Source organism: Macaca mulatta, chromosome 1 (assembly GCF_049350105.2).
Source record: "Macaca mulatta isolate MMU2019108-1 chromosome 1, T2T-MMU8v2.0, whole genome shotgun sequence".
Lineage (NCBI taxonomy): Eukaryota > Metazoa > Chordata > Mammalia > Primates > Cercopithecidae > Macaca > Macaca mulatta.
In genome coordinates this window covers 125731002-126019359 of record NC_133406.1, presented here as the reverse complement: position 1 = coordinate 126019359, position 288358 = coordinate 125731002, and the positions used below count along the sequence as shown (strand labels likewise).

At 40.4% G+C, this 288358-nt stretch overlaps 1 protein-coding gene and 1 pseudogene across 4 annotated transcripts; one reads left to right on the top strand and one right to left on the bottom strand.

Moving 5' to 3' along the window:
• Window positions 1-151298: 151298 nt before the first annotated feature.
• Window positions 151299-273283, bottom strand: TRIM33 (tripartite motif containing 33). Of its 4 annotated transcripts, XM_001099267.5 has the most exons (21): window positions 272609-273283; window positions 220756-220874; window positions 219896-220040; window positions 219596-219728; window positions 192358-192474; window positions 189504-189618; window positions 186606-186752; window positions 186034-186151; window positions 184305-184579; window positions 183447-183611; window positions 180340-180540; window positions 178965-179036; window positions 168673-168805; window positions 167160-167223; window positions 165412-165571; window positions 163871-164220; window positions 161221-161344; window positions 159813-159887; window positions 157887-158039; window positions 156392-156442; window positions 151299-156312 (listed from the first exon to the last, which is right to left on the bottom strand). In XM_001099267.5, exons 1-21 carry the CDS (start codon window positions 273132-273134, stop codon window positions 156100-156102), a joined length of 3456 nt encoding a protein of 1151 aa, XP_001099267.4. In that variant the 5' UTR covers window positions 273135-273283; the 3' UTR covers window positions 151299-156099. The 4 variants fall into 4 exon arrangements, with proteins under 4 accessions (XP_001099267.4, XP_015004240.2, XP_015004248.2 ...); XM_015148754.3 differs by lacking the exon at window positions 156392-156442; XM_015148762.3 differs by lacking the exon at window positions 178965-179036.
• LOC107000359 (eukaryotic translation initiation factor 2 subunit 2 pseudogene) lies at window positions 228750-229883 on the top strand (annotated as a pseudogene).
• Window positions 273284-288358: the final 15075 nt, after the last annotated feature.

Below are 288358 nucleotides of genomic sequence, written 5' to 3'. Positions count from 1 at the left end.
AAGAAATAGTCCATCTTTCTTCTGGGCAGGATGTTGATGAGTCTGGATGTGAGACCTGAAACCACTGCAGTGATCCAGCCTGAGGAGAAAACCAATTTAGAGAGGGGCAGAGCAGAGAGAATCACAGAGGACAGGAGCTGGCACCCTGCACTGGCAGCCTCCCCCTCCTTTGGGATTTCTTTTTTTTTTTTTTTTTTTTTTAGAGACAGGGTCTTGCTGTGTTGCCCAGGCTGAAGTGCAATGGCTCGATCTCAGCTCACTGCAACTTCCGCCTCCCAGGTTGAAGCAATTCTCCTGCCTCAGCCTCCAGAGTAGCTGGGATTACAGGCACAAGCCACCACGCCCAGCTAATTTTTGTCTTTTTAGTAGAGACGGGGTTTCACCTTGTTGGCCAGGCTGGTCTCGAACTCTTGATCTCAGGTGATCCACCTGCCCCGGCCTCCCAAAGTGCTGGGATTACAGGCATGAGCCACTATGCCTGGCCAGAATTTCTTATTACATGAGATGATAAATACTCTTTATGCCATTTGAGGGTAGGTTTTCTTCTGCTTGCAGTCAAGAACATCATAATATCTATTTTTAATTATCCAGGCCAATAATAATGGGAAAGTTATAATTCTAGACAGAGGAACCCATCAAAGACACATGATCCATGCAAGTAGTGACAGATGTTTCAGCATGATTAATGCATGAAGTTCAGGATGTCACGTGGCTAGAGATGGAACCAGAGGTGCAGGCAGAGGCCAGGTCTCAGAGAGATTTGTATACTTTGTGGGGAACCTGGCCTTGGGAATATTTGGGATCCATTGATGAGAGGATTAAGTTGCCCTGAATAAAAAGTCAGCAACCCATAGGATTGCTGAGCAGGAAATAACTAGGATAGTGTAACTGAGGCTCTGCAGAGCATAGAGATTCAGGAAAAGGGCTTTGGTGAGAGACCAAGGTTTAACCCACAGTTCTACCACTGATGAGCCGTGTGCCTCGAGTACACTTCCCTCAATTTTATGGAAGACAAGTCCTGTTCTTCAGGGTGGTTGTAGAGCCTGTGAGCGCTGCCTCTGATGGCCTGCACCCTCTGATTGTTCTGTAAACACTCACTGACACTGCAAGGTGCCAGACGCTGTGCTGGGGCTGGGTGCAATGTCATAAAGGGCCATTTCTGCCATCAAGGCGGGCAAGGCCTCCAGGAAGGACAACTCACGAGAAGGTAAACGTCAACGTGATGTGCAAAGCGCTAGGTAGAGATAGACCCAGGTTGTCAAGAGAGGTTTTTTCCCCTAAAATGTAAAGAACAAAAAGTCCAATGATGGCAAAGGTTCAGTAAGTTGCTGACTCAGTTGGCAAGGGGAGCCATTCCCTCTCTGCCTGTTCCCACAACTCACTGAACACCAATTCTTTCTTTAGCTTGAGACTTCCTCAGCTCTTCCGTGGGACCAGCTGTGGGAAGCCAGCACCCTCCTCCCACCCCATTCCACTGTTTCCTGCAAGGTCCCTGTATTGACCCACCCATTAGGGTCACTTCTGAGGGACACTTTTCCAGCCTGCCACTGGGGAAGGCCTGGCATCTTTCCCAGGTCCTATGGCCTCCTGTCCTCTGTAGCCCTGAACACAAATTTCAGGCTAGCTTTCCTATAGAGCAATCTCACACCCTGCTAAGAGGTTCTCCAAGCCCATGCCTAACCAACCTGCATCTGAAACACAGCCATTCTTGGATGGAAACAAGGCCAAGATTAATTCTTCTGCTCAGGACCAAAGCATAACCTCTGGAAAGGATTCTAGAGGCTTCTTGGAATCATCATTATCTCAGCACTCTGCAGTTCCATGGCACCATATATCAGTCTACAAATCTGCCACACCAGCAGTCGTTGAAATTGGCTCATGATTCTGATACTTCTGCATCAAAGCTGCCACAAGATTCAGTGGCCCTCTTCAGGAGTCCCAACAGTCCGCTTCCCCAGCATTCAAAGCCATTCCTCACCCTCACCTTGGAAAGCACAGCAGGGTGACATTAAGCACTGAACCAACTTAAAAATTTTTTATTTTAGTATAGCATGCATACAGAAAAAATGCATGCATCATAATGGCATAGCTCAACAAATTATCACAATATGAATACCCACTGCCCAATGTAAGGAACAGAACTTTGCCAGCTGTGTAGGAGCCCTCCTCGTGCCTTTTCCTATTGTCAACCACACTCTGCCCATCAAAGCCAACTTCTAACATCATAGAAGTGTTTGAACCAGATAAGCACTAAAGGTTTTAAGCAGGGAGGAAATATCATCATATTTGTCCTTTGGAAAACACTTCCTGTCTAGGAAGAGAACAAGAGGCTGGGAGGCGAACTGGGAGTCTGTTGCAAAGACTGTGATTGCTGGGACCAGAAAAGAGGCAGTGAAAGCGGAAGAAAGGAAGGAGGGAGGGGAGGGGAGAGGAGGGGAAAAGAGGGGAGGGGAGGGGAAGAGAGGGGAGGGGAGGGGAGGAACAGGATGGGAGCAGGGGGTCATAAGGTCAACTTTCTGCCAACTTGCCCACTCTCTTAGTGGTGCTTTACTGTGGTCTGCAGATTAATTAAATGACCTTAAAAGCCTCCTACCCCCAAGCCTGAAAGTCTTTTATTCAAACCAGTCATCTGGAAAGCAAGCCTCCCACTGGTGCTTAATTCACTCAAGGAAAGATTAGAAGAACCTGGTTACCAAGCTTTGAAAAGTTGCTCATAAAATTCAGCAGGAGCCTGCAATCCTCAGAGACTTCTATTTTTACCAAAAACACACACAGAGAAGTGGAGAATTTTCAAATGAATTAGACATGAGATTGATCTTTTTATACAAAAGGAGGGTGAAAAGGAACAGTGATGCTGTTTGAACTCCCTGACACCCCACACACACACACACACCGCCCTGCATTTCCCTAAGCTGCCTTGACTTGATGGTGTTGGTGAGACCTGAGGTCTGCCCTGACCCAGGCACAGACCATGGTTGGAGCCAGGGTTTTCTCAAGACCTTGAACACAGTACACAATCCCCCAGACAGGGCCTGCTTCCACTCTAAGAGGAGATGGCCCGAAGTGGCTCCCCAGCCCCACCTGAATAAGAACAACATAGACTGGGAATGACTGTTGGTGTTGAGGAGGCTTAAAACAGGACATGCTTTGGGGGAGTTGGGGGGAATCTATCTTGGGCACTCGGCTGGTGAGGCAAAGCTCTGCAGTCAGCAATTATTTTCAACCCATCTTGTCCTGTAAGCATCAAGCTGTGGTCTTCCTCAACAGTAATTTGTCAGCTAGCTAACACCCTTATCTTTAGCTGTGGTCATTCAAGAACTCCTTTTTAAATTTAATTTTTATTTATTTATTTATTTTAAGAGACAGGGCCTTGCTGTGTCACCCAGGCTGGAGTGCAGTGGTGCAATCACGGCTCATTGAATCCTCGAACTCCTGGGCTCAAGTGATCCTCCTGCCTCAGCCTTCCAAGTAGCTGGGACTACAGGTGTGTACCACCACACCTGGCTAATTAAGGACTCCTGATTTCCTTCTGAGCTTTGCGTCAATTAGATCTGCGATTGTTACCCGTTGCTCTGTGGATCCCCAGGGGTTCCATATAGGTGTCTCAAGAGCCACTGAGGAGCCAGCACTCTGAGCCCCTACACACTTCAACGACAGACGCTCCACTTCTAAACTGGCCTTGAGACAACACAGCAATCCTGTCATAAAGCTTTGTCAGGTAGGCTTATCCCTATCTTCTTGGCTATCACAAAGTAATTAAAATACTAATTTGTGTACGGTTGCCCTGTAGGAGAATATAAACCTGAAAAACGATTTGTTCTTCAAAGGACTGGACAGGGATAACAAATTCAAATCTTAATGAGGCCATACAGGTAAGTCAGAGAGCAAACTGGGCTGCTCCAAGATGATAGCATGTGCTAGGGTCTTTGACAAAACAGAGTGTGCATCCTCACCTGCAGCCAATTGCCACCATGTGAAAATGCAGGCTCAAGGATGCCAGACCTTCCAATGCTTCCAGAGAAGACAGATGTCACATTTGTCTGTGAATATCCGGACTTCTAAGTCTCCGCAATTAATTCAAATTTTTAGAAAACAAAAACTCGTGCACAGTATGTGAACCATGGACTTCTAGTTTAGGTCCACTGGGTGAATAAGCCAGGATGCTAGGGAAGAGAAGGGTTTTAAAGGCTTAGGACTTCAGTGTTGAAAAGGGGAAGGCCTGATCTAGGGAGGCTGCAGACATAGAAACTAGGAAGAGAGGAGGAGTTGCAGGTTTCAGAGTGATGAAGACCTGAACCAACACAAGGGCAGCACCCATGGAGGTGGCATCTAGGAACAAGGGTCTGTGCAGACAGGGCACCAAGCATCAGAGCCTGGGGGATCTGGGGAAGGCCCCACAGCTGAGCGTGGCACTGGGGTGGTGGAGCTGCCAGCAGAGCTGCCTGCCCTTGAACGGACCAGAAGGGCCTGGGCAAAGAGCAGAGTCCACACCAACCACCATCAGGGACCAAGGCCCTCACCTGTTTCCTATGCCAAGCTTGCCTGATCCAAGCGAGGAGGAGAGAATCCCAGAAAACTAAGCACAGTTGATTTCCTCAAGCCACAATCAGTTTTGTTTAGAAAACAATGAAATGTGTCATTTCTTTCAACCTAAACGCCCTAGAACAGTGGTTCTTAAAGTTTAAGTTATGGATCTACAAGGGTCCTCAGGGCCCTTTCAGGAGGCCCTAGAGGTCAAAACTAATTTCATAATAATACCAAGATGTTGTTTACCCTTCTCACTGTGTTGCCATTTGCACAGATGTGGAAAGCAGGGGTGAGGGAAACTGAGGTCTCCCACCACGACTCAGGCGCCACCCTGCATTCACCATCACTGTGTCCACCTCATATAATAAAACAGTGGCCAGTTTCACTTGAGAATGTTCTTGATGAAGCAGCAAGAATTATTGATGTTATTAATCGTGACCCTGGAGTCCACATAATTCTCTGTGACAACTGGAAAGTGAGCATGAGGCAGTTCTGCTGCATGCCCAGCTATGGTGGTTGTCTTGTGTCTTGAAGAAAAGCTCTGTGGGAAGGGTTTGAGCTGTGAGCTGAAGAAGCCCGTTTGTTTTGTTTTGTTTTGTTTTGTTTTTTAAATAGAATACTGTTTTTACTTAAAGGCATCACTGATAGACAAAATGTGGTTACTCAGACTTACGTATTTGGCAGAATTTTTCTTTGAAATGAACAAAGCGAGCCTGTCATGTCAAAGAAATCAACCGACAGTATTTGTTGCCAATGATAGAATTTGAGCTTTCAAGCAAAAATTAACAATTTTTTTTTTTTTGGAAAACTTTGTATCCACTACTGTAAGTTTGACAGTTTCCCAGTACTTAAAGACTTTTCTGATGAGATTGGTGGTGAAATTAATGAATAGAATTTATGTTGTATACAGAAAAACATCAATATTTGGATGACCTATAGAACTCATTCAAGCAATATTTCCCAGATGACTAATGAATCATGTTACAAAATAATGCATGGATAAAAGACATTGCAAACATGTAAGATAGGCTAATGAATTTTAATATACTAGAGAATGAAAAGTTCATTGATGTGATTTTAGATTTTACGTTGCAACTGATCTTAGAGTAACTACTTCTTGTGGGGTAGGTATGATAACAAAGAACATTCATACTTATCCGAGAAGGCTGTTAAAATACTTTCTCTTCTCCTACTGTACATGTATGGAGGCTAGATTTTCTTCATGTACTTCAACCGAAACAACATATCCTAACAGATTGAATGTTATAAGCCAGACATTAAAGAGAGTTGTAAAAATGTAAAACAGTACCTACCACTCTTTTCACTTGATATTTTAACTTTGGAAAATATAGTTATTTTTAAATAAAAATACATATTTATATGACTACCTAATGGGCTTATTTTTTCTTACAATGAATTGCTAAATACATATTTTTAAATCCTCAATTTCATTTTGAATACAGTAAATAACTGTGATATACATAAATAGCTTGGGGTACTCAATAATTTTTTAGAGTGTAAAAAAGACTTTGATACAGAACAAGTCATTCCTGTTGTACTCGGCTTCTCTGGAGAGCCCAGAAAGATCAAAGCCTCATAACAGGAAGAGTGAAGTGGGGGCTGAGTAGAGGTTATGATTTGCAAATAAAATTCACTTTCATGTAGATGATAGCATTTTATTCTCAACCCTTCTCTAAGGGGCCAGCAGAATCTTTCACAGATAAGGAACTGAGACTCAAGAAGTAAAATACCTGGTGCCAGAGCCAGCTCCCAGGTAGGCCAGGCAGGATTTATACCCAGGTCCTCTGACTTCAGACCCAAAGCCCTTTCTGCTCACATGCACATTATCTCTGCACCTGAAATGGGCCTTGGCCCCTAACTTTTCCTTTCTCATCTTTCTTTCAGTTTGGTCTCATGGGCAGTGTGAGGCTATCTTAAAAGAGGAACTAAAATTCTTTTCCTACTTCAAAAATTCTGCAATTGACCATAGCAGCTTTACTCACAGCCACAGCCCTGTATGTCATGTGGCCCATCTGTTCCCTGCCTGTGACTGAGGAACCAGAGTGGTCACTTGACTTAGAGGCAGGGTCATCCATAGAATGCTCTGGGCCAGTCAGCTTCTCTCTTCCAGGATTTTAAGTTGAGAGACACAGAGGGTGTTGTCAATTTGATGGAGAATCTTGGAACTGAAAACTCAGGCTGACGCAGGGGCTGAAGTGGCTATTTGGGGAGCATTTGAAAGACGATTAATCAGAGGAAACTGGGGGTGGGTGGAGAGAAAGAGAGAGAGAGAGCAAGCAAAAATAAGTCACTGTTGGGGGACAGAGAAAGGGTCTAGGTCCCTGACTTAGCAGTCCCCAGTTGTAATGGCTGCAAGACCCAACTATACCTCTTTTTCTCCAAAAGCCCTGAGATGGCCGTGATGTGTCCACAGTTATCCCTCCCAGCCCACTGGCTTTCTAGTAGTGCCCCTCAACTCCCTGCAACACTCAAGGCCTTGGGATCTCTCTAAGGCTCATGGGTCCACTGGTGCTCGTGGCAATGCTGGAGGACCATCTGTATGCGCTCTGGTTTGTAGCTGCATCAGTGACTACAGCAGCAAAAGGGAGCCACACAAAGGTCATTCTATTGACACATAGTTCATTTGCTTTGGGGCCTTTTAGAACCAGAACCTACCTGGTTTGGGAGGCCGAGGAGTGTTTTCTCCACATTTGAATACAAGCTTTTTTCTCCCCTTTCCCTTGGAAACCATATTTTTTCCTTCATTCAAGTAAGAAGCACTGTACTCAAATACGCTCTCAATTTTATGAAAATTACTTTAGATGGGATTTAGGATCAGATGGATGGATTTCATTTCAGAGGACTTATTGGTTGAAAAGACCTTATCCCTGGCTCTGAACATAAATCTGTTTCCTATATTTATCCAAGGCTTTAAAAGCCACCCTCGTGAGGTACCAAAAGCTAAGGAACTCTGACTTTGGAAACGTGTTGGGCAGAAAGTCTAACATCATGGAATGACAGAAAGATAAGGCAGTGTGTCCTGTGTCCTCTTACCAAGTGCCAAGTGTGCCCTGTTAAAGTCCAGACTGGCTCAAGTTGCTTTAATTGTCACCTTTCTCCCCCGACTTCCAGCCTACAAACTGCTCTGGCAAATCTCCGCTGGAACAGCACCCCTATAAACACACACACGCGCGTGCGCGCACACACACACACTTACCAGCACTGTGGCTCTTGCCCTCTTCTTTCTAAGCATTACAGTAATAATGACATGAAGTGTTTGCCTGAGCTGAGTTACAACAGAGTGACTATGGCTTGGCAAAGCTTCAGTAAAAAGGGCACTGCCATACCCAGTTGGCAGGAGTGCAAATTGATACAAACTTTCTGCAGGGCATTGGCAATATGTATCAAGAGCTTTAAATGGGCTTATACATTTGACACAGTGATTTATTTCTTTTAAGGAAATTTATCCAAAGGTAAATAGTAATGTTCCTTAAAGCAGGTTTGTATTAGCAAAAAATCAGAAGCAACCCAAAAAATGTCTAACAGCAAGGAACTAATTAAAGAAAGTGTCATATAATCTGATATGTGTGGTCATTAACATCTTATCACCAAAGACTACCTAAGAACATGGAAAATCGCTTATGATTTTCGCTTATAAATTGAAAATCGCTTATAAATATGAAAATCACTTATAAATTTGTAAAGTGAAAATTTAGTGTATAAAAATCAATTTATAAATTATCCGGCTGGGTGCAGTGGTTCATGTCTGTAATAGGAACGCTTTTACACTGTTGGTGGGAGTGTCCTTGGATGAGAAATCTCTCATTTGAGTGACTTAAGGAAATGTCTCTTACTCTTCCAGGGCAGGTCCTTCAAAGTTGCCGCTAAGTTCAGTTGGAGCCAGAGAGGTGGCCAGACGGTGTGATTACAGCATTCCCCCCATAAAATATCCTGGGTCCCGTGGCCTCTCACTTTGGGAACATAAAACAAGGTCACGTTTATGTTGATGTCCCAATTCCAATGACCCTGAGCAAGCCCTCCCCTTGCCCAACCAGAACTGAGCCCCTCAAGGGGCCCCTAGTAAATTCTGGGAACTGCCCCAGGAAAGCTTCACAATGGGCACAGGCCAGGCTTCCAGCAGCACCAACCACAAGGGGCTGCCCTGAGTTGCCTCTTCCTCTGGCTTCCACTCACCCATTAAGCAGCTTGAAAAAGCCGTCAAAGGCCATCTATCCTGAGTTCTGTACAGAGGGCAGAGAATGGCCTTTCCCTACTCCCAGGTCGCACTTTGTCACCTGGGTCCTAAAGCATCCCAGCTTGTGCCCAGAATCTCACCAAGTATGCCATGAAAATAATTCCATCCAATTCAGATCCTTATCCCGGTAAAGATGAAGCCCAGGCCAAGGAGAGACAGTGGAGAAGAGATCCATGAAGCCCCTTCTTTCTTCCTCTCTCAATTACAAAGTATAAGTGTCGTGCATATAAATAGAGACAGAGGAAGGGGACAAGAACTCTTGCAATAACTGGGTTGCAGTTCAGCCAAAATTGCCCCTGAGGCACATAAATGAAAAACAGTCCGGTTAGATAAACCAAAGACGTCTGCCTTCTCCCTGTGGCTCTAAATCAATGACAGGTATATACCAAGAAGAGCACAGAGTCAGCAAAGCTGCAATCTGAATGGCGGGGAGGGGAGAGTGGAGAGGACGAAGCCACAAAGCTTTCTTCTTTATAAGAAAGTATTTATTTATAACATAAACATTTTGCCTCTCCTGGAGAGCTTCACCTGTTGCTTCTTTTCTTTCCTTTTACCTGCTTGAAAGCACAGTTCATTGATTCAGGCGGGTCAGCCCACTTTCAACAGACTCAACGGACCCTAAGGAAGTCATTAACTCCTGCTTTGAGACCCTCAGGGCAACTGGGCATAACAGAATCTCTCTGAGACTCCTGCAGCCCTTAGGAAGAGTCTATTCTAGGTATCCGGTTCACATTTTCTCTCAAACTAGTACTAAGTTGAAAAAATAGCATCAGTAGAGTCTGCCATTACCTGGAGTCAGGGCTTGGCTGTCAATTCAACACAACTACATCTCATCAGATGAAAAGTTAATTTCAATAATAGGATATCTGGGAAGGCTTCAGAAGATAATTTTCCCATCCTTGGATAATCTGGTACTGCTGACTGTTCTGGGGCGTAACGTGCCAGCCGGTGCCTTCACCAAACACAGAGCGCTAGCACCCTGCCCTGGCACCCCAGCCCCAGCCCCTTTCCAACCGAGCTGCCACACACGACTTGGGGAGCCATCTCTGGCTGCCATTCAGGGGAAGACAGATGGCTGAGAAATGATTTTCTGGAGTTTCCTGACCAGATTTCTCTCCTATGTATCATGAAGCAAACCATGGCTTTAAGATTTATCCCTGGAGCAGTAGGCAGCCACCGCCTGTGAGTCGAGTCCTGCTTGGTTGGGAATTTATTTCTAAACGCTGCGGGATTTGGGTCAGGGCTTGCATTTTAAGCAGCCCATTTTCACTTTCTGGGACATAGATAAGAAGGGATGACAAGCTCAGATTTTCACAGGTGGTATTGTTGCCATAAAAAGGGGTCCCAATCCAGACCCCAAGAGAGGGTTCTTGGATCTTGTGCAGGAAAGAACTCAGGCCGAGTCACAGGGCTTGTGAGCACAGTGAAATAAGCAAGACTGTTGGAAACTACTCCATTATGGAGTAGAGAGTCCTTGGAAAGCAGGAGGAGGAACTTGTGTCCTTCCTTTGTTAGTGTCGATACTTTTAAGAAACTATAAGGAGCTAGAATTAAGCTTGAAATGTGCAGACGTACGCATCAAAGGTAGGGGCTATTGGTGCTATCAATGACCACTCATCTTTCAACCTAAGCCTGCTCATTAACATTATCTTTAAGTCAAGTGGGGTGCACTCAAAACCCTGGATCTGGAAAACAGAGCATCTGGATGCTCTGTGGGCTTGGTGAAAGATGTTCTGTATGGCCACAAATATTCTGCACTTATAAGTGGTGGCCAGCTTAGAATGTGGCTATTTTCAAACCATAAGTATTAACCCTATAGGTGCTGTGTGAGTGCTTCGTTACTCACTTTAAGATGGAATCACTCTGGTCATGTTTTATTAAACCAAAGGCCTGGTAAGCAGGGGCTCCTCTAACACTATTAAATCAAAGAAAGAGGCAGACAAGAACAGTGAGATCAGGCAAGAGTCTGAAAATAGCACTGGGTGTGGGACAAAGCTGCCCATTGCACCACAGGGAGCTGAAGAGAAGGGCCCTGCCATTGACTGCCAGCTGGCTGTAGGCCAGGCACCCTCGTAGTCATTTTACGTATGGTAGCTCACTTATTCTTTGAATCTCTGACCTTAGCCATTTTGCTGATAAAGAAATTTTGTCTCTTTCCTAACTAGGTGCTCTCCCTAGTGTTTACCTCTACTCATGTGGCTTCAGTGACCCTGCGTGTGTCAGCGACTCACAATCAAACACTGTCATCCTTCTGAGCCCCCAACACATTTGCACAATTGCCCACAGAACCTCTTCAGCCTCAAGCTCAGCACTAACACCCCATCTTCCCCACCCCTGTGACAGTCCTGGGTCCTTCTTTCTTCACCTACCATATCCCACGGTCACCACATTCAGTCATTTCCCTGTGAAATGGCACTTGGCTCCATCCACAGCTCACCTCCTCCCCGCCACTGCACTGGCTCAGACCACCTCACCGCCACAACTGCTTCCTCCCATCCGCTCTGGATTGCAGCTGGAATTCTCAGCCACCTGATCCTGTTGCTATCTGGCTCAAAACTTTACAGCTCCCCGAGTTGTCCCGGATCTGTCATGGATGTCCCCTCATGATCTAGCTCTGCTCCCTCGTGAATGAGTCACCCTGTCACTTCGGTCCTGGAGCGTGTGATCCATGCACTTAACAACTTTAAGCCCAGAGTGTGCTTTTTATTACTTTATCCAAATCTTTGATGGCTGTTCCCTCTGTGTGGAATCCTCTTACTCACAAATGTTGGTCCTCCCTTCACCCCAAGGGTTGATCCAACCCTCACCGTGTTTGGCTGACTCCTGCTGACTCTGATTTCAGCGGAGATGCCTCTTTCTTATGTGTCCCTCATCATTCTACCCTTTTCACAGCATCACATTGTCCCCCACCGGACTGCAAACTACCTAAGGACACAAACAACATCTTTTTCAAATTTTTATTTATTTTTATTTTTTTGAGACGGAGTCTTGCTCTGCCATTAGGCTGCAGTGCAGTGGTGCAATCTCTACTCACTGCAACCTCGGCCTCCCGGGTTGAAGCAATTCTCCTGCCTCAGTCTCCCGAGTAGCTGGGACTACAGGCGCTCACCACCACGACCAGTTAATTTATGTATTTTTAGTAGGGACAGGGTTTCACCATGTTGGTCAGGATGGCCTCGATCTCTTGACCTCGTGATCCGCCCACCTCGGCCTCCCAAAGTGCTGGGATTACAAGCCTGAGCCACCGTGCCTGGCTAGAAACAGCATGTTGCTTACCATTGAGTCCTTAGTGCCAAGCACAAGATCTGGCACACAGCAGGTGCTCAAAACATTTTTGTTGAGTGAGTGAATGAGTGAACAAATGAACTAGCAACTTGCCCCAAGTTGCTCAGCTTGTTATGGAGCTGCGATTGAAACCCAGTCCTGTTAGTCTCAAAGCCTGTGGCCTTTCCTTTGCACTCTGATGACACAGTATCATCATGTGGCTTATTTAAAGTAAGGCTGGATGACCTCTGGAACTAATACAATATCTTGGGAATAACTGCAGTGAACTCTTGAGGGTGTTTTGAATCTGACATTTTGAAACCAACTTTGAGTATCATCCCTCCACTTACTATTCTGGTCTAGAAGACAAACCTTTTCCTGCTCTTTTATCTGGAGATTTCCTTAGGTCTTCAAGTTACCTCTTACTTTCCCCTATTGTGCAGTTTGTTTCCTGGTACAGTCCTGGTAATATGCCCTGAAGAGCCTGAAAGAGACTGAACCATTACTGTACTTTCTCATTAAAGGAAATTACTTGTATTTCTGCTCTAAAGTTGCGCCAACTCGTTGTTCATGCAATGTGACCAACTGTATGACAAAATTCAATCAGCCTAGAAAATTTCCACAGGAGCCAAAGAAGAGCCTCCCACTCAGCAGCAATCACTGTAAACACAAATCACAATGTTTGCACTTACATGAGCCATGGATGGATTACATTATCTACCTCTGCTTTATTTAGATGATGAACGACATGCAGCTGGGGAATACAGAGACACAGAAAAAGCCCTGAAAACCCTCAGAAGTGGGATGGATTAGTCTTTGCCTGAAGAATCACTGACTCCAATGAAGCAGGGAATGAACACAATGCACCAGAGCTACCTAGGGGGCCCTGGGCACCTCCGCGAGGCCTTCTCCTGGCCTAGCACCTTGGAGTGGGATCACATGAGATTCCAAGAGATTCTCACCATGGTACCCTCAAAGGGAGCCTCTCATTTGTCTTCTGAATGCTCAGCTGTTCAAAAATATATATATTAAAAATGCCCGCTTTGGATCTGATTCAAAATAATCTAGCCAGATGGGAGAGTTGTAGATGAAACAGATTGGCCATAAGTTGATCATTATTGAATCTGAGTGATGGCTGCATGTGGGGAGCCACTGTTATATTCTCTGTTTTTTTGTATAGTTTTGAAATTTTCCATAAATAAAAGTTTTTAAATGTTGCATATAAGTATAATCTGGTATAATTTTTCTGGGGAATAATTTAATATTATATATTCAAAAGACTTTAAAATGTGCAAATCCTGTGACTCAGAACTTCTACTTCCAGGAATTTACTCTTAGGAAATAATCATGAATATGTGAAAAGATTTATCTACAGGGATGTTAATGGCATTCTTATTTATAATAGGGGAAAAAAAGAAAAGTGTTCAATAATGAGGACTGGTCAAATAAATGATGGCACCTATTATGATAGACCATTATGGAGCCATTAAAATAATCTTGGGTCTGGTGATGAAGAAGAGGAACATCATTTCACACACTATTGATGGAAATAAATTGAATAACTGCTTCACAAAGTGAGTTGGTATTATTGATCCTTGTTTGAAATGTTTACTTTGGCCCAGCAATTACATTATTAAGAATTTTTCCCATTGACAGGCAAAAATGTATATACTGGGATAACCGCAGCATTCTTTATAGTAGGAAAAAATGAAAACAATATAAATGTTCAACAAATAAAGATAAGTTGAATAAATTATGGTTAACCATACAATGGAATACTTGAAGGCATTGTTTGTATGTCATAATAATTATGCCTAACATTCTTGAAAGCTTTCTATGGTCTAGGCATTGTTCTAAGTATTTTATATATGTTAATTTATTTAATATACTGGTATAAAAATGTATCAGTTAGCCATTACTGTGTAACACACTACTCTAAAAATCAGTGGCTTACAGAATAAACATTTTTAATTGCTTGATTGACCTTCCTCCTGACTCCGGAAGCAGCTGTGGGTTGGGTAGGCAGCTCAGCTGATCTTGGGTAGGTTTTCTTACATGTTTGGTGGTCATCTGGGGTAGGCTAGTTTAGAATGTTTTTGGCTGTGACAATTGACTTCCATATAGACTTTCATATCCTAACAAACTAGCCTAGGCTTATTCACTTGGCAGTGGTAGAATTCCAAAAGAGAGTAGAAGCATGCAAAACTTCTTGATGCTTATAGTCCAAACTAGCACACCATCACTCCTGCTGCATTCTGTTGGCCAAAGCAAACCCAGATTCAAGGGATAGTGGAATATTCTCCCTCTCTTGTTGAAAAGAACTTTAAAGTGATGTTTCAAGGAGTATGAAAACAGGGAAGGGGATATAAAAAAAATTTTGTAATGAATCTTCTACATATCTAAAACAAACAACAGTGAGTTTTGTATGCTCCTTTTTGTCCAGTAAAAAGATAAAACACCAGACACATCAACACATACAGATACATACACATATGCACAAACACACACACCACATACATGCACATAACTGGAAGATTTTTGTCAGGTACACAAAATTACCATTCACTAAATTTACCCTGGTGAAATTCTACTTCTTGAATAGAACTGGGTTATTGGGTCAGATAAAGACTTTCTTTTTGATGAACACTCTTTTATACCGTTTGAATTGTTTTGCCATATGAATAAACTAAACTTACAATTTTAAAAAACAGATATCAAAATTAAAAGATCTCAAATAAGGAAATCAAAATGCATAGAACTGAATGAAAGTGAAATACAGCATATCAAAATTTGTGGGATGCAGCTAAAGCATGGCTGAGAGGAAAATTCATAGCACTAAAATGCTTCCATTAGAAAAGAGAAAAGATCACAAATCAAAATTCAAAGAAAAAGTGTAGCAAAATCATGTTATGTAACAACATTTAAGACATGAAAATGTGCACAAAATGTTGTTAATGGAAACATGCAGGTTATAAGCAATATAAATGATGACATATAAATTTAAATATAAAAAAGGCTTAGACGCTGCATACCAAAATATTGACATTGGGTCATGAGGTGGTTTTGAATTTTCTTCTTTGTGATTGTCTATATTTTCTACGTTTTCCTACAATTTACATTTATATTTTTTGGCCAGAATATAGAAATGAAGATCCCATAAAAACAAGGAGCTAAGGTCCAAGGATCTCAAGAACAGCCTCAGTCCTCACATTCTTGGCTTTCTTTCCATTGGCTTCCGAAAACCTAGGCAGAGATTATAATTTCTCCCATAGTTTGACTGGCCATGGGAAATTTGTGTCCAAGTTCAGGCCCAACTTTTAGTCTTCCTCTCCTTCCCTCCTCACAACAGTGATATGAGAATGAAATAATTGGCTCCACTTAACAGATGAGGAAACAGAGCCCCAGACCAGGGCTGAATTCAGTCCACAATTCTCATTCACTCTATGTCACTGCTCCCTCCCTTCAGTGAAGCTGGAGGCAGGACTTAGACCTAACTGCCCTGACTTTCACTCCCTTTTGGAGTTTGGACATCCATTGGAAACTGCCACATTCTGAGGATATAGCATTGAAAAAAACCAACATAGTCCTTGCTCCACGGAGCTACATTTTAGCAAGACAGACAGATATGAAGCAATATAAAGATTAAATTATTCATTAAAATTGTGTTGAGTGCTTCAACGGAAAAATACAGGCTCCAAGAGAGCATATGACAGTGAGACCTGGCTTGACCTCAGTCAAGGCAGACTTCTCTGGGGCATTGGTGTTTATGCTGAAATCAGATGATTATCACCACTTGTGCTGGATCCAGAAAATCCTGCATCCTGGGCAATTTCAAATGAACACACCTTCAGATATCACAGTGTAGTTGAGGAAGAAGCACCAGTCTATGATCAGGAGACCCTGTTTTGGTCTCAGCTTTACTATTCATTAGTTCTGTGATCTTGGATAAGGTATTTGCATCTCTTAGCCCTTGTTTTCTCATCAGTAAAAATGAAGAACTTAGATTAGCCAGTGGTTTGGTACTATTTTTAAAGCACATAACCTAAAACTCATTAAAGCTGAGCTGTTATAAAACCTTGTGTGTTTGCTCTTCTCCCCCACCTTTCTTCTTGATGACTGTGGCAGTCTCTAATTCCCCTCAAGAAACTTCCATGACTTACAAACTAGAGTTTGAAAAATTCTGACCTAGGTGATTTCTGAGACCCCTTCCAGATGTGAAGTTGTGTGATACCAACTTGGAGTATAGGGACCTCATACACATTTTCCACCATACATGGATGTCAGGGCAATAGGGTTAAAAGATGATAATACCATTGAGTCAGACATTCAACATCCACTTCAACCTGCTTCTAAACAGCCTTCCTGAACTAAAGAGGCTGAAAATCTAAAAATTACATTTCCAGATTCTTTGCAGCTAGTGTTCCATATGTAACACAGGTCCACCACACAGACACCAACACGAGGCTTGAAACGCAAAGGTGAGCAATGTTGTCAGTGTTCATGTGCAGGGAGGTTGGATCTTTCAGCAAGTGCAGTAGCAGAAGCATTTGACTTTTCTGGAGCAGTGGGGATGATGGTTCTGTTCCTAGCATCATCAGAGCTGGATGGCCAGTCATGGCACCACTGGGCTTCCCCTAGACCATTCTGGAATTTTGCTTGGGCTTTTCCCCTGGATGCATAAATCCTGAATAGGTAGCATCCAAGTATGACTAGAGACTCTTTTGGAAACTCTAAACTAAATGATATTCTGTAACAAATCCTTTTCTGTTTAGACTAGTGAGGGTGGATTTTGTTACCTGAATGCAGTGGTCAAGAAACACCAGAGCAGACTCTTAGATGGCCCTTATCAGCATGCCTGCCCCTTGTCCTTCTTGCCTGATTCTCTACCTCCTGCCTCTGTATGTTCCTCCAATCTTTCTAAACTGGACTCAGCAGTTTCTATGCACCTGCCACCTAGTTACACTTTCACAGGCACAGACTATAGCCTCAGATAGTCCTGAGTTTGAATCGCAACCACCACTTAGGACAATACGAACTGAGGCAGATTCCTCATTCTTCCTGTCCCATCATTTACAAAATGGGGCTACCAACCACAGAAGGTTGTGATAATCAGATGAAATAGTGCAAGAGAAACTCACAGCAAAGCACTGGCACATAGGAAAGGCTCTTGGTTGCTGTTGCTGATGTTCTTATTACCTTTGGCTTTGGTGATGAGCACCCCTCCCATGACTCACTGGTTCCATTATGGTCTGTGGCATCTGCCTATAATTCTACACACGACACAGACAGAAATAAGAGCTCTCCTGGCTCCAGAGTCCAACCTGAAAGACAGGTCTCACCTCTGCACAAGTCAAGATTATCGGCTGTAAGCATGAGACTAATCTGTAATCGTCAGTAGAAAAGGGCATTCATTGGAAAGATAAAAGCAACTTTCAGAATCCATTGGTATTGGGAGAACCAGACACAGAAAATGACAAGAGTTTACGCATGTCCAGATAGCCAAGGCAGCCATCCTTTAGCAGTCTCTCTCCGCTGCTCCTGAAGTGAACTCTAATTGCCTCTTTATCTTGGTGCACCCCCTCCCCCCGGATTCAAAGGCCCAGGCAGGGGCATCTGACTGGCCCAGTGCAGGTCATGTGCCTGTACCCTGCAGCCAGGCTGTGGGAAGAAAGACCACCTGACCCTTGGGTTTCTAGAGGAGAAAATGAGACATTGTCTCCCACCAGGATGATACATACTGAGAAACTCCCAAAACCAGAGAAAGGAATTGGATGTTGGAGAGTATATTAGTCAGGGTTCTCCAGAGAAACAGAACCAGTGGGATGCACCTGTACATACTATACAGAAAGATGTGGATTATAAAAAATTGGCTCACATGGTTATGGAGGCTAGCAACTCCTAAGATCTGTAGGGTGAGTCAGCAAACTAGAGACCCAGGAAAACTGATGGTTGTTCCAGTCTAAAGACAAGAGGCTCAAGACCCAGGAAGAGACAGTGCTTCCGTTTTAGCCCAAAGACAGAGGAAAACCAATGTCTCCATTCAAAGGCAGTCAGGAAGAACTATTCTCTCTTATTTTTTTGGGAAGAGGGTCAGCCTTTTTGTTCTTCTATTCGGGCCTTCAACTGATTGGATGAGGCCCACCCACATTAGGGAGGGCAAACTGCTTTATTTAACTCCCCATTTAAATGTTAATTTCATCCAAAAGCAATTTCATAGAAATACCCAGAAGCATCTTTGACCAAATGTCTAGGCACGCTGTGGCCCAATCAAGTTGACATATAAAATTAATCATACCAGTGATCCCCAATGTCTTTCAGGATTCTTCAAGAGGACTGGAGTTTCTACCTTCTGCCGCTGTATGCTCCTTCAATCTTTCCAAACTGGACTCAGCAGTTTCTATGCACCTGCCACCTAGTTACACTTTTGCAGGCACAGACTATAGACTCAGATAGTCCTGAGTTTGAACTGCAGCCATCACTTAGGACAATACAAACTGAGGCAGATTCCTTAATCTTTCTTTTCCATCCTTTACAAAATGGGGTTACCAACTGCAGAAGACTGTGAGCTGGAAGCTGCTTGCAGGGATGGGGCTTGTTGTATGGGGTACTGTCTCCTAGGCAACACAGAAGCCACCTTGATGTCTACAGTAGCCCTCAGGCTGAGGTCATGGGAGAATTCATTGTTCTGCATAGTAGACCTCAGACTGCCAAAGTTTGAGAATCTCGGCTTATGAGAGAAATATACACATTCTTTTCCACAGCAAACTCCTCAGGCCAGCTTCCCCTCACTGGTACCATATGTTAGGATTAGACACATTTTCTGTCCTTATGAGTCTCCCATCCTGGTCAGGATTTGCAATGGCCCTATTTATCATGGAGTACCTGTCCCAGACCATTTATGTTACTCACACCCATTTGTCCCTATTAGGATACATTTCTGCTTGGGAGTCCTGTCATTAGAGGACTGGTCTCTTCATACGGCACACTGAGTCTCGTCATTCTCTAGACAGCTGGTGTTGATATCACCTGAAAACACTGACGTGTTAATGTATTTCCTCCTTCTCACCATAAACTCTAAACCAGTGCACCAAAGAGGCCTTGAAAGTGATGAGGTTTTCCATCTCAACAGGCTTTTCAAGATGGATCAGTCTCATTTTTGAGCAGTTTTCAGAACATACCATCTGAGCCTCCTCAAATTAACCGAATACTGAAAACAATGCATTTTCTTTCATGATGTTCTCATGTATACCTCCTCGTTTTCAGTTAACAAAAGGAAAAAAATGAAAACTTCTACAGGGAAATTTGCCAAATGATGCAAAACATATTCAATCGTATAGTCAAATTAAGTAGAAAATCTGATCCCCTAACAGGGACCTTAACAGCCAGTTTCATGGATTAAACTGTCCTTTGCAAAATAAATTTTTCCCCTAGAGAATGAATGAACTCAGTTGGGTGGGAGGTTTCTAAGGCTCTGCTTGATGTGTTAAGAAAAGTCATTTTTGCTGCATATATACTACGTTAATTCTCTGAAGTGAAACTTACAATATTTGAAATTTTAAGCTACAAACCATGACCTCTTTTTTACATACCGTGGCAGAACTACTTTTGAAGTGCCCCATGTTTTTTTAAACAGAGATTTTGAGTAACATTTCAAAGAGCCAGTCCTGATTTAGTAAGCGGATTACCTAAATTTGGCGTGTATTCAAACTCTTTCTATCATTGAAGCTCAACTTTTCTGGACTCTGGCCATATCTCTCTTTTCCATTATGATGTCGCTTGCTGGCAGATGTCCCCTTCACACCCTGCACACAAGGAGATGGCTAAGAGTAAATGGTGATGAAATAATCTTTTCTCAGAACCCCACCCTCCAAATCCCAGGGGCTCCCTGCGCCTAGTTTGCACCCTTCTCCATATGACCCACACTACATTCTGCCTGTCTCCCACACTACATTGCCCCCTGCATTCCGGACGATTATTATCATCCTGGTGGAAGCAATCTAATCACCTGGCAGGTACCAATGTCTACATTGAAACTCTGTACCCTGGCCACACTTCTGGGTTCACAGTCACCACACTGAGGTGGGAGGAGGTTTCCATCCCTAAACCAGTGACACGAATCCTTTTTTTCTTTTTTTAATTAAACCCCTTCCTAGGAGATTTCACACTTTAATTTTCTTCCAACTCTTTAGTATTTTTAATCTCTTACACGATTTATACTTCCAAAGTAATGACGTTGAAAATACAGATAATCAGCATCACCATGTAATGAGCCTCTTTTATATACCTTGACACAATGTTAAGCACTTTACGTGGATTTTTCTCAATTGAGCCAAACAATGACCTGCTACACTTTTGTTTGCCATGATTGTGGCTAGGAACAGGTGCTTTAGAATCTGCCTGGGTTCCAGTTCCAGCCCTGAGATCTTTAGACAGGTTTCAAAGTCCCTCTAAGCTTTTCTTTCTTCAACTGTACATGGGGATAATAAGAGCCTCTGCCTTGAAATGCTATTATCAAGATTATATGAAAAGGTGCATGTGACGCATCTAGCAGAGTGACCAGCACATAGTAGGTGCTCAATAAGTGGTAGCTTACTCTGAGTGTCCCCACCTGGGTGACCTGCAGGGTTCCCAGGCTCAGCAGTTTCCTGGTCGGGGACTGCTACAGCCTCACCCACACCCCCTCCAACCCCTGTCTCCAACCCTTCTCCAATTCCCTGGATTGAGCTGTGACACACTTTGAGTCTCCCCCGTCCCACTTTCAGGTGAATTTCCTTCCGACTATGTAGATAGAAAAGCAGCCTTTGACCCTCCACTCGGCTTTATTCTCAATCTGCTGGCTGACAGAGCCCCTCCCAAGGGTCCTGACAAGACCGAAGAATAGGACCCTCTTCTTCTGTAGTCTGAAATTACCCAAAGTCCTATGAAACCTTTCCAAATGAAGGTACTTGATTTCATTTGATACCTTCTTTGTTCTTAAGAGAATAGAATTATTTATTTCCATTCTCAGTTTAAAAAGAGCCCACGCCTCCTGCTGCAGGGCCCTGTTGCCAACCTGGAAGCTTCCAGGGTCATGGTCTATTTTAGTACCAGGCTGCCTAGAGACAGAAACTAGCATGCGTCACTCATAGGTATACTATGCATTTTCAAATGTCTGTGGGGTATTGTGAGGAATACAATGCAGGATACTTAAGACGCATGTGAGGGTGTTCAACATTTGACATTAAAAAGGGCATCTTCTTACTTTCGAAAGCTGGAAACTCCTCACGTCATGGAAAGAACACTAGAAGGAAGTCAAGTACGTTGCCTGGGAATGTGATCCTGCACAAATCACATCCTCTCCCTGGACCTCAGTGCCCTCATCTGTAAAGAATGGCAGTTGGAAGAGCTGACCTCTAAACCCCAGCACTAAAATTTTATGAGTTTAAAATCACTCTCTCCTAGCTACGTGATGATGAATATGTATAATGGCTGACATTTTTAAAGGAAGGAAACTACATAACAGGCTCTATAGCCACATTAAAAAAAATGGCAGACTAGTACCTGTTGGATTTTTTCTGTCAAATGTTAGTTTTTGTTACTTGTACCACTTTCCCACCCTCGTCACCAGCTGTCATGAGAGTCCCCTCCTTTGTCTGCAGCATCTTATAAATGTCTTTCAAGATTTATTAATGTTGGTGTTTTCTCAGCGACTATAAGGTGACCATTATTGCCTCTCTCCATTGTTTATCCATTTCACTTGCTTGGTGTTATTTTTATTTTTCATGCCCTCCAAGACCTCTCCTTGAACAGATTGCTTTCTATTACCATAGTCTTAATACTCTGTTCTAAGCCAAATTGTCCTCTGTCGCCCCTTTGCCATAGTAAATTCATCTGTGGGAAATGTAATTGCCAACACTCCAACTGTTGTTTAAATATTTGCCCCTTTCACACGACAACTTCCTCCAGAAGAATGAAATCCTCATAGTCAAGTCATGCGTTTATGTGCTCACCATCGGTGGTGCCTTTTTGCTCTGCCCCCAGCCCGAGTTTTCCGGGCCTTTCCATCTCTTTTCTATCTCCACTCTCCTGCCCTCACCCACTCTACCTACCTCTACCTCTGCACCCACCAATCAGAGTGCCTTTTCATGTCTGGAACCAATCAGAAAGCCTCTTCTTCCAAACATGTATTAAGCATCTGTGAATGGGCAAAGCCTCTCTGACAAAAGAAAGCACAGAAGCTTTGAGGTGTCCACTCAGGAAAGACAATCTGTAGGATGGGAGAACTGCGTACTGTAAGTCTTACCTTTCCTTTGGTGACGGCATACAAGGAAGTCTTACCCCCTCCAAAGTGATGAGCACTAGACACCCTTTTCTGTTTGGGAAAGACTTCTTGCTGCCATCACCAGGAGGGACATGGCTACTTCTTTAATACTCCGACTCAATCATGGACCCAAACTGTTTCTGTTGGATTATTTTAGAACAGCTAAGGCAGGGTGGGGTTTTTCCATTAGACTATGTTAAATATTAAAAGACAATAAAAAGGCAATGAACAAAGAAAACACCAGAAACTTTTTTCAAATCGAGAATACAAAGTGCAGCATGCTTATCCTATTATTGCTGTTTCAGTGCCTGGCCCTTCCCTATGCTCTCTGAAATGGTTACTCACTCACCCCTAGAGAAGTCCAACTCTGAATGTCCCTCGCATGAATGTCTTGCCTCCCGGCTTCCAGCCTGTCTCTCTTCCTCTCGACAAGCAGCCATAAGAAGCTGGCAGTCTTAACCACACAACCATCACTAATTCAGCAAACATTTCCGACCCCTGCCTTTCTGTGTTCAGCACAGAAGTGCAAAGTACAGTGTGAAACTTCCACCCCCAACACTCCAGGTTTGTTTTCTCTAATGGAGGAGGCAGACAATAAACTACAATTCCACTACAGGATTGTAAGTGTTATTATGGGGACATGCAGAGAAAAGTGCTCTCTAAATCAAACTGAGAGTTCAAGGAAGAATTTCTAGAGTCTGTCATGCTTGAGATGAGATGTGAAAGATGAGTATGATTAGTGAGATTTTAAAAAGAGAGAAAGGAAGAGGAAGGTCATTGAAGGCAGCAGGGACTGCATATGCAAAAGCCGTGTGTTTATGTGCTCACCAAGTTACACCAAGGCATTGTCATTGGGGAACCTCAGTTGGCATTGACATTGGTCATTGGGGAACCTCAGTTGGCTCTGTTTAGTTTGAGCAAAGGGTGTGAGGAAGAATCGGATGAGAAGAGGCCAAGAAGGGGTCAGAGGGCTGCGTCAGGAGAGGATTTGTGTACCAGGTGAAGACTAGAAACTTTATCCTGACAGGTCTGCCGAGCCATTGAGGAATTTTAAGCAGAGGATTGACATGACCAGGTTTGTGATTCTGAAACTGTAGCAGGAATGTTTAAAAAAAGAAAAAAGAAGTGGGGAGAAAAGGACAGGAGTCAGTGTGAAACCTGTTCCATAATCCCTGTAAGAAATGATGAGAGGTTAACCCCAGGTAGATTCTATAGAATTTCATGAGTAGTTAGATACGAAAATGGAAGAGAGAAAGAAAAAGTGAGAAAGCCCAGAACATCTCCTAACTTTGTGGTTAAAACAATTAGCTAAATAGCAACAGCTGACTGTATTGAGTACTTGTTATATACCACGTTAAATGCTTTGCATGCTTTCATGCTTTCATTCAGCCATTTCTTTGAGAGACTACTATGTGCCAGGCACAATTACAGGTACTGGGGATACAACAGTAGAGAGAAAAAGAAAAAAAAAGTAAAAACCCTTGCCTATATAGAGTATGCAGGAAAACGATAAGTAATGAGGAAGAAACATAAGGCAAAAAAGGCAATAGGAACACTAGGAGTGGAAACAGTTTAAACTATAAAGTGTGTGCCCAGGGAAGGCCTTACTGAGAAAGTGGCAGAGAAGTAAGGTATGTGGCTCTTTTGGGGGACAGGCATTCTGAGCAGAGGCCCTGTGGTGAAGCAAACCCCTGGAATAGCCAGTGTGGCTGGGTGGAGAAATGAGGGAGAAAAGTAGAAAGAGATGAGGTCAGAGGTATGGGGAGGAGCATGGGAGGACAGGTCACCCAGGGTCCTGCAAGCCATCATAAAGACTCCAGCTTTTATTCGAAGGGAAACTGGAAGCCATTGCAAGGTTTTGAGCAAAGTAGTAAGGTGATCTGACTTGCATTTTAACAGAATCACTCTGGCTACTCTGTTGGACATAGACTGAAAAGGGGACAACTCAGAGGCCATTCCAACAACACAGGTGACAGACAATGGAGACTGGGATGATGGCAGTGGTGACTGCAAGAAATGCTAAGTTCTGGATATATTGTGAAGGTACAGCAAGATGGGATAAAGTTTTAAATGTGGATGTGAGAGGAGGAGAAGACATCAAGAATGTCAGTCATGGAGTTGCCTTTGATTGAGATAGGGAAGACTATAAGAGAAGCAAGAATGAAAAGGGCTCATTTTTGACATGTCAGTTTTGAGATGCCTATTAGGTATTGAGTGGAGATTTAAGGAAAGAAATTGAATATACAAGTCTGAAGTTCAAAAGAGAGGTCTAAGCTGAAGCTATAAATTTTCATCTTCAACACAGAGATGGCACTTAAAACCACGTGATTGGATAAGACATCACTGGATGTCTCATCTACATCAGTGATTGGAATGGGAAAGGAACAGAGTCTATGATGAAGGTACATCCTAATGGACATCAGCAGTCCCCTGCAAGTCACTCCATTCAGAAGAGATTATGATGGGTCTTGAAGACAGGTGAGACTAACTTCCTCAGACAGAAGAGGTAGGTCTGCTTTTATTGACAAAGAAGGCTTGGCAGAATTTGGAAACTGAGGTCCTCTGTTTCATCAGAAACTGCCCATATGTCCCCATCCCAATTTTCAGGATCCCTCTTTGTCCCAATCAATGCTCTGACTTTCACATAAGACCCTTCAAGGTTGTGAATTTTTTAATAACACTTTTTAAAGACACAAGTTATACACTGTACAATTCATCTATTCAAAATGTACAATTTAATGAGTTTTTTTCATACATTCACAGGTGTAAATTCTTTTTGCCCTGTAATTCAGCAATCTTCAAAATTAGACCATGGGTTTGGATTTTGGGATCTTAGCCCTGCACCTGCAGATGATAAGGGTTTCTTTCAGGGAAGTTAGAGAAGCTTTCCAGCTCATCACATGGACCTTGATCTGGGACTATTGAGCACTGAGTTCATTATTTTCTTTACCCAAGCTGTCCAGTATACTTGGAAGCAACCAAGTTCTTCAACATTTTTATTTGCTCTAAAATCTTATATGGCAGCAGCCATTTGGTGCTCAATGCCTTCCTTTGAGCTTGATTGCAATGGCTATAGGTAGTCATTTAAATAAAGATTTGTCATTATATGCTATGGGTTGCCAGTGTCCAGTTTATCATCAGTATTGGGGTCTTTTATGCCTTTAAATCTGGTCATATCAGTGAACCAATTCCAGATTCCCATTATGAGATTTTCTTCTGGGGTGCACCCAAGATGGCCAAATAGGAACAGCTCCAGCCTCCAGCTCCCAGCATGAGCGACACAGAAGACAGGTGATTTCTGCATTTTTAACTGAGGTACCAGGTTCATCTCACTGGGATATGTCAGACAGTTGGCTCTGGTCCGTGGGTGCAGCCCAACCAGCAAGAGCTGAAGCAGGGCGAGGCATTGCCTCACCTGGGAATCCCAAGGGGGAAGGGAATTCCTTTTCCTAGTCAAAGGAAATTGAGACACACAACACCTGGAAAATCGGGTAACTCCCACCCTAATACTGCACTTTACCAAGGGTCTTAGCAAACGGCACACCAGGAAATTATATCCCACACCTGGCCCAGAGGGTCCCACGCCCCTGGAGCCTCCCTCATTGCTAGCACAGCAGTCTGAGATCTAACTGCAAGGTGGCAGCGAGGCTGGGGGAGGGGCATCCGCCATTGCTGAGGCTTAAGTAGGTAAACAAAGCCTCCGGGAAGCTCGAATTGGGTGGAGCCCACCACAGCTCAAAGAGGCTGGCCTGTCTCTGTAGACTCCTCCTCTGGGGACAGGGCATAGCTAAACAAAAAGCAGCAGAAACCTCAGCAGAGGTAAATGACCCTGTCTGACAGCTTTGAAAAGAGCAGTGGATCTCCCAGCATGGAGGTTGAGATCTGAGAACAGACAGATTTCCTGCTCAAGTGGGTGCCTGACCCCTGAGTAGCCTAACTGGGAGACATCCCCCACTAGGTGCAGACTGACACCTCACACCTCATACGGCAGAGTACACCCCTGAGACGAAGCTTCCAGAGCAAGAATCAGACAGCAACACTTGCTGTTCAGCAATATTCTATCTTCTGCAGCCTCCGCTGCTGATACCCAGGCAAAAAGGGTCTGGAATGGGCCTCAAGCAAACTCCAACAGACCTACAGCCGAGGGTTCTGACTGTTAGAAGGAAAACTAACAAACAGAAAGGGCACCCACACCAAAACCCCATCAGTACATCACCATCATCAAAGACCAAAGGCAGATAAAACCACAAAGATGGGGAAAAAGCAGTGCAGAAAAGCTGGAAATTCAAAAAATCAGAGCACATCTTCCCCTCCAAAGGAACGCAGCTCATCACCAGCAATGGAACAAAGCTGGATGGAGAATGACTGACGAGTTGAGAGAAGAAGGCTTCAGTCGATCAAACTTCTCAGAGCTAAAAGAGGAACTACGTAACCAGTGCAAAGAAACTAAAAACCTTGAAAAAAGAATGGATGAATGGATAACTAGAATAATCAATGTAGAGAAGACCGTAAAAGAGCTGATAGAGATGAAAACCATAACACAAGAACTACGTGACAAAGGCACAAGCTTCAGTAACCGACTAGATCGACTTGAAGAAAGAGTATCAGCAATTGAAGATCAAATGAATGAAATGAAGTGAGAAGAGAAGTATAGAGAAAAAAGAGTAAAAAGAAATGAACAAAGCCTCCAAGAAATATGGGATTATGTGAAAAGACCAAATCTACGTCTGATTGGTGTGCCTGAAAGTGACGGGGAAAATGGAACCAAGTTGGAAAACACTCTGCAGGATATCATCCAGGAGAACTTCCCCAACCTAGTAAGGCAGGTCAACATTCAAATTCAGGAAATACAGAGAATGCCACAAAGATAATCCTCGAGATGAGCAACTCCAAGGCACATAATTGTCAGATTCACCAAAGTTGAAATGAAGGAAAAACTGTTGAGGGCAGCCAGAGAGAAAGGTCGGGTTACCCACAAAGGGAAGCCCATCAGACTAACAGCAGATCTGTTGGCAGAAACTCTCCAAGCCAGAAGAGAGTGGGGGCCAATATTCAACATTCTTAAAGAAAAGAATTTTCAACCCAGAATTTCATATCCAGCCAAACTAAGTTTCATCAGTGAAGGAGAAATAAAATCCTTTACAGACAAGCAAATGCTTAGAGATTTTGTCACCACCAGGCCTGCCCTACAAGAGATCCTGAAGGAAGCACTAAACATGGAAAGGAACAACCGGTACCAGCCATTGCAAAAACATGTCAAAATGTAAAGTCCATTGATGCTAGGAAGAAACTGCATTAACTAGCAAGCAAAATAACCAACTAATATCACAATGACAGGATCAAGTTCACACATAACAATATTAACCTTAAATGTAAATGGACTAAATGGTCCAATTAAAAGACACAGACTGGCAAATTGGATAAAGAGTCAAGACCCATCAGTTTGCTGTATTCAGGAGACCCATCTCATATGCAGAGACACACATAGGCTCAAAATAAAGGAATGGAGGAAGATCTACCAAGCAAATGGAAAACAAAAAAAAGCAGGAGTTGCAATCCTAGTCTCTGATAAAACAGACTTTAAACCATCAAAGATCAAAAGAGACAAAGAAGGCCATTACATAATGGTAAAGGGATCAATTCATCAGGAAGAGCTAACTATCCTAAACATATATGCACCCAATACAGGAGCACCCAGATTCATAAAGCAAGTCCTTAGAGACTTACAAAGAGGCTTAGACTCCCACACAATAATAATGGGAGACTTTGACACCCCACTGTCAACATTAGATGGATCAACGAGACAGAAAGTTAACAAGGATATCCAGGAATTTTATTATTATTATTATTATTATACTTTAAGTTCTAGGATACATGTGCATAAGGTGCAGGTTTGTTACATATGTATACTTGTGCCATGTTGGTGTGCTGCACCCATCAACTCGTCCTTTACCTCAGGTATGACTCCCAATGCAATCCCTCCCCGCTCCTCCCTCCCCATAATAGGCCCCAGTGTGTGATGTTCCCCTTCCCGAGTCCAAGTGATCTCATTGTTCAGTTCCTACCTATGAGTGAGAACATGCGGTGTTTCATTTTCTGTTCTTGAGATAGTTTGCTGAGAATGATGGTTTCCAGCTGCATCCATGTCCCTACAAAGGACACCAACTCATCGTTTTTTATGGCTGCATAGTATTCCATGGTGTATATGTGCCACATTTTCTTAATCCAGTCTGTCACTGATGGACATTTGGGTTGATTCCAAGTCTTTGCTATTGTGAATAGTGCCACAATGAACATACGTGTGCATGTGTCTTTATAGCAGCATGGATATCCAGGAATTGAACTCAACTCTGCACCAAGTGGACCTAATAGACATCTACAGAACTCTCCACCCCAAATCAACAGAATATACATTCTTCTCAGCACCACATCGCACTTATTCCAAAATTGACCACATAGTTGGAAGTAAAGCACTCCTCAGCAAATGTAAAAGAACAGAAATTATAACAAACTGTCTCTCAGACCACAGTGCAATCAAACTAGAACTCAGGACTAAGAAACTCAAGCAAAACTGCTCAACTACATGGAAACTGAACAACCTGCTCCTGAATGACTACTGGGTACATAACGAAATGAAGGGAGAAATAAAGATGTTCTTTGAAACCAATGAGAACAAAGATACAACATACCAGAATCTCTGGGACACATTTAAAGCAGTGTGTAGAGGGAAATTTATAGCACTAAATGCCCACAAGAGAAAGCAGGAAAGATCTAAAATTGACACCCTAACATCACAATTAAAAGAACTAGAGAAGCAAGAGCAAACACATTCAAAAGCTAGCAGAAGGCAAGAAATAATTAAGATCAGAGCAGAACTGAAGGAGATAGAGACTGAAAAAACCCTCCAAAAAATCAATGAATCCAGAAGCTGGTTTTTTGAAAAGATCAACAAAATTGATAGACCACTAGCAAGTCTAATAAAGAAGAAAAGAGAGAAGAATCAAATAGATGCAATAAAAAAATTATAAAGGGGATATCACCACTGACCCCACAGAAATACTAACTACCATCAGAGAATACTATAAATACCTCTATGCAAATAAACTAGAAAACCTAGAAGAAATGGATAATTTCCTGGACACTTACACTCTTCCAAGACTAAACAAGGAAGAAGTTGAAACCCTGAATAGACCAATAGCAGGCTCTGAAATTGGGGCAATAATTCATAGCTTACCAACCAAAAAAAGTCCAGGACCAGACGGATTCACAGCTGAATTCTACCAGTGGTACCAGGAGGAGTTGGTACCATTCTTTCTGAAACTATTCCAGTCAATAGAAAAAGAGAGAATCCTCCCTAACTTATTTTACAAGGCCAACATCATCCTGTTACCAAAGCCTGACAGAGATACAACAAAAAAAGATAATTTTAGACCAGTATCCCTGATGAACATCGATGCAAAAATCCTCAATAAAATACTGGCAAACCAAATCCAGCAGCACATCGAAAAGCTTATCCACCATGATCAAGTGGGCTTCATCCCTGGGATGCAAGGCTGGTTCAACATACACAAATCAATAAATGTAATCCAGCATAGAAACAGAACCAAAGACAAAAACCACATGATTATCTCAATAGATGCAGAAAAGGCCTTTGACAAAATTCAACAGCCCTTCATGCTAAAATCTCTTAATAAATTCTGTATTGATGGAACGTATCTCAAAATAATAAGAGCTATTTATGACAAACCCACAGCCAATATCATACTGAATGGGCAAAAACTGGAAGCATTCCCTTTGAAAACTGGCATAAGACAGGGATGCCCTCTCTCACCACTCCTATTCAACATAGTGTTGGAAGTTCTGGCTAGGGCAATCAGGCAAGAGAAAGAAATCAAGGGTATTCAGTTAGGAAAAGAAGAAGTCAAATTGTCCCTGTTTGCAGATGACATGATTGTATATTTAGAAAACCCCATCATCTCAGCCCAAAATCTCCTTAAGCTGATAAGCAACTTCAGCAAAGTCTCAGGATACAAAATCAATGTGCAAAAATCACAATCATTCTTATACACCAGTAACAGACAAACAGAGAGCCAAATCATGAATGAACTCCCATTCACAATAGCTTCAAGGAGAATAAAATACCTAGGAATCCAACTTACAAGGGATGTAAAGGACCTCTTCAAGGACAACTACAAACCACTGCTCAGTGAAATAAAAGAGGACACAAACAAATGGAAGAACATACAATGCTCATGGATAGGAAGCATCAATATTGTGCAAATAGTCATACTGCCCAAGGTAATTTATAGATTCAATGCCATCCCCATTAAGCTACCAATGACTTTCTTCACAGAATTGGAAAACACTGCTTTGATGTTCATATGGAACCAAAAAAGACCCCGCATTGCCAAGACAATCCTAAGCCAAAAGAACAAAGCTAGAGGCATCACGCTACCTGACATCAAGCTATACTACAAGGCTACAGTAACCAAAACAGCCTGGTACTGGTGCCAAAACAGAGATATAGACCAATGGAACAGAACAGAGCCCTCAGAAATAATACCACACATCTACAGCCATCTGATCTTTGACAAACCTGACAAAAACAAGAAATGGGGAAAGGATTCCCTATTTAATAAATGGTGCTGGGAAAATTGGCTAGCCATAAGTAGAAAGCTGAAACTGGATCCTTTCCTTACTCCTTATACAAAAATTAATTCAAGATGGATTAGAGACTTAAATGTTAGACCTAAAACCATAAAAATCCTAGAAGAAAACCTAGGTAATATCATTCAGGACATAAGCATGGGCAAGCACTTCATGCCTAAAACATCAAAAGCAACAGCAAGAAAAGCCAAAATTGACAAAAGGGATCTAATTAAACTAAAGAGCTTCTGTACAGCAAAAGAAACTACCACCAGAGTGAACAGGCAACCTACAGAATGGGAGAAAATTTTTGCAATCTACTCATCTGACAAAGGGCTAATATCCAGAACCTACAAAGAATTCAATCAAATTGACAAGAAAAAAACAAACAACCCCATCAAAAAGTGGGCAAAGGATATGAACAGACACTTCTCAAAAGAAGACATTCATACAGCCAACAGACACATGAAAAAATGGTCATCATCACTCACCATCAGAGAAATGCAAATGAAAACCACAATGAGATACCGTCTCACACCAGTTAGAATGGCAATCATTAAAAAAATCAGGAAACAGCAGGTGCTGGAGAGGATGTGGAGAAATAGGAACACTTTTACACTGTTGGTGGGACTGTAAACTAGTTCAACCATTGTGGAAAACAGTGTGGCAATTCAAGGATCTAGAACTAGAATTACCATTTGACCCAGCCATCCCATTACTGGGGATATACCCAAAGGATTATAAGTCATGCTGCTATAAAGACACATGCACACGTATGTTCATTGTGGCACTATTCACAATAGCAAAGACTTGGAATCAACCCAAATGTCCATCAGTGACAGACTGGATTAAGAAAATGTGGCACATATACACCATGGAATACTACGCAGCCATAAAGAAGGATGAGTTCATGTCCTTTGTAGGGACATGAATGCAGCTGGAAACCATCATTCTCAGCAAACTATCGCAAGAACAGAAAACCAAATACTGCATGTTCTCATTCATAGGTGGGAATTGAACATTGAGATCACCTGAACACAGGAAGGCAAACATCACACACCGGGTCCTATTGTGGGGAGGCGGGGGAGGGATAGCATTAGGAGATATATCTAATGTAAAAGACGAGTTAATGGGTGCAGCACACCAACATGGCACATGTATACATATGTAACAAACCTGCATGTTGTGCACATGTACCCTAGAACTTAAAGTATAATTTTAAAAAAAATGTTCTATTCCCCTAGAACCACATTTGATACCAATAATTGTATCAGTAAGTCTTTAGTTAGGGAAGCAGAATTGCTATGGTTGTTATGGCATAAGGGATTTATTATAGTAATAAAACCTCACAATTGTGGAAAGAGCTAGAGATGGAAAGGTATAGAAGTGGGGTTGGATGATCAGGAAGGGAGTCAGTCAATCTAAGCCAGACATGTCCAACTGAAGGGGGGACTCATGGATAGGTCTATGGGAAACTTTAGCCTTGGTATAGCTAAAGCTTCTGTGGGCCCACATTCAAGTGTCTGGTGGTAGGCCTGGGCCACTCTTGGCAGTAGGGTTAGCAGTTGAGGAGAAGAACTGGACTTGAGAAGAGGAGAGCAAGGATATGCTAGGAACTGCTTGGCACCTGTGTGCCTACCTGACCAACTACATCTGACTGTGTTGACCTCCAGAGTAATGGCTACTGCTTTATTTCTAACTTCCAAATACCACACAAGTTCCTCTTTTGACCAACTCTAGCCTGGAATCATACAGAAAAGAGGACTCTGATAAACTCAGTTCCCAGATTAATTAAATGACACAGTAAAAACCACCTCAGCATCCAAAGACTGACCTGGGGCATCCCAACTTTCAGAGTTCAGAAAGAAGAGAAGGAAAAAGGAAAATGACTGGAAAAAGGGGCTGCCAGAAAAATCAAAGGAAAAGCTAGGAGAGTTTGTTGTCTAGCACCCAGGTGAAGAAAAGCATCTCAAACAAGTGAGAACAATTTAAAATCTAAAATGCTGTTGATGGGTTAAAAACAATGACTGAGAAGCAATCACTGAATATTCCAACATAACAGTCTCTGATGGCCTTCAAGAGAATGGTTTTAGTGGAATGAGAGAGCAAACTTTATTGGAATGGGATTTTTCAAGAGAAAATGGGAGTGCACTGAAGACAGCACATTTAACCAAGGAGTTTTACTAAAAAAGGAAGGCAAGAAAGAAGCTAGTGACTAGAGGGGAAAATGGGATTAAGTGAGTTTTGAGAATAAAGGAAGAAGGGAGCATGGGGAAAGGAATGATCCAGTAGAAGGAAAATCTGATTGTCCTGGAGGAATGCTGAAGCAATACGCTTGAGGGGACAGGAGCAGGGTGGGGTGAACTCTAGTGTATAAATGTAGGCTGCATTTATCCATTTTCATGCTAGTGATACTTACCCAAGACTGGGTAATTTATAAAGAAAAAGAGGTTTAATGGACTCACAGTTCCACGTGGCTGGGGAGGCCTCACAATCATGGCAGAAGGTGAAAGGCACGTCTTACATGGCAGCAGGCAAGACAGAATGAGAACCAAGCAAAAGGGCTTTCCTCTTATAAAACCATCAGATCTTGTAAGACTTATTCACCACCATGAAAACAAAATGAGGGAAACTGTCCCCATGATTCAATTATCTCTCACCAGGTCCCTCACACACCACATGGGAATTATGGGAGCTACAATTCAAGATGAGATTTGGGTGGGGACAGAGCCAAACCACATCACAAGCAACAGACTTAACTGAGAGCATGGGGAGGTCATCCATTCACTATATCTGGAGGGAAGAAAGAAAAAATGTGCAGAGACAGGACGATTGCTTTTCTAGTGAGATTGGAAGCAAGGTCATGAACTGAAAGCAAGGATAGAGTTGGAATCGTTAGAAGTTTGAGGAAAGAAAAGAGAGTTTGAAACAGCTATGGAAGATTGTATTTTTCAAAGATACTCAAAACATTATAGATCCCATTCCACATGCTCTTCTTACAACGTGATGTTGAGATCTCTCCATCAAGAAGTGAGTGTCTGTGTTCCCACCTACTTGAAACTGGGAGGTGCTTTGTAACTGTTTCAAACAATAGAATGCAGCAGAAATGACACCACATGACTTCCAAGGCTAGCTCATAAAAGGCAATATAGCTTCTACGTGGACTTTCTCTCTCTCTCTCAGAACATGTGTCTTTGGAACCCTGAGTCACCATGCGAGAAGTCTGGCCACCCTGAAGCAGCCATGTTGGAGAGACTACACGGAAAGACCACATCTTAGAGACCACAGGTAGAAACATATGAGGAGCCCCAGATGTTGCTGCATCTGGCTTTTTCAGTCTTCCAGCCCAAGTACTCAACATGAGAATGAGTGACTGTCAGATAATTCCAGTTCCCAGCCTTCAAGCCACCTAGTTGGTGCTCAATGAAACAGAGACAAGCTATTCCCACGGAGCTGTGCCAAATTTACAGATGCATGAGAAAAATAAAAGTTGTTGTTTCAAGCCACTAAGTTTGGATATAAACTTGTTATACACCAATATAATTGGATCAATAGTTATCTAGGAAGTTATCTAGGATGCCATCAATTAAGCATCCCTTGGTTTTGATTAACTCACCCAGGGAGTATGGTTTGGATCAGAGTGGTCTGGGGGAACATTTGCAAAATGTGTGTGGTAACCACTTTTCTGTTCTGGGGCCTATCATAATTGGGGTATAGGGGGCTACAGGAAGGAGGAGGTACTCTTCAGTGTTTATATTTTAAAACGGTTCCACAGGGAATATACAGAGAATAATTGACAAAAATAAGAAGCACGAGGGTTAAGGACCAAGTTCCATGGAAACTGGCATTTAAGTATGAAGTGAGCAGAAGGAGTGTTCTTGAAGAGTGCTTCTCAAATTTTTTTAAAAACACCTGCATTGAGGTACAATTTATATAATATAAAATTCACTCATTATAACTATATAATTCAATGATGCTTAGTAAATTTATAGAACTCTGCAATCATCACCAAAATTCAGTTTGAAAACATTTCCATCACCTCAAAATGTTTCCTCCTTGCAGTTAATCCCTGTTCCCACCCCAAGCCCTAGGCAACCACTAATCTACTTTCTGTCTCTATAAATTTGCCTTTTCTGGACATTTCACATAATGAAATTATGCAAAGTGTATTCTTTTGCATCTGGCTGCATTACATTTTCAAGTGTCATCCACGTTGTAGTGTGGATTTGTAGCTTTTCTTAAATTGCTGAATAGTTTTCCATTATGTGGATAAATCACATTTTATCTGTTCACCAGCTGATAAACAACTGAATTGTTTCAACTTTTTGGCTATTGTGAATAATCCTGCTATAAACAATTACGTACATTTCTTTGTGTGGATATACATTTTTGTCTCTCTTGGATAGAATCCCAGGAGGGCAATTTCTGGATTATCTTGTAAGTTTAACTTTTCAAGAAACTGACCGTGTCCTTTGCAGGGACATGGATGGAGCTGGAGGCCATTATCCTCAGCAAACTAACACAGGAACAGAAAACCAAATATCATGTGTTATCACTTATAATTGGGAGCTGAATGATGCGAACACATGGACAAATGTGAAGGAACAACACATGGGGCCTGTCGGAGGGTGGGAGTGGAGGAGGGAGAACATCAGGAATATCTAATGGATGCTGGGCTTAATACCTGGGTGACAGGATGATCTGTGCAGCAAACCACCATGGCACACACTTACCTATGTGACAAACCTACACATCCTGCACATGTACTCTTGAACTTAAAATAAAAGTAGGACATTTTTCAAAAAGAAACAATTATTTTTCGGTTTGCCCTCATTCTTCTTCCTGCACCGTGGGAGAAACTTGGATGACACAGCCACCTGTGGGCAGGGGAAGAGGAGAGGGTGGAAACACACATGCATTAATAGGTGGTGTCTTGTCACGAAAATTATTGCTCTTGTTTTCTAGATTAAGAAATTGAGGCCTGGAGTGGGTAACCTGCCCATGGTTATGCAGCCAGTTTGAGGAAAATCATCACCAAATACCACCTTGAACTTCTAGAGCACTATCTGGAATGTGTGGTGCTGACACCGTATAATTTACTGTTTCATTTTAGTCTTCCCTGTGTGGTTTTGTTCTCTGGCTGTTTGGTGTTCAATTGGAGTAGATTTCCTTAGCCTTGGGTTCCTAGTATAATTATTCTACCATTGTCTCCTTTAATTACGTGGTTGTTGTCCTTCAACTCTTATTTTCATGTATCTGTATGTTTATTCTGAGCTTCCTCCGATTCAATCCTTTTTTGGAAGAAAATGAAGCATAAAAGTATAAGTAAATAAAATAGCAGTTTCATGTGTATTGCTATTACATTCCCAAATGAACTGGGGACACCTTGAAGCCAGGATTTGTGTCTTAGAATTCACTTGCTCACAGCCCCCCAACACCTAGAGCGGTACCTGGAAGTGTTTCACAAACCCTTGTTTCAAAATTCACCAAATTGAGTGAGGAGGGTGGGAGCTACCATTGTTGACCACTTACTTCCTGTCTGCTACTCTGCAAACAATATTTCAGGTCATCCACACAATGAGGTGTTAGTATTCCCGCTTGTATAGGGTGACCCATACATCCCTCTTTGTTGGGGACCATCCCAGTTTTAACACTAGGAGTCCTGTGTCCCAGAAAAACCATAGACGGTTGATCACCCTACACTTTAGGGATGAGGCCACTGAATCTCAAAGAGATGAATTACCTTCTCCAACTTGTCTTACAGCTCCAAATCCAAGCCTGCCTGGAGTGTGGAACTAGATTATTAATAGGACAGATTGGAGTATAGGAGAAAAAGAAAGTGGGGTTGTCCAGGGAACCCTGGTCAAAGGCTCCGGTATGCCCCAGCAAGTGTCCCCTGAGCACTGTTGCAGTGCCACGAGGAGTAGCTTAAAGTCCTAGAGAAGAGACTGGGGTGGTTTAAAGAACTGTGAGTGGCAGGGCTTGGAGTTGGTATTAAGATTAACCGTAGGGGTGTAGTACAGAAGGGAAGGCAGCAGGCTCAGCAGGGTTCTTCTCACCCAAACTGGCTACCTTGGACCCTCTGTTGCAGCCCCTGACGGTCTGTATGCCTGCCGCTTGTATCACAGACTTGAGTCAAGCTGACTGCATCAGCTGACACTATATGTTCCACCAACAGAGTAACGAATGAATAATTTGGACCGATCATTATTCCCTACTTACTACTCACATGCCAAATATTTACGGAAACTAATACAGCGTTAAGTTTACAGCTGATAATACGGAAACCATTAGCTCCCCCTAGTCATCCCTCTTCCCTCTGGCGGAGAATCGCTCAACCTTGAAGGACACCAGCTGAAGACTTTAAGCTGTGTGATAAAGTTCACATTTCTTTTTTGTGACAAAGACATTTAGAGGCTCTCTAGCAATCTTTCTTGTGTTCTACATTTTTGCCTATTTAGTTTCTCTGCCTGTGAATCTACCTCTCCCCAAGTCACAAAAAATGAGGCCCTGTGTTACTGAAGATCCAAGACATGCAAATTCCACATCTGTCCCCAGCCCAGCTTCTGATACTTCCCAGACAATGGAATAATCCAGTCACTTGCTTTTCTTAGGCTCAGGGGCCACCAAAGGCTGCATGTGTTGGCTCCTATAATCCAGCTGAACCCATTATGGTCACCAAGCCCCTCTGTGCCCTGCACTGAGCCCAGAGCTGGATATACAGGCTGAACGGCATGGTCCCTGTCTTCAAACTGCTCACAGGATACTAAGGTACTGACAGTCTTAAGGCATTTATGAGGGAAAAAAATAGGTCATTATGGTTTATGTTGCTGGTGTGATTAAAAAGCAGTTACGTCCTTCAAAAGGCCCAGAATGATAATAAAATGGAGCGACACAAGGACATGTGAACCAGCTATCAATTCAAAACAATATTTTCAGAACAACAGAATAAGAGGGAAAACACATTTATTGTGGCCTTGTGTGGATAACACCCATAACTTCAGCTTCCCACTCTTGTTTGGAATTTTGCATTTTTCAAGATTTGTTTATTTTTGATCATTGTATCCAAACACAACAAATTTTAAATTATATGTCTTATACACTCTAGGGGTTATTAGCTAGACAATTCTGTGATTTTCCTTCTCAAGCTATGTCTGTTACTGATCCTTAGAGCTTCTTTGACAGATCTTCGTAAATCAGATTTATATATAGTCATATAATTCAGGCTACATTTATGTTCTTATTATCAGTGAAATTAATATCAAGTGAAAGCTTTCCATTTTTAAAGAACTGGACTCAAGGAAAAATGAACTTCCAACCCAAATTGCTTTGATTTGCAACTCTTTCAGCAATCAGAACTCTAAAAGTCAATTTGTGGGTCTGGATTTGAGAGTCTGCTATTTTTAATTAAGTATATAAATCCCCCTACCTCATTTTCCATTACAGCTATGTGTGGGGCCAACCTTGCTCTGCTGAAGTGCAGAATACATCATGTGTTTCACTAGCAGTAAATCCATCCCTGGAGACTTATCGATGGCCATGATCTGTCAAAGGTGGTCAGAAGATCAATGTTTCAAATACCCTCTAATGTGGATAAAAGAAACTTAGCTAATAATTTTTCCACATTAGGTTAGATTTACTTTAGGAAGCTTGGTATTAGAAAGGGCTCTCAAAAAGATTTCAAAAAATTTTAAATTCCCCCAAGAGAGAAAAAATATATTCAAGAAAAGACACTAAGAGTGGCACAGAAGATGAAAAGAGGTAGTGTAACATTAGTCCTTACCAATAACCCAGCTCTGAGCTCCACCTGCTGCTCCAAACCTATGTCTTTGTTTTACTTCATTAAGGCCAGAAACTGACTTCTTAAAATTTGACTTTTTGAGGACAATGTTGCCAAGAACTTATGGGTCACCAGGACACCAGGATCACCTAGAACTTCAACAAAATAAGCCACTGACCTGCTCCAGGGATTTCTGCAAAGCCACCTGGCTGTGCAACTGGACTAACAGCAGACTGATGGACAATGCACAGAAGAGATGAGCTTCCCTCTGAGAAAATGGATGGGTTCAGTGCTCAAAGAAAAGAAAAAAAAAATGGACCCTAAGAACTTCAAGCTATTAAGTTGACTTCTCCCTAGTGCCACAATCTGCTCTAGGGACATGGCAGAAGAAATTGTTTTGTTTTGTTTTGTTTTGTTTTGTTGAAACAGGGTCTCTGTCCCCCAGGATGGAGTGCAGTGGCAAGGTCTCAGCCCACTGCAACCTTTGCCTACCGAGTTCAAGCAATTCTCCTGCCTCAGACTCCCAAGTAGCTGGGACTACAGGTGCATGCCACCAGGCCTGGCTAATTTTTGTAGTTTTTGGTAGAGATGGGGTTCATCATGTTGGCCAGGCTGGTCTCAAACTCCTGACCTCAAGTGATCCGCTCACCTTGGCCTCCCAAAGTGCTGGGATTACAGGTGTGAGCCACTGCACGCAGCCAGAAGAAGTTTTTATACCAAAGAGAATAACCTTTTTTGCTAAATAATTTTTTAGAATTTCCCCACTAATTAGGCTCATGACCAGCAAAGTCAGCCACTTTGCTTATTTGACTCAATAATTTTGTCTTCATAGTTTTCCATGTTAGCCCAGGCTGTAGCTGTTCTGAAATTATCTTTGCATCCTGTGGGAAAGGTTCCAATAGTTAACAAAACGCTTCTGCAAATAATGTCATTTATTCACTCAAAAATTATTGTGCACCTCCTGGGGCCTGGGTACTGTGGTGGGCACTGGGGAAAGGCCCATTTCATCCTGAGATCTTTACATCAGTCTGTAGATAGGAGCTTGAAAAGCTAGCAATGTATTTATTTCCAGGTGTTCCCACATCTGGGGGTATGCTGGCAGAATCTCAGCCAAAATGGAAGGCTCAGGTCAGATGGCACTTAATTGAGTCAAAAGCTGTGCTTGGTCCAGTGAACAGCTGGGGCCTGCCTGATGGGAATTCTGCCTGTGCCAGGGCCTGCTCAGCTCAGAGGGCGCTGGACCAGAAAGTACTGAAAAGAGCCCACAGGTCCTTACTACGGCCTTGCAAGCCTGGAAGGGCTAAGGGTTAAATCTGAAGGAAATGGTACTGTCAAACTGTACTATTGCTCCAGTTTCTGGCCCAGCATATAAGGAGCTTAGAAGTCACTACTACACCCCAGCAACAAGTAAAATGCTGAACAAACTGAAACATCAGCAACGCTTCTTGGATCCATAAGAGAAGTGAAGTCACCGGGCAAACCACTGCCCCTAAAATTAGAGAGACTGGCAGATACAAAGAATCACAACATACCAGAATAGAAACTCAGAAGCACAAACCTCTGCAGGAACCAACGCTGGGCAGCGAAAGCAGAACTGTAATTGACAAACTGCAGGAAGTTCAGTGTGGAAAAGTCTGAGAGTTATAAACTCCAGGGGGACCTAGGCATGGGGAGGGGCCCTAGGCATTTGTGAGTTTGACCCCCAGGAGCTCTGCCAGATCCACACAGTACCTATCGGAGAAAAATGCACTTGTGTTTCTGACACAGGGAGGAGAAATGGAACCCACTGGGAACACTCCAGAGCATTCTGCTCTTCTTAACGAGGTTTGCCCTCGGGAGAAACTAGTTAGCCAGAGCCTAACCCGTTGAGGGTTTCATCAAAGGCTAGCTAACCTGGGGGAAGGGAAATAATTCCAGCCCACTTCAATCTTCCTGTCACACTGAAGGAGGGTGTGGGGACCAAGAAGCACAGGGGCAGTTCACACAGTCAAGGCACAAGCTCACTAGAAGACTGAGACCTACTCAGAGTGCTAGAGAATGCTTCTCCTCTCCCCAGCACCTTGCCACCACAGTACTAAAGGTCTGTTTACAGTAGGACACTTTACCCAGCATATCATGTCCAGCTATCAGGAAAAAGTTACAAGGCAAAACAACACAACGTGGAAAGACAGAGCAAACCTCAGAACCAGAACCAGATACGGCAGGGAGGTTGGAATTAGCAGATAAGAAATTTAATACAACCGTAAGTAAGATGCTAAGGGAGCTAATGGATAAAGTAGACAGCATGTGGGAACAGATGGGCAATGAAAGCAGAGAGATGGAAATGCTGAGAAAGAACCAAAAAGAAATGCCAGAGATGACAAACAAAACACTGTAACAGACGTGAAGGACGTCCTTGATGGGCTTATTAGCAGACTGGACAAGGCTGAGGAAAGAATCTCTGAGCTTGAGGATATCTCAATAGAAACCTCCAAAACTGAAATGCAAAAAGAACAAATACTGACAAAAACCAGAACAGGATATCCAAGAACTATGGACAAATACAAAAGGTATAAATATACATAATGGAAATACACATAATGGGAAAGAAAGAGAGAAAGGGACAGACAAGACATTATTATTTAAAAAAATAAAGGCTGAGAATTTTCCCCCAAATTAATGTCAGATACCAAACCACAGATCCAGGAAGCTCAAAGAACATCAAGCAGGATACATGCCAAAAAAAAAAAAAAAAAAGCCAAAAAACCCCCACAACTTCTAGGTCTATTATTTTTACACTACAGAAAATCAAACATAAAGAAAAACTCCTGAAAGAAACCAGAGAAAAACCCACCTTCCTTACAGAGAAGCAAGGATAAGGATTGCATGTAACTTCTCAGAAGCCATGCAAGCAACAGGAGAGGAGTGAAATATTTAAAGTGTTGAGAGAAAAACACCCACCAACCTAGAATTCTGTACTCTGTGAAATTATCCTTCAAAAGTGAAGGAGAAATAAAGGCTTTCTCAGACAAACAAAAATTGAGGGAATTTGTTGCCAGTAGATTTGCCTTGCAATAAATGTTGAAAGAAGTTCCTTGGAGAGAAAGAAAATAATGTAAGTCAGAAACTTGGATCTACATAAAGAAAGAAAGAGCACTGAAGAAGGAATGAATGAAGGTAAAATGAAAACTTTTATTTTTATTCTTTTTTTTTTTTTTTTGCAGTGGCACAATCTCAGCTCACTGCAGCCTCCACCTTCAGGGCTCAGGTGGTCCTCCCACCTCAGCTTCCTGAGTAGCTGGGACTAAAGGCACACACCACCACACCAGGCTAATTTTTGTACTTTTTGTAAAGATAGCATTTTGCCATGTTGCCCATGCTGGTCTTGAACTCATGGGCTCAAGCAGTCCACCTGCCTCGGCTTTCCAAAGCACTGGGATTACAGGTGTGAGCCACTGTAACCTATTTCTCTTATTCTTAATTGACCTAACACATAACAGTTTGTTCAAAATATTAATAGCAACAATGTATTTGATTATGCATGCTCATGCATATACGCTTCTGTATGCTTGTATGATGAAATGAAATGAATGACAACAATGATTCAAGGGACTGGGGGAAGGAGTTGGAGTTATTTTGTTATCTAGGCTACAAACCTGCACAGCATGTGACTGTACTGAATACTATAGGCAATTGTAACATGGTGATAAGTTTTTTGTATCTAAACACATCTAAACAAAGCAAAGGTACAGTAAAACTGCAGTATTATAATCTTATGAGACCACTGTCATAGATGCAGTCTGTCATTGACCAAAACATCATTATGTGGCACATGACTGCATACTAATACACTAAGAAAGAAGATACAATCATATAAGAAGCTCAGTTAAAACCCCAAAAGGCAGAAAAAGAGTGGACAACAAAAAGAGGAACAAAGAACAAGAGCAACACAAAGAAAACAGGAACAAATATCTTAGATATTAATACAACTATATCAATCATCATGTTAAACATCAATGGTCTAAATACACCAATTAAAAGACAGAGATAATCGGAATGGATCAAAAAACCCCATCCAATTATATTTTTTTACAAGAAACCCACTTTAAATATAAGGACAATTATAGATTAAAAGTAAATGAATGGAGAATCCATCCTATATCATGATAACATAAATCAAAAGAAATCAGGAGTAACTATATTAAGTTCAGTTATAGCAGACTTCAAAGCAAGAAAAGTTAACGATAAAGAAGGGCATTATATAATGATAAAGAGGAAAATCTAGAAGATATACAAGTGTTAATGTGTATGTGCCTAACAACAGTATCAAACTACATGAGGCAAAAACTGACAGAATTGCAAGGAGAAATGGATGAATCTAATATTGTAATTGTAGATTTCAACACCCCTCTATCAGAAATGAACATAACTAGCAGGCAGAAAATCAATAAAGACATTGTTGAATTCAACAATACCATCACCTGTAATCCCAGCACTTTGGGAGGCTAAGGCAAGAGGATCGCTTGAGCCCAGGAGTTCAAGGCTGCAGTGAGCTATGATCACAACACTGCACTCCAGCCTGGGTGACAGAGTGAGACTCTCTCTCTAGAAACAACAACAACAACAACAATAACAAAAATACTGGATATAATGACCATCAACTGGATATAATGACCATCTACAGACTACTCAGATGACTACATCCAACAACAGCAGAATATACATTCTTCTCAAACTCACATGGAACATTCACCATGACAGATCACAATCTGGGTCATAAAACACAACTTAACAAAAGTAAAAGAATAGAAATCATGCAATGCCTGCTCTCAGATCACAGTGGAATTAAGTTAGAAATCAATCACTGAAAGATCTCTGAAAAATCCCCAAATATATGGAGATTAAGCAGCACACTTTTTGAAAGTTTTGATAAATAACCTTTACTTCATTTAAATGTCTTCATTTAGTAGTCAAATCCCAGAAGAAAATGCTATTTTTAGGAGAATGTGTAACTGAAAAACCTCACATTTCCATTTAAGTTTAGCCAGTTATTCTTGACAAAAGATAAGCAAACTAATGCATGATAAAGCCCCCATTAAGTATCTCATACTTAAAAAAAGATCCCAAATCATAGTTAGTAGCTTTACTGCAGCTTTCATCCAAAATGTGTTTTATATCATCTGTGACCCAGGAAATCCCTGATATCTTCCTGTCAGGGTAAAGAAATGAAAAACAATAGGACAGTGATTATACTTATAAGTATTAGTCTGTTTAGAGCCCTAGATATTCCATATGCAGACCACTATGCTCACGTTTGTTTTAATAAGACTTTGCTCCAGAGCCTCACATTTTTATAGAGGTTACAGTTTTTCAGCACCAGACCAGGTAAAGACATGGCAACCCCATGATCCATAAAATCAAAGGGATGATGACTCAAGGTGACCATCAAGGTGCTGATGATTCAACAAGAAGATGACCACTTCTTGTTGACACTGAGATGACTGAGCTGTTTTACAACAAATCTATCTATACAGAGGCAACTTGGAAATGTTGGCCGCCTTCACAGCCTCAAAGCACTCTGCCAAGTACACCTCAGCACTGCTGTACTCTTGTCCCACAGTCAGGTAGGGCATGCTCGGCCAGTAGTGTTTCTCCACATGGTCCACAGCTGCTGGTGCTTCCCTGATCCACTGCCTACCAGAAATATGATTGCAGCAGAGGAGGGCAGTGAAGGACATGGTGCCTGAATCCACAGGAAGAGTCCCTAAACAACACAGTTCTAAATAACACATGCGTCAAGGAAGAAATCTCAAGAGAAATTTTAAAATATTTTTAGCTAAGTTAAGATGAAAACACATCTTATCAAAATTTGTGAGATGCAGTGAAAGTAGTGCTTAGAGGAAAATTTATAGCATCAAATGCATGCATTAGAAAAGAAGAAAGATCTAAAATAGATCATCTAAGCTTCCACCTTAGGAAACCAGAAAAAGAGGAGCAAATTAAATTCAAAGTAAACAGAAGGAAAGAAATATATAGGAGAGCAGAAATCAGTGAAATAGAAAATCAGTAGAGAAAGTTAATGAAATCAAAAGCTTGTTCTTTGAAAAGATCAAGATCAATAAAATCAATAAGTCTCTGGCCAGACTAAGAAAAAAAAGAGAGAGGACACATACCAGAAATGAAAGAGGGCACATCACTACAGATCCTATGGCCATTAAAAGGATAATAAAGGAATACTATGAACAACTCTGTGCCCATAAATTTGATAACCTAGATGAAATAGATGAATTCCTTGAAAGACACAATCTGCCAAAATTCATACAAGGAAAAACAGACAGTCTGAATAGGCCTGTATCCAGTAAAGAAATTGAGTCAATAATTAATAGACTTCCAAAACAGAAAGCATCCAGTGCAGATGGGTTTACTGGTGAATTCTACCAGATATTTTAAAGGGGAAATGATACCAATTCTTCACAATCTCTTTTAGAAGATAGAAGCAGAGGGAATACTTCCTAACTCAATCTATGAGGCCAGCATCACCCTAACACCAAAACTAGATAAAGACACTGTAAAACCAGAAAACTACATATCGATATCTCTCATGAACATAAATGCAAAAATCTTCAACAAAATATCAGCAAATCAATCCCAGCAATGTATAAAAATAATTATACACCACAACCAAGTGGGATTTATCCCAGGTATACAGGCTGGTTCAACATTCAAAAATCAATTAGTGTAATCCATCATATCAACAGGTTAAAGAAGAAAAATTACATGATCTTATCAGTAGATGTAAAAAAAGCATTTGACAAAATCCAACACCAATTCATGATAAAACCTCTCAACAAACTAAGAATAAAGGTGAATTGCCTCAACTTGATTAAAAAAAAATACCTAAAAAAGCCCTATAGCTAACATTATACTTAATAGTGACAACCAGAAGCTTTCCAAATAAGATAAAGAACAAGTCAAGGATGTTTCCTTTCACTACTCATTTTCAACATTGTATTTGAAGTCCTAGCTAGTGCAAGCACTTGATTCAAGGTGACCATCAAGGTGTTGATGATCACCTACATGATTCAAAAACAGGCCAAAGCCAGGTGCAGCAGCTCACACCTGTAATCCCAGCACTTTGGGAAGCCAAGGTGGGAGGATCACTGAAAGCCAGAAGTGTGAGGCCACCCTGGGCAACATAGCAAGACCCTGTTTCTACAAATACATAAATAAATAAATAAATTAGCCAGGCATGGTGGCACTCACTTATAATCCCAGCTACTTGGGAGACTGAGGAGAGGATCACTTGAGCCCTGGAGATTGAGGCTTCAAGGCTTCAGTGAGCTACGATGGTACCACTGCATTCCCTCTTGGGTGATAGAGCAAGAACCTGCCTCTACCAAAAAAAAGAAAAAAGTGGGTCACAGACCTTAACACCTGCCTCACCAAAGAACACAGACAGATAGCAAATAAGCATATAAGACAATACTCCCCATTATATGTTATTGGGAAAATGTAAATTAAAATAATGGGATACCACTACATACCTATTACAACGGTCAAAATCCAGAGCACTGACAACACTGAGTGCTGGTGAGGATGCGGAGCAACAGGACCTCTCATTCATTGCTGCTGGGAATGCAAAACAGTACAGCCACTTTAGAAGACAGTTTCTTACTAAACTAAACATCATCTTCCCATACAATCCAGCAATCATGCTTCTTGGTATTTCCTTGAAGGAGTTCAAAACTTATGTCCACACAAAATCCTGCACACGGATGTATATAGCAGCTTTATTTGCAGTTGTCAAAAGCTGTCCTTTAGTAGGTGAGTGGATAAATAGACTGTGGTACATCCAGAAAATGAAATATTATTCAATGCTAAAAAGAAATGAGCTATCAAGCCATGAAAAGACATGGGTAAATTTAAATGTATGTTACTAAGTGAAAGAAGTCAATCTGAAAAGACTACACATACTGTACAATTCCAACTAGATGACAGTCTGGAAAAGGCAAAACTATGAAAATGATAAAAAAAAAAAAAAAGTCAGTAGTTTCTAGGGGTTACGGGGAGGGAGGGATGAATAGGTGGAGCACAGATAATTTTTAGGGCTGCGAAACTATTCTGTATGATATTATAATGGTGGATACATGTCATTATGCATTTGTCCAAACCCGTAGAATGTACACCACCAAGAGTGAACCCTAATGTAAACTATGAACACTAGGTGATAATGATATGACAGTGTACTCTGCTGTGCTCTGTCCAGGGTGTACTGTGGTGGGGGATGTTGATAATGGGGAGGCTGTGCATATTTCGGGGAAGAAGGTATGGGATGTCTCTGCGCCTTCCTCTCAGTTTTGCTGTGAACCTAAAACTACTCTTTAAAAAGCTAGTCTTAAAATTAAAAAACAGGCCAGGTGCAGTGGTTCACGCCTATAATCCCAGCATTTTGGGAGGCCAAGGTGGGTGTTTTAGTCTGTTCTCACGCTGCTGATAAAGACATACCCGAGAATGGGTAATTTATACAGAAAAAGAGGTTTAATGGACTCACAGATACACGTGGCTGGGGAGGCCTCACAATCATGGCGGAAGGCAAAAGGCACATCTTACATGGCAGCAGTCAAGAGAAAATGAGAGCCAAGCAAAAGGGGAAACCCCTTATAAAACCATCAGATCTTGTGAGACTTATTCACTACCATAAGAACAATATGGGGGAAACTGCCCCCACGATTCAATTATCTCCCACAACACGTGGGGATTATGGAAGCTACAATTCAAGATGAGATTTGGGTGGGGACACAGCCAAACCATATCTCAGGGGTTGCAAGAATAGCTTGAGCCTAGGAGTTTGAGACCAGCCTGGGCAACATGGCAAAACCCCATCTCTACAAAAAATCAGCCAGGTGTGGTGGCATGCACCTGTAGTCCCAGCTACTCTGGAGGCTGAAGTGGGAGGATCACCTAAGCCTGGGGAGGTGAAGGCTGCAGTGAGCTGTGATCCCACCACTGCACTCCAGCCTTGATGACACAGCAAGACACCGTGTCAAAAAACAAAGTGTGCTGAGGTCAAACACACACAAAAAACTGCCTTGCCTCTGCCAGAAAGACATCAACTATAACAATAATCTGATGAAAATGACGACAGTAACAAGTAATAAACAGGTAAATAAGGGCAGCTACAGAGAGCAGAGTGCAAGGTAGAAGTGCTTGGGCCCTAATTTAGGCAGATCTGCCTCCACTGCTGACACTGTGACCTCAGGCAAGTTCCTTAACCTCTCTCAGCTGCACAGTCCTTGTCTGCATAGGGTAATAGTGAGGATAACAGGACCCCTCTTGCAAGTTTGTTTTGAGAGTTAGGAATAATATATGTAACGTGCAGGACACAATCCCTGACAAATATTAGGTATTCAATCAAGATCACTCTAAAGCCAAAGTCTTATTCTGAACTACTTCATACTTTAAGAGTTATCTACATTTGGATAGCAAATATTTTGTTGTTGTTGTTGTTGTTGTTGTTTTTAAAGGCAGATGAAAGAGCTGACTGCTAGCCAGGACGATGAGAGAGTTCAAAACCGGATACTGCTGGGAGGGTTGACAGTCCCTTGGAACTAAGGCCTTGGGACTCAAATGAGTGCTGGAGCTCCCCCTGGAGGCAGAGTTGGGTGTGTGTTAGTAGGATGTGGGGGCAGCGTAAATGAGCCACACAGAGCCAGCTGAAAACCCAGCATGCTTCTCTATTTGGTTTGTGTTTTTCTATTTAAAAAAATTTGTATTACTTGTTCAGCCAGATTTGCACAACATTTGCTAAAATTACTATATTTACTATACTTATATCACTATATTTGATTAAATGGCACGATTTAGAACAAGTTTTTTTAAAGGCCAATTTTATGAGCTAAATAGCTAGCTTTCTCATTAACCTTGGGTATTAATCAGTGCCTTTTTTTTTTTTGGCTTATCAGAACCCAGTTTTTCATCTCTCAAAACCACTTGCATTATTTCTATGTCACAAGTATGGGGAACAAGCATTTATTGAACACTAACTCTGTACAAAAATATACTAAAAGCTCAGGAGAACACCAAGAATGTGGATGGATTCCTGCCCTCTAAGACCTTTTAATGTAGTTGTGAAGACAAAATATACACATATGAAATGGTGAAGTCATGAGCAAGAAAATGATGACACGTGAGCTTGTCCATGCTAGGGCCCATATTCCACACAACTCTCCACCCCATTCCCAATACCTAGCACAGTTTAAGGCACAGCATAGGGACTTAACAGGCATTTAGTGAATTAAACTAAATAGCATGATGATAACAGAGAACAGGGAAAAAATACTGAATGACTATAAGAGAAAACCACCCTTTTCTGCCTCATTTTTCTCCTTAACATTTGCAAGCTTCTAACACACTGTTATTTATTTCATCGTTTGTCTCCCCTCTTTAAATGTGAGTGTTCTGAGGCAGAGAGTTTGCCTGTTTTATTCACTGCGTATCCACAGAACATCGGTTTGTTTCTGGAACATCATGGTTACCTAATATGTGTGTGTGTGTATATATATATATATATATATATAGAGAGAGAGAGAGAGAGAGAGAGAGAGAGAGAGAGAGAGAGCGAGCAAATGAGTGAATGAATAAATGTTTCAGGCCGGGCGCGGTGGCTCAAGCCTGTAATCCCAGCACTTTGGGAGGCCGAGACGGGTGGATCACGAGGTCAGGAGATCGAGACCATCCTGGCTAACATGGTGAAACCCCGTCTCTACTAAAAAATACAAAAAAACTAGCCGGGCGAGGTGGCGGGCGTCTGTAGTCCCAGCTACTCGGGAGGCTGAGGCAGGAGAATGGCGTGAACCCGGGAGGCGGAGCTTGAGGTGAGCTGAGATCTCGCCACTGCACTCCAGCCTGGGTGACAGAGCAAGACTCCGTCTCAAAAAAAAAATAAATAAATTAATTAATTAATTAAATGTTTCAGCCATAACTTATTAAGTATTTATACATAAGTGATATTGAGATTCCTGGAATCTTGTGGAATTTCAGCATCAGCATTAACCACAGGATGAAATACCAAAAATGTACCAGGGTGTTTGTTACAGCTTTGTTTATAATCATGACAAATTGGAGACAATTTAAAAGAAAGGAATGGCTATATTTAATATTACACCTCTATAATGGAATCTCTGTAATGGAATGGTACATCTCTATAATGGAATATCATAATTCCATTAAATATAGCAACATCAATCTATATTCTTTAGGAAAGGTTGATTTTTGTTTTCAGAACAATTGTGGGGGGCTAGAGGTATATGAACAGAAAAAAGTCTGGAGGGATTTACACAGAATGTCTTCACCAGGTGGCAGAATTAAGAGTGGAATTTTCATTTCCTTCTTTAAGCCTTTTCATATTGTCTGATTTTTAAAAATAAGAATGATATGCATGTATTATTTTAAAATCAGAAGAAAATAAAGGTATTTTTATTTTTGAAAAGACGTTGTCTGGGGCTTCTGTCTTGCAACCATGCTGGGGGTGTGGAATGACCTCTGGGTTCCAAAGTGGTCCTGTGCTCATCACCTTCCCACACCTGCTGCCCTGCGCCCTTCCCAGGGGCTCCTCTGTGACATAAATTTTAGTTGACCATAACTGATCCAGCTAGTTTTGGATTATCAGTTTCAGATGGTGGTCAAATTTAATAGCTAGTGGTTATTTCCATCTTTCTTCTTGATGAAGACTGCCCTGGATTGCCAACTGAACTTTCATCAGTGATAGCCTGAGAACCATTGTCTAAAGTCCTGACAGCAATGTTCTGTGACCCTATATTCCACCCCTAAGGGATCAAATAGACAGGGCCATCACTGTGTTGATAAGAGGAGAGTTAGAGAGAAGCTTTGGCAGGGATGAGTATGTCTTGAACGTCACAGTTATTAGGGGTTGGAGGGAAACAAACCATATTCCCCTTACCGGGGACTGTGCTGGTAACATCAAGTGTCTTGCAGGCTTGTGGTAAAAGTTCCAAACAACTCCTTCATGCTGGTTCTGGTTTAATTACCAACATTTGGAACTAGAGGTGAAACTAGGTATTCTCCTTTAGAGGTATAGTGTTTGCTGGTCCAGAGATCTGAGATGGTGCAGCCAGTGGGAAGGAGGAATAGCATGGACTTTTGCAGTCAAGTTATTGACTTTGAAAAAGGTCTTAAATTCTCTGAACTTAGTTCTTTCATCCACAAAATTATGTTATTAATATATACGTTACATCATTTTAAAGAATACAGGAGATTATGTAAGATTATAAAATCCTATCCAGTGCATGGTACACAGTAGGGGTTAAACAAATGTTAATTCTTCTATCAATGTCTATTACGGCTATTAAGAAAAGGGGAGAGGGGACAAGATATTGAGATCCCACTAAGTGCCAGTCACTCTCCTGAATCCTATGCTTACATCATGTTCTCACAACTCAGTATTACTGTGTAAATACCCACTGCACAGATGAGGCCCACAACAGCTAAGTGACTTGCCCAAGATCATGGCAACATGTGACAGAGCTGGTATTTGAGTCCAAATCTGTCTGCTCCCAAATCCCATTACTGCAAACTATATTTAAGTTGTTCTACGTAGAATAAATTGTATGAGGTCCTGTTATTTTCTGGAGGGAGAAGTGTCAACCCTCTAAGTAGGTGTGGTCAAAGTCCAATTTTACATTAGCCATGAAGTTCTCTCCAATTATTCAGCTGGGGACTGAATATAAGTAAATAATGCTTGATAATAACAGTAGCTCACATTTTTTGACGACTTACTATGTGTCAGGCCAAGTGCATTAGCCTATAGGATTCTCATTTCATTTTCAAGAAGTCCAAGAAGTGGGAGTTATTATTATCCTCATTTTACAAATGAGAAAACGGACATACACTGAAGCTAAGTAACGTGTCCCAACAGCAGAGCCCGGTTTGAGCGACTCGCCGCTGAACTACCCGCCACCCCTGGAAAGAAGCACCTTGAGGCAAGGAGCTGGCAGCCCGCCATGCAGTTCTCCCTCTGAATTCCTCTAGGAACTAAGCAGCACCTGTTCACAAGGTGCCCGTTCTCAGAGATCTGTTCTCAGTTCTCACCTTCTGAGATCCGGAGGTGGTGGTGAAAGCTCCTAACCTGTGAGGAAGAGGCTCATCCCTAGGCTTGGCCTTACAAGGACAGCAAAGGGCCGGGTCAGTGGGAGCCTCTGAACTTGGGGTCAAGGCAAGCAGCAGGCTCAGAGGTCAAGGAAGGGAGTCCAGCAGGGGAGGCTGCAGGAAAAAGAATTTGATGGAGGCAAGATTTATTCACATGCTCTAAAGGAACATTTCTTAAACTTTCTGTGACCAGGACTCACGGAGCAACACTGTCACATGTGGAGTAGCCATGCAAATTTTCTTCCACCGAAAGAAAAATCATTGTCAGATTAAGAAAAGACAGAAACAAAAAGAATACATATGGGTGACAGGAAAGTTTATAAGTTAAATTTCACAACATGAAGAAAAGATTTTATAAAACTACATTTCAGTATTTTCCATTATTGTACAGTATAAAATGGTTATTTGTTATAAAATACGATTTATTTTTGCAAAGGCTCACGGCACGCAGGACGGGTTTTCAGGGAACATCAGCGTTCTGATAGTGTTTAAAACATGCAGCTTGTAAGTGAATAAGCGACAAGCCCTTGATCTTAGGTCTATACAGACCAGCCACCTGGTTCTGATGCAGGACAGGCAAGCCCCAAAACTGGGGCTTAGCCCAAGGTTTTTGGCTTCACACAGGAAAGAATTCAAAGGTGAGCTGGTGGTGTTAAACAGCAGTCTTTATTGAAGCAGCAGTGCACAGCAGCAGCAGCGAGGCCGGGCTACCCCACTGGCAGTGTGTCCAGAGTAGCAGCTCAGAGGCAGTTCTGCTGCCATATTCATACCCACTTTCAATTCTATGCAAAGTAAGAGGCAGCTTATGCAGAAATTTCTAGGATGAGGGTAGTAGTCTCTGTGGAGTTGTCACCATAGAGAGGGGTGATAACTTTCAGGTGTTGCCATGGCAATGGTAAACTGACATGGCACACTGGTTTGCATGTCTTAGGGAGAAGTGCTTCCACGCCGGACCTGTTTTAGGTAGTCCTCAATTTGGTCCTGTATCTGAGTCCCATATCCAGAATCTAGTCCCACCTCCTACCTCAGCTCTGCCCAAATGACAGTGAATATTATCGTAAAGGTCCGAGACTTGTTAAAGCAGGGCTAGGTCCCTAAAAAGGAGGCCTTCAATTTTTTTAAATTCACATAACCCTAGCAGTAAAAATGTTGAAGATACACTCCAATATAGTGTATTTACTTATCTATGAATTATATTGATGCATTTCTATTATTAGCTAATATCTCAAGGCTTAATATACACTTAGGATGAGGTTTATCACAAATGCCAGTGGAGGTGAAGGCACTGTCCCCTTGATAATTTCTAAACTTGTTTTTGTCAACGTCTTGTCTGATCTGATGAGATTGTTATGGTTTCTAACCTCATGATATATCTGACAATGAGCTTCTTTTGCATTAGGGACAGTGCCATTTTCTTGTTGTTTATTTGCATTTGCATTGTAGGTGTTACCGCCACACTCCTTTCTTTGTAGAGCTCTTCCCAAGTCACTCAGTTGTGTGAGGATTCGTTTAGTTAAGACTAAATAATACAATTTCCCTATCCTCTCAAGTGGCACGAAGAAGCTACGATACTCTGAAAGCCAATGAGAGACTCATCAAACTGTGTGTGACACTCGGGGTTCCTCAGGATACCCCTTGAGGTCTGTATGTGACATGGGAGCAACAGACAGACCAAGCAAGCATGCATGCGCCAACCTGTATATTAAATTTAAGTGAAGCTTAATTCCTTTTTCATTTTTAGATAAAACATTAGTAGCAGACATCCCAATATTTGCTTCCCGTTTCCCCAGCGTATCATTCTGCATTCCCTGGGCTGCCCACTCCCTACTTTGAGATATTAGAGGCAGTATCTTTATAAGACTCTTAAGGTCTATGTGTGCGGGTAGATTTATGGGGTTTTGATCCCCCTGAAAAGACACGTCAAATCTTGCATGATGGCAACAAAGCCTTTTTTGGAGAGACTGTCAAAGGGAAAGGAGTAATACACAAGATTTTCCATCACTCCTCCCTTGAACCAGCCCCAGGACAGACTCTAAACTAACCTGATTTCTGGTCACTGTAAATAAAAATACTGTCTGTAGACTGACTTCTCCGGAAAAGTCCATTCATCAGGCAAAGGAGGAAATTAACAAAGAGCCTTACATGATTGAGGAGGAAGAAAGTAGGATTTTTTTTTTTTTTTTTTTTCCAAGACAGGATCTTGCAGTCACCCAGGCTGGAGTGCAGTACAGTGGCATGATCACAGCTCACTGCAGCCTCGAATTCCTGGACTCAAGTGATCCTCCTGCCTCAGCCTCCTCAGTAGCTAGAACTACAAGCGTGCACCACCAAGCCTGGCTATTTTTTTCCTCTTTCAATAGACAGGATCTCACCATGTTGTCTAGGCTGGTCTCAAACTCATGGGACTAAGCATTCCTCCCACCTTGGACTTTCAAAGGTCTGGGATTACAATCATAAGCCAGCTTGTCTGACCCAGAAAGTAAGTTTAAAAAACAAACAAACAAACAAACAAAAAAAAGCTGTCAGTTCATTTTTCCTGTGGATCTTGTGATGCAGCTGTACCTCTTCCCGCTCCACCACCCTCCATAACACATACCATTTTGGGCTGATGGGGCTGCAATAGTTGATTTTTTGTGTGTTTTTCTCCTTCATTAAATTGTAGGTTCCTTGAAGCAAGACCAATACAGTTTTGCAGCATCAATACATAGCATAGTGCCTGACAAATAGTATGTATTCAATAAATGTTATTGGATGAATACTCTCTTGGGGATAACAATAATAACCTGTTGTGGGACCTTGTGATCATGTAAGTTAATACTTAATAAACTCCCCTTTATATATATATATAGATATAATATATTATTATATAATAGGGTATATTTATAACATATATGTACCCTGTTAGTTCTGTCCCTCTAGGGAACCCTGACTAATACAGTCCTGTGGGGCCTGTAGGCTCCCTGTGTATTTGGCTTGGAGTCTGAGTGGGACTGGAAGCCAGTGGAAATAGGGGAGTGGTGTGAACTCACTTATGTTCCCACAGGGATCATGCCGGACTCCGTGGGGAAGGGAGGATGCTTGGACACAGGGAGGCCAGGCCAGGGGCTTCCATAGTAACCCAGGTGAGAGATGATGGGGGTGGACCATGTGGTTATAGTGGAGGTGGCGAGACGCAGCCAGATTCTGGATATGTTTTTAAGGTAGAAAACGCAGGATTTGTTGACTGATTAAATGTGGGGATGAGAAGAAGAAGCACCCCAAAACGGAGGCCTCACTTGAGGCCTTTAGCCTCTTGCAGAGTTCTGAAATATCTGTTCCTCTCTGCATTTGCCCTAAACCAAAGCCGATTTTCTAAATTTAGCCTTTCCTTTGTAACCATTGCTCAAAGCATGCATTTCTTGAAAAGTAAATGTATTTGAAATTTCCAAATAGTTTAGCAGTACATAAAATATATGATCTGTGCTGGTTCTCTGCCATGAATATCAATCTCTGAAACTCCTTGTTTCCCACAGAAATTCTACCAACAAAATTAGAATTGCAATTGTATTCCTCCTCGGTTGTCTGATTAAGGTTTCATTTAAGCCTTGGGCTTATTTTTGAAAGCCCTATAAACATTTTACACACCTACTCATATATTACCAAAGCCATTCTGAATGCAGCCTACAGTAAAATTAATTACTGTGTCATGAGTCTGTCACATTTCAAGATAAATCATAAATATTTACTTAGACCTGATTCAATATCACTTGGAAATGAACCAATATTGGCAACAAATTTCTTGGTATTACAGTACATTCTTTAGTTGGAAATTCCCATGTAAATATATCCATAAAGTTTTTAGAAGGCCATTTTGTACATGCAGAGAAGATAATAAATCAACATTCATAACATTTCAAAAATCCATAGGCCCATAAAATCCACATGCTTTTTCAGCTCCTCCGGGGTCTGTACCATGAGGCTGGTGGCAGCATAAACAGAAGCCAAGCCTGGGAGTGAAAGAAACACTAAGCGGGCCGGGCGCGGTGGCTCAAGCCTGTAATCCCAGCACTTTGGGAGGCCGAGACGGGTGGATCACGAGGTCAGGAGATCGAGACTATCCTGGCTAACATGGTGAAACCCCGTCTCTACTAAAAATACAAAAAACTAGCCGGGCGTGGTGGCGGGCGCCTGTAGTCTCAGCTACTTGGGAGGCTGAGGCGGGAGAATGGCGTGAACCTGGGAGGCGGAGCTTGCAGTGAGCCGAGATCACGCCACTGCACTCCAGCCTGGGAGACACAGCGAGACTCTGTCTCAAAAAAAAAAAAAGAAACACTAAGCGGCTGGGACACTGATGAGACAGAGCTGCCATGACGGCAGGAAATGAAGTCTTTGCAGGTGAAGGCAGCATGGGCCAGACCGACTTGAGCTGGGAAAGCCAGAATTTTAGTGCAATCTGTACCCTGAAATCAAAGCCAAAACTCACCCATGTGGTGGACCAAGAGACAAGCAATGTGGTATCATGAAAGCACACTGGATGATGTGGGTTCAAATCCCAGCTCTGCCACTTGGACACTGTGTGACCTTTGGCAAGGGAAATTGCTCTGTGCCTCAGTTTCCTCATCTGTTAAAAAGTATCTACTTCATGGGGGGGTTGTGGTGAGAATATAATGTGAAGGGCTTTAAAAAGGGCCTAACACACAGTGGGTATTCAATGTGCATACACACACACATAAACATTTATGTATATAGATGTATACATAAATATGGTATCTATACTATGTATACATAACCCATATATATATTAGTGAATATAGGGACCCGCATGTACATAGTATGGTGCGTATAACTAATTTAAGTCAAAAGAACTGACTTTCAGTCCCCAACTCTGTCACTGATTATCTTGCCTGTCTCCCTCAGTTTCCTGGGGATGTTAATGGCAATCTTGCCTGGAGCCTGTGAGGATTAAATAAGATAATGTGAAAGAGTTCTGCAAAGTATTAAAATGTCTAGATGAGTGTGGCCTATTATTGTGAGGATGCTTTCTATCCTACTATTGTTTTCTAATTTTTCATCTCTCCATCCTGGTGGGTCTGATTCTTTCCTGGTGGTTTGGATTACATAGACCTGGGCCCTTGACCGGCCAACCGGTCAGCAAAGCTGCTTGCCTTGGGCCAGCCAGTGCCCCTCCTGGCTCCTCACGTCTTTGCTCAGAGCTGCCTCTTCAGGACTGTCTTGCAAGGAAGCGCATGGGCCTTGATGGAGCTGGAGCTGCACTGTGTAGGTTGAACCTGCTGACACTGACAATTTGGGTCTTTGTGCTTGGATGACTAAAGTAATAGCTAAAAGAGGAGATGAAGAAGCTGCTGGGCCGGGTGAGCTGAAGAGGTTACATGTAGGGGAGGCAGCTCAGGGGAGCCGAGTATCTTTCCCGTGCCTCACTTTCTGGTTTCACTGTCTTTAGCAGTAGGAGGATTCTGTGCCATTTCCATCCCTCCAAGGACAGGAAGACAGTGTTGTTAAATTAAAAGGAAAAAGACTTTAACGTTGATGCATGCCTGAAATCTACATCAATAGAGAGCTGCAGAACCCTAGCAAATCTTTTCCATCTACTTCCTGAGTTGAAGGAAGAGTGTTTAAGTCTTTTTTGTGTATGGGGGGGTAGGGGCTGGCTTCTTTTTTCATACTTCTAGCAGCTTCATAGATGTATAATTTACATATCATACAATTCCCCAGTATAAACGCACATTCTGATGACTTTTAGTTAATCTATACAATAGTGCAGCCATCACCACAATCCAGTTTAGAAGAGTTACATTACTCCAGACAGATAATGCTGTGCCCATGTTAATTTCCACTTCCCCTCTAGCCCCAGGCAAACACCCATCTGCCTTCCATCTCCATAGACTTGTGTTTTCCATAAATTTCATATAAATGGAGTCATACATCATGTAGTCTTTTATATCTGGCTCCTTTCACGCCATATGATATTTTTGCATATACCAGTGTCAGTTCCTTTTCATTGCTACATCGTAGTCCATTATTATGGAATTTTATTTGGAATTTATCTATGTCTTTTGATTATTATTTGAAGACATTCTTTGCTAATCCTTACCAGCAGTATTCTTTTTGTCATAAGAACCGGGAAACACATTCTGCAGGGTCCCTGTGAGAACACAGCCTGTGTTTAATGCAAATGTTAAACTAGGAAAATCATTCACTTTCCCATACTTGATGCCTTGAAATAAAGGAATTTTCCAACTGGAGTAGGTACATAGGGCTGATGACCTCCATTGGGTTAGAACCTGCACAGGATGTTTGCAGGGTACAGTGTAACCCTGATGACGACAGGAGGGACCAGGACAAGGAAAACCAGATGACGTGGGCCCTTCACATCACTCCAGCAGCCAGGAGCAAGCCACATCCCAAAGGAGCAGCAGGATCCAAGGGGAGAGCCAAGAGTGTGGACCCCAGTTTCGCATCCTTCCCCGCAGAAGTGCACTCCCAAGGCAGAGACTAGCTCTATCTTGTCATTCTACTTTGTTGTTAACTCACACTTGAGCCCCTTCTCCTGGCAGGGGGGCTTAGGGGAAGGGGTATTGCCAAGGAAAGCCTTGAGTTGTCTCTAGAGGCTCTAATGTGAAGCCAAAAGGTAACTCACTACAAACTCATCACTAGGATGTCCTTTTACCATCCCTGGTAAAAGGATACATAGGCTCTACTAATAGAAGACTCTTCACTCAGTCAGTCAATAAATATGCGTGGGCTGTTCCCATGTATGTGTCAGACACCCTGCTGGGCACTGGAGTAGAGGGGAGACAGAGTTGCTGGCATTGATGAGCTCCCTGTCCAACCACAGAGGGCAACTATTAAACAAGTGAATGCAATTCTTAGAAAAGGTAACCCCAGAGTCCTATCAAAAGCACCCTGAGAACATGAAGATGAGGACTAGAAGAGTTACAGAAGAATTGGCATTTTACCTGAGCCTTAAAAGTGAAAAGTGTTTCAGATGACAAGCAAGAAAGGAGAGAGCAGTGTTTACACAGGCATTTCAAGATGATTTTACATTATCAGAGATAAATCTGTACTTAGCCAAGCCAAAAACCGAATTTCCCCTGCAACCAAACCAATGTGGTGGTTATGAACCCACCAAGAAGCCCTAGGAGGCTGACTGCTGGCTCTTCATAGTGTACCGGCCACGTTAACTACTTAACCATATGTTTACTAAGTGAAGCCAACTGGCAACAGAATAATGGGGAAAGGGATTTACTTTACAGCCGGCTTGGCCAAATGACTCCTATCCCACTGAGGATGCTTACCTGGTGCATAATGCCTGACTTCTTGAAGCTCTCCAGGGAGACAGCCATAAAGAGCATTGCTAAAAGGTTAGTTCGTACAGCATACCTCATGTGTACTGTGAACCAAAGCAGCAGTGGCTAGCCTGGAATACAATGGCTCAAGTTCCACAATCAGGAGGCTTTTTCCCCATCAGTCTCTTCTAAGCCCAGGAGTTAAGAGTGACTGCTCTGGGGAGCTTCTGGCTAAACACGGAGACTAGAACACATGCTTTTATCTGTTTCCTACCGAAAGTCCACTAAGATGACAGTATAGTATTTAAAAAACAAACAGACTACCAAGGCAAGAGACCAGGGAGGAAATTCAGCAGATAATAAATGTCTATAAAAATTTGGAAGCTGAGAAGCAGATGAGCAGATATAATTTGGAACAAAGCCAGCAAGACGAGGAGGAAGTCAAGATGAAGCGAGCCTCTCTATACTTCAGATCTCTAGAAAGATTCAGGAATTGAAGGCACGATGTGCGTCAAATATGGAAGTACATATTGGGGCTGGAAAAAAGATAGGTGATCAAGAGACGGAAAGAAGTAATGATACCCACTTATCCCTCCTCTTTCCCTCCTCTTGCCTTGCCCAGGCTCTTTTTACCCACTCGGTCTTTTTTTTTTTTTTTTGGTCTGGCTCCTTTTTTTTCATACTTAGCAGGACCAGGGATTTACTCTGTGGAGAAGTGAACCAGTCAGGCTCCTTGGGGAACATGGGGAGACTGGGTCCAACTGAGGATGGCTATTAGCCTCCCTACCAAAAACGGGGATTATGTGAATACTTAGAACCCCAGCCCCGCCTGCGCCGCCCCCCACCCCCCGCCACGCTTTGCCCCAGAATATCAAAAGCCAACCTTATGTTCCTGAAAGATTCTTCACTAGGGAAACTGGCCAGCTCAAGAGAAATGTCTAAGGTTGCTGCTTTGGGAGATCTTTAACAAAACAGTCTGGTTCCCATCTGATCACCACTGTTTACTGTCACCAGACAATAAGCCCCTAATATGCACACAGAGCTTTGCATCAGCATTTTAGTGCCTTACAACATTGATAATGCCTTCATGTCTTAAAACGGACAATCAAAGATTAGCAGATGTTTGGAGAGTACCTAGAATGTGAAAGAGATCAAAACAGACCAATAGATAAAAGAAGCTTAGAGGAAGAAGAGACAGCAATGAAAACAAGAAAACATTTAGAAATCTGTAAATGTTATCCTTAGAATAGGGTTAGATAATTGCATCCTAGAATTTGAGAATAAGAGACTCTAAAAAATAAACATTCAGAAAATAATGAAGAGTTCTCAGAAGTTAAAAATAAAATAGAAAAAATTTAAACTCAATAGGAAGTTTGGAAGATAAAATTGAGGAAATTTCCTAGAAAGTTGAATAAAAAATAAGTAGAAAAAGGAAAGATAACACAACTAGAGAATCCAATAAAGAGAATCCAATATTGAGGAAATTTCCTAGAAAGCTGAATAAAAAATAAGTAGGAAAAGGAAAGATAAGGCAACTAGAGAATCCAATAAAGAGAATCGGCATTTAATAATAGACATTCCAGAAAGAGAAAGAAAAGAAAAGAGAGAAGAAATTACTGAAGAAACAATACAAGAAAAATTTTACAAAACAGAAAGATAAGGGCTTCTGAAAAGTGTCGAATGAATGAAGAAAGAAAAACCCACACCAAGGCTCATAATCATAAAATTTCAGTACACTAAGGATAAAGAAAAGGTCTTAAAAGTTTCCAGAGGGGAAATTTAAAAAGATCAAATACAAACTTCTGAAGCTGATCAGGAATCAGAATGGCAACAATCATCTCAACAACAACAGTGAAATCCAGAAAATAATAGAACAAAGCCCTCAAAATTCTGGAAGAAAATCATTTTCAATAAAGAATTCTATGCCTATTCAAGCTATCGATGAAGTGTGAGGTAGAAGAAAGACATTTTCAGATATGCGAGGCCTCAAAAATTCACTTGCAGGCAGTCTTTCTCAGGAAGCTACTAGAAAATGTGCACTCATCAAAATAAAATTTTTTTTAAAAAAGAAGAAATCAAGAAAGAAGAAAACATGGGATCCAGGTAGCCAGGGACAAACACACAGAAAGGAGGCAACTGAATTCCCAGGGCATGGCCATGGGGATGTGGGGACTGCAGCTTTGCAGGCCTAGGGAAAGGCCTATCCAGATCAGCAATACACAGGGCTCAGCGGGAAGGAAGGAGAAAGAAAAGAAAAGGCAGAAGAAATAGACAGAATACTCAAGACAGGTCAGCGTATTGAGAGATTTTTCAGTGCTGTTGGAGTTTGGGGATTAATCAGTAATCGCCACTAAGCAGTAAACTAAGCAAACAAAGCATGGGATGATTTTTAATTCCCAAAAGGAACAAAAATATGAATGAGAAAGGAAACATAAGTGAAGTACACTATGTGGTTCAGCAGTCATAATAATGTGAACTCTGAAATTGGTTTAAAGGGTGATTTAACAATGTTGAGAGGATGGTGCAGAGACAGGACTTACGGCGAGGTGTGTGAGAAAGCTAAATCTGCAAGTGTCATCATAAAAAGTTAATAGTTAACACTTAAAGCAGAAAAAAAAGAAAGAACAATAAAAGCACATTTTTTTAAAAATGTGGAAGTAAGGACTAGATTAAACACTTAATAGAATTGAAAGTGGATGTGATGGATAGTTTTATGCAGCAACTTGGCCAGGCCATGGTGCCCAGATATCTGGTCAAATATTATTCTGGATGTGTTTGTGAGGGTGTTTTTAAAATGAGATTAACATTTAAATTGGTGAACTTTGAGTAAGGCAGATTGCCTTCCATAATGTGGGTGGGTCTCATCCAATCTCTTGAAAGCCTCAGAGAACAAAGACTGACTTCCCCTAAGCAAGAAGGAATTCTGCCAACAGGCAGCCTCTGGTTTTGAGTTGCAACACTGGCTCTTTCCTGGGTCTCCAGCCTGCCCACCTACCATACAGACTGTGGACTTGCCAACCTCCATAATCGCATTAGCCAATTCCTTAAAATAGATACTTCTCTCTCCCTTGCCTTCTGTGTACACACACACACACTGTCTTGGTTCTGTTTCTCTAGAGAACCCAGACTAATACAGTGGAGATCAGCCTGGCGGGGAATGGGGCTAAGGCACCAGGCAGAAGATTTCAGGGTTTTGTTATGAACCTGGTTATAGTTTTCAATCTTCTAGACTATGTGTATTTGTTACCTTGCAGGAAAAAGATTGAATTTAAAAGACAACTAAAAAGAAAAAGATGATATGCTTTATAATCAAGTGACCTTGGTTTAAATTCCATCTCTGCCTTTACTGGCTGTGACTCTTACATGTCTCTGAGCGTCAGTCTCCCCATGTGTCAGATGGGTCCTGGTGGGTCAGCAGGAGAGCTGAATAAACTGATGAATGTAGAATAAGGCTGGTGCAGAGTAGGTGCTGAATAAAGGGTAGGTGTTTTCACGAGAAGATGCCTTTGCTTTCATCAACTTTCCCTGGCAGGGGCTCAGTGTTACTTTGATTTCGTCAGGATTATTGTTCCAATAAAATACACTGGCAGAAAAACTCATTCTCCTGGAAAGGAGTATGTGCCCTTTTAATATTTTATCCCTGATGTACTTTATATGACAAATACACTTCAGCGTCGTAATTAAAACTCCTTCCAGTGAAGCCGCCTTAGTCCACCAAGGGAGGTCAATTCCACCTCGCCCTTCTGCATTGATCTGCTGTGCGGGCCGCTTGCGCCAGGCTGCTGCCTCAGGCTCAGTGATTTCCTGCCCATCACTTGCTGTGCACAAATGAAATCATTTCAAATGACCTAATGTGCACTTATGCCACTTACAAAACTGAATGAAGAGGCAAAGAAGCAGCAGCATGAGAGGTCCTGAGAGAACTGGTGCTCTTCGTAGCTGCATTTCTTGGGTGACTGAGTCGAAGAAAATATGGGGTTAGAAGGGCAATTACAACTAAGGAATGGTGTCGTGCTGCTGTCAGGAAAACCTGTCTGCATTCCCTGGAGATGATGCTTGGCTTGCTTGTGAAGTTATCGAATTCTACCTTAACAGTTGTCTTAATCTGGGGCATGTGCTTCAGAAAGGTCTGCAAACTCTCTGAAATTGATGTGAGTGTGTGCAGTTATCTGGGAAGCAGTCTGTGTCTTCATTAGATTTTCAGAAGAGCCTCTACCCTTTAAAATACGGAAAGGGCTGGCAGCTTCTCCTCTGGGTTATCCTAAGTATATAAGTATCTGGAGCTGAGATGTCAGTGCTTGGAATGGCCATGAGTCCTGGTCAATCCAATCTCCTAGAAGCCCGCGGCAGAAGGTGTCACCCAGTTTCCTTTTGGTTTCCCTGGACTCCAACCACTCCATACTCTGTAGTCTGGCTGTTCAGAACCATTGCATTATATTTGTAATTTCCCTACTGCAATACATATCCTCCGGCCTTTAAGCATTGGTATATCCTGTTTCCACTGTCTGGTGTTTCCTCTCATCCATTGTGGACTTGAGAAAAAATCTATTTACCCTTCAATACTCAGTCCAAGCTTCTCCTGTGTTGTGAACCCTCCTTGACCTTCCCTCCAACCTCCATCTCCACCAATAATCCCTGGCTGTTTTAACTCTGTCCTTCCTTCTTTTCAGCTCCCAGGGCACCACGGCACATATCCTTTCATTAAAGCATAGAGCATATTGGTTGTTTTCTCTTCTGTCCTTTTCATTAAAATGAGAACTCTGTAAGGGGAGATCTTTTTGTCTTTTTCATCTCTGAAAACAGTGAGAAATCCTATGTCTCTCTCACTAGCTATTCAGAACTACTTATGATTCGCTGGATGCAACAAGCTCTCCATGCCTCCTTGCCCCTTTCTGTGCTGTTGCCCTGAGCTGAACGCTATACCTGGTACATAGAATGTGCTCAATTAAAGTGTCGGGAATGTTGGTTGTTAAAAGGATGGCTTGTTTCCTGAACTGTACAAAACCCTCCTAATCTCATTTCCTTGTCGTCCTCCTCAAAAGTGTTCTGAATGAGACATGACATTTCAAAAGACAGTACATTAATTCCTGAAGTACTCTCTGTTGTTCATGATGGGAGACAGGAGGAGGTAGAAGGATTATAGAGACAAACCCCTCCGGCCCTCTTGCAGCAGCAGAGAAAGCAAGAATGAAAACAGGAGAATTAGCCTCTCGGGGAAATGTCCTCTAAAAGAAACAGCAAAGCAAATCAGACCAGATAGATTCCTGGATGTTTTGTTTTTTCCTGATGCAATTGGACAAAACAGCAGGTTTCCATCCTTGCTGTACTCACTGCACTGGGTCTTTATTTATTGCTGGCTTCCTGGGCATGTTTCTCTCTCCTCAAAAAAAGAGATTTGCTGGAGGCTGGCCCCTTTCCCATTAAGGTCACCAGAGAGCAGCTGAACGCTGGGAAATAGTAACTTCAGCAAAATGTCAGGGAAGATTTAGTGAAAATGAACTCCACATCGTGCCCCTCGATAAGGAGCAGAGCTGGCCAAGACCACACACGTGGTGTCGGGTGCTGGATCGCAAAGGCAAGGGCAGGCTGCACCAGTCCTGGAAGACTAAGTCCTCTGGTTAAGAAATAGGCTCCTGGGAGCTCCACCAAGTGAGAGAGGCCTGCGGCAGTGAGAGTCCATCTTGTGACCATCCCTATAACCAGCTCCCCAGTAACAGCAGGAGCCCCAGCCATTCTGTTTGCACCCCAGAAATTACCCACAAAACCCAACTGTGATTTATTCAGTGATGGAATAGGAGCAGCAGCAATTTGCAACATGGAGCCTAATCTGAAATAGACTCTGCTCTGCATAAGCAATTCCTCTGAAATATACTTTCCCTCTGTCTGGAAAGCCAGACCTTCCACCTCAGAACCTTCCATTTTCAAAGGGAGTTTTAAATCCTTATGCCAGGAATATCCACGTGTCACAGAGGTTTTAGGCCACAGATAGACTAGACCACCCCTCTGGACAGGGCATGCCTAAGGGAGACATCCAGAACAGGAATTTAAAGGACCAGGAGAAATCTAAGTCTCTGCTAATGTGCCCAGAAATCAAGCTGGTAACCGAATTTTTCCTCCACGTATATGGCTCCACATGATACATCCAAATGCATAGATTCATATTAGATAAATCCAAGCCAATTCCCTCCTTCATATTTTGGAAGAAGTGGTGACATACAACTCACTGTCTCTCGGCCAGCCTATCACACAGCTCCCTGAGTGTTTCCCCAGCAGCAAGTAATTGACCAGGCAATTGATGCCTCTTCTTCCTGTGGGACTGAATGAGACTAGATGTGTGAGCTGGAGCAAGTCCCTCTCCGGACCTCATTTTCTTCCTCCACACAGTGAGTGGCACTTGTGGTTCCCAAAGGCACTTTCAACCCACTGACATTGTGAGTGTTGCTTGTCTGACTAGGAGAAAAGTTAGGTTTCCAACAACTTTCTTCCTTCTAGATTTTAATAAAATAAAGACTTTATTCGTTTTATTAAAATGATACAAATAAATTCATATAAAATAGAAGAGTACACAAAGCAAGTTTTTTTAAAAAAAAATCTTAAATACCATTATCTAGAAGTAACCATACTTAATATTAGTTGAACATCATTCTAGATGTCTACTTATGCATATATTCAGATGCAAAGGTGGATAGATGGATAGAACTAATTTTTTAATAATTGGATAATACTCTATATGTTACTTTTGGCAAATATGTCAAATTTAATATTATTTTGAGCTCAATATGAAAAATAAATTGAAGTAAAACTGAAAATATTCTATCACAAGAAAGAGGTAGTGACAGATGTAGTGGCAAAATTTGTTCACAAATTCATTACCACTCCTTCAACTGAGGGGTGGGCTCTATGTCTCCAGACCCTTGAATCTGGGCTGTGCCTGTCACTGCTTTACCCAGTAGAATATAGTAGAAGTGACATGGTTTCAATTCTGCACCTAGGCTTCAAGAGAACTTGCAGTTTTCACTTCCTTCCTTCCTCATGAAACCCAGCCACCATGCTGCAAGGAAGCCTGATATGGTTTGGATGTTTGTCCTCTTCAAATCTCATGTTGAAATGTAATCCCCAGGGTTGGAGGTGGGACCAGGTGGGAGGTGTTTGGGTTGTGGAGGCAGATCCCTCATAAATGGGTTGGTGCCGTCCTTGAGGTCCTTGAGGTCCTTGAGATGGTGAGTGAGTTCTCACGAGCTCTGGTTGTTTTAAAGTATGTTGCACCTCCCCCGTCTCTTGCTCTCACCCTCGCCATGTGAGACACATGCTCCCCTTTGCCTTCTGCCATGACTGTAAGCTTCCTGAGGCCCTCACCAGAAGCAGATGCTGTCACCGCACTTCTTGTACTTCCTGCAGAACCATGAGCCAATGAAGCCTCTTTTCTTTATAAATTACCCAGCCTCAGGTATTTCTTTATAGCAGTGCAAAAAAAAAAACCAAAAAAACAAAAAACAAAAAACAAAAAACCTAACACAGAGCAGCTACACAGAAATGCCAACAATGGGAGAGAATTGAGGCCCCTGGTCAACAGTCACAACTGAATTCCCAAACAACAGCCGTCATCAACTTTGCCAGCCATGTGAGTAAGCCATCTTGGGAGTGACCCCTCTGGCCCCAGTTGAACTACTCTAGTTGACACCAGGTATATTAGAGACAAACTGTCCTTACCCCGAGATCTGCTCAAATTGCCAAATTGTGATCAAATACGTGATTATCATTATTTTAAGCCACCGTTAGGATGCTTTGTTGCACAACAATAGATCATTTAAACAAAATCTCTGTACAATTAAGAAAAAAGATGAAAAATTTAAAAGGTGAAATTTCTCAATTACAGATTTCACTCCTCAAAAGTCTCGACTGACCCTAGCTGGGGAAAAAAAGAAAAAAGAAAAAAGCACACTTTTATTTTTCCTGTTATTGCTTTTCCTGTATACTGTTACATTGAAAAGTTTACATGTTTTGTAATCTTTATGTTATGTTCTGAAACAAAATCCCAGGGTTATTTAGTCTTCATTTCATATTTAAACGGTAAAATATTTACCAGGAGATCTTTCACCACATCTTCTTAATTTCTAATTTCTATTATTTGGCTTCAACACTTGGTTAATGGCTTTTAACCTCAGATATTCTCCCAGCCAAAAAGAGTTTGTGAGTGCTATTTTTCCCACATTCACTGATGTTTAAGAATATCTATCTGTTACCTTTTCCCTTGGTTATTAACTTGGGTGAGTGTTTTGGTTTTTTGTTTGTTTGTTTGTTTGTTTTTAAAGACACGGTTTCGCTCTGTTGCCCAGGCTGGAAAGCAGTGACATGAACACAACTCACCACAGACTCAACCTCCTGGGCTCAAGCGATTCTCCCACCTCCACCTCCCACGTAGCTGGGACCACAGATGCACACCACTGCACTTGGCTAATGTTGTTTAATTTCCCACCATGTTGTCCAGGTTGACTATAATATTCTTGAGTCACAATTTTCTTCTGTATTTGTTGCTTCTTTGTCATTAGTATTCTTATGTTGTTTAAAGAAATATGAGGCCAGCCTGATTTTCTTTCTCTTGAATTGATTTGCGTTTCCTACCTGGTTGCCTGACATTTGTTTGTTTTCGTTTATCTTTTGAATTCAACAATGCAGTCAGGATAGATCTAAGGTAAATGTTATATTTACATTACCTTCCCTGAAACATAGTAGTCTTTTCAGCTTTATTTATTCCTTTTATTTCAGAGTTTTCCTTCAATTCCAATTCCAATATGATTTCGTTCCATTTCTTGGGTTTTCTACTTTAGAGACGCAAATTTACGCGTTTATTGGTTCACTTTATTCTCCAAATCAAATATTGTTTCTCTAATTTTTGATCTCCTTGTCTTTTTTTTTTTTCATTTACTGTTATCTCAAGTCTTCCCTTTCTGTCAAGTGAGAAAATTACTTCCTTTTCACTCTCTCTCAGTTCTGTTTAAATAAAGGAGAAGGTCTCAATTTGGTGCTAGAATATCTTCAACATCTTTCCAAACTTACCTAATTCTCCTTTTTAATAGAGAGTAGACCTTAAGGTTTAGTGCCTTTCACAGGCAATAATGTATAGCTAAAATTTAATAGCATTAATTTATTTTCTCTAGAATGAAGGGGAGAAAAAATAATTTATTTTTATATTTATTTTTATTCATTTTTGACAAGTTATATTGGCTTTCCATGAACTGCTGATATAAAGTTTCCTTTTGAAATAAATTTCTTAGACTAAAAAAGTAAACTGATTTAAAGAAAATGTTACATATATCATAGAACAAGTAATATTTAAATATGTCAAAAATTAAGTTTGTGATCCATGAATCCATGGCCTTTAGGAAAAACTGTTCTTTATTTTGTTAAAGCTTCTGGACTCAGGCCTTCTTTTTGGAGATTTTATTAAAAATCTCTACCACACCCTCAGTCCACCCAGCTGGTGGATCTTATCACTGGTTGGGGGAATCCTAGAGCCTATACTTCCATGTCAACCCCAAATTACTCACTTCCCCACTTCACTCTCCTATCTTCCCAAACATCTCTTTCCACCCCCTGCCAAGTGAGAAGACAAGAGGAGAAGGAGGTAAGGGTGTCTGAGTGGTCACCCTGTTATTAATAGTTCACACATCAGGGAGAGGAACTTGGCCTCAGTTTCCCAGTGTCTCTTCTGTCTGGCTTCCTGATCCCCCGGGCACCTTGTCTTATTTATTTTATCTTTTGCCCTCAGTAATGTTAAGTTCCTGTTCCTTGCTGGGGAGAACTAGCTGTCTGTGGTTATGATTGTCCCGACTTCTCTCTCCATTTTTCTTTCAGGCTGGAAAGATCACATGGCTAAACTTGGCAGTCTCTCTGTCTCCGCTGAGTTCTGCTCTTCACTACCTAAGTCGACTTTTGTCCAGAGGGAATTGTCTAATGAGAAAACTGAGTCAAAAGCACGTGAAAGATATCTAAAGCCTTTGATTTGGGGCCATTCCAAGGCAGGAGTGACTGATCCTGCTGCAGGTAGTCAGCTTCATTGAATTCCTATGATTTTATGTTGCCAAGGCATCCATTTTGAATGTAAGTTGGACTTTCTCACACCAGAAACAGAGCTTAGTTATCCTTGACAGTTTCCAGTTCTCCACCTATTCCCAGTTCCTCAATGTAGCTGACGATTTATCTGCTTTATACAACCGTCTCCTGGTGACCAACCCCTTTTGGCACAGTTAGATGCAACCTGCTTGATGCACCCCACTGACTCCCACACCCCACAAGGATTGCACAGATGTGCCACAGTGGCCACTCTCAGTCACAGCATGGTGCAGGGAACTTGTGCCTGCTTGCTCTAAACCCATCAATTAGAACTTCTCATGGGAAACCTGCTTGGGTAGTGCTGCAGACTCCAATAAAATCTTTGGCCTTTGGGTCCTCTGTGTCCTTTCTCTTACTTCCTGCCCACTGGTTGAGTGTGTGTGTCCTGGTCAGCTCCCTTCCTGTTGGCCCTGGGAAGGGTGCTCCCCTCTTCTCTCTGGGACCTGTAAGTAATAAACTGCTTGTAATATTTCACGTGTTTTGTTGTGTCACCTCTTCTGTTTCTCACCAGACTGACACACCTGAACCTAATTTCTTTCTTGGTCAGGGCTTGCCTAGAGAGTGGCTATCTTGGTAAGAGCCAAGTAGACACAAGTCAGACAAGAACCACAAAGGTATCTGCCAGTATAGACAAGTTTCCTGTGAGGGGGACACCTGGTCAAAAATTGGACCATGCACCAGGATAAAGGAGTGTCCTGTGAAAGGTCAGTTGTAAGCATCCATGACCAAGTCCTCTGGAGCCCTATCAGGACAGGGGTAGAGTTTATAGGAAATCTCCTGAGGCAGAACCTCAAGACCAAATAACAACAACAACAAAAAAGTCAGCTCTTTGATTGTGTTTAAGTTCTCTAAGACAAACACACACATATTCTTACACATATACACACATTCACACAAATGTACACACACATATAAGCTCTCACACACATACACACAAATATACACATACACATTCACACTCACTTTCACATGTGTGCAGACACACACACGCATATCTACACATATTCTTCCAGACATACACACATTTGCACATGTACACATATATTCACATACATACCAGAGGCACATACTTGTACATTGTGGAGATAAAAATGACTCCATCTTGGATGCCAATCCGCCATGTTAACTTCTGATTACCCCGGTCCCATGGATGCCTCCTGATTCCTGCTTTATTTACTGTCCCTAGTGTAAGAACATGTCAATCTTGGTGTTATTACACAAATCATAGGCTATGACGCATGGGGCTTTCTTGCCTGTTCTGGAGGGTTGCCTTTGATTGTCTTGCTGGAGCAGCGACACCTTTCCCTGTGGTACATAAGTCTTGGGTCTGGGGAATAACAGTGCAGAGACCTACCTGTCTTATTGCTGCCCAGGACCACACTTCCATCCTATTCTGACAAACTGGATTTGTCTGCCTTGTTCTTTGGTTTCTCGTGTTTGGGGGTTGTTTTTCATATAAGCCTTTTCACGTAACATACATACATGCACCTACACACATGCATACCCTCACTAACTCATACACACTTTCCTGTTAAACTCTTCTCTTTATTAAAAGAAAAAAATTATTCCGATTCGTTGGCATCAAGAAATGTATCCAAGGTTGGGCGTGGTGGCTCACACCTGTAATCCCAGCACTTTGGGAGGCCAAGGCCAGCAAATCACTTGAGGTCAGGAGTTCAAGACAAGCCTGGCCAACATGGTGAAACTCTGTCTCTACTTTAAAATACAAAAATTAGCCTGGTATGGTGGTGGGTGCCTGTAATCTCAGATACTCAGGAGGCTGAGGCAGGAAAATGGCTTGAACCTGGGAGGCAGAGGTTGCAGTGAGCCAAGATCATGCCACTGCACTCCAGCCTGGGGGACAGAGTGAGACTCTGTCTCAAAAAAAAAAGAAAAGAAAAAAGAAAGAAGAAGAAAGGAGGAAGAAAGAAAGAAAGAAAGAAAGAGAGAGAGAGAGAGAGAGAGAGAGAGAGAAAGAGAGAGAGAAAGAAAGAAAGAAAGAAAGAAAGAAAGAAAGAAAGAAAGAAAGAAAGAAAAAAGAAAGAAAGAAAAGAAAGAAGGGAGGGAGGGGGGGAGGGAGGGAGGGAAGGAAAGAAGGAAGGAAGGAAGGAAGGAAGGAAGGAAGGAAGGAAGGAAGGAAGGAAGGAAGGAAGGAAGGAAGAAAGTGTATGTCCAGAGCCATAGAAATACTCTGCAATGTCATCTTATTTGTTGTAACAGTGGCCTGCAAAGTAGCCAGTCAAATTTAAATGCAGGGATAGCCAACTCCAGAGGTCAAAAGAAACCAGTCTGGGTGAGCAGATGAGAGTAACTGATTGCTTTCATCATTTCTTACCAAAATAACTAAAACTACAGTCTACTGAAAATATTTGAATAAGTACAAAGCCAAATCCCAAACTTTTTATTTCAGCTTTGCAAGTCTCAGAAATTATTTTTTTCTCAGCTAGTGGAAGCTGAGTTCACTAAAAATGCTTGCTAACCTAATTAGGTGACTGAGCTAAGTACACATTCTAAGTTGGAAGACTGTGAGTAAGCACACAGGTGGGGGTAGGTGGCTTAGTTTCCCTGAGATCTGCTGCGGTGGAGATTTATTTTAGAAAGCTGCATCTTTAATTAAGTAGGAATAGCATATGATTTATTACATGTGCATAACATGTTGTAACCAAGTATCGCCATGTTCAAAGAGCCCTAAAGTTCTGTGAACTAAATGAGCAACGAGTCCGTGTCACTTGGCAGACACAATATGTGTCCCCTTCTTACTCCATGTATTAGTCCGTTTTCATGCTGCTGATAAAGATATACCTGAGACAGGGTCATTTATAAAGAAAAAGAGATTTAATGGACTCACAGTTCCATGTGGCTGGGGAGGCCTCATAATCATGGCAGAAGGCAAAAGGCACGTCTTACATGGCAGGAGGCAAGAGAGAATGAAAGCCTGTGCAGGGACACTCCCCTTAATAAAAACATTAGATCTCATGGGACTTACTTCACAAGAACAGCAAGGGAAAGACCTACCCCCATGATTCAATTACCTCCCACCGCATCCCTTACACAACACATGGGAATTGTGGGAACTACAATTCAAGATGAGATTTGGGTGGGGACACAGCCAAACCATATCACTCCATAATGTCTTCCACTTCATTTAGTTGCTTTTTAGAGTGATGCCTGTGCAGTGTGACCACATGCTCTTGGAATTTCAGGAGGGATGCTGCTTAAGCTAGTAGATATGTAGCAATCCTGGCTGAGCCCAATCAGGTTGCTATTACAGACTTGTGGGTTGATGGCCCTGTGGGTGTCTTTTACAGAAGCTGATATGCATGGTCAGGGGGTTCCTGGGGGCCAGAGGTACTAATAGAGCAGAGAAAAGAAAGGTAAGGGGCAGTTTCTGTCCCTGCCACAATCGCCTCTCCTTGGCTGACTCTGCCCTCTGTTCAGGCTAATTGATTACATTTGACCTCTTATGGATAGGGGGTTGGGAGGAAAGCCAAAGGAGCAGCTTTCATGAAAGTTCGAGGGAGATTCTGGGCACCACTGTGACTGAGGCAAGCAAGCAAAACCAAGTTGGAAGAGAGAGGTCATTGCTCTTATTTTGGTGCCACAACATAGCAGCAGGGTCCGACAGGGTCTGAAAAACCACAAAGAGCAGCTGTAGTATGACTGGCATGATTTTCCTGGAACAGTGACACAGGACCTTGTCTCATGAGGGTCACCAGCAGCGGCAGCAGAGGTTAGTGGCCTCCCTCAAGGGCTTGTGTGCCATGAGTTTCCACAAGAATATCAAGCAAAAGAACTTGAGGAGGCTCGTTCCTGAGTACCTAGGAGTCCCTGGAGACTCACAGAAATACTGCAGGGAGACCTTGAATGGCTGGTGGTTGAAATCCTACATTCTCCATGAGAGGGTTCAATGTCAGTGTCAATGGTATCTCTTTTGTTCCATCAGACTAGTGAAATGGAGACATTCAGATACACACACTCCATAATCAGTAAGTAAATTATCACTATGCTCACACACACACACAACAACAACAACAACAACAAAAACACCTCTATGCTGAGATAGGCTCTCTGGCTCCTGGGAAGACTATGTGTCCTTTGGATTACATGCCCCAGCCTCCCTTGCAGCCAGGTGTGCCTGTGTGAGCGAACACTGGCAAATAGAATGTAAAAGCAGAAAGAATATATGCCTCTTTCAAGGCAGGTTCATAATAATCTCCCACTTGTTACCACCTATCCCTGTTTTCGTCCCTCAGCTGAACAGAGAGGACTCCAAGGAACTTAAGGAGGTCAGAGCCAAAAGACTCTGGAAATAGTCTAGCATCTGAATTTTCTATTATAATTATTATTACTAAACCCTTGGGCTCAAGCTATCCTCCCAATTCTGCCGCCCTTAGTGCTGGGATTACAGGCATGAGCCACCACACCTGGCCTGGCACCTGAATTTTCTACATGGAAAATGACCAGACCAAAAATATCCACACTGGTTTAATGAAAACAAAAAATTTCACTGAGATTCTGGAATTGTTTATTATAAAAGTTAGTGATGCTAACCTTCCCTATTATACCAGAAAAGCATTGTTATCCCCAAACTACAAATATGTAAATTAAAGCTTACAGGGGTTCAGTCAGTGATTCTTAACCAGGATAAATTTTACTCCCCAGGGGACATTTGGCAATGTTTGGAGACATTTTTGGTTTTCACAACCAGAGGGGAAGGGTTGCTGCTGGCATCTGGTATGTAGAGGCCAGAAATGCTGCTAAATCCTCCAGTGTACAGGACCAGACCCTAAAACATTAACATTACTGAAGTTGAGTAACGCAGTGCGGTTGAGGGTTAAGAGACTTGTCTAAAACCACTGAACTAGAACTGGTAAGTGGCTCATAACCTTAGTCCTTTCTTTGTATCAGGTTCTCTTTATCTGGAAACTTGTGAGTAAGCTGCCATGTGACAGTGCCCATACCCCCATGTCACTTCTGGTGGGAGAAGTCCCCTTTTGGGGCCAAAAGAATCAAGCTGAGAAATAATAAATGCACATATGTACAAATTGTAATAAGCTTCAGAGACGAATGACTGATATGGTTAGGCTTTGTGCCCCCACCCAAATCTCATCTTCAGTTGTAATCCCCATAATTCCCACAATTCCCACATGTCAAAGGAGAGACCAAATGGAGGTAATTGGATCTCAGGGTGGTTTCCCCAATGCTGTTCTTGTGATCATGAGTGAGTTCTCACAAGATCTAATGGTTTTATAAGCGTCTGACATTTTCCCTACTTACACTTCTCTCTCCTGACGCCGTGTAAAGAAGGTGCCTTGCTTCCCCTCCACCTTCCACCATGATTGTAAGTTTCCTGAGGCCTCCCCAGCCATGTGGAACTGTGAGTCATTTAAACCTCTTTTCTTTATAAATTACCCAGTCTTGTGCTAGTTCTTTGTAGCAATATGAAAAACGACACTGATTTTTCCTACCTATTTGACAGAGACAAGAGTATTGTTTGAAAATCAGTAAACATATTTGCAGTCCCAACAAGACGTCAAGCCTTAGAAACCTCACTTAGGGAGAAGGCATTTTCATCTCACTGAAGATGAAAGGCCCTTGTAGCCTTTTACAAGAGCAAAACAAAAAGCTAGCTTCTGCTTCCAAAAGTAATATATTTGTTATTTTTAAGACATTAATAAAAAATAGAAAATAGGCTGGACGCAGTGGCTTACGCTGTAGTCTCAGCACTTTGGGAGGCGAGACAGGTGGATCACTTGAGGTCAGGAGTTCAAGACCAGCCTAGCCAACAAGGTGAAACCCTGTCTCTACTAAAAATACAAATATTAGCTGGGCATGGTGGCATGCGACTGTAGTCCCAGCTACTCAGGAGGCTGAGGCACAAGAATCACTTGAGCCCGGGAGGTGGAGGTTGCAGTGAGCCGAGATCACACCATTATACTCCAGCCTGGGTGACAGAACAAGACTTAGTGTTAAAAAAAAAAAAAAAGAAAATAAAGTGTTGTCTATATTCCATCTTCCTGAGAAAGTCATGATAAGTAATTTTGTTTATATTCTTCCACATTTTTTTCTATGCATATGCTAACATTTCTATTTCTAATCAACATATATTCACACAAATATGTGTGTATATATATTAGAGACTGCTAGAGTAAAATTTGCATTCTCTTCTTCCTGAGAACACATGTCGAATATATTTCCCAGGCTGCCTTGCAGTTTAGTTGTGGTAATGTGACTAAGTATAGCCCATGGAGCATGAGTAGAAGTAATATACATTTCTTCTAGACCTGGCTATGAAAACGTCCTATACATGCTGCTCTAAGCTCTTTTCTCTTTCTAGCTCATCGAGATGAAGACGGCCACATGTCGAAGATAACAGAGCTTCCTTCAGCTTGAGCTCTGCAGGATCGCTTGGAAGAAAGTAGCCCCAAGAACCTGTTTACCGGCTCTAGATTGTTATATGAACAGCAAGTGTACTTCTACTGTGTACATTTGTGTACAAGCTAGCAGTATTGCTCTGCAACTTGTTTCTTTCACTTAAAAATATATCTGGAACAGGCTGGATGTGGTGGCTCATACCTGTAATCCCAGCACTTTGGGAGGCTGAGGCAGGCGGATCATGAGGTCAGGAGTTCGAGACCAGCCTGACCAACATGGTGAAACCCCATCTCTACTAAAAATACAAAAATTAGCCTGGTGTGGTGATGTGCACCTGTAATCCCAGCTACTTAGGAGGCTGAGGCAGGAGAATTGCTTGAACCCAGGAGGCAGAGGTTGCAATGAGCCGAGATTATGCCATTGCACTCCAGCCTGGGCAACAAAGCAAGACTCTGTCTTGAAAAAAAAAATACATATATATATATATGGAACGTTTTTCTGTGTCAGTAGCTGTCCTGTATTTCTCATAAGATATACTTTTCCCCAACAATTTAACTTTTCAGAAATTAGGAGACATATTTGAGAAGTATGGTTGCCAAAAAGTTTCCATTAAATGATTGAGGTATCTCAGAATCAAGAAAATACCACATGTATTATTTTTTAGGGCCTTAAAAAATAATATGAATTTGTTGTTGCTGTTAAAAATAAAAACAGTACCACCAGATTTTAAAAGAAAGGGAAAGCTCTGCAGTATGGCATAAATGTTCAGACAGAATAGCAGTTTGCTTGAAATACAAGCTGAAATAATTTTGCTAATAAAGGAGCAGAATACTCACAATTCAAAGTGCTGAAGCTAAAGAAGTCTCTGAGATCCTCAAACTAAGTAGCATTGGTAAATAAGGAAAGCATTGGTACGGACACAGGCCAATTGCATCCAGGTTTAATCTTGTAAACTATTCAGAATATATTCAACAATTATAATAAATATGCAAAAATATTATTATATCAAGAGTACTATCAAAACAAAATTAACTTGAAAAATATCAGAAAGCTGTCCTAAGAAGCAGCTAAGTGGCCAGGCATGAGACGGAGATGAGAAATCAACCAACTGGGTGCACCATCTCCAAAAAGATTGAGAATGCCTATTTTTAACACCATATTTTATTCATGTTTAAGAAGAGCTATCATATTCTTACTTTTCTATCTGCTGTCAAACTTTCCACGTTCAATACACTTTTTAAAATTATGAGCACGTTTAGTATCACATGAGAAGTGGAATGTTGGACCTAGATTGGTGAGTTAGAAATGACTTCTCTCTCTCCTTGAAGGTTTTAGAAATATTATGCATTTAAGAAAAGCTTTTTTTTTTTTTTTTTTTTTTTTGCAGAAAGAGCTCCATAAAACATTAAACATGAAAAAATAGGCAAGATGTGCTGAGGGAAAACTTGACATCTTAAAATTAATTTTCCTTATAAAATGCATTTACTGTTTTCTCTCTAAAGCAATGAGGAGTTTTGTGGCCACTGTACAACTCTGTTTTGCCTCTTTTGATGGTTTCTGAGGTCCCTGGACTCCCTAAATTATTCTCTCTGAAATATGTTCTCTTTGGCAGAGTGGAATTTTTTTCTCACGGAAAGAGTGGTGGTTTAAAAATACCTTTTTTGGGCACAGAATAAAATATTCATCAAACCCTGCCTCCTGATTTCCCAACATCTATTTATGAAAACCTGCCATTAAACATCTTATGGTGACCAAAAAAAGTTCCCAGGTGACAGCAAAAATAACTGATTTATATTACGATTTTATATTCCAGTCCAGCCTTTAGACATTCCACAAATCTTTATGTTTGTATAGAAAATGATCTCTGGAGTTTTCTTCCTTCTCAACTACTATTTATGCCATAAGCACACAATATTCAAGAACTGATGAGTCTTGGACTAGAATTCACTGCAGAGAGTAGTTTAGGATATAGCTTGCAAGATTTCATAGAGTAAATCCCAGAAGCTCTCCACCCAATGTCATTCCTGACAAATGAAGAAAATATAGGTTCTTTGGAAGAAAAAGATGTGATTTGTAAAGCTAGCTGAGCCAACATCTTCAAAGTAAGAGAGACAGCCAGCGACTCACTATTCATAGGCATATTTTATACCCTCGAATCGTGTGGTTTCTTTGCTGGTGAGTAATGAAAGCCATTTGGTTTTTCTGTCCAAGTAATAACAAGTCTTGTTCAAGGAAACTAGTTTTATTTAAAGCTTTGAGATTGTTTTTCTTGTTTTCTTGGCTTAAAAAAGTCAGCATTGAAAGACTCTTACTTCTTTCTTTACTATAAAAAGGAGAAAACTGCTTATTCTTTCTGAGTCCTCTGTGGAATTCGTAGTCACGTAGGAAGAAATTTGCATCCCTACACCAACGTCTAGCTTGTTTTTAATTTTTTTTTATTTAGCAGACATTTATATATAGTCTGCACCAAGCACTTTACACTTATGAACTCCATTAATCTTTAGAATACTCAGATAATATTGTCTTGATAATTTCTTCTTTTCCCCAGAATTCAAGGTAGCAGTGATTTTTTGCTGCAGATAGGGCTGCAATTCATTTTAAGCCTTTTTCTCTTTTAGAATCATCCCAAGAAGATAGAAATGAAGAAAGGTAGAGTAACCCTCTAAAATATGATTTGGGGATCAATGTCAGTAGAGAAATAACAGACCAAAGCATCCAAAAAAGGAAATATTTAACTTTGATAGAGCTTATAGTTTGAGAAATGTATATAAAAACAGACTAACTCCCAACCATATAAGCTAAACAGCTGGTATTTATTTTATCAAAACTTCAGAAACTTTTGTCACAAATATACCATGAAAGGCAATACTACAGATTATATACTAAAGTTAATAGAGTGGTATTTTCACAATGCTCATTAAAGCATTTAGAGAAAATATCACCATGTTATACAATACTGCCCTATGTGATAGAAGACCAAGATCTTAATTTGGTCTTTCAGTGCTTATATATGTCTTTTTAATACATATCTAAAAACATGTCTTTTAAATACATATGTGTCTTTTAAATACATTTTTTTTTTTTTTTTTTTTTTGAGACAGAGTCTCGCTCTGTCACCCAGGCTGGAGTGCAGTGGCCGGATCTCAGCTCACTACAAGCTCCGCCTCCCGGGTTCACGCCATTCTCCTGCCTCAGCCTCCCAAATAGCTGGGACTACAGGCGCCCGCCACCTCGCCCGGCTAGTTTTTTGTATTTTTAGTAGAGACGGGGTTTCACTGTGTTAGCCAGGCTGGTCTCGATCTCCTGACCTCGTGATCCGCCCGTCTCGGCCTCCCAAAGTGCTGGGATTACAGGTTTGAGCCACCGCGCCCAGCCTTAAATACATATTTTTAAGATGTATCATTTAAATACAGAAATGGAGATAATAACACTTCCCTTAATGAAAACTGGGGGCTGGGCAGAAGAATCCCTGAAGTCTCTGCAGTATGATCTAACATCTTGTCACTCATCTCATGCATCAGTGTAACCTCATCTACCACAGCATTCCCCAAAGTGTGATTCACGGAATGCTAGATTTACATGAAAATAAAGCATTCCAAGATACACATGTTTCAGAAATGCTTCATATTATGTGGTCCTCTTGGAGATGCACAATGCAGTTAGGCTCTGAGAAGCCCTGCAATAAATGACCTTGCATGATTTATTTAACCTAGCCTTAGTGTTCCAAGAAGGTGACTGGACCGCTGGTTTATCTAATGAACTCTGGACAATCAGATTTAAGATACGAGGACAAGACATTGCAGAGAATAAAGTTAGAACCTGCATTTAGGAGCAGGTGGGGATGGTTTCTGTAGTGAAGTTGTTCTAGTTTGATTCTTAGGTGCAGAGATCGGGTTTCTCATCCTTCTCAGTTCATGACCCATTTTCACAATGGTCAAAGCAAGGCTCCTCTCTGCTATTTTTTAAAATTCAGCCCTGTTTTAAATGTACCTAAATTTGTTTTAATCAGATATGGTAAGACATACAGACACAGAAATAACCATTATAAGGAGGGAGGTCTTACTCTCACAAATCCAGGACCACATTGGGAGGCACAGGGCTAGTGGGGAGGCAGAGTGGAGGGTGGAATGCGGGCGAAAGGCTTTATTGAGATTCTTGCAGGAAGAGAAGGCAAGACAAGGTAAGTGGGCTTAAAATTGGCCAGTTTGAGTAATTTCAGTTGACTCTGGGGCTTAGAGGCTATAGATGGCCCTGGGGTGATTAGGGCAGGTGGATAGTGGCCCAAGGAGTACGTTCCCTGTGAGCGCCCAAGAAAGGAGGTAGTTTGGACTATGGGCTTCAAATTACTTGTCTTAAATATGAAAGGTGTACTCTCTGGAAAGTTTTTTGCTATGTCTGGGAGTTAGCCAGCCCTGGGAGAGGCAATCTCTCTGGGGTCAGCAAGGCCTCAGATGTCAAAATCTACAAGAATCAAAAGATATGCTTAATGCAATCCCTAATTTCCACTTTCATGCTCCTCCCCACAATACAAACCCATTCTAAACTATTTGAGAGATATATATGTGTGTGTGTGTGTGTATATATATATATATATATATATATATGTCTCCTTGAAAATGTAAATGCATATCCTTGGAAATATAAACATCTTTGCAAAATATGAAGTGAGTTTTATGAATACATGCAATTTTAATTTGCATAAGTAGCATTATGCTATGTATCTCATTCTATTTCTTACTTTTTTCATTCAACACTTTTGAAGATACAGCCACATTGCAGTATAACTATCTAGTTTTGTCATGTAGCATCTAGCTGCGGTATAATTTTTTTAGGCTGTATTTGGTTTATCCATCCCTTAGTAGAAGACTCTTGGTTGCTTCCAACTCCTTACCAGGAACAATGTTTTAATGTTCTCTTACATGAGAACTTCTCTGGATTGTAACTACTGTGTCAAAGAGCAGATGCACACTTAATACACACACATATTGCAACTTTGCTCTCCAGAATGGCCAAACCAATTTATACCCAAGCCAGTCATACCTAAGGGTCCTCATTTCCCCTTGTGCCCTGACATGGCTGATCTCATGTTATCATGAGATTCTAGCTTTAAAACGTTGTACCTGACATAGGCAGCACAAGATCGGCCACCCTGCATTTGGTTCCCCTCTTAGATTATCTCAAGTTGCCCTCCGTGCCACGAGACTGAATTGTGAAAGCACCAAACTTAACTTCATGTGGCTTCACCACAGGCTCAAAAGGCTCAATGTGATCTCAAGTTGGGTCTGCTTTCTTGATGACATAAACTCCAACTATGGCTTGGGATTTCAGAGAACAAAACCATGGTTTCACCCTTAGAAGCATGATAGAGTTTATTATGGAAGGAACCAAGAGGAATGGGGAATCATATTGTAAAGATAATAAAGCATCTTCGTGGGTTACGTTAAAAAAAATTAGTGAAATTATTATAAACCCTCCAAATAGAAAGGTAATTTAAGGCCTGTGCATGGAATAGTCTGACTTTAGGAATCATATTCACTCAGGAAATCAAGAAAAAACTGGAGTAGTTTGAAAACTATGACTCATTCTTGCACTTAGGACGTGAGCAGTTGAAGAATATAAAGAAAAGTCAAAATCAATTAATCTGTAGAAGGAGACAGATTTCCTTCAAAGGAAAATTGAGGTCTCAGATGACAAGATGGGCTGATTTAGAAAGACGATGATGGAACGCAGGGGATGTTTTGCATGTTACTATACCACAAAGAATGAATTGGGCCCAGTGAAATACAACAGAAAAAGCAAGATTGGAGAGAGATGGCTGGAAAGACTTCCCAGAAATTGCTGCAATCCAGGAAATGCTTGAGAAGTCCCTTCTTAACCCTGCAGATAAAAGGTCTGTACTAAAGACAGTTGGGGGAACCACCCTTGCAGACTGGAACCACTGGACCAAGGAGCCAGACAAATCTGGATCGATATAAGAGTGGAAGACTATGAATTCATGTAAAGCAGTGAGTTTCAGGATGATGCAGTCATTATGGGGTGAGATGAGATAGGGCTCATGTCCTGAGAGAGTGCATTTATCAATTTATGGAATTGCTATTTATGGGACTCTATGGGAAGATGCTGCAAAGATGAGACCAACAACAAGAGCACGACAGAGGTCAATAATAGATTGAGACCAGCCCTACATTGGATGCTGGTCTGATGGGAGACATCTTCTAGTTGGGATGATCTGACACAGGAAACTGGGGATGGTGATGATTGGTGTACAATGGGTGCTTTGGGCACACTCAGACCTCGTTAATTTTCTCTAAGAGACAAAATCAGGAGGAATAAGTACTTTTAAATGTCTGTGGCAGAAATCAAAGAAAAAGTGAAAAAGAGGAAAACATTTAACTGCAGCTGTAAGTGTAAGCCCTACATGGTTAGAGAAGGAAATAGATGCTCAGGATACAGGTTAAACTGTTAGAAACTCACTGAGCCTTCCTGAGAGGAGTAGGTGAAGAGAAAAGCGAATGAGACACCAACAGCAGATCGCACCTCTATTTAAAAATGTGGAACAGAAAGAAATGCTATAACACACAAACTCTGGGGAAAGATGGAGCTAAGATGAGGCACTTCCGTGGCCAAGGCAGCCGAGGCCCTGTGTGGCCCAGAGCACAGAGATGTCCAGGTGTGGACTCACTGGGCCAGACTTACACGGTCACGGGCCCTCAGTGGGCCCTGGGACACTGCCTTGAGAAAATCAACCATAGCTTCAGTTGATTAATCGGCTAAAGGCTGAAACAAATGTGTATATGAAGAGAAAATCTTCCCTAGCAATGTGCCTTGGCACTCAAATGTTTACCAACTCCAACACCCATGAGAGGGCCCAAGAGCGCCCAAGAGCACCCCTCAACACCCACAGCCTCATCGTCATGGTGCCCAGCAGGACACAGCCCACCAAGCCCCAACCCTGTCTGCTTCAGCCACCACACAAGGCCCAAATCCCAGGTCACCCTAAGCACCCAGCTCTCATCCCCACGTGGTGCATGAAACACTCTTTCATTCCCTTCCCTCACTCCCCATCTCAGTCTCCCTTCAGCAAACAATCCTAGCTCCTTACTCTCTTCCCTGAACAGCCCCTCACCTTCCCACTGTGGTGGGTACCTGGCTTTCCCTTGACCAGGCCTCCCCAACCGTCTTCCCACTGGGCATAGGGGAGGGACAGGAGTCCTCCTCATTCCTTGCCAAAATTTCCAGATCATTGTTCCCCAACCCCTCCCTAAAACTCCCAGTTCCTGTGACTCTCCTGCAGGATAAACCATCCGGTGACTCCTCCCCCTCGACCTCCCTGTGGCTCTGTTCTTTGAAGAGCTCATCACTGGGCTCCTTGTCTTTCTCTCCACCCACTTCTCCCATCATTATTCTTAGCGATTCCCTTCTAAACCCCAGCCTCTCAGCTCCTTGGCCTCCTCTCCTGCACTGACTGTCTCCTCTGCAAACTTCAGTCACCCGTGCCCATGGCTGAAGTTCTTGTCACCGATGATTGCACCCCTCCATGCTCATGATTGCAAGCATTCTCATCCCTTGCCTTAGGATTTTCCATGAACATAAACATGTCATCTGTGAATAAAAATAACTTATTTCTTCCTTTCCAATCTATATGCCTCCTAGTTATTTTTCTTTCTTTATTGCCCTGATTTGGAACTCCAGTACAATGTTGAAGACTTAATGCTGAACAGTACGCTTTATGCTTCCTGTGTTCCCAGATCATCCACTCTAATAACGCAAGCAGAGGGAGAGAGCGAGAGAAGGCGGATGACCATTTTCAGGAATGAAAGAGGTGACATCACTATAGATCGAAAAGGTCTTAAAAGATAATAAGAAAATATTATGAATAATTTTTGCCAATAAATTTGATTACTTAGATAAAATGGAAAAAATTCTTGAGAGATACAAATTATCAAAATGGCACAAGGAAAAATAGAAAATGTGAAAATATCTATATCAACTAAAAAATGTAATTCATAATTTAAAATCTTCCTGCAATGAAGGTCCAGAGGGTGAATTATTTCAAATATTCGAGGAAGAAATAATGCCTCTACACATAAGAAAGGGGATAGAAACAGTTCTTACTTTTTGAAGCCAATATTACCTTGATATATCAGAAACAGAAAAGAGAATAAATAAAACTATACTCCAATATCCATCATGAACATAAAGGTAAAAATTCTTAATAAAATCCAATCTAATCTAACAGTAAAAAAGGGTAATACACCATGACCAAATGGAGCTTATCCCAGGAATCCAAAATTGGTTTAACATTCAAAAATCAAATTATGTAATTTACCATGTTGACAGAGTTAGAGAAAACTCATATGATCATCTTAATAGATGCAGAAAAAGCATTTGGCAAAATTCAATACCCACACATAATTTTTTTAAAAAATTCTCAGCAAACTAATAAGAGAAGAAAATTTCTACCTGATAAAGGACACCTATGAAAAACTTACGCTAACATCATACTCAGTAGCGAAAGACTAAATGCTTTCTGAAATACCCGAAATAAGACAAAGAAGTCCACTCTTGTCCAACATTGTACTGGAATTCCAAATCAGGGCAATAAAGAAAGAAAAATAATTAACAGGCCTATAGATTGGAAAAAAGGAAATAAATTATTTTTATTCACAGATGACATGTTCATGTACATGGAAAATCCTAAGAAATCTACAAAAAAAAGTTTCCCAGAGCTAATAAGTGAGTTTAGCAATTTCCCAGCATATGTGATAAATATTCAAATATTAACTGTACAGTATTCCTATAAATAGTAATGAACAACTAGAAATCTGAATTTTAAATTTACCGTTTGCAATATCATCAAAAGTATAAAATACTAAGAGATAAATTTCACAAAATATGTGTAAGACCTGTATACTGAAAACTACAAAACACAACTGGGAGAAATTTTAAAAGATCTAAATAAATGGAGAGAAATACCATGTCCATGGATGAGAAGACTCAATATTAAGATGTCACATCTCCCCAAATTGAGCTATAGATTCAATGCAATCAGAATTTTTTTGTTTCTGTTTTTTGTTTTTTGAGACAGAATCTTGCTCTGTTGCCCAGGCTGGAGTGCAGTGGCGCAATCTCAGCTCACTGCAACCTCTGCCTCCTGGGTTCTCGGCCATTCTCCTGCCTCAGCCTCCCAAGTAGCTAGGACTATAGGCGCTCGCCTCTACACCCGGCTAATTTTTTGTATTCTTTAGTAGAGACGGGGTTTCACTGTGTTAGCCAGGATGGTCTCGATCTCCTGCCCTCATAATCCACCCGCCTCGTCCTCCTAAAGTGCTGGGATTACAGGCATGAGCCACTGCGCCTGGCCGCAATTGGAATTTTTTTAAAGGAGGAGTTTTTGATAAAATAAGGACAAGTTGATTCTAAAATTTATATGGAAATGCAAAGACCTGTAATAGCCAAAGAAATTTTGAAAAAAAGGAACAAAGTTGGAGGACATGCACTATCTGATTTCAAGACTCACAGTAATCAAGACAATGTGCTATTGGCACAGGATAGAATGATAGAACATGATAGAATCTAGAAATAGAATTTCAACCAAGTTAGTAAGGTCATTTAATGGGGAAAGGAAAGTGTTTCCAACAAGAGGTGCTAGAACTAATGGATATCCATATGAGCTTTATATAATCTTGTGCTCTCAGCACTTAGAGCAGAACAAGGCACGGTGCAGGCTGCTTGTTGAATAAATGAATAAAAGAACAAATAGCTATATAAAGACTAGTTTAGGCTGTGTCTGTGCAACGCAGCCTTCTCTCCAGGCAGAGGGGCAATGGGCTCCCAGTACCATGCAGTGCAGGAAAGTCATGAGATATATACTACTTAACTAACACACAGAAGAGTACACTGGTGAGTGGTATTTCTTTATACCCCTGGCAGCAGAGAGGGCCCCTCTACATTTAAAGCTACTTCTACCTTAGGGGCATTTCCATAGGGCCTAGGAACAGAGGATCACTGGGAGCACCAGTGGTGATATGAGCTACAGAAAAAATATTCACTTGCTGCAAATTCCTCCAAGAACTTCAAAATATACCCACTTTTCTCTTGGCCCACAATTATACAGGTACCCCCAAATTCCTTGGGGCCTAAATTAGGTGATCTCTCTACCTCACACAGTTGTGTGAACTTGAACATTTAAAGTGACTTACTCTAAGGCAGGGGTCCCCAACCCTCGATCCACGGACCAGTACCCAGTATCAGTCCATGGCCTGTTAGGAACTGGGCTGCACAGCAGGAGGTGAGCTGTGGGCAAGCAAGCGAAGCTTCATCTGTATTTACAGCTGCTCCCCATCACTCACATTACTGCCTGAACTCTGCATCCTGTCACATCAGTGGTGGCATTAGATTCTCATAGGAGCATGAACAGTATTGTAACTACACATGCCTGGGATCTAAGTTGCATGCTCCTTATGAGAATCTAATGCCTGATGATCTGTCACTGTCACCCCCAGATGGGATTGTCTAGTTGCAGGAAAACAAGTTCAGAGCTCCCACTTATTCTATATTATTGTGAGTTTTTAAATTATTTCATTATGTATTATACTGTAATAATAATAGAAATAAAGTTCACAATAAATCTAATGCACTTGAACCATCCCAAAAGTATCCCCCCTACCCCGGTCCATGGAGAAACTGTCTTCCAAGAAACCAGTCCCTGGTGCCAAAAAGGTTAGGGACCGCTGCTCTAAGGTACTACGACTCTGACTCCCAAAGTCACACTCAATGTCATTTGAAAAATTCCTGCAAAAGTTGTTAACCAATGTGGAAATGAGAGGAGAAATGGTCATTTCAGCTGAACAGAACAGGAGTTGGAGATACTCTAATCATCCCAGATAATTTCTATTGTATATTTATAAATTTATCTTTTCTATAATTAGATTTGCTCAGTAATAACAATGAAGTCCCCTAGTTCTTTAATTAGTTAGTACTTTTAACCCCCATGGATATTAAGATATCAAAAAGCTGAATTTGAAATGCAGATTTGAACTATAATGTATTCATCCCAGCATGCTGTGCAATTTTGCATTTATGTCTTTTGTTGTGTGGATGATGTTGTGTGGGTAACAATGAAGATGAAATCTTAGTGCCAACTACCTTGTGTATATAAAAATCTTTCCCTCTCTCTCTTTTAAATTAATCATGGAAGCGCTAAAGCCAACTTTTTCTGCATTTCTCAAAAGAGACTGATGATCCTCAACACAGGCACACAGAAGATACAAACACACACATAAATACATCCACATTTAGAGACAATTTGTAAAAACCAATTGAGGGTCATTTTTTTTTCTTTGGCAAAATGAATGCTTTCTGGAGAATTCCTTAAAATAAACATTAAAAATTGCACTGATTTTGTATTAAAGTAACAAAAGTTCAATTTATATGTAATGTCTTAAGGATACATCAACATGTAAAGACAGATATGCTAGTAAAGATTTGACAATTACTCCTATATATGGCATCACAATTTTTGCCACAACAACAGTATAATTTCCAGGAAGAGTCCGTTCAGAGGGCCACCTGAGCCCCAGTCTCCTTTCCAATTCTGCAATGAGCCCATACGTTTGCTGATTACCCCGCAGGTCTTGGATCCAATTTAACATTTGGTTGGTGGCAGTTGTAGAGGAAAACGTGGCACAGCAGATTGGAAATTTGCAAACCTCCTGGAAAAGCTATTTGCTAAGCTTGTGTCAAATATGCCTGAGTAGGCTGTGGCAGCTGCAAAATCTAGGCGCCCGGGGTGCAGATGGTGTTCCTGTCACGTGGCCAAGGATTGGCTGGATCCTTCACATCACAGAGCCCCTCAGCCAGCGGGGCTGGGTCCTTCCTGTAGGGCACCTGCATCCCACTCCATCCACTGCCACTGCCACTGCCACTGCCACCCAAGGCTGTGCTGTTGACACAGGCATGGTGAAAGAGAAGGGTACAGAAGGTCAGGTTTCTTGTGCCCCTGCATTTACTGCAACAAGCTATGACATGGGCTTGGAAGGAGCATGCTTTCCCAGCAGCACCTAGAATACTTAGAAAACTCTTAGTTACTACCCAAAATAGACACTTCCCTCCAGCAGTGCAAATCCTTCCCCATCCCACTCAAAAGGTATCAACTGTCTCATCTGGCACCTCTGACTCCTGCCAATCTGGATTTTCTGCCTTCCTAATTCTGCACAGAACTTCAGCTTCTAGCAAGCCTTTCTGGCTTCTTCACACAGCTCATAACATTCTTCTACATTGTGGCTTGTCAGTACTCACAGGCTCTTTGATTTATTCAATCAGCCATTGATTCACATATTCATTCCATAAATATTTACTGAGCATCTACTATATGCCAGGTGCTGGGGAGGCAATTGTGAGAAAGCCCTACAACGGTAAATAAGACAAACAAGGTCCTGCATGTAAAACTTTCCATCTAATCAGGAAGATCAGCAAACAGGCACATAAGGGGAAAGATAAAGAAATGAAGATGTTACAGGGGCGCACAGTAAGATTCTTTAGCAGACTTGCAAGTCACAGAGGCTTCATGGAAGAGCTAATGTCTAAACTGAAGCTAAAAGATGAGTGGGCCTTAGGCAGGTCCAGAGTAGCATGGTGAGGGTGGGTTTGAGAGGGCAGTGACCCTCAGGGAGACCAGGGGCTCCAGAGACCATATCCTAGCAAACTAGAACAAGTGCCAGAGAGGAAGTGGGGTTCTACTCGTGTGTGTTTCTTTTCATATTGTTTTGTGTGTGCTTTTGAATTTATGTCTGCATTCTATCTCATATATTGTTTTATCCTCCCTGTAAGAGCCCATTCTTAACACAGAGCTTAGTAAGCACAGGTGATGCTACATAACATGTTGGTGAATCGATTATAGCTATTTGCTAATTTGTTGAGGCAGAACAATCTTTCTATAGCTTGCCATGTGCTGTCAGTCAGGCTGCCTGGCAGCAAAGGACTCAGCCTGGGCCCCTGGTTACAGAAGGGACTGCCTTGTGCTTAGAGAATGATGTCCAAATGATGGCCACTTCCTTTATTCTGGAATAACTCCGTCTTGAATAAAAGATATTCCCATCTCCCCTGACTTTTTGGGAAGTAACAATAATTCACACTCCAGTGCAATAGAGAAGAAATGGAAAGGAGTTGATTGGCGGGCATTTAATAATTCACTAATGGACATTTCTCAGATGTTAGCTTTCTGGGTCTCTGGGCAGGATTCAACACTGAAACCACTCCTTCCTCCTCAAAGCACCCTTCCCTCTTGGCTTCTGAAATACAACACCCTTCTGCACCTCCTCTTGCTGCTCCTTCTCAGTCGTCTTTAAAGGTTCATCTTCTTCCACCCAGCCTTCAAATGACAGCAGGTCTCAAGGCTCATTCACAGATCACCTTATTGTCTCACTCAATGTTTTCTTCCTTGGAACTTTCTTAAACCCCGTTTTCCCAGTGATCAGCTCATGGGTGATTACTATCAAATGTGTAGCTTCAGCTGAAGAAGGCTCAGGCAGTTGTCATGTTTTGGCTGCTTAGCATCCAAACCTCTTTCCTATTCACGGAGAATTCCTCTTCTTGCAAGTCTTCATAGGGAGCAGAGCTTCACTGCACAATAGGAGCTGGAGGTGTTGTATAATAACAGCTTCCCCAGCATACAGCACAGCTAGGACATAAGCAAGAAACCCAGGCGCAACCAATCAAAGGTTCATTTAGAGACTCAGTCTAAATCTGTCCAGGTGACAAAGTGAGGATGACAGCTGGAACAACAGCCTCCACAGACCAGCTCTGGGGTGTCTGTGATGTAAGATGCCACATCCTGTGTTCAACAGCAGCTGCAGAGGAAATAGCAGTATCTTCCTGTCACCTGACTGCTCCAAGGTGGGATATTGGCCCAGGTTCTGGACATATAGCTTCCTTTTGATTCTTCCTGCCCACTTCACAAGCGTGGCTCTTTAGGCCTCCTGGTGATTCCGTGGGCTACCCAATATCTGTTCAGCAAATCTCTGTTCTGCTTAAATAAGCCAACATCAGTATCCATTCTGGTGATGGTGGCCCAACTCAGAGAAAAGTTCCCAGCTGGCTCTGTTCTGTTCCATCTTCACACCCAGTTACCCTCCATCAGCTGTTTTCAAGATGTAGTCCTGTCTTCGTCCATTTTTTACTGCTATAACAGAGTACCACAGACTGGGTATAAAGAAAACGAAAAAATCTCTGGGTATAAAGAGATTTTTTTATACAGAAGAGAGATTTCCTTGACTCAAGGTTCTGGAGGCTGGCAAGTCCAAGATCAAGGGGCCACATCTGGTGAGGACCTTCATGCTTCATCACAACATGGCAGAAGGCATCCCATGATGAGAAAAGGCAAGGGAGGACAAAAGTGCATGACACACTCTGTGAGAGAGAGAGAAATAGGAGCAGAGCTCATCCTTTTATTAGGGGCCCACTCCTGCAATAACTAACCCGCTCCCACGGTAATGGCATTAATTTACGCGTGAGGGCAGAGCCCTCATGACCCAATTACCTCTTAAAGTCCCCACCTTCTAATATTATTACTTTTGCAATTAAATTTCTACACGAGTTCTGCGAGGAACATTTAAATAGCAGGTCCCCAGGCACCTGGGGGTTGCTGAGGCACTTTCAGGAGGTCTGCAAAGTCAAAATGATTTTCATTAAATTCATAAAATCACTAAGACATTATTTGTCTTTTTCACAGTGTTGACATTTCCAGCAAGGATACAAACAGTAGTGTGAGGCTGTGGCATGGAGCTGTAACCATAGCATCGTGTTCTTCACCATCGTGCCCTTGCAGAAAAATAAAATAAAATAAAATAAAATTTAAAAAGCCAGTTTTGTTTAGGAATATCCTTTTTGAAAAAGTAAGGAATATTAATTTTATTAAATCTTCACTCTTAAATACACAAAATGTGAATGCTGCTGCCTCACATTCTGCCCAAGGCCCCCACCATCTGTTCACAGAGCTTACGAGTCCCCATTACTGTGGGCCGTGGGTAGTGCCCTGGCTCAGTGAGGGCCCACACCATAGACAGTTCTGTGTTTTCACTCCCTGGTCCTTGCAAGCCAAGACAAGAGCCTTTTCCCTCTTACAAAGACCCTAAGTCCTTCCACTCCTTCCTCCCCTAACCAAGTTGCCCTTCACCTTTTGCTCACCCTTCCTAACACTGGTCCTAACTAGTTCTTGAGAGCAGAGAACCTCACTCTGCAGGCATTCAACAGACATCTTTATCTGACCTTAAGCTTTGCTGTATCTTTTTTTATTATTGTTTCTATTTGGGGTGGCCTGGAGGAAGAGAAACCACTACATGGGACCCAAAAGTAGAAGGGTAGGAAAATGCACAGAAAGCAGATTAATATTTCAAATAACACTTAGCTGCACTTGCAATTCAGAACCCTGACTGTTCGGATGGTCTGTGGACGCTCCTCTCAGCCTCTGGCCCACACCCAGCCTACCCTGGATCCACCTCCTTCTACCTGGAACATTCCCCTCACTTGATGCTTAGCTAGCTACCTCCTGCTTTTAACTCAAATCCCACTGAACTTAAAAACCACTTTCTCAAAGAGGTTTTCTTCCATGTTTCAATCTAAATTAAGTCATCTCCTCCGCTACAATAACCTGTCCTTTCCCTTCATAGATAGCATTCATCATAATTTTAATTTTATATTTATCTGTGTGTGTTTGTTTATTATTTCTCTCTCTCAGTAGATCATGGCCACCAGGAGGGCAGGACCATGTCTGCTCTGCTCAGCACTATATACCCATCAAGGAAGTGCTCAATATTAATTTATTTTAAAAATCAAGGAGAATAGGGCTATAACTAGTAGTCTTTTTAGACCTTTCGTTTTTCTAATGTATGCATTTACAGCCACAAATTTCCCTCTAAGCCCTGCTTTAGCTGCATTCTATAAATGTTGACAGGTTGATAAATTGTACTTGCATTATCATTTCAGTTTAAATACTTTCTAACTTCACTCTTGATTTCTTTAGTGACACATAGATTATTTAGAAGTATATGGTTTAATTTCAATATTTTTAGTTCCTAAATTTTATATTATTGTTGATTTCTAATATAACTACATGGTTATCGGAGAACCTACTCTATATAATTTCAATTATTTGACATGTATTGAGACTTGTTTTATGTTTTATGGCGCAGTATAGGGGCTGTATTGGTGAACACAGCATACACACCTGAAAAGAATATAGATTCTGCATTTGTAAGATGTAATGTTCTATATCATTTAGGTCAAGGTGATTGATGGTGTTGTTCAGATCGTTTACAACTTTATTGCTTTTCTGTCTAATTGTTCTATCAATTGCTGAGAGAGGGGATTATACTTCACGTATTTTGAAGTTCTGTTATTAAGCACATACACATTTACATTTGCTGTGTCTTCCTGGTGAACCGATCTGATCATTATGAAATGTCTCTTTTTTATCTCCGGTAATATCTTTTGTCTTAAAGTCTGTTTTGTCTGTATGTTCCTTTTCTCTTAAGCTGATGTAAAATAGCACCATTTAAATTCCCACTTTTCTACATTCTCCCTCAATTTTTATCTCTATCTTGTTCTCTAATAGCAGTGTGGAGCTGAAACAAATTAGAAAAGTGATATTAACCAAAAAGATTATTTTCTCTAATGCTGAAAGGAGAGGTATAACCAAGAGGCTGGTCCAGCTCCCATTTTCATCTCTGATGCAGCCATCACTCACCAAAGAGATAAGCTGCACAGCCTCCCTGTTCCCCAGGCTTTCCTCTGAAAGTTTTTCCCCTGAAAAGCAACTCTACCAATTTCTAACATTTTTATGTGTTTGACTTTATTAAACTTGGGGTTTTCAATAATGCATGAAAAGGAAATCATTTCATGGCTAATAAAGCAGTTGGAAGACAAACTTTTTGACTAGAGCATCTAACTGCAAACACAATCGATGCAACTTTAACAAGCATTTCAGTCTACTACAGATTCAGGGGAGACTTTCATAGCACTCTGAGGAAACCAGGTGCAAGGTTAACTGTGATTTTTCTTCTGTTTGAACTTTTCAGAACATCTATTCCTGTTACAGAAAAGAGCTGGCAATATCGATTTTTAGACGATAACACAGAAGACCCACAGAAGTTCCTCTAAACATTCTAGTTAATGAAGACTTGGGGGTTTTATTTTTTTCACTAAATTGCTATAGTTCGATTGCTGGAGGAACCTATTGCTAGTCTTAGATTATTTTCAGTCTTCTTGAAACTCACCAATGTCAATACTGTATGCCTAATGTCATTAAAAATAAATCCAAACCAGTTTCCATATGGCATGGGCCTTAAATATCATATCTTATTATCATAGGTACCTTCATGAATGTTTATGACAGGCAGCTACCTAGATGATGGGATTTGAGAGGGCCACAAAAGCCCTAACACCGTAGCAAACTGTCCCTCATCAGTTACTCTTTTGAGTGAGACATTTTCTTCAGAAGGCTCCTGTTAGGGCTCACCTGCCACCTCTGCACAAGGAACATTAAAATGTACTAACATGTCGAATGTTTATCTGATCCATTAGTGGTTCACCCTGCATGGGTCCCCATCACACTGTAAAGAATTTTTGCCTGTAAACTCCCCTCTGTTTAGTTCTTTGCTCTTCTCTCTAGGTAGCTCTGTGGTTTCCATTCTCATCACAAAACAGAAAATGTGAAAATGCCAAATATACATCTCCAGCCCTGGCCTCTTTTTCCAAATAATGCATTCCCATCTCTGGCTTCCAGATGGTCATTCTCACTAGGCTACCATTAGCTGAAACCTAACTGCAATGGCTAATTTTGTGTCAACTTGACTGAGCTAAAAGATGCCCAGATATCTGGTGAAACATTATATCTGGATGTGTTTCTAGGGGTGTTTCTAGAGAATATTTGCATTTGAATTGTCAAGACTGAGTAAAGAAGGTGGCCCTCACCAACGTGGGTGGACATCACCCAATCCGTGGAAGGCCTTAATAGTACAAAAACAGGAAGGAAGGGTAAATCCTCTCTCTCTCTCTCTCTCTTTAGTTAGGACATCCATCTCCTTCTACTGCCAGACATCAGAACTCCTGGTTCTCAGGCCTTCAGATTTGGGGATTTACACTAGTGGTCCCCCTGGGTTCTCAGGTCTTCAGCCTTGGATGAATTATACCACCAGCTTTCCTGGTTCTGCAGCTTGCAGATTACATATCTTGGGACCTCTTGGCTGCTGTAATCACACAAGCCATAATAAATCTCCTATCTATCTATCTATCTATCTATCTATCTATCTATCTATCCATCCATCCATCCATTCATGCACCTATCCCATTGGTTCTGTTTCTTTAGATAACTCTGATGAACACACTAACTTTCCAAAACAAAATTCATTATCACTTCCACACTAATAAGCCCTAATTTATGCAGTGAATTATCATTTTTTTCAGTCAAAATAGGACTCCCCTCCTCTTCTCTCATTGAGGAATTCACAAAGCTCCATTTCTTCCTTTCCAGGTCTAGTATCCCCCAACAATAAGAAAGCAGAAGTTCTGAAGGACAAGCGGTGAGTGGACAAGAAGTCAGTAAGTGTGAGAAATGCCAGACATCATATCAGGCATGAAGACCCAAAAGGCTTATGGCCTTAGAGAATGACCAGTAAATCCTCAAATATATCTGGCGTACCACTGTGGGGCCCAGCAACTGTGTTACAGAGAAAGCATCCTGAAGGAAGTGATGCTTCCATTAAGGCCTGAAGGCAGGATAGGAATTAGCCTGCTAAATGGAGGCATAAAGGTACCTTAGGCAAAGGAACAGCGTGAGCAAAGGCATGAAGGCAAAATCATGATGGCAGCAGAGTTCTGAATCTTTTTGTTTTAGACAGAGTCTCTCTCTGCCACCATGCTGGAGTGCAGTGGTGCAATCTTGGCTCACTGCAACCTCCACCTCCCAGGTTCAAAACATTTTCCTGCCTCAGCCTCCCGAGTAGCTGGGACTACAGGCACGGGCCACCACGCCCAGCTAATTTTGGAATTTTTAGTAAAGACGGGGTTTCACCACGTTGGCCAGAATGTTCTCGATCTCTTGACCTCATGATCCACCCACCTCAGCCTCCCAAAGCGCTGGGATTACAGGCGTGAGCTACCTTGCCTGGCCATTTCTGAACCTTAAAGATCAATTTGCAGAGTGGACAATGTGGGGATGTGGAGGTGGTAGGAATTGAGACTGATGAAGCAGCCAGTGGTCAAATTATGAAAGACCTATGGATACACCCTTGCAATTTTTCTTATAAAAACCAAAGTTGTAAGCAATAAGATTACAAATTCATATTGGCATTTTGGATAGATACCTCTGGAAGCAGTGTGAAGCAGTGAGAGGGGAACAAGACTGGAGGCAGGGAAACCATGTGTGATAGATCGAATTATCAGTCCTAATTCTTCACTTCACTATAGTAACATTACACATCCACACCTCTTCCATGGCCTCATGGTGCCATTCATTTCCCACATGTTGACTTTGGACTCAATTTAGCCAGTAGGATATTAGCAGGCATAGCACAGGTAGAGATTTGAAATGTGCCTGCATGTTTGAGCTAATGCACTTGTGCTCCTGCCTTCCACCATGAGAAGAACATGTCGCTGCCTGCCTCTGGTGTCAATAATTCCAGAAGGATGACAGACAAATGGGGCAAACTTAAACCCAACATGCAGTTGGGACTTGAGGCAAGTCCAGCCAAGCCCAATCCAAGGTCATCGAACCACAGCCAACTTGTAGGCACTCAGATGAGGAAGAAATGTTTGTCATTGTAAATCCCTGGGTTTGGGGGTGGTTTGTTTCAAGAATTATTGTTAAAATAACTAATTTACATACCGGTTAAGAAGGTATTGAAAGAGAAACAAAAAGAAAAAAGAAAAAAAATGAATAAGAGGGTGATAAGGACTTAAAATAGGGTAATGGCAATAAAGATAAGAAAGAAGTAAATTGATGAAATGCCTAAGAGGTAGACTCTAAAAGACATGGTAAGCCAGGCACGGGGCTCATGCCTGTAATCCCAGCACTTTGGGAGGCCAAGGAGGGCAGATCATAAGGTCAGGAGTTCGAGACCAGCCTGGCCAGTATGGTGAAACCCTGTCTCCACTAAAAATACAAAAATTAGCCAGGCATGGTGGCACATACCTGCCATCCAGCTTCTTGGGAGGCTGAAGCAGGAGAATTGCTTGAACCTGGGAGGCAGAGGTTGCAGTGAGCCGAGATCACGCCACTGCATTCCAGTCTGGGTGACTGAGCGAGACTCTGTCTTGGGAAAAATAAATAAATAAATAATAAAAGACAGGGTAACTGATTGGATATGGAAAGCAAGTCAAGGAAGCCTCATGGGATCATAGCTGAGACAACTGAATGGATGGAGAGAAATGTCACCCACTGAGTTGAGGGATGTAAGAGGGATGAAGAAGAAGCATATTTGGTTAGAAGATGATAACTCTAGTTTTGATATGGGGAACTTGAGCAACCTGTTGGGTATCCAAGTGGAGATGACTAGAAGTCTATTAGAAAAGAGGGAGAGGGATGTAACAAACTTGCTTTGGTTTGGTTTCTGCTCTTCATCTTTTGAACCTGCTTTGTATGTCAGAGACTCTCTCATTGTATGAATTTGGTGGGAGACCACCCCCTCTAATTCTCCAAAAGTCCAAAAGGCCAGATACTTACTCTCCATGACACCTGAGGTCATGAGCCACATGACCCAAGTACTGCCAATCAGCTAATTCAGCTCAATGCTTTGTTTCATTAGTGAAACAAAAAACAGGGGATAGTTGAAATTTCATTCAAATGACTCCAGTGACAACATCCAGCGTCCTGTGTTGGTCCCAGCAGGGGTATCTGCATCCTGTGGGAGTGACCATAGTATACCCCACCCCATCCTACCCTGGCTGGCTCCTGCTCAATTTCTAAACCTGGTTCTCCAGCCCCAATGCAGGCTCCGTGAGCTATCCAATATCTTCCCTCAATCAATTCCTTTTCAGATTAAGTCGTCCAAACTGATGTTTGCACTGAAGAACCCCAACTAGTAAAGAAATTTGCAACAGGACAGAGCTGCAAGGAAATGGAGAGTTTGCTTGCAGATTGGTTATAAGTCTAGTCAGAATACTAAAATCCAGTTAATATTCAGGGAATCTGGCAGTCTGTGGCTCACAGTGGTAAATTGCTCAAATTAAATGCTCATTTATAGTCACCTGGAATGAAGAATTCATTAAGGCAAAACTTTGAAGACCATATTGCTACTTGCATAGAATGAAATGAAGAGCTTGAGTCATACAGACTGTTGTAAACGTAGCTTTCCCCAAGAGAACAGGAGAGTTAAGGAGAAGAAAAAGAGGAAGAAGAAGAAGAAAAAGAGGAGGAGGAGGAGGAGGAAGAAGAAGAAGAAGAAGAAGAAGAAGAAGAAGAAGAAGAAGAAGAAGAAGAAGAAGAAGAACAACAACAACAACAACAACAACAACAAGACGACAACGAAGACGACAAGCTTACATCTCTAAATGTCCCACGCAAAGACTTTCCAGTAATGTGCTGAAATGATATCTTATTTACAGTCTTTTAACGCTAACATAGCTGAAAGCCAAGCACAGAAGTGCATTGCCAAATTTCAACATCTGCTGAGTTGACATACTGAAGCAGCTCCATTGTCTGGGGTATATACCCCGAGGTTAGTCATCTCGCGCCAGGAAAATTTAGGACAGGGACACACACAAGGAGTTTAGGAGCAGAGGTTAAGAGAAGGGAAGGTAAGGGAAGGGAAGGGGAGGGGAGGGGAGGGGAGGGGAGGGGAGGGGAGAAGGGGGAGGGGAGGAGGGGGAGGGGAGGGGAGGGGAGGCAGCTCTCTATCTAGAGAGGAGTCTCCCAGCAGAAAACGACTGGCTGATGGAGGATGAACTGGGTTTTATAGTCCAGCCTGAGGAGCTGGCGTCTGATTTACGTAGGGCTCACAGATTGGTTGGATCGGGATGACGTTTACACAGTCCCGGGGAAGGCTGGCCACCCTGCCCTAATCTTATTATGTCAATAAACTCTCCTGCTGACCGGTGCCATCTTGTCTGCTTTTTACTGTACACGTGGCTGATAAAGAGAAGGGAATACGGGGCCACCATTTTGAACATGATTGGCACAACTACCGGCATCTATCAGCTCGATTTTACAGGCTGCTCTTTGTTAGAAGGGACAATGATTTGGGGCTGCTTTTCATTAAAAGGAAAATCTTACGGAGGACTTCCCTACCCTCACTATCTGCCTAAGTAATTTCTTAACTCCAATATCAAAACTCCCTAGGTATGTTATATAAAGGATAGGGCATTGTTCAGAAAAGACTGTGGCCCCTAGATGGCGCACGATGGCTGACGCCTATAATCCTACACTTTGGGAAGTCAAGGCAGGAGGATCACTTGAGTTCAGGAGTTTAAGACTAGCCTGCACAATATACTGAGACCTCGTCTCCACAAAAAAAATTAACTGAGCATGGTGGTCCACACCTGTAGACTCAGCTATTCAGAAAGCTGAAGTGGGAGGACCACTTAGTCTGGGAGGTGGAGGCTGCAGTGAGCCAAGATTGCACCACTGCACTTCATCCTGGACCACAGAGAAAACCCTGCCCCCACCCCACAAAAAAAAGACAGCGACCTCCAAAATTGTAATAAGGACATTTGGGAAGATCTGGGAGACTCACAGAACACCAAACATGGAACCCTCTGGGTCTCTCTTGCCAGCTGAAAGGCGTGTCCCTCCCTTGTCTGAGGAGGTTGCTCCTGCGCGGTTTGAAGATGCTCTAGCTCTGTGCACAGACTTCCTCACAGAAAGAAGCCAGCTCTGCTCATGCCCCTTTCCTCCACGCCATCGCTCATTGCTCATAAGTCTATAAATAGAGTCAGACTCTCCCATGACCTGGAAGCAGGAAGTGGAGCTTTTGATTACTTAAAAAGTTAAATCCCCATCAAAAGACTTTCAGATAAGCAGATTCTAAGGTGGAGATTAGCAAGCAAGACCTTTATCAGGAAGTGAGCTTGAGACCACGCCAGTGGAGCAGAAGGGACAGAAGCAGCCTTGGGCAAGGGAGCAGTTGTGCTGTGTGCACAACTGGCGCTGCTCCGGAGCTAGATGGTCATTTAGAGCTCTTCTGAGTTGGAACCAAGGAGCCAGGCTTTGTTAACCCAACTTTGACCAGTCATTGGATGTGGCTGCTTCACGATGGGGACATGACCTTGGGCTAGGGACATTTCTTCACTGAAGGCATCCCCAGAGTGAGCTGCTGGCTGAGGGCCCACTCCCAGCAGCTGCGAGAGTAAGTCCTTCATTTCTGAGAGGGGATACAGTGGTGTACCACAGGGTCCAACACTGTGCATTATTTTAAATCAGCCTGAAATTAATCAGGAGTATGCTCACCAGAAATCAGGAGACAGTGTGCTATCTCCAGCCATTGCAAGTGGCCCTAATTGCTGTATTAGTTGTTTTGAAATGTGGATTCAACAGTGGCTCATGTGAAATGAAATTCCATGAAACAATGGAAGAAATAGTCCAAAAATTTTGGGATATAGAAGTGCTGGAGAGGATTTATCACGTGTCTCCTGCCCATTCGTCTGCTAATTCTGTCTCAAGAGGGCCCAGAAGAGGGCCCAGATTGGTGAGGGAGCACCTCCATCTCTGAGAAGCAGTCTTGTGACTGATCTCCATAAACTAAAGATGCAACTGTAAGCAGTTAAAATGGGATCCCTGATTTTAATGGAAAAGGAAAGATACCAGAATAGCAGAAGCTGACTTCAGGCACTTACCTACAAAAGACCAGATAATCATGGTAGTTATAATAGACAAGAGGGCTGGAATGGTAACAAAAATGATCCAACCTGACTTGGTGGGAGCTAATTGATGAAGTCTCAGGTAGAAATCGAAGTTCTCCATCAATATCCACTCTCTTGTTCTCTCTAACCCAGCCTCCTTTCAGCTGATATGGTTCTAGAACTAGCTCTGGTCAATGAGATGAAAGAAGAAAGGTGGGCTATCTTCATCCATTGTGCTGCTATAACAAAATACCTGAGACTGGGTAACTTGTGAAGAACAGGAATTTATTTATCACAGTTCTGGAAGCTGGGAAGTTCAAGATCAAGGAGCCAGCAGGTTTGCTGTTGGTGAGGGCTGCTCTCTGCTTCCAAGATGGTGCCTTTTGCAGCATCCTCCAGAGGAGACAAATGCTATGTCCTCACATGACAGAAGGGCAAAAAAGGGCCAGACTCTCTGTGAAGGCTCTTTTATAAAGGCTTTATTCCTATTCACAAGGGAGAAGCCCTCATGATCTAAGCACCTCCCAAAAGGCCCTACCTTTTAATACCACCACTATGAGGATTAAGTTTCAATATGTAAATGTTGGAGGGGACACCATCACTCAGACCATAGCATGGGTCATCTCCAGGACATGCCCTTAAAGGGGGTGGGGAGGATACCATCTTCACTCACTCCCTTCCTGCATCCTACTGTGTGGAAGGAACACGGGGGAAAGTTGTCTTTGGTTGGAGGGACACCTGAGGGATGGTAGAGTAAAAAGATAGAGTCTGGGTTCCTGGACAATTTTGGAATGCAGAGCTGCCATACCAGCCTTAGACTGTCTACCTTCAGACCATTACATGAAAGCTGGGTCTCTTCTATGTAAGTCATTGTTGTTTGAGGTCTTTGTTACACCCAGCAAAATCTAAGTTACCTAGAAGTTGGTAGCTAAAAGTGTAGCACTGAGTTAGCAGGTGGCAGGAAAGAATCATTGTGGGCTAGGAAACGGTGATGCTGGTTGGTTTCCCACGGCAAAACATTTGGTCACAGTGTCACCTATTGGGAGGTATGAAACAAGCTTGCGGTTGTGCAGGAAATGATTAAGACAAAAATAAGAACATTGGTATATTTTGGGCGCTCTTTGCTCCCTCTAGAATAACCCAATGAGCTGAATGCGGTGGTGTGTGCCTATAATCCCAGCTACTTGGGAGGCTGAGGCAGGAGGATTGCTTGAGCTCAGGAGTTCAAGACCAGCCTGGGAACAGAGTGAGACCCCATTTCAATAAATGATGATAATAATTGTCATCATTGTTCTTTAATAACCCCAGGGAGAGAAGATGTTGGGGAGAGCAGCCAGTCTGCAAGGGTGGGTGGAAGGGGGAACAACTCGGCTGAGACTTTCCCTTCTCTGCCTGCAACCCACAATCTAAGTTGCCTAAGAGTCAAAGATGGGGCTTTGTGGATCAAAAAAGCTAAGCCAACTGCTTCTAGTCACTACACTAAGCATTTGTAAGTTAAGAGTCACCCTTGTAGCAGGAAATAAGTCTGTGGCTGTGGTGCTAAACCTTTCTCAACCTTTCCCAGTAGCCAAGAACGGATCAAGGGTGTTGACTTCCTTCCAAGCCTGTTGTTTCAGCTGGCCTCGAGGTAACCACCGTTAAATTGGGAGTGGGGTGAGGAAGGAGTTGAGCACAAAGGTTAGTGAGCAAATGGCCAGAGCCTTCAGGCTTAAAAATCTATGTTTAGACAAGACGGTTCGCTGTTGTTACTTGCACTTTGAACCAACCAGAAGTTAAAAAAAAAAAAAAAAACTTTTTAATAAACAGATGGCCAGAGATACACAGCCTGGCCTGAAAAGTCTTGTGACTGGTCAACCTTCAAGTCTGGGCCATCCAACCTTTTTACTTAAAAGGGGGCTGGGACGGCGCTGATGGTAGGGCCAGCCGGTAAGTGTCTTGGGCTTTGTGGGTCCCATGCCTCTGAACCCACTTCCTGTGTTTGCAGAACCTGTCATTGTGTGAATCGTGGTGAGAAGAAGGCCCCTTCCTCCACCAAGACGAATACTTCCTTCCCCTCCCCCTGGCAGCCACAGCATGTACAGGGGACCTACATGTGGCCCAGCTCTTGGGCAAGTGACACCAAGAAGCAGGGAAGTTATAATTCCCTCAGGCACCTCAGTCGTGTGGCCTGTGCCCAGCGCCAGTGGTGCAGCAGCAGTGTCTGTGCCCTCAGAGGGTACAGCAGGTCTCAGTCAGGTTGCCCTGTGGTGTGACCCTGGAGGGGGTCCTGGCCATGGTTCCCCCACACTCCTGCCCAATTTCTAAGCCTAATCTCTTCAGCTTTCTTGTCCACTCATGAGAAGCCTAGTATCTTTCCAATAAATTCTGTTTCCTGCTTAAGTTAATCAGTCTTCTGTCATTCTTCTTGCTGTTTTTTGAAGCCAAGAAGCGTAACTGTTACAGTTACGGGTAACTATTTTGTGGCCACCAGCACAAACCTATAAGATGCTAAACCTATAAGATGGTTTGAAATGGCTCTCAATGAGAGAGACAGAAATAAGCTGGAGGTGGAATCTCTGTGAACAGAAACATTTAAGGGAGGGAGAGAAAGTGATCTATAAAAGGGGAGTGATAGAGAATGGAACAAGTACGAAGTGAAGAGATACGTACAGAGACAGAGCTCCAAGTTAAGTATTTGGAGCTGGAATTGTTCTATGTGTAAATAAGATACAAAGTGGTTGGTGACATTCACAGATGCCACCAAGGGCTATAAGCCAGTAAAGGGTCATTGACATGAACATGGAAGTTACTTTTTTCAGAGTGAACTCCTTTAATCCAATTTAAGTAATTTATTAATTTGCTTGAGACAAGAGTCTCGCTCTGTTGCCCAGCTGGAGTGCAGTGGTGCGAACTCGGCTCACTGCAATCTCCACCTCCCAGGCTCAAGAGATTCTCCTGCCTGAGCCTCCTGAGTAGCTGGGATTACAGATACATGCCACCGCGCCCAGCTAATTTTTGTATTTTTCATAGAGACGGGTTTCTGCCATGTTGCCCAGGCTAGTCTCAAACTCCTGACCTCAAGTGATTCCCCCACCTCGGCCTCCCAAAGTACTGAGATTATAGGCATGAGCCACCACTCCTGAGCCTATTTATTTGGTTTTTTCTTTTAGAGACAGGGTCTCACTCTTCACTCAGGCTGGTGTGCAGTGGCACAATCATGGCTCACTGCAGCCTCCAACTACTGGGCTCAAGGGATCCTCCAACCTCAGCTCCCAAAGTGCTGGGATTACAGGCATAAGCCACTGTACCTGGCCCAATTTAATTTCTTTATTTTTTAAAAAGAATTTATTTTTATTTTTTAAAATTTTATTTTTTATTTTATTTATTTATTTATTTATTTTGAGACAAAGTCTTACTCTGTCACCCAGGCTGGAGCGCAATGGCACGATCTCGGCTCACTGCAACCTCCGCCTCCTGGATTCAAGCAATTCTCCTGCCTCAGCCTCCCCAGTAGCTGGGATTACAGGCGTGTGCTACCACGTCCGGCTAATTACTGTATTTTTAGTAGGGACAGAGTTTCACCATGTTGGCCAGGCAGGTCTCAAACTCCTGACCTCAAGTGATCTGCCTGCCTCGGCCTCCCAAAGTGCTGGGATTACAGGCATGAGCCACCACACCTGGCCCAGTTTAATTTCTTATTCCATTTTCCATGCAGTTAAACAATTTCCAATTGTCTCCATTTTTTCATTTTTACAGTATTGAAATTATTCTCATTGGCAATAATTTTTTTCATTTAAATTCTAAGATGCTTCATCAGCAGCTTTCAGCCCATGGATTCTACCGGTGACAGCATCTGCAATTGGGAATTTTCATAACCATTTTTTCTCCAATCAAATGTTGTAAATTTGGTCAAGTAGATTTATTCTGTTTTTACTCAGCGACAAATTTTATCCAGTGTAGTTTCCACCACTGACAGTTTCATTTAGTGATATTTAGAATTGAATATACCCTGAGAACTTGCATCTATTTGTATTTATTCCTTGGTTAACCCATGAGAAAACTGTGAATGGTTTTATGATATAGAGAGAGACAGACGGGGGAGACATGGGCAAGGAGAGGAAGGGAGGAAAGGAGAAGGGAGGGGAAGTCCAGAGGTAGGGAGGGGAAGGCACCCTCTGTCCTGTCTTTAATCAGCAAGTATTTAACCACCAGCACTAGGGGTCTTTGCTTGGGCACTCAGCAGAGTTGCATCTCTGGGCTCCCATGAGGCTGAAAGGGAAGAGAATCTTGTTCAGGCAGGCAGTTGTGAGCCAAGCCCGCCTGTCCCCTGGGCCAGAGCCTGCAGTTGCTGATGGGACCCGCCAGAGCTCTCTGGTCTCTGACCCAGCACCCAGCAATGTCCCACAACTGGCGGCCCCATTAGTCTGGGCCTCCAAGCAAGCACAGCACAGAGCAGAGTGATGCACATGGAATGTTTATGGAAAATAAACCACGGCCGGTTTAACATGAGCCACTGGAATATGGGGGCTATTTATTATGGCAGCATAACCTACCTATTTCAATGGACATCGAGAGCTGTGTGGCTTTGCACACTCTTTCACCTCTCTGATTACCAGTTTTCTCATGTAGAAAATAGAGAAAACAGTACTTCACTTGCTTGTTGTGAGAATTTATTAAATTTAGGCTGGGCATGGTGGCTCACAACTGTAATCCCAGCACTTTGGGAGGCCAAGGTGGGTGGATCATTTGAGGTCAGGAGTTCGAGACCAGACCGGGCAATATGGCGAACCCCTATCTCTACAAAAAATACAAAAAAAAAAAAAAATTAAAAAACTAGCCAGGCATGGTGGCACGTGCTTGTAATCCCAGTTACTCAGGAGGCTGAGGCAAGAGAATCGCTTGAACCCGGGAGGTGGAGGCTGCAGTGAGCCGAGATCGCACCACTGCACTCTAGCCTGGGCAACAGAGTGAGACTCCGACTCAAAAAAAAAAAAACAAAAAAGAGAGAGAATTTATGGAATTTAAAGTGCCCAGTGTCTAGTAGACCGTAAATAAGAGCTTTTAAAATTAATAGTACAGCTTAATATGAATTTTAATCCGGTTTAATTCAGAAATCAGCTGTCCCGTTTTCTTTAATGTCTTAGGATTCCGCCCACTCTAAGGCAGGGAGGCACACGTGTATGCCCCTCACCTCCAGGGTGTTTAAAGACCCAGTCCTCCCCTGCCTGGAGTAATGGGGAACCCATTTTTGGATGCCATAGTTTGGGCTCGGGTTTTCTGGGCCATCAAGACCTATTATGAAAGCAGTAGGAGACCAGCGTTCTTGGTGGGAGGTTCTGGGGAAAGGACAGGGAGAGGGAATGGAGACATGTTGAGCTACTGGATGAGGCCTGTACAGGATGAGCCTGGGCCTCGGAGCAAGCACAACACAAAGCAGAGTGATGGACTGAGACGCTTGTGGGGAGTAAACCGGGGCTGGCCCACTGTGAGTCTGACCCCTGGAAAATTGCCTGCGAAGGGCACCGCATTGCCAGAAGAGCCAAGCGAGCAGATCAAGGGAAAGGCCTCTGCCAGAAGCCTTCCCCCGAGAGACCGCTTTTCCTCCCACCGCAGGGTCGGCCTGCATGAAAGGCCTGCGCTCCGCTGGCTCCAGCGCCTCCGAAGTCACCTGCCTTGCAGGAGGGGCGCTCACCCAGACCCTCCCTGGGGTCCCCTCCTCCCCTCCATCCCCCTTCCCTCCTGGCCGAGAGCCCCTGGGAGTGACGGCGGGAAGGGGGAAAAGCTCTGGGAAGGGAGGGCCGGGCCAGCCCAGGGGAACACAGGGCCGTCTTCACCCCCCACGCCCGCCCTTCCTTCTCCACCTCCTTCTTCCAGATTCGTCTCCAGGCACTGACAGAATAGACCGAAAGAGGGACGGGTTTGACTTGTTTAGCAAATGCTTTTGATACCCCTGAAAGAAAGAGAAACGTGTGCCTTGGCAATAAGGGATTATTGCACGTTTTAACTTAGCAGGACTGAACCAGGCAGAAAGAAACCTGATCACCGGTCTCCAAAATTGGCCGAAACCTCTGGCGGCCGCGTCACTTGGCTCCACCAGTCTGTGCCTCCTGCAGCGCCTCTAGCGGCCTCGCAGCCGTCGCGCCTCAGCGGCGCCGCGGCGTCCAGCTCGGCAGTGTCCATCAGAGGGCGCCAGCGCTCCTCAGAAGAGGGATGGTGACGCTAGCCCTCGCGAGTGCAGCCCGGAATTGCAAGGAGGCTGCGGAAGGCTGTGCCAGCAACGTGCACGACAGCACCTTGCTTCTAGAGCATGGGTTTACCTGAACATGCAGCTCAGGGACTGTTTTCAGACTGAAACCATCGCACATTCCCTGTGGCAGGCAGCCCCTCTCCGAGGATAGCAATCATGATGATAGTCATGGTCATGATTTGTCATGGCTCCTTGCCCTGAGGGTCTTCTGCCTGAGGACCGTCCTGTCGTGGCTGCTCAGGACAGGTGATTACCTTTTGAGGGCCTGAGCTAGTACTCTCCCTCAGGTATTTGCAAAACTTTAATTGCCAATGTCTTGTAATTGTCTAGCTTTTGAAGATTCTCAGAACCATCTCATTCAGATCTCACAGAAATTGAGCTCTCCAACCCCAATCCCCCAGCTTTTTGCCTCCCCAAATTTGCCGTGTGTGTGTGTGTGTGTGTGTGTGTGTGTGTGTGTGTGTCAAAGAGAGAGAGAGCACACACTTCCCAAGTTCTTTGCTTACTGGCTCTCTGAAACCTCACAGGCCAATATTCACACTTCCTTTCTTTGACACTTTCCTTACTAAACTGTACCAGCCACACAACATGTACACGTGGATGGGCATGGACAGCACCAGATCCCTTCCCCACAGCACTGGGGTCCCAGCAGGTGTAGGAGACTTGATGGCAAGCACTTCAGACCAGCGTCTGGAGATGTATGTTCTGGGCCTGGGCCTGCCACCACCTATGAAACCCTGGGCAAGGCACTAGCCCTGGGTGCCTCCCCTGAGGAGGCGACTGACCACATCTCTGAGGTTTCGTGCAGCTCTGATGCTTCTAGACTGTGACTGTACAGAAAGCAGAAGGGCCACTGCCAAGAAGAAGGCACCATGTGCTGTTTTGGGTGTGAGCGTTGCCATGGACGGGCAACCCTGGACACTGAGCTTCCACCCAAACCAGCTCTGAGTTCATCCCACTCTTCTCCCCATCATGGCCTGCAGACCTCATCTCAGGAGCTGCATTCTCCAAGCCCAAAACTGAGAGGTGTGGTCTGATGATTTCTTAAGGGAATGTCATCTTTGAATGACCCACCTTAGGAACCCCAAAGCAGCATCTGCAGGCAGCCCCTCAGCCTCAGGCCTTGAATACATTCCTGAGGCTGCCCTGCTCTGCCAGTTCTATTAATATTACATTCGCCTCCTCTCTCTGCAGGGCCTTATACCGTGGGGGAGCCCCCGGCTCCCTTTGTTTGACTTCTCCCCCATATGCCACACCTGAGGACTTGGAAATATAATAAATGAATCCATTGTAATTATCAGATTAATTACAAAATGGCGTTTTTACTAAAGAAATGGAGAAGACCCTATGGAATTTCTGGGACGCTCTACCTAATAATAGACTCTCCACTGAAGGAAAGAGTACATATTTCAAGATCCAATATTATTTGCATTTTACTGGTACATGTGGATGTGGTTCAAATATTTTAGTCAGTTGGCTTTCAAATTTGCTCAAATTTTTTTCTGACAACTATAACCACTCCAATGTGTTGAATTCACATGGCATCTTTCATCCACCATCTCAAATGTTTTCACTCTCAGCTTCCTGAGTGCTCTTTGTCAAAATTGCTTTCGTTCTCTTTTTCCTTCAGGGACGGTTCCCCTATGGCTACACCTGAGACGTGTCTCTCCTGAAAACTCAAGATGAAGGTGCACTTGAAGGAGGAGGCTCAGAGCCTGAAGGGCTGGGGACTAGGCAGAGGCAGACACGCGGCAACGTGGGAGGATGGGTTGGGCAGACACGAGGCCAGTTGGCCAGTCTTCAACAGGCTTCCAGGCTCCTGAGGGAGAAGTTCGGGTGCCCTCAGGCCATGCCTGACTGCCCTGAGTGGGAGGCCCATCTTGTGGGCTGGGCACCGAGTGTCCCCACCAGACTGAACCAAGACAGGCTGAGCACAGGAATCCTGGCCAAACAGGAATCTGCGTGGCCACCATTCCACAGGTGCTGCCAACTGTAGGAACACTGCCTGCTCTCTGCCCCTGGGCCCAACCATTCTGAGGCTGCCCGGTCTTGACTTGCAACAACCTAAGATTTTTGGTGGCACAAGAGAGGTGATAGGTTTCAGTTAAGCCGCTTGGGACGCAAGGAGCATAGAGAGTTACAGACTAACCCAGGACCATAGTGTTCCAAGCCCTGGAGCTGGGACAGGAGGAGTGGCTCTTGGGACCAGCCAAGCACTCCACCGTGCTCAGGGGCCGGCCTTAGCCCGGAATGTCTTCTCCGTTCCTCAAACTCAGACTCGCTGCTGCTTCTTTTACTCTCCCTTGTTTACCTTTTCTCTGTCCCACAACTTCTGCCTCCAGATAGTTTCTATCTCCTTGTAACTTCAGCCTGCCAAGACCCTCACTCAACTTCTTGGTCTTGCCCCACAGTGGGATCCTTCAGCCGCAGTCCCCATGCTGCGTGATTTTCTTCATATTCACAAATTCCAATGCGCATCTTAGACCAAACAGCCTCAGGCCCCCAGGCACAAATGTGGGGTGACCTGACAAAGCCAGGTTTATTTACTTGTTGCAGTGAAAGAGCCACACACCAGAGGAACCATGAGGCATCTCACCAAATGTAGGAGATTGATTACTATACAATGTTGGGGAAGGTGGTGTTTAGGTGACGTTGAAATGATCAGTGTCTTGCTAGATTCACAGCAAGGCAAAGCTGAATGTGAAGGGGCAATGTCAGGTCTGGAATGCAAAGTGAATCCAAGGACCTCTGACCTTGGAATCTAAAGTTAGGATATACGTAAAATGTTGTGTCCGGAAACCCCTTACCTGAGGCTCTGCACACGGACTGTAAATTCAGGCTACTGCCCTGGCTCAATGACTGAGATCCTCCAAGCAACAGAGAGGTGTTTTATTCTTACTGATGTCATTTCAAACAGTGAAATTTCTGATAGTCTATATTTTAGAGAACACAGTTTCTCAGTGAGTGAGAAAACAGTAGTCACTCAAAGAAGGGAGTTATGACATTTTACAGCTGCACTGTGTCCTTGGGGAAAATAATGTTTTCTGTGAACTTTGCAGCTCACTTTATCCATGTCATTATTCCAGCACGATAGTCGGCCAGCAGATTCTTTCTTATGTTCAAAAAGAGCATCTGTTCGGCCCAGCCCAGCTTTGCAGGCTGCTTCCCAGCTCAGGCACAGGGTGTCCTTGGGTTCTGCTTTCCCCCAGCCAAAGTCTCATCAGTGACACTAGGAAGAAGGCTCTCCTTCAGGCCACTCTCCTGCAGGGGCTGTGGACATCACTCGTGTCCTGCCCAGTGAATTCCACATGAAAATGGGAGCTCCAGCTCCAGAGCTGGGGAAAGTCCCTCATTCAGTCTACTTGGTCAGGGCGGAAGCATCCTGCAATCCCCACCCGCCACTCCTTGCTCCACTTTGCCTTTCCACGTGGAAGCCCGTGTCCTCGGGCACAGGATAAACTGCTTAAACAAGAAAGAAGTTTCTCTCCAGGTGACAGTCCAGAGATAGACAAATGGTCCAGGGCTGGTGTGTGGCTCTGCCATCCTCAGGCATGGCTTCCATTTTGCAGCTGCAAATGGCTAGAACAGTCCTTGCCAATGCCCAGCCAACAGGCTGGGAAAGACGCAGGGGAACACACACTCAGTCCTTTTAAGTGCAAGAATATAACATCCTGGGAACTAAGGTGTGTGATTTCAGCTCATTTCTCATTCACAGGACTTGCTCTCAGGTAAGGGAGGCTGGGAAAGAGACTTGACTTGGTGGCTGTGTGCAGGAGCTGTCAACCCTCTCCTAGCCCACCACTTAGAGACAGTGCCCTTCTTGTTGGCTAGCCTCTTCCATCCACAGGCAAATGTTTCCTTTCCTCTTATGTCCTGTCCTAGTCTCTAAAAGAACCAGAGATGTTAACACCTGAGACTCTGCTGCATGCAGACCAATGGGGACAGGGCTGCAGATCCTGGGCAGGGATCTCCGTGCTGATGGTGAGGAGAGATTGGCAGTGGACCTTGCTCCCCCAGAGTCCTCCCTGCAGCTCCCTTCACTGCCCAGCCCCTGCCTTGCTCCAAAGAACTTTGGTAGGTAGAGGAGGCACTGCTCCAGGGCCCCAGGAGCACGGGAGTATCCTGAGGCCAGTCGGTGCCTCCAAGGCTCTTCCCAGCCTCCTCCAAACAGCATGTTCTCTTCTCCCTTCCTTGGGGCTAAAAGGGATCAGGGCAGGTGAGAGTGGAGGGCACTCAGGTTGTGCTGCCCTTTGTGCTCAGCACCCTCCATCCACTGCCACCCAACCTATGACACTCTCTTGGCTTGTTGACTGGCCAAGGCTGGGGACGCAGTTTTCTTACATGTCCACAGCAAAGCAGTAGAAGACAGGTCAGCACTGCAAGCTTGAGCCCACGTGTCCCGGCATCTCTGGGATCCCAGGCGTCCACCCACCCCACACCTCTGCCACTGGCTCCTGGGCCCCGGCAAGTGCCACATTCTTGATGTGGTGGATGCTATCCCAACTCATGTCAGTCCAGGCCCAGAGGCAATGGGAACTGATGGACAAGGTGCATCACCGCCTCTCCATCTACACAATTATTGTAGACATCCTACCTGAAAGTTCTGTAGTTGCCATGGAGGAATGCCCCAGAGGAATGAAATCGTACCAAGGTCGTAGCGACTTCATGCACCAAACGGCAGGGAGGCATAGCGGTTAAGTGAATAGACTTGAAGTCAGGTTAACTGCATTTAAATCTGAGGTCTACCACTTCCCAGCAACTGAAACCTTGAGGAAATTACTTAACTCCTCTAAACCTCAATTTTTTCATTTCTAAAATGAGGCTAATAATGGTAGCACACTTCGTAATCATCAGGGAAGACTAAAACAATTGTTGCACTGAAAATGCTTAAAACAGGGCCTAGCACAAAATGAGCATTTCATAAATGTTGGCTGTTGATACTTTTCTAGAGGTCTTTGGATTCAGTGAATCAAAATGACACTACATGACCTTGTGGCAAGACACTAATGATGGTCTCCCACATATCAAGTCACAGAAGTGGGGGACATAGTTTTAGGGCATTGGGAAAGCTGGTGTTGCCCACGGGGAACTGTCTGATGTGGAAAAGGGTTTCCCTGGGAGTGTGAAGTCAGAAAAATTGGTCGAAATCAGACTGCTTGCTGTTAACATGTTGAAGGCAGGCAAGCCGCAGAGACAAGGCCTCTGGGGCCTCCTGATCACCACTGTGTAAAACCCAGGCTATTCTCCAGCACCCCTAGGACAATCCCACCCCACAAGCAACAAGGATGGTTGTGTGAACCCTGCTGTTGTAAACCTGGGGCTGGGAAAAGTGAAACCAATTTGTTGGATAAAGATGTGAGGACATTTAAGCCCTTGCCATGCATGAAGTTAGGAAAATTGCAATCATTTCTGCTTACAGCAATGCCTTAAAAGTTATCCTATGTCAGCAGCTGTGACTGGGAAGAGCCCTGTGCTGGGAGTGCAAACGAGACCATGAACTTCTCGAGGTAGGTGTGGATCCAATCGACTGCCTGGCACGCAGATGATGCTCAGTAAATGTTGGCTGGATGCAGTCAGGAAACCTGTGTTCCAGTCCCTGCTCTGTAGGGAGCCAGCAGTGTCACCCCGGTCAATATGATTCTCCTCCAGGGTTGCTATTTCCCCATCTGCCTCTGGACTTGATATCTGAGATTCCATTGAGCAATAAGATTCTGTCCATTCCCAGCCTGGGAGCTTGCTGCCTACCTAAGGCGACCTGTCTTGCTGTAAGACCCTCAGGCCTTGCCCTCCTCGACCTCAGCAAGGAGACTGCCTGCCTGAGTTGGAGGTGGCATGTGTGGTGGAAAGGCAAGGCTCCGTGTTTCTTTCCTTTTGACTGCTCGACAGTGGAGCCTCAGACCCCTTGTAGGAGGAATGAGTCGGTGTGGGAAGGGTAAGTAATTGAGCCGAAACCGGCAGGAGGAGGAGAATAGGTGCAAAGGAAGTCAGGGCAACCAGTTCCCTGGGGAGAGGCTGAGAGGCAGCAAGGTAGAGGCTGAGCCAGAGATGATGAGAGAGGGCCCAGCAGCAGCAGCGAACAGCAGTGTGGCTGGGGAAGAGCAGATGGGGCTGGCAGATGGGAGCTGACAGGCTGCACAGGTTGGCAGGCAGCTCAGCATTTCTCAAGAGGCAGCTCTGCTGAGCAGCCAAGGGAAGAGAGGGAAGGCTGGGCTATCAAACCCCTTCTTCTTCCCAATCATGTCTTTCTCTAGGAGACCTACAGGAGAGGATTGGGCCTAAGAAGTCAGGGTTGCCTCCCACAATTAATGATAACATTTCAATTTGAAATCAATAACGTAATGGAATGTATTTCTTTTCATCGGAATTGGGAAGCATTCATTAAATACCTACTCCGTGGCAGGTCCTCAGTAGGATGCTAGGTGAGAAGGACCTCTCCGCCCTGCAGGGGAAGCTCAGTTGGGGAACAGAGCAGGCAAGACCTCAGGCTCCAGGCAGACAGTACCACAGTATGGGTGGGCAGTGGGACTGCTGTAGGGGAGGAGGGAGGGCCACTGGAACTGGGAGGGGACATAAGACAGGAAGGCTTGGCAAAGGCAGCAGCATGCAAATTGAACTCTCCGTTTTCACATGGAGGAGGTAAGGCCTTCTGACTGTGTGAGTCAGTTTGCAGCAAAGTGCAAAAGCCAGCCTGAAATATAAAGAAATATTAAGGCATACATGGCCATCCTTGGTTTCCCTTTAGTCTGGTTTGCTTAAGGGAAGCTTTCGTTATCTAAAACAGAATGTGGTGGGGAGGGGGAAGTAAGAAGCAGATCCTACCATCGTGCTCTGGATTCCATCTCCCACACATCTCCTTGCTGATCCCACCCTGGGACACTTACTCAGTTGGTTATCCCAGCTCTCTTCAGTCTCGAACTTCTCCTCTGTTGGTCCCTCATACCGTCTTTGAACTTGATCCACTACCTCATTAATAAACAAACTATCCCCTTTCATACCTCCCTCTTCTCTCTTCTCATTGTAGCTAAGTATCTTTAAAACGTGGTCTATATTGTCTTAGAGTTAGTTCTGCTGCTGCCTTAGTCTTGCTGAAGAATGGAAACAGAAGATGGAGATTCTGAATGGCCAGAAAGAAGGGCCTGGCCACAGACAGCTTTGCCTTCTCTGCACCGACCAGGTAGGGATCACAGGCCTCAGTAGTGCCAATCCCTTCCAGGTTTTATGCCAGAAAAATTCCAAGCCAAGCCCCTCAAAGGATCACAAACTGCATCGTTGGCAATGGCTTGTTTAATTGAACTTGAGAACTGTTCTTGACCCCAAAACCTGGTATTGTCACTAAAGGTTTTACCCAATCACCTGGGGATGCTGTCTTTCACCTCTCAGATTTGGAAAAGGATGAAGAGGAGGTACCACTCTATACTTCAGTGGAACAGAGACATTCAATATCCAAGCAACACTAGGCATCCTCCCACTACCCACACTTCAGGATAGGGACTGGCTACTATTGCTGTCTCAAACACAGGAAAGCATCTGTCACAGACTGAGCATTTTCCCTCCTCGCCACCTATGAGATATCGCATGTCTCTGAAATCACTCAGGTTGCCCCAAGCTCAGTCTCCCTTTATAATTCCAGGAAAAGCAGTGATAGCAGTTTGCTTATCACAGTTATAAATTCTCCTGCCAGGTACTACAATTCAGCATTGATGAATCCACAAAAAGTATGGTTTAAGACTTTCATTAAATCCTCCTAATGTGGGCCGGTTGAAAAAGAGTTTAGTAGACAGCTGAAGAGACTAGAGATAGCTAGAGTGATAGAGTCCTGATGCCCAGGAGAATGGAAGCTGCCAAGATGTGGTGGCTTACATATGTAGTCCCAGCACTTTGGGAGGTCAAGGTGGGTAAACACTTAAGCCCAGGAGTTTGAGACTAGCCTGGGCAACATAGTGGCACCTCATCTCTCCAAAATCTAAAAAATTACCCAGGAGTGGTGATGTATGCTTCTGGTCCCAGCTACTAGGGAGGCTGAGGTGGGAGGATGCCTTGAGTCCATGAGGTTGAGGCTACAGTGAGCCATGTTCATGCCACTGCACTCCAGCCTGGGCAACAGAGTGAGACCTTGTCTCAATATAAAAAATAAAAATAAATGCAGGTAGCAGTTTGTTGGTGAATTGAAAAGGAATCAGCCTTTCAGTCATGAAGGGTAGCCTCTGACCTCCACTATGTACATCCCCACCAAAATTGGTTAGGTATCCTGGAGGACTGAGACTCAGCAGTTAGCTGACCTCTTACACAAATTTGCATCCTAATCGTTATGCGCTGACTGAAACATCTGGTCTGTTTTGATTTGAGAGAAAGGAAATGTGGCAAAAAGGTTATGCATATGGAAGTGGAGAAATGGGAACAGAATGTGATGAGGCACTAAAGGATGAGGTCTGATGAATGGATAGATTGTTTGTGAAAAGTCCATGAGTCTATGGAACCAGCAAAGAATGAAAGGTTTAAGACACTTCATGAGTTGGGTTTTCTTGCTTGGAAAAGGGGGAATAGAAAATGATTTGGTAAGTACTCCCTCTTTTACTTCCTTTGGAAGGGATTGGGCAAAGTAGGTATTACTTACCTCTCATATAAGTAGAATTAGTTTTTTTGGTTTTTGGTTTGTTTGTTTGTTTTTGAGACAGTATCACTCTGTCACCCAGGCGGGAGTCTGTCACCCAGGCAGGAGGGCAATGGCGCGATCTGGGCTCACTGCAACCTCTGCCTCCCAGGTTCCAGTGATTCTCCTGTCTCAGCCTCCTGAGTAGCTAGGATGATAGGTGCCTACCACCACGCCTCACTAATTTTTGTATTTTTAGTAGAGACGGGGTTTCATCATGTTGGCCAGGCTAGTCTCAAACCCCTGACCTCAGGTGATCTGCCCGCCTCGGCCTCCCAAAGTGCTGGGATTACAGGTGTGAGCCACTGTGTCAGGCCTAGAATTAGTATAAAAAGCCATTTATCCATGGAGTTTTCTTTAATGAAAGGTTAACTATAGATGCAATTTCTCATAAGTTATAAAAATTTGCATCAGTTTTAATTTTTCTAGAAATTTGTTGATTTTCGTCTAAATTCTCCAATTTACTGGCATAAAGTTGTCTATAAAATCTTGCTTTAGGCCAGGTGCAGTGGCTCACGCCTGTAATCCCAGCACTTAGGAGGCTGAGGCTGGTGGATCACTTGAGGCCAGGAGTTTGAGACCAGCCTGGCCAACATGGTAAAACCCTGTTTCTACTAAAAATACAAATATTAGCTGGGCGTGGTGGCACACGCCTGTAGTCCCAGCTATTTGGGAGGCTGAGGCAGAAGAATCACTTGAACCCGGGAGGCAGAGGTTGCAGTGAGCCTAGATCGTACCACTGCACTCCAGCCTGGGTGACAGAGTGAGACCCTGTCTCAACAAATTAAAAAAAAAAAAAAAAATCAGTTTAGGCTGGGCATGTGGCTGACACCTGCAATCCCAGCACTTTGGGAGACTGAAGCGGGCAGATCACCTGGGTCAGGAGTTCGAGACTACCGTGGCCAACATGGCAAAACCCCATCTCTACCAAAAAATATAAAAATTAGCTGGATATGGTGGTATGTGCCTGTAATCTCAGCTACTGGGGAGGCTGAGGTTTGAGGGTCACTTGAACCTGGGAGGCGGAGGTTGCAATGAGCTGAGATCATGCCACTGCACTCCAGTCTGGGTGACAGAGTGAGACTCTGTCTCAAAATAGAAATAAAAATAAAAATTCATTTTAAACTTTTAACTGTAAAATAAAGTGCAGATACAGAAAAATCATACAAATGTAGTTTTGTGAATTTTGATTAGGTTGACACCCACGTAACTACTAATTTGACCAAGAAATAAAACTCTTCTGGCCACCCCAGAAGTCCCACCTTCTGCCATGTTCCTAACACAGTCCACTCCCTTCCTCCAAAAGTAACCACCATTGTGACTTAATCGCTTCTTGATGTTTCTTTAAGATTGTATAACCTGAATGCATTCTAAAACAGTATTTTTTTTTAAGGCGTGTCTTTTTTTTTTTTTTTTTTTTTTGAGACAGAGTCTCCCTCTGTCATCCAGGCTGGAGTGCAGTGGTGTGATCTCGGCTCACTGCAACCACTGTCTCCCAGGTTCAAGCAATTCTCCTGCCTCAGCCTCCCAATTAGCTGGGAGTACAGGCACACACCACCAGGACTGGTTAATTTTTGTATTTTTAGTAGAGACAGGGGTCTCACCATGTTGGCCAGGCTGGTCTCGAACTCCTGACTTCAAGTGATCCGCCCACTTCGGCCTCCCAAAGTGCTGGGATTACAGGCGTGAGCCACCGTGCCTGCCCTAATGGTATGTCTTTTAAGCCTCTTTCAATGCACAGTTTTCCCTCCTCCATCACTTTCATTGCCTTGCAGTTTTTCTGCTGATTATGAAGAATACAGGGCATTTTACCTGTAGAGTTTCACACAACCTGAATTCTGAAATTTGTTGACTGCATAATTATGGTGCATTTCAATATGTTTCTCTGTGTTGTGTAATTTCTACAGATTGGTAGTGGGATGTAAAGGCTTTAGATTCAAAGTAATACTTTGCCAAGACTATAGATAGGTTGGGTTGCATTCTTTAATCAGGAAGTGACTTCTGAACAGCCAGCAAAATTTGGAAGTGGATGAGTTAGTTGAAAGTGCAACCAATCACCCTCTGCCACTTTTGGGGTGTCACTGGGGTCCTGCCCTACTTGGCTAATAGTGCCACCATCTGACATTTTATGCATTTGTATTTGTTTGTATTTGTGGACCACAGGGGTTTGCTTAGATTGGACTCACTGGCCCATGGAACCATTTGGAACTGGGGAGAAGGATTCAGGACCTCACCCAGCCCTCTTCCCTGGGGACTCATTTGGAAGCACACTGTTTGCATATATGAATGCATGACTTTGTGTATGGGCCCTGATTCCTTTGCTATGGAAGATAAGCAAGAATGGTGGGGGTACTCCTTGCACTGTGTAATGGCTGGAAGGCTCTGGAATTTCCTTTCATTCATGTTCTTTTTTTCTTCCCCTCCTTTCTTCCTCACACCCTGCTTATAAGACCTGGCTTCTACACAAAAGCTGACCAGGCTGTCTCTTCTTCTGTTTTCTCTTCTGCCTGCTTTATATGGGTACGTAAGTATGTGTTTATAGGTACATATATATATATTGTTACGTGTTGTGGCCACAAGGTACCAAATTGGCTTAAAGGAATACTCATAAATTAATAAGCCCAAATGCTTTCCAAGTTCATGTGACTTAAGTGAAACTTTAATAAATAAGATGGCTCTAAAATTAGCAGTAAAATAATATTAGAAATGCCTTTAGAATTGTCAATATATATTTTTGTTTGGATTTACTGATCAAGAGGTTTCACATTTATCTCTGCCAGATATTACTAGGTGTCAACGTTTGACATAAAAACTATAAAACTATAAACCCAGGCCAGACCAGAATGATTTTGTTTGTGTAATTTTTTTATAAACAAGACATTTAATATTGTTTAAAGAAAACAACTAAATCTTCTGAGTTATTGACAAAATGCCCATATGTTTAACTTTAAGTTTCTTATTTGGATAAACACCTGATGTTCACAAAGCTTTAAAAATGCTTAGCAGGGAAATAACTTTAAATAATGACCACCTTTGTATGATATCTCAGTTTTCGTAAATAATCTAAATAAACAGTGAAAAATGGAAAGAATGGGTACATATAAACGAGATAAATGCTTGTAAGTAAGCTTTTTTTATAAAATTTTAAATCTTAAAATCATTTTGGATGCTTATGGGATGTCTGGGTCATTTGCAATTTTTAAAAAAGGGTTATGGCCGGGCACAGTGGCTATGCCTGTAATCTCAGCACTTTGAGAGGTCAAGGCAGGTGGATTGCTTGAGCTCAGGAGTTTGAGACCAGCCTGGAAAACATGGTGAAACCCTGCCTCTATATTATATTGTATTATATTATATTATATATTTTATATCAAAATTATAGTATCAAAATATACTATATTTTTATATTTTATATCATAAATGTAAAAATTAGCCAGGCACCCAGGAGGCTGAGGTGGGAGGATTGCTGGAGCCCAGGAAGTCAAGGCTGCCTTGAGCCGTGATCATGCCAATGCACTCCAGCCGGGGTGACAGAGTGAGACACAGTCTCAAAAAAAAATCAATTAATTTAAAAAGCATTATTAGATGGAAAATATGTTCCAAAAGATTGTGGAATGGTTCTCATCTATAAAATGCTAACATCTGATAGGCAGTTGAAAATTTCTTACTTCCTAAGTTCGTATAAACTATGCCAAAGAAGATGTGTTCTTATTGAGAAACAGAATAGTTTTGTCTAATTCAAAGGTTATCTGAAAGTTAATTCAAATTATGGACTTGAAAAGGTTATTGCATCCATGTAACTTTCTGTATTGTTTTTAAAGTCCTTGTGATGTTAAATTTACAGGGCTTTGACTCTTCGGTCTAAAAAGGGCACATGATAATGTCATGTCTAGACTTAATTCTCTTGAATACTTAAAATCTTTTGCAAGCTCAAAAATAACTGCTCTAGACTCATTCTGGGAAAAGCAATAGCAGTCACTGTGTGCTATAGTTCAGCAGCTAAGGTTTTGCACTTTCACACTGGTGGCCTAGGTTTAGTTCCTGGCCTTGGGAATAAGCCCTTTCTGTGTTGACAGTTGTGGGACTTTTGCCATTTGTTGATTCTTTCCCCCTTTATGAACAGCTTCTGATTTTCTGTCTTGAATGGCTTACATACCAGATCTTTCGCCAAAAATAAGAGTTGCTGAGAGTTAACCTTGTAACATGTACTTGAGATTACTGGAGAAAGTTTTACATGCAAGATGTATAAGGAAAGTAGAATGTGCTTTTGGCAAAAGGCTATAAGAAAGCATGAAAATACGGTTTTTATTGTAGAAATGTAATTTTTTCTAGTTCAGAGGTTTTAAAGGATTGTCCTAACCTAAAAGGGTAACAGGACAAAACTAAAGGTTTAAACAAGTTGTGAAAGATTTGTGAAAGATTGATCTTATAAAGAAAATTCTGTGGGTATGAGCAAGTTGGCTAAGATTTGAAGGCGATTACTTAGTTTTTCCGTAATTTAAACATAAAAGCACACTGATGTAGAGCCAGAACCTAGGTCCATGTGTTTAAATAATAATGTGTGTTTGAGAATTGGCCTATTATTTAACAGAAAATTGAAAAGGATTATAGAAGGTTATGAAAAATCTTACCTTATGGTCAAACTAATTAAGATTAAATAGATTTATTTATAAGGTTTTATTAAGAATTGGGTTTAACACTAACAGGATTCTAATGCAAAGGTGAAATTTGGCTTTATCTCTCTCTCTCTGAGACAGGGTCTCACTAGCCCAGGCTGGAGTGTAGGCTGGTGTGATCTCAGCTCACTGCAACCTCCACCTCCTGGGTGCAAGCGGTTCTTATGCCTCAGTCACCCAAGTAGTTGAGATTACAGGCATGCACCATCACACCTGGCCAATTTTTGTGTTTTTAGTAAAGATGGGTGTCAAAGGAAAATAAACCTTGGGGCTCCAAATCACTAAGCTAAAGGGAAAAGTCAAGCTGGGAACTGCTTAGGGCAAACCTGCCTCCCATTTTATTTAGTATTCAAAGTCATCCCTCTGCTCATCGAGATAAATGCATATCTGATTGCCTCCTTTGGAAAGGCTAATCAGAAACTCAAAATAATGCAACCATTTGTCTCTTACCTACCTGTGACCTGGAAGCCTCCTCCCTGCTTGAGTTGTCCCATCTTTCTGGATGGAACCAATGTACATCTTGCATATATTGATTGATGTCTCATATCTCCCTAAAATGTATAAAACCAAGTTGTGCCCCGACCACCTTGGGCAAATGTAGTCAGGGCCTCCTGAGGCTGTCGTGAGTGCATGTCCTCAACCTTGGCAAAATAAACTTTCTAAATTAACTGAGACCTGTCTCAGATATTCGCTGTTCAGATTTTGGCAACCATAAAGGGATTCTAAGTGGAGGTGCCCCTGACCTTTGACAAGTCTCCTATCAGTATTTGGTAGCAGCTTGAGCTATCTTTTTCTTTGTTTTTTGATTTTGAGACAGAGTCTCGCCCCATCACCCAAGCTGGAGTGCAATGGCGCAATCCCAGCTCACTGCAACCTTTGCCTCTCAGGTTCAAACAATTCTCCTGCCTCAGCCTGCCAAGTAGGTGGAATTACAAGTGCCTGCTACCACACCCAGATAATTTTTGTATTTTAAGTAGATACGGGGTTTCACCATGTTGGCCAGGCTGGTCTCGAACTCCTGACCTCGTGATCTGCCTGCCTCAGCCTCCCAAAGTGCTGGGATTACAGGCATAAGCCACTGCACCCAGCCAGCTTGAGTGATCTTTATGGACAAACCAATAGGACAGTTTGCTGAGGCCCAGAAGCATCCCCTCCAGAGAATCCCTGATGTCCCCAAATCTAAACTTTATTTTGCTGTACAATTCCTTTTTTTTTTTTTTTTTTTTTTTTTGGTGGGGGGAGTTTAACTTGATTCCAACGAAAGGAAGGCAAGTTTTTCCTGTGTCCATGACAATGGAAGGCAGGTAACTCCTTTCTGGAGTTTGAACTCACTTCCAACAGGGAAGACTAATTTAAGTTTTTTTCCTGCTTCTCAGAAACTCAAAAGAATGCCTCTTTGGAGGCAGTCTCCAGCCTGAGACCCATCTCTAGGTAAGTAACTGAATTGGGTTTGTCTTGGCTAAAGTTAAGATTAACAAGCAGCTGGTCTTAATTTCTCGTTACCATTAGAGCACTCAGTGATCATATAAGTTGTACTATCATGGGCCAGGCATGGTGGCTCACGACTGTAATCCCAGCACTTTGGGATGCTGAGGCAGGTGGATCACAAGTCAGGAGTTCAGTACCAGCCTGGCCGGCATGGTGAAACCCTGTCTCTGCTAAAAATACAAAAATTAACTGGGTGTGTTGGCAGGTGCCTGTAATCCCAGTGACTCAGGAGGCTGAGGCAGGAAAACTGTTTGAACCTGGGAGGTGGAGGTTGCAGTGAGCCAAGATGGCGCCATTGCACTCCAGCCTGGGCAACAGGGTGAGACACCATCTCAAAAAATATAAAAATTTTAAAAAAACAATAATAAATTGTGCCATCGTTTGCTTTGCTTAACTGTTGTTGTTGTTGTTTGCTTGTTTGTTTCTGTTTTTGTTGTTGTTTCCGTCTTTTTCCCATTGGGTTTGATCAACTCTATTTGACTTGATCAAATCCAAAGGAAAGTTCCAAATTACAGGGAACAAGGCCCCTGAAATGACTAAATTCCCCCGCTCCTGCACTCCCCCTGCCACACACAAAGAGGTAGTGTGGTGGGGAAGAAAAACAGCCAGCAAAAGGAAAAAAATAAAGATTTTTGCTTTTGACTACTTAAGGGGCTTTATTTACATAACGAGGCCACGTTTTTGTTAGCCAGACTGAACTGAAAGAGCAATGACTGTTGCACCATGCTGAAGTTCCATAGCTAAGGGCTCTACCTTATTTTTTCCTACCATGACAGCCTGGGTTTGGATCCTAAATGAAGCCCTTTCTAGTTTGATACTTGGTATATCATAAATATTAATAGTGTAGCAGGACAAGCCACAGAAAAAAACCCTCAGACACCAAGTTGAGGAAGGAAAGGGTTTTATTTGGCCGGGAATGTTGGCAGACTTATGTCTCAAAAAACTGAGCTCCTTGAGTGAGCAATTCCTGTCCTTTTTAAGGGCTTACAACTCTAAGGGGGTCTGTGTGAGAGGGTTGTAATCGATTGAGCAAGCAGGGAGTACATGACTGGGGGCTGCATGCACCGGTAATCAGAATGCAACAGAACAGGAAAGGGATTTTCACGATGCTTTTCCATACAATGTCTGTAATCTATAGATAACACAAGCAGTTAAGTCAGGGGCTGCTTTTAACCACCAGGCCCAGGGCACAGCGTCAGGCTGTCTGCCTGTGGATTTCATTTCTGCCTTTTAGTTTTTACTTCTTTTTTCTTTAAAGGCAGAAATTTGGGCATAAGACAATATGAGGGGTGGTGTCCTTCCTTATTCCCCCCTTTGAGAACTTCACTCATTAGTGGGAGTTCTCACTTTCATCCTCACTACCCATGTTTTCTTGCAAGACAGATCAATAGTGATTCATATAGTATACTTGTGCTCACGCATTTTGGTTAACTAAGGTAGTGATGAAGCTTTTTATCATTTGAAGGAGTACAGGTAGCAAACAAGGGAGTAGTAAGCAGGTTCCTATTACTATTATAATTCCTACTATAAGAATTTTAAAACTTCCTAGTGCTGGGAACCATTTTCCAAACATGGCCCCAGGATCAAATCCATGTCACATTTGCACAGGCACATGTGCCAGTTTTGTCATATCTCTATGTCTTCAACTACTTGCCTTTGATCATCTGTGTGTAGACAGCAATTAGTAAGGTTAAATTTCCCACAAACCCCTCTTTCAGCTGCTAACAAGTTGTCTAGGGCTAATCTATTCTGCTAAATGGCATTTCTTATCAAGGTTTCTTACCAGGCTAAAACAGTCAAAGCTCTGCCAGTTTCATTAGTGATTATTTCTAAGACAGCTTGTAACTGTATAATCCAGTTGAGCATGTAGATGGGGGTTTAGTATCCTTACAAGCCATCTTGTGCCCATGTGGCAGATCCATAGTACTGTATGATTCTTTCAAGGGGCCACTTGTCATTTTTCCAATCGCCTACGGCTATGCTCCTCTTTTTGTGGGAAGCACAGACAGGGAAGCCTAGGAGCTCACCTGTTTTTATGAGCAGTAGGAAAAAGGATGGCTTAATGGTGCTAACGACATAACCACCTGCCCATTGGTCAGGTAGCTTGGTGTGGGCTCTATGCCTGCATATCCAGTATAGTCCAGCTGGAGCTGTCCAGTCTCTGGATGAGCCCAAACAGTTTGCAACTTAGGAAACTTACTAAATGGATTCTTCTTAGTACAGTTTAGACCCCACCAGGTGATTGTTCTTAATCTTACTTCAAAAACTGTGACCATAGGGGGCTCAGATGGGTTACAACACACATCAGCCTGGTCACTTTCTGGGCTACATACCTTGTACTGGGTGACATTATACAAACAAGTCCCTTTTAGAGTTCCAGCACATTTATAACTATAGAACAAAAAGACACTTTTAACTTTTTGCCCTATCTCAGTGAGCTGATGTATACTCTGGGAACAGTCCCCAGTTTGAGGAAGGTCAGTTGAAGTCCTTACTGTGCAAATCCAAAATTTAAGGAAAATAAGTCCCACAGTGAGTTTCCTCATACTTCGGCTGTGTGTGGACCAGTCAGCTTCCAGGTCTGACTGAAGCAGGACTTGTCGTCTTCTTCAGAGTCACTTTGCAAGAATTGTCTGGGCTTGGTCTTGCCTCCCAGGTCTCAGGTGCTGCGGGTTTCACATGACTGTGGTGGATCCAGGCTGGGATTCCTTCTACTTTCATGGCTGTGGGAGTGGTCAAGATGACAGTCTGGGGTCCTTTCCATCATAGTTGCAAGGGGGCTACATTCCAATCCTTGATCCATACCCGATCACCTTTGCTGTCTTCTGTACCAAGTCAGCCACAAATGCCAACCCGTTGTCCAAGCCGATTTGTAAGGGCAGTCCAAACCTAGGGATGAGATCTCCACACTTGGGCATCTTGGTGAAGTCTACCTGGGAGTCTTCAAAGGGGGCTGCTCCATAAGCCTATATGCCGGGCAGCACTTGCCTAGCATTGTGCTGCTGGCAGGTGACACACTGCTGCACCACTGTTTTGGCAAGGGCTGACAGATGTGAGATGTAGAAGTACCAGCCTAACAACTTTTTAAGAGACTCTTGGCCAAGTGGGTGGTCCCATGCACAGCCAGTACGACTGAGGCTCCTAGCAGTTGTGGCATGGCTATTCTTCCATTGATAACCAGATCCATGCTTTTTCTATCACCTGTCCTCCTGCTGATGAAATGCCAGGGCAAAACAGATAGCCAATTGGACTAAAGCACAAGTGCCACTCCAGTTATTCGGCAGAGTGTCCAGTAAAGGTCCATCACAATACCACCACACATCTGCTTGGGGATGAACAACGGCTGACTTATTGGTAAGCTCTCGAAAGTTCTTAAGCTCACTGCATCCCTTCAAGTCTCCAAGGAATGCTGAGTTTCCTCCCTGTTGTGAGAGACATGAAATGAACTTAGTGTTGGGAGACGGAAGCTGGATGGCCCTCAGGGGCTGATCCGCAGGGTGCTGAACTTCAGGATATAGCAGAGAGAGAGTTTGGCATGACTTATTACTCCAGGCTATAGAATCCTGGAAAAGAGCTACCATGCAGCCCACGCTTGGTCGACTGGAGGACCACCTTAGTGGAAAGCAGACAATTTGGGCCTCTGGCCTGCCATATGCACAAGCATAACAATCACTTTTGTTTAACGTGTGGACAGAATATTTGATCCATTCCAATAAGGCATTTGTATCTTGGTATCCTGTCTTAATTGCCAGTTTGTTTTAAGTCTTTAACGTCTATAATCCTCTAGTAAAACGAATGTATGGTTTTAGGAAATTACAAAAACTGGTTGGGGCAGCCCATCCTTGCTCTTTAGTGGTCCACAGAATGTTGGACCAACCATGGCATAAAAGCTCTACATCGTGGGGCAAGACTCCTGGTTGACACCGGGGTCTTTATCAAAATCTCCCCAGATTAAATGGTCCCAATTTACTAATGCCCAGTCTGAGTAGACTCAGGAGAGACAGAGGTACTTTTCTGAAGCAGAGAGCTGTCTTTGACTTGGCAAGACCCCACAGGGTATAACAAGGCAAGCATTAAATGCAATAGTTTGAGATGAAATTCACTTGGTTATGTTAATAACTAGATGTTCAGCAATAGAGCGAGGAAAGAAGAAAGAGTAATAGAATAGATGAAAGAGTTAAATTTTTCTTAGCTTTAGTTTGGTTGGGTTTTCTCCTGTGACTATGGCCCACGACTCTGGAGGGGGTGGCACTTCCTTGACCAGGGTATGATGAGTCCATCCCTTTTTCACTGTACAAACAGCAGTCTCAGTGGTTAGCAGCACAAGGTAGGGTCCTTCCCAGGCTGGCTCGAGTTTTTCTTCTTTCACCCTTTGATGATAACATAATCTTCAGGCTGGTGCTGTTTTACTGGAAATTCTAGGGGTGGTACATGTGCTAAAAGACTTTTAGTTGTGAGGGAAAGGAAAGTGGAAGATAAACCAAGTATATAATTTCTAAGAAATTGACCTTTTGTTTTAAACGTGGGGACATCGGCAGCAGACTTTATAGTTCTTGGTGCCTTCTTACTGAGAAATTTCCTTTAGCACCTATTTTTACTAGTTTTTAGACCAAAGAAAGCCAAACAACATTTTATATTTGACAATGCTTTCTATATGATTTTCATACCAGGTAAGCTAAATTTCACCTTTATATTAGTGTGTTATTAATGTTAAACTTAGTTTTAATAAAACTTTGTAGACATATTTATTCAATTTTTAATGTCTGACCATAAGGTAAGATTTTTATAGACTCTTTTTAGCCTTTTATAATTTTTGTTAAAGAGCAGGTTAGTGCTTTAAGAAAAACCTGTTGTGTATTTATTTTAATGTCCAGTTCACAGAAAAACTGGATGATGCCCCTTTAACTCTAGCCAATATGTTTACACACAGAATTTCCTTTACAATTAACATTTTAAAACTTCCTTAAACCTTCAAAGCAAAAATTTTTTTAACTTTTTAATGTAGGTAAATATCCACATTTTTATGCCTCCTTATAATCCTTTTACTAAAAGTATATTTTACTTTTCTTATACACTTTGCACATAAACTTTTTCTTCAGTAGTTTTACATTTAGGAGGCCTAATTACTTTTCAATTATACAACATTTCTTGCATAAATTCCTTTTTTATAACACACTTTTTTTTTCTTCTTTCACAACTTTCACAGACAATTCTTCAACATATCTCAACTTTCTGACTTATTGCAAACATCCCTTTCTTTAAACAATCAGTTAATTTATTTTACGACAAGAGTTTACTATATAACATTTTTTCACGTAAATTCTCCCCCGCCTTTCTCTCTCTCTCTCTCTCTCTTTTTTTAAACTTAGGATAATTCTGAACTGGTGAGGTGTGCTCACAGTGAGGTTTCCTTTAAAAGTTATTTTTCTACTTTTTTCTGTTAGCAAAACCATTGCCACTACAGGTTGAATGTATTTGGGCCATCTGTGGGTTACTGGGTTAAGGAATTTTGATAGGAAGGCTACGGGTTGTCAGTGGTTTCAGTCCTTCCAGGCTACGCCCTTGTTTATACTGACAACAAAGTAGTATTGGAGTGTTATATGGTCATGGAGAACACCTTTAATTATCAATTATAGGTTCTAAATTTACCTTGGCTTTTAAAGGAATAGGATACACTGCTTTTTTCTTAACTACTTGTGTGTGTGTGTGTCTCTCTCTCTCTTTCTTTCTCTCTTTGACTTTCTGTCTCTGTCTCTTCCTTTCTCTCTCTGCCTCTCTCTTTCTCTCTTTGACTCCCTCTTTGTCCCTCTGTCTCTCCTCTCTCTCTCTTCCTTTTCTCTTTGCCTCTTTTCCTCTCTCTTTCCTCTCTCTCTCTCTTTTAGCTCTCTCTCTCTTTCCCCTCTCTCTCTTTCTCTCCTCTCTCTCTCTCTCTCTCTTCTCTCTGCTGGTCTTTCCTTGCCTCTGCCAGCCGCTTATGCAGCTGTTCTCCTCTCTCCTTCCTCTTCCTCTAGGGGAGGGACCGGCGGGAGTGGAGCTACTCTTTCTTCCTTGGCTGTCTGTCCCTTTGCCACTAGTACTACTGCTGCCTGTCCTCTTAACCACTGTAGGGGGTCTAAAACCAGCTGCAACCAAGTATCTATATATGGAAACTGATCTGGGTGTCCTGATTTACCAGTTACTTTGTGCCATACCTTTGAAACTAGGGACCTGTCTAGGCTTCCTTGTGATGGCCATCCCACCTCTAATGCTGGCCAATCTATCTCACACAAAGCCTTAAGCTTTCCAGGTGTGATAGCAATTCCATAGTCCCCATTGAATCCTTTCTTGAAATTCTTTAACATCATTCCTAATGGGGTAGGCTTACTTTGTGTTTTACTCATTTTCCTCTCTGAAGACAGAACAACACTCTTATCACAAAGAGGGAAGGGAAAAGGGGGCAAAAAGTCACTCACTCCACTCACTCACCAAGCAATTCACACTAAAACCAAAGCATGGATAAGGAGTTACTCATTCATCAAGCAATTTGAGCCAAGTCAGAACCGAAATCAAAGCCAAAACAGTTCAAAACCAAAAGTCAATACCGAAATCTAAACCAAAACAGTACAAATCTAGTCAAAATCAAAACCAAAACCAAGTTGCTGATAAAGGCCTGCTGTGGGTGATCAGGCCACGCTTCCACTCAGATGGAGTGGGCAAGTTCCAAGACCGGTCTTACCGTGTTCCAGATGTCCGGACTCCAAGCGCCGATTCCTTCTCGGTGTTCAGCCACTGCGTGGATCCTCCACGGGGCCCTACCGTGCACTGCTCTGGTGAGGTGTTCCACCAGGACAATTGCCTACCCGGGAGCGCTCTCAGGATTCATGTTGCTAAAGCTGTCTGGAGTCCCCCACAGGGATGCTCCACAGGGCAGGCCTAAGCCGCCTAAGGGGCTGCCTCGACCATCCACTAATCACCTCGCTTCCTGGTCGGGGCACCAAGAAATGTAGCAGGACGAGCCACAGACAAAACCCTCCAGACACCGAGTTGAGGAAGGAAAGGGCTTTATTTGGCCGGAAGCATCGGCAGACTTACATCTCAAAAAACTGAGCTCCTCGAGTGAGCAATTCCTGTCCCTTTTAAGGGCTTACAACTCTAAGGGGGTCCATGTGAAAGGGTCGTGTTCGATTGAGCAAGCAGGGAGTACATGACTGGGGGCTGCATGCACCTGTAATCAGAACAGAACAGGACAGGGATTTTCACGATGCTTTTTCATACAATGTCTGGAATCTATAGATAACACAAGCAGCTAAGTCAGGGGTTGATTTTTAGCTACCAGGCCCAGGGCGCAGCTCTGCGGATTTCATTTCTGCCTTTTAGCTTTTACTTGTTTTTTCTTTGGAGGCAGAAATTGGGCATAAGACAATATGAGGGGTGGTCTCCTCCCTTAATAGCAGCAATTTGTCCTAGTTGAAATATGGTAATGAGATTTAAAAAGGTTCTTTTAAAGGAGTTCATGGTAAAAAGTCAGCTTAATTAAAAGCTAACATCCAAGATGTTTGTGTATATGTGTGCATGTGTGTGTGTTTGTATTTAAAAGGTCCTCATGTTTTTGTTTTTGTTTTTTTCTCCTACGACTTTGTCTTTTTTCCTCTTTGAACAAAAGTTTTTCTTAGTTGGCTGAATTCTGTTTTCTTCATTTGTTTCTGCTGTCTCTCCTTTCTCTTGTACCCTCTGGTGCATGAGGGACCTAAAATAGTTTATGATAGCCTGAGGTTCCTTAAAGAAAATGGAGAAGTCACCAAACTCCCTTTGAGGGAGAAACATATTTTTCCTTTTTCCTTATGGAACCCCAAGAGTGTAAACAGACAAGTTTGTCTCAGCCCTTAAACTGCTTGCTTTTGTATTGTGTCACCTGATTTATTGACTAAAATAGTTATTGCAACAGAGACTACTCTTGGACTTTTAAGGAAGAGCGTAGTTTAGACACTTAGAAATGTCTATGTTTAAAAAAACTTTTTAAGTGCGCTGTAAAAACATCACATGGTCTAGCCTCATAATAATTCTCCCTTTTTGGAGACCAAGAATTCAGTGTGTACTCTGCCTAGAGCTCAGAGATCCAGTTAAAAGATAGGTAGTCCCTATCTAAATAAAATTGTGCTTCTCGTACAATCTTATGATAGATTTCAATAATTTTATGTTTGATTTGGCATCCATCTTTAATCTCCCTCTAGCACCACCAGACTTTATCTCTCTGTAACTTGAGATGTAAATTTTGCTATCTGATTTTTCATCTAAGAGTTGTTTCCTTCAATACGCAGATTTACAGCTATTTAGCTGACAACTGCCAGGGTAATGAAACAGGTTATCAAGAGTTTACAAGTCTAAGATAGGGAAAAAAATGGCGATCTTAGGAATCTTTAAGATGTACTTCCATCAGTATGCCTAATACAGTTTTGTCTTTATGTATTGTGTACACAACGTTTTGCTTCCAAAAATATAGAAAAGAGGTCTAATTAATTGGCTTAAAGAAAAATAAAAGCACTAAAATCAAATACTTTTTCAGAAAAAAGGAAAGACTAGTCAATTGCTCTTTCAAGTTTATGTAACTTAAGAAAATCTTTAATAAATAAGTTAGCTTTAAAATTATTGGTAAAGTAATATTAGAAATGTCATAAGAATTGCCAGCAAACATTTTTGTTTGCATTTATTGATCAAGCAATATCATACTTCTCCCTGGCAAATACAATAAGGTGTCAAAATTTAGCACAGGGGTTATAAAACTACAAATCCAGCCCAAAACAAAATGATCTTTTCTTGTGTAATTTTTTTTTTTTTTTTTTTGAGACAGTTTAACTCTTGTTGCCCAGGCTGGAGTGCAATGGCACGATCTTGGCTCTCAGCAACCTCCACCTCCCAGGTTCAAGTGATTCTCCTGCCTCAGCCTCCCGAGTAGCTGGGATTACAGGCATGTGCCACCATGCATGGCTCATTTTGTATTTTTAGTAGAGACAGGGTTTCTCCATGTTGGTCAGGCTGGTCTCAAATTCCCGACCTCAGGTGATCCGTCAACCTCAGCCTCCCAAAGTTCTGAGATTACAGGCATGAGCCACTGTGCTTGGCTGCTTGTGTAATTTTCAATAAATAAGACATTGATATTAGTTTAATGAAAACAGCTACATCTTGAATTATTTAGTAAAATTACCATAACTTCTAATCTTGTGGTTTTAGGCAATGCAGTCCACAGGCAGTAAGGTGGTTCGTTTGGGAAAGAACTTTTATCATCTTTGTTTCAAAGCTTAACTATAAACTATGTTTCTCCCAAAGTGAATTCGACTTATGCCCAGGAATGAACAAGGACAGCTTAGAGGTTAGAAACAAGATGGACTCAGGTCATGTCTTTTTCACTATCTCAGTTATAATTTTGCAATGGCAAGTTTCATAAGTTTAAATGATGACAATCACAGTTTTCATAAATAATCTAAACAATTAAAATAAAATAATTAGGTAAACGTAATGGGATAAATACTTGTAGACAAACTTCTCATAATTTAGAATCTAAAGGCATATTAAATTAAATAATAGATATTTCAGTAAAAATATATATTGTAGGAAAACCTCATCCTTTCTTTAAAAAAAATGAGTGTCCTTTTGGTTGGGCACAGTGGCTCACGCCTGTAATCCCAGCAGTTTGGGAGACCGAGGCAGGTGGATCAGGAGGTCAGGAGATCGAGACCAGCCTGGCCAACATAGTGAAACCCCCTCTCTACTAAAAATACAAAAATTAGCCAGGTGTGGTGGCATGTGCCTATAGTCCCACCTACTCGAGAGGCTGAGGCAGGAGAACCGATTGAACCTGGGAGGCGGAGGTTGCAGTGAGCAGAGACCACGTCATTGCACTCCAGCCAGGGTGACAGACTGAGACTCCATCTCAAAAAAAAAAAAAAAAAGTGTCCTTTTTAAAAAGGTGAACAATTCATGTCTAATTCAAAGCTTATTTAAAGGTTATGTATAACACAAGGTAAAGGGAACAAGGAAATAAAAGAGACGTAAAGAAAGTTATAGAAAGAGGTAGTTTTTGGTAAGAAAGCTTAAAGAGAAATCATTTTATATGATAAATAATCTTGTATGGTAAATTCAGTCCTAGAATAAAATGACCGTTTAAGAAAGAGGGATGTTCAGAACAAACCAGAAAGCCCAAGCATGTTATGGATGGTCTGTGTAAGTCACAATAAGAGGATTTATTTAAAACAACAACAACAACAACAAAAACTTACATGATCAAGTTGTCTGTAATTAAAGGGAAATTACAATGGTCTTTCTAGAGATTGGGTTTTAAAAATCACTTATACACTAAAGAGTTGATTACAACAATAAAATTTTCTTAAGAGATTGATTTACTCATAAATTATAAGTGATTTTAATTTTTTTAAACTCAAAGTTCAACTTTTATTGCATCTCACCATTTTTGGTTTTCTCTCCCCTTCTAAAAGGCATGAAATAGAAATGCTCTTCTTCAACTCATTTTCAGCTCATATAAATTTTTTTCCCCTCTAGTTATATTTGTTGTGGCCTGATACTAACAATGTTTTCTTAAAGGTCTAAAGGAAAGGTTTTCTTCCAACAGAATATTCTGCACACTGCAGAAGGTCTTTTCTTTTGCTTTTTGGTAACTGGCCTAAAAGATTTTACGTTTTATCAAATTTTTTCTATGCCACTATTATTAAGTTTTGGTTTGCTTAGAAAAAAAACTGTGATAAACATTTTTAAAATTAAGGTTATTGCATCTGTGTATCTTTCTTTATGTACTTTTAAAGTCGTTGTGACATTCAATTACAGGGCTTTGACTCCTGGGTCTAAAAAGGACACCAAGTCCTGCTAAATTTAAAACCCTGACAGTAATTAAAGCCTTATCTTCAGGCCTGGTAGAAGATGTCAATCAAAATAAAAGGATTCCTGAGACATAGGGCCAGAAAGTAAAGCTATTCAACTCCTCAGACCCACAGGCTGTTGCAGAAGAGGTGAGTGTGTGAGATTGTGAGGGCCAATTTGAGAGATAAAATAAGTTCAGTTTTTCTATAAATTAATGATTAATGTCAAAGGCACACTGATGCAAGACACTGATGCAAGCATATAGGCCCCTGTGTCAGATTGACAAAGTTTTCTTGAAGCATTAACCAACTCCTTAATAAATGTTATAAAGCTTATAAAAGGCTTATGGAAGTTGTATCTTATGGTCAATATTAAAATTTTATACGTTGTTTATAAAATTTTGGAAAGCAAATTTAATTGGCTTCATTCTGTTTTTATTAGGGCTTATTGTTTGGAAAATTAAGTCTCCTTTCTCAAAGAATTAAGGTTTTTGTCTTTTGTTGAAATCCTTGAGTTATCACTTTGATTAAATGAATGACTTATTTTACAATGATCTGTGATTCTATTTTGTGATATCAAGTGTTTTAAACCTTTGATATTTGACAAACTTTCCAAAATCAAATTATAAATTGTGTTTTTCTGATCTAATTAATCCTTTAAGATATTAGATTTCCTAAAGCCCAAAAATGATATATTTGGCTTATTTGGTATAAAAATTATACGGAAAGCATTGTCAAATATGAAATGTTATTTGGTTTTCTTTTGGCTGTATTTGTATAAATATGTTATTGGTATATGTTCTAAAATTGTGGGGAAACTCCTATAATTCTGATATGACTTAGTGTACATTATCATAATAATTATAATTGTTATGTTAAATTATTGTGTGCCACAGGGGCAACAAATTTCCTTGTCAATTGTGTCTTTGACTATGGTTGCCCTAAAACTTTTTGTCATCCACAAACAATTATTATCTTGTTTAGGTCCTCTTTAGAAGGTGGTTTGATGATCAGCTATAAAACTCAAACAGGTGCTCTTGAATGCAGGTTTCTGATAACTTTGAAGATTGTGACATCAGAATAGAAAAAAAACTTTCAGGACTCATGGAGAGCTGAAATGTTCATGAATATCAAGCAGAATAGGAATTAACTGCATGGACTGAAGTAAAAGAAGACTGAAGTAATCTTTTTGACTTTTTTGCCTAAAATGTTGCTGATCCTTTTGTTTTTCAGTCAAGGAAACTTTTCTTTTGAGCTATTGACAGCTTTTTTTTTTTTTTTTTTTTTGACACAGTTTTGCTCCTTTTGCCCAGGCTGCAGTGCAATGACACAATCTTGGCTCACCACAACCTCTGCCTCCCTAGTTCAAGCAATTCTTCTGCCTCAGTCTCCCAAGTAGCTGGGATTATGGCATGTGCCACCACACCTGGCTAACTTTGTATGTTTAGTAGAGATAGGGTTTCTCCATGTTAGTTAGGCTGGTCTCAAACTCCTAACCTCAGGCGATCCACATGCCTCATCCTCCCAGAGTGCTGGGATTACAGGTGTGAACCACCACGCCTAGCCTATTGACAGCTTTTAACAATTAAATATATTTCTATGAAAAAAATTTGGAGCATATTTCTCTCTACCAGATTTCTCCAGAATTTGGAAAGTATTTCTGAGCATTCTTAACTTATGGCAATATTGTTATTTGCATAAGTGCAGTAAGAATCTGTTTTCATTTGTAAATGAAATAGGACACAATTGGGGAAACTGGTGATTTTACCAAGGCTTTGACTGGAATGGTGTGCATTCCTGTAAGGAATCAAACTTGACTTATAGAGCCAATAAAAGTGCCTTGGGAAAACTGGCCTCATACTTTGTCTACACAGTCCCTGTAGAGGGTTCCTGACCTGTGGTAAGTAAGGAATGTCACTTTCTGACAGCCCAGGAGCCCCAGTTTATCTCAGGACCTCAAAAGGGGAAAAATTCACCCAACTCATAGGTATTTGATGATACAAATCCATGGCTGGGCTTGGTTTTAAAAAGTCTTATCTGAGATTCCTTCTATGCAACAAAGTTCCATCAAAGCCAATTTTAAAAGCCTATGTAAAAAATAATTATTCTTAGACAGGTGTGGTGGCTTACACCTGTAATCTCAGGACTTTGGGAGGCCGAGGTGGGCAGAATCACGAGATTAGGAGTTCGAGACCAGCCTGGCCAACATAGTGAAACCCCATCTCTAATAAAAATATTTTTAAAATTTGCCAGGCATAGTGGCACACACCTGTAGTCCCAGCTAATTGGGAGGCTGAGGCAGGAGAATTGCTTGAACCCAGGAGGTGGAGGTTGCAGTGAACTGAGACCATGCCATTGCACTCCAGGCTGGGTGACAGAGCGAGATTCCATCTCAAAAAAAAAAAAAAAAAATTCTTGCTGCATCTCTTTTTTTTGAGACAGAGTCTCATTCTGCCACCCAGGCTGGAGTGCAGTGGTGCTGTCTCAGCTCACTGCAACCTCTGCCTGTCAAGCAATTCAGGTTCAAGCAATTCTCCCACCTAACCCTCCCGAGTAGCTGGGACTATAGGCATGTGCCACCACGCCCAGCTAATTTTTTGTATTTTTAGTAGAGACAGGGTTTCACCATATTAGCCAGGCTGGTCTCAATCTCCTGACCTTGTGATCTGCCCGCCTCGGCCTCCCAAAGTGCTGGGATTACAGGCATGAGCCACTGCACCTGGCCTTTCTTGCTGCATTTTATACAAATAATCTGGCCAAGTATAATAAAGCAAATTGGTCCTACCATGATTTCTCTTTAGTAAAACTGGGAAACTAGAGAGAGAAAAATTATGTTTCAAAAACTATAGTACACCTGTTGTTAGATTCTAGTTTTGCCTAATGTTTTTCATTTTTTATTATTTTCTACAGTATGGTCTGAATTCTAATTTTTCCTGGCTACAAGTCTCGAAAACAATGTTTTCAATTTTTTTCTCCTTCCTTTTCCTTCACCCTCCATTTTTCCTAATTTTAAATCTCTGAAAACTAAGCTATGTTTTCTTAAATCCCTGCGAACTGAATCTAGACAACTTAAACTTCAGTAGAAAATAACAGCAACTTATTTGCACATGTAAGCCACTTTCATAACTGCCTACTAATGTATGGACTTCAGAGTAATGTGGCCTATATTATTTTCCAGGATTGTTCTTTTGTTTGTTGTTGTTTTTCTCCCTTCCTCCCCTTATTTTCTCTTCATACGACATGAGACTTAACCTGCTAAAAATGAGCTTTCCTAATAACTCTAAGAATAAACCATCCTAGCTATGAGAGATCAGAAAAAACCTGAGACCAGAGGCTCATTTTCTTATAAAATGCTTTCTCCAAAAGATTTTTTAAAAGGGGGGAAATGTGAAAGGAAAATAAATTTTAGGGCCCCCAAATCACTAAGCTAAAGGGAAAAGTCAAGCTGGGAACTGCTTAGGGCAAACCTGCCTCCCATTTGGTTTCCTATTCAAAGTCATCCCTCTGCTCATTGAGATAAAGGCATATCTGATTGTCTCCTTTGGAAAGGCTAATCAGAAACTCAAAATAATGCAACCATTTGTCTCTCACCTACCTGTGACCTGGAAGCCTCCTCCCTGCTTGAATTGTCCCACATTTCTGGATGGAACCAATGTACATCTTACATATACTGATTGATGTCTCATGTATTCCTAAAATGTTCCCTAACCAACCTGTTCCCTGACCACCTTGGGCACATGTCATCAGGACCCTCAGGCTGTGTCATGGGTGTACATCCCCAACCTTGGCAAAATAAACTTTCTAAATTAACTGAGACCTGTCTCAGGTATTTGGAGTTCACACGAGGTTTTGCCATATTGGCCAGGCTGGTCTCGAACTCCTGGCCTCAAGTGATCTGCCCTCCTCCATTACCCAAAGTGCTGGGATTACAGGTGTGAGCCACTGCACCCGGCCAGCTTTCTCTTTTGAACCGAATTTTCATGTAACATTAAAGGATAACAAAAGATTTTTGTTTGCCTTTTGAACAAGTGACAGAAGAAAAAAAGGGAAGAGAATAGAGACAGATTTAGTTGGCCTCATGCTGTCTTTATTGGGTTTTTTTTTTGGAAAGCTGCGTCTACCCTCTATCAATGAGCAAAGATTTTTCCCTTTTCCTTAGAAAGACCTGGAATTCCATTTTGTAATATCAAGTGTTTAAACATTTAATATTTGACAAACTTTCCAAAGTTAATTTCTAAATTAAGCCTTTTTTTGCTCTGGTTATTCCTTTTAAATATTCAGTACCCTAAAGTCCAAAAGAGACATATTTGATTTGGCTATTAAAATCATACAGAAAGCACTGTGAAATATGAAATGGTGTTTAACCTTCTTTAGATTATATTTATATAAATGTGTTATCAGTATGTGTTCCAAACTTGCATGAGATTCTTATGATTCTGATATATCTTAATATGTTGTCAGTAGTGATTATTATGTAAAATTGTTGTATGCCATAAAAGTAACCAAAATTTCTAGTCAATTATGTCTTTAACCATGGCTGTTCTAAGACTTTCACCATCCACAATGGTGGTTTTACTTTGATCCTTTCATAGGGCAGTTTATAATCAGCTATTGAACTCTGAGGAGTACTCTTAAATATAGGTTTCTGATAACTTTAGAGACTGTCCCATTGGACTGAATAGAGAGAAAAGCTTCCAGGACTCTCACGGAAAACTGATATATTCATGAGCATTGCTGATTCCATATTGAACAGCACAGGAGTTAATTGCATGCACTGAAATAACAAAAGATTGAAGTAATCTTCTATCACTTTTTGTTTAAAACATTTGATTACTCTTTTTATTTTGTTTTTCAGAGTTGAGAAAACCCTTCTTTCAAGTTATTTGCAGCTTTTAACAGTTGGATAAAGTAAATTCTTGTGAGCAGAAATTGGAGTGTATTTCTTTCTCTCTACCTGATTTCCCCAGAATTTGAAAATTATTTGTAAGTATACTTAATTTATGGGAGTACACTTATTTGCATAAGTTCAATAAGAATCTGTTTTCTTTTGTGACAGGGCACCATTGGAAAAACTGGTTATTTTACCAAGCCTCTGACTGGAATGGCATACTTTCAGATAGAAACAGACTAAGGAATCAAAGTTGACTTATACAGCCAATAAAAAGCCCCTTGGGAAAACTGGCTTCACACCTTGTCTACACAGTCTCTGTGCAGGGTTTCCTGATCTGTGGTAAGTAACAAATGTCATTTTTCTGATAGGCCCAGGGGCTCAAAGTTATTTTGGCACCTCAAGAGGGTAGGAATTCACTCAAATTCATATAAGTATTTCCGGGCACAGATAAATCTGTGGCTGGGCTTTAGGCTTAAAAAAAATCTAACCTAAAATTCCTTATGGATCAAAGTTCAGCAAAGTAAATTTTAAAAACAGCCTATATGGCAAATAATTGTTCTTGCTGCATTTTATGCAAATACTCAGACCAAGTATAACAAGACAAAAACTTAATTCTGCAAATAAATTTGTCCTACTACAACTTATCTTTAGTAAACATGGACACTGGAGAAAAATTGTGTCAGAAAAAGATCATAGTACCCCTCCTGTTAGATTCCAGCCTTGTCCATTGTTTCTGAGTTTTTATTATATTTTTGAAATTTGGATTAAATCCTGAATTCTTTCCAGGCTACAAGTCCCAAGTTAATGCTTTCAATTTTTCCTTCCATTTTTCTAATATGGTCTCAATGAAATTACTACTACATTATTCATTATTCCTTGTAGTACAGGTAAGAAAAACATTTCAGACTGTCACTGAATCCTCTGTAACTTAAAGACGCTTTGAGTCTAACATCTGGATAGACTGTTCCAAATGTTAAGATGTATTTCTCTTCTGTTTCCATAGAAATGCCTCTTATTAAAAATCTGTTTGCCTTCATTACATGCAGAAGCCTAGCCCATCTACAATGCCACCTCCTGGAGGAGGTGCAGGTATTTGCCTAAACTGGTCCATTCTCAAGAACTAGACAGGGCTTATGACTACCTTCATGGGTATTCATACTTTCTGTAGCCTGCTAAATATATATTTAGCTAACCTGTCATCACATCCGGTTACAATTGGCAGTGGGGATCCTGCATGATAATTAAGACCAATTGCTATGTATACATCCCAGATAATTTGGGAAATGTCTCAGATAGCCCTAAGAGATATGCACCAACAAATCGAAGCTATGTCTGACCCCACATTGTCCCTAGACCAGTGGTTACTATCCAAATCTGGGACAGGACCATCCTGGTGGCAAAAGCTGCTTGTAACACTGGCCTTAATTAATTGCAGGGATAGGCATATCCCTCTGTTGTAGTGTTTACTGCTGTTGCACCCTCTGTGTGGGAATGCAAGACATGCTTTCCCAGGGACTCTGGAGACCTTGCACCATATTGCTCCAACAAACATCTGTAAGTCTGAGTACTCATGAATATTTCCAACTCCAAGTAGACCTCTTCCATTCTGATTCCCAATGACTATGACCCATTTTAGCAGGAAGTAGCCAGAATGAATATGGTGTCCAAATCCCATAAAAATGGAATTGAACTTGGCAATGGAGATTTGTAACTGAGTAGTCCCATTTTTCTAAGATATAGTTTAATTCTTTTTTTATCTGTTCTTATCTTTTCTTATCCTTTTTTAATCTGATTCTCCACTTCCTACTTAGCCCTTTAGAAATGCAAATATAGAGCTGGGCACAGTGGCTCACAGCTGTAATCACAACATTTTGGGAGGTCAAGGCAGGAGGAACAACTTTTTATTTTTTATAGGGAAAGGGTCTCATTATGTTGCCCAGGATGGTCTCCTGGGCAACATAATGAGACCCTTTCCCTCAAAAAAATATTAAAAAATTAGCAACACAAGGTTGTACAAGCCTGTGGTCCCATCTACTCAAGAGGCTGAGGTGGGAGTATTGCTTGAGTCTGGGAAGTCAAGGCTGCAGTGAGCTGTGATCACACCACCATGCTCCAGAATTGGTGATAGAGAGATCCTGTGTCAAAAAAAAAAAAAAAGGCTTGGCATAATGGCTCACACCTATAATCCCAGCACTTTGGGAGGCCAAGGCAGATGGTTCACCTGAGGTCAGGAGTTTGAGACCAGCCTGGTCAATGTAGTAAAACCCCATCTTTACTAAAAATATAAACATTAAAATTAGCCAGGCTTGGTGGTGGGCGCCTGTAATCCCAGCTACTTGGGAGGCTGAGGCAGGAGAATCACTTGAACCTGGGTGACAGAGGTTGCAGTGAGCTGAGATCATGCCATTGCACTCCAGCCTGGGCGACAAGAGAGAAACTCCATCTCCAAAAAAATAAAAATATAAAAAGAAATACAAATATAGCCTTTTACCTTTTACCTCCCCATTCACCAGATACTCTACATGGCAAGTTCAACATGTGCTCCAAGACAGAACTCTCAAGAGTTAACAGTCAATTTACAAACCAAAGCATGCCCTCTGTGGAACTCCCACTCACCAGGAGGTTATCTCGAGAGATAACAGTCAAAAGCATACACCCACTACTCTCTCACTACCTAGTTACAACTTATCTCTGCCCACAGATGTCAACTCAACTGCTCAGAAGATAAGACACCAAGCTAGCTAACAGACACCCACCTTGCTCACTTCCTCCTCTGCCTTCTACAAGTGTTTGCTTTCTGCTCCAAAAGTAAAGCTAGCTTTGGAATAAATCACTTTCATTATACTAGACCTTACTCTTGTTAATTGAACTTTGTGCAGCTAGCAACTGACCTGTGTTTCAGTTCCAAGACCATATTATAACCTAAGAATTGGTAATAGCTTGCTTGTAGTTTCTAGCCCTCTGTAATGGACCAAATTAGGGGGATAAAATAAATATATTAAAATCAACTTTATTGAGATATAATTCATAAAAAGTAAAATGTATCCATTTAAAGTGGACAGTTAGGCTGGGTGAGGTAATCCTAGCACTTTGGGAGGCCGAGGTGGGAGGATTGTTTGAGCTCAGGAGTTTAAGACTAGCCTGGACAACAGAGGAAGACCTCATTTCTACAAAAAAAAAAAAAATTTAACTTAGCCAGGTGTGGTGGTGCATGCCTGTAGTTCCAACTACAGCAGTTTAGGGCTGCAGTGAGCCATGTTCACAGCACTGCACTCCAGCTGAGGTGACAGTGCGGGACCCTACAAACTGACTTCTACAAAGTCAGTTGGGATTTGGATAGGGATTACACTGAATCTGTATATCAGTTTTGAGTATTGATCCATGAACACAAGATATTTTTCCAAATATTTAGATTTTCTTAACTTTTTTCAGTAATGCTCTATAGTGTTCAGAGTATAAATTCTACACCTGTTTCGTTAAACTATTTCTATCCTAATCTTTTTGATGCTATTGTAAATGAAATTATTTTCCTAATTCCATTTTCAATTGGTTTATTGCAAGTTTATTGCAGTTATTCAAGTGTGTAGAAATACAATTGATTTTTGTATATTGATCTTGTATCCTGCAATCTCAAACTCATTTATTAGTTCTAACAGTTTTTAGTGGATTCTTTGGGATTTTCTAGATATAAGACCATGTTTGCAAAAACATAGTTGACATCTTCCTTTCTTCTTTTTTTGAGACAGAGTCTCGCTCTGTTACCCAAGCTGGAGTGCAGTGGTGCAATCTTGGCTCACTGCAACCTCCGCCTCCCAGGTTCAAGCGATTCTCATGCCTCAGCCACTCAGCAGCTGGGATTACGGGAATGTGCCACCACAATTGGCTTTTTGTATTTTTAGTAAAGATGGGGTCTCACCATGTTGCCCAGGCTGGTCTTGAGAACTCTTGTCCTCAAGTGATCCATCTGCCTCGACCTCTCAAAGTGCTGGGATTATAGGCATGAGGCACAAGGGCGTCCAGCCTGTTTTATCTTCTTTACTTGTTTCAAGTCAATTCAGATTGTCTATTTCCTCAAGTCACTTTTAGTAGTTTATGTGTTTCTAAGAATTTATACATGTCATCTAGGTTATCTAATACAGTGTCATAAAATTGTTCATTTTATTCTAATACTTTCATTTCTGTAATGTCTTATTCATTTCTGATTATAGTAATTTGAGTCTTCTTTTCCTTGGTCAGGCTAGCTAAACATTTGTCACATTTGTTGATCTTTTCAACGAACTAGCTTTGGTTTTCTTGGTTTTCTCTATTCTCTATTTCATTAACTTCAACTCTGATTTATATTTCCTTCCTTCTGCTTGCTTTAGGTTTAATTTGCTCTTCTTTTTCCATTATCTTCAGATGGAATGTTAAGTTACTTTAACTCTTTCCTAACATAGGTATTTACAGCTATAAATTTCTCCGTAAGCTGGGCTTTAGCTGACGATCTGTCACGTTGTGTCTTCATTTTCATTCATCTCAAAGTATTTTCTGATTTTCCTTCATTTCTTCTCTGACCCATTACTTACTTAGGAGTGTTTTGTTTAACAATTCCACATATTTCCAAGCCCAAACTTCTTCCTGCTATTGATTTCTCATTTCATTCCATTGTGCTGGAGAACATACTTCGTATTATTTCTATCTTTTTAAACTTATTAGGGTTTCACAGACTAACATATAAACCTATCCTAGAGAATGTTCCATTAGCACTTGAAAAGAATGTATATCCTGTTTGTTGAGAGTATTCTACAGATGTCTGTTAGGTAGTTGGTTTATTGTGTGGTTCAAGTCTTCTATTTCCTTACTGATCTTCTGTCTGGTTGTTCTATCCATTATTGAAAGTGGAGTACTGAAGTCTCCAACCATTGTTGTTGAAGTGTCAATTTCTCTCTTTGTTTCTGTCAGTGTTTGTGTCACGTATTTTGGTGCACCATTATTAGGTGCATATGTTTATAATTATTATTTTTCTCTGAGGGATTAACCTTATCATAAAATGTCCCTTCACATAATTTTTTGTTCTAAAGTCCATTTTCTCTTAAAGTATAGCCACTCTAATTTTCTACAGGTGCTATTTGCATATTTTATTCTATCCTTTTACTTTCATCAATCTGTTTCTATTTTGAATCTAAACTGTGTCTCCTGTACATAGTATACAGTTGGATCAGGTTTTCAACATCACTAATGATCACGGAAATGCAAATCAAAACCACAATGCGATACCACCTTACTCCTGCAAGAATGGCTATAATCAAAAAATCAAAAAATAATAGATGTTGGCATGGATGCAGTGAAAAGGGAATATTTCTACACTGCTGGTGGGAATGTAAACTAATACAACCATTATGGAAAACAGTGTGGAGATTCCTTAAAGAACTAAAAGTAGAACTACCATTTGATCCAGCAATCCCACTACTGGGTATCTACCCAGAGGAAAAGAAGTCATTATATGTAAAGATAGTTGCAAATGCATGTTTATAGCAGCACAATCCTCAACAGCAAAAATACAGAACCAGCCCAAGTGCCCATCAATCAAGTGGATAAAGAAATTGTGATATATACATATATATATGCATATATATAATGGAATACTACTCAGCCATAAAAAGGTATGAATTAATGGCATTTGCAGCAACCTGAATGAAACTGGAGACTATTATTCTAAGTGAAATTCAGAAATGGAAAACCAAACATCGTATATTCTCACTTATAAGTGAGAGCTAAGCTATGAGGATGCAAAGGCATAAGAATGATACAATGAACTTTCGGAACTTGGGGGAAAGGGTGGGAGGGCAGTGAGGGATAAAAGACTACAAATTGGGTTCAGTGTATACTGCTTGGTGATGGGTGCACCAAAATCTCACAAATCACCACTAAAGGACTTACTCATGTAACCAAATACCACCTGTTCCCTGATAACCTATGGAAATAAAAAATTAAAAACAAAAAGGTTTTCAGAAAATTCAGTCTCTGTCTTTTGATTGGATTGTTTAACCTATTCATATTTAACATTACTGATTTGTTGGGTTTATGTCCTTTTTTCTTTTCCATGTCTTACCATCTTACCAAGTGTTTTTTGTGTGACTATTTTCTAATGTAGTATTTTCATTTCTTTTTTTTTTTTTTTTTGAGACAGAGTCTCACTCTGCCACCCAGGCTGGAGTGCAATGGCGCGATCTTGGCTGACTATAACCTCTGCCCTCGGGTTCAAGTGATTCTTCTGCCTCAGCCTCCCGAGTAGCTGGGACTACAGGCATGCGCCATCATGCCTGGCTAATTTTTGTAATTTTAGTAGAGACAGCGTGTCACCATATTGGCCAGGCTGGTCTCCAACTCCTGACCTAGTGATCCGCCCACCTTGGCCTCCCAAAGTGCGGGGATTACAGACATAAGCCACCCCAACTGGTCGTATTTTCATTTCTTTAATAGTTTCTCATTAAAAGAGAAACTTTGTTGATTTTTTTTTTTTTTTTTTTTTTTTTTTTGAGAGAAGGTCTTACTCTCTTGCCCAGGCTAGAGTGCAGTGGCATAATTATAGCTCACTGTAACCTCTAACTCATGGGCTCAGGTGATCCTCCTGCCTCAGCCTCTTGAGTAGCTGGGACTGCAGGCACTCACCACCACATTTGGATAATTTTTAAACTTTTGTAGAGACAAGTTCTCACTATGTTGCCCAGGCTGGTTGTGAACTCCTGGCCTCAAGTGATCCTCTCATCTCAGCCTCCCAAAGTGCTGATGTTACAGGCCTATAATCTAAACCACTGCACAGTCCTGAATTTTTAAGTCAATCTAGGCTTTACCATATGCATCTTATCAGAACTAGGCTAATTACATGCAAACATTGCTCTTATATATCTCTATTTTCATTTTCTCCCTTTTGTGATATTGTTATACGTATTAATATTACAAATTCAACAACCCACTGTTATAATTATTACTTTACCAACTGCAGTTTCCCTAGTCCTGTACACCTTTGCTCCTTCCTGCCCATTTCTTTGTACCATTATCAGAAAATTTCATACACATTACATTTATAGGGCCAATATTATATATAATGTTTACATAATTTGTTTCTTCTTAAAATCAAGAGGAGATATTCATTTGTACTGTCCTATATAATTACACAATTACCTTTACTGGTATGTATTCAAATTACTATCTGAGTCACTTGCTTTCAACCTGGAATCCTCTTTTAGTATTTCTTGAAAGGCAAGTCTTCCAGCAACAAATTCTCTCATTTTTTATCTGAGAAAGTCTGTGTTTCACCTTCATTTTTGAAAGTAGCTTTGCTGGATATATAATTATTGGTTGACTTTTTTCTTCTTTTGAGCATTTTGAAAGTGATCTGCTACTTTCTGTCTTCGTTGTTTCTCCTAAAATGGTCAGCTGTTGATCATATTCCCTTGAGAGTAGCAAGTTGCTTTTCTCTTGCTACTTTCAAGCTTTTCTCCTTTTAGCTTTTTTGTTTTTACTAGGACATGTCTGTTTTTGAAACTCTTTGTGTTTATGCTACTTGGAATTCACATAGGTTCCTGAATATGTAAGTTATCGTTTTACAAAAAATTTGGGAAAAATTTTGGCTGTTTTTTCTTTGAATGCATTTTCAGCTCCCTTCTCTCTTCTCTTCTACTGAAACTCCTATTATGTGTATGTTGGTGTCCTTAAAGGTCACACATATTTCTCTGAGGCCATGTTCACTTTTAAAAAATTCTTTTTCCTCTAATCTCTATCAATCTTTCTTCAAGTTCATTTACTATTTCTTCTGCCAATTCTACTACTGAGGCTCTGTAATGAACCTTTTATTGCAGTTACTGTTCAACTCCAGAATTTCTATTTAGTTCAGTATCTCTTTGATATTTGATATAACATTGTCATCGCATCTTCCTTTACTTCTCCAATTATTGTTTCCTTTAATTCTGGGAATGTTTTTAATGGCAACCTTCAGGTTTTTTTCTCATAACTTGACATCTTGTCACTTTTTTTTTTTTTTTTTTTGAGAGTCTCGCTCTATTGCCCAGGTTGGAGTGTAGTTGTGTGATCTTGGCTCATTGCAACCTCTGCCTCGTGGATTCAAGTGATTCTCTGCCTCAGCCTCCCAAGTAGCTGGGACTACAGGTATGCACTACCACGCCCAGCTAATTTTTGTATTTTCAGTAGAGATGGGGTTTCCCCATGTTGGCCAGGCTGGTCTCGAACTCCTATCCTCAAGGGATCCACCCGCCTTGGCCTCCCGAAGTGCTGGGATTACAGGCATGAGCCACCACACCCGGCCTCAAAGTTTTGTGTTGCTTGCTTTATTTCTAGTGTTTGAATTGTACTTTTCTGTCTTTGCATGCTTTTGTATTTGTTACAGACTGGATATTTTAAATAATATGTTGTAGCAACTCTGGATACCGGTCATTCCCTTCTCATATCCCTGGGGTTTGTCACTGCTTAGTGACTGGCTTATTTTAGTGTAGTCCCTGCCATCCACCAGTATTAAGCCTCTGTTGTTGCTCCCCAGATTGTCATGACTGGGTATACCCAGTCTCCTTGGGATGACAGTGTTTTTTTCTAGGCCCAGCTTACTCTTTTCATGATCATGTCTAGCTGTTGATCTCCAATAATTGCCAGCTCTACTGTTTTCAACAATGTTCTGAGTCATGAATTGCTCTACAAGCTAATTCTATCATATTGTGACTCCTTTGAAGAAAAGGTTTCCAAGGTCTGTTTCACATTTGTTCTAATCCCAGGAGAGCTCCTGTGAACTGTCTTATTCCCGGGTTCTCCTGCAAACTAGCTGGTCTACAGTTTATACGGATGTTGAATCTCTTCAGTTGCTTTTTACCACAACCTCCAGTGGTATGCGCTGAGATTTCAAATTATCTGTGCTATGTTACAAATGAAGTCCCTTTGTTTTGGAAGAGATTAGGGGTTATTTCATCTGGTTCATTTCCCAGGCAAAATCTCTAAACCAGGGCATTGGAACTGTAACAATGGCAAGCTTCTGTGTGACATACCACCACCTCTATCTCCATCCTAGAAACTGAGTGCTTAGTGGAGGGGGTGGGGCAACAGCCTGAGGCCTTCTCAGCTTAACCCTTTTGGCACAGAACTATCACCTCATGAGCCAGGACAAAGATCATCTGTGTCCCAGTATTCTAAACGTGCCACACCCAACGTAAAGCCTCCGGTGGCAAAGTGGGAGCTGAGTGGAAGATGTGAACCCATACTGCTCAACTGCACTCCCCTGGGTTTTAACTTCAGCAAAAGCAGCTGGAGGCAGACCAAGAATTGTTGATATCCTGCTTTTCCCAAGAAGAAGGTTCTCCAACAGGGAGGTGAGGAAAAGGAAGCCCTGTGTTCTTGGCTGCAGCAGTCTGGAATCTCCACATTAATAAGCATAGAGGAGGAAACAAGGAAGCAATCTAGGTTTAAATATCACAAACTCCCATTTCCTACAGAATTTTCACATTTCCTTGAATAGCTGTTTTTCTCATCTGCTGTTTGCTCACAGGATCATTTACGAAGGCTTTACATATATAGATGTTACATGGTTATTTATTTTACATATATTTTGTTTCACATAAACTGGTGAAAATAATTATCACCAGTTTCCCTGAGGAGGGGGTAAGCACAGCTCTTCACACTATCACGCCAGTCACTCAGTTTTCTCTCTTTTTTTTTGACATAGAGTCTGGCTCTGTCACCCAGGCTGGAGTGCAGTGGCACGATCTCAGCTCACTGCAACCTCTGCCCCCCGAGTTCAAGCAATTCTCCTGCCTCAACCTCCCGGGTAGCTGGGACTACAGGCACCACCACCACACCCAGTTAATTTTTGTATTTTAAGTAGACACGGGGATTCACCATGTTGACCAGGCTGATCTTGAACTCCTGACTGAAGTGATCCACCCGCCTCAGCCTCCTAAAGTGCTGGGATTACAGGCATAAGCCATCATGCCCGCCCAGTTTTCTTTTCAACTCATAAAAATCAGTATCATCATTATTTTTACATTTTTGTTTTTTAGAGATGGGATCTCACTATGTTGCCCGGACTGGTCTTGAACTTCTGGCCTCAAGCGATCCTCCCACCTTGACACTACCAAAGTGATGGGATTACAGGCATGAGATGCCACAGCCAGCCTCATTATTACTTAATTTACACTCAGTTACCATATATATATATATACATACACATAATTTTTTTTTTTTTTTTTTTTGAAACGGAGTTTTGCTCTTGTTGCCTAGGCTCTGGAGTGCAGTGGCGCAATCTCGGCTCACTGCAACTTCTGCCTCCTGGGTTCAAACGATTCTCCTGCTTTAGCCTCCCAAGTAGCCAGGATTACAAGCAAGCACCACTACACCTGGCTAATTTTTGTGCTTTTAGCAGAGATGAGGGTTTGCCCTCTTGGCCAGGCTGGTCTCGAACTCCTGACCTCAGTTGATCCACCTGCCTCGGCCTCCCAAAGTGCTGGGATTACAGGTGTGAACCACTGTGCCTGGCCTCATTTACCACTTTCTTTGTTCACCATCTCTTATGTCTTACGTTTTCTTTCTGATCTTATTCTGATTCCTGAAACAAACTTTCCCAAGTTCACTTAATGAGGACATGTTGGTAGTAAGCTCTTTTTATCCAAAACGTCACTGGCCCATTTTCCTGAGTTTTGTTTGGTACAGAATTCTAGATTGACACCTCTCAGCACATAAAATATACCACTCTCATCTGTTTTTCATTGTTATCAAGCAGCTGTCACACTAACTGCTGTTACTTTGTAGATAATGCTTTCTTTCTCTTGCTCTTTTAGAGACTATTTTTAGTGGTTTATCAAGAGTTTCACTCTGGTTTCCCACATTGTCTATGATCTACAAATTAGCTCAATGGGTCTAGAGATTGAGATTATTTCCTTGATTCCTCAAATGCAAAGATGACTTTAATCAAATTGGAAAATTTCTCAGCTAAAATATCCTCAAATATCATCCCAAACTATTCTATCATCTCTTTCTGGTAGTCTATTAGATGTTCATTGACCTTTCAAAATGTCCCTGGTGTTGAGTTTTCATACATTCTACATAATTTCTTAATCTTGGTCTTCTGGTTCATTTTATGTTTTGCTTTTCATGTCTAGATGTTTCACTGTTCCCAATCTTATTTTTCTTGTCATATGCTCTTGCTTATCCTCCACCCCCATCATTTTTTGTCTTGTTCCTTCTCAATTTTTGGATATTCTTTCATTCCTTACACATACTGTATTCCAATAAATCTAAGCCATCAAGTACTGAAAAACACATCATTTTGTGCCAATTTAATGCTGTACTGTCATCCGAATTTTAGAGATGTTAAAAAATTTTTTGTGTGTCTTCGAATACTCTAATCCAGTAATTCCAAAATCTGCAGTCTTTGTAGGTCAGATTCTGTTATTTCTCTTTATTCACAATGACTTTTTAAGGCTTTGTGAATCTGAGTATGAATCCAAAATTATTAGAACACTACCTATTGAAGTTATTTGAGATTGTTTAAAATGCTGCAAGAGTGTACCAACATTTGTTTTTGTTGAGTGCCCAGAATAACTTCAAACCTGACCAATTTAACTTCTTAGCTTTTTTTTTTTCTTTTTTGAGACAGGGTCTTGCTGTTGCCCATTGCTCACTGCAGCATTGACTTGCCAGGCTCAAGCAATCCTCCCACCTCAGCATCCCAAGTAGCTGGGGCTACAGGTGTGCACCTAGTATTTTTGTTAAAAATGGCATGCCTGGCTTAATTAAAAAATTTTTTTTGTACAGACATGGTCTCACTATGTTGCCCAGGCTCGTACCCAACTCCTAGGCTCAAGTACCTCTCGTGTTGGCCTCCTAAAGTTCTTAGCTTAATTTTTCTAACCACATGAGTAGTATGAGTTTTGTCATACTAAACTGATTTGTCAGCTTGTGGATACAAATTATCAGGCGAATTCTTTCTTCTCTCAATCCAGTTTTCTTACTTTCCACTCTGAGGTAGCATATTCTAGTGCATTCTTTCACTGAGTGTATCATCTTTTGAGGTTCCAGTTTTGGAAGTGTCTCACTCTGAGTTCATATTAATGCTGGCCACTAGGCTTTGTTTCTCTTCTAGAGCTTAGCCCATTCCAAAGTCATCAAGAACAAAAAGACTGGGATAACTGTCAGGGAAAATGTCCCCTTTAATATTGTTATTTCTCTGGATTCATGCCTTTTTGTTCAATTCCACACTAAGCCTTTTATTTTTAAATTTCTCAAGTATACCAAGATGTTGAAATAACAGCAAAATACAGTTATCTACCTTACACAATTCACTAGCTGTTATTCTGCTGCATTTGCACTATCTCACATATGCTTTATACACCCACAAAAGTTTTACCTACTGGAAAACAGCAAAAAGAATGACACTTCATCTCTCATTATTCCAGCATGCATCTCTGAAGAAAATGGACATTCTTCTATTCAGGCGCAAAACCACTGTCACACCTAAGAAAACTATTCCATATAAGAATTCATAAACAAATTTTCTGAGATGTTCCTAAAATATGTTTAATGGCTGGGTTTAATTGAAAATGAAAAGTTCATGTAGTACATTTCATTATACTGTATTTCACTGCATACTGATTATACTGCATTATTTTAGATAGAACAGCCTCCCGACTTGTTTTGTACTTTTTTTTTAAAGAATCCAAACCAGCGGTTTTGTAAATGTCCTACATTCCGATTTTGTTTAATTATTCCATGTGATTAGATTCAGGTCAAATGTTCTTGGCAAAAATGCTACACAGGTAGTGAAGTGGGGCTTTAGAATATCTTCCTTGTTAGCTCTACGATAAGTTTAAAGATTTTCATTTTTTAAAGAAACCTCATCCAGCATTTCAGGTATTTTGTACCATCAGGAGGGTTCTTCAGGGCATGCAGTTTGTCATACTGTCAGAAACCCATGCCCCTATGTAGCTTTGCCTTTCCAGATCACTGGTAACATGTTCACAAATGAAAGACTGCTGATACATTTACCACCAGCTGAGGTAAGGTAACAAGAAAAGGGGATGCTTGAGACGAAATCTTCCATAAGATGTTCTATCATACTAATTCATGTTTACATTTATTGTTCCCTAAAAGTTCGGAGCCTAATATGGGTGGTTGTTGAGTTTTGCAGTCCAATCAATTAATATAGGATTACATTAATACTTAAGGGCTGAGGATAGACTTGAAAGACTTGAGTTCCAGTATGAAAGCCTTTTCTTATAAAGTCAGTAAAAAGGTAGAAATTACATTTTGAACCTATCCTTTCATGGCAACAGAAGATATGAAAAAAGAAACAATACCTGTGAGAACTTGTATGTCAACCTTGTGCTATAAATGATCTCAATTCATCTCCATATTAATTTCATGAGCTGGATATGACTATCCTCATTTCACAAATAAGCCAAAGTAAAACTCAGAGAAGTCATATTGGTAACACAAGGGTTCAACCCCAAATCTGGACAATGGCAGAACTTATATTTTTTCCACTATATAAAATGCATCTAGAAGGGTAACAATTATGAATTTCCATTCTGTTTTACTTGGTTATTCAAGGCCTTAAACTCTGTATAATCTTTTAAAAAACCATTTCTTGAAAAAATAGTCTATACTCATTCCATGTCTCATTCACCTAACCCACTGTACACTTGTTGCTGCTCAAACTGGAACAGCTTTTATCAAGGTCATCTATAACTTCTATATTGCAAAATTCAATGGCCACTTTATGTTTACTTCAACACTTGACATCAGCAACAACCCCACACCCCATCTTGAAACCTCTTTCTCATCTTCTATTATCACTCTCCTGGCTTTCCTCCTACCTATATGACTAATCCATAGGAATCCTTTGTGTTTTGTTTTCCTAGTTCTTAAATATTGTTTCCTCTGCTGTTGTAACTATCCTGCTCTTCCCATTCTATAAATTTCCTAGACAATATCATATTCTTATACTGTAAGTGTACAATAGTAGCTAAACTTAGATGTTTATAAATGGCCACCATGCGCTAGACATATTCAGTGATGAACAAAAACAATTATGATACCTAACTGATGGATCTCATAGGCTGTATCTCTAGCCCAAGGGTCTCTCACAAGCACCAGAACCACAGAGACCCGCACCTTAATTTTCCATTAGTACCTCACACTCAATACATCCCAAACTGAACTCACTCCCCTGGTTCACTCATAACCTATTCCCTTCTCCTCCTCTTCCCAATTTTAATAGGTGCTAGCAACTCCATGGCTTCAATTACTGGTCCATTTTACTAAGTCTCTCAAGTTTGACTGCTATTCTCCCATTCTACTGCCAGATAGCTAATTTAGGGCTCACCTGGATTACTTAGAGCACACAATTGGGTCTCTACCTCTAATATTCTGCGGAACGCATTCTTCACTGCTACAATGATCTTTCAAAAAGGCAAATTTGATTATTTCAACACTCCAGTCCCCACTTTGCTTAAAATTCTTCAAGGACTCCTTGTTGGCCTCAGCATAATTCCCAAACCCTTTAATATAACTTACAAGACTCTCTGCTCGAAGAGGGCTCTGCTCAATTCTTGAGTTTAGTTTTTACCACTCCAACTTACACTGTTTCAGATTAACTTTAAGTTAATTAACTTTTCAGTTCCTGGTATACATACATGTTCTCTCTCACTCAGTCTTCTACATAATGTATTCTCTTTTCACTCTCTCTTAAGATTTGTCCACTGTCCTTTTATGAGTGAAAGAAATTGCTTTCCTGGCAACAAAGTTTGGGTTAGATCCTTTCCTATGCATTAGAATTATATTGTTAATCCCTATCATAACATTGATTACTCTAACATAGAGTCTAAAGTCTGTGAAGGCAATGACTGTATCTTGTTCACTACTGTATTTTGGTGCCTGGCACACAGTGTAAATTTTTTAAATGATTTAAAATTATGATTAAGTTTCAACTCACAGAAGAAAAAAAAAGAAATTCATTTGAAAACTTTTTCAATTTTCTAATTTAATAGAAATAACCAAAACAATGTGGCTTTCAAACAAGGGTTTAAAACTAATCTAATACAACTTCTACAACACATTCCAGAGCATTATAACAAGAATTATTTACAGGCAGCTAATGTATTAAATAACCATGAAAAGAAAAAACTTGCTTTTATTACACACCAGCAAAAATACAGGAACAAAACAATTAGAAACTGCAACCTTGTTTTAAAAAATTAAATATGATTATTTAGAGAATACAATACCACAGAAACAGCACTTTTTAAGAATCATATTGAAGGGCAGTTAACTATGTGCAAAAATAATAGTAGTAGTAGTAGTAATAATAATGAGGGGAGGAGACCAATTTAAATACTGGAAGCAAGGAACTAGTAAGGCTGTGAATTTAACCCTTTCGTGTGTAGGTATGTTTACATAAAAAATTAACAGGCTTTCAAATTGCACAAATCTTTTTTATAGGCTTATGTATATGTTTCACTGTGTTTTAAAACGTAGTAGATGCCTACATTTTTCAGAACCAGGAGCAGAACATGCATTCCATCCTTAAGATTGAAATTTAGGCCACACTTGAAAGGGAATATTGCAGTGGCACTTACAAAATCATTTTGGTGCCTTCCCACACATATAAATTTGGTTAATTTAAAAGAAGAGCATTTTCAATTTTAAAGATCACTTTCTAGAAAAGGGCTAAACTTAACTTTGTACATTTTGTAGTTTGATATGACAAATATAGCCAAATTAACTTATTTTTGAAGATAGTTTTGTTTCTCCGATACAATAAAAAATATATAAACGACCACATAGGCAAACACAAGGAACTAAGATGAAAGAAATGCTATACATGCATTTTGACCAAGTAAAAGAAACCATTATATTCAAGAGTACGTGTTGAATCTGAAATGTCTATGTAAACTGTGGCATATAAATTTTTTCCTTAAAAAAGTACCTTCAATTTTTTTACTCAAACACTTACTTTTAAAAAAATATGCAACTTTCCCCAATTTTTAAAATAAAATGCCACAATATATTGTCATTACTTCCAGCATACATTTAAATTTCTTAATTTTTAAAAGATAGACTGGGTGATATGCATACAAACTTTCCTATAAAATCACCATCCAGGAGAGGATTCTGACATGCTATTAGGCAACAGACTTAAAGCAGTGTTATTGCTTTATTAAGGAGGAGATAAACTGTGAGAAAAAAAAATTAAATATCCAGGTCTGGTACATGATCAAACTGTATTACACCTTGAAAATCTTGAATCACCTTCAGCAGATCATTAACATAGATGGTACAGAAATTAAGAATTCACGGTATGAATTAAGAATCTGTTTTAACTAATGGAGTTGGGTGCGTGGATTTTTTATAAAACTACTCACTGATCCGATGCTGAGTATGCAGATGAGCAGTGCTTTAACAAGAAATGAGATTTTTGTATTTCACATGTTGTACATGAATGGGGGTGGGTGTGGGATGTAAAAGCCAAGGGAGAGGGGGCCACAGCATCTACTCCCATTTTGGATAGTAAGAGACCATTTAATAACATATGGTAGGCCACAATCCAAGGGCATAGTTGGAAGACCTGAATCTATTAGCTTATTAACACTAATCACTAATAATTACATGGCAGGATACCTGCTGAGGTAATTGATAAATCTACAATTTGCACACTTATAAACCTTTTACTTCTACTTAAAAGCATTATTTCTTTCAATTAACTAAAAATTCCAAAACTTATCACAAAAAATGAGACAACTGACTTAGCATTACCTAAAATTCCCTTATGTTAAGATACAGAAGTCAGAAAGTACCAACTTGTTGATCCAAAAATAATAATTTCAATAGTGGATCCAATGCCTTATCATTTCTCTGTAGTAATGGTTTGATGTTTCCATATAGAGCATGACCTGCAATCTAACCATACTTTAGAACTTACAAAGCAATTCCTTCACTCAAGTGAATCGGCTGAGCCAAGTGCTGAAAACACAAATTTAGGTCAGCAGAAAAGACCGTGCAACACTTTGTTCTTCGTTTTCTGATGGGAGAAGTAAACTGAAGTACAGCAAAAACTGTAAAAGCTTTTAAGAAAACATTATTATGTGGACTTTTCTCCAAATCTTCTAAAATACTTCCATTTAAACAACAAATACAAATGTGACAGTATAAAAACAAACTGCCTTCAGGGACTGACAGATATTCAATTTTGTCTTTTTAAAACATAAATTAATAGGAAAACATATATCTAAATATCAATTTAAGTTTTTATACTTTTTAACCATAGGTATAAATGAGCTGAAAAAATCAGCTTAGAGACACAACGATCAGTGTGCAAGAAAAAAGCTTTAATAAAAAATCTAAAGTGAATACCTTAATGGTGGCATGTTGATAGCTATTAATAGTAATTCCTCAGCAGTATAAATTATCTTAACAGAAATGGAGACTATTAAATGTTGACAAAAAAGTGGCTTTTAAACTGATTTAACCAATCTTAAACCAAAAAAAACTAAAAACTCTAACATGTAATTTTAAGGGAACACAGTTATTTTTTAAGGCCCCAAACACTGAAAAATATTTACTTAAAATGTGTTTCTCCCCTCAGTTAGCAGAATCTATTTATGACTCATTATCTACAATTTTTTAAAAGGATCCATTTGAAGAGCAATACAAAATATTAAAACTCAAAGGCCTGACAGAAGGAAGTTATACTGCTGCTATTCCTCACTTTCCAAAAATGTGCCCTTAGATATATGTCTACTTATAAACTGAAATCATGGATGTTGTGAAAAAAGAGGGAAACAGGCATAGGCATAAATATTTTTAAATAATTTTCTCCCTCTTATAAAAAAACTTTTCCTAGGAATTTAAAATTTGAGTAAAATGTTTAAACAGTTTGGTATATTTTCAAAGGCTTATTTTTAAAAAATTGAAAGTGAAGAGGAAGCCAGGAATAAAGTAAATCAATAGCAATAATAAAATCAATACTCTTTAAATACACAACCAGGAAGCCTAAATCATATTCCTATTTACCCCCACCCCTTGTTAAGAAAAGAAAAACAACCCAAAGGAATTTGTATAATAATTTCTTTAGAGCACTTTATTTGATTCAATATGCACTAAAAAATATTGACCTCTTAGACAATTATGTGAAATAATTTTGAGTAGTCTACTCTCTGAACTGCTTAAACTGAATTTTTAAAAAGGCAAATAAATGATTTGCCACAAAACTGCTGATTTCTGAAAAATATCTAATGGCAAATTCTTCTATTTTGGTCTCTGTATATTCTAATGTGTCCATACAAAAGTAGGACTAAAATCTTTAATCAAACAAAAGAGAAGCCTGTAACACTGTAGAACACACATTTTGAATCTGAGCATCACAAAATGAAGAAAAGAAAAATGAACCAGAGCCAAGTTGATTTATCTGCCTCGGGTGCTGTAATTGGGGTGGTAAAGGTGGGTTTACTCCAGTAACCATTCAAGTGGGGATTGGCTCATTTTCAGGATTTACTTACAGGTCTCTTCTAAGTCCTTTAAGCCCCCAGTCCATGCAAATGTCCCACTTGGTGGACAGATGAGTAATCTAACCCCACCGGGTTTATTTCAATATTTCGATATCTCAATAATAAGCTGCTTCTGAAGATTTTTTGAGAAGTCTGTTCTCTATTAAAATAAGATAGAACCTCAAAATATGAATGTGAACATTAGAAATAGACAGAATATATTACAAATCCATTCTTGATAGGAACATTAGTAAGAATACACATTAGCTTAAAAAACAGGCTCAGCAAATGTTGCTGATCTGCCAAAAGTTTTAGTTCACTATTTACAAATAAGACAAAGTGAAATACAGAAAATTTTACACATTTGGTAGTTGACAGATACTGTTTGCCAATAGTGGTCTATCAGAAAACTGACATGAAGGAAGACTGGAAAAGAGCCAGTTGTCACCTTCTCAATCAAATTTAAATGTACAGAAAACTAGATTAATTTTGAAACAAACATTCTGCCTTTCATGGGAATAACTGTATGATCACATGATTTGATTGGGAAGTACAATTGTAAGTGTTTTCTGGAAATGACTACTATAACTCTAAATAATCCACTAATGAAAAGTTACCATTTTTATTTCAGTAGACCATTGAAGTTGATTAAATGATAACTAGTGGTCGTGTTTCCTAAACCCTAAGTATGAGTAGAAAATAAAACCACTGCTGAGTTCTTTATATCAATTTAAAAACTAAGACCCAACAGCATAAAAATGAGAAAAAATATAATGGCATGATTCAATGCAAATCTGCACTGACATTAAAGTAGAATCTGAGCTACTTGGGTTTTCAACTAGAAAACAACCTGATATGTATGTGTGTGAAGAGAGAGGGTTAAAAGTTGTTTTAATAACTGTGCGACCTAGTCCAAAAAGAAAATTTATCAAGTGACACGAGCCTCAAGTATTTACTCGTACACCAAGTATCCTGCACCAATCAATAGCACACAATCATCAACATTTGCCATTTCTAACAGAGAATCACCCTCATTAGAACAGAAATCCTCACATCATTTCACTTTTGCTTTTTGCTTTTAAAGTTGCAAACAGAGTTCTCTCCCCCTTTCTTGACAAGAATGTGTTTCTGTCCATTATTTCAATCTAATACTGTGTAAAAGCTATCAGCTTCTTCAAGGAGGTGCCCACTGTAGGCAGGATATTCCAGCAACACTTAAAAGTTTTCTGGGTTGTTTTTTTGTTTGTTTGTTTTTTAACAATTGATTCAAATCCATGTCATTTTACTTTATATGTACTGGTCTCTCATCTGACTTTAGGCGTTTTCTGCGGGGCTGTATAAAGTCTTCATCAGAGTCCTCAGTTACCTCACCATCATCCTCTTCCTGCTCAAACTCTGGCAAAGGTGCGAAGGTCCTGTCTGAGTAGATCTCTGTGAGTTTATCTTCAAAGTACAATGCAACTGCTTTCCCTGCCTGAGCTACTTCTGAATCAGCCTGCAAGCAAAAGATAGGAATATTCACCTATTGGTAATGCATATTCCTTCACCAAGTTTGCATGGTCTGAAAAGCTTACCTTCAAATTAATCTCTTGTGTGTCTGCATAAACTTGAACAACTTTCATCATCTAAAAAGGATACCAGAGTCAAAAAAAAAAAAGGGAAATTATAATCCTTTCTAAAGTTATGAGACTGTATAGGATTGGCGACGAAAAGTCAGCCATACTAGGGAGAACAAATTGCTATAACCAGATAAAGTGCTTTTCTAAAATTCTACAGAACATGGAACCATTTTCTTTACAAAGCCCTGTTACTAAAGCTACTGTGAAACCTCAGTAATTGTCTTATTTTGAATTATCAAGGTCAATCTGAATAGGAATTGGTCTGAACACATCAATCTATTCAAGAGAAAAATATTTGTGAAGCAAATTATATAAGAAACCTTGCTTTTAAAAACTGACACACTTTCAATAAACCACTTAATAAAAATTATATCTGTATAGCAATATGTTAATCATAAACTATTTAACTATTACTGAGGCAGGTAACATGGGTCTTATCAACTATAGTTCATGAAAGCATATCTATTTGAAAATAATTTAACTACACTGAAAAATAAGACAAAATTTGGGACTAGTTTCTAAATTTAACTTCAAATTAATGAGATTTTACTAATATACTCTGTGCCATACTGCTATAAAGGTGACTTAGAATTTTCACCTTATGAGGATTTTGTTTTGTTTTCAATTTTAAAATGCCATCTGGATGCTTCCAGAGGTAGTTACGGGAATACGTTACAGGATTCAATGTGATTTATTTTAGTAATAATCATATGGCACCCAAATTACATCAGCAATAAAAAGACTTTAGTATTAATCTTTTAAAAGATTTTGTGGATTCTCATTAAATTCCACTTTCTTCTCATGAAAATCTTCCATAATAATAACAGAATTGATTTTATCCTTAAGATAATAAAAACAATTTTCCTGAAACAGGTATATATCACATTTCTTCTCAAGGTATGGCTAATTCAACCTTACCCTCAAAAAAAACCAAACCAAACCAAAACAAAAAAAACTCCAAAAACCAAAAAACATAACCAAAATTAATGAAAGTCACACTGCTGAAATAAGAAAACTCAGTATCATATACTCTGGGCCACTATTCAAGATAGGTCACCAGAGATTAGTTTAAGGTTCTACATTTATGTTGTCAATAATAAAATGCAAGGACAAGGGTACAGATACTTTCCTAATTGTACCCAAAATGTAAGCTGTTTATAATCATATCCCACGAAACATACTTAACTACGGACAGTACTTTCCATACTTATGCCAATCCTCAACTCATTTAGAAAAAGTAATATTCTTAATGTATTATATTTAAGTATATACTCCAAATTATACACAATAAATTTTCTTCACTGGAGCTGTTAATACAATCAGATGTTTAGCAGGACTACAGCAGAAAAAACAATTTTAATAAAACTAAAGTCTTTCAGCAGAAAAAATAAAACAAGGAAACAAACAAAAACTAACAAATCAAGACTCTATAGGTTGGAAGTTAACATACTTCATTAAACCTTTCACAGTTCTTGAAGATCAAACGGACATCAGCCACAAAGTCATCTGGGATTTGGTAGTGTTGGGAATGTTTTTTCTGAAGCTTCTTTTTCACGGTGGATAAATCCATTGGTTTCTTTATAATTTTATAGTAGTTTGGTATCTAAAATAAGCAAATAATGGCAAATAAGAATTCTCCAAAAATGCCAAACTGTTTAATTTGAAAATGCATAGCATATTAATTTTAGGGGAAAAAAAGTTATTATAGAGCCAGCTGCTTGCAAATTTTGATACAGACATATGTACTTTACATCTTCATGAAAACCAAATCTTACGCAGAATATGTGCCAATCTTCATGGTTAGTCCAAGCCCCCAAAGTCCTACTTTTAATAGTAAGATTTGGAAAGAAAGCAATTAGCAAGGGTAACCAACCAGTAGCCTTGAGGCAACATTTGACTTATCAGAATTTTATGACTCCTCAAGAGTTTTTCTTTTTTTTTTTAAAAAGAAAATTTATAAAATATATTAATGTTACAATTAGAATATGATGTCTTTTGGAAGACATCACAGATAATATCATTTACATCACGAAATCTTGACTTAGTAACAGAGGAAGCAAGACTGTTAGCACGTAAGAAAAATTTACTAACTTTATTAATCATTTAGTGTTCATGCTAGGGAATTCTGGCCCCAACCCTGGCTAAAAATTTCTACCCTTGGGATAAAAGTAAAGTTAGAGAAGCTATTTTATTGATTGATTAATTGATTTCTGAGATGGCGTCTTGCTCTGTCGCCCAGGCTGGAGTGCGGTGGCGCCATGCTGGCTCACTGCAACCTCCAATCCCCTAGGTTCGGGCAATTATCCTGCCTCAGCCTCCCTAGCAGTTGGGATTACAGGCGTGCGCTACCACACCCGCCTAATGTTTGTATTTTTAGTAGAGAGGGGGTTTCACCATGTTGGCCAGGCTGGTCTTGAACTCCTGACCTCAAGTGATCTGCCGGCCAGGCCTCCCAAAATGATGGGATTACAGGCATGAGCCACCATGCCTGGCCAAGAAGCTATTTTAATGGCCCATAAAAAGAAAACATTTGAAAGTCATTTTCTACTTTAAAATCCCTGCACTTGAAGATGAGACAATTTTCCAGAAACAGATGATTACTGCTTGTACAAAACATCTTCCGTCTACGCCTTTTGTGATTTAAAATTCATTTCTCAGGCTACTCAGTAAACAAGTCAACTACCATTTAATACTCTCTAACAGGCCTGGTATGTAATAATGTACTATTCAACAACTGATGGCTAGTAATAAAATGTGTGTAGAATATTCTTATCCCACTTATTAGGCACCAAACACCTCTAATCTTCCATTTATTGTAGCATTTTAGAGCCTTTATCCCTTACAAAAGTCAATGACTATAGACTATGCTAAACACTTTACATAGGTTATCTTATATAACCCTCAGAACAACCCAATGAGGTAAGAAATGGTGTCAGAAAACTTGAGTCTTAGAGAGGTTGAGGAGCTTATTCCAGAAAGCTGAGGTGTAATACAAGCTTAGTGTAAGGCCAGAGCCTATATACTTTTTTCTTTTTTTTTTTTTGAGACAGTCTCCCTCTGTCACCCAGGCTGGAGTGCAGTGGTGTGATCTGACTCACTGCAAGCTCCGCCTCCGGGGTTCACGCCATTCTCCTGCCTCAGTCTTCGAAGCAGCTGGGACTACAGGCGCCCGCCACCGTGCCCGGCTAATTTTTTTGTATTTTTAGTAGAGACGGGGTTTCACCGTGGTCTCGATTTCATGACCTCGTGATCCACCCGCCTCAGCCTCCCAAAGTGCTGGGATTACAGGCGTGAGCCACCGCGCCCAACCGCCAGAGCCCATACCCTTAAGTATTATGAGACTTCCCCCACTGAGCTACTAAGGTAGGCAACTCACCGAAGCAGGAACAGGCTCCTGGAATTCAATACTTAATTCATGGCAATAGAGGTAAAGCAGAAGACGTTCACATTTCTGGCCCAAACAAGGAAAGGAAAGCACATGAAACATTTTTCTCCTAATAAAACATTCTCGAGAATGAGAACTATATCACAACAAAGTCTGATTACAACAAACTGAACACAAGCCCCCTGTTTATTAGATACTCAAGTAAATATGAACACCCAAAGAAAACTCCTGTGCTTCTCATTTTGTTTTCAGACTATCTTTGGTTCTACTTTAAATAAGAATGGAAGATAACTAAGGTAATTTATGGAAGGGAGTCACAAAAGCAACATCTAACACTTTGTGCAAAAATTTATAAATTACTTGGTAATAAATAAGTAAATAAATCATCACTGTTGCTCCTCATGGTAATTCCTTAGACAGGCAAGATAAATGTTGAAAGTTATTATCCCCTTTCTTCAAATGACTCCAGTCAGGTTCAAAATAAAAATGGCCTTCTCAATCTAACTCCAGAAACGTGTTTTTACCCAATCATGAGTAAACTGAGATGCATTTTACATTCACAGTCTTCTATTTATCTAAACTTCTTTTAATACAAGTCATACAAGTTTGTATACCCTAAACACGTATCTTGTCTTCACAGATAGTGGATGAGGGTTTTTGCAACTATATACACCAGAGTAGAGCCAAACTTAACTCTAATGACCGCATGACAATGCAAAAGATTCTGTCTTTGGAAATCAGACTACAGGCCAGATTGGTAAAATTCTGAGTAAAGTAAGGAAAGAGTTTCCATTTTTAATATGATGAGAAGCTATCAGAGAATTTTAAGCAAGGAAATGATAGACTTGTTTACTTTTTAAAAGAACGCTGTTTAATACAGAAAACAGACTATAAAGATCAAGAGCAGAAGCGAGGAGAGCAGTTAAGAGATAATTACAATAGTCCAGATGAGAAATTACGATGTCTGTCTAGAATGGTAATGGTGGGAAAAGGTGAGAAAATGGTATTATAGTTGTTATTATTTCATTTCTAATAGGTTTCTAACCTGAGCAACAGAAATGAATGGTGGTATCATTCAATTAAGGGGAATACTGGGGGAGGAATACACTTTTTTATGTTGTTATTTGCTTGGTTTTGTGTTTGGAAGGAGAGGATTAGAAATTAAGATTTTAGTTGGGACATCTTAAGTTTGAGGAATCCGGATAGAAGGGTCTGTAGTTCAGGGTTAGAGAAAAAAAGACTTCAGAGATCATCAATATACCATCAGATGACAGGATTAAAAATTAAATGTTACCAGGTTTTGTGTATGCTACACAGGAAAAAAAAAAAAAAAAAAAGATGTATATATAGGCAGACCACTACTGAATCCCAGTGATAAACCAACTTATTTGACACTTACCCTTTGGTCCACGGGGCTTAACCCCTGTGCAGTTTTCCCCTTCTTACTATGTTGCAAATTATCACAATCGTATTCAACTTCTGGCTTTCCAATATCTCTACAAAATGTGCATATCCAGTCCCCACTAGACAGGGAAATAGGTAATTAGTCCACGTAATTATAAAAAAAGCCTGCTCTAGAGAAGCTACTTCCCTAGACAGGGCCCTGGTTTATTTTCTTAATAATTTTTTGGAAAAAGGGAGGTTTTATAGTTGTGAAATCTCATCAGGTGAAGTCATGTGATTAAAAACTCCTCTAAACTTTCCTAGTCACGCATCAATTGATTACTTTCTGGAATGCATTATAAAAATGGCATCTCTGCATTAAAAGGGGGTCTCTAAGTAGTGATGAGCAGTACTTGCAGCATAAGGCCTAAGACCAACTCTCCCAGGTCCCAGTATCACCATTATGTAGACTCAGTATTTATGAATAAGAAGAGCACGGGTTACAGAGTTTCTCAGGTATCTTGTACCGTTTTGGCATGTATTAAAATGCCAAAAGTAAATCAGTTGTTTTTTCATGGTCAAAACCTAGAACACACACACACATACCTACAGGCACAAGCACATGTATATATACCTTCTTTTTTTTCAGAGACAGAATCTCCCCCTCGCCCAGGCTGGAGTGCAGTGGCACAATCTTGGTTCACTGCAACCTCTGCCTCTCGGGTTAAAGCGATTCTTGTACCTCAGCCTCCCTAGTAGCTGGGATTACAGGCATGCGCCATCATGACCGACTAATTTTTGTATTTTTTTTTTTTGAGACACAGTTTCACTCTGTCCTCCAGGCTGGAGTACAGTGGCATGATCCTGGCTCACTCCAACCTCTGCCTCCCGGGTTCAAGCGATTTTCATGACTCAGCCTCCTGAGTAGCTGGGATTACAGATGCCTGCCAACATGCCCAGCTAATTTTTATGTTATTAGTAGAGATGGGGTTTCACTATGTTGACCAGGCAACTCCTGACCTCAGGTGATCTGCCTACCTCGGCCTCCCAAAGTGCTGAGATTACAGGCACCCGCCACCATGCCTGGCCAATTTTTGTATTTTTAGTAGAGATGGGGTTTCACTATGGTGGCCAGGATGGTCTCAAACTCCTGGCCTCAAGTGATTGACCTGCCTTGGCCTCCCAAAGTGCTGGGATTACAGGCATGAGCCACTATGCCTGGCCACCTCCTATATTTTAACCCTACCAAGTATATACTTTGTTTTTATCAGGATTTCTTATCAAACTATGACTTCTAAAATGATTTATATTCACTCCCTCTCTCTATATAAATAGATATATGGTGATATATAGAGAGGTATATACATAGATACTAAATCTAGGGATATGTACTAACCAATCTGTTTGTTTTTCTTTTTCAGAGACAGAGTCTTGTTCTGTCACCAAGGCTAGAGTGCAGTGGTGCAATCTCGGCTCACGGCAACATCTGCTTCCCAGGTTCAAGCAATCCTCCTGGCTCAGCCCTCCAAGTAACTGGGACTACAAGGTGTGCGCCACCATGCCTGGCTAAGTTTTTTATTTTTTGTATTTTTAGCAGAGATGGGGTTTTACCATGTTGGCCAGGCTGTTCTCAAACTCCTGACCTCAAGTGCTCCGCCTGCCTCAGCCTCACAAAGTGCGGGATTACAGGTGTGAGCTACCACGCCTGGCTAATTTGCGCCAACATTTTACAATCCTTTCAAAGTTATTTGCCATTGAAAGAAAGTATTCAGTGGCAAAATTCTGACATTCCAGTAAATATTACTACCCAAAGAAAACTCTTAATTTCAAGATCAAAGTGCCAATGCTTTTCTTTTCTAAATAAGAGTAAAGAAAAAGAAGGCCCTTATTACATCTCTAGCAAATAACTGTATCTCCAAAGACTTAGGTAAGAAATTACAATTCTTCAGAAAAATATTCTGGCACTGTTTAAATATCTACTAGTTTTCTAATCCAAAAGGCTGACTCTTTCAAACGGGGTACTATTATTCAATTAAAGTTACTGCTTCTCGGGAATTTGAGAAGATATATCTTTTTTTTTTTTTTTAATTTATAACAAGAAAAAAGCTGGGTTTACTCCAAGAATACTGATTTACTTCCACTAAAAAGAAACTAGGGGACAAGAGAGAAAGGAGAAGATTGAAAAAAACAAGTATGACTCTACTATTTTATGGTCTCTGAAATCAGAGATGAAAGATTGCATGAACATAAAGTATTAAATGGAAGGGAAGAACTACAGCTCTTCTAAACCAAAACCTACCACTTGTAGATGCAAAAACTGATCCCTGATAATTAGTGAATTGCCCAAGCTTACTACAGAATTATAACCAGACTACAAGCTTTGTAACCTTAGCCCCCTCTTAATTTAGAATTTTATCTATTTTCCTTATACTGAATATAAACTAAAGGCCAGGAGATGAAATCTACTCTTTAACATTAATGTACCACTTAGATCTTAGATAGTTTATTGTTAGTTTCTCTGGAAGCTAACACCGAAAGAATAACAGGCTCCCTGTTTTACAGAAATACTACGCACTGGTTAGAAGGCCATCTGCCCTGAACAATCTTCTGTTATTTATTTTTAGCTTATGAAAATAAACACCAAAAATCAATTATTTCACTGGTACCTTGGAAAGCTAAGTAGTGTTGGAACATGACAAGTTAGATGAAAGACCTTTGGACATTTTTCGCAGCACAAGAGATCTCCTCCATTTTGGCAGACAGCACACCAGTCTTCATTTGGGTCATCATCTTTATTGTTGCCATCTCCTCCAATCCTTGCCGACCTGTGCATGAGGCTTCGAATTGGGGACTTTCCATTAACAAGGCTGCTGAGCCCTGACTGTTTGCAGCTTTCATTCATATCTGCAGGTTCAGTTTTCACATGGTTTTCCAGGCTTGCCAATGCATCCAACTCACTTTCTAGATGCAGGTTGGTTGAGAGAGGTGGTGTCAAGCTACTCTCAGGACTGCTCAACTAAAACAAAACGATCATAAATTCTTGAAGAATCATTTAATCTTTATTGTATGCAGTATGTGCATTTAAAAGTTATGTGAATATGCATATAGATATACTGACATAACTTAAATTTATTTTATAAATCACAATAGTGCCATAAAGAAATGACAATAATCCCAAAATTATTCAGGCACACTAACATATATGATTTTAAGGGGTCTGTCCCTCTAATAATGTCTCACTCAGATAATAAGTAAATTAATTAAACTGTTAAGCTACTGACTGGGAAGTCAGCATAGGGTTATACTTTTCCTTGAGAGAGTTAATTATGGCACACTCCTTTTCACACCTAGAATCTTTTGCATAGCATTTTAGAAGCATTCTATAATATTCTTCTGCTCACCTATCATTCCACTATATTGTAGGAAGGTTGCAACAACTTAAAGAAATCGTTCACCACCCTTGGCACCCATTTTTTTTATGGGGGTACTTTCTAAACCAAGTTCTGGATGAAGAGGTAACAGTACTCCAAACCCGAGGCTGAATCTCTTGCTCTCTGAATCTATATATACTGTGTTAAATATACTAATACCTTGAGATGAATTCCTATGTGCCAACCATATAAAAAAGGAAAAAGAAGCCCGGTCAGAAAGAGAAAACAAAAATCAAAATATTTAAACCAAGAGGGGCTTAGCCTTCCTTCATTCTATATTAGAAATTATATAAAATGTTCCACTCAAGGAACTCCAGAATGATTAGTAATACATAAGCCAAAAGACAATCTTCCTATCACAAAATTCTGATCAATAAATTTCTTTTGTGTCAGCAATCTTAATGCTGCGCTCACAGGTCCAGGAGAATGCCAAAGATCTTTTGTGGCATGAGATTCAACGTGACTACTGAAATAACAATTTCAGGACAAGATACAATCTGATTTAGCATCATGGCAAGAATACTGACTAAATACAAATTCAAAGATAATTTCAAATGAGTACTTAGTACAATTATTAAGTTTTTTCTGGTAATTACAGCTGACTCTCAGACAAAAAAGTTGAGTTAGAAAAAGATGTATCTGGCTTGTGCCAGGCATGAAATTTCAAAAATAAATAAATGTTCCTAGAACCACTACTTAGTCTTAATATACTCAGAGCTGAAAGAATCAATGAAGTGATGTCCTTAAGTCCCTGTCAGACCCCAGTGGGAGCTTACCATGCAAGCACTCCTCCTGCCATCCTCTGTTTTTTCTTGTTTTACACCTCCTGAAAAGCTACATATTTCATCTTCAGTCCCAGGTTCTTGCTTGACCTTCACCTGATCAGATTTGAAACTAAGACTTGTCTTCTCAGCAGTTCTTCCTGATGAGCCACAGCTAATAAGAAACAACAAATAAAGATCAGATACGTTTGACATATGGTATAAATAAAAACAATTATATGAAAAGTAATGTTTACTAAAGTGAAGACAACAGACAACTTTGTAGACGATAAGGATACCTCATAATGTGGTTAAGGGGAATGTGGTATAAAGCCTAGCTTCAAACTCTTTAAAATTATGCAGCAACTTTCAGAAGACCCTGAAAACACATTTTATGGTTTGAAGCACTTCTATCTTCACACATACATACATACATACATACACACACACACACACTCCTATTTCTTAGCTCTGTCCACTGAAAAGGCCTAAGAAACAATGAGCAATTCAGTAGCAATGAGTGCTATTAGCACTAGAATATTATCCTCAAACACTATTTTCCTGCTTTTCTGCTAACATTACCAGAACTTCCTGGGAAAGTAGCTGATTCCAGGTCTGAAGCAAGAAATGTACAAAATGAACCTGAAACACTGTTTCACAGGAAACACTGAAGTTTAAAAAAGACTGCTGTGATTATAGCAAAAGCACTAAGAAGCAAGCCTGAGAAAGCTCTGAAGGCCAAAGATGGAATAATGTTAAGTGTTCAATACATATATACATACATACATACATACGTAGATACATAACATATATAATGGATTAAAATATATAAAGTATGTTTAAATATCTCAGTCCATGAAGGTAATAACAATAAAACTGTCACTGTTGGAGGGTGTTAGAAATCAATTCGTTACCACAAAAGCAGGCAAATAGAATTTATCCTATCTTTCCTATAACCCAATAGTTGATGACGAAAGTTTCTCTTTACAGAAATATTCTAAATAATGATACAATAATTAAAATATCATATTTCAACCAGCAGAAAAATAATAGAGCTAAACAATGATTATTAACGGTTGCTATCACAAAAACCCCAACCAGGCATAATTCGCCCCTGCTGGAAGTACACACTACCACTACACTACCAAGTCTTCTTGCCCTCCCTTCCCCCAAAGCAAACCTAAATCTGATCAACCCTCTTGACCTAAATACCAACATAGACAAAAAAACAGCAGGCAGTGTGTACTTAAATGACAAGATGGAGAAATTGGGAAAACATTATAGGAGAAACTACATTTTTACAACAAATAAATTGATAGTGACATAAACAAACTGATGGAAATGTATAGAGCTTATTTGCATCTGACTCAAAGAAATCATCTGGTTCTTTTTAAAAGGCATTTGTTGCAAAAATTGGGAACACTAAACATTAATGGATCTCTACTGATATTAAAGAATGAGTTGTTAAATTTTTTTAGGTGTGATAATGGTTCTGTGGTTATAAATTTTTAAAGTTATTTTCATTAAGTGATATATACTGAAACAGTCACAAGTGAAATGACTGAGATTTGTTTCAAAATAATTCAGACCAGAAAGGAATTGGTAGAAGAATAGAAGAAGCAAGATTGGACATTATTTGATCACTGTTAAAGCTGGGTGTTAAGTATACAGGGGTTCATTGTAATATTCTACTTTTATTATATATATTTGCTGTTTTTCTTAACAAAAAGGAAAAAAATAATTATTAATGACATAACACTCACCTGCCTCGACTGCCAGTACTAGAAGTACTTGGGGGTCTCACAGGTGTGTGAGAATTGGATAAACCTAAAAAGTAGTAAGTCAAAATGAGTATCAATGCATATAAGAATATTTGGAATTCTACCTACTGGTCACAGAACTCAAGATTATTATAACCCAGCTAAAAAATTCTTGGAAATCAGATCTAGTCACAAAGTCGGGAATACATGTGTAACCATTAGCAGACATCAACCAGTTTCTCTCAGCTGTGTCCAGACATCACCTCAGAATCCTCCTCAGGGCACCACTATCCAGTCAGTAAAACAGACCAAGAAAACATTATCTGCCATCCCTCAACAAGTTATTTGATAAAATATTCTACTTAGGTTCCCATTAATTATTTTCAGAAGTCCTAAAATAATTCTTATTAAACCTTAAAAATTATGTGATTTAAAAAATGTTAATTTTGCATCTCATGGAAAATCCATATTCACAAGTGAACTGTTCTTCCTCTAGAAAGAAGTAGGTGGTCCGTTTCAGTAAGAAAGAAATAACATTTAATTTACATCAGAAAAATACATTCAATAACACTTCTAGAATGTTAACCTGTTTGGAGTTGCTTCAATCACGTATTCAAGAGTCCCAACTGAATCATTGAGTAATGGGGTTAATAAAACCACTGGGATTTTGGAAGAGAGCTATATATCATGGCTATTTTAATAGTTCTCAGCAAATTTTTTATTTTAAAATTACAGTTTGAAAATTAACCTGCCCTTCTTCAGCTCTTACTTTTTAAATAATTTTTCAATGTTTCATTATTTTACAAAGTGTTTTAAAGTTGACTTGGAACTAAAGAACTCTTCAACTGACCCTCTGTATTGTAAAATATAAGATTAAACCTATAAAAGACTGAATATACTAAGGGCTGAGTAATCTGGAGTTCCAAACAGTGTCGACTACAGATATATATTAATATGATTTCAGTTAGCGAAAAGAGTACCAATAGTATTTGAACAAAAATAATTACAAAGAACAATCAAGAAAAAAATATCTGTTATTGTGTCAACTTGGCTAGGATATGACACCCAGCAGTATGGCCAAACATCAGTATAGATGGTACTGTGAAGGTATTTTTTTTTTAGATGGGATTAATTAACATTTAAATAAGTGGACTTTGAGAAAAGTAGATTATTTTCCATAATGCAAGTGGGTCTCATAAAATCAGGTAAAGCCCTTTTAAGAGAGAAGAGAAGATGGAGCCCTGTTCTCTCCCCTACCTCCTCATGCCCCAAAGAAGATATTTTGTCTCAATACTGTAACAATACTCTTACCTGGGTCTCCAGCCTGCCTGACCTGCCCTGCCAACACCCACAATCACATGAGCCAATTCCTCAAAATAAATCTCTCTCAATCTCCCTTTCTCTCTTCAAGTAGACCTCCTACTTACTCTGTTTTTCTGGAGAATTCTGACTAAGATAGTGAGACTGTTTTTTTTTAGGTGTTAAAAAAGTAAGGTAATATCCCTGTTTGCTTTACCTGATGATCCCGGAGAAAGGGCAGAGGGTCCTGGGGAGGGATTCATGGTGCTTGTAGGCTGTGGGGGTAGGTGACTGCCTGAGATGTATCTACTTAGTAGATTATCTAAACTACTTGAGCCAGCATCTTCCAACTGAAGAGAAAGAAGATAAAGACAAATTTGCTTTGATTAAAGCAGAGAAGTTATTAATTTTATGTCACTGCTTATACTCAGTATACTAATAAACTAACAGATTATCCAATATCAAGTTGAGCCTTATTATTGCTTCCTTAGGGTCCCCTGAGGGCCCACACAGTATAAAGTTTATGTGGATAAAACTGTATTATTCAACAAACAACTACGTGCTCAGAGCAAAACAAATCCTGTATGTTCTATTATGAAAATAGCTGACATGCTCTGACACTTCTGCCATTTCTCAAAATTGCCGCAGGACCTATTTATCAGTATTCTTGTCCCCAGTATCCCTCCATTTCAATGTCCATAATAATTCACTTAAACAGAAATGTAATTATGTTAGTACCCAGCTCTAAAGCTCTAGAAAATTCTTATAGCCCACAGAAAGCCCTTAGCTTGACACATAAGGCCCCTTACTACATAAAAAAGGGCACAGTCAACAGTACATATGAGCCCTTTCCTTACTTAGAGGCAGTAGGATAAAGCCAGAAGACCCGTAACTATGATTCTGGGCTGGTTCTCAACCTGAACGTCAGTTTCCTGTCTTTAAAACATGCCACCTATATTGCAGAACTCTGATTAAATGAGAAAATGTGTAAGAAAGAGTAAAAAAAATTATTCAAGTATGGATATTACCTTAAATCTTACACTATTTCATAAAAGAAATGGTCATATTGTTCTTTTACTTATTTTTGAGACAGGGTCTGTCTGGCTCTGCTGTCCAGGCTGAAGAGCAGTGGTGTCATCTCGACTCACTGCAACCTCCACCTACCAGGCTCAAGCCATGCCCTCAATTTCAGCCTCCTGAATAGCTAGCACTACAGGCATGTGCCACCATGCCTGGCTAATTTTTGTGGTTTTTTTTTGTAGAGATGGGATTTTGTTACATTGCCCAGGTTGGTCTTCAACTCCTGAGCTCAAGCAATCTGCACACCTTAGCCTCCCAAAGTACTGGAATTACAAACAAAACAAAACCCATGCCAGAGACATGAAGGGCTGAAGGTGAGAGTAGGCAGTAGGTTAGATGGAGGGATAATCAAAGGACAATAGCAGTTGCGTTACCCTGTGGTCATAGCTGTTGGCCAAGGATGCACTTGTAAAGCTGTAACTACAGGTGAATCCCTAGCTGCAACTCAAGTCAACTGGAAGATTTGTTATGAGGGGGGAGTACCTAATATGGGCCAGAGATGAAAATGGGGCTGCATGCCACCTAAAAACAAAGAAGGGGGAAGATGATTCAAAACAGACACGAAAATACCAAGTTACCTATTTCCACTCCTTTTTATACTCCTCACCTGCAATTTATATTTCTTGCTAGAAAGATAACTTTAAGGGTAGAGGATGGACAGGTCAGGAAGAGGCAAACAGGAAGTACATTAAAGGGCATCCCTGATGTCATTATAACCTCCAACAGGTAGCTGCTAACTGAAACATTCACCTGTGGGTTTCACTAGACATGGATAGTCACCATAAATAAAAACTGAAACATTCACCTGTGGGTTTCACTAGACATGGATAGTCACCATCAATAAAGTTAAAAGTCTAATGGAAAGACATTAATTCATTTATTCATTAAAGCAATGTTTTTTGAGCATCCCTGAATAAGTACATGGAAATATAAGTATTATATAATTTTCATGACTTAAAAGTAAAAACACAGTCCAATAGGAAAATGAGCAAAGACATTTCACAAAAGACAATTTACAGAAGAAATAATCAATGAACATAAGAAAACCAATTTCACCAAAGAAATGAAAATAAAATTAACAATAATGTCATTTTAATCCATCACTGGAAAAGATGGAAGAATGATTTGGGAAGACAGTGTAAACATGGGCATTTTCAACTATATAAGCTGGCACAATATTTTTTGTAGAGCAATTTGTTAATATCTATGTGAAATTTAAATGTGTAATTACTTTTGGCCCAGTAACTACACTTCTACCAACTTAGCTTACAGAAATATGTGTTTAAAACTATACACTCATTGTGCCTCAATGCAGCTTTTTACAAATGACATTAAGGTATAAATAACATACAATAAACTAAACATATTCAAAGTGTAGGATCTGATGTGAAAATTTAATGTATTTTCACATAGTATACAACTGGGAAACCAAAATCAAGAATAGTGAACAGATCTTATCTATTACCCCCAAGATTCCTCATGCCCCATGGTACTCAATCTCTCTCTCAAACAACCTGTCCTCAACCAACCACTCATTTACTTTCTTTGGCTTTAGTTTTTTTTTCTAGAGTTTTATATAATTTGAATTATATACTGTATGCTTTTTTCATCTATTTTTTTCACTCAGTATAAATGAGATTTATCCTTGCTGTTGGATCAAGGTCATTCCTTTTCACTGTTGGCTAATATTCTATTACATGAACACATAATTTGTTTATCCATTTATCTGCAGGTGGACATTTGGGTTGTTTCCAGTTTTTGTCTTATTAAAATTAAGCTGCTATAAACATGTGAGTACGAATCTCTGTAGAGCTATATTTCCTGTTTTCTTTTGGCAAATAAAAGCAGAAGGGCTGAATCATTATGACAGATACATGTTTAACTTTTAAAGAAATTGAACCTTTTTCAAAGTGATTGTACCATTTTACATTCCCAACAGTGTTTGAAGGTTCTAGTTCCTCCACATTCTCACCAATACTTGCTATGGTTAATGTTAAGTCTATTTAATTTTAGCCATCCTAATAAGCGTGTCATGGTACATCTCACCGTGATTTTAACTTGCATTTTCCTAATGACTAATGACGTTAATATCTTTTCACAAATGCAGCTTTGTTTTTAATAGTAACATATGAGAGATAAACCAAAAGTTCACCAAGAGAGGGCTAAACAAACATCCAATGAAATGGAATACTATATGGATTAAAACACAAGAAAGCTCTAAGGACTGACATGAAACAGTCCAAAAGCAGCTAGGCACGGTGGCTCACACCTGTAATCCCAGCACTTTAGGAGGCCGAGGTGAGCAGATCACCTGAGGTTGGGAGTTTGAGACCAGCCTGACCAACATGAAGAAACCCCGTCTCTACTAAAAATACAAAATTAGCCGTGCGTGGTGGTGCGCACTTGTAATCCCAGCTACTCAGGAGGCTGAGGTAGGAGAATCATTTGAACCTAGCAGGCAAGAGGTTGAGGTGAGCCGAGATTGTGCCACTGCACATCAGCCTGGGCAACAAGAGTGAAACTCCATCTCAAAAAAAAAACAAAGAAGAAAAGAAAAAGTCCAAAAGCAAAAATGTAAAAACAAATGTAAAACTTGCAACACAGTATTTATAGCACTAGGTGTTTACATGTGGTATAATCTCATTTTCTGTTACTTAAAAAAAATTACACGATGGGTCTGTTGGCTCATATCTGTAATCACAACACTTTGGGATGCCAAGGTAAGAGGATCACTTGAGACTAGGAGCTCAAAACCAGCCCGGTCAACTATTAGTAGCAAGACCCCATCTCTACAAAAGAAAACTTTAAAAATTAGCCAGGCATGGTAGTGTGTGCCCGTAGTCCCAGTTACTGGGGAGACTGAGACAGAAGGATCCCTTGAGCACCACTGCACTCCAGCCTCAGCAAAAGAGTGAGACCCTGTCTCAAAACAAAACAAAATAAACCAAAATATATTAAAACACACACACACACGTTTTAAAATTCATGTTTGTATATTCCTAGGGAAAAATCTGAAAGGATGTACACCAATTGGTTATAGTGCTGGGATTTAGTCAGGTGAAAGAACGGGATAGACAGCTATTTTTATTTTTTTCCTTTTTCTTTTTTAAAAGCTACAGTGGTTTTACATGGCTCATGAAGGCCTTTAAAAAGTAGGCAAATCTGATAGGTCATGTACACTACTCCTACCCCACCAAAACCCTTCAAAAATGGTTTCTCATTGAGTTTAGGATAAAATCCAAAATCTTCTATGCAGTTTAACAAAGGCCCTACCTGATCTAGTTTCCATTTTCCTCTATAGAACTAGGCCCTTCTCTCTTTCCTGTTCTTCACTGGACTTTTTTCTGTTCTTCAAAAGTGCCCAGTTCCTTTAGACTTTGTGGGACTTGAAATTCTGCTCTTTTTCCTAATAAAATTTACTGCTGACATCTCCCTACTAACTCTTACCCAGCTTCCAGGTTTCAAAGAGGCTTTAACAACCCTCTAGGTTTTATTGGGTTCGCCTGGTATATACTCACCTTAGGTTGATGCCTTATAATTTCCCCTTTGAGTAATGCTATACAATTTATTATAGGTAGGGTTTTTAAAAATCTATAAATGTCTGCATTCTCCTGGCCTGTAAACTCTATGACAGCAGGTCTCTCTCATCCCCACTGTTCCTCAAGACAAGTACAAAGTACTCAACACACTTGTATGAATGGTTATAATTTTCCTATTAAGCATAATATGAAAGCATAATAGGGGTCCTTCCTCCCAAAGGTTACTTTTTAATAATGAGGGTTGGTGAAAAAGAAAAGAAAGAGAAAAATAATCGTAACAACTAACATTTATTGAATACTTACATGTCAGGCACCAAACTTAATCTGACCAACATATCCATGAGGTAGATTCTATTTTTTTTTTTTTTTTTTGAGACAGGGTCTCACTTTGTTGCCCAGGCTGGAGGGCAGTGGCACGATCACAACTCACTGCAACCTTGAACCCCTGGACTAAAGGGATCCTCCTGTCTCAGCTTCCCAAGCAGCTAGGACTACAGGTCCATGCCGAGATGCCCCGCTCATTTTTAATTTTTTTTGTAGAAACTGGGTCTTCTATGTTGCCCAGGCTAGTCTCGAACTCCTGGCCTCAAGTGCTCTTCCTGTCTTGGCCTCCTCAAAGTGCTGGGACTACAGTCAGAGCCACTGCACCCAGATTTAAGACAGCTTAAAATAAAACAGTGACAAAGTCAGCATAAAAAAGAAAAATCACAAAATCTGACCTCAGACTTGAAATTATCATCTACAGTATACCTAACTGCTTTGAATCTCACACTCCTTTCATGCCCTTTGTTGCTTCAGCATACATAATTCTTATCTGGAATATCTGCCTTCTAACTAACCTTGACTAGCTAACACTTGCCTACTTATCTTTCAAGTCCAAATTTAAGATGATCTCATATAAAGTCGATTCTGACTTCCACAGGCAGAGGTAGAATCTTCTGCCTCTACTCTTTCACTGTCATCTATACACATCCATTTGTACCAATAAGCTCACTGTTTTGACCCTGTTTAGAAAACTGTCACCCGGTCAGGTGCAGTGGCTCAGGCCTGTAATCCCAGCACTTTGGGAGGCCAAGGTGGGCGGGTCACCTGTGGTCAGGAGTTCGAGACCAGCCTGAAAAACACGGTGAAACCCTTTCTCTACTAAAAATCCAAAAAACTAGCCGGGCGGGGTGGTGCACACCCGTAGTCCCAGCTACTCGGAAGGCTGAGGCAGAAGAATTGCTTGAGCCCAGGAGGTGGAGGTTGCAATGAGCCAAGACTGCGCTACTGCACTCCAGCCTGAGCAACAGAGAAAGACTCCAACCAAAAAAAAAAGAACAACAATAAAAAAGAACAAAAGAAAACTACCTCCCTATTATACAAGAAACTCCTTGAGGTCAAGGGCCATTTCCATTTGATCCTTATCTAATCAGTACCTAGGGTCTAATACATGGTAAGTTCTCAGATATTTGTTAAAGAAAATATACAAGTACATTAATAGTGACCCATGTTTCCAGAAATGCTCTAGTGTTATGCTGTATTGAAGACTTGGCCTTGAACCTAATAAAAGGATTCCATATTTAGCTGCTATTCTACTGATCATCAGGAAAATACTACGTTTTACCAACTAACAGAAAGGTTCTAAACCTGATTAATGAAATACACGTACTGTACCATAAGTGAAACACTAAAAATACTACAAAACATTCCCTGTTTTCCATTTACTATCTCCTATTACCTTCTTGCATAAACAATGTAAAGCTAAAATTCTTCATTTTAATATATTTCTTCTAGTTACCTAACTATATCACCATTAATACATCTGACTTAGTATATATCAATAGCTATACAAATAATTCCTCATCTATTCTATTTTGTATAACAACTCACTTCTATCTTATTACTCCCAGTTGTGCCTTTTCACTCCCTCAAACCATTGCATATACCATTTCCCAAGTCTAAAACAACATCTCTATCTTGACCAACAAACCATATCTCATATCTACACACTAAAGTGCAATTCAGTCCTTGAGGAAGTTTTTCTTATCAGGCAAAAAAAATTGAGACTTCACCTCTACATTTGAATCTTAAACTTAGCTATCTTGGCTATTTCAGCAGCTTAAACTAATGCTAATGCTAGGTTTTCTCCATGTGAATTCTTAATCTAGCCAAATTAAGTAGAAGAAGAGTTAAAAATAATCCATAAATGGGCTTAAATATGCTTCCTGTAAAACCTGCAGAACAGTTACACAATTAAACCTCTTTTCTTTATAACCAGCAATGCAACAACAGCTTAGTACACTACGTTCATACTTGTATGAACCTGTACATGAAAGCTCACAGCAGCATTACTCCTGACAGCCAGAGAAGAAAAGCAAATGTTCACTGATGATGAACAAATGATATATGTATACAATGAAATATTATTCAGCCATAAAAAAAAATGAAATCCTAATACATGCTAAAATATGGACAGACCTGGAAAACATCATGCTAAGTAAAAGAAGCCAGACATCAAAGGCCAAATATAATTCCATTCATACTGTGCAACGTCCATAAAGACAAAGTAGATTAGTGGTTTCCAGGGGCTAGAAGAGAAGGATATGAGTGACTGCTAATGAGTACCATTTCTTTTGAGGTGATGAAAACATTCTTGAATTAGTGGTAATGGTCGTACAATCTTGTGAATGTACTAAAAACCACTGAACTGTACATTTTTAGAGTGGATCTCATGGTATATGAATTATATTTTTAAAAAAAAGATGATACTTGCCTCTCCCTTTGTAAGGTTCTTAAGAACTAGAACCAAGTCTTGTTTATCTTCTTATCCTCAATGCTTGAGAACTTTAGCATAAGGTAAGTGCTTAGTAAAAACTGAATGACATTGTTAAACTGTGCATACCTCTGGCTGCCCAAAGCTCTCAATACCATGTCTTTCCAGGCCTACAATCCCAAACTACCTCCCTGGTATTGTTACAGGTAGTGTAGAGAAAGAACTGGACTTATAATTAGTAGTCTGGACTTAAAACTCCAACTTTTCTTATTATTTATTTTCTTGAGATAGAGGTTCACTCTTGTTACCCAGGTTGGAGTGCAATGGCATGATCTCAGCTCACTGCAACCTCCATCTCCCAGGTTCAAGCAACTCTCCTGCCTCAGCCTCCCGAACAGCTGGGATTACAGGCATGCACCACCACGTGTGGCTAATTTTGTATCTTTAGTAGAGACGGGGTTTCTCCATGTTGGTCAGGCTGGTCTCGAACTCCTGACCTCAGGTGATCTGCCAGCCTCAGCCTCCCAAAGTGCTGGGATTACAGGCATGCACCACCACGTGTGGCTAATTTTGTATCTTTAGTAGAGACGGGGTTTCTCCATGTTGGTCAGGCTGGTCTCGAACTCCTGACCTCAGGTGATCTGCCAGCCTCAGCCTCCCAAAGCGCTGGGATTACAGGTGTGAGAGCCCCTGCACCCAGCCTAAAATTCCAACTTTTCTATCTATCATGTGACTCTAGGAAAGTCACTAATGAAACTGCCTGCATTAATTTCACATGGCTATAGAGATACTACCTGAGACTGGGTAATTTATAAACAAAAGAGGTTTAATTGACTCACAGTTTTGCATGGCTGGGGAGGCCCCAGGAAACCTACAATCATGGCAGAAGGCAAAGGGGAAGCAGGCACCTTCACAAGGCGGTAGGAGAGAGAGTCAGTGCAGAGGAAACTGCCACTTTAAAAACCATCAGATCTTGTAAGAACAGCATGAGGGAAACCACCCCTATGATCCAATTACTTCCTAACAGGTCCTTCCCTCGACAAGTGGGGATTACAATTCGAGGTGAGATTTGGGTGAGGACAGAGCCAAACTGTATTACTGCCTTTGCAAAAATTCTATCAGTGAAAGAGTCAGGGAGGATCTAATCTAGTCAACCTCCCTCTTCTTTGCCTTTAGCCTTCATGCCGACATTAATTATTCCTGGTCTTGAGACAAGCTGACTTTGGGAGACATTTAGTTTATAGTTCACATAACAGCCCTTCCCCAAAACTCAACTGCCTTTGTAAAGTTAAAAAGAGACCACCAGGCTAGCAGGAGGAAAGGAGCCTGAATTCTGCTAAGGTGTCGACATAAAGGACTGCCAGCCATTACTCTGGAGGTCATAAGATAGATAACTTCCTTAATTACTCCTGCAGATAACATCACTATTGCTGAACCTAAGACTGGCCTTTTTAGATACTTTTTGAGGTTTCTTGCATATCTGACACAGACAATGGTTCCACCTGGACCCAACAAGCCCTCCTGTGGCCCCACCCAGAAGCGATTCAGCAAGGGGGATTTTCCCACACCCCATGACTGCATCACCCAACCAATCAGCAGCAAGCACCCATTGCCTTACTGCCCCTACCCCTTCCACCAAACTACCTTTGAAAAACCCCTAAACTGCCAGACACAGTGGCTCACGCCTGTAATCCCAATACCTTGGGAGGCCGAGGCGGGTGGATCACTTGAGGTCAGGAGTTCAAGACCAGCCTGGTCAACATGATGAAACTCTGTCTCTACTAAAATACAAAAATTAGCCGGGCCTGGTGGCGTGTGCTTTCAGCTACTCAGGAGGCTGAGGCAGGAGAATAGCTTGAGCCTCAGAGGTGGAGGTTGCAGTGAGTCAAGATTGCACCACTGCACTCCAGCCTGGGCAACAGAGCTAGATCCCATCTCAAAAAAAAAAGAAAAGAAAAGAAAGAAAAGAAAAGAAAAGAAAAAAGAAAAGAAAAGAAAAGAAAAGACCCCTAAACTACAAGCCTTCAAAGAGTGATTTGAGTAATAACTCCTTCTCTTGTGTGGCATGGGTGGCCTCATGTCAATTAAATTCTTTTTTTACTGCAATGCCATGGTCTCTGTGAATTGATTTTGTTTGTGTGGTGGACAGAATTAACCCATCACGCGGTTATATGAACCTCTCTTACTCTTATCCATAAAACAGGGATACTACATATCAGGTGATTTTAAGCATTAAACTTATATATTGCCTGTGAAAGCTCTTCGCAAACTATAAGCTGTTATCTTAGAAATGTTACTTTTTAATTTGTATTTAAAAAGTTTCCATTCTGTATGGTCCAGTCCTCTCATCACCAATAAAACTACCAATCCCTCAGCCAAAAAAGACTTCTCCTAATATTAGGGAAGCAATCAGATTGAGAGAATTCACAATATGTTAGTGATTTCTGAAAAATTTTGTTAATAGTGCATTGTATTCAAAATTTTCGCTAAATGAGTAAATTATAGCTCTTACAGGAGCAGGGGGATGGGTAATTACGTGAGATGATGGATATGTTAATTTGTTTCACCATAGTAACCAGTTTACTATGTATATGTTTAACATCATGTTGTTACCTTAAATATACACACTTACTTTAAATAAAATTTTTTAAAAAATGTTTGAAGCTCTAGAAATATCTTTTAAAACTCTTATATAAGCCCATTAAAACTCACTAAAACAAAACACTAAACTGTAGCCACAGAAAGAATCAAGGGTGCTACTGTCACAACAGTTTCATTGCTCCTTGTTCCTATGGTGATCCCGGACTCCAAGATATGAAAGTAACTCATACATTGCATAAAATAAAATTCAGTATAATGCTGGCAGATTATATTTACATTTTAAAAGAAAATGCTTTTAACTGAAACAAATTGGTGAAATTTCAGAAGGATCCAAAGCATACTTTTCTTCAGTTGAAAGGGGCAAAAGCCCTCACTCAAAGGTCCTTCACATTCCATCTATTCCTCTCTTCCATCATTTCCCCCTCTCGGTATAAGCCTCAAAGTGTCTACTATCTTGGCCTTCCAACCCCATCCTTTTCTCAGCCCAACTGACTACCCCTTTTGGATTTAACAGAACAACAACAAAGATCTAACCACATTTTGGTCCTGGGTCTTCTCTCTGGCTCCAAACTCACACCAGGAGTGCATCATCTGAACAACGTTTGCCTGTGGCAGGTGTAGAAAGGGAGTAACTAGCCTTTTAGCAAAGGTGATATTAATCCACCATTATTGTACTTCCGTTTAGACAGTCCCATAATTTGCTATTCATACGACATTCAATTCCCCAGAACTCTAAAATATTGAGGAATGCTAGTTTTAGCTAAATAACTTTTCAAGACTCAAATATTTATACTTAACTCTTTTTTGTTTAACTGGCAAATAACAATGTGTCTACTTATGGTGTACAATGTAATGTTCTGATCTATGTTATAGAAAGATTGAATCAAGCTAATGAACATATCTAACCCACTAACCCATCATTTTTTTGTGGTGAGAACATTAAAAATCCATTTTTAGAATTTTTAAATATATAATACACTATCAATAAACTGTGGTCACCATGCAATGCAAGAGATCACTGAAATTTATATCCAAAAGAACCGAAATTGTTATATCAGAGAAATTATCTGCACTCCCATGCTCACTTCAGCATTATTCACAATAGCCAAGATATGTAAGCAATCTAAGTGTCCATCAACGGATGAATGGATTTTTTAAAATATGGTATACATGGCTGGGTGCAGTGGCTCACGCCTGTAATTCCAGCACTCTGGGAGGCTGAGGTGGGCGAATCATGAGGTCAGGAGATCGAGACCATCCTAGCTAACATGGTGAAACCCATCTCTACTAAAAATACAAAAAATTAGCCAGGCGTGGTGGTGGGTGCCTGTAGTCCCAGCCGCTCTGGAGGCTGAGGCAGGAGAATGGCGTGAACCTGGGAGGCGGAGCTTGCAGTGAGCCGAGATGGCGCCACTGCACTCCAGCCTGGGCGACACAGCAAGACTCCATCTCAAAATAAATAAATAAATAAATAAATAAAAGTGGTATACATATACAATGGAATATACTATACAGCCTCTAAAAAGAAGGAAATTCTGTCATCTTGCAACAACATGAAAGGAACCATTCATTATACATACATTATGCTATGTATAATAAGCCAGGCACCGAAAGACAAATACTAATCTCACATGTGAAATCTAAAAATGTCCATCTCATAGAAACAGAGAATAGAAAGGTGGTTAACTGGAGGCTAGGGGAGAGGGTGGGCGCGGAACGGGGAAAGCGAGGATGTTGACAAAAGTTTCACTTAGACTGGATGAGACTTTTAGTGATCTAGACTTTACTCTTTAGAAATTTCAAGGAAATGTTGATCTTGAATTAAAAAAAAAAACAACTCTGAAATAAATACTGTAACTCTGTAATTAACATTAAGTTTAATGAAGCCTCATTCAACTTAAATACAAACCTGTATGGGTGGAATATCTGGCAGCGATGGAAGGTTCTCTGGATTGGTAACTGAGGGGATTAGCTCTATTGCTGTAACAGATGGGCTGGTGGGACCTCGGTTTGCATTTGCCATAGTTGCTGTAGTAGGGCTCGTTGGGTTGATTGTGGTGTTGTGTACCGATACTACAGGAAAGGGTCCAGCATGCCCTGGGTTTGAGTGCTAATAAGAAAGAAGACATTATCATTACTTGATCTGCCAGAATCGCTGAATATAAACTATACCTTTATAATTTTTAGTTTAGGAAGGAAACAAGAAACAAAGAAGTGGGCCCTTTCAAACTTATTCAGGAGAAGAACAGTTCAAACTTAGCCTTTTCATTTTTCCATTCATTTTTGTGTAGTATCTAGGCAAAGGCAGACTTGCCAATAATTTCCCAACACGTCAGCCTGGTGATATGCTCTTATTTCATAACAAGGAAGTATGTAATAGAGGATCTGTAAGCCTCCAAATTTTCAAACACCAGGGTAAGAGAACTACCTTTCGGTCATCATTCCTCTTCAACCCTTAGTCATTTTCTAATAAAAACAATTACATAATGCAGCTTGATGCGGTAGAAAGAACAATGAATTTACAGAAAGGAAAAATGGCATCAAGTCCTGACTCTAATACTGTGTGACCTTAGACAAATCACATAATCTCAGTCATTTAGAAATGTGGATAACAATATCTCACTTGTTTCATCGTGAGGGTTGTTATGAGCATCATTTAAGACAACATAGAAGAACATCTTAAGAAAACTAATTATACACATATAAATAAATCATTTGAAATATTTAAAAACTAAAAATGCTTAATAACATCCAGTGATTTCTGTAGAGGTATACCCAAAGTCTAAGAAAAATGTTCTGAGATGATTCATTGTCTGATTGTTTAGCTTCTGTGCTCTGACAAGGTGTACTTGGACCCTAGAAATACTTGAAGGCTTTCCATGAACTAAGGGGTATATGATTATGTGAAAAGTCTGAAGGAAATAAATGTTCAGATCCTCAACCTTTTGTATGTGCTCTTTAAAAAGAAAAAAAAAATCTGATATGCCTGAGAATGTGCCATGCTCTGCTGGATCTCCTTTTCCACCACTTTTGCAACTGCCCTTCCCCCACCCTTGACAGAAGAACACCACACCTTTGACCATTCCTAAATCTATTTCTAGGTACACTGCACCAAGAAGGGAAAAAAAAAAACCCTGTAGAAATAATCAAAGGTACAATTGGAAATAATAATGTTGGGTGTCTGACTCCAAAACCTGGGTAACAAACCTTCAAATGGGTTTGAATATTTGATGATTAACAAAAAGGAAGTTGTCACTGACAAAAAGTTTTTAAATAGTTTTGATAGATCATTTTCTCAGCTTATAATCTAGAAAAAATTCAAAGAATTGAGGGATATTACCATAATAAAATTATTTTAATTCCCAAATACATAATTTTGTAAACAAGTTTCCTAAGCATTACATAAAAACAAATCCCAAAAAACTAGCAATAAAAACCTGTGTTGAATTCTGACTTATTTTAAAAACAAGTAACAGCATACAAACATACATAACCAAAAGCAGGAGGCAAAAAGTCTCCAACTAGCTCAAAGAAATGTATATCCAAAAGAGTTTTGTATCTTCTAATATTCTTAAACCATGTAAATACACCCATTTTGTTTCCACAATTGTGGAGGTATAATATAATGATAATTCGGTCCACAGAAAAAGTTTTAAAGCTTAATAATAACCCTATTGTCACTGGAAATTTAACAATTTATTACAATAAACATTTTTTCCTGCAGACAATTACAATAGGCTAATCTATATCTATCAAACAAAACTATATTACAGTAAGATCAAAACTCTGTTGAAGAAGTAGAAGTGAAATTCAAGTCCAAGGAGAGCTTGCTAGGGTATTTAGAATTCCGGTGGATTCATTTAAAATAATGTAAAAGTTTTTCAACTTTATAGCATCAATTTTTATAACATGCTATAAAGTATAGCTTTTGAAACTATTTAAACTTAAACCTATAATGGAAATTTTAAATGAAAGCCTTCAAATGTGAGCGAGTATATATATTTTTTCCTTTTTTTTTTTTTTTAAAAAACTAGAAACGGGGTCTTGCTGTGTTGCCCAGGCTGGTCATGAACTCCTGGGCTCAAGCAATCCTCCTGCCTCGGCCTCCCAAAATGCTGGGACTACAGGTGTGAGCCACCAGTCCCAACCAAGAAGCGTGTTATTTTAAGGAGCTCTTTCTCGACATACATGGACCAAAAAGTTGAAGGACCACTGTTCTAGGACAGTGTTTCTCCAACTTTACTATGCAGACTGACCTGAGAGACTTAGTACAAACTTAAATATTACTGAGTACTCCCCACCTAGAAATTCTGATTCAGTGGTTATGGCTAGGAATCTATTCTGACAAGGTCGCCCACCCCACCCAAGCTGACTGGTGATTCTGATGGTCTTTAAAACATGTTTTGAGAAACATCATTCTAAGAGTTAAAAAATAAACTCTATTGTAACTAGAAATCCTATGAAAAAGTGGCCTCACTTTATACTCATATCTCCCATATAAACATAACTAGGCAAAGATTATGAAACATGTATCTAAATACACTTATTAAAACGTATCTACATCCTAAAAGGAACAATATTTGAGTACAGAAAAGGTTAAAAAAAAATACAGTTAGCTCTATTACTCTCAAAGCCCTTTTTATATATTAGGATCAAAAAGTCACATTAAAAGAGCAGAGCAGCATTAAGGTTCTTGCTATTTTATCACTGCTTTTTGGGATTGTGGGTAAAATCACCAGCTCATTAGATTTGTTTTTCACTTCTGTAAATTGAATGGGTTAACTATATCAGGGTTTCTTAACCCATAGTATATGATGCACTTAAGGCAATTTTTAAAAGCTCTTAAAATTAAATACAAAATCTCATGTGTATGTTTATTTTTCTGGGACAAGAGGATATACAGCATTAATCAAATTCTCAAACATATCAATGACCTGCTCCCAAAAAGTGATTAAGAAAATGGTGTCTTTTAATTTTAAAATTGTAGGATTCTTACAAATGTAACTCTAGGCATACTTGTCTTTGGAGGTGTGGCTGCATCATGGAATACTGAGGGCTGCTGTGCCTGGGTATCCCTGGTATTCTGGCAGCATTCTGAGCGAGTCTCATCTGATGGGCTTGAAAAGCTCCACAGTTCATGTTGCCTCTTTGCATTGTTTGCACACTGATCAATCGAGGAGGCTACAAAAAGTAGAAATTGCAATTTATGTAATAATTTTAAAATAAATTTATATTTTAATTATAAAATGTAATCATAAAAATAATTGAGTCAAGATAAAAGGGTATAAAGTAAAAAGTATAAATAATTCTTATCGCTAGCCCCAATCCCCAGAGGACTGGTAATGACTAGTTTGTGTATCACTCCCTAATTTCCCTTTTCTCTCTCTCTCTTTTCCGTCCCCTCTCTTTCTCTCTGAATGTGTGTTTAAAGCGTATCAACATTAACTTAACCCATTCTGGATTAATAGTTTTGATTGGGATGGCAGTGGAGACAGCAAAAGACACATACGGATAGGAATGATTTGAACAAATGCCTAAGGAACATATCAGATCCCAGGCAGAAACAATCTGGTCCTTTGGTCCACACAATTACACGTGGAAAACAAAAAAGATTTGATGTGAAAGGATGAGAACTTACATCCTTCCACAGTATTAGTGAATTAATTCTGTTTCCCAAGAAAATTTATTTACTGCCTTTCTTCATACCTCCCTTATATCACCATCATAACCACAGCAAATATTTAAACTCTGACTTTTGAGCTCTGCTCAAAGTCCTGCTAGTAACTCTGAAATGTGTAACTTTCTTACATAGGAAAAAGTGTCGTGTTGAGGACTTCATAATTTCTATCAATAATGTAGTAACACCATACTTACCTGTTGTTGTAACATCTGAGGGGCTGCTTGTCTAGGATGCTGTTGTGTTGTTGTTGTTGTAGTTGGTACAGGTGCTGGTGGTTGCTGCATCCTCATCTGTTGCAACTGCTGATGTTTCTGTGCATACACTTGTTGTTGCATGTGCTGAAGTCGAAGCTGTGCTAAGTTAATCTGTCCAGGGGTTTTACTAATGTGGTTTGTCCCTGGAGGAACTTGCCCAACTACAACATTAGGAGTATAACCAGGAGTTGGTTTACTCTCTATTACTAGATTACCTGAAAAATTTAAAAAATGAGAATTTGCATATAATCAACTAAATCATCTACTTTGTTGAGTAATCACCATGTTTTCCTCTTTCCTCTGACAACTACCAGCACCTCAAAGCTCCAACGGTACAGCAGGGAATGGAGTCAGTTTAAAGATGATGATGATGATGATCAGAAACTTAATACATTCCAAAGCTGAATAAATGACTTTTGGTTATTCAGAAAAATATATTCTCTGCCTTTATTCTTTTTTACACAGACGTACAGAAAACTAAGAGACTAAAAGAGATATCTATTAGAAGAGGCCTATCGAATCAATCTAAATCAATTCTCCCATGACAAGACTTACTCAAGAATACTCGAGATTGCTAATACTGATTCCATCTGCCTTTGAATTGCCAAAATATGCAAGGCAGAGCATTACAATGCCACAAAAGCATCTTCTGAGGAAATACTGAATGCTTTAAACAACTTATATCCTTAGAAGTGATGGTTTTCCTTGCTTTTTACGGAGCCATAGATTTCCAGGGACAGAAGCCAAATTTTAGGAAGATGTGATTTAAGGTGCAGGTTGACAGGCTTTCCCTGTAATGGGCCACAGAGTAAATATTTTATGCTTGGCAGGCGACATAAGATCTGTCTCACAGTCCTTGGTTTTTGTTTTTACAACCAGTTGAAAACATAAAAACCATTCTTAGCTACCATGTCACACAGAAACAGCTGGCTGATGCCAGAACTAAGGCTATAGCTAAATTTGAATATAATTTTTTTCTTGTATGCAAAGATTACTTTTTTTTTTTTTAAATAACAGAAGGGCAATCAGCCTCTGCTTTTACAATTCCCACTGTTTAAGACTTAACTGTTCTGAAAGTGAGTTTACTCAATCTGTAGATAGCTCTCTAATTGCTAAGAAGTTTGTATGCATGTGTTTTAATTGAGCTCTCTGTAACTTTCATCTATGGTCTTTAGGTCCATACTATGCTGTAAACAAAAGCAAAATCCATTTCTCTTCCATGTGAAAAGAGCTACTCTTATCTTTCAAACATTCCTCAGGACCTAACTACTGGACACATTAGCATCCTAAAAGTCTGCTGCTAATGCACAATTTGGCTTAATTAAACAACTAAACACCTATGAAATTATTCCAGACAATGAATCATTTGCTAAGATTTCTATACGAAACAGTCAATATAAATTTAAAAGATAGCGGGTCGGGGGTCTAGAAACAGTACACATTAAAAAAATATATACAGAGTAGACTCTCAACTTTCTTAAGACGTAATGACTGGCATACAAAACCACAGCTAAAGTGAGTTTCCAATGAATAACAACATATTTTTACATAAAATGTAAAACGTAAATAGTTTTATATTTTAAAGTTAAAAATTTTATCTAAATTTGCTTTATTTTCTCCTCCTAATTCAGTGTTCCAAGTTATATTCACAAAACTCATTATTTCTCACCTAAATTGACTACATTCTTTGCCCAGAAGGTGGGATCACAATGGAAACGTATTGCTCCGTTAGCAGCAGGGACAGGATCACACCGTGCTTTCAAAATATGACGCAACTGGAAAGTAATCTTAAAGGGAAAAAAAATCCACATTAGTCTCAAAATTAAGTATCAACTGGGAAAACATAAGATAGAGATATTAAGACAAAAAAGCACATATATTTCCACAGTGTCAGCCTCAGATTATGCAGCATCAACATTTAAATTAGCAATCAAATCAAATGTACATGCTTGAATTTCTGCCATTTTGGGTAATAAATTGCATTAAGATACTAGGCATCTTCAAAAGAGTACATACAATATAATTCCACTTACATGAATTTCTAAAAAATAATAGAAATTAGATTAGTGGCTGCCTGGGGGAATGAGGAAACTTTGGGGGGTGAAGGAAGTTTTCTGTATCTTGATGTGGTAGCGGTTACATTTGCCAAAATTAAAATGTATACTTTAAACAGGTGCAGTTCACTGAATATATATCTTAATAAAGTCCATTAAAGAAAAATAAAAACAGTATGTGTCTCACCAGTCGCTTGCTGTACAGTAGTGCTGTGCTGCTGCCACTTGCAATTGCCCAATTTGTGAAGTTCATAACATGCTTCACCTGCCGGGAAAGGCCTGTGATGTCATTCTGCTGCTGTAGTAACTTCATCTGTCTTTCCTTTGTAACATTCTGAAACAGAACAAGAACTTCGCTGAAGAATTCCATATGAAAAAAAATCAACCCCACATTTCTAATGCAAATGGGCACAATACCTATACTTCCTTTAAAAATGGGCTAAGTGAATAACCTCCATGATTATTTAGCAAGCCTATCATCAATCAGTGGAAAAGCCACTAACAAAATGGGACTAAAACTTAGTGCTCTAAGCAAAAAAGGATATTCCACATATAGAAATTAATATTAGTTAATGTCTCTTTTCTATCAACATTTGTCTGTTAAAAATAGTGTCATCCTATTAGGTTAATCTAATATATGGTATTTATAGCATAAGGAGCTAACTTTAGAAATAAATTTAAAGGCTAAAAAAAATTTTGTGTCACCAGTGCCACCTCCTGGTATGGCATGAGAATGAAGTTAAAATCTCTTAAATATACAAGACAAAATGAAAAAGGTAACTTCCAGAGTTCCAACAGTAGAATTAGGGAAACTTTTCATATGACAGAAGTTCATAGAGAACAAAGAAGTGAGGACCGACCAAACTGCAAAAACCAATTTCAGAGAAACACTGCAAAGGAAAAATAAACTGCTTTATGGGAACTAAAATCACCCCAGGAGGGATGGGTAATGTCCAACATACTTTTGACATTCAGCGTGCTAAACAACTCATCTACTACTTTTTTAAGAACTTTCTCCCAAAAAATGTCTCAAGTTGGTTTTCTGGACAATATTTTTCCTAAGGAAAGAAGTTGTTCATTTTATAATGTAAATCAATGGATAAAAGTGTTCAACTGACAGAAGTTTGGTTTACTACATTCCTTTTATAAAGCTTAGGAAAACGTTTCTTCTACAAAGTTTAAGAACGTATTACACTAGAAAACATTTATTTTAAATTACCACCATGTTAGTGGTATATTTATCATTAGGTATTTGTATACACTTTAGCCTTAAGAGGCTCTTTTTTTTTTTTAAAACAGGGTCTCACTCTGTCCCTCAGGCTGGAGCGCAGTGGTGCAATCTTGGTTCACTGCAAACTCCGCTTCCCAGGCTCAAGGGATCTTAAGAGGCATCTTTTAATTCAGAAACTCTTGAAATGGTTTTACAAATACTATTTTAGATGTACAGTTCAAATGTATTTACAGTAAGTTTAAGTGTATCAAAAATAGTTACTAAGTGCTCTCTATTCACATGGGTCCTTTTGGGGGAAAAAAACCGACTAGGGTTAAATGCAACAGACTGGTGTACAGTAGGAAAAGGGACCCACGACTTCAACAATCTGCACAAGAGTACTTTTTTTTTTTTTAATTTTTAATTTTGAGACGGAGTCTCACTCTGTTGCCCAGGGTGGAGTGGCACAATCTTGACTCACTACAACCTCCACCACCTGGGTTCAAGCAATTCTCCTGCCTCAGCCTCCTGAGTAGCTGGGATTACAAGCATACGCCACCATGCCCAGCTAATTTCTGTATATTTTTAGTAGAGATGGGGTTTCACCATGTTGGCCAGGCTGGTCTCGAACTCCTGACCTTGTGATCCACCCACCTCAGCCTCCCAAAGTGCTAGGATTACAGGCGTGAGCCACCACGCCCAGCCAAGAGTACTTTTACTCTCACATATTGTGTTTCTATTGACAATTTGAGGTTAGTGGAAGTAGTCAAACACATCATTATTACTATTCAATGGTGCAGAAAAAATAATTCCCATATCATCTGGGCCTAGTTAGCATGAAATTTTCAATCGGGAAACATTTCTCTTTCCAAAATTTCAACTTTCCAGAGCATGAAATTTTCAATTAGGAAACATTTCTCTTTCTAAAACTTCAATTTCTCAGAAAACTCATATTTGAAATTTGCTAATCAAATGGGCAGTGTAGACTTTGATTAAAAATTTAGATTTCACGAACTGACTAGATTTTCATCTAGAAACTTATACCTGCAAATTAACTTTAAAATATGCAATATAAATACCTAATATCACAAAATTTTCACTAAGTTTAAGGTTTATAAATTTCAAAATGAGCATTTTCTGCAAAACTATGGAAATATTTTTAAAATAAGGTAAAACACACAAATGACTCAAGCAGAAGCCCAACATGCATCTATACGGAAAAATTAAATTGAGGCCCCATTTTAAAGGGGTGGGGAAGAAATGTGGTGGGACTACTTTGCCTTCATGTACATCATACTTTAGTAACATTTCTTTTTTCTTTTTCTTTTTTTCGTTTTGGAGACAAGGTCTCACTCTGTTGCCTAGGCTGGAGTACAGTGACACAATCACAGTCCATTGCAGCCTTGACCTCCCGGGCTCAGTCCATCCTCCCACCTCAGTTTCCTGAGCAGCTGTGACTACTGGCGCATGCCACCACCCTGGCTAATTTTTGTACTTTTTGTAGAGGCAGGTTTCGCCATGTTGCCTGGGCTGGTCTGGAACCCGGGGCTCAAGCGATCTGTCTGCCTTGGGCTCCCAAAGTGTTGAGATTACAGGTGTGAGTCACCATACCCAGTCTTAGTAACAATTATTTGATTTCTAAGAGGACATCACTATTTCTCAAGGTATACAGCTAAAGTCAGTGTTATTAAATTGGGCCACAAAATAACTAACTAGAAAAGGTCTCTTTTCTAAAAGTAAATTTTAAAAACCTTATTTTAAATTTTACTTTATTTCCATATCCCCCAACCCATCTAAAAGAGTTTTCAATAAACATTAAAAACAGCTGAAGAGCAAGAGAAGCAGTTTTTGTTTTATTTTGGCTTTGAACCATACCTCTAGCTGCTGTAAGAGAGATTTTCCTTTCTTATTAATTTCATTGATAAGGGTGAAAATGGCCACTTTAATTTCCTGTTCTACTCGTTTGTTAGTCTCATTTACTTCTTTTATCCTGAATAAGAGAAATGCATCATTAGGTTATCAACTTATCCTAGGTCTCTGAATCATCAACTGTTACAGAAAATCATCCAATGGGCACTTAACCGAGTAATTAAAATGAAAACTTTGTCAAAATGTACAACTCATGTTTCAGAAGACCTGATCAATTTGGTCCAAATAAGTTATGTATAGAGACAAATAATGAAACTAATATTTAGTTATTTTAAATTATGCTCATAAAGGACAGTTTATTAAGCTGGATGGCAATCTCCTTAAGTAACTATGACATGAATGTGATGCACAAACACCAAACACGCGTAACTGCTGTTTAGTGTCAAATGTGGCACACTGGTTCTGTTTAACCTGGATGCTTTCCAAGAACAATGTGCAAAAGGACAACGTCACAAGCAATAATTATCTTTTGTAATGATAATAGTTAAACGTAGAAGCATTTATTTTCATTTATAACTTAGCCACTTCAAACGTGGGTTCTGATACACTCCCCTTAAAATTATTCTCAAAATGGTTTCCTTTTGTATACAGTAAAGGGCATAAAACATTTTCAATCCATTTTGAAGAACAGCTATTAGACGTTTTATAAGTAGGTGTAAGCACTCAAAGTAGTTATGGAAGTTTTAGGTGCAAATATGAAGTGGCTGATACCTTGGTATTTACAAAACAGGAAGTGGAGAATCCCACCAATATAAATACATAAAATGTCAACCACCAACCGTAAGACATAGCCTTCAATTTTTATACATTCTACTGCTGTATAAATTATAACCCACGCTTTCAGCTCCTAAACTGCCTTTCATTTGCCAAGTTCGAATTTAGTAACTTCAATACACTCCAAGAAATAATGTAGGTTTTTTTCTCCTCTGTACATCATTTGGCACTTACTTGGAAATTTTGAGTTCTGTCCTTATCTTACTGAGTGGAAGATAATTTTAATATATAAAGGTACTAATAACCAGTGATAAGAAATATAAGTTTCAAATATAAAATGACTGAGCCAAAGATAGAAATCACTAAGCATGCTGAAAGCACAGCAGTTAGCCTCAGTCAGACTCCTATTGGACTTAATTAAGTCTACTGTATGTTCAATTTTGAAGAAAGAAAAAAATGTACATTAAAAAATAATGGAGATAGGTCAGTGAAAAATGCGTCTAAAAGGGGAAGTTATCATCAGAGATTTTAATACTTTTTTAAAAAAACTTTCTACAGATGAAATCAATCTCCTCAACCCTGTGCAATCTTGTAACAGTACCTCTTGCTCTACTTCTGTATACAGATTCTGGAACATGTGTATAAAATCTATTTTAAAAATACTTATACAATGTAAATACAAAACATCTGTATAAAAATATGGGACTGCCATATGAATCAACTCACTATATTTCCTTTGAAAGAGACACCCATTTATCATTTCTGAGAAACAGTCTTCTCCAAATCAACCGTATCACCAGTTTAACCTAAAACAACTGAACATTTCCAAAAACAAAAACCCACCAATGGTGTGTGTGTGTGTGTGTGTGTGTGTGTGTGTGTGTGTGTGTGTGTGTGTGTGTCTGTACAATCTACAAGCTCTGAGGAGCCTTTTATTTTCTTTTGGTGTTACTTAAGATTAAAAGTTCTGGCCAGGCACAGTGACTCATGCCTATAATCCCAGAACTTTGGGAGGCTGAGTCGGGTGGATCACGAGGTCAGGAGATCGAGACCATCCTGGCTAACAAGGTAAACCTCGTCTCTACTAAAAATACAAAAAAATTAACCGGGCATGGTGGGGGTGCCTGTAGTCCCAGCTACTCGGGAGGCTGAGGCAGGAGAATGGCGTGAACCCGGGAGGCGGAGCTTGCAGAGTAAGCTGAGATCATGCCACTGCACTCCAGCCTGGGCAACAGAGCAAGACTCTGTCTCAAGAAAAAAAAAAAAAAAGTTCTACCATGTGTAAAGCACTATTTTCATTTATTCATTCAATGATTTAATACTTTTGAGTATCTACTATGTATCATTTTAATCATAAATTAACTTTAATATTCATTAGAAGTCCTAATATTTTTGAGTCCATAAAATAAACACATATTAACCTTATTCATACCCCCAAGAATTTTAGTTTTAATTATGCCAGCTCAAAGTGTTTGTCCTTCTAGTGTAAGAGTCGTAACTTTGTTAATCTGCTCTCTTATGGAACCTATTCTCACTTATCAATAAATGTACTTAGAAATATACCAAAGTAGAATAATTTTTTAATAATAAATGGTGATGATAATTATAAATATAAGAGCAGCAGCTAAAATCTAAGTGCTTACTATGTGCCAGAAACTGTATCATATATTCATCTTATACTGCTACTCATAAGCACTGTTTTCAATGCTTGTTTTACAAATGGGGAAGTAATTTGTCCACCAGTGATAATCTCTTCTCTATACTGTATCTTCCACACAATCTCGACTTTAAATTTTATAAGTCAACTCTCTCCATATTAATTTCTTTGTTTCCACATTTAAGGTTTAATACAGACTAGAGTCTTATTAATTATAAAATAGACAAAGATGTGTCCTAAAAGGGTATACAAAAGTTTGGTCAATTAAATTTTGCTTAATTAACAAATATTATAATCCCAAATTCACACCACTTCCCCCTCAAAAAAATGTTTTCTTTATATGCTTAATATAGCAGAAAAACAGATTTAAACTGGACCCACTTCTCTTTAATAATTCTTAAAATTATGGTTTTAAGGCAACAAACTTACCTATTCTGCACCTGAGTGGCTGCAAAATGAACATAATTCTTCTTCTCAAGAAGTTTAGCCAGTAGATTCTCAATTGCACCTTTCTGATTTTGAAAAGCTTCTTCCAAAAACTGATACCTTAAAACCAAAACAAAACTACATTTAAAACAAAACATTTATGATTAAGATTTTGGAAATAAGGAACAGCTACATAAGTCAATCTTGAAACCTTAATTAAGTGATCAACTCTCTATGCTGGCCACTCATACCTTATCTCAACAGCAACTTTTAACTGGCAATCACCTATCTCCCTCCAACTCTGACCCTGAAAGGCCATTATGAAAGAAAAAAATTATTCGGATAATGGTTGAGTGCTCTTATATTAGAGTTTTGATTTAGGATTACACCTTTTTAAAAATTCAAATTTTGGCATAATTTATATACATTTTAAATCATAAAGCATAACCACATTATAGAAAATACTATAAAAGGAAGGGAAATCACCCATAGTTCCAACATCACAAAATCACTACTACCACTGTAATATATAATCCCCTAATCTTTTAATTATACATGTACTTATGTACTTATTTTTTAATAAAGACAAGGTCTCACTATGTTACCCAGGCTAATGTACTTATTTTTTAATAAAGACAAGGTCTCACTATGTTACCCAGGCTGATCTCAAACCCCTGGCCTCAAGCGATCCTCCTGCCCTGGCCTCTCAAAGTGCTGGGATTACGGGAGTGGGCTACCGCATGTGGCCTAACTATGCATTTTTAAATGCAATTGTAATAATAATAAACATGCAAATTTACATCTGACTTTTATTCTTTATCTTGTCTTTATAATTACACTTAAAATAATTTTTCATTTCTGGATGCCATGTACTGTCAAACTTTCCACAAGGGTTAAATCAATATAAAACATCACATCAACAACAGTTTTACTTTGTCAGCATGAATGCTACATGTTAAAATTTTCTAATTATAATAGTGAAAATACAAACTCTAATAACATTTCTTTGGATACCAGGAAGCTAGAATAATAGTTTCCTTTGCTACTTTTATTTCCTTTTTATAAATTATTTATTAGGTTTTTAAGTTTTATTATTAAGTCAACAATATTATTTAGTTTTTTTTCTATGTCCTTTTTACATGGACTAAATTCATTACGGTTCGTATCTTACCAATGAATAGTCACAAATACAAAATGATGCCATACTGTGACAAGAGATATAATTCAGGTATATATAATCTACAAGAAACGACCGCCTAAATCGGCCTCAACACCAACACCAAGGAAAGCATTGCAGAGGTAAGAATAGCATCTTACGCTAGGTACAGAGGCATGTTTGAGACACATAAATACTTCAATATGGCCAAAGAAAAAGACACAAAAGTCAGAATATGAGACAATAATTGATAAAATCCAGAGGCAAACTGTGAAGGGCCAAGCATAGCATGCTGTTTGTGCATTTAATTCTCTAAGTAATGGAAAACCTCTGAAGAATTCTAACCAGAATGCAATAATCACATTTACATTCTAGGAAAATCATACAGAAATATAAAAGACCCAAAGAAGGGAGTAGAAGGGAAAGACCAGCTAAAACTCTAAGACAGTAACTTATATGAGAGATCATGATACAGTCCTGCTTGGTACAGCCAAACAAACAAGCTGGAACTGACTTTATCAGTGAGATCAGCAGATTTGGGAGGTTATGTGTCAGTTACGGCAAGGTCTATGGTACAACCTGAAAACTAAATCCCTAACTAAGGCACAGTTAAGAAGCAAATCACTGGAAATAAGTTCACAACTACTATGTAATTGTCTACACGGGCACTGAAATCACAAAAGTAGTACTATGAGCATCTAAATGTCCCATTGTTTCTTCAATGAAAGTCTCAGTTAAGGCAGACAAGAGGAAAGACTACGAAATTGCTAACATAAAGGAAAGTTTGTTAAGATAAAAGGAAGTTTACTTAGTAGTGGGATACAAGAGGTACAAGAAGAATAGAGGACAGTCAGAGAGAAAATGTAGATCAATATGGGAATTTCTGTTATAGAAAACAGCAGGTACACTGATTTTATTGTTGTAAAATATACATAGTAAAATTTACCACTTTGAACTTTTTTTTTAAAACAGGGTCTCACACTATTGCCCAGGCTGGAGTGCACTAGAACCATCACAGCTCACTGCAGCCTCAAACTCATGAGCTCAAGCAATCCTCCTGCATCATTCTCCCGAGTAGCTGAAACTATAGACACGCGCTTTTTAAAACTCTTTTGTAGAGATGAAGTCTTGCCATGTTGCCCAAGCTGGTCTTGAACTCCTGGTCTCAAGTGATTCTCCTGCCTCGGCCAAAATGCTAGGGTTCCAGACATGAGCCACCACATCCAACCCAATTTAACCATTTTTAAGGAGAATATTTTTAAAGCTCAACTGTCTACAATGTTGAGCAACATTATAACTTGTATAAGATATTATACATCTTATATATACTAATATATATATTAGTGGTGACTCACGTCTGTTTGGGAGGCCAAGGCGGGCAGATAATGAGGTCAGGAGACCGAGACCATCCTGGATAACATGGTGAAACCCCGTCCCTACTAAAATACAAAAAAATCAGCCAGGCGTGGTCGTGCGTGCCTGTAGTCCCAGCTAGTTGGGATGCAAAGGCAGGGGAATCGCTTGAACTGGGGAGGCGGAGACTGCAGTGAGCCGAGATCACGCCACTGCACTCCAGCCTGGCAACAGAGTGAGACTCTGTCTCAAAAAAAAAGATACTAATAGCACAAAAAAGCACCTATTTTTAGAGAGTTGTTTTGCTTGTTTGTTTGTTTTTGAGAGTCTTGCCCTGTCGCCCAGGCTAGAGTGCAGTGGCACAATCTCGGCTCACTGCAACCTCCACCTCCCAGGTTCAAGCAGTTCTCCTCCTTAGCCTCTAGAGTAGCTGGGACTACAGACATACACCACCACGCCCGGCTAATTTTTGTATGTTTAGTAGAGATGGGGTTTTGCCATGTTGGCCAGGCTGATCTCGAACTCCTGACCTCAGGTGATCCGCCCACCTCGACCTTCCAAAGTGCTGGGATTACAGGCATGAGTCACCGCACCTGGCAAGAGGCTTTTAAAGAGGCTTTACTATTAGATAGGGGGCCCCAAGGTTTGTTCCTTCATTAAAGAGCAACATTTGATTTATCCCACATACTATGGTTTCTCTACATCTAATAAAAACCATTATTATGTTAAATCTGAACAAATAAAGCAGAAATATGAGGATTCTATGCTAACCCTTTGACTTAGCTTTATTTACATTGTGATGAAAAACAATCTTTTTAAAGGAGAATTTGATGATGTCAATAAATAGGCATTTGGTAGAAAGGTTAACTAGTATCAAAATTCACAAAATTCTAACTCATAAAATTTAACCACGTACGAATTCCTCTTATCCCAAAATAAATATTTTTTAAAATCCTGTTTCTAAATATATCTTGTTACATTCATGTGAATAAGAAACAAGCAAACACACACTATTTTCCTAAATATGATATACCTAGGTAAACCGAATTTTCTTTAATCAAAATTACAGCTGAAATGGGGAGAAAGAATAACCAACAAATGAACTAAATGTAGTTTTGATTAATATGTAAATACTTCAAAGTAATTTCTTAGATTTTAATCTTGCATTTTAAAGTAGTATTTATTTATTTATTTATTTAGAGACAGAGTCTCACTCTGTCGCCAGGCTGGAGTACAGTGGCGCGATTTCAGCTCACTGCAAATTCTACCTCCCGGGTTCAAGCGATTCTCCTGCCTCAGCCTCCCGAGTAGATTGGACTACAGGTGCATACCACCACACCCAGCTAATTTTTGTATTTTTCGTAGAGACAGGGGCATTACCATGTTGGCCAGGATGGTCTCAATCTCTTGACCTCGTGATCCGCCCGCCTTGGCCTCCCAAAGTGCTGGAATTACAGGCGTGAGCCACCATGCCCAGTCGAAAGTAGTAATTCTTATAGGCTTTCTTAGTCACAATGAACTATTCTCCATATTTCAAAATAAGTAAAATAAAGTAAAAATTATGTATGCCCAGGATTTAGTTAGGACAGACTAAGTAAAACTTTTTGTGCTTCTGGCTAGAATTATAAAAACTTGGCAAAATTATCTGGTTTTGATCAGAATTATCAGCATGCTTAGCTTTTTTTAATTATTGAGAAATAAATTATATTTAATACAGTTTTATAAGAAGTTTATGAAAATATGGTGCTCATGAGCACAGTGGCCCATACCTGTAAGTCCGAGGTACTCGGGAGGCTGATGTAAGAGGACCACTTGAGCCCAGGTCAAGGCCAGTCTGGGCAACATGTATAAAAATATACATGGATGGGTGTTTTTTAAAAGGCTGAGAATCACTTAGCTAATAACTTCAAACTTCTGAATGTACATTATGGTCTTACTGTGCTCTACTAATCTACTTGCCAAGTGATACCGTACTATTCTTAGTAATTGTCACTGTATATAATAAGTTTTGATTTTGGCACATCTAGGGAAAAACGCATCCTAGTGCTTTATATCCAAACTGAGTAAGAGAACCTTTTTAATAAAACCCAGTTTCATTTTTCTTCAGTTATTCCATTTTTTAAAATTACATTAAATTTCAAACATACATTAGAAGTCTAATTCCACTGAATCGATCACCCATTTTCAAGAAGTATCCATTCATAGCTGACTTTATGTATACACCCACCCACTCCATCCCTTAGATTACCGTGAAGAAAATTCCAATCATATTTTATTTAAACATTTCTCAATCTATAGATAGCAATAGCCTATTCTGATAACTTACTACATTTTCAGGCACTGTGCTAAGTATCTTAACATGGATTCTCTCATTTAACCTTTGGAAAAACTTAACGACTTAGATACTACTACTACTATTTTCATAGTTAAAAGCTGGATGATTCTGACAACCCTCTGTGTCTCACTTCTTCTCCAGTAAAATATAGAATAATCATCATATATACATGCATAGGACTGTCCTAAGAATCAAACTGGTCAAAACACACAAAGCAAAGCAAAGCACTTAAGGCATACTAAGGATTTAATGTTTGCTATCACTGTTATTCTTAGCAGTAATTTTAAAGGATTTATACTGTTAGAATTTATATTGTTGCAAATTTATATTGTTCCTTATTTAAAGCTCTATATGAAGGGGAGATGATAACAACCATAAGAGTTTAGGAAAGTGACAGAGAGTAGGAAATGTGAGCAACTGTGAGGAAAATCTGAAAGGGTAGAAATTTCTATAAAGTCTGGGAAAGACATTAAAATCCTCACATAAATAGAACAGGGACCAAAAGCTAACTTTAATTAAATCTCAAAGGTCACAGTGACATCACCTGATATTTCAATTACCTAAGACTTCATTAGAATAGGATGTCACTTTCTATTGCTGTCTTCAAAATCATTTATCTTTTCTTCTGTAATATCTAGTTTTCTGGCCGGGGGTGGTGGCTCACGCCTATAATCCCAGCACTTTGGGTGGCTGAGGCAGGCGCATCATGAGGTCATGAGTTTGACACCAGCCTGACCAACATGGTGAAACCCTGTCTCCACTAAAAATACAAAAATTAGCTGGGCGTGGTGGTGCATGCCTGTAATCCCAGCTACTCAGGAGGCTGAGGCAGGAGAATTGCTTGAACTCGAGAGGCAGAGACTGCAGTGAGCCGAGATTGCGCCACGGCACTCCAGCCTGGGCAACAGAGCGAGATTCTGTCTCAAAAAAAAAAAAAATCGAATCTTCTGTTAATCCTATCTGAAATGAACCCCCCCCACAAAAAAAAACAGTGAGCAGTGAAAAGTCATAAGTACATTAATATATGTATAATTGTCATCCACAAAGGAGAAAAACAGAGGGAAGAGAAAAAATATTAGAAAAAGTAGTTATGGATAAAAGTTTTTCAAATTTGATGATCTATAGCTCTAAGAAGCTCAACATCCCCCAAGCACAAGAAACATGCAGAAAACTACACTAAGGTATATAATTTCCAAACTGTTTGAAACCAGTGATAAAAAGAAAACATTAAAAGCAACCAGAAGAGAAAAAAGATACATTGTATACAAATGAACGAAGGTAAAACAGATTTCTTGATGGAAACAATGAGTGTGGAGCAACATCTTTAAACTACTCAAAGAAAACTTTCAGCCTAGAATTATTTATCCAGAAAAGTTAGTATGAAGGGGAAACTACTGGGAGTAATAAAGATGTTCACTATTTTGACTGTGATGATGGATTCACACACAGTCTGTCACCACAAAGCAGAGATCTAAAACCTATACCACTACAAAGCAGAGATCCAAAAGTGCTATGACCTTAACATTAAGGGTACAGTAAGAGTAACCTGCCCCTCTATCATCTCACAAAGACTGAATGACAATAACAATGACACTGCAGAAGACGAGAGGGGAGACCCTTAGAAGCTGTATCCACAAAACACTTCACATGTGAATTTTTAGACCAAGTGCACATCATCTTGGTGGTTCAAAACTTCATTCTGGAAATTTAACTGTCGGAAACTGGTAGCGCTTCCAGGCAACAGCAACAGAACATTCAATCTTTTATTGTGGAAAGCGTCTTAATTTTAGACACACACACACACACACACACACACACACACACACACACACTGCATAATTTTTCAAGGAAAGTTCAAAGTTTTAAAAGACTACATATATAAGGGGAAACGGCACCCTAAGCAAGAATCAACAGAAATAACAGGAAGAACAGACCCACTAACAGAGGCAAAATAACTATATGTACTCCATTTAAAGAATAAAACACAGCTAAAATGTTCAGGCAACTATTTAAAATTTTAGATGAAGAACACAAAAGACCTCTTTGAACTTTCTTTGCTATCTAAAAATAAAGTTTTTAAAAGGGGGAGGAGCTGGCCGATTTAAAAAATTTAAATCATTAATAGATGGGTTTTAATGGCAGTTTAGACAGAAAGAGAATATTTGTGAATTGAGATTGTCCAGAGAAAAGTATCTTCCCATTTTGCACTTTCAATGTGAAAAAAAGGCGGGGGGAATATAAACATTAAGAGAAACGGAGAATGGATTGAGGGGGGGTCTAACATACACCTAACTGGAATTCCAGAAGAAGGGCCAACAAATAATGCAATATTTGAAGAGATCACTGATTGAAAGACACAATCATAACGCACATTTTTAAAGACATCTTTGTTATTCTTTACATAGTTTCTTTAGGTATACTTCTGTGTATAAATTATATATCTTGTGACTCATAAAGACTTCTAAGACTCTTAAAGTACAAAGGCCACGTATGGTGGCTCACCCCGTAATCCACAACAATTTGGGAGGCTGAAGTGGGAGGATCGCTGCAGCCAGGAGTGCAAGACCAGTCAGGGTAATATAAGTGAGACCCTGTCAGGACAAAACATTTTAAAAAATTACTGAGGGTGGTGGCACATGCCTGTGCTTCCAGCTACTTGGGAGGATCACCTTAGTCCAAGAGTATGAGGCTACAGTGAGCTATGATCACACCACTGTTCTTCAGTCTTAGTGACAGAGTAAGACCTCATCGCTTTAAAATAAAAAAGTATGTAGTCATGATTGATATGAACTAAATTTGCCTATTTGCCAGGAAATATTCAAAGGGTAGGGATACCACAGTAAATAAGGTAAAATAAGGTCCTGTTCTTCCTTTCCTTACATTTTAATTAAGGAGAAAACAAAAATTTGAATAGGGTGATGTGATAGAGAGGACGTAAGTGGCTAAACATTCTACATTGGATACATGGACAGAAGGGAGCTCTTGAAGATGTGATGACACGTACAATTATTTCAAAGATAGGAACTAGGCATGCACAGAGAGATAAGAGATAAGCTATAAATAATCAGAGATAAACCTGCATTTTTGCAAAGGAAAACGACCAACTGGTTTTATTCTCTGCAATAATTTTGCCAATTAATAAAATTTTCACATGGGATATTTCTTCTTCTTTTTTTTTTTTTTTTTTTTGAGACGGAGTCTTGCTGTGTCCCCCGGGCTGGACTACAGTGGCGCGATCTCGGCTCACTGCAAGCTTCGCCTCCCGGGTTCACGCCATTCTCCTGCCTCAGCCTCCTGAGTAGCTGGGACTACAGGCGCCCACTACCATGCCCGGCTAATTTTTTGTATTTTTTAGTAGAGACAGGGTTTCACCGTGGTCTCAATCTCCTGACCTTGTGATCTGCCCGCCTCGGCCTCCCAAAGTGCTGGGATTACAGGCATGAGCCACCGCGCCCGGCTCACATGGGATACTTCTCAACCCACCTGCTGCCCTCTTTGCCAGATGGGTAACTTATATCTGTGGAACTAATGACTCTGAATGTGTTTCTTCCTTAAGTCTTCTCTCCTGATATTCTTCTCTTTCAAGTTAACTCTTAGCCATACGGAATTATTCTCCTTCTAGCCATAAGCAATGATTCTGCTGGGTAATTGACTCACTGAACCTATGGGCTCTTCAGAGAGTTTGATATCCTAATAGGATCAGAAACTATAATATTAAAATTAATGAGGCTATGTTTTAGCAATACCCAAAAGAATTAACTCAAATTTTAAAGATACTCAGATGAACTATTATGGGACCAAATACTCAATCTCAGTCTCATACAGACTATACAACTCCAAGATAGCAAGGACAGTGCACATTTTTTCATTACTGTATAGTTATCACCTAGCAAGGTACCTCGCATATGGTGAGTACTCGAACATCTACCAAACAAATGAGATCAATGAGTACTCATTTGTTGAGTGAAGTTCAATAAACAAACCATTTGTCTGACAATAAATGTACCCCATGAAAAAAATCATACTTGGATAGGAAATCTTTATTTGTTGCCATAGCTCTGAATCTAGCTCCCTAAGAGGACTGATGGTAGGTATGTATTTACATATCACTTCTACCAAAAATGTATTCAGATTCTTCAATTACTTGGATTTCATCTGAAAGGATTTTTAGGGTCGGACATGGTGGCTCACTCCTATAACCCCAGCACTTTGGGAGGCCGAGGTAGGTGGATCACCTGAGGTCAGGAATTTGAGACCAGCCTGGCCAACATGGTGAAACCGTCTCTACTAAAAATACAAAAAGTAGCCGAGCATGGTGGTGGGCGCCTGTGATCCCAACTACTTGAGAGGCTAAGGCAAGAGAATAGCTTGAACCCAGGAAGCAGAGGTTGCAGTAAGCCAAGATCGTACCACTGCACTCCAGCCTGGGCAACAGAGCAAGACTCTGTCTCAAAAAAAAAAAAAAAAAAAAAATTTTTTTAGAAGAATTTACAGAAGAACTAAAAAATGAGTTTCAGCAAAGGTTCTTTTAAAGCTATGAATAATGCAAACCACCTGGGATGATTTGCCAGTATTCTTAAAAGATTGTAAAAATGATTTTTTTATATCCAGGCCATAATATAAGATTCTTATCTAACTAGCCTAGAATAGGAATAAGGCATCAATATATTTTTTTAAATCTCCCTAAATAGTTTTAATATAAATTTAGAATTGTGAATATCAGCTCTCAAGTTTATCCATACTAAATCTTAATTCAGAAGTCCAATTCTAAGAAAAGCGATTCCTTCCCTTCCTTTTCTTCTTTCCCTTCTCTCTTCCTCTCTCCCTCTCTTTTTTTTTTTTTTTTTCTTTTTTTTTAATAATGGAGATGGGGGCCAGGTGCAGTGGCTCACACCTGTAATCCCAGAATTTTGGGAGGCCGAGGCGGGCGGATCACGAGGTCAGGAGTTCGAGACCAGCCTGGCCAACACAGTGAAAGCCCATCTCTACTAAAAATACAAAAAAAATTAGCCGGGTGTGGTGGCACACACCTGTAGTCATAGCTACTCAGGAGGCTGAGGTGGGAGAATTGCTTGAACCCAAGAGGCGGAAGTTGCAGTGAGCCGAGACCATGCCACTACACTTCAGCCTGTGTGACAGAGTGAGACTCCATCTCAAAATGAACGAATGAATGAATGAGATGGGGTTTCACCATGTTGCCCAAGCTTGTCTCCAACTCCTGGACTCATGTGATCCACCAGCCTCAGCCTTCCAAAGTGCTCAGATTACAGGCGTTGGCCACCGCACTCTGATGAAAAGCTATTTCTTTAAGAAAATATTTTAGAGAAACCTCACTTATATCATTCAAGTAACTACCATCATAAACTATCTTACTCTTTAATAAAAATATCTGATACTAGGTTTTAAGTAGCCACTCTCTCTTAAACAGTATCCTTAAAAACAATCTAAAATTACTCTTCTCTAACTATACACAAAACTGCAATAGAGTATAAAAAATATTAAGGTGGCCCCAGGTGTGGTGGCTTATGCCTGTGATCTAAACACTTTAGGGGGCCAAGGCAGGAGGATCACTTGAGGCCAGGAGTTCGAGACCAGCCTGGGCAACACAGTGAGACCCTGTTTCTTAAAAGAAAGAAAGAAAGAAAAAAAATTAACGTTATTAAGGTGGAACAAAGGTGACCTTCACTTTCAGCCAGGACACAAGTGACTGGTACCAGACTAGCCCTTGTCACCAAAAACTATAAAAGACAGAAATACATGAAGCAACTATATTCCGTCACTGAACCACATGTAGACAAAAATCTACATTCCTTTAGAGAGCATCATAATCATCCTACCTCTCTATCTGTAGACAATTTTATGATAACTGCAACAGAGAGCTAGAGACCAAGTAGAACAGAGGCAAAAATCACGATGTGGGCTCATGAGTGGCTGAAATCCATGGGGCAGGGCACTGGAATGGAGGAAACGATGTAGGATGAGAATAGGGAACAGAGGGTAGATAGAGGGAAGAGAAGATACTGAATATGTGTGAATTCCTCACAAGACCTTGGTCAAAGTCTGGGCTATCTATGACAGGGTGAGATTACACAAAGTTTAGCAGACAGCAGTTGCTATAAAGTTGACATTGGAAGAGAAGAACTAGAGATCATGGAGTTCCAGAAGAATTCAGTTTGAATTCTATCTTCAGAGGAGAAAGACTGTTAATCTCCCTGGGATCTACCTGAGAAACCAGAAAGGTCACCCTTAAAGGACTATACTATCCTGGAGTAAGCTCTACCCTAGGCTTGTCCTGTCCTAACAAAACCTAAATAAAACCAAGCCTTGACAAGATCTAATAAGAAACAAGGTTCAGAAATTAGGTACCACCAACTTAGAAAGGCTTGGGAAATGACTTGGGCTTTCTACAGATCTTCCCTAACAAAGCATAAAATCAAGCTTACACAAGCTTACAGTAATTTAAATGCCTACTAGAACAATCAAGTCTTCAGAGGAAGATAAAATTTCTAGAATTTCTACAGTGTATTATCCACAATGTCCGAATTGCAATAAAAAATTACCAGACATTCAAAGAAATAGGAGAGCCTAACTCATAGCAAAGAAAAAAGTATTCAATACAAATTGACACCAAGATGATCTAGATGTTCTAATGAGCTAAAAGTTTAAATGGGCTACTGTGTATTTACTCAAACCTTTAAATGAACATAGGTTCTTAGTGAACAAACTGACAAGAAATCTTGATAGATGGAAACTACTAAAAGAGAAAAGGGAAATTCTAGAAAAGTACAATAACTGAAATGAAAAACGTCACTGGATGGACTTAGCAGCAAATGGGAGATGTCTGAAGAAAGGGTATGTGAACATGAACACACATCAATAAAAAGTATCCAGTTTGAAGAAGAGAGGGAGAGAATAAATTGAAGAAAAATGAACAATCATCAGGGGGACCCTTGTGACAAAACCAAATAGTCTAACATACATGTAACTGAAGTCCTGGGAGACTTGGGGTGTTTTTTGTTTTTGGAGATATGTCTCACTCTCTCGTCCAAGCTGGAATGAGCACTGTGGCACGATCACAGCTCACTGTAGCCTCAACCTTCTGGTCTCAAGCAATCCTCCCACCTCAGCCTCCCAAGTAGCTGGGACTACAAGCATGCACTGCCATGCCTGGCTAATCTTAAAAAATTTTTGGTAGAGATGGGATCTTACTATGTTGCCCAGGCTGGTCTTGAACCCCTGGGGTAAAGTGATCCTCTCACCTCAGCATCCTAAATTCCTGGGATTGCAAGCATGAGCCACCACAACTGGCTGGACAATCTGTTTTGAGGAATAATGGCCAATTTCCCAAATTTGATGAAAATCAGCTCAGTGAACACCACAGAGGATTAGCAGAAAGACAAACATATCTAAAAACTTCATGGTCAAATGGGAAAGGTCAAAGAAAAAGAGGAAATCTTGAAAGGAGCCAGAGAAAAGCCATAAAACATTCAGGAAGGAACAATATGAATGACATCCAAAACAATGGAAGCTGGACTACAAAGTAGTAATATCAGTATCTTTTTAATGTTGAAAGAAAAAACTGTCAACCCAGAATTCTAGAGAAAATTATCCTTCTAAATTGAGGATTTTTTTGTTTTTGTTTTTGTTTTTGAGACAGAGTCTCTCTCGGTCGCCCAGGCTGGAGTGCAGTGGGGTGATCTCGGCTCACTGCAACCTCCGCCTCCTGGGTTCAAGCAATTCTCCTGCCCCAGCCTCCCAAGTAGCTGGGACTACAGGCACAGGTTCCCACGCCCAGCTAATTTTTTGTATTTTAGTAGAGACGGGGTTTCACCGTGTTGCCCGGACTGGTCTTGAACTCCTGAGCTCAGGCAATCCACCCGCCTCAGCCTCCCAAAGTGCTGGGATTACAGGCGTGAGCCACCGCACCGGCCTTAAATTGAGGATTTTCATATGACAAGAAGGTGAGAGTATTCATTCTCAGCAAATCTGCAAAATAAGAAATGCTGGAGAATATTCTTTAGGCCAAAGGAATATAGCAGATAGAAACTCATATATACTAGAAGGAATAAAGTGAAACAGAAACAGTAATAAATTGGTAAATATGAAACACCAGCTTTTATTTTCCCTCCTCATAACTTCCTTAGAAGACAGCTTTTTTTTTTAAGTATTGTATGTTAAGGTATATAATGCATGAATAAATGATGTGGCAATAGATAAATGATGTGGCAACAGTACAAAGGATAGTAATTGAGTAAACTGAATAATCCTTTTGTAAAGTTACTAAAATCATACAATATCTTAAGTAGACATTAAGTTAAATTGCATATCACTATCCCTACAGCAATCGCTAAAAATAATAAAGTACAGCTTAAAAAGCCAACAGTAGTTATAAAATGGAACACCAAAAAATATTTATAAACTTAAAATAATGCAGCAAAGAGACAACAAAAGAACAAAACACAAAAAAGAGAAATAAAAAACAAACAGTAAATGGTAGACTTAACCTAACCATATCACAAGTTATATTAAATATAACAAGATTATACGTTCCAATTAAAAAACAGAGACAGGAGCCTGGCATGGGGACTCATGCCTGTCATCCCAACACTTTGGGAGGCAGAGGTGGGAGGATCACACTTGAGCCCCGGAGTTCGAGACCAGCCCAGGCAACATAACAAGACTCCGTCTCTATAAAAATTACAAAAATTAGCTGGGTGTGGTCCCAGCTACTTGGGAGGCTGAGGCAGAAGGATTGTTTAAACCCAGAAAGTTGAAATGTTTGAGATGTAGCCAGAAAGCCAGTGTAGCTGTAGCAGAGATGGAGGATAGGCAGAGTAGTAGCAGATAAAATGCATATATAGGGTCTTTAAAGTCACTATAAAGATTGAAGAGTCACTGCAGGTTTTGAGCAGGGGAGTGATACAGCCCAACTGAGGATTCACTCTAGCAGTTGTATTAAGAATAAACAGAAGGGAGGTAGTATTAGAAGCATAGAGACTACTGCAGTAACCTAGGCAAGAAATGATGGTGGTAGAGACTAGGCTAGAGGCAACAGAGGTAGTAAGTGGTAGGATTTGGTGACATATTTTGAAGGTGAAGCCAAAAGGATTTCCTGATAAGTTTAGACTGGGTATGAGAGAGGAGTAGAGTAGAGGATGGTGCCAAGATTTTTGGCCTATGCAACTGAAAAAAAAATGCAACTGCCAAACTGAGAAGGGAAAAGGCTGCCAGTGAAAAAAGGTTTGGAGAAGATGATCGGTAGCTGAGTTTTGGATGTGTTATGTTTGAAAAAGTAGACATTCAAGTGGGAGATGTTAGAGTCTGCAGGGCAGGCAAATCTGAAAGTTCAGCAATAAACAATGAGCTAGAAATATAAATTTAGAAATCAACAACATATAGATGGTATTTTAAGCCCTAAGACTATACGTATAGATAATGGCGTAAACCCTGGTACATCCAACCTAGAAGAACAAAGAAAGTAAGCATTTTCTTTGAGGTTGAGAAAAAGTAAACAGTAATTAGTAGGAAGAAAATGAAAACAATGTGTTCTTCTGGTAGCCAAGTACATAAATGTGTTAAAAGGAACATTAAAAATGTCAAATGTTGCTGATATAATAAGGTGTTAAGATGAAAACTGAGAAATCACCTCTAAATTTAGTCATGTAGTGGTTATTCATGACCTTGAAAAGAACAATGTTGGTACAATGCTGACAGTCGAAAGTATGCAAATTTAGACAGAATGGGACAGGAGGAATTAGAGACCATGATTATAAGCAATTCTTTTAAGAAGTTTTTCGGGGACAGCTCTGACAGCGTGGAAAGGAAGTTAAAGAGAAGGATTCGTGTTTCGTTTTTAAAAATGGAAGAAAAATAGCAGCATACTGTAATACAGGAATAATTATTAGAGACTGAAAAACTGACAGTCTAGCAGAAACAAGGGCAAATTTCCAAAACAATGTCATTGGCTACATGAGAGGGGATGGAACTCAGTGTGTAAGTAGAGAAATTAGCTTTCTGAAGGAAGAGAGTCAAGCTAAGATAACAGAAATGTAGAAATATGGGTACAGGTACTTGCTGGAAAAGCAGATGTGGTAGAGGGCGTCTGTAGTTCTTTTTTGATAGCATCAGTTTTCTCAGTGAAGTTGGAAGCAAATGCCAATATTTCAGAGTGAGGATGAAGTATTTGACATTTAAAAGAGGAAAAGGTATGAATATACAATATGACTTCAGACAACATTAAGGGTCTACTTGAGGGAAGTGGTCAGGAATTGAGAAGGTGACCTATTGGTATCGTTATGCTAGAATGTGTTTTTCTCCTGTGATATTCAGCTGGGTAAACAAAATATGATAGGAAGGAAGTCAGGTTTAATCAGGACTGTAGTTATGCTGCCAAGTGAATTCAAAAAGTGGGATATGGAAGTCAAGGCTAAATGCAAGGGAGTGATTAAACTGATTAGCCATGACATTGAACAGGGAAGGAGTTAAATGAGAACACAAAGGGATGAGGTAAAGTGAAAGGGCAGTAGGATCAATGGATTAAAATAAAAGTCACTGTGTGGTTGAATAATTGTAGAAGTTTCATACTAAGCAGAATGAGCTGGAGTAAGAGATGTGGCCACAGAGAGGAATGCTTAAAATTGAATAGGATTATTACAAATTATAAGGTCTAGTATATGACTATGCATGTGAGTGGCTACAGCAGTGTAAACGACAAGAACACTGGAAAGGAGGTCAAAGAACACAAAGACTATAGTGTCTGAATGATCAAATCCATGTATATTAAAATTGCTAGGACTTAAGAGTAGCATTCTACAGTTTACCACTGAGTTAGGGAAAAAAACCTTTGAGAGATGAAGGGGAATGACCCAAGGGTTTTTAGATGACAGGAGCAATGAGAGGTTATAGGTGATGACATGAAATTAAAATCTGTATATTTTAGGGAGGAAAGAGAAAGAATGGTCTAAAAAAACGGTAAAAAGATCTATCTCATACCTCCAGGCCCAGTCATACAGGAGATGTGAAAGAAAAAAAGTCACCAGTCACGACAGTTGCAAGAGAAGCAGTGTCCATTAAGCCAAACAAAGCAAAGAAAATGATCAAAAAAGAGGCTGGGGATATACGGATTCTGATGACACCCAACAATTCCAAAGGACAAAGTAGCAGAATCAGGCACATGTAGTGCCTATGGAATTAAAGTGTGACAGATGAAGGGACACCTGGGAGTGTAGCACTTGTGGCACTCTCTTGGGTGGGTAACAGAAAAATACGGATAAAAAATGTAACAATATTGGTCTAGTAGATATAAGGCTGATAACGACGCAGAGGCTGCAAATGGTGGTGGTAATGAAGGATGCAGTTTGGGTCTTCCTCTTGTAAAACTGTCAATGGAAAAGAAATTCTAGTGACAGCGAGTCAACACCATCTTCACATCAAATGAGGACTGAAGCGTAAGAGAGTGTGGTCTTAAAGTGACTATTCATTTCAGGAGAAATAAATACCTTTCTCCAAAATATATTCTCTCCAAATTTATTCCATCTTGTGCCATGCTGCAATCGCTAATGTTTCTCATGAACTACCACATGCCAAACTTGTCAGCATTATTTTTCAAATGACCCAATATAACAAATTTAATAGACATGCTTCCATTTTTTTCCTGGAGACCTTCTTCATAGGATCCTCAGTTTTCATTCCTCATTCTAAACTGTCTTACCCCATTCCTGTCATTTTAGGCATTCCCTTACCTTTTACTTTCTTGGTTTACTAACTTATTTTGGTGAATCACATTCTCTAATGGCTTTCCAAAAAGAGGTACATAAGAGGCAAAGCTTCTAAATACTTGCATGATGAAACATGTCTACATTTTATTTTCACATTGATTTATACTTTAGCTCCAGAATTCTAGATCGAGGCTGGGCGTGGTGGCTCACACCTGTAATCCCAGCTACTTGGGAGGCTGAGGCAGGAGTAGTATCACTTGCACATGGCGGGCAGGGGTTGCAGTGAGCCAAGACCGCGCCATTGCACTCCAGCCTGGGCAACAAGAGCGAAACTCCATCTCAAAAAAAGAGCATTCTAGATTGAAAACCTTTGCCCTTCATCTCCCGACTTTCTTTTAACGATCCTGTTTTTTGGTTTTGTTTTTGGAGACAGAGTCCCAATCTGTCACCCAGGCTGGAGTGCAGTGGCATGATCTCAGCTTATTGCAACCTCTGCCTCCTAGGTTCAAGTGATTCTCACGCTTCAGCCTCCCGAGTAGCTGGGACTACAGGCATGCGCCACCACGCCTGGCCTAATGTTCCTATTTCATTGCTGGCTTTGGAAACTAAAAATTTACTAGAATTTTTCTGTATTTTGAGTAGTGATGGGGTTTCACCACGTTGCCCAGGCTGGTCTTGAACTCCTGAGCTCAAGTGATCCGCCTACCTCAGCCTTCCAAAGTGCTAGGATTACAGGTGTGAGCCACCATGCCCGGCCTAATGTTCCTATTTTGATTCCTATTTCATTGCTGGCTTTGGAAACTTTATTGATCTTAACCTTAATCCACAGCATACTATCATTTTATGATATTATACACCTTGATACGGGTCTTTTTAAAAATCATTGTTCTGGGCATTAAATGGGACATTTCATACTGATGACTCTACATTCTTAGATGAATTTCTTCCAATAGTTATCTAACAATTTCCCAACATTTGTTTTCTTTTTTCTATAATTTATACCAATTGTCTGCTGGAACTCATACTTTTTTTTCTTTTAAATTTTCTTGCGAGGGTGAAAAGGTCTCTAAATCCTAAAAGACAGGTAGGAAGGGACAGTGAAATGAAAAAGCATCATTATTGACAACATGGAAGCAAGTCAGGGAGACTGAAGGTCCCCAGAGCTTAGTGGGCAGATTTACACTTAATCTCCCTGATTTCAGCCTGGTACTTCCTCCCCATGTGGACCTAATATCCCCAAGTCCAGTGCCTCTCTGATTTTGTTTCTCCAGAGAATAGGTCCAACTTTTGTTACACCTATCATCTCTAGGTACTACTAGGTATTACAGGTTCCTGAGAAATATACTGACTGGCTTCCTTCATATCTCCTTTGCATGGCCTTAGATCATTCAACCCCATTATGTCAAATATCAGATCCACCAAACTTTCCATTCATTTACCCTGCTTTTAAAAAAAAAAAAAAAAAAAAGGACTGAAATCCCCATTGATGTCTCTTCTCCCATTCTTAGTCTTTGTAAGTCTACAGATTTTTTAATTCCTTTAATGTGCATAGAATTTTTGGAGGGAGATGGAAAAACCCCATGGTTTATCTAGAAACCTAGTAATGTCCTCAGGTACAAAATTTCATGCTATTCTATAGCTGCTTTCCTTTTTCAAAACAACTTCCACAGCCATAAAGTGAATCGAAGACTTCAATAAAAAAAAAAAAATTTAAGAAAGAGAAAAAAATAAAACATGTGGGTTGCAACTGTAATAACAGCTAAACTGTTATTGAGTGCTTACTATGCTAAGCACTTTATAGGTACAATTCTCAGTACTTGTAATCCTCACAACAACCTTATAAAGTTGGTAGTATATTTTCACTTAAAAGATACACACACAAAACATAGCTCTTCTTTTTCACTCTGCAGCAATTATTTTAATTTAAACAAAAAATTCAAACAGCAGGGAGAGGCAAGAAAAAACAAAATACAGTAACAGACTGTATAAGTGGATGATTATGGAATGAAGCTAAATTCAGAGGAAAATTCACATCTTTTTGATTAACTGGGGTTTCATGTAAGATTCTAAAAAGAATACAGCAAAAGCAAACTAAGCAAAAAATTAATAAAGATAAAAGAAAACTGTAAGGATCAGAACACCTATAAAGAATAGAATAAATGAATTTAAAAACTGGGTCACTAAAATGACCAATAAAGACCATAAACTTATGGCCAATCTCATAAAGGACAGGAAATAAACTCAGCTATAAAACATCAGAAACAGGCTGGGCATGTGGCTCACACCTGTAATCCCAGCATTTTGGGAAGCCAAGGGGGGCAGATCATGAGGTTGAGAGATTGAGACCATCCTGGCCAACATGGTGAAACCCCATCTCTATTAAAAATACAAAAATTAGCTGGGCGTGGTGGTGTGCACCTGTAGTCCAAGCTATTCAAGAGGCTGAGGCAGAATTGCTTGAACCCAGGAGGCGGAGGTTTCAGTGAGCCCAGATCACGCCACTGCACTCCAGCCTGGTGACAGAGTGAGATTCTGTCTCAAAAAATAATAAACAATCGTAAGATATAACTATACATCTTCATAAAATCTTAATGTTGTTTAATTCAACATTTTTTAACCTCTACTAAATAATTTTCTAAAAAAATATAAAGTATCACAATTGCAAAGTTGACTCAAGAAGAGATGGGAGCTGGGTGCAGTGGCTTATAACTGTAATCCCAACAATTTGGGAGGCCAAGGCAGGAGGACTGCTTGAGGCCAGGAGTTCAAGACCAACCTGGGTAATATGGCAAGACCCCATCTCTTAAACAAACAAACAAACAAACAAAAATTAGCCAGGCATGGCTACCGTAGTCGTAACAATTTGGAAGGCTGAGGCAGGAGGATCACTTGAGCCCAGGAGGTTCAAGGTTACAATGAGCTATGATCACGCCACTGTACTCCAGCCTGGGTGACAGAGCAAGATACCCTGTCTCCTAAAAACAAACAAACAACCCAGAAGGGATAGGAAACCTGACTCAATCAATAAGCATATAAGAAATTGAGACTCTTAAAGAACGAGCTCTAAAAGTCCTTAAGTCCAGAGAGAGGAAGGGGGAATATTGGTAAGGAGGGAAAAGAATGGAGCAGAAAGCATTAGCTAAGACACACAGAAGTGGCTAGGCACAGTGGCTCATGCCTGTAATCGCAGCACTTTGGGAAGCCAAGGTGGGGGATCACTTAAGGCCAGGAGTTTGAGACCAGCCTGACTAACATGGTAAAACTGTATCTCTACTAAAAATACAAAAATTAGGGGCCGGGCGCGGTGGCTTAAGCCTGTAATCCCAGTACTTTGGGAGGCCGAGACGGGCGGATCACAAGGTCACAAGATCAAGACCATCCTGGCTAACACGGTGAAACCCCGTCTCTACTAAAAAAATACAAAAAAAAAAAAAAAAAAAAAACTGGCCGGGCGAGGTGGCGCGCGCCTGTAGTCCCAGCTACTCGGGAGGCTGAGGCAGGAGAATGGCGTGAACCCGGGAGGCGGAGCTTGCAGTGAGCTGAGATCTGGCCACTGCACTCCAGCCTGGGTGACAAAGCGAGACTCCGTCTCAAAAAAAAAAAAAAAATACAAAAATTAGCCACGTGTGGTGATGTCCACCTGTAATCCCAGCTACTCGGGAAGCTGAGGTATAAGAATCACTTGAATCCAGGAGGCAGAGGTTGCAGTGAGCCGAGATCATGCCACTGTACTCCAGCCTGGGCAACAGAGAGGCACTCTGACTCAAAAATCAAAACAAAACAAAACAAAAAGATACACAGAGGCAAACTAGTTCTAAGGTTAAATGGCTCTCCTAACAAATACAGGTCTAAGAAACTGCATGTACAAAGTTGGAGGGTTAAGTAGAGGGTTCCTGCTACTAGAGTGTAAGTGGAAGATAAGAGATTGTTCAGTAAAGAAGTTAACTTTGCCCAAAGAGAGGTCTAGCCTTTGCCTTCAGTCCCTGGCAGGTAAACTCTAACCCCCTGAAATGTCCTGCCTGATAAAATTATCTTTGTTTGCCTGGGGACCTTGAGCCAAGCCAGATAGTCTGTGTCAACAATCTGATTTACAGTGGGAGCTCTGGGTCACATAGTCTCAGATCAGCCTCAGGAGGAGCTGTCCTGGAGACTGAGGTCTGCCATGTGGCCGGTGAACCACATTTATGTGACAAAGACTGACCCAATAAAAATTCTGGACACCAAGGTTTAGGTGACATTCCCTGGTTGGCAATATTCTGTGTACACTGTCACACATCACTGTCAGGAGGTGTTCATGATGTCCATGGCTCCAGCGGGAGAAGACAACTAGAAACTCCACTTTTGGAACTCTCCTGGACTCTGCCCTGTGCATCTTTCCCTTGGATGATTTTAATCTGTATCCTTTCACTGTAATAAACATAACTGTGAGTATAATAGCTTGCAGTGAGTTCTGTAAATTCTAGCAAATTATCAAACCTGAGTGTAGTTTTGGGGAATCTTGATCTTACAAGTGGTGTCAGAAGTCAAAGGAGTCTCATGGATTACTCTCTAATTTTATAGTTAGCATCAGAAGTGGGATCGCTTGAATGACCCTGACTTACTAAAACAGGTGGTTTGCAAAGAGGGAGGATGAGAAGGTGGGAATTGATAAACCTTTAATTCTTGGATGGGTACCCAGTCATGCACGGTTACATAACTGCAGCTGCAGTTACTAGAGGTAAAACTTACCAATGGAATTTAGAAATGGTAGACCCAATTCCCGAGGAGGTGAACCACCAGATAAATAAGGAAATGCAAACTAGTAAGAAAAAAAAGTAGGCCAGGCATGGTGGCTCATGCCTATATACCAAGCACTTTGAGAGGTCCTGGTGGAAGGACTGCTTGAGCCCAGGAGTTTAAGATCAGCCTAGGCAACACAGAAGTCTTCATCTCTACAAGAAATAAAAAATTAGCCAGGTGTGGTGGCACAACTACTCAGGTGCCTGAAGTGAGAGAACTGCTTGAGCCCAGGAGTTCAAGCCTTCAGTGAGCCACTGCACTCAAAGCCTGGGCAATAGCGCAAGACCCTAACAACAACAACAAAAAAAGTTAATGAAACAATTCTTTTGTTACTGCTCTCTGTACTAGCTAAAATGAAAATATAAGAGAATGTTAGGACAGATCCTGACACTGGGCCAAACTCAGATTTCAGCCAATCTGGGCTACAGTCACTAATCTCAGGGTAACTCCAAAAGGAAAAATTACGCTGGAACATTAGATACCATGTCTGTGACCTCCAGTTATAAGGAGGTAGTCTAGGTATGAGAAAGACAAAACTAAGAAACTACTGAAACCAGGGATTATAGTACAAATTGTCTCATTTTGATCAACAAATATCTTAGGTGATGTCAGACAAACACTCTAATAAGAAAGGCAGTGTCCAGAAGAGTTCCCTACAAAATAGAAATAGTTTGTGCAGGATTTACAACCAGGAGAATGCAAAGAGGTACTCATTATACTTATAAGCAGGTAGCTTCTTTTTCCCTAAGGCTGAATTTGAAACTACCTGAGGAGCTGCTGATCCTGTGATCAGAGGGGTGCTATACTATAAACTACTTTCTATTAATCAGCAACGAGCAGTTTGGGTTATGGACAATTCCAAGGCAAATGGACAGCATCTTGTTTGGAGGGCTACCACTCTGAATACAGAAAGTAAAAAATCAATTTAGCGGGCATGCGATTTTCCCCTATGTTAGGGTTTTCATGGAACTCTGCAGTTGGTGTCAGAAGTAATGGTGATCTTGTGGACTGTTTCGTAACTTTGAAAAGACGATGAAGAGAAAGACACTGGTAAAATTCAGTAATGTATGTTATACTTGCAACTCTCTTTGCAAAATTATAACAGTTGAGAGAACTCTAACGCAACTGACTCCACCTTGCTTCTAACCTCACAAGCTGTCTTTGCTCATTCCCATATGTGGGTCAACCTAACTATGGGAGGAATTTATTTTATAGTTTAAGTCACTAGCAAGTGGTCACAAGATTTCTAACTTCCCCTATAGATAAGATCACTATTGTGAAACCCAAGACTAGTATTTGAGATATTTTTCAGGCTTTGCATTCTGCTAGACTAACTGATACAACCCAGGCTGGTGACCCATACCAAGAGACTAATTCATCCGGTCCTGTGACCCCTACTCAGGAAGTGACTCAGCATAACTCACTGCACAAAGACAGTTTTGACACCTCTATGATTTCATCCCTGACCCAACCAATCAGCAGCACCCATTCGCTAACCCCTGCCCACCAAACTATCCTTTAAAAACCCTCATCTCCAAATTCTCAAGGAGTTGGAATTTGGATGGGAGATATTTGAGAAATATTTCCTCGCTCAGTCACTCTGCAACTATTAAACTCTTTCTCTGCAGAAACTCCTGCTGTCTCAGTGTATTGACTTTTTCTGGACGGGGGAAAGGAGTCTGGCTGGGTGATAACATACTGAACACTTAAACTTTGACTACTATTAAGTATTTCTTTTAATGGGGGCTCAACTATGCTTTAGCAAAATAACCCTGGCAGCAATACAGACAGGATGAATTTGACAGAGTAAACCTCGAAGTAGGGAAAGTAGGGAGAATAGTTGTCAATGTGTTGTAGTAACGAGGGGCTGGCTTTTAAGTCCAATGACATGGTTTCAACAGTCCATCCAGAGAAAATAAAATGAAAGCATGAACAAAAGAGAAGAAATGTGTGATATTTCAGTATATATTTGTTCTCTGTCCCTATTCCTGGCATACAATTCCTAAAACCCTCAGAGTCTCTGAAATAAGTATCTTTTTGTATGTTAACAAAATGACCAATGGCTGGGGGCTCCCAGACCGATCAGGATGGGTGCTGCCAGGGGAACCAACCAGATAATTAAAGAGTTGGAACTTTCAGCCCTACTTCCTAACTTAGGAAGAGGAGAGAAGGGATGAAGGCTGACATGATCACACATGGTCAGCAATTTAATTATGCATCCCTACATAATGAATCTCCATAAAAACCCAAAAGAGTAAGGGTTGGAGAGCTTCCAGTTACTGAACACGTGGAGGATAATGCATCCCTTCCCACAAACTTCACCCTATGTATCTCTTCATCCAGTTGTTCATTTGTACTTTAAAATATTGTTGAGCTGGGCACGGTGATACACACCTGTATCTCAGCTACCGGGGAGGCTGAGGCAGGAGGATCATTTGAGCCCAAGAGTTTAAATCCAGCCTGGGCAACACAGCAAGACCTAATCACTTTTTAAAAATTAAATAAAATATTGTCAAGTGGGGCACAGTGGTGCATATCTCTAGTCCCAGGTATGTGGGACACTGAAGTGTGAGAATCACTTGAGCCCAAGAGCTTGAGTTCAGCCTGAACAACAGAGTGAGACCCCGTCTCTTCAAAAAACAAGACAAATTATCTCTCTCTCTCTCCATATATATATAGTTAAACAAAAATTACAGGAGGGCATTGTTTTGGACTAAGCTCCTGCACGAGGCCCCAACAGATCAGACTAAAAATCAAAGTAGGGACAGAACCAGAAGCAACATATAGTTCTCTTCCCCTTTGCAGTCACTGCAGAAGCAAGAGTGGCCAAAATAAAGTTTAATCCCTTTGTGACTTCTGGCTGAAGCAAGAAACACAAAAGGTGTTTCAATGCACCTTCCCACATTCATAGAACAATTATGTCTTCCCCTCTTCCCTAAGAGCTGAGACAGAAGTACAGCATTCATTCCATGCCCATCCAAAAGGATGATAAATTTCAGATTGTGCAAGGACACTATAAAGGTCAGCAAACTGGCAATTTAGTCAAAGTTTACAGGAAGAAATATATCATCAACACTGAACAGGTGCAGTGGGAAAAGGCTAATGGCACAACTGTCCATGTAGGCATTCACCCCAGCATGGTGGTTATCACTAGGTTAAAATTGGACAAAGACCACAAAAAGATCCTTGAACAGAAAGTCAAATCTCACGAAGTAAGAAAGGAAAAGGCCAAAATACAAGGAATAAACAAGATGAGAAGATGCAGGAATAAAGCAATCTTATATACAAACTTTCACTGAAACTGTTGAAATGGAAAAAAAAAAAAATCAAAATGGAGTCCCTCATGCTGAGTTTCATCAAACTGAAAATGAGTTATCAGACCATCCAAGAAATCAGGAGAGGGATAACACCCTAATTTCCCAAATAAGCCAGTTTCAATTGGTATGATAATAAAGCTCCCTGTCTTTAAGCTCCCCCGCCTTTTTTTTTTTTTTTTTTTTTTTTTGGTAAACCTCTCCTACGGTGCTGTCTTTAATCCTTACAACAACAAAAGGTAACCTGAGGTAATTTGATGTTAACCAATCAGTTATTTCTCTATTGTTCTGCACTGCTCCAACCTTACTAGGAAAGTAACTTTGAAAAGACCAATCCACTTTTTATTCTTTGGTTTTGCTTTCTTCAGTCCCACTCTGCCTATAAAACTAACCTCCTCTGCTCAGTTCACTGAAACACTTGTTTTATTTTATGGAATGAGGTATTGCTCAAATCTAAAATCACAAATAAAACCAATTAAGATCTTTGAACTAAATTGTTGTAATTGCTGTGATTTGTAATAAACTGGCAGTAGTAAGTTAAATGCTTCCCTGAGTTCTATGACCCATTCCAGCAAATGATCAAACTCAAGGAAGGGGTCGTGGGAATCGTCCCGCCCCCAATTTACAGTAAGTCAGTCAGAATACCAGAGGCCAGGGGACAAGCTCGGTGGCTCACACCTGTAATCCCAGCACTTTGGGAGGCTGAGGAGGGAGGACAGCTTCAGGCCAGGAGTTTGAGGCTACAGTGAGCTATGGTCATGCCACTGCCTTCCAGCCTGTGTAACAGAGCAAGAACCTGTCTTTTAAAATATATATATATATTTTTTAAAGTACCAGAAGGCGAGACTTACGACTGGTATTTGAAGTGGAACGGCAGTTTGCAGGACTGAGCCCGTAACTTGTGGGACCTGACTCTAACTCCAGGTAGATGGCGACAGAATTGAACTGAATTATTGGACAGCAAGCTGGTGAGAATCAGTCAATATGAGGGGAAACTGGTCACACACATGGTCACAGAAGTGCTCTGTGTTGTGTGAGTATAGGAGGAGAAAAAACAGGTTTTTAAAAAATTATACAAGAGATAATAAGGACTTAGATATAAGTGGTAAAGGAAAACGGTAAAAAGGGAAGGATAATGGTCGAACTTTGAGGCGGCAATGCCGCTGAAGCGATTCTTTAATGAGGAAAACTATGACATCTTCCTTTTCTTTTTGCCTCTCATCATCAACTTAAAAAGCTACAAGAAATCTAACACTCAAAAAAAGATCTGACTGCAGCTGTGAAAAAGGTAACCTAATGTCTTACTGAGACTGTTAACAATCTAAGATTTCAGTCAAGTTATAGGTTAAGACATTTCTGAAAAATTAAGAGTACAAAAATTTAATAAATATACTGTAAAGCTGTGAGAGATGCCTTGAAAAAGAACAAAAAGCACTACCTTTATATAGTCAAATTTGAGACATTCTGCATTCTATATTCTCTATACCCTATGGAAGAAAATGAGCATATGGGTTAAGAAGAGATCTGCAGTCTGACTACCTGTGCTCAAATCCTGGTACTACCAATTACTATGAGACTTTGTACAGATTACTACAGCTTTCTGTAAGTAGGTTCTCTCACATTTAAAACAGTCATAATACCAGTACCTAAATCTCATGGGTAGTTGGTATGAATTAAATACATATTCATCACTCAGAAAAGTACCTGGCACAAAGTAAGGCTGAAATAATTGTTGACGATTAGGATTACTGTATCCCCTCTTTAAGAAGACTCTAATAAACTTCAATGAATTCTAATGAATTAAAAACTCTAAGAAATCATATCGTTAAGAAACACATTTAAGTATGGCTAACCCAAGTTCTCTTATACATTTTTGGCAATAGATTAATAAAATCTATTCCCATCCAGTCATAAAAACTGTTGTTTGAAAAACACTTTGGAAAATTCTGGACTATGGGTAAGTGACACCATCTTTTTACTTGTAATAAACAGATGCCATGGAAGCTAGAGAAATTTACTGAAGGATATTGTCACACAACTGACTAGAAATTTTAGTACAGTTCCCAAACAGTTCATATGAAGCACACTCACAGTAAATGAATACTACTGAATTCTGAGGGTACAAGGTTAAAATACAAAGGTATGTATTAGAGGGTCAGTAACTCTGCTTAGTTTTCATAAATCCCTAGCTTTTCTACAAATTTTATATGTAACATGAAATCAGTGTATTTATGCTTTGACGTTAAAAGGAATGCTGCTTTTGTAGACTACAGCCAAAAATACTATAGGACACCAAGAAAAAGCTTATTTGAATCACAGGAGTAGCAAACAAATGAATAACATAACTCCATTCTTGTAAACCCAAACCTAAAAAATGATACATTTTAACAAACATTCATAAGACAATTAGATATAAATGTGGAAATCTTTAAATAATTTACCAAAACATATATTGCTCAAGAAATTAAAATATGTAAAATTTAGATTTAAAAGAGACAAACTTATATAATCAATATTTGCTTTAAGAAGAATGATTTTACAAGCACTTTTTATAGTATTTCCTGGTAAGCAATTATGATTTCTGTACCTATGTTCTTTGTGTTCCAATAGCTGACAGTCTCTACATGTCAGTCTATCACATGTTTCACAGAAAAGTTTCAACTGTTCTTGTTTGTGTACAGGGCAGAAAACAGGGCGTTGACCAGATGCTCCGACAGACTCTGTAGCAAAATAAAACAAATATTTTTTAACTAAACATAAAATTTTTGTCTAGTTTTCTAAATTCCTATTGATGTTGCTACCCAAAGTTTATAAAGAATAAGTAGAAAATGCTATAGGGGTAAAAGAGGGAGGTTAACTGTAATCATTACAACTGCATCTATCTTACCTGAGACATCTTCTTTCTTCCTGATCAAGTGATCTTTAGTAAATTTTACTCTTTGATGTGCTTCGATACATGTCTTACATAGCCACTCTCCACATTCTACACAAAAGCCAACTGCACTTGCATTGTCTTCACAACTAGTACATACCTAAAAGAGGAAATAAGTACTAATCTAAATTAAATATATAAAATGTAGGTCCAAAAAATAAAAAGAAAAAACTTGTTCTTAAATATACTGTCTATTTCACCGTACACAGAATAAAATTATTTTGTTATCCATTTATCTTCAACAAAATCCTTTTCCTTACAGATCATTCATGTAGGTAAAAATCTAAGTCTCAGAACACAAAGTCTGTGGAGATTTGACTTTTTTTTTGAGACAGGCTCTCGCTCTGTCACCCAGGCCGGACGGCAGTAGTGCAGTCATGGTTCACTGCAGCCTCAACTTCCTGGGCTCAAGCAATCCTCCGACCTCAGCCTCCCAAGTAGCTGGGACTAAAGGCGCACGCCACCACGCCCGGCTAATATTTTTATTTATTTTTTGTAGAGATGGGGTCTCATTATGTTGCCCAAACTGGTCTTGAACTCTGGGGCTCAAGCAATCCTCACACCCCAGCCTCCCAAAGTGCTGTAATAACAGGCGTGAGCCACCATGCCTGGCCCAGATTTGACATTTTAAGTAATAACTTTAGTCTCATTTAACTAAGTTTGAGAGTATATAAGAAAGCTATCTTTAAGTTTCTATCTGAAACAGGAATCCATAGCAGAACCACCCTAAATTACTTAACTATCCAAACATGCTTTTCTTACAATTTACAGTTTGATATCAAGATAGGAATATAAAGAAAAATTGAGAAGCATACCTGTTCTGATTTTTCATCAGAACTGCTAGGAGCTTCAGATGTGTCTTTCACAAAATAATTATCCACAAGGTCTATCTGTCTGCATTCTTGGCGGCATACTGGGCACCGTATTACACCAACTACAACACAAAATAACAACATTTTAAAATATTCTTCAGGAATAAATAAATAAATTGTGCATGATGTCCATATGGGAACATTAATTCATCACAGAGAAGACCAAAGAAATGAGCATCAAGAACTCAGTAAAATAACCCAGCGAGTTATTCCATTTGGGTAAAAGTGATATTCTATTTAGGAAAAGAAAAAACAAGTATTATGATGCCTCCCAAAAAGTGCTTCCACATTACAATATGTAGTTAGCTGAATAATTGCCCCAAAAGAAATTCAGATCCTGATCTTTGGAAACTAAAAATATTAATTTACATGGCAAAAGGGACTTTACAGATGTGATTAAGGCTGTGGAGATGGTTTGTCCAGCGGGTCCTAAATGCTATCAAGTGACCTTATCAGGGGGAGCAAGAGGAAGACAAGACTACAGAAGAGTAGAAGGCAATTACAGTAACAATGGACACAGGGAGTAGAGTGATGTGCTTTATAGATGTAGGAAGAAGCCAGAGGCCAAGAAAGAAAGGCAACCACTAGAAGCTGAAAGAGACAAGGAAATGGATTTTCTCCCAGAGCCACCAGAAGGAACCAGTCCTGCCACCACTTTTGACTTTAGCCCAATGAAAGGGATTTCAAACTGCTGGCCTCCATCATGGTAAGACAGTAAGACAGGTGCTGTTTTAAGACATCCAGTTTGTGGTAATTTTGTTACAGCAGCAACAGAAAACTAATACACAATCTATCATCTTATAAATTCTGACTTGGTTAGAGATACTTGAATACATGCTAATATGAGAAGAAAGATCATCTGTGCCTTCACCTGCTAATGTTTTAGGACTTATCAGAATGGAAAAACTTTTGAGGTAACACACAGAGGCTAAAGAAGTAAAAATAGCACCAGAGTCCACACAATAAATTGACTACATGTCAGACATGAAATTGAGAATACAGCATAAATGACACAATCCATACCTTCAGGAAGGGTTCTAGATTAATATATAATTTTTATAGTTTATAATGTACACAACTACAGAAAGTACCAAAGACTAGGATATAAACTGAGTCCCCACGAGTTGTGTGGTACACAAACTGTAGTACCATATATAGTCATTCTGATGGAAAATGAAAACATAAATAAAACTTACCATTCTAAAAGAAGGGTGAGGTAGCTCATGCCTGTAACCCCAACACTTTGGGAGTGGGACGATCACTTGAGCCCAGGAGTTTGAGGCCAGCCTGGACAACATAGTGAGATGCCATCTCTAATTTTAAAATAAAATAATAATTAAAAAATAACTTGTTATAGATTTAAAATACAATACTGTTCTTATCAATGTTTCCTCTTTATTTTACCAAAAAATATGGTATAAAAATAAATAACAAGATCCTGGTCAAAGGAAACATACAAAAACAATTTTTCAAACCAAAGGAAGAAATAGTGAAGTGAAAAGAAAGGGGAAAAGGAAAAATATTTTCACATTTGGGAAAGCATGAATTAAAAACCTCTTGAGAAAGTGTATTACATAAAACTATAAAGGAGTATAAGTAACTGTAGGGACAAAGATCTGAGAGCAATTAACTCTTCTTAGAGTGAATCAGTTAAGTTTTCACCAAAAAGATAACACTTTAATAGGGTGTTGAAGAATTAACATGAATATACTAGTGTGTAAGAAAGGGTTTACTTGGCAGGCCTGGGTTGCTCAAATGCTGCACGTTCCTTCTTAAGAAAGGCCTGTCTTCAGGACTGGCCGTTTACAGGTTCCTGGGAGATGACCTCTGAGCCCGTGGAAAATTCTGCCTGATAAGAGTATTTTTGTATACCTGAGGCTTTAAGCCATACCATGTTTGACCTCTGGGTGCACTGGAGTCCCAGTAGCTGATTATCAGTCCTGTGGGGGCTGCATGGCAATGAGACTGATCTCCAAAATCTAGACACCAAGGCTCAGGTGAGATTCTCTGCTTGGCAATACTCCCAGTGTATTGTCCCATATTGTTGCTGGGGACATCTGAAAGCATGGGTCTGCTTTCTCTTGGACTTTGCAACATGTATCTTTTCTCTTTGCTGATTTTAGTCTGTATCTTTCAACTACAATGTCTTCAACTAAAACAAAATGCAACCATAATAAAACAAATTTTCTCAATCCTATGGGTCCTTCTGGTAGATCACTGTTCCTGAGGCTAATCTTGGGGACCCCCAACCCAACTAAGAAAGAAGGAAACTGATAATAGCAAGTACAAAGTTTACAAATTAAAAGAAAAAAGAATAGGAGGCTACAAAAGACAGCAGAAAATATATCTATCTTTCCTTCTATCTATATGTATATAATTACATCTATGTAAAATACTGAGAAAATTAATGAGAAATTTGCAACATCTAAATGAAGGAATACTTTTGTTGAAGGACACAAAAAATGGAGAGCCATTCTATGTTCTAAGCAAGAGAGATTCAATATTCTGAAAGGATCCGTACTGTGTAAATGAATTATTCCATACGGTTCTATATTACACTTTCTGAAACTCAACAAGTTAATTCTCAGATTCTTATAAATTTCCAACTCAATCTAGCAGGATGACATCACAGCTTATGGAGACAAAAATTCATCTTCTTCTTAGTCTAAATCATCACTAAAATGATATTAAGGAATTTAGAGGATTAACACAAGATCCAAAAAATGAGGGTGAAAGGAGGAGCAGGGCACATATATCAGTATGTAAGCAACTTTAGCAAATTTAGATGAAAAAGAATAACTCAACAGTGCAGAAGAAACCCAGTCCGTAGTACACAGGAATGACAAGATACACCTGAGTAAGACTTACTTGCTGAAAAAAATTTCAGAGAAGCTTGGAATTCAGTCACCAGGCATGAAGAAGTCCCAAAGAGACACAAGGGAATACATGCAAGTCTATAGACATCAGCAAACCCCACTCCTATATTGATTACTTACCTCTGATGGATTACTCAGTAGCCAGGGTGTCTTACTCCCAAAACAAAAGAGTTGAAGGTTCTTTAGGGATCTTGTTGCTATCTGCTTCCATATTTATCAATAAATTTTAAAATTACATAAATGTCTGCTCTAAAAATGAGAGCTGGCCAAGTATAGTGGCTCACACCTGTAATCCCAACATTTTGAGAGGCCAAGGTGGGCAGATCGCTTGAGCCCAGGAGTTCAAGACCAGCCTGGGCAACATGGCAAAACCCTGCCTCTACTAAAAATACAAAAATGAGCCAGGCATGGTGGCATGTGCCTGTAGTCCCAGCTACTTGGGAGGCTGAGGTGGGAAGACTGCTTGACTCCAGGAGGCAGAGTCTGCAGTGAGCTGAGATTGCACCACTGTACTCCAGCCTAGGCAACACAGTGAGACCCTATCTCAAAAAAAATAATAAAAATAAAAATGAGAGCCACTTTACATTTGAGTATGTATTCCCCTTATAAGTAGTGTACATCAGATGAGTGTGCCAGACTTAATCACTCAGTCCTAGTTGCTATGATGAGTTCTGATCATTATACAAAAAAACTGACACCCAGACTCTAAAACCAAAGCTACTGACCCTATGCATAAAGTCCCTAGAAGTGATTTCATCAATTCAAAGCTCAAGTTCTAAGAGACCCATTCAAACTTACTGAATTCGTTCTTTTAAATGTCAATTTACTAACATTTTTATTTGGGGATGAGGGGTCAGTGGGAGATGAGATTCTTTCTAAAAGGCTAAAATACACAAGTCTACAAAGTAGTTTGTCTTTACAATGTTAAGCGGAATTTAGTTTCAGTAAGTTGACTGGTGGACTTCCATTCAAGATGAGTGATTAAGCAAGTGTGGAAAGACCAATTGATTCCCTGAACTCAAACACAGAAATGGCTAAAACATAACAAATTAAAGCGTACTTTGAAAAATACTTAACTAACCCTGGAAGGAAGAAGAAAATATTTTGAAGTGCCAGAAACAAAAAGAAAACTCAAAGCCCAAGTGGTGAGGAACTGATGCATCTGGGTCACAGGAGTTATTACAGCACCACTGCTGGGAACAGGAAAACAAAGTTTAAAAGGTGAAACTCAACTCCCTTCATAAAGCATGGAGCACACTTTTAGCGTCCTACAGCCTGAAACCCTTGTCAGTCCTAGAGAACCCCAAAAAAGCTGTATGCATAGATATAAATATACAACCAAAATTTGTACCATTTGTACAGGATACAGAAATGCCAAGTCAAGAAACTAACAAAAAAGTTGTCTGTAACCTTACAAACACAAAACCATCTCATAAGAACACCTCCCAACCCAGAGCACAATAAGGACTCCCACTGAAGATAGGTTCACACAATAAAACTTCAATGCACATGAGGAAACCCAACATCTCAGTGTGAGTCCACAAACACGATAAACCAAGAAGTAACAACCTAGAAACCACAGATTTTAAATGAATAAACAAAGCAGTCTGAAAGATTTCAAATATGTATGAAATTGTGATAAAGGGCCAAACAATCTATGAAACTGGAAAATAGAGAAATAAAATAGCACAGAATAAGCTCAAAACAGGTTAAATGGTAAGCAAGAGACAATTGAAAATTATCAAGATAGAATATAAAAGAAATCATACAGAATTTGTACAGATAAAAGAAAAAACAGACACTGCAAAAGAGAAGATAAGAAAACTAAAGAATTAAATGAGAAGCTCTACCATAAGTCAAATAAAAATTCATGGAAGATAAGCAATAGAGATGCTATTTGAAAACATAATGAATGAGAATTTTCAAAGAAATGAGCCCTCAAGACTGTAAGCCAAGTCCTGAGTGGGACAAACAGAAACAGCTAGATATACTATAAGAAAACTAAGAAACAAAGATAGAGAAGAAACTCTTAACTACTAGAATGAAAACCAAGATTACAGTTATAGAAGGCAATCATGCTGACAGCAGACCTCACCAGTCAAAGGCAATACCAAAAGATAACAGGAATAGTATCTTCAAAGCATTGAGGAACAGTCAATCTAGAATTCAATAACCTAATAAAACTTTACTCAAGAGTAAAAGCAAAAAAAAAATTTTCAGACATGAGTACTGCCCATTTCTATAAGAACTAGTAAAGCATAATGTCAAACTATATAAAATTGCCAATATTAAACCACTTACGACTTGCAAATCTGGCAACTTTATACAGTTCAACCTAATATTTAAGAAAATGGAAACATATTTACAAGTGAGATGCAAAAAGCAACTAGCAAAGATAACAATAAAAATTGTTACTAAACGTGCATGGCCTAAAATTAAATGTAAAGATATATAACTATTAGTTTGGGAGATTTTAAAACGATGAAATTAAAATATCAAACTACAATAGCTTGTTATATTACAATTAGACTTAAGTTTTAGAGAGTCATTTTAATTACAATATGAAAGAAAAATTAAGGTATAAAATGTCAATTAAAAATACAGTAAGGCCGGGCGCAGCGGCTCATGCCTGTAATCCCAGCACTCTGGGAGGCCGAGGCGGGTGGATCACAAGGTCAGGAGATAGAGACCATCCTGGCTAACACAGTGAAACCCAGTCTCTACTAAAAATACAAAAAAAAAATTAGCCGGGCGTGATGGCGGGTGCCTGTAGTCTCAGCTACTCGGGAGACAGAGGCAGGAGAATGGCTTGAACCCAGGAGGCAGAACCTGCAGTGAGCTGAGATTGTGCCACTGCACTCCAGCCTGAGAGCCTTTTTCTTTTGAGACGGAGTCTTTTGAGACTCCGTCTCAAAAGAAAAAAAAAAGAAAAAAAAAAAAAGTAAAACCTTGCTATAACATAGTAACTGAGGACCTGGAAGTTGAATCACATGAAATACAGTCAAGTTGTTGTAAAGTAAAATAATCTGTGCAACCCTGCTCCCCTAGCCAATAATAAATTTCAGAGACTTAGTTCAGTGCCATGCTGACACTGCAGCTTTGTGGGCTATACTTTTTGAGAACTGTTCTGAAATACCAACAAGAATTCTAAGAATCTCTGTTAGTTGATGTCATTTTTTCAGCTTGGCTGATAAAACTACTAGGGATGTGGGAACTCTCTGTCATGCCATGTCCCTTGGCTGATGTTTCCCAACCCAACTTTGCTCTTCCCTGCACTTCTGCCCTCACTCAAATAAGAACTTTAATCTGTCCATTTGAGAATGAGGGCTGTGCTGAGTCAGGTTCTATTCATAACAAAATTGCATCTAAATCTGCATTAATTACAAGGTTTTACTATAAGATCAGTTAACCCTTTTTTTTGAGACTGAGTTTTTTTTTTTTTGATGGACTCTTGTTACCCAGGTTGGAGTGCAGTGGCACTATCTCAGCTCACCCCAACCTCTGCCTCCTGGGTTCAAGCTGTTCTCCTGCCTCAGCCCCCGGAGTAGCTGGAATTACAGGCGTGCACCACCACGCTCGGCTAATTTTGTATTTTTAGTACAGACAGGGTTTCTCCATGTTAGTCAGGCTGGCATCGAACTCCAGACCTCAGGTGATCTGCTCACATTGGCCTCCCAAAGTGCTGGGATTACAGGCGTGAGCCACCACGCCCGGCCAGATCAGTTAACTCTTTAAGAAGTTTATACGTGTAAGTGTATTTAGTTCTCATAGCAGCCCTGTAAAGTAGGTTCTATTACTATCCCCACATTAAAGGTGAAAAACTTGAGGTTCGGAGAGATCAAGAAACATTATGAAGTTCATGTGGTGATGTAAATGCCAAGATCTAAAACTAACATGTCTGTGTCTACGGCTCATGCTCTTAAGAACTATGCTAAACTATTTCTCTAATTAAAACGCTAGTCTATTAGTAACAAAAGAGACTAAACTAAGGCAGTATTAAAGGAAATGTAGAGGATAAATCAGAGTATCAATTGGACTTAATAAATGACTGTATGATGAAAGAGTACTAAGAGTTACAATGAGTTAATAAATTAGAAATTCTAGATGATTCCCAAGTTCCTGGTGTGGGTAATGCATAGATTTTCAGCCAGAAATATAATAAGTAAGTTTTGGATAAATGGTGTTTAACTAACATATTTCTGGAGCTGAAGGGCATGGAGGGAGCCACCAGCATGTAAATAACTCAAATGTGAAGTGCAGTTATGACTGCTGAGGAAGAATATTATCAAGGACAATAACCCTTGGTACACCAATATTTACAAGTCAAGCAGAAGAAAAAGAGCTCTCAAATTTAGGAGACAGCTTTCAAACATTTTCAACTGCAAACCACAAGAAGTACACTTTACATCAAAGGCCAGGACACAAATACATACCTGTCTGTATAACTGAAACAAACACGAGTCAAACGGGGTCAACTACTTTTCCATTAACCATTTATGATTAACTTGTTACCACTGTACCAATTTACTCTTAAAATTATATAATGTGCTTAAAGTCAGCTGACTCTCAGCATGACCTAATAATCTTCTCATTTAGCCCTAGCTTCTCTTTCCAATACTCTCAAGCAGTCACTCCAAAGCTTTGGTCATCAACACCACTCTCCTTTCCCTCAGAAAATAATGAAAAATTACAGATATATTTTCAGGTAGAGATGGGAGTTGAGAGAATTTATACCTACAGCATCGCATTACTTAAGTCAGAGCCCAGTCCAAATGATAAGAGAGAGTCCTGTAAGTTAAGTGGTGAAAGACTGGAATGAATTATCCAAAGAATGGGAAAAAGAAACTGGAGGGAAACAAGTGGTGCCAAAAGCCTCAAACTGGAGAAGTATAACCCTGCCTAAGCCTAGTTCCTCTCTCCACCATGCACCTATCTCTTACTCATCTCCATTCCCACCCTATGTGCACACATTAATAAGGGCCTAGAGAGTGGAGTGGTGGGAGAGGTAACAGCAGGAGCAGTGCTGCTGCTGGGGCCTGGGGCCGATCTGTCTGACTTCCTGTCTGTGCCTAGCCCATTCCAGCTGCAGCCATGTCTGGGGATGAGATGATTTTTTGATCCCACTATGAGCAAGAAGAAAAATCAGCAGCAGCATCCTTTAGTTAGAGGAGGAAGGGGATACCCAAACAGAGGAAAACCAGCCCTTAAGAAACAAAACAAGTGGAGCCAAAGCCAACTGGGGACAAAGAATTGGAAGCTGATGAAGAGAACAGTAGGGAAAAAGCTGCTTCTGATGACCCAGATGACTTGAAGTTCTTTAATCAAAAGAAAAAAAAAGAAAAAAACCAAAAAAGATATTTGATATTGATGAAGCTGAAGAAGGTGTAAAGGATCTTAAGATTGAAAAGATGTTCAAGAACCAGCTGAACCCGAGTATGACCTTAATATTACGCTTGGCAATAAAAAGAAAAAGAAGAATGTCAAGTTCCCAGATAAGGATGAAATACTAGAGAAAGACAAAATTCCAGAAGATGAAGATAGCAAAAAAGACGACGGTATCTCATTCAGTAATCATTCAGGCCCTGCTAGGGCAGTCTCAGATACACATAAGGAGCTATTGAAGCGAGTGTTCAACACCATGAGGGAAAATAATCCAGATATGGTTGCTGAAAAGGAAATTTGTCTTCAAACCTCCACAGGTCATTTGAGTAGGAACCAAGAAAACTTATTTTGTCAACTTTACAGATATCTGTAAACTATTACATCATCAGCCCAAACATCTTGCAATTTTGTTGGCTGAATTGGGTACCAGTGGTTCTACAGATGTTAATAACCAACTTGTAATCAAATAAGATTCCCACAGAAACAGAAAAAGTATTCAGAAGATATATCAGGAATACTTTACTTTTCATACATGCTGATCATCCGGCACAAACCTACAGAAGGAGACTCAACTCTGCTTCTTACAGTGAGCAACTTATTGTTGATATTCTGTTGCAAGTACAAAACCAGTTTCCAGGCTGTCACGGGCAAGCAAGCACCGCTCTGTGCCAAAGTTAACTAATTTGCTAATCACTGGTTTTACAATGTGTGTTGTGGAGATGTGGCGGGACAGGTTTGTCTTCAGAATGGATACACTGTTGTATTAAAAACCAAGATTTAAAAACTGCCAAATTCTTTGATGAGTGGTCGGTTGGTCTGAAATTCTTGCAAGATGCCGCTGTTCAAACTGTTGACATAATCACTGCCTCTTCTCTCTCTCTCCCTCAGAGAGATGTGATATGGGGTAAGGAGGTGTTTTTCAAAATTGTTCATTGGCATCTGTAAGATAAATTAGTTCTTATAACAGTGCAAGAAAATTAAATTTAAAAAACAGGGACCTAGAAAGCAATATGTATTTGCTGAAAGGAATGATGGCAAAAAATAATAACTACGTTCTGGAGCAACAGGTCACTGATCTTTACTAAAGAAATTTTATAGCAATGGAGGTAGTGGCAGACAGACATTAGCATGAGTATGGGGAGCTGAAGATGTGAAATGCTGAATATGTTGCCCATTCTTACAAAAAACTTGGCAATGAAGAAAAGAGACAAAATGACCTGTCAATAACGGGAGAATAAAGAATGCTGCTTTATACAGGGAAAACTTGGAGATATGATAACAGAAAGTAACTAAAATAATTTATAATAAAAATGGCTTAAATCCTATAAAATAGTATCATAGAGTAACACATATTTAGATAATGTCAGTAAGTATTTCCAAAGTTAATTTTATCACTTAAGAATGACGCTGGCTTAAGGTGAAGTCATAGTCATAGTCATATATGGCTACATATATGCACCTACAATCATATACGAAGAACACTAATATCTGTTATAATAAACTAATATAATAACTAATATCTATTATCATAAAGCTTGTTGGTATTCTTAGGGCTTCTTATATTCTTGAAGATATACAGGAATACCTTGTTTTACTGCATTTAGCTTTATACCGCTTCGCAGACACTGAGTTTTCACAAATTGAAGGTTTTTGGCAACCCTGCATTAACCAAATTAGTAGACACCATTTTTCCTACAATGTGTGCTCACTGTGCGTCTTTCTGTTATATTTTGTTAATTTTTGCAATATTCCTAACTTATAAATTATTATTTGTCTATTATGGTGACCTGTGATTTCTGATCTTACATGTTACTACTGTAATTGTTTTGAGGCCCCACAAACTGCGCCCAACAAAAACAGCAAACTTAATCAATAAATGTATTTTGACTGCTTCACTGATTGGCCATTCCCTGTCTCTCTCCCTCTCTCAGGCCCCCCTACTGCCTGAGACCCAACAATATTGAAATTAGGCCAATTAATAACCCTACAATGGCCTCAAAGTGTCCAACTGAAAGGAAGACTCGATTCAGCAGGACTTGGTCAATAACAACGACAACAACAAGTCAAATATCTCCCACATTAAATTTTAAAAAACTAGAAATTATTAACCTTAGTGAGAAGGCATGTCAAAAGCCACAACAAGCAAATGCTAGGTCTCTTGTGCCAGTTAGCCTAGTTGTGAATGCAAAGGAAAAGTTTTTGTTCTGTTTTGTTTGAGACAGGGTCTTGCTCTATCACCCAGGCTGGAGTGCAATGGCATGAACACTGCTCGCTAAAGCTTCAACTTCCTGGGCTCAAGTAATTCCTACCTCAGCCTCCCATGTAGCGGGGACCACAGGCTCATGCCACCATACCCAGCTACTTTTTTGATTTTTTTTTTTGTAAAGACAGGGTCTCATATTGTTGTCCAGGCTGTTCTAGAACTCCTGGGCCCAAGCAATATTCACACATAGGCCTCTCAAACTGTTGTGACTACAGGAATGAGCCACTGTGCCCGGCCTGGAAAGTTCTTGAAGGAAATTAAAAGTGATAGTCCAGTGAGCATATGAATGATAAGAAAGAAAAGCAGACTGGGCACAGTGGCTCCCACCTGTAATCCCAGCACTTTGGAAAGCCGAGGTGGACAGATCACGAAGTCAAGAGATCAAGACCATCCTGGCCAATAAGGTGAAATCTCGTCTCTACTAAAAATACAAAAATTAGCTGGGCGTGGTGGCACACACCTGTAATCCCAGCTAGTTGGGAGGCTGAGGCAGGAGAACCACTTGAACCCAGGAGGCAGAGATTGCAGTGAGCCAAGATCATGCCACTGCACTCCAGCCTGGGCGACAGAGCGAGACTCCGTCTCAAAAAAAAAAAAAAAAGTGCCCTGCTAGATTTAAATAAACACAATTTCCACATTAAAAAAATTAGAAGACCTGAAGAATGGCAATCCTAAGAAGCAAATTAGTAGTCTGTTACTAATGAAACTTAGACATAATGTTTCATGTGAAACATGAAAAAAAGAAAAGGACTGAAAAAGGATAAACAGATATACAGCAGCAAATGCAAATAACAAAACAAAACGAAAAGGCAAAACAAACAAAAAAACAAGAAGAATATTAGCATTAGATAAACCTAAGTAAAAGTTTAAAAAGCATTAAATAGGACTAATGGGAATACTGTGTAACAATGAAGGACAAAGTCCACAAATTGTCAAAACAAATTATGCAATTTATGCAGGATAGTAGCCACAAACTAAAAGCAAAACAAAAATGGAAAACATGTTATTTTATAAAAAGTTTAATGGTTATCAAGCTCACATTTTCTTACCCAGTTTTTGAAATACAGAAAATTATGGTATGTTTAGCTACAAAACACATTTAGTGAAAAAAAACACATTAGTGAAACACATTAGTGAAAAAAACCTGACCTGAACTGGCATAAAGCTATATATATCTTTAGTTACCCTATTTAGTGTAAATACTGATGCAGAAATATTAAGACATTTGATTATAGGGTACGACCACAGACCATGCTGGAAACTTAAGTACCATCTTGCCTTCCTAAAATGTGAACACTTACGCATCCCAAACACTGAATATATGAATAAAATTTTTAAACTTAGAAACATAAAAGTATTTTGTTTTCCTATGTTCACATTAATCATGTAACCTGGCTGCAATTTTCTTAAATTCCAAAAATTAAATATTTTACTGACAACATCTATGAGCATAATCCAAATAATTCTAAGAAATAAAATTTTTAAAATGACCAGTTTCCCAAAGTGAAATAATTGCTAATTAAGTAACAATATCGTGGTTCAAGCAGAACATTTTTCAAGTGGAATTTTTAAGAATTATCAAAATACAAAATATTATATAACAGTATATCTCATTTCATAATAAAGTAATTGAAAACAAAATACAGAGGTGGCCAGGTGCTGTGGCTCAGGCCTGTAATCCCAACACTTTGGGAGCCAGAAGTGGGCAGCTTGCTTTTAGTCTAGGAGTTTGAGACCAGCCTGGGCAACATGGTGAGACCCTATCTCTACAAAAATAAAAATTAGCCAGGCATGGTGGCGCCTGCCTGTAATCCCAGATACTCAGGAGGCTAAGGTGGGAGGATCACCTGAGGCTGGGAGGTCAAGCTGCAGTGAGCAGTGATTGGGCCACTGGGGCACACAGTGAGAGCCTGTCTTAAAAATGAAAAAAAAAAAACAAAAACAAAACACAGAGGAAAATATTCGGCCTTTGTGGCTCTTATAAAAATTCACAAGCATGAACTTTAAAGATATACATGGTTACAATTAAACTGTTAAAAGTCAAAGACAAGAAAATTTTGAAAAGAGTAGGAGAAAAATAACTCATGACATACATGGGAACAATATGATTAACAATGAGTTGAGCAGAAACAACAAAAAAAAATATTCCGAAGGCAGTGTGTTATAAATGAAGTTTTGGTGCCGCAAAAGACATAGCATTCGAATATAAAATTTCTTTTTATTTTTTTGGGAGGCTGAGGAGGGTGAATCATGAGGTCAGGAGATCGAGACCATCCCAGCTAACAGGGTGAAACCCAATCTCTACTAACAATACAAAAAATTAGTCGGGCGTGGTGGCAGGCGCCTGTAGTCCCAGCTACTCGGGAGGCTGAGGCAGGAGAATGGCAGGAACCCGGGAGGCGGAGCCTGCAGTGAGCCGAGATCAGGCCACTGCACTCTAGTCTGGGTGACAGAGCGAGATTCCGTCTCAAAAACAAACAAAAAAAATTATTTTTTCCTCAGCGAGGCAATTTACTTTTATAGAAGGGTGCGCCCTCACAGAGGGAGCAATGGTGAGTGCACACCTGGACAAGGGAGAGGAAGGTGTTCTTATTCCTGATGCAGGTGGCCCCTAATGCTGTGTCATTCCCCTACTGGCTAGGGTTAGACTGCAAAGGCTAAACTAATTCTGATTGGCTAATTTAAAGAGAGTGACGGGGTGAGTGGCTTGGCAGGAAAAATGGTTATGGCAGAGCAGGAAATCGGAATGAGTCAGGATGGAGAATGAGTTAGGGCGGAGCAGGTAATCGGAATGAGTCAGGGTGGAGCAGGTAATCGGAATGAGTCAGGGTGGAACAGGTGATTGGAATGAGTCAGGGTGGAACAGGTGATTGGAATGAGTCAGGGTGGAGCAGGTAATCAGAATGAGTTAGGGTGGAGCAGGTGATTGGAATGAGTCAGGGTGGAGCAGGTGACTGAAAAAAGTTGTTTTACGAGGAAGTTTAAAAGTAGAAGGCAAAGAATTGAACATACTGACATATTGATTCTTCAAAGCAAAATTTAGAACTCATATTTAACAAGTAGAATGACATAATTCAAAGTAGTTTTTAAAATTCTGCCTATATCAATTTGAGAACTTTGCTAACTTGGCCTAAGTGGAAACCAATTAAAAATGAAAGAAAAAATAAAACAAAGAAAACATTGCCAACCAAGAATTCTATATCCATCAAAACTAACCTGCAAAAATGAAAATTAAATAAAGACATATTCAGATAAACACAAACTGGGAGAATTTATTGCTAGTCAACCTGCCTTACAAAAAACCCTAATGAAAGTTCTCCAGATTTAAAAGAAGTGACATCAAAGATCATATCAAATGCCTATAAAGAAAGCACACTTATAAGGCTAACCATATAGGTAAATGTCTAACACATACAAACCTACTTTTTCACTTTCCTTATTTAAAAGAAAGTTGCTTCAGACAATAATAGCAGAAAGAACAGGAGAGGGAATGGAGGTATACTAGACAGAACAAGGACATGCCACCAAACCATAACAGGAATCCACAGCAATTAAAGAGTACTAGAAATGGTAAATAAATGCAGGCTAATATAAGAAACTCTATAAATATATTTTTCCTTTCTTCTCTTAACTTCTTCAAAAACAATAAAAGTATATAGAACTGTAACTCCAGCACAGTATTGCTGAGTTTATAACACATAGATGTAACATACATAACAATTACACAAGGGCGGGGGGGAAGGAAGAGAGCCACACTGGAGCAAAGGTTCTGGGTTTTATTGAAGTCAAGTTAATAGTAATTTGAAGTAGAATGTGATAAATTAATATGCATACTGTAATCACTAAGAAATTAACTCAAAAATCATAGAGAAAACATCAATGAAGGAGTTAAAATTATACACCAGAAAACATGTATATAACGCAAAAGAAGGCAAATAAGTGTTAAAAATAAAATTTCGGTGCCACAAAATAAATAGCACTCGAATACGAAATTTTCTTTTTTTCTTCTAAGCAAAGTGATTTACTTCTATAGAAGGGTGCACCATCACTGATGGAGCAATGGTGAGTGCACACCTGGACAAGGGAGGGGAAGGTGTTCTTATTCCTGATGCACATGGCCCCTGCTGCTGTGTCGTTCCCCTATTGGCTAGGGTTAGACCACAAAAGCTAAACTAATTCCAATTGGCTAATTTAAAGAGAGTGATGGAGTGAGTGGTTTGGCAGGAAAAATGGTTATGGCAGAGCAGGAAATCGGAATGAATCAGGGTAGAGAATGAGTCAAGGCGGAGCAGGTAATCAGAATGAGTCAGGGTGGAGCAGGTAACTGGAATGAGTCAGGGTGGAGAACATGATCGAAAAAGATTGCTTTACGAGGAAGTTTAAAAGTAGAAGGCAAAGAATTGAACATACTGACATATTGATTCTTTGAAGAGAAATTTAGAACTCATATCTAACATAAGGAGGAACCAATGAACAACAATAAATACATGAGCTATACAGAAAACAAAGAGCAAAACAATCAACATAGATCTAACCATATCAATAACGATAGTAAATGAGAATGAAATAAGCACCCCAACGAAAACAAAAAGCAGATAAAATTAACTATATACTGTTTACCAGAGACACACTTTATTTTTTCCAGATATAGGCTCTGTAGCCCAGGCTGAAGTGCAGCGGCACAATCATAGCTCACTGCAGCCTCAATCTCCTGGGCTTACGCAGTCCTCCTGCCTCATCCTCCCAAGTAGTTAGGACTATAGGCATACACCATCATACTCGATTAATTTGCTTAAAATTTGTGTAGGGTCTCACTATGTTACCCAGGCGGGTCTCAATCTCCTGGCCTCAAGCAATCCTTCCACTTCAACCTCCCAAAGTGCTGGGATTACAGGCATACATCACTGTGCCGCAGAAACACACCGTAAATCAAAGACACATACAGGATGAAAGAAAAAAGACAGAAAGTCAAATCACGGAAACAGTAATTATGTAAGAGCTGGAGTCTCCGTGTGGTGGCTCCCACCTCTAATCCCAGCACTCTGGGCTGAGGTGGGAGGATCACTTGAGGCCAGGAGTTCAAAACCAGCCTGGGTGACATAGCCAGCCATTTCTACAAATAAAAAAAAAAAAATTAAGCCAGATGTGGTGGTATTTGCCTGCAGGCCCAGCTACTTAAGAGGCTGAAGCAGGAGGACTGCTTGAGCCCAGGAGTTCAAGGCTGCAGTGAGCTAGGATCATGCCACTCTACTGTAGCCTGGGAAACTGAGCAAGACCTTGTCTCTATTTGAAAAAAAAAAAAAAAAGGCCAGAGGCAGTGGCTCATGCCTGTAATCCCAGCACTTTGGGAGGCCAAGGCGGGCAGATCACCTGAGGTAGGGAGTTCAAGACCAGCCTGAACAACATGGAGAAACCACATCTCTACTAAAAATAAAAAAAATTAGCTGGGTGTGGTGGCGCATGCCTATAATCCCAGCTACTCAGGAGGCTGAGGCAGGAGAATCGCTCGAACCCAGGAGGTGGAGGTTGTGGTGAGCCGAGATCCCACCACTGTACTCCAGCCTGGGCAAAAGGAGAGAAAACTCCATCTCAAAAAAAAAAAAAAAAAAAAAAAAAAAAAGCAGGAGTGCCTATTCTAATATCAGATAAAATAGACCCTTACACAAAAATAATCATTAGAGACAAGAGCAAAATTTGTATAATAATAAAGACATCCATCCTCAGGAAAATATAGTTATATATACATATGTGTATCTAACAAGACAGCTTCAAAATACATGAAGAAAAATCTGGCAAAACTGAAGGGAGACAAACAAAAATGAACATGAAGATAAACAAAATATGCCCCTCCCTCAAAACAAAAGAGAGGCTCACTACCTGTGGGACAATTATCAAGTGGTCTAATATATGTGTAACTGAATTCCCAGAAGAAATAAAAACAATCAGAAATATATTTTAAGAACTAATGATCAAGTTTTCCAACTTTAATAAAAACTGTAAGCCAAAGATGTAAGAACCACAATAATCCCTGAAGATAGCACTTCTAAATAAAACCAAGCAAAGCACAACATAATCAAATTGCTAAAAAAACAGTAATAAAGGATAAGTCTTAGGCTGGGCACGGTGGCCCACGCCTGTAACTCCAGCACTTTGGGAGGCCAAGGTGGGCAGATCATGAGGTCAGGAGATCGAGACCATCCTGGCTAACATGGAGAAACGCAGTCTCTACTAAAAATACAAAAAAAAATTAGCTGGGCGTGGTGGCGGGTGCCTGTAGTCCCAGCTACTCGGTAAGCTGAGGCAGGAGAATGGCGTGAACCCGGTGGCAGGGCTTGCAGTGAGCCAAGACAGTGCAACTGCACTCCAGCCTGGGCGACACAGCGAGACTCCATCTCAAAAAAAAAAAAACCAAAAAAAATAAACGTTTAACAAAGCAAAAGAGAATGTCACTTAGTATGACCAAGAAAAAACCGCATGAAAATAATTTCAAAAGAAATCTATAAACAAAAGCAACTAAATATATAAAAGGATCCAGCCTAGGCAACAAAGCAAGACCCCATCTCTAGAAAAACTTTAAAAACTAGCTCAGCATGTAGGTGTGCATCAGTGGTCCCAGCTACGTGGAAGGCTGAGGCAGGATTGCTTGAGCCCAGGAGGTGGAGACTGCAGTAAGCCATGTTCACACCACTGCACTCCAGCCAGGGTGACAGAGAGAGGCTCTGTCTCAAACAACAATAAGGAAAAATTATTAAAATAAAGGAGATTATGCAAACATAGAAGTACAGTTTTCACATGAGGTATAAAAAACCAAAACATAAAAGAATGGATGATACAATTTAAGAGCTATTTATTATATATTCCTGGAATAGAATAAATACATTTTTGGGTATGTCTATGAAATATTTACAAAATTTGATCTTGTATTCAGCTACCAAAAACAAATAAGAAGAAAAAAAAACCTCTCAATTAAAAAGATACTGAATTTTATAGTCCATCCTGTAAAAGTTTAAAACTTTACAAAGTGAAAGTGAATAAAAACATCACTACACACAACCCAAAATAAAAATGGATTCCAGCTGGAAATCCAAACTAAAATTACAAGCTATCTAGAAAAAAATGCAGCGGAGACAGTTCATACTCAACTCTATTATTTCTATCTGTAGCCTTAAATGTTTAAAAATACAACTAATAAAACTTAGTTCTTTCCTTGACAAATAAAAAAAAAAAACAAAAGTATGAGAACAGAATTAAATATAAAAGCTGAAATATACGCATTACTGAAAACAAAACTGATAACCTAAAAATAATTTTTTAAGAAAAAAGTAAAATAAATCTTTAGGAGTATAATGAAGAAGAAAAAAACATAGAGAAGTCAGAATGAAAATGGAGAAAGCAAAAAAATTTTAAAAGATTACTAAGCCTGTATCAGAAAATATTCCACGTAATTCTAAAGCAAGCAATATTAAAATCTAGCAAAAATGGACAATTTTCTAGTAAAATATGATTCATCAAAAGCAAAACAAGAATTAAACTTGAATAGACATATTAGCATACAAAGATTAGAAGTTGCCGTTTTAAAAAAAATACAAAATCCAGACAGTTATACAGGAGAGTAATGCTTAAAGAACAAACCAGCATTCCATTATTATTTGAACCAATCTAGAACAAAAGAGTGAAAATCCGAATTCATTTTATATAGCCCAACATTGATTTACTGTTAAAACCTACTAAAGACAATGCAAAAGAAGAAAACTGCAGACCACTCTAGCATACTGACTCTACATTTCTAAATGAAATATTAGCAAACATTCTGTCAATCTGTCAAAAAAAATTATGATCAATAAGGTTTACCAGGAATTCAAGGATTATTCAACGGAAAGAAATTTAACAAAATAATCATATCAAAACAACTGAAGGAGATAACCATATGGTTATATAAACAGATGTTAAAGTGGCATATGATAAAATTCAGACATTTTTAGTAAGAACACTAAAAAAGAGAAGCAAACAACTTAAATACGAAAAGAATCATTTACCAAAATATTAAACAGCATTTAAAGCTACCAAAACCTTAAAAAAAAAAAAAAAAGCTTCTCTATTTCAAGTCAGAAATCAGGCATCATTTATCAAAGAGGCAATATACAAAATTATTAATGGCACAGATTCTGCAGCCAGACTACACAGATTTAAATCTCAACCCCTTCAAAGCTGTTAATTCCTTAATCTTTGTATTAATTCCTTAATCTTTGACTCTTAGTTTCCCATTTGCAAAACAGGGATAATAGTACCTACCTCAAAGGTTGTTGGGAAGACCACATGTTTATACATATAAAACGTGACACACATAAGTACTCAGAAAATATAAGCTATTATAAGTTACTATTTGTCTCAAAGATTTTAGAGCACTACTGTGTAACAGAATTTTCTGCAATAATGGATAAGTGCTGTATGTGCACTGTTCAATGCAGTACTCAATACAACACTGGCCACTGAGCACTTGGAAAATGGCTGGTGGAACCAACCAACTAAATTTTAAAATTTCATTTTAGATAACTAAAAATTAAATCACCACCAGTGACTAGTTGCTATGGTACAGGACATAGCAGTTCTAGAAAACGCAGAATACCTGAGATGTCACTTACTTTTTAAGACTACTGAAATTTAAAAGTAAGTTTACAACAAAATGAAGGTACAAAAGAAAAAATTAATAGCTGCCCCACTTTCAATAATGGCACAATGGAAAGCAAATCCTCTCTTCAAAGACAAAAGTATAAAACTGTACAAAACTGTCAAAAAGAAAAAAAGGCAAACAACTAATTCAGACCACGGGAATCAACTACTGTCATGCAAAATGAGACACACTTACTCTACAAAGACTGCTAAAGTTTCAGGTAAAAGCAATGAAAGGCACTGGCCCTCTTGCTTGAGGGCCCTCTTGCTTGAGGATTTCCATTCTCTCCACAAGTCTGGTCTGAAAAATCAGTAGTTTTACTACAATTGGGCTGAACAGCAACTTTGCTGTCATACATGGCAGAATCAACTGGGGTGAGAGGTGAATGCGAAAACATGAGATCTGCCAGCTTTAAACTAGTATCTGTCTGTAAAGAACAGGTTTTGCTATACCTGGGTTGGGGTCACAGAGCAAGCAGCAGACTAACCACATTAATACAAAGAAACTTTAAATTAGAGAGTCACAGAAGGGCTAAGATCAACTCTCTATACAGATATGGCTAATTGGGACACTGCACATACTAAATGGAGACACAAGAAAGCCCTAAAAAAAACTAAAGGCCAAGTGAGAATAAAAACAAAGACTTCAAAGTAGCTACTATAAATATTTTCAAAGAATAAAAAGGAATCAGTGTTCAAATAATAAAATACTATGGCAAAGCTTCAACAAATAAGAAGTCTCAAGAGCGAACTATAAAACCAAAAAACAAAATTTGAAAGAATGTCACACAGATTAAAAGTACATGCAAAATAAAAAATTCACTACATATCTCGGCTTCAATAATACACTTAAGGCCGGGTATGGTGGTTCACTCCTGTAATCCCAGCACTTTGGGAAGCCAAGGTAGGTGGATCGCCTGAGGTCAGGAGTTCGAGACCAGCCTGGCCAACATGTGAAACTCCACCTCTACTAAAAATACAAAAAATTAGCCAGGCGTGGTGGTGGGCACCTGTAATCCCAGCTACTCCAGAGGCTGAGGCAGGAGAATTGCTGGAATCCGGGAGGCAGAGGTTACAGGTGAGCCAAAGTTGCACCATTGTACTCCAGCCTGGAAAACAAGAGTGAAACTCTATCTCAAAAAAAAAAAAAAAAAAAAAAAAGACTTAAGTGAACTTCTAGCTGGATAAATTAAAATTTAATTTCAATCCAATCAAAAAAATCAGAGAGGAAAAAAGACTAACAAGAAAAGAACAGATCCTCAGAAACCAGTAGAACAATGTCAACTTCCCAACATAAATGTAATAAAAGTTACAGGAGATAAGAGCACAGAAATAGAAAAATGTTTTAAGAAATAATGGTGGAAAATGTCAAAACCTGATGATAATACATTAATCTGCAGTTCAAAAAGGGGAGAGAACCACAAACAAACACAAAATGAATCAAACTGAATACATCACAGTCAAACTGCTGAAAACCAGGAGAAAAACAATTCATCAAGGGAACCAATACCATCAACATCTGACTTTTCATTAAAAATATGGAGGCCAGGAAGCAATAAAATGACATATTCAAAGTACAGATTATAAACCAAGAATTGTATATACAACAAAAATGAAGGCAAAATAAAGAGGCCGGGCGCGGTGGCTCAAGCCTGTAATCCCAGCACTTTGGGAGGCCGAGACGGGCGGATCACGAGGCCAGGAGATCGAGAGACGATCCCGGCTAACACGGTGAAACCCCGTCTCTACTAAAAAATACAAAAAAACTAGCCGGGCGAGGTGGCGGGCGCCTGTAGTCCCAGCTACTCGGGAGGCTGAGGCAGGAGAACGGCGTAAACCCGGGAGGCGGAGCTTGCAGTGAGCTGAGATCCGGCCACTGCACTCCAGCCTGGGTGACAGAGCAAGACTCCGTCTCAAAAAAAAAAAAAATAAATAAATAAATAAAGACAGCCACAGGTAAACAAAATTTGAGAGAATGTCACACTTAGCATATTTGTACCACAAAAATTTCTAAAAGAAGTCTGTCAGGATGACAGGAAATAAAACCAGACTATATAAATGTTAACAATTATGACAATAACAGTACAAAAGATAGAAATGGAGCTACAGTGGAACAAAGTTGCTATATTTTAACAAAATGAAGGCAGTATTGCCCTGAAGTGAATTGTGGTGTTAAAGATATACCATAATTGCAAGAGTTACAACTAAAACAAAAATTAAATCAAAGAAAATTTTAAGGTACACTAAAAATATTGGTTAACACAAAAGTCTCAGTGAAGAAGGAAAAGAACAAAAATGACATGACACAGAAAACAATTAGCAAAATGGCATACCTAAATCCAACTATATCACTGAAAACACTCCAATGAAGAGATTGTCAAACTGAATAAAAAGCAAAACCGACTGTGTATCCTCTGAAAGAAACATTTTTAGATTCAAAGATATAAACAGAGTTAAAGTAAAAGGAAAGAAGATAAATCATGAAAGCAGTTGCCATAAGACAGCTGGAGTAGTCACGTTAACATCAGAAAAAAAAAGATTCTTGGTGGATCACCTGAGATCAGGAGTTCGAGACCAGTCTGGCCAACATGGTGAAACCCTGTCTCTACTAAAAATGCAAAAATCAGCCAGGTGTGGTGGCGCATGCCACTCAGCTACTCAGGAGGCTGAGACAGGAGAACAGTTTGAACTCCAGGAGACGGACGTCGCAGTGAGCCAAGATCGTACCACTTCACTCCAGCCTGGGCAACAGAGTGAGGCTCTGTCTCCAAAAAAGAAAGAAAGAAGAAAAAAAGATTCTCAAAGCATATTACGACATAAAATGAAGCATTTTATATGTTAAAGAATCAATACATCACATACATGTAACAATTATAAATGTATATGAACCAAACACAAAATTAAAACTATAGGCCAGGGCCGGGCGCGGTGGCTCAAGCCTGTAATCCCTGCACTTTGGGAGGCCGAGACGGGCGGATCACAAGGTCAGGAGATCGAGACCATCCTGGCTAACATGGTGAAACCCCGTCTCTACTAAAAATATACAAAAAACTAGCCGGGCGCAGTGGCAGGCGCCTGTAGTCCCGGATACTCGGGAGGCTGAGGCAGGAGAATGGCGTGAACCCGGGAGGCGGAGCTTGCAGTGAGCTGAGATCCGGCCACTGCACTCCAGCCTGGGCGACAGAGCGAGACTCCGTCTCAAAAAAAAATAAAATAAAAATAAAACTATAGGCCAGGTGTGGTGGCTCACACCTGTAATCCTAGCACTTTGGGAGGCTGAGGGGGGTGGATCACAAGGTCAGGGGTTCAAGACCAGCCTGGCCAAGATGATGAAACCCCGTCTCTACTAAAACTATAAAAATTAGTTGGGTGTGGTGGCAGGCGCCTGTAATGCCGGCTGCTCGGGAGGCTGAGCCAGAAGAATCGCTTGAACCTGGGTGGCAGAGGTTGCAGTGAGCTGAGATTGCACCACCGCACTCCAGCCTAGGCAACAGAGTGAGACTCTGTCTCAAATAAAATAAAATAAAATAAAATAAAATACTACACATATATTTTTTGTTTTGTTTTGTTTTTTTCCTCCCCATGGGATACAGCTGAAAGAGTGCCTAAATTTTTTTTTTTTTTTTTTTTTTGAGATGGAATCTCACTCTTATCACCCAGGTTGGAGTGCAATGAAGTGATCGTACCTCACTGCAACCTCCGCCTTCCCAGTTCAAGTGATTCTCCTGCCTCAGCCCCCTAGTAGCTGAGGTTACAGATGTGTACCACTATGCCCAGCTAATATTTTTGTATTTTTAGTAGAGATGGGGTTTCACCATGTTGGCCAGGCTGGTCTTGAACTCCTGACCTCAGGTGATCTGCCCACCTCGGCCTTCCAAAGTGCTGGGATTACAGGCATTAGTCCAACAAAACTTTCTGCCATGACAAAATGTTCTATATCTGCACCGTCTAATATGGGAGCCATCAGCCACACATGATTACTGAATACCTGAAATGTGACTACAGTGACTGAGGAAGTAAACCGTCAGTTTCATTTACCCTTAATTTTGTCACATGTGGCTATTAGGTACCATATTTAACAGCATGAGCTCAGAGAGAAATTCATAGCTTTAAAGACATGTATTAGAAACGAAAAAAAACATCTAAAAGCAATCATCTCAACATGCCCCTCATTAAGCTTGAAAAAGAAGACCAAATCAAAACATTAAGTAGGATGAAATAAAAACATTAAGTAGCTATGAATACGGAGGAAAGGGGAATGAAACTCAAAGTGGTTCTTTGAAAACAACTGATAAACAATTACCCAGATGGGAAAGTGCAAGCAGGGAGGGAGATGGGGGGAGACAGAGGAGACAGATTGACATTGATCTAAAAAGAAAAGAGAGCACATTGTGCCAAAACCAAAAATGAAATATAAGACTTAACAAGAGATCCTGCCAAAATGTTACTGATATGGTTTAGATTTGTGTCCCCACCCAAATCTCATGTTGAATTGTAATCTCCAATGTTGGAGGAGGGTCCTGGTGGGAGGTGATTAGATCATGGGGGCAGATTTCCCCTTTGCTGTTCTCGTTATAGTAACTGAGTTCTCACGAGATCTGGTTGTTTGAAAGTCTGAAGCACTTCCCCCTTCACTCTCTCTTCCTCCTGTCAGGCGTGTGAAGACATGCTTACTTCCCTTTCACTTTCTGCCATAACTGTAAGTTTCTTAAGGCCTCCCCAGAAGCAGAAGCCTGTACAGCAGGCAGAACCAGAGAAACCTCTCTTGTTTATAAATTACTTAGTCTCAGGTATGTCTTTGTAGCAGTGTCAGAATGGACTAATATAACTATGAACCTCTTATGCCAAGTTAGACCACTTAATAAAATGGGTCAAATTCTTTAAAAATACAAATTACCAGCTAGGCGTGGTGGCTCACGCCTATAATCCCAGCACTTTGGGAGGCTGAGATAGGAGGATGACTGGAGCTCAGGTGTTCGAGACCAGCCTGGGTAACACAGTGGGACCCCATCTCTAGAAAAATAATTTTTTAATTAGCTAGGTACAATGGTGCACACTTGTACTCCCAGCTACTCAGGAAGCTGAGGCAAAAGGACTGCTTGAACCTATGAGATGAAAGCTGTAGAGAGCTGTGATCGCACCACTGTACTCCAGCCTGGGCTACAAAGCAAGACCCTATCTCGGGGGAAAAAAAAAAATGTTTTTTTAACAAAACTGACTCAAGAAGAAATAAAAAAACTGAATCTGAATATTGGATCAGTAATTTAAAATCTTCTACAAAAAAGAAAGTCCAGACCCAGTTGGGTTTTTTTTTTTTCTTTTCAAGACAGAGTCTCCGTCTGTCGCCCAGGCTGGAGTGCAGTGGCATGGTCTCACTGTAACCTCTGCCTCCCGGGTTCAAGTGATTCTCCTGCCTCAGCCTCCCAAGTAGCTGCGACTACAGGTGCCACCATGTTCAGCTAATTTTTTGTATTTTTAGTAGAGACGGGGTTTCGCCATGTTGCCCAGGCTGGTTTCGAACTCCTGAGCTCAGGCAATCCGCCTGCCTCAGCCTCTCAAAGTGCTGGGATTCCAGGTGTGAGCCACCGTGCCCGGCCCCAGTTGGTTTTAATGGTGAACTCTCTCAAGGAAGAAATAATACAAACCTCAAACAAACTCTTTAGAAATGAGAGAAGAAAAAAACGTATTTTTTTCTTCTCTAATTTTCCTGTTAGCAAAGACATAAGACAGATATCACAGACAAAAATTACTAGAAAACTACAGACTGAGGAGTAGAGGAGTATTAGAAGAGGAGATGAGAATGATGCCCAAATTTCTGGTTTAGGAAACTGGAGCAATGAGATGATTGTTCCAGTTGTAAATGGAGGTTTGGAAACTACAATTAGTTCAAGTTTAGAGACAGTAAATTTGAGATGCATCTGGGTCATTCAAGAAAAGACGTTAAGGAGGCAGTTGTGCTAAATAAAAATGTACGTAACTGAGTTTGCACAAAGATGTCTTATTTTGAAATAATGGTCTGCCAGACAAAATTCAAGGAGCCTCTTAAGAGCTTGTTAGTCAGTGTGTTGTTTTAAATTTTATAATAAAGATGAGACAGTCAGCATTTCATAGTTTGGAAACTTACAGACTTAAATGAGTTATTTTATATTCTTTTATATTGTTTGAAATTCTAACGATGTCCACGTTTTCCTTTTTCTAAATAATTTTTTTTTAATTGAACTGGTTAAAAAAAAAAAAAAACTTGGCTAACCGTCAAGACTCTGACCTGCAAATTGTTTCATTTGCAAGAATTATATTGGTCATCCTTTTCATCTTTAAAAATGTGTGTTTAGGCTGGGCATGGTGGCTCACACGTGTAATCCCAGCACTTTCGGAGGCTGCGGCAGACAAATCACCTGAGGCCAGGAGTTCGAGACCAGCCTAGTCAACATGGTGAAACCCCATCTCCATTAAAAATACAAAAATTAGGCTGGGCGTGGTGGCTCACGCCTATAATCCTAGCACTTTGGGAGGCCGAGGCAGACAGATTGCCTGAGCTCAGGAGTTCAAAACCAGCCTGGGCAACAAAGTGAAACCCCGTCTCTACTAAAAATTTAAAAAAAAAAAAAAAAAATAGCCAGGCATGGCGGTGTGCACCAGTAGACCCAGCTACTCGGAGGCTGAGGCAGGACAATTGCTTGATCCCGAGAGGTGGAGGTTGTAGTGAGCCCAGATCGTGCCACTGCACTCCAGCCTAGGCGACAGAGACTCCACCTCCAAAAATATATATATATAAATGTACAAAAATTAGCCAGGTGTGGTGGCACACGCCTATAATCCCACCTACTCAGGAGGCTGAGGCACAAAAATCACTTGAACCTGGGAGGCGGAGGTTGCAGTGAGCCGAGATCACACCACTGCACTCCCATCTGGGAGACAGAGTGAGACTCTGTCTTTAAAAAAAAAAAAAGTATGTGTTTATTCAAGTCTCCAAAACTCCAAACTCCTGAAAGCAGAAATAATCTAATACTGCCTTGCAGAGAGAAGGAATTAAAAGCATGAATTTAGTGAGTCATGATTCCATAATTTCACACCTATAATCTGTAAAACGTTAGGACCAAAAGAACTCAGTATTTCCACTGCTGGGATCTTAAATAAAGGCAACTTTAATTGAAGCCCCCATTTTTTTTTTAAACTAAAACCACTGGAAAAAAAAAAAAAATCTCCTACTCCTCAATATCAGTAGGGAATAGCAGGGGGTTACTTCTACTCCCACCTGGCAATAATAAGGAATAAGGGAGTAAGAGGCCAGGCAAATCATCACTTCCTATCCCTTTCCCTGGTATGATAAAATCCAAGTGGAAAGCTGAAATACCCCTATTAGGTACCAATCAGGTGGGATGAGTTAGCCCTATACTTCCTCCCTCCCTGATGTCACCAGGGCTCAGTGGAACTGAACTTAAACCCTAAATCAGAGGTGACAAGGTGGTATGAGTTGGTACCCCACTTCATCAGGAAAGACCAAAGGAGAAATTGAACTTTCATCTCACCTATCTGCAACATGGCAGAGAAAGCCAGCACTCCACTTTTGCCAAGGTGGTGTCAGGAGGCCCAAGGGGAAGGTGAACATACACACCTACCTGGCCTTTCTTTATGTTACACCTCAGTAGAAAGACTGCTGGAAAAAATGGAGGTTAAATAGAATCTCAAATCTCAGAATGTGATATCCAAAATATTTGCAACATACTCAAAAAATTATTTGTCAAACACCAGGAAAATCATAACTTACAAAAGACACCAGAAAAATCATAACTGACAAAAGACAATCAGTATATGCCCAAACCAAGATGATCAGATACCAGATATTAGAAACATGTGACAAAGTCTTTAAAGGAACCATTATAAAAATGCTTCAAAAAGCAACACAGGCCAGGCACAGTGGCTCACACCTGTAATCCCAGCACTTTAGAAAGCTGAGGCAGGCAGATCACTTGAGGTCAGAAGTTCGAGACCAGCCTAGCCAACAGAGTGAAACCCCATGTCTACTAAAAATACAAAAACTAGCCAGGAGTGGTGGCACACGCCTGTAGTCTCAGCTATTTGGTAGGCTGAGGCAGGAGAATTGCTTGAACCCAGGAGGAAGAGGTTGCAGTGAGCTGAGATCGCGCCATTGTACTCCAGCTTAGGCGACAGAGTAAGAACTCATCTTAAAAAAAAAAAAAGAAACGGCAATACAAATGTCCTTAAAATAAATGGAAAATAGAAAAGGAATGAAAGTTATAGAAAAAAAGACAAATGGAAATTATAGGATTAAAAAATATACTTTTGGAAGTGGAGATAGGCAGATAACTCGAGGTCAGGAATTCAAGGCCAGCCTGACCAACACGATGAAACCCACTTCTACCAAAAAATATACAAAAATTAGTAGGTGTCGTGGCACCGAGATCACACCACTGCACTCCAGCCTGGGCAACACAGTGAGACCCTGTCTTAAAAAAACAAAAAATAAAACAAAACAAAAAAACCCAACAACCAAAAACGTAAAACTCGATAAATGGGCTCAACAGACAAGACGACAGGCAACAGAATAACTGACCTTCAGGCAAAATCAAGAGACCAAAAAAAAAAAAAAGAAAGAAAAGAAAAACAGAACTCAGTCTCAAGAACCTGTGGAACAATAAAAAACAAGCTAGCTAACAATGCTGTCACCAGAGTTGCAGAGTTCCAGAAGGAGAGGAGTGAGTACATAAAATTTAAAAATTACTTGAACAAGCCAGTTACAGTGGCTCACACCTGTAACCCAGCACTTTGGGAGGCCAAGGCAGGTGGATCACTTGAGGTCAGGAGTTCGAGACCAGCCTGGCCAACACAGTGAAACCCCATCTTTACTAAAAATACAAAAATTAGCTGGATGTGGTAGCGTACACTTGTAGTCCCAGTTACTTGGGAGGTTGAAGCAGGAGAATCACTTGAACCCAGGAAATGGAGGCTGAAGTGAGCCAAGATCACACCACTGCACACCAGCCTGGGCAACAGAGCAGGACTTCATCTCAAAAAAAAAAAAAAAAAAAAAATTCCTTGAACAAGTAATGACTGAAAATGTCCCAAATTTGATAAAAGACATAAACCTACAAATAAAAAAAACTGAGTTAATGCTAAGTAAGAAAAACCCAAATAAATCCACATCAAGATACATCATAAAGTTCTGAAACATAAAGAAAAAAATATTGAAAGCAGACAATGACCACATTACTTGCTGAGGAACATCTATTCAAATGACAGTGGATTTCTCATGTAAAACCATGCAGGCCAAAAAGAAAAAAAAAAAAAAAAAAAAACAACTGGCTCAACTTTAGAAAGCTGAGGCAGGCAGATCACTTGAGGTCAGAAGTTCGAGACCAGCCTGGCCAACACAGTGAAACCCCATCTTCACTAAAAATACAATAATTAGCTGGATGTGGTGGCGTACGCTTGTAGTCCCAGTTACTTGGGAGGCTGAAGCAGGAGAATCACTTGAACCCAGGAAATGGAGGCTGAAGTGAGCCAAGATCACACCATTGCACACCAGCCTGGGCAACAGAGCAGGACTCCATCTCAAAAAAAAAAAAAAAAAATTACTTGAACAAATAATGACTGAAAATGTTCAAAGACTGAAAGAAAGTAACTCAGAAATGCAAATTCTATATTCAACCAATATCCTTCAGGAATGAAGGACAACTAAAGATATTCTCAGATGAAAAAAATATATAAAAATTTGTCACTAATACACCTAAAAGTATGTATGGTTAAAGGAAATTTGTCCTAACAGAAAAAAAAATGTTAACAGAAGAAACCCTGAATCTTTGGAAAAGAACACTGGAATGATAAAAATGAGAGTAAACATAATAGACTTCTTCTTATGGATTTCTTAAATCATGTGAGAGCTTATAAAAAAAGATCATATATTATCTGGTCAGCTATACAGACAGAAAATTAAAGATAATCATTTAAAACTAGGAAGAGTAAAGGGACCTAACTGAAGTAAAACTTCTATACTTCACTCCAAATGGTAAAATGTCAATACAAGGACTTTAAGTTACAAATAAATGTTGCAATATTTACAGCAACCACTTACAAGCTATTCAAAGCACTTCAAAAAAACTATAAACTACACAAAAGCACCATAAATAAAGATGGAATCTTAAAAAGAACTTCAGGTAACTCAAAAGGCAAGAGAAACAAAGGAAACAAACAGAAAACAACAACATATTTAAGCCATAACACATCAATAATTACCTTAAATATACCTACATGCCTCAAATACTCCTAAATACGTGAATTAAATGAAAGACCAGAAGAGTGGATAAACTTAAACCATAATCCAACAGTAATGCTGTATATTAATACAAGAAGCTTCAAACACAATGATATAAGTAGATTCAAAGAAGATGGAGGCCAGGCACAGTGGCTCACACCTGTAATCCCAGTACTTTGAGAGGCTGAGGCTGGAGGATCACTTGAGCCCAGAAGTTCAAGACCAGCCTGGGCAACAATACAAGACCCATCTCTACAAAAAATTTAAAAATTAGCCAGGCGTGGTGGCATGTGGCTGCAGTCCCAGCTACTAGGAGGCTGAGGTGAAAGAACTGCTTGAGTCCAGGAGGTCAGGACTGCAGTGAGCTATGATCGCATCACTGCTCTCCAACCTGGGCAACAGAGGAAAATCTGTCTCTTTAAAACTCAAGGAATCCAGAAGAGCCAAAACTATCTTGAAAAAGAACCCACCCCAGCAACATAGCAAGAACCCACCTCTACAAAAAAATTTAAAAATTGCTGGGTGTTGTGTAGCCACACATCTGTAGTGGTGTGAGACACACATCTGTAGTCTCAGCTGGGGAAGCTGAGGTGGGAGGATCACCTGAGCCCAGGAGGTGGAGGCTGGAGGTGGAGGCTGCAGTGAGCCCTGAGTGCACCACTGAACTACAACCTGGGTGACAGAGTGAAACCCTGTTTTTTGTTGTTGTTGTTTTTGTTTAGGGGAAAAGAAAAAAAAAAACAATTTGTTATTGTCATAAGGACATACAGATCAATGGGATGAAATTAAGTCCAGGAAAACACCCTCACATTTACCCAGTCAACTGATTTTAGACAGGTTGCTAAGACAATTAAATGGAAGAAAGAGCAGTCTTTTCACTAAATGATACAGGAACAATGGATATCCTTGTGCTAAAGAATGAAACTAGATCTTTACCTCACACACAAATTTCACATACAAAAATTAACTCAACTTTATCACAGAATCTGAATCTAAAACCTAAAACTGTAAAGCTCCTAAAAGAAAACATAAGAATACATCTTCATGACCGTGGATTATGAAATGATTTTTCAGATATGGTGCCAAAAACAAAAGCACAAAATACAAATTGGACCTCATAAAACTTAAAAACTTTTTTGGCCAAGTGCAGTGGTTCACACCTCTAACCCCAGCACTTTGGGGGGCTGACGCAAGAAGATCACTTGAACCCAGGAGTTTGAGACCAGCCTGGGCAACACAGCAAAACCCTGCCTCTACGAAAAATAAAAATCAAAAAATTAGCTGGGTGCAGTGGTGCACCTGTAGTCCCAGCTACTTGGGAGGCTAGGGTGGGACGATTACCTGAGCCCACAAGGTTGAGGCTGCAGTGAGCTATGATTGCACCACTGCACTCCAGCCTGGGCAACAGAGCAAGACCCTGTCTTGAAAAACAAATAAAAAATAAAAACTTTGTGCTGCCAACACTGTGAATATAACTAAAACCAATGAACACACTTAACAATGGGTAAAATGGTTAAATTTTGTCACATGTATTTTTCCACACACAAAAAAACTTTCGTCCTGCAAATAATTCCAGAAAGAAAGTAAAAGACAACGCACAAATAGAAGATATGGCTAAATCAGATATAAGGGTGCAGCACCCAGGGCTGGGCATGGTGGCTCACACCTGTAATCCCAGCACTTTGGGAGGCCGAGGCAGGAAGACTGTTAGGGCCCAGAAGTTCAAGACCAGCCTGGGCAACACAGTGAGGCCTTGTCACTTTAAAAAAAGAAAAAAGAAGATAGACAAAGAAAATAAAAGAAAAAAGAAAGAAAGAAAAAAAATTTAAGAAAAAGGGTAGAACATCCAGACTATCACAAAGAACTGCAACTTTAAAATGTCAAATAACCTAATTAAATAATGGACAAAAGTCTGAACAGACATTTCATCAGAGAAGATACACTAATGGTCAATAAGTGCAAAAGAAGATGCTCAACATCATTAGCCACAAGAGAAATGCAAATCAAAACCACAATAAAATACTATGTCACACCCACCAGGATAGCTATAATAAAATAGGTAATGAGGCCGGGCGCGGTGGCTCAAGCCTGTAATCCCAGCACTTTGGGAGGCCGAGACGGGCGGATCACGAGGTCAGGAGATCGAGACCATCCTGGCTAACACAATGAAACCCCGTCTCTACTAAAAATACAAAAAAATTAGCCGGGCGAGGTGGCGGGCGCCTGTAGTCCCAGCTACTCGGGAGGCTGAGGCAGGAGAATGGCGTAAACCCGGGAGGCGGAGCTTGCAGTGAGCCGAGATCGCGCCACTGCACTCCAGCCTGGGTGACAGAGCGAGACTCCGTCTCAAAAAAAAAAAAATAAAAAATAAAAAAAATAAAATAAAATAGGTAATGATCGTTGGCAACATTATAGAGAAACTGGAACCCTCATACATACTGCTGATAGCAAAGAAAAATGCTAAAGTCACTTCAGATAACAGCTGGCAGATCCTCAAAAGATTAAATATAAGTTACCATACAACCCAGCAACTGCACTCTCAAGTATATACCCAAGAGAAATGAAAACATATGTTCACATAAAAATTTATCCACAAGTGTTCATAGCAGCACTGTTCATAATAGCCAAAAAGGAGAAACAACTCAAGTGTCCATTTACTAATGAATGGTTAAACAAAATGTGGTGTAGCCATAAAAGAATATATTATTCAGGCCTAAAAACAGTGAAGTACTGGCTGACTTGAAGGTAGTGAGTTATCTCAACAGATTGTTCAGTCAGTTATAGATCTAAGTCTTTACTCTCTCCTCATATCACTACTGCACTTGACTATTTTTTTAAAAAAGTATTTAAAAAAAGAATGAAGCACTGATACATGCTACAGCACAGATGAAGGTAAAAGTCAGCTACATAAGACCACACATTGCATATTTCAATTTGTAAGAAATGTCCAGAACGGGCAAATCTAGAGAGACAATAAAGTAGATTAATGGATGCCTAAGTCCGGGGGAATGCTTTGCAGAGTAAGTGAGTAGTAACTGCTAATTGGTACAGGGTTTCTTTTGGGAGTAATAAAAATGCTCTAAAATTGATTATGGTGATGGTTACACAACTCTGAATATACTAAAAACTTCTCAACCATACACTTCAAATGTGTGAATTACTAATATATCGTTTGTGAATTAAGTTTTAATGAGTGGCTATATTAATATAAGATCAAACAGACTTCAGAACAAAAATCAAAGGAAACTATGTACTTTTCAGAGAAAGATCCTGAGGTTGCCATTTATATAAGAGAAATAATTTTATTTGCATTGACATAGGGTCGATTCTCATCATTTAGAGTAGTTATATTCTATACAGTTGCTGTAAACAATAAATTAACAAATTAACTAAACTATTGCTCCTAGAGGAAATGCAGGATTAGGTTCCTACAAGCCTCTGGTCACAAAATTTTCATCAGTCAATACATAACATTTTTATATGCATTTATGTTTAAAGTCACTTTAAAACATATTGCTGAGGGCTGGATGCAGTGGCTCAAGCCTGTAATTCCAGCACTTTGGGAGGCTAAAGTGGATAGACAGCTTCAGTCCAGGAGTTCGAGACGAACCTGGGCAACATGGTGAAACCCCGTCTTCACAAAAAATATAAAAAATTAGCTGGGTGTGGTGGCATGGGCCTGTAGTCTCAGCTACTTAGGAGGCTGAGGTAAAAGGATCACTTGAGACCAGGAGGCAAAGACTGCAGGAAGCCGTAACTGGGCCATTACATTCCAGTCTGGGTGACAGAGCAAGACCCCGTCTCAAAAAAATAAATAAAATATATTACTGGTTCATTAACACTAAATTCAAAGCCAAAACACTGTAACTCATATATGAATGAAGCTTATCTTACACGTGTTTTTTCCATAAAGCACACACATCCTTCATGCACTTAGGAACACTACAGGGCACTTTAGCTTTATTACATTTAGGGCCATTTGAAGCAGTGAAGTCAACAAAACGCCCAACGATGAGAACAACATGGCCACAACAAGGACACATATTTACACTATGAGCGCTGAAAGAAGGCAAAGCATCTCCCAGTTTGACCTCAGCTGGGAAAATGTGAGTTGGGTGAGTCAAATTTTTTGCTGTTCTGCCCATGTCAAGGAATAACTGTGAAAGCACTGCAATTATTAACATTGGGGTTACAAATAAATTTTAGTGTGTAGGTGAATTCTAAAACACAGAATCCATGAATGAGAATCAATTTTCTTTAAATGCAATAAAATGTACTTTAAAATACATGATTTTAAAATCTCTAGAAGGAAAAACATTTTTAACATATTTTAACATTGTTATTGTGGTATATACATATAACACAAAATCTGCCATTTGAACTATTATGTATGTATATTATGTATACAAGTATACAACTATTAGGTATGTTATATGGCATTAACTACATTCAACATGTCATGCAACCATCCAACCATCACTATGATTTTCAAAACCTTTTATCATCCCAACAGAAACTATATCCATTAAGCAACAACCGCCCATTCCTTCCCCACTCCCATCCTAAACAACTCTCTATTCCCTCCCTGTTCTCCCTGCAAGCCCTTGGTAACCTCTAGTCTGCTTTCTGTCTCTATGACTGTGCCTATTCTGGACATTTCATATAAGTGTAATCATATATTTGCTCTCTTGTGTTTGTCTTATTTCACTTATGTTTGCAAGGTTTACTCATATTGCAGCATGTATCAGAAATCCATTCCTTTTCAGGACCGAATAATATCCCATTACATGTATATACATTTTATCAGTTCATCTGTTGAACACTTAACATTATTTCCACCTTTTGGCTACTGCGAATAATGCTGCAATCAATACTGGCAAGTATCTGTTTGAGTCCCAGTGTTCAATTCTTTTGGGTCACAGATATGTAAGAATGGATTTGCTAGGTCACATGCTAATTTTATGTTTAACTGAGGAACCACCAAACTGTTTCCCACAGTGGCAGCACCATTTTACATTCCACCAGCAATACAGAAGGACTCTAATTTCTCCACATCCTTGCTAACACTTGGTTGTTTTTTAACTAGAGCCATCCTAGCAGGTGTGAAGTGGTATTTCCTTGTGGTTTTGTTTAGATTTCTCTTAATAACAAATGATCTAGTGTATCTTTTCATTTGCTTATTGGCCATATATACATATCTTCTTTGGGGAACTGTCTATTCAAATCTTTTGCCCATTTTTAATTGGGTTATTTGTCTTTATTATTAGGCTGTAAGAGTTCTTTATATATTCTGGATATGTCACTATTATCCAATATGTGACTTACAAATACTTTCTCCCATTCTGCAGGTTTTCTTTTCACTTTTTGAATAATGGCCATCGATGTACAAAAGTTTTACATTTTGATCAAGTCCGACTTACTATTTTTTCTTTAGTTGCTCATGCTTTATTTAGGTTGTTACTTGTCTTTTTGTTTTGTTTTTGTAGAGACAGGATCTCACTATGTTGCCCAAGCTGGTCTCAAACACCTGGCCCCAAGCAATTCTCCCACCTCAGCCCACCAAAGTGCTATGATTACATGGTAAGCCACCATGCCCAGCCTGTTGATACATTTTGAGTTAACTTTTGCATATGGTGTGAAGTAGGGGTACAACTTTATTCCTCTGCATGTGAAAATTGGTTGTACCAACATCCTTTTTCTGTTTTGAGACATGGTCTTGCTCTGTCAGTGCACTGGAGTGCAGTTACACAATCACGGCTCAATGCAGCCTCAACCTCCCCAGGTTCAAACAATCCTGCCTCAACCTCCCAAATACTTCCTGGGGACCACAGATGTGAACCATATCTGGCTTTTTTAATTTATTTATATATTTTGAGATGGAGTCTTGCTCTGTCGCCAGGCTGGAGTACAGTGACACGATCTTGGCTCACTGCAACCTCCACCTTCTGGATTCAAGCGATTCTCCTGCCTCATCCTCCCACATAGCTGGGATTACAAGCATGCGCCACCACGCCCAGCTCATTTTTGTATTTTTAGTAGAGGCGGGGTTTCACCAGGTTGGCCAGGATGGTCTCGATCACCTGACCTCATGATCCGCCCAGGATGGTCTCAATCTCCTGACCTCGTGATCCGCCCACCTTGGCCTCCCAAAGTGCTGGGATTTTAAGTGTGAGCCACCGCACCTGGCCATTTTATTTTTTTTAAATTTTATTTACAGACAGGGCCTCACTATGTTGCCCAAGCTAGTCTTGAACTTCAGGGCTCAAGTGATCCTCCTGCCTCGGCCTCCCAAAGTGCTGGGATTACAGGTATGAACCAATATGCCTCGCCCAATGTCATTTTTTGAAGATACCCAATCTTTCTGTCACTGAATGGATTTGGCACCATTGTCCAGTATCACTTGGATATACTGGGAGGACAGATAAAGTATTAACACAGGTTATGTCTTGGGGGAGACAGGAACTGGATGAAGATAAGGAGTGCAAGGGAGGCTTCTCATTATCCAGCTTCGTATACTTATTTAACTTTTGAACCAGTGCAAAAGTACTGTGTACTCAAAAGCTAAATTCAACATTTTAAAACACAATTGCTAGGCAAGCCACAAAATCGGATATATATCTGACAAAGCAGTCATGATTGGAATATATAAAGAACCCTACAAAAGCATTTGGAAAAAAGGTAGACAAACCACAGGGGAAAATGTAAGCACAACCCGAACAGGCAACTACAAAAAATGATATTCAAAGGCCAATAGCCATACAAAAAGATATTGGACTTTACTGGTTCTCACAGATCTGCAAGCTATACTATAATGCTAGTTTACTTAAGTACTTAAATAAACTTAACTTTTAAAATTATGAAATCAAACTAATTATAAATTAATTACATCCACCTTAAAAATGACTAATCAGATTCTACCAAGTGAGGACAAAAACTGGTATTATTTGGCCAAAATACAGTTGTTGTTGTTGTTGTTGTTGTTGTTGCTGTTATTAGGCAGTCTCACTCTCTCGCCCAGGCTGGAGTGCAATGGCACACCATCTCGGCTCACTGCAACCTCCACCTCCCAGGTTCAAGCGATTATCGTGCCTCAGCCTCCCGGGTAACTGGAACTACAGGCACACGCCACCACACCCGGCTAATTTTTGTATGTTTAGTAGAGATGGGGTTTCACCATGTTGGCCAGACTGGTCTTGAACTCCTGACCTCAGGGATCCGCCCACTTCGGCTGCCCAAAGTGCTGGGATTACAGGTGTGAGCCACCATGCCTGCCAAAACAGAATATTTTTTAAATGCAAAAAGGCTAGGCAAGTTTCACTACTCTCAAGGTCTTACACTAGTTACTTACCTAGTTCCTGAAGGCATCTGAGTCTCTGCTATCAGCTGGACATGGAAAAGCCACATTTAGATACAATTTTACCACACTACCTCGGTGGCCTCATTTGTTTAAAAAAGAAACAAGGATAATATTATCACCCTGAGATAATTCTTTTTAATTGGGCAAAACTTCATTCCGCAAAATAGAATGAGTCTTCCCTCTAAGAGATTTTTATAAGCAAATAAGATAACATGAAAAAGTTTTATCTTGGAAGTTATGTTATTTGACAGACAAGGAACAGAAGCCTACACACATTCAAATAAACTTATCCACAGCTAGTTCTTTCCTGCCATTATTAATTCAGATAATCTACTTTGAAAGTATTCAATATATACTGAGAAAGGAAAACAGAGAAGAGAAAATCGGATGGATGTCCAGAGCAGCCTAGATTATAGCCAAAAGCATAAGGACTAAAATCATACCATACACAAATGAAAAAAAGGGAATCACCTCCAAACCAACATTAAGAGAAGAAATAATAAATTTCAGCTATGACTAATCTCCTTTTGAACCATATTTCAATAAACATCTGGTTTACTGAAATCAAATTTATTACCAATTTATAATAAAATGTATTATACTGTTCTTTAATATAATGTCTTACCTCTCCAGCGAGATTCAATGGGTCTAAGGTTCATTACATATATCCCTTTTATATGTCTCACAACATATGAAGGTAATGTTCAACACAAAGCAGAAAATTTAATATATGAAGGACAGCCGAAATGCAGTGCTCTGACTTACTACTTTCAATACTTCAGATTCATAAGCACAGTAATACAGTGAAATGATTCTCAATACCTTACCTTCATATCCACCCTATTGCAGACAAAAAAACTGATGGGGATCTTTTGACTGACATTAGCTTTTTGCGTAAGTATTTACTTTGTGAGGGTTAGTATTTAAGCCAGCCCTCAGTGATGGGAAAAGAAATGAGTTGTGTAATTTGAATTTTAGCATTCTATTAATAAACCACAAATGGATGACAGGTCAGACTGGTACAAAATTCATTTGTGGAATGCATTCTGGCAGTCATTTGTGATGTTACAAGTAGAATCCTGTAAATTCTGATTCTTCCAAATCTATTGCGGACAACAGGTCAGGCTGTATACACCACACTGCTTGAAATCTGATTCATAACCAATGCCTAACATGTCCCATCAAACGAAAATGTGGGATGTGGTATCACAAGGCACAGTAAATATCTTAGGTTGTTTAGGAAAAAAGACAGTATCAAAAAAGAAATTCTGGGCCGGGCGCGGTGGCTCAAGCCTGTAATCCCAGCACTTTGGGAGGCTGAGACGGGTGGATCACGAGGTCAGGAGATCGAGACCATCCTAACATGGGCTAACATGGTGAAACCCCATCTCCACTAAAAAATACAAAAAACTAGCCGGGCAAGGTGGCGGGCGCCTGTAGTCCCAGCTACTCGGGAGGCTGAGGCAAGAGAATGGCATAAACCCGGGAGGCGGAGCTTGCAGTGAGCTGAGATCCGGCCACTGTACGCCAGCCTGGGCAACAGAGCGAGACTCCGTCTCAAAAAAAAAAAAAAAAAGAAATTCTGCTGTGATCAGATATTCCATTTTAAACTTTCTTATTTCTGATTTTTGCTTTCCTGTGAGTTGGGAATAATGTAATCAGTGCTTAGTCTGGGGTTGTCAACATAACATTGTACTCTTTCAGCACAGCTACAGTATAAGTACATAATAAACACCATGCTTTGCCATCTAACTCAAAACAAAATGTACTCTGCTGTAAAAGCATGACATTTAAAATCCGTTCACTCTTCTTTGAAATGATAGGTATGCAATCTTTTGGAAAATTTTTTTAAATTTTAAATGTTGTGCTACAGCCATACACATCCCTATCAAGTTATAGCTGCATCACTGCAATCTGTAATGCACCAAAAAGCAGTACACATCTTTGTCACAACTACTCAGTTTTCCCATTACAGCACGAAAGTAGTCACGGACAATACATAAATGAATGTACATGGCTGTGTTCAAATAAAAATTTCTAAACACAAATTGACACTTAAAATAATTTTTTTTTCTTTTTCTTTGAGATAGAGTTTTCGCTCTTATTCCCCAGGCTGGAGTGCAACAGCGCAATCTTGACTCACTGCAACCCCTGCCTCCCAGGTTCAAGAGATTTTCCTGCCTCAGTCTCCCAAGCAGCTGAGATTACAGGCAACTGCCACCATATACAGCTAATCGTTTTTGTATTTTTAGTAGAAATGAGGTTTCACCACGTTGGTCAGGTTGGTCTCCAACTCCTGACCCCAAGTGACCTGCCCACCTTGGCCTTCCAAAGTGCTGGGATTACAGGCGTGAGCCACCACACCCGGCCTCTAATAATTTTCATATGTCACAAAATATTCTTTTTTCCCAACTATTTAAAATATAAAAATCATTCTTGGCTCACGGGTCATACAAAACCATGCAGTTGGTTGTATTTAGTTCATGGGCCAGTTTGCCAATCCCTGATCTAAAGCAATGCCCAATAACTAACAAGCCCCACACACAAGCACAGAATCTTCAATCAGAACTGTATTGCCTCATTCAAGTGGCGAGACAACCAAGGATCATCTATTGCTTGGGGAAACCTATGAAACACAAAGATCAAAAGAAAAAAAAACCAGAAAGTAAAACAGATAATAAAGGGAACAGAAGATAAACAAGAGTAGGCAGAAGCAAGCAGTAAAATAAGATGTCAAAAACGTTATATAATGATAGCTGGGCATAGTGGTGCACGTCTATAATTCCAGCTACTACAGAGGCTGAGGCAGAAGAATCACTTGAATCCAGGAGACGGAGGTTGCAGTGAGCCAAGATCGCACCACTGCACTCCACTCTGGGCGACGGACTGAGATTCTGTCTCACACACACAAAAAAGTTACATAATGCAATTATCAAATATAAATATGGAATCAGTATACCTGAAATGTTTCAAAAGTAAAAAGTCAAATGAAAAATAACGTAAAATAGGTATTTTGCCTAGGGAAGAAAAACATTTGTATCCTCAGAGAAAGAAGATACTAAGTCCACAGAAAAAGAATAGAATCTTATAAAAATACAACCTAAGCAAGGAAGCTCTTAGAAATGTACCATGTAGGCCAGGCGCAGTGGCTCACGCCTGTAATCCCAGCACTCTGGGAGGCCAAGGCAGGTGGATCACCTGAGGTCAGGAGTTCGAGAGTGGCCCGGCCAACATGGTGAAACCTCGTCTCTACTAAAAATGCAAAAAAATTAGCCAGGCGCAGTGGCACGAGCCTGTAGTTCCAGCTACTCAGGAGGCTGAGGCACGAGAATCACTTGACCCAGGGAGGCAGAGGGTGCAGTGAGCCGTCCAGTCTGGGTGACAGAATGAGACTCCATCTCAAAAAAAAAAGAAAAGAAAGAAATGTACAATGTAATTAATAAATTGGATAAAAGCGTTAGAGATAAGGACAAGGAGATCTTTCAGAATGTCAGCTGAGCAAGAAAACAAAGGGAAGGAAACTATAAAAGATGGGGAGAATATGAACCTAGGAGAGCCAACATCAAACAGTAATTGTTCAAAAAGAGCGGGAGGTGGGGAAGGACCTTTTGAAAAAAATGTAAAGTTATCTTACTATAAATGAAGATTACAAGACTAAATGAAAAAGCACAATGAATTTTTAGAAACTTTTAGAAAAAAAAAAATCAATAGAAGCACATCACTGTATTTCAAAACAATGATGAATAGATGAAGAGATCCAAGACATAAAAAGATCTCAAGAAGAGGTAAATAAACAAACGAAACCCAACCAGGGTTGTACAAACGAGCAAAATTACAGTAGCATCAGCAACACTGATTTAAGACACTGAAAGATATGCCTTAAAAGTTCTGAGGAAAAAAGTTTTAACCCAGAATTTCATATCCAGCCAAGCGATCATTTAAGAAGAGAGTAGAATAAAGAAAACTTCAAAAATGCAAAGGCTCAGAAACTATACTCTTAGTGACTCTTCTTTAGAATGTACAAACAAGGGAGTAAACAAAGAATGGGGAAGACATGGGAGCCCAGGGCCTGTGTAATGTATTAATTAGATCAAGACTCATCTTCATAAAACTGACTTGAACGACTACAACCTCAGTTATTAGGGTGCATAAGCAAAGAATAGTGAAATTTAAAAAAAAAAAAAAAATCTGACCAACAGCATGGAAATGAAGAAATCTGTCACTGCCTGGGTTCGGGGTAAGAAAAAAAATTTTCTCCTGAGAATTTCCCCTTTTTTTCCCCCCACACCCACACTGTGTGTAATTCTAAGAATTTCTAAATACAGCCAGCCTATAAGGTAAACACTAAATCAACATCTGACAATACTAAGATACGGTAAACTAAAAGTCTGCTTCAGTAATTTCTGTGTTGATGGCACCTGACAGAAGCAAATGCAAAACACCCTTTGGAGGCTTGTTCCCTAAAACCAGTCTGGCAGATTTCATAAGGCCCTGGTGAACAGGCTCACTGCCTAAAACTATAAAATACAGGAGGACACCACCCACAACAAACAAGAGAAGGCAGAAGAAAGTAGTAAAATAAGACATCAAGAACATCAGATGATGGAATTATCAAATATAAATATGAAATCAGTATACTTGAGACATTTAAAAAATAGGTCGGGCACAGTGGCTCACACCTGTAATCCCAGCACTTTGGGAGGCCCAGGCAGGCAGGTCACTTGAGCTCAGAAGTTCAAGACCAGCCTGGCCAACATGGTGAAACCCTGTCTCTACTAAAAATACAAAAATGAGCCAGGCGTGGTGGCGTGCACCTGTAATCCCAGCTACTTGGGAGGCTGAAGCAGGAGAACTGCTTGAACCTGGGAGTCAGAGATTACAGTAAGCCAAGATCACACCATTGCACTACAGCCTGGGCAACAAAGTGAGACTCCGTCTCAAAATATACACTCGAAAACATGCATGGAAGACTTAAGCAAATGCAGAGGCATACCATGTTTATAAATAGGCAGACACCATAAAGACATTTTCTCCCAAATTGATTTACATATTCAAAGCAATTCCAACAAAAACACTGACAGGTTTTTTTGGTTTGTTTTTCTGTTCTTTTTTAAAGAGATGGTGGCATCTCTCTGTGTTGCCCAGGCTGGAGTACAGGTGCTATTCCCAAGTGCAATCATAGCACATTATAGCTTCAAACTCTAGGCTCAAGTCATCCTCCTGCCTCAGCCTCCTGAGTAGTTGGCACTATAGGCAGGTACCACCACACACTGCTTAAGAGGTTTTTAAAATGAACTTTCACAAGATAATACATTTTAGTATAAGAGTGAGCAAAAGGTGAATGGCCAAGGTTTGTCTTGGAAAAAGAAATTTTTTAATTAAAAAAAAAAAAAAAGGAGCTAAGGGTCAAGACCAGTTGAGATAATCTTGAAGATGACCAAGGTATATGTAGAGAGGGCAGTGAAATTACCTTAATGAACAAAACTTACTGCTTATTATAAAGCTACTAAGAATAGCAGAAAAAAAAAAAAAAGGAGAAAAAACTACATTAATATAAAAACATGAAAAAACAGCTCTCTAAAAAGTAAAAGTGTATCCGTTATCTATTGCTATGTAACAAATTACCTCAAAAACTAATAACTTAAAACAACAATAATTCTCACAGCTTTATTGAAACAAGAATTTGGGAGGGACTTGGCAGGCAGTTCTGGCTTAGTGCCTCTAAGAAGGTTGCAGTCAAGATGTCAGCCAGGACTGCAGTCATCTGAAAGCTTGATTAGGATAGAGAATCTACCTCAAAAGCGGCTTTCACATGGCTGGCAAGTTGGTGCCGGGTTTTTGCAGAAGACCTCGATTTTTCTCCATATGGCCTCTTTAAAGGACTACTAGAGTATCTTTCACAGAATGGCAGCTGTTTTTCACCCAGAATGAGGGATCCAAAGAGCAAGGAAAAAGTTGTATATATGCCTTTAATGACCTGGCCTCAGAAGTCACTATTAATTCTAATATATTCTCTTGGTCACGGAGACCAGCCTTGAGCAACTGGACAGCAACCATAGAATGATGTGAGTAATAGGAGAAAAGGAACAAGGGGCCATCTTAGAGGTTGGCTACCACACCAAGCCGTAGGCTCAGAATACATCTTCAACCTAAATCATCAACAAAGGATCAGTATACAGAATTTGTCAAGAATTCTTGTAAATCAAAACAGAGAATGTAAGCAATCTAAAGAAAAACATAAAACACATGGACAAATAATTCACAAAAGGAACATAAATAGCAAATAATAAGCATTCAAATGTACTCGTTAGTACCATACGGTGCATGCCATTTACTCATCACTGGGGAATAGGCTTTAAATATTTTTCTAAAAATGGTATATTTATGTTCATCCATCCTTGTTCTTTTTCCCACTTCCCCTTGAGTCCAATGGCAAGGGATAGAGGTGCAATTTGTGGCCAGAGACAAGAGGTTAATTTAACTATCATCCTGAGCGCAATCTCTGAAGTTGGCTTAGACAGCCATAAACATGAAAAAAAAAAATCAGTAAATCTATAGTGAGCTATTTTTAAAAGTTTAACTTCGGTTAATAAGTACTTTCTTCATTTTTACATTTTATTGACGGGAAGCTTTTTCTGAACTGTTACGGGTACTCCAAAATGCAAAACTACAAATGTATAAATCTGCCACCTATTATTTTATGATCTGACATTCTTCCCACTAGCCCAAAGACTCTGAGACATTATCATGTTCTTAATGTCCGTTAACAGAGCAGGGCTTAAACTTTCTGGTCTCAGGACCTCTTTTATAGTCTTAGTTATTGAGGAACACAAAGAGCTTTTGTTTAGATGGGGTATGACCATCAAATATGTTTTAAATGTATTTTAATTCATTACAAAATGAATTAAAAATGAATCTTAAATTTTAAAATGTTAAAATGATGTTTATTTTATTACTAGTTTTGTTTGTTTTCTGAGACAGTCTCACTCTGTCACCCAGACTGGAGTGCAATGGCATGATCACAGCTCACTGTAGCCTCAACCTCCTGGACTCAAGCGATCCTCCCACCTCATCGTCCTGAGTAGCTGGAACCACAGGCGCACACCACCACACTCGGATAAATATTTTATTTTTTGTGGAGTCAAGAGTCTCACTATATTGCCCAAGCTGGTCTTGAACTCCTGGGCTCAAGTGATCCTCCCACCTCAGCCTTCAAAAGTGCTGGGATTATAGGCATGAGCCACCATGTCCAGCACAACAGGTTTAAACAACATTTTTAAAAATCAGAAATAACTGTATTTCCTAAAACAAAAAAATTAATAAAGAGTGTCATTGTGCTAAATTTTAAAGATCTCTTTAACATGTGGTTTAATAGAATATGGCTGGATATATGCTTCTGCATTTAATGTTTTGATACGTTGTTTCTTTGAAGAATATAAAGAAAATCTGGCCTCAGACAGCTAAGTATCTAAGAAACGGGAAAAGCAGATTTTAATAGCCTTTTCAGATCACTGTGTGGATATTTTTATTTGATACAACACAAAAACTTAAGAAGTATATTTATTTTTTAAACATCAGTTGCAATGTGGCATCTCAAACTTTAACAATAAACTTTACTACTCTCTTGCATTAAAATCTATTTACTGGCCAGGCACGGTGGCTCATGCCTGTAATACCAACACTTTGGGAGGCTGAGGTGGGCAGATCAACTGAGGTCAGGAGTTCAAGAACAGCCTGGTCAACATGGCGAAACCCCATCTCTACTAAAAATACAAAAATTAGCTGGGCGTGGTGGCGTGTGCCTGTAATCCCAGCTACTTGGGAGGCTGAGGTAGGAGAACTGCTTGAACCCAGGAGCCCAGGAGGTGGAGGTCGCAGGGAGCCAAGATTGTGCCACTGCACTCCAGCTTGGGCAACAAAGCAAGACTCCATTTCAAATAATAAAATAAAATACAATCTATTTATTATTGCTCTGTTTTGCACTTAACATCATGCATTGGTCATTTAGAATATATTGCAATAAGCTACGCAGATCTTTGAAATGTTGACATTACACAGTATCAAAAAAATGCACGTTTATTAATATCACCACCAATCTCTTCAGGAAAAGTCTTTAAATACTGAGAAACTGACCAGCTCATGGCAGCAAACACCAATTTTCCAAAACTTCTAATTTTAATTTAAAATCTCGATTTTTATCACTGGCAACATATGTCAGCTCTTTTCCTGGAAATGACAGGCTCAATTCATTCACTTTTGAGAAAATGGCTGCCAAATACCCACGCCTAAAAACCATAGTTTGTCAATCATTATTTCAAGTAAAAATAGTTTTCTATGAAAAAAAAGCAAATTCAGCTTGGAACTCAAAAAACTACACAAGTACTTTTCTTGCACTTTCGTAAGCAGCAGAAGCATTTTAGGCACATTTCCCATTTCATCACACAGAGTTTTAAAGATCAAAATTTAATATAGTAATTGTTACTGTTTCATAAAGGATATTAAGTGACAATGAATAGGTTTATTTTTGTTTTTTCTCTAAGTGTGTGAAAGTAAATATGCAATGACTTTTAGTATGGCTTGGAGCCACTTTCCTTTTTTTTTTTTTTTTTTTTTTAAAAAGACAGGGTCTCATGCCATTGCCCAGGCTGGAGTACAATGGCACAATCATGGCTCGCTGCAGCCTCGACACTCCCTGACTCAGGCGATTCTCCCACTTCAGCCTCCTGAGTAGCTGCGACTACAGGCATGCACTACCACGCCTGTTTAATTTTTTTTGTATTTTTTGTAGAGACAGGGTTTCCTCATGTTGCCCAGACTAGTCTCCTACTCCTGGACTCAATCAATGCACCCACCTTGGCCTCCCAAATGGAGTCACTCACCATCTTAATTCATGCAAAGGTGACGGCAGTTTTATCCATCATTGCTTTTGCACCGTTAATATAAATGTCAGCAGAGTGAATAAGGTAAATATTAAATTAGTGTAATTATGAAAATAGTTTTAAACTTGTGCACCTCTAAAAGGGTCTCAGTGACATGGTCACTACCTTAACCCCCACCCTAGCATTCTGTGGACCACACTTTGAGAATCACTGCTTTAAGGTATTCTCATTTAGGACCCACTGAGAGCAGTATCTATGAGAAAAGTAAAAGTAATTAAAGTCCCCTAACTAGGGCTATTGATGTACAAATACCAGACATTATAAAGACTTAGGATTTAGGACATTAGTTTATAAGTTTTTACAAGTCCTAGGTAACTAGAAAGATTCGGAACTCAAATGATTTATCATGCATGCCGTACACATCAGTAGACGTCAGAAAAGCCTTTAAAACCACAATTTACCCCCCTGCCTCTTCTTTCTGTTTACTGTGAGATACAGTCACAAAGGCAATGGGGGGACAAATGAAAAATTACCGAAATCACACTACTGCAATTTATTGGGGGCTTCCCATGTAAGCTCCCAATAAATGCACCTTGCAACACATTAACTCTCTTAATTCTCACAAAAACTCTATGACATATATATAATTATTACTCCTGGTTTACAGATGTTAAGTGACTCATCCATGGTCATTCCAGTACTAAATGGCACAGCTCAAAAATGAATTCAGGTAGTTTGACCACAATGCTAGACAGAAGTTGTTAGGAAGTATTTCAGCAATCTCGGACACATCTTTAATGACTAGTTGTTGGTGTAATACCACATGATCATTCAAACACTCAAGCTTGTTTCTGTTGAAGAGGACAGTCAGAAAAAGTAGAGCCTAAAAAGTGCCCAAACCAGTTAAGTCACACTGAGGCTAGAACTGTCATATAGTATACACACTCCAGGGACAACAAATTCCAAGGGCTCAAACAGAAGACTCCTCAGAGTGGCTCAGCATGGTCTGTGATAAACAGAAACACTATGAGGAAGTGCTTTTCACACTACACTCAAGAGGTTTTCCCTCCCACTTACAAGACTGTTGCCATCTCGGACTTTGCATAGTAAGTTTTTTTGTTTTGTTTTGTTTTGTTTTTGAGATGGAGTCTCACTCTGTCACCCAGGCTGGAGTGCAGTGGCATGATCTCAGCTCACTGCAACCTACGCCTCCCAGATTCAAGGGATTCTCCTGCCTCAGCCTCCCAAGTAGCTGGGATTACAGGCGCCCGCCACCATGCACGGCTAATTTTTGTACTTTCTGTAGAGACAAGGTTTCGCCATATTGGTCAGGCTGGTCTCGAACTCATAACCTCAAGCGATCTGCCCGCTTCGGCTTCCCAAAGTGCTGGGATCACAGGCATGAGCCACTGTGCCCAGCCCATAGTAAGTTGAAGAATTCAGTAACAGAATGATTTTTCCATGGTGATTCCTCTATTACTCCCCACAAACTATAAGGACATTAAACGTACATACATACAGAATGTTAGCATAAAAGACAATAGAATCATAGAACCTAACAGGATAGGAACTCAGCCTCTTCACAGTGCAAAAGACCTGGAGAGACTTCCTAGGTTCCTTGTCCAAGGGTTACATAGCTAATTAATAGCAGAACCCAGGCCAGGCGGTGCCCTCACGCCTACAATCCCAGCACTTTGGGAGGCCAAGACGGGCGGATCACTGGAGGTCAGGAGTTCGAGGCCAGCCTGGCCTACATGGCAAGATCCTGTCTCTACTAAAAATACAAAAGAATAGGTGGGCATGGTGGCAGGCACCTATAATGTCAGCTACTGGGGAGGCTGAGGCAGGAGAATCACTTGAACCCAGGAGGCGGAGGTTGCAGTGAGCCAAAATCGTGCCACTGTACTCCAGCCTGGGCGACTAGAGCAAAACTCTGTCTCGGAAAAAAAAAAAAAAAAAATAGCAGAACCCAATGCAACTTAATACCAATTCATTTCTTCAGCTGTATCATTGTGCCATCTCACAGGTAGCCTCATCTCCTTCAAGAGTTCATCTGAGAGTTTGTTCAGATGCATCAATATGATTCCTATTTTAAAAAAATTTTTTTAGAGACAAGGTCTTGCTATGTTACACAGGCTGATCTTGAACTCTTGGCCTCAAGTGATCCTCCTGCCTCAGCCTCCTGAGTAGCAAATCTGTATTTTTATTGATAAAGTATAAAATTATATATATCCACTAATGATAGCTATTCTGCCTCAACCTGAAAAAGCACCCCCAAAACAATCACAAAAGTACTCTAAAAAGCTCACTATTGAGATTAAATATTAACTAATTTATCTACTTTGATTATGCAAATACTCCAACGGTAAACAGATCATACTTTCTCCTCAAAATATTTAAATCCATCTTCCTCAAAGTGTGGTGGTACCAAAAGCATCAAAATCACAGGGCACCTGTTAAAAATGCAGGCACATGGAGTCATCACCAAATCAACTAAACCAGTCTCTGAAGAAACTCCCAAGTTAGCATTTTAATAAGCTCTCGTGATTCTTATTTACTCAAAACTTATTGAACAGTCTACAATATCCTAGTGCAAAATGAGATGGGTAAGTAAACAAAAATAAACATTTTGGATTTTAGCTGTGCTACAAAGAAAAAAAGATGATGTATGAGAGAGCGACCTGGAGGACTACTTAATATGAGAAGTCAAACTCCGAGGAGACATTTGAAGTGAGGAGCCCTTCACTCAACACAGTGGTTCTCAAACTTAAGCGTGAATCAGAATCACCTGGAGAGCTTGTTAAATGAGACTACTGGTCAGGAGGTCTGGAATGGGGCCCAAGAATCTGTATTCCTAACAAGGTCACAGATGATGCTGATGCTGCTGGTCCAGGAACCACACTCTGAGAACTGTTGATCTAGAGAGAGCAGCCAGACAGTGTGAATAAATGTATTAAGAGAAACAGGAAAAACACCAGTTAGGAAGGAGGGCATTATACTCATCTTTGTTTCAAAATCACTGGAAAAGACGGTGAATTAAAACCACTAGCTATGATCTCCAGACCAGAGAAGATGATATCTGAGGTTGATCAGTAATACCCTATATTGTTGAATCATTTCTCAGTTACAAAGCGTTTTCGCATTTATTATTTGCCTTAGTGAGATATAAGTAAACGACTATTAGCTACATTTTAGAAGTAAACTGAAGGACAAAAACAGTATGAATTTCCTTTAGCGTAAAACAGTTAAGGAGCTGAACTATGTCCCCAACAACCAATCTAGTGTTCTTTCCAGCACAGCTTGATCTTTTTAAAGAGCAAAGCAGAATGGTATATAGGAGGTTAATACTGACAAATTACTTTCCAGACTATCTAAAAACACAGTGGATGGCTGGGCACGGTGGCTCATGCCTATAATCCCAGGACTTTGGGAGGCTGAGACAGGCAGATCATTTGAAGCCAGGAGTTCAAGACCAGTCTGGCCAATATGGCAAAACCCCGTCTCTACTAAAAACACAAAAATTAGCCAGGCATGGTGGTGTGCGCCTGTAATCTCAGCTACTAGGGTGGCTGAGGCACAAGAATCACTTGAATCTGGGAGGCAGAGGCTGCAGTGAGCCGAGATCGAGCCACTGCACTGCAGCCTGAGCAACCGAGCGAGACTGTCTCAAAAAAAATTTTTTTTAAATAAAAAACATGGTGTATTCCAGACTCAATTTGTTTTAGATATTCGTTGACAGCAGTATCACTTAAGATTGACAGTATTTGGTTAGTCCCTTCCACTTACTCCTCCTTCTTCAAAAAGAAAGGATAAAGAAATGAAGAGGGGATTTACATATTATTCTCTCTCCTTCATAAATTTCAGATAGCCAATTTCATAACCTCAGTCCCTCAGCCACATCAGTCAAACATAATCTGCATCTCTGGGTTCCCTCTAAATCTCTTACCTAACCCAGGTTCCCACAGGAACACTGAATCCTATGGGTCTTACTATGCTCATGGGTGCACAGACCATGAGCAGTTATTCTCTAAACACCCATAAACAATTAGTAGCTTCTCCAACAACCAAAGCCTTATTCTTAACATTCTTACCTACATGTCCCAATAATGCTAGAAACCCAAAACAACCCAAACTGAAAACATTTTATCCTCCCTCCACCCCAGGCCTCACCCTCATCCCAGCCTGCTTCAGCGTCTGAATACGTATTAATAGCATTGCCATTCACCAAACAAAAAATGTGGAATTCTACATGTTTGTCTCCCTCACACTAATTTCAATACAATCCCCCCGTCCCTCCATTCCCATAGCCACTTACTAATAGTTACTACTATTAATACACTAGCTACCATTTCATTAGTAACTACCACGTATATAAAATTACACATTATATCTTACTTCATTCTCTCAATAACCCTATGAGGTTATGTACTTTTTTCCCCCGTTTCACAAATGAGAAAACTGAAGCTAAGAAAAGGTCATCTGCCCAAGTGTAGGAGATGGCAAAGGAAATTTCCAAACCCTACCGTTCCCCCAAACCAAAATGCTTCATTCTGTAATACCTGATGTCATTTCTTTACTACCCATTCCAAATGTTAATTTCTTACCTAGATTACTGCCAGGATTCTCCTAACTGGTCTCCCTGTCTCCAGCCTTGCCTTCCCTCATCCCTCAAGTGCCCTAAGTGATCCTTTTGGATCAGAAATCTGATCCATTTATCCTCTTGATATAAAAACCCTCCAAGAACATCCTTTAGTCCACAATGTCCAGGATACACTCTACAGGATGAATTCCAAGCCCTTTAGTACAGCTCCACAATTCCTTACCTACAGTTCCGAAATTCAAAAGCTTTGAAATTTTATTTTTTTTTTCCTTAGTTTGCAACAGAACCCACTGTGAGTGCTGGGAGGTTATTTATTGTCTATCCCATTAGTGTGACATTCATGTGTTTCAATGCAGAAACATTAACGTGTTTGATACAGTTAATTCAGACCCTGATAAAAGTCTCACATAAGAGACCTTGCCAGAAAAAAGAAAAATCCCAAAATATTCTAAAGTTCAAAACACACCTGGATTCCAAGAGTTTAAGAGACTTTGAAACCTTTATCTATTCAGCCCATCAATCCAATCCAATTTCCACCAATCACCTTACACATTCTTTAGTTCCAGGGATGTAGAAGGGTGCCCTGTGCCCTGAATACCCTCCAACACAGTGAGATACTCATTCAAGAAACCTGTTCATGGATTTCCTTTCCTGTGAAGTTTCCCTGACCTTTCCTCTATTGTGCCACAACCATTGTACTGAATACCCTCCTCCACTGCTGCAAGTTATATAGGTTTCCCCTGTTAGACTGTTGAAGTCTTCATTGAGTACTTTATTCAATCCTAGCACAGTGCCCCAACACTAGGGGCTCATTAACGTCCAATGAGCTAAAACAAATTCATGCCTAGCTTTCCCTAACTCTCAATTTCCTTCAAAGTTCATTTCTCCTTCATCCCCAAACCTTAGGATTTTCCCTAACTATGCAGTCCACTTTCCGAGTTTCTCCTTCCCAATGTCATCTTACAATTTTCTGTCAGGCGCCTTCTCTGTACCCCAAGCCCTCCAACATATTTTATCCACCTCCATTTAATCTATAGTGCTCCTCTCTCCTATCTGCGAACAGGCCAAGTCCCCTCCCTCCAAAGCAATCCATCTTCACTGCCCTTACCTTTTACCTACTCCCTCAACATCTCGCTGGCCCAGGCCCTTCCAGCCAAAACGCTTCTCACAACGTGTTTCCCAAATTCCCCTTCCCTCACTGTACAGGTCTGCCAGCTCCAGAACCAGCGCTCGGCCGGGTTCCGCACATCACAAACCTCGCAGCCAGCGTCCCCTCCCCCAGCCTCTCGCAGCCGACACCCCTCCCTTCATGCTCCCCTTATCTCTTGCGGTCCAGCTTCTCTGGAAAGTGTCCCAGGGGCGAGTCTTTCACCTGAGAGACCCCTCGGGATCGCGCCTGTCCGAGCAACCCCAGGCCCCAGCACCTCCGTCCCCAGCTCCTCTAGGGTTGCGCAAATCCTGTGCGGCCCAGATGCCAGACAGGGCCTCCGGCTCACCTTGCTGGATGTCGCCGTTGCTGCCCCCCGGGATGGGCACGCTGAGCTGGCGCTCCGGCTCCGGCAGGCAGCGCAGGCAGAAGGAGTGAAGACAGGGCAGCAGCTTGGGCTCCGCCTCACGCCGGCTCTGCAAGCTCTGCTGACACACGGCGCAGGTGTCCAGGAGCGAGGCTGGCGGTCCAGGAGGCGGCCCCGCCGAGGGACCCGGAGCGGGAGCCGAGGCTGGAGCTGGAGCCGGTGTCGATACCGCGCCCCCGGGAACTGCAGGGCCCACTGAGGCCGCAGGGGATGAAGCAGCCTGGGCAGAGCCCGAGGAGGCCGCGGCCACCCCCCCGTCGTCGGGCCCGGCCGCGCCGCCCTCAGCGCCGGCCCTGCCGCCTTCCTCCTCCTCCTCCTCCACCAGCACCGCGGTGAGAGGCGGCTCCGCCTCCTGCGCCGCGGGCCCGGCGGCCCCAGCAGTTACCGGCGCGCTGCCGCTGCCCCCGCCGCCGCTCTCAGCCTCGCCGCCGCCTTTGTTTTCCGCCATGTTTTCCTCTTTGAACCCGCCGGACCGCCCCGCGCCGCCCGCCGCCCGCGTCGCCGCCGCCGCCCCCAGCCCCAGCCGCAGCCGCAGCAAGAGCGGCAGCCGAGAGCGAGCGAGAGAGCGAACCAACGAGAGCGCGCGCGCACGCGGCTCCCCCGCCCTCGCGTCGCGCGTTTGAAGGAGGGCGGTTGCGGCACGCGCACGTACGCACGGACGTTCTCCCGAGGGAGGCGGGAACTGGGTGCGCGGGCGCGGAGCGGTCCGGTACCCTCGAAGCCAGTTCCTTGCGTCAGTGCCGCAGCTCTTTAACTGGAAAGGAGCTTTTAAAGCCAGAGGCGGTTGACGCTGGGTTGCCTGTGGCTGGAGTTGGTTATGAATTCCGACACAGCTGTGGTGCGTACGGAAGGGTGGAAGCCGGACCGGTTCCGGTCCTTGCAAGCGTGTCCCGGGCGTCTTCGCGGAAGCTTCACCGGCCGCGCCACTCGATCGCCGGGGCCTCCTGGGTGTCTGCTGTGCGTAGACCAGCCGCGTTCCTTTGGGTGGCTGTGGAGCACTAAAGCGGGACTTTGTTTTTCTGTTTGTTTTTGGGTTTTTTGTTTGTTTGTTTGTTTTTGTACTGAGGATCTACCAGAAATAGGCTGAAAAGACCGAGTGAGGAAGAAACTCTTTAACAGCTATTTTTGGCATCTTGAGGTGATTCTCAGGAGTTGCTACGTATCAGAATCAACGGAGGAGTTTTTCAAAGCAGAGATGCCAGGGCCAGTCCCCAGACCTGAATCAGGAAGTGAGGGAGAGAGCGGACGGAGGGGGAGAAGTCCATTCAGCTGATTCTAATGTATGTCAGTTTGGAGAGCCACGGATTGTAACCAGTACTGCGTCCTTCTGAGGTCCCATTTTAAGTGTCCTGGTTTGAGCTGGATGACAAATGCCCTTACAACAATGGTAGTAGAAGCTTTCAGGCCGGGCATGGTGGCTCAAGCCTGTAATCCCAGCACTTCGGGAGGCCGAGGAGGGCAGATCACTTGAGGTCAGGAGTTCGTGGCCAGCCTGGCCAATACGGTGAAACCCCGTCTCTACTAAAAATATAAAAATTAGCCGGGTGTGGTTGTGGGCGCCTGTAATCCGAGATACTCAGGAGGCTGAGGCAGGAGAATTGCTTGAACCCGGCTGGAGGCGGAGGCTGCAGTGAGCCGAGATTGCGCCGCTGCACTCCAGCCAGGCGACAGAGCGAAACTCCGTCTCAAAAAAAAGTAAATAAAAGCTTTCAGAAATTTGCCGTTTTATTTGGGGAAAAAAAGGTATTTGGAGGATTTTATGTAGTGCAACAACTGTTTCAATGTTAAGATCATGAAATGCTGTCCTGTTAGTGTTCCCAAGAAGGGCGCTTAAACCACGTGAAAACTTTTTTTTTTTTTTTTTGAGACCTTGTTTATCGCCCTGGCTGGAGTGCAGTGGCGTGATCACATTTCACTGCAGCCTCGACCTCCCAGGCTCAAGCCGTCCCCCTCCCAAGTACCTGGGACCGTAGATGCACGCCACCACGCCTTAGCTGATCTTTTTTTTTTTGCCCCCCCTTGCCTTGAAGAGGCTGGGGTCTCACTATGTTGCCCAGGCTGAAGCTCCTGGGCCCGAGCGATTGGCCCTCCTCAGCCGCTGAAAGTGCTGGAATTACAGGCACGAGCCACTGCGCCCGGCCTCCTGAAAACCTTTTAAAATTTATTCAAAAACATTTCCTGACCTCTTTATTGTCATAGTGTTTTAGACATACACTGGGATTACAAAACAGAGGCGCTCCCTGCATTCAAGGGATTTACAATCTAATAGAGAAAGATTGAGAACAGATATATGCCAGGGAGTGGTAAGTGCTGTGAAGAAAAGAGTAAGTGGGGTAGAAAGGATTAGAGGTGACTGAAGAAGGCCCCTATTGATCGGATGAAGGAACCTGTCTTGCAGAAAAGCAGGTAGCAGAACACATAGCAAGTGCAAAGGGCCTGAGAGAAACTGATTCTTGGCTTGTTAGAGGAGGATTCAGTGTGGCTGGAGTAGCTTGAACAAGGGAGAGAATAGCAGGACATGAGATAAGAGAGTTATTAAGGGAGCCAGGTCATGTACAGAAATGGTCTTAATTTTTTTTTTTTTTTTTTTACTTTTGTACCCTTTAAAAGAATTTTGTAAAGCTGTTTTGTTGCCTCAAAACATTGTAAGTTGACTAAATTTTTTCAGAAGTTTAAATAGTTGCAGAGTGTAATTTGTGACATTTTGTAATACTGACATTTTAAAATTATTTTAAATAGGAAAGTAAACACTAAAGTGGCTTAATACTATCCACTTTTTAAAGTATACTAAAAGGTATTTTTTTAAACATGAAAAAGTGTTGGGAATGTTTTAATGAGATGGCTGGGAGTCTTCCCCCTTACCCTAATTAGTTTGAGTAGGCATGAATGCATATAACATTGCTAGAATGAGATAAGGTCCTGTATCAACTCCATTTTTCATTGTCACAGACTTAACTCTTGCATTAAAAACTATATATGTATATATGTGTGTAGTTACACACTCACATATATGACAGATTAATTCCCTTAAAACTACACTTTTATGTACCCCTTGGAAAATTTTCCTTCACTGAAGTACCCCAGGAGTACTCATACCCTAGCCTTAGGACCACTGAGTCAGATAGGAAGACTTGGTTGGGTTTTGAGCAAAGACTCAAAGCAGAATTGTGGAAAGAGTCACTGTGGCTGCTTCTTAGAGGAATCACATATAAAGGGTCAGTGGAATAAGGAAGACCAGTTAGAGGGGCTAATAGGGTAATAACTCGGTTGGTTGGACCAGGTTGGAATCTGTAAAGGTGGTGAAAAATATGGCGTATAAACCATAAACACTTCTTTTCAAATTCACTTCAAAAAAATAAGTTAATGGACTGAATTTCTCAACCCAAAGTTTTGCTTCCATGAGTTTTGTTAACCTTTTGATGCCTGCTACTGTTTGCCTTTATTAAAATCTAGAATAAAAATGTTGTTTTTGAAAACTGTATAATTTGTATAGGAAGGAAACAGCCCTGTGAAGTTCACTGTGTGCTCTGAGAAGGCGGTGCCTGGAGTATAACTCATGAAATAGGATCATTGAAACAGACCCAGCTACATCCTTGATTTTCTGTGGGAGCCCAGAAATCTTGCAGGAGAAACTATGAAATAAGTCCACAGATGAGGCTGAGATATGATAATACACAAACCTGTCTAATAGACTACATAGCATGGGGTTCAGTATGCCCTGGGACAAAATGCTTGGTTTGAATCTGGTTCCATCACCTACTAGCTATGTGATTTAGGGAAACTTACTTAGCTTGCCTCAGTTCCCTCAGTCATGAAAGGGTGTTTGCTACTGGTAGGACCTACCTCAAGGTTGTCTCACAAACAATATTTGTAAAACGTTAATAACAGCACCCAGCACATGGTGAACATGGATGTTAAAGTAGACCCAGAGTTCCCTGAAGGAAACAGAACTGGCAGGAGAAACCCATGCCACTGAGAGAAAATTTCAAGAAGAGGAATCATGCTGTGACCCGAACTGAGCAGCAGGTATAGGTAGAGGCTGTGTCCAGCCATTTTCCTGACCTAGGCTACTATCCCTTGTTCCTCTGGTCTGAGCAGAAAAACACAGTTCTGAAATAACGGAAAGAGCTCTTAGTAGGTTCATAGCAGTTCTGCTATAAAGAAAACTCCTCTAAGTTGCTGGTAAACAATAGTGGAAGGAGTTTTCCAGTTGTCCAGGAAAGAGAAAGGGCGTTGGAGGTGAGTGACCCAGGTAGGTAAACAATGGTGAGAACATGGTGTGTCCATCAGCTGGGCACAGGAGGTTAGCAAAAGCAAGGCAGTAGCCGAAGAGTAGCTTGAAGATTTGCAAAGGCTGCTCTGCACCTTCTGGACCGAGTAGCCATGCTGAACAGCAGGAACAGAAGAGTACATGAGAACCAGCAGAAGGATGCTGAGCTGCAGCTGAAATCTGGGATGTTTCTGTAAATGTACAATACTTGCACTCACCAATGGATGAGGCCAGAGGACCTAAAGGTGACATTTTATCTTTTATTTATTTATTTATTTATTTTTTTTTTTTTTTTTTTTTTGAGACGGAGTCTCGCTGTGTCTCCCAGGCTGGAGTGCAGTGGCGTGATCTCGGCTCACTGCAAGCTCCGCCTCCCGGGTTCACGCCATTCTCCCGCCTCAGCCTCCCAAGTAGCTGAGACTACAGGCGCCCGCCACCACGCCCGGCTAGTTTTTTGTATTTTTAGTAGAGACGGGGTTTCACTGTGTTAGCCAGGATAGTCTCGATCTCCTGACCTCGTGATCCACCCGCCTCGGCCTCCCAAAGTGCTGGGATTACAGGCTTGAGCCACCGCGCCCGGCCTTTATCTTTTAAAGTTCACTTCTCAGCTGGGTGTGGTGTCTTACACCTGTAATACCAGCACTTTGGAGGAAAACAGGAGGATCACTGGAGGCCAGTAGTTCAAGACCAGCCTGGGCAACATAGCAAGACCCCCATCTCTACAAAAAAATGTATTAATACAAATTTTTAAAATAATGTAAAGTTTACTTATCATCATTCCATGGTGTACCAAGTACAGTTTGACTTCTAGGTACTCTGTTGTCTGAATGAGTTTGAGAACTATTAGTACCAAGAAAAGCAGGACAGATAGCAGAGTTCTGAGTCTAATTACTATCTATTGGCTTTTCTGTGTCTCTAAGGCCTTTCAGGGGCACATTGTAATTCTAGTAATAAACACCACATTTGAACAGCAGTTTACAGTTGACAAAATGCTTTCACACACATTATCTCTTAATTTTTGCAACCAGTAAAATATAGCTCAATAAATAGACTTCCTTATGTGAATGTACCGTAATGTATTATCTGTCTATTCATAGGCAATAAGGTTGTTTTAAATTTTTTACTATTATAAACAATACTGTGATAAGCATTGTGATGCATAATTATTTGCATATCTATAATTATTTCTTCTGAATATTCCTAAAAGTAGAATTGCTTATTCAAAGAATATGCCCACTGTAAAAGTTTTTAATATGTAAATTTAAAGTATTCCATATGGATTATGAAATTATTTTCATATATTTTGCTACTATAAATTAAAAAGTGAAATTAACATGCAATTTTTTTCCTTTTTTTTTTTTTTCCTAAAGATCCCTATTTCCATGACAAGGCACTGTGGCTCATGCCTGTAATCCCGGTATTTTGGGAGGCCAAGGCTAGAGGGTTACTTGAGACCAGGAGGTTGCAACCAGCCTGGGCAATGTAACAAGACCCCCATCTCTACAAAAAATGTTTTAAAAATTAGACAGGTGTGGTGTCATATCTGTAGTCCTAGCTACTTGGGAGGTTGAGGTAGGAGGATCCCTTGAGCCCAAGAGTTTGAGCCTGCAGTGAGCTGTGATCGTGCTACTGTACTCCAACCTGAGTGACAGACTGAGACCTGTCTCTAATAAAATAAAAGTCTATTTCCTCACATCCCATTCATCCCTCAGTCTACTCTGGCCTGGCTTCCACTGCCATCACTTTACCAAAACAGCTTTTACTAAGGCCACTAATTACTCCCATAATTGTATATCCAGTGAACATTTTTTTTTCAGGGACGAATTTCGCCCTGTCGCCCAGGCTGGAGTGCAGTGGCGCCATCTTGGCTAACTGCAACCTCTGTCTCCTGGGTTCAAGTGATTCTCCTGCCTCAGCCTCCTGAGTAGCTCCTCACATCCCATTCATCCCTCAGTCTACTCTGGCCTGGCTTCCACTGCCATCACTTTACCAAAACAGCTTTTGCTAAGGCCACTAATTACTCCCATAATTGTATATCCAGTGAACATTTTTTTGTTGTTTTTTTCAGGGACGAATTTCGCCCTGTCGCCCAGGCTGGAGTGCAGTGGCGCCATCTTGGCTAACTGCAACCTCTGTCTCCTGGGTTCAAGTGATTCTCCTGCCTCAGCCTCCTGAGTAGCTGGGATTACAGGTGCATGCCACCATGCCCGGCTAATTTTTGTATGTTTAGTAGAGACGGGGTTTTGCCATTTTGGCCAGGCTGGTCTCAAACTCCTGATCTCAGGTGATCCGCCTGCCTAGGCCTCCCAAAGTGCTGGGATTACAGATGTGAGCCACCGTGCCTGGCCTCCAGTGAACATATTTTATCCCTAACCTTACTTGTGTGCTTGGGAGATTTAACACTGTTGGCCGCTCCCCTTTCTGGAATCACTTCCTTGGTTCTCATGACACCACTGTCTTCTGGTTTTCCTCCTGCCCCTTGTACTGCTATTTCTCTTTTACACACTGTCAGTGTCACCAAGACCACACTTAGGTTCCATGGTTTTCTGGAAGAACTCACGGGACTCAGAAAATCTGCTGTGCTTATGTTTATTAAAAGTATGAGGATACGGGGCTGGGCGCGGTGGCTCATGCCTGTAATCCCAGCATTTTGGGAGGCCAAGGAGGGCGGATCACGAGGTTAGGATATTGAGACCATCCTGGCTAACACGGTGAAACCTCGTCTCTACTAAAAATACAAAAAAAAATTAGCCGGGTGTGGTGGCCGGCACATGTAGTCCCAGCTACTCGGGAGGCTGAGGCAGGAGAATGGCGTGAACCCGGGAGGCGGAGGTTGCAGTGAGCGGAGACCATGCCACTGCACTCCAGTGTGGGCAACAGAGCAAGACTGTGTCTCAAAAAAAAAAAGTATGAAGATACGGATTAAAATCAACAAAGGGAAAAAGCACATGAAGGAAAATCCAGGAGAAAACAAACTCAAATGTCCCTTCCCATTAGAGCTCTATGAGCATTAATTCTCATTAATTAGAAGTGTGACTACACAAGTGAAGTGTTGCCAGCCAGGGAAACTTACCTAAGCCATAGTGTTCAGAGTTTTTGTATTGGGGGTCAGTCACATATGCGTGCAACACCCGCATGATTCACCTCAACTACTCAAACTCCATGCCCTCAGAGGTCAAACTGATACAGTGTGGCCCAAGGCCTCAGGCATACAAAAATACTCATTAGACAGAGTATTCCAAGGACTTGGAAGTTACTTCCCAGGAGTTAGTCAAAGGCAATTCTAAAGACAAGCCTTTCTTTGGAATGTGCAAGGTTTGAGCAATCCAGTTAACCCTTTCCTGAGCACAGACTTACTACCTGTTGGGCTTTCTCAAATCTCAACTTTAGATTCCCTTCTCTTAATCAATTTTCTTTCACTGGGCAAACTCATCCATGCTACAGGTTCATTTTCCATCTATGCAGTGATAACTCCTGAGAGTATATCTTCAGCCCAGGGCTGTTCTTTGAGGTCCAGGCCCATCTTGACAACTGCCTATTTAATGTTTCCATGTGGATGTCTTAAAGGCATCTCAAACTCAGCATGTCCAAGGCTCAGTAATCTTCCCCCAAACCTCCTGATCTTCTTCCACATTCCCTATCTCAGTGGCTGGTATTACATTCTCTTAGTAGCACTAGAAATAAAGATATTTAGAAAATATATCAATTGGGCCGGGTGCGGTGGCTCATGCCAGTAATCCTAGCACTTTGGGAGGCCGAGGTGGGTGGATCACCTGAGGTCAGGAGTTTGAGACCAGCCTGGCCAACATGGCAAAACCCCATCTCTACTAAAAATACAAAAATTAGGCATGGTGGCACGTGCCTGTAATCCCAGCTACGCGGGAAGCTGAGCCAGGAGAATTACTTGAACCTAGGAGGCAGAGGTTGCAGTGAGCCAAGATCATGCCACTGCACACCAGCATGGGCAACAGAGTGAGATTCTGTCTCAGGAAAAAAAAAAAAAAAAAATCAACTGGCTTTTTGGATATAGGATGGCAGATTGGATGTAGGATGGGTCATCTTTGAAACCTACAACTTCTGACCCCTTGTATCTAATCTATTACCCAGTCCTGTCAATTTGACTTCCGAAATATTTGTCCAGATCCCTCCATTTGTCTCCATTTCCACTGTCACCACCACATGTCAACTTAACACCCTCAAAATATCACCCCCTTATCTCTGAGTGCACTGTGACTCCCCTGCAATCCATTGTGAAACTGCAATGAGAATAATCTTTTCAAAAAGGAACTGATCCCTCCTCCCCTAACCGCCATCCCCATGTCTTCCCATTGCTCTTAGAACGAAGAACAAAATCCTTAAGGGTTTATGACTTTATCATCTTACCCGGACTGCCTCTTCAACCACACCATGCCCTACTGTCCATTTGCTTTCTACATTCTAGATACACTGGCCTTCAGTTTCTTCACTGTGCTGTGCTCCCTCTTCCCTCAGGCCTTTTGCACATACTGTCCTCTAGCTGGAATGATCATTTCTCCACCCCTTCCCCCTCCCCACCACCCACTTTACAGAATTAATGCCTACTCAAACTTTGAGTCTCAGTTCAAGTAGTACTTCTTCAAAAAAGCTCCTGTCTAAATCAGTTTTCTTTGTTAGATGTTTTCATAGATCCCCGTTTGTCTCCTTCAGAGCTATTTGTGAGAAGCAGTATAGTTTAGTGGTTAAGAACAGGGGCCAGACTATCTGAGTTTAAATTCCAGCTCTGTTACCCACTGGCTTCAAGACCTTGGAAAACTTAACCTCTTTCTGCCTCAGTTTCATCATCTATAAGTGTGTATAATAGTTATCAACTATATTCATGTTATATATAATAAGTTGTTTAATGATTAAATTAATACATGGGAAGTATTGAGAACAAGGCCTTACACATAGAAGCACATGTTTTCTTTTATTGTTAATGTCTAGATTTGTAATAATGCATTCATAAGTGTTATTTTCTGATTTATAGTTGTCTCTCTCATTAAACTCCATGAAAGCAGAGATGATATCTATTTTTACTGCAAATAAAATTCACAGTGCTGGGCACATAGGTGCTTATTAAATATTCAAAAAATTAATACGGTGGCTCAAGCCTGTAATCCCAGCACTTTGGGAGGCCGAGACGGGCGGATCACGAGGTCAGGAGATCGAGACCATCCTGGCTAACACGGTAAAACCCCATCTCTACTAAAAAATACAAAAAACTAGCCGGGTGAGGTGGCGGGCGCCTGTAGTCCCAGCTACTCGGGAGGCTGAGGCAGGAGAATGGCATAAACCCGGGAGGCGGAGCTTGCAGTGAGCTGAGATCCAGCCACTGCACTCCAGCCTGGGCGACAGAGCGAGACTCTGTCTCCAAAAAAAAAAAAAAAATTAATTAATTAATGATTCTTTTTTTTTAGATGGGGTCTTACTCTATTGCCCAGGCTGGAGTGCAGTGGTGAGATCACAGCTCACTACAGCCTTGACCTCCCCAGGCTCAGGTGATCCTCCCACCTCAGCCTCCCGAGTAGCTGGGACTACAGGTACACTCTGCTATGTCCAACTAGTTTTTTGTATTTTTTGTAGAGACGAGGTCTTCCTATGTTGCCCAGGCTGGTCTCGAGTTCCTGGGCTCAAGTGATCTGCCTACCTCAGCCTCACAAAGTGCTGGGATTACAGGCATGAGTCACTGTGCCAAGCCACAATTAAGACTCTTTAAAGTGGATAAAAGAGTTTGCACATATTAAATGTTTTCTGATACTCATTGTGCAAGTCCTCTGAAGAAAGTTTATTTTGTTTAAAAGACAAGAGAGATTTGACCATGTTTCTGCTTAAGAAAAAGAACCAATAATGATACAGAGTTTGAAAATAAAGAAAGGAAAGCAGACTCCCTAGGAATCTGGGAGAAAATAGGGTGTAGAACACAGATGAGTAGATTAGCTTTGGACAAGAGGAAGAATATCACTGCCTCCCAATGAAGGGAAAGAAGACAGAAGGGCACTGTAGTGATGCAGAGAATTCTGTGGCTTGGCAGATGAGGAGGAGAAGAGGAGGAAGAGGCTGTACAGCCTCTGTGATAGATGCAAGGCTGTATGCTAGGAGAGGGGACACCAATAGGGTTAGCTTGGCAGTGAGAATTATCTTAGCTGCAAGAAACAAAATTCATGGGAGGAACAATTATTGAGAAGGCAATCAACATTATCTGCTACGACTGATAAATATTTAAAATAGCACTGAGTTCTTCCTCTTTCCCTTCCCCAACAATTCAGTCCTGAAGCAATAACGTAGGATCAAAAATGTAGGTATCAGGGCCTGGGGTGGAGGGTCACTGTGATCCAGAGTGGAGAGTCAGAGACTCAGCAGGGCATCCCTGGGGAGAGAGGGGTCAGCCTAGGACAGGGTGCCTAAGTGTACGTGGGGTGAGGAGAAGGGCATGGGGGAGTCCATCACAGGGTTTTGGAGCATAAGCAGGGTGAGGAGGGCATCCGAGCAGGGGCTATAACCTGGCAGAGGCAGTCAAAGCCAGAGCAGAGTAAAGGCATGGGGTCAACATGAGGTGGGGGCAGAAGCACTCCAGCATGAGACATCAAAGCACAGGGTGAGGAATGTGGCCCAGACAGGGGGATAGCCTGGCCCTGAGTATCAGCACCCAAGAGGGCATCTTTGTGGGAGGGAGGCCAGTGCAGGGTGTTGGAGCCAGAACAGGGTAAGGAAGATGCCCAGTGGAACAGCTTTTCATGGGTAAGGAACCAGCCCAGATAGCCCAAGAAGGTCAACTAGGGCATTAGTGCAGGGATGTGACCCTTCATTACACATCAAAATCCCAGTACAATGAGAAGGACATCCACAAAGGGACAGATGTGGTAGCAACAAGGAGGGATTGTTTACATACAGGCAGATTGACCAAATAAGCAAACGATTTAAAAAATGTATTCTCCCGGCCAGGCGTGGTGGCTCATACCTGGAATCCCAGCACTTTGGGAGGCTGAGGTGGGTGGATCACCTGAGGTCAGGAGTTCAAGACCAGCCTGGCCAACATGGTGAAAACCCATCTCTACTAAAAATACAAAAAATTAGCCAGGCATGGTGGCGGGTGCCTGTAATCCTAGCTACTTGGGAGGCTGAGGCAGGAGAATCACTTGAACCTGGGAGGCAGAGGTTGCAGTGAGCTGAGATCAAGCCGTTGTGCTCCAGCCTGGGCAATGAGAGCAAGACTCTGTCTCAAAAAAAAAAAAAAGAAAGAAAGAAAAAGAAAAGAAAAAAATTCTTCTTAAGTACAAATGTAGAAAGAGAAAATTAGAGTGAACCTCAAGATCAGAAGCAGTGGCTCATGCCTGTAATCTCAGCACTTTGGGAGGCCAAAGCGAGCAGATCAACTGAGGTCAGGAGTGCTAGACTAGCCTGGCCAACATGGCAAAACCCTGTCTCTACTAAAAATACAAAAAGTAGCCGGACATGGTGATGGGTGCCTGTAATCCCAGCTACTCAGGAGTCTGAGACAGGAGAATCGCTTGAACCCGGGAGGCGGAGATTGCAGTTAGCCGAGGTTGTGCCACCGCACTCCAGTCTGGGCAACAGAGTGAGACTCCACCTCAGAAAAAAAAAAAAAAAGAATGAACCTTGTAGTGCTGGATTGGAATTGTGGTATCTCTGTGTCCTTATGCCTATCAATATACACATACATAGTTATAGAAATAATATAGATGTAAATGTATGTATGTGTATGTTTGTATGTACGTAAATACATATATTCCTTAGGCTTGTCCACTGAGAGGCTTAGAGGCAACAATATCCCAATAGCAACAAATACACCTAGTACCCAGATCTTGGCTTTTAAATATTATCCTCCTTTAAAAAGAACTCTTTGCTGAAATAACTGATTCCAAGTCTGGAGTAAGGAAAATGCAAGATGAGCCTGGGATATCTTGTTGTTGCAGAAAGTAAGGTGGTCCTTATAGAATGATAACAAGTTAAGAGGTCAGAGAAGTCAGCTTGAATGGACTCCCATCAGCCAAACCTGGAATAATTTGAGTATCAAAATAAATGGTGATTCTAATGGATTGTAACCCAGTGAATAAAATAGGAAACAATGAGTCCAAACCGATAAAAATAAATGAATAATTTGAAAGTAATGGGATTCCGGCCATGATACCCCCAAAATATAGCACCTTAGCATTTGAGAAAACAGCAAAAGCAGGTAGGTCACTCTTGCTTCTTCCTTCTCCCCTGAAGCAGCTCATAAGAACCTCATTTGAGTGGTGCTCTCCCTATTCCTGGAAAAAAGGAACATCCTTATCTCTGAAAACACAGGGACACAGAAAAGAATCTGAGCAAAACAGGCCTCAGTAACTTCTCTCCAGTTTATTGTCATTAGGTCATACTTTTTCAGTCCAATCATACTTCTCCATGACTATCCACTTCACCACACCTAGCAAGAAGGTTCTATAACAATAAAACATTTTGTAGAGTGTGTGTGTTTCTCTCTCTCTTTTTTAGAGTTGGGGTGTCGCTCTGTAGCCCAGGCTGGAATGCAGTGGCATGATCATAGCTCACTGCAGCCTCAAATTCCTGGACTCAAGTGATTCTCCCGCCTTATCCTCCCCGGTAGTAGCTGGGACTACAGGCATGCGCCGCCATACTTGGCTAATTTTTTTTTCTTTTTTTTTCAAGAGATGGTGGCTGGGGGCAATCTTGCTTTGTTGTCCAGCCTGGTCTCGAACTCCTGCCCTTAAGCAATCCTCCCACCTCGACCGACCTCCCAAAGTGCTGGGATTATAGGCATGAACCACCGTAGCCAGCCGAGTGTTTCTCTCTTGATTAGCAAAAACTGCCTCATCCTTTGGTCTAGTTAGTCACTAGAGAGGAGGTGGATCAGTTGGCTTAGGAGGCTCAATCTTATAGGATAAAGGGGACCAAGACCCTAGTTTCTGCTCACCCAGATCTGAAGTTAAGGAGACTTTATCTTATCTTTAAGTCCCAGTGGCAAAGGAGGACTGAAGAGACACCAGTTTTAGTTATCTCTGCATTTAGAAGAGGACTCTGTTGCCCTTTGGGCTGAGTAAGTCCCAGCCCCACCCCCTATAACTAGGATTCTTGGACATTCAGAGGAGAGGAGGGTAAACCACAAGTGGGAAAAATGACTTCTGATTAGGGTATGTGGAAGGCTTAAACTATAATAGAGAAAGTTAACAGCTGTAACTGATCACATTTGTTCCTTGAGTTTGTAGATCATGCTGGTTACACTAGTATAGAAAGAACTCTAAAAAGTCAAGAAGAAAAATTGCATTCAATATAAAATGGACAAAGAGTATGACTAACAAATACAGAAGAATAAAAATAAATGACCATTAAATATATTTAGAATGTTTAAAATGCACTAGTAATAAAAAAACTATACAAATAAAATGAGCTGTCATGTGTCACAGATCAGATGATCAAAGAAGATAACATTATTTATTGTTGTAGAAGATGTGAGAAAACATGTAGCTTCATATTCTATAAGAGGGACAACAAATTGGCATTATGCATACAAAATTAATTGTGTCTTTGTTTAATTTAAGAAAATAAATGGGCTGGGCGCAGTAGCTCATGCCTGTAATCCCAGCATTTTGGGAGGCAGAGGAGGGCAGATTACTTGAGGTCAGAAGTTCGAGACCAGTCTGGCAAACATGGTGAAACCCTGTCTCTACCAAAAAATACAAAAATAAGGAAATAATTGGGCAAATTCTCAAAGATGAAAACTATTGTTATAGTATTGTTAAGTAATGTATATGATTCATGTATACAGTGGATTAATGACGCCTTCCACATTTATGGGAGTTCTAAGATTGCCTGTTTAATGCCTATATTGTTAGCAGGTCATTCACTGCCCCCAACACCCTCTCCCACCCCCAACTATGCCTCAGTTGCAGGAAATTTGGTTAGCTATTCTTTTTTTTTTTTTTTTTTTTTTGAGATGAAGTCTCACTCTGTTGCCCAGGCTGGAGTGCAGTGGTGCAATCTCGGCTGACTGCAACTTTGCCCCCTAGGTTCAAGCAATTCTCCTGCCTCAGCATCTCTAGTAGCTGGGATTACAGGCATGTTGCTACCATGCCCAGCTAATTTTTGTATTTTCAGTAGAGACAGGATTTCGCCATGTTGGTCAGGCTGGTCTCAAACTCCTGACCTCAAGTGATCCGCCTGCCTTGGCCTCCCAAAGTGCTGGGATTACAGGCATAAGCCACCGTGCCCGACCTCGGTTAACTATTCTTAACAAATACAAAAGAAAGTACTATCAAAGTTGAATGGGAAGAAGGAAAGCAAAGAGAGGAATTGAGATTTCTCAGTCTACAGAAATTTTGACTTTTTTTTTTTATGGCTATAAGGATTGCCCAAGCAGAAGAATTCCTCCTGATCCTCTGTAATGCACAAGAGGCATCCTGTGCGTTCCAGGTGAAATGCAAATATGATTTATTCATTTTGGGAGAATAGACTATTGAACCACTTCAAGTCATAATTTAAAACAAAACAAAATTTTTTTTAGAGATGAGGGTGTCACTATGTTGACCAGGCTGTTCTTGAACTCCTGGCCTACGAGTGATTCTCCCCCTTGGCCTCCCAAAGTGCTGGGATTATAGGTGTGAGCCACTACACCCAGCTTTTCAGATCGTAAGTAACAGCTCTACCTAGACCAGTTCATCTGCCCTTGTTCTTTATATGAAGGAAAACCATATAATGTATTATCTAAACCAAAACAGTTGAGAATGAAAGGGGATGCTATTAATAATTACACAGAGATTGTCCTAGGAAAACCAGGGCATGCAGTCATTTATGTATACCATGTTTTTAACACGCTCGAGGGAGAAAAACAGGTCTAATTGACATCAATATTAGTAGTTATAAATTGAAGCATCAATCAGATAGATAACTATCCAGCTAGAGAGATAGATGTTGATCAATTTGTATAAGATTAGAGACACATCACACAATAATTTTAATAGATATCCATTGTCCAGTAAATATAGTATATCAAATTTTCTTCTTATCTGACTTCTGCTTCCTAAATAGGCTGATTTTATTACAACTACTTTAACAACTTGGAAAAATGTTGTTACTAGCTCTTTAAATTCTTGCCTGTTTGCATAAGTAATGGCAGATACAGTAGACTGGCTCACTCAGCCTTCATTCCAAACTGTTTTTTGCTTGCTTTACTCTAACATAGAGAAGTATGTTCCCAGACTCTCCTGTAGCTAAGTGTGACCATGTGACTGAATTCTGTCTTAATGAGACTTAATTGGAAGTCAGCTGCTGTTGCCTCTTCCTTTTCCTCCTGATGGCTTGGAATATATAAAATATTTGATGTGTGGCATCCATTAGCAAGAAAGCAAGGCAGGAAGGTAGAAGGAACC

Coding starts and splice junctions, on each gene's coding strand:
- TRIM33 (XM_001099267.5), bottom strand. CDS start 273,134: ATGGCGGAAAACAAAGGCGGCGGCGAGGCTGAGAGCGGCGGCGGGGGC. Junction 192,475..219,595: donor TTGGAACACAAAGAACATAG/GTACAGAAATCA, acceptor TTTGGTTTTAAG/GTATCAGTTTTTGGAAGAAG. Junction 183,612..184,304: donor CTCAGATGTTACAACAACAG/GTAAGTATGGTG, acceptor TACTTTTTGTAG/CCTCCTCGATTGATCAGTGT.